The sequence below is a fragment of the Amblyomma mixtum genome, chromosome 2 (genome assembly GCF_055824585.1).
Source record: "Amblyomma mixtum isolate Tamu chromosome 2, ASM5582458v1, whole genome shotgun sequence".
NCBI classification, from domain to species: domain Eukaryota; kingdom Metazoa; phylum Arthropoda; class Arachnida; order Ixodida; family Ixodidae; genus Amblyomma; species Amblyomma mixtum.
Window position 1 is genome coordinate 126,098,369 of NC_143013.1, and position 252,380 is coordinate 126,350,748.

At 48.3% G+C, this 252,380-nt stretch overlaps 7 protein-coding genes and 1 pseudogene across 8 annotated transcripts in view; 3 read left to right on the top strand and 5 right to left on the bottom strand.

Moving 5' to 3' along the window:
• LOC149360787 (glutamate receptor ionotropic, kainate 2-like) overlaps nucleotides 1–15,494 on the bottom strand; it is a 104,550-nt gene extending 89,056 nt beyond the window's left edge. Inside the window, exon 1 of the mRNA XM_089569393.1 lies at nucleotides 14,630–15,494. Coding sequence (XP_089425519.1) covers nucleotides 14,630–14,729 — 100 coding nt within the window. The 5' untranslated portion in view covers nucleotides 14,730–15,494. The remainder of the gene's footprint in view (nucleotides 1–14,629) is intronic.
• A 26,452-nt stretch (nucleotides 15,495–41,946) lies between these two features.
• Nucleotides 41,947–129,969, top strand: LOC149360788 (uncharacterized). The gene is made up of 14 exons (XM_089569395.1): nucleotides 41,947–42,157; nucleotides 70,156–70,223; nucleotides 72,821–72,967; nucleotides 74,454–74,501; nucleotides 77,503–77,649; nucleotides 79,207–79,245; nucleotides 81,937–82,065; nucleotides 82,701–82,739; nucleotides 93,274–93,405; nucleotides 95,150–95,194; nucleotides 96,576–96,689; nucleotides 98,426–98,464; nucleotides 128,612–128,671; nucleotides 129,808–129,969. Exons 1-14 carry the CDS (start codon nucleotides 41,992–41,994, stop codon nucleotides 129,856–129,858), a joined length of 1,224 nt encoding a protein of 407 aa, XP_089425521.1. The 5' UTR covers nucleotides 41,947–41,991; the 3' UTR covers nucleotides 129,859–129,969.
• LOC149360789 (neprilysin-21-like) lies at nucleotides 102,598–124,478 on the bottom strand. The gene is made up of 7 exons (XM_089569394.1): nucleotides 122,811–124,478; nucleotides 119,128–119,466; nucleotides 115,797–116,087; nucleotides 113,723–113,937; nucleotides 111,010–111,202; nucleotides 103,848–104,123; nucleotides 102,598–102,858 (listed from the first exon to the last, which is right to left on the bottom strand). The coding sequence occupies exons 1-7, from the start codon at nucleotides 124,476–124,478 to the stop codon at nucleotides 102,598–102,600; spliced, it is 3,243 nt and encodes a 1,080-aa protein (XP_089425520.1).
• Nucleotides 129,970–136,328: 6,359 nt separating the features above from the next.
• On the bottom strand, nucleotides 136,329–177,213 carry LOC149360790 (uncharacterized). The gene is made up of 14 exons (XM_089569396.1): nucleotides 176,984–177,213; nucleotides 171,956–172,023; nucleotides 170,620–170,757; nucleotides 162,510–162,551; nucleotides 161,677–161,832; nucleotides 160,617–160,655; nucleotides 159,895–160,023; nucleotides 159,426–159,464; nucleotides 157,383–157,511; nucleotides 147,283–147,321; nucleotides 145,044–145,166; nucleotides 139,942–139,980; nucleotides 138,803–138,862; nucleotides 136,329–136,549 (listed from the first exon to the last, which is right to left on the bottom strand). Exons 1-14 carry the CDS (start codon nucleotides 177,156–177,158, stop codon nucleotides 136,331–136,333), a joined length of 1,395 nt encoding a protein of 464 aa, XP_089425522.1. The 5' UTR covers nucleotides 177,159–177,213; the 3' UTR covers nucleotides 136,329–136,330.
• Nucleotides 177,214–197,300: 20,087 nt separating this feature from the next.
• On the bottom strand, nucleotides 197,301–198,174 carry LOC149360791 (uncharacterized; annotated as a pseudogene).
• Nucleotides 198,175–203,392: 5,218 nt separating this feature from the next.
• On the top strand, nucleotides 203,393–231,340 carry LOC149360792 (uncharacterized). The gene is made up of 2 exons (XM_089567930.1): nucleotides 203,393–205,207; nucleotides 231,218–231,340. Exons 1-2 carry the CDS (start codon nucleotides 203,492–203,494, stop codon nucleotides 231,338–231,340), a joined length of 1,839 nt encoding a protein of 612 aa, XP_089424056.1. The 5' UTR covers nucleotides 203,393–203,491.
• Nucleotides 231,341–235,783: 4,443 nt separating this feature from the next.
• On the bottom strand, nucleotides 235,784–236,556 carry LOC149360793 (uncharacterized). The gene has a single exon (XM_089569397.1). The coding sequence runs from the start codon at nucleotides 236,442–236,444 to the stop codon at nucleotides 235,965–235,967; it is 480 nt and encodes a 159-aa protein (XP_089425523.1). The 5' UTR covers nucleotides 236,445–236,556; the 3' UTR covers nucleotides 235,784–235,964.
• Nucleotides 236,557–242,054: 5,498 nt separating this feature from the next.
• LOC149360794 (uncharacterized) overlaps nucleotides 242,055–252,380 on the top strand; it is a 95,458-nt gene continuing 85,132 nt past the window's right edge. For both annotated transcript variants that reach the window (XR_016288350.1, XM_089569398.1), the window contains exon 1: nucleotides 242,055–242,555. Coding sequence is in view for 1 of the 2 variants with exons in the window: in XM_089569398.1 (XP_089425524.1) it covers nucleotides 242,250–242,555 (306 nt within the window). In the remaining variant the exon portion in view is untranslated. The remainder of the gene's footprint in view (nucleotides 242,556–252,380) is intronic.

The window sequence follows — 252,380 nt, forward strand, 5'->3', positions numbered from 1 at the left end:
ATAAAAGTTTATGCACCATAGGCTCTCCACCTCCGCCTCGCAGGATATGTTCCAAGTAGATCCAGGTGGTATTTTCTGCTCAAGCCTTTCAAGTATCTTGCTATTAGCGCATTACGCAGATTTCTAGGGCAGAACCCACTCTCTCTCTCTCGTTTCACACCGGTGCCACCATGTCTGACACATGAGGCATGGTTGCCACATGATGTTAGCCCTGGCGCCATCCATTGCAGCGAACATAGCCGCTCAAATTGTGTTTCTCGCTTCCTTTACATAACATCTTTGCCCACAGCAACGCAACACGAAAAAGGGTGATCTTTATGAGGTCATTTGCTGAAAAGGCAACGACCACCAAACCAGCTGTCCACGAAATTTGTCGGCATTGCACAGTTTTTCTTTACTTCAGCCTCAGTTTTCTTCCTCAGTTTTCGCTGGCTGATGGTTGCGGTGGCTCAGTGATTAAGGCGCTCGTCTACTCAGCCAGAGCACCCGGTTTCGAACCCGACCGCGGCGGCCGTCTTTCGCTGGCGGTGAAACGCAAAAGGGCGCCCGTGTGCTGTGCGATGTCAGTGCACGTTAAAGATCCCCAGGTGGTCGAAACTATTCCGGAGACCTCTACTACGGCATCTCTTCCTTCCTTTCTTCTCTCAGTCCCTCCTTTATTCCGTCCCTAACGGCGCGGTTCGGGTGTCCATCGAGATATGTGAGGCAGTTACTGAATCATCTCCATTCAACAAAACAAATTTTCAGTGAGTGGCTCATCGGAGAACTTTTCTCACTGTATGTCTGCAGTAGGCTTTTCTTGTTGTATGATTACATTTTAAAGCTAGCGTTACTACAGTGTCTACTGCCATCATAAAAAGGCAGAAGGTAGAGGATACTGAATAGCCCACAGGATGTTGTGGCAACACGTGCTAGCGGTCATGGTATTCCTATAGTGTCCAACAAAGCGCACCGCATTGTACAATCATTTTTACAGAACTGAAGTTGCGTACTAATTCGTGATGCACAGGCGCAAAGATGATGTAAAGGAACACGCACACGTGCGCTATCTCACGTAACATCTTCAGGTACGCAGATCGACTCTTTTGTGCAATGGGGACAACAGCGCAGGCCAAATCGCTGATTTGGTGCCAACTGGACCGTGCACATGAGAGTGCCAACTATAGCTGTCTCCAACTATAACAAGTTGATTAGTTTAATAATGTGGTTCATATCAGCAGCCTGATGTATAAGAAAGTTACGGCGCACCTCTTGCACCTCTGAACATTGAACCCACTTCGAGGGTGCTGCCGCCTGGAATCTTACTCACTGCCCCTCAGATGGCACTAGTGCCGATGTGTTTTTCATGGAACATAAGTGAAGAATACTATTGTGCGTTAAAGGCAGGGTTATACGTGCCTCCTCTGTGGGAGAGAAAAAAAAATGAAAATGCAGTAAAATTTGGTTAGATTTGCTTTTCTGAGTGTAGAGAAGTGGATATCCTCCCGGAAGTAAGCTAAGGTTGAACTGGATGTCCTCGTCATAAAACCAGAATAATTTTTTTGTCTTAGTCTCTACAGTTTCATGCACGAGCATAAAATGTTGTTCATGATGGTCACTTCTCAACAAAGTAGTTGACACTAGCGTGTAGCCTTTTACTATTAAATATAAAGCGCCGATATTTATTCTTTTTCATCAGCTTCTGGGTTTGATCCTTGCTGCGGCGGTCGAATTTCTATGGAGGCGAAATTTTAGATGCCCGTGTAGTGTACGATGTCAGTGCACGTTAAAGACCAGGATATTAGCCGTCAATGGCGTCCAAGACATAGAGACATCGCAGGCAGTCACCGCGAGGACCAGGCCACGTGAACTGTTCACTATGGCGGTGATTGTGTTTCGACGCCCATTTCGAGAGCAGACACAGCGGGCAGGCTTCGCACACTGGCACGTGAGATCATGCTTGCCTCGCGGAATTACGGCCAGTTTTCGAACTCCCGTCCGACCGACTTGATTTTCCTGTCACTCCCTTTTTGTCCTACTGCTTTATTCCCTTCATCCCTTTTTGTCATTGCAGGTTGCAAACCGGTTTCTTCTTCCAGTTAACGTCCCTTCCTTTCCCTCTCTTCCTTCCCTCCTTGTATATTCCAGTACGTACATTTTATTTTGAATTTCAAACCAAGGTATAAAAACAGAAGAGACATCGACCCTATAAAGCCCACTACTCAATTAACGACGATGGGTGCTCAAGGAATTAGCAGCAGTACATTTATTCGTTTAGTAGTGCTTGACCGTTTCGGTAGAGATGGGAGGTCAGATGCAGGGACAGGACTAGGAAGTTTCGCGGAGATAAACTGGTCAAGGCCTTATCACCGACAGGAGTATTAGGGGTCATTAAAAGTGGTCTTCATCCCACAGTGAACAAGATACATCTGAGGGTAATCACGGTAATGATTCATGGTAACAGATATTGCGTCACATACCGGCGCTGTGGACTTAAAGGCGTGCCCTAGTAGAGTGCCCTTGATTGATTTGGACATCCTAAAGCTTGATAACGTGCACTAAAATCTCAGTGCACTGTCTGCCTTGAATTTATTTTTCGGCATTTCTTCGGGTGCTCAGCTGCCGAGCGCTGCAATAAGAAGGGTATTTCGTCGAGCCCGCATGCGCTGGGAAGAGATTCTAACATGCACGGCCATTAAAATCCAGTTCAGCTCCATATTGGTACAGGCAAGCAACGGTGACCTCTTGTTACAAATTGCTGACGACTGAAAACAAGAGAATAAGGTTTCATCTGGCAGACGCCGCGAAATTAATAACGGGACGGTCCTACAGCCCGCATGGTCTATTCATTTCCATTTGCATTCCTTCCGCCTGGAGCGCTTCTCTTCCGGACAGAAAGGGGACGGAGGGTGCCCACAGTGCATGGATAACAGGTAACAGGTAAAAGGTGTGGATGGTAGCTCGGCGCGTTCAATTTCAATCGTTGCGAACGCTATGATTGGACCAAGTGTCATCCCTTTACGAAAGAGGAACTTCTCCTTCAAAAGGTGGGCACGAGAAAAATAAGAAAGACCTAAATGCTACGAGATTGATCTGCCTAACAGCCAGCAATGATAATTAAAAGGGTGAGTTTGGTTCATGCCGTCTGCGGCACTTTGTAGACATTGCTTTTGAATTAGCTCTTCGAACCGCGCTCTACTTCTGCTCGTTGTGTTTGCGATTGCCTGAAGCAAGCTCATTACGCAGTAAAGAAACGTCCGAAGTCCGCGAGTGTGTAACAGTTATTCTGAAACGGCGTTTTCATTAACCGATTGTAGTTTTAAGCGTCGTTCTAGGTTTGGTAGATGAGTTTCAAAAGTGGGCTTTGGAAACGAGATGTGGGTACATAGCTACGGTGACGGGACGTTTCATTGCTGTCATTGTATTGAGGTCTACCCACTCTAGCAACGTCTTTTATTAACCTTGTAGTACGCTTAACATGGCCGCCGTGATGGAATTAATATTTTCGCAATGTGCGAGCAAAATCAGGCTGATTTTGCTCGGACATTTAATTGCCACGATGGCAATGTATACAATAAAACAGTTGAACGAAATAGAAAAACGATTCACTTGTGTGGTAAAGAATTTTTAGTGCTCTTAATATTCCTATATTGTTGATGGAAATAATGGGCAAAAATATGCCATTTTTTGCCCAGCACAAAAATTAGCGATAATACTAAAAGTGCTTCTGGCTCGATAAATGACCCGCAGAAACGCGATTTATGAAACCTTTTGCTGTATAACATCATTTCCACGCGAATCGGAGCTCACGAAATATGGCGGAGCTTTTAACCACCCAATTCAGAGAAAAATAAAGCACGAAAACGAAGCGCCCTGCAGGTATTTCGTCCAAACAGTGATGAAAACATTTACATGATTGCTTGCATGCTGCCCTACACTGCAGGACAAACGCAGTATCGCCTAGCAGCATGAATAATCGGGGGAAGTACAGCATGATGGGACTCATGCTGATTATTAAGAGATTGCATTTTACTTCTATGGACATTGCTGGAAGTGAATGCTCCAAGTGCTCTAATAAAGCAACTGCGGAAAAAACGGCACGATGAAGGTTGACAAAACGGAAACAGTGTAGTACTGTTCCACTATATAACGCTGGGCAATACATGCGACCTGTTCAAAAGCTTCACCTTGCGCACAGTTTCTTTCACCATCATCTTATGAGGAAGGGATGAGCGAAGCACTGCTATACTAAATATAAGCGCGGAAGAGTTCTTGAAATGTTTCACAAGAACTTGTGAAAATATGTTTCGTAATAAGAGAGTAATTACTCATTGACATCCACCCAAGCGCGGCCATACGGCTACAAAAGAAAGCTATACAGCTTTCTCACAAACTTCTCAGTTAACGATAAATTCGTCCTGGTCCGTGTTTCGAACCAGGGCCCACCGCTTCACCGGAGGAGTCGCTCTACCAATTGAGCTAACCCGGGCGGCAAGCTTATGGTGGGGCGAGAGCGAATTGATCAATAGCTCGAAGTGGGAACAGTGTTGGTCAAATGTTTTAGAGGAATCCCCCAAGGTGGAGTTAACTGCGAAGTTTGTGAGAAAGCTGTATAGCTTTCCTTAGTAGCCGTATGGCTGCGCTCGTGGCGGTTGTCAATGAGTAATTACTCCCTTATTACAATTCTACTCCACCTTGGGGGATTCCCCTAAATCATTTGACCTAATACAAGTTTATTTTTATATGGCACAATGGATCGACAGAAATAGGCAAAAATCTCCTCTGCAGGTCAAACTATTACAGTGCTTAATAATAGTGTACAGGGTTTCATGATGTAGTGTTTCATAATGGTGCAAACTCTGTTAGTAGAACATAGTTTACACTGGCTGGTTTTAGGTTAAAAAGAAGCTATCAGAGATTTTTAGAGAGATATTCACAGTCGCTTTTCCTTCGGCATGGTGCACTCACTGTGACGAACAACAGAACGGGACGCCACAATAAGCAACGCTTTTCACGCCGAAAGTTCTAATCTAGTGGTCTCAATACGCTGTTCGCGAGGCTTTTCGTCAGGCGCGCTGGCCCTTAATCCAGAAGCACCGTTCCAGTAACGTCTTGCTGTTCTTCGCTATCGGTGCGCATCTGATTGCCGCTGTTCGCTGTTTGACAGCAAGCCGTTTGTAACTGTATTTTACTTTCAGGCCACCGGTTAGACTCGGCGTCTTTTCTCGGCAATAAAGCCAAGCCTTTAGGTTTTAAACATGCCTTCTTTCCCTAGGCAGCGAATACGGTCCCGGTACAGTTATTGTTTTTCCCTTGAAATATAAAATCGTTATTTCAGTCATATTGCCACGTATCATTGTAGCGTCCGTTCGTTCGCGCAAGGCCGCAGAAAGGGTTGTTATCACTTTTGTTCGTGACGCGAGAAGCGACCAGACTAATCTGGATTGATCGCAGCCATGAAAGGCTGCATCTAGGATTTTCCAGATTACTGTAGATGATCTTGTCCTGTTATCTGGAAGTTTCCTTGCCAGCTTTAAATTGAGCGATGCCGCGAGCGACGGACATTCGTAGTTCGACGATTGACGAGCACGCTTGTCGCTTACGCCGCTACCGAGTGATTCAGTTATTTTGCGGGCGCAAGTCAGCCCAAATAAAGAGCTTCGTTTGCAAGTATTTCTGGTGGCTTCCTGACCGCTGGACTGCCGTCACTACAACGTGACATCTGGTGGAGGTGCGGGGTCTCCTTCCAGGTTCCGGACAACCCCTGCAAGTCGTGACGCCAGCCCTTTGAGTTATCCACCGGAGGACCTGACTACAGTCTACCACGCAGCCTCTGGAGCCTCCAGCCATGACTTACGCCGCAGCAGTGCGCCGTCCTGTACCTCGACGACGGTACCCAAGCCCCTATCGCCCTTAGCCAGCTGCGCTGGAGCGCCGCCCTCTAGCCCCAACTCGCCCGTCCTACGAGCGTCGCACCCGGCCGAGGAAATGCGACGAGTGGAGAACACCCGACCAGCGTCACCCACTATGCTTCCACTGCGGAGAAGCCGGTCACATTCTCCGGTACTGCCCATACAGAAGAATGGGCATCCGAGGGTTCTCTTCCGACGCTCCACTACCCCGACCTGGCCAGCGACCATCCGAAATCGAACAGTTTTTGCGTCGGGAAGAATGCCCATCGCCGAACCACCTATCAAGTTCTCCGTCGCCATCGTCACCGCGCTCCTAGCCGAGGCTACGCAGTGCGTGGACGCTCCCCCGGCCCCCGAAGGTTAAACTGAATAAAGCAGCCTCTGGACGTGAGGTTGCTCCTGAGCGCAAGAACTAAGACCGTCCATCGACGAAAACACAAGACTATGCCTCAACTACGATGACGACCCCTACGACGACGACCCCTACGACGACGACCCCTACGACGACGGCCCCTACGACGACAACTACGACGACGGCCCCTACGACGACAACTACGACGACGACGACGACACAGCCAGACTTGAAGCTTTTACCGCTGCGCTTAAACCTTATTACGAACGCTAAAGGACTCGAAGTTCGCATTCTCCGTGTTTATTTTCATTTTAAAGCATCGAGACGATGCTTCTTTGCGAGGGGGGTAATGCCACGTATCATTGTAGCGTCCGTTCGTTCGCGCAAGGCCGCAGAAAGGGTTGTTATCACTTTTGTTCGTGACGCGAGAAGCGACCAGACTAATCTGGATTGATCGCAGCCATGAAAGGCTGCATCTAGGATTTTCCAGATTACTGTAGATGATCTTGTCCTGTTATCTGGAAGTTTCCTTGCCAGCTTTAAATTGAGCGATGCCGCGAGCGACGGACATTCGTAGTTCGACGATTGACGAGCACGCTTGTCGCTTACGCCGCTACCGAGTGATTCAGTTATTTTGCGGGCGCAAGTCAGCCCAAATAAAGAGCTTCGTTTGCAAGTATTTCTGGTGGCTTCCTGACCGCTGGACTGCCGTCACTACAACGTGACAATATTTCGAGCATAAATGTGTGTTTTATAGGTTAGCGGTTTACGGAAGAAGCATTTTCTTCGATTATAACGAGTTCATGCGCGTCCGGTCCGAAGACACCTCCATAGATGGCGCCATCTGCTCAAGCAACTGAGCGAAAAACCGCGCGGCCTGCAGTGTCCGAGGCGCCGTCTTGAGGGCGAACTATTACAGGAGTGCCGGAATTCCAGAAGCTCCGCCCCTGTACATCTCATTTCGTCGCTAATAAAAGATGTTTCTGAGTATAGGCATGCCATCTGCGCAAACACATGGTATTAATTTGCTAACTTTGCTGTATCCTCTGATTTTAGAGAGAGCGCTTTAATTTCGCGACGGCTGAGGCAGCGGATGAATTGAAGCTGGCATCGGCGGCATGAAGGGTACGCTGCGCACTCCTCTTTTTTACTGTATCTTTCCTTATGCTGGCCCCTGGAAGACAACAGTTTGCCAATGCTGTATCCATTTTCTAATCGGTTCCGACCTCTGTCGGCCATTAACTGGTACTGAGCCTCCTTCTGTCTGAAGACGCGGTTTTCTTTTTTCAAAAACAGTCTATCCAGTATTCGCATTGTCCGAAGCTAAATCATCAACTTCTTTGAAAAGTATTTATTGTTTATTTTGCAACGTTTGCAAGGGAAGGGAGGAATGTGGCAGTGAAAGAAGAAAGAGAGAAAGAGGTGCCGTAGTAGAGAGCTCCGGAATAATTTCGACCACCTGGGGATCTTTAACATACACTCCCATCGCACAGGGTTGGTCACCCCGCTCGCATCACTTCAACCTCTTGCTCCAACATCACATACCATTCGGCCTCCCCCGCGGTGATACTACGCTGTTGTGCCGCCTGTGGCTGGGAGTGGCTTTCACAAACGCCTATTCCCATCTGATCACAATGGCTGACTCTCCTGCGTGTGACCAGTGCGGTTGTGACGAAACAATCAGCCACCTCCTCTGTGACTGCCCTCGTTTTGAGCGAGAGCGCGGTGTCCTAAGTGTTTCTCTGCTCCGCTTGGACTCGCGTCCTTTAACAGAGTCTAACGTTCTGGGGCCTTGGGCTCAACCTTCCAGACAACGGAAAGCGGTGAAAGCGCTCCTGACTTTCTTAAGGGACTCGGGGTTGCATTCCCGCCTATAATCTTTAAGTTTTCAGTGCGCGCCCTCTGTCCCTGTGACATGGTGGTCGCTGGACACTTAGAAAACTCATTTCCTTGCCGCTCTTTTTCCTTTTTTCCCCTTTGTTCCCCTCCCCAAGTGTAGGGTAGCCAACTGGGCATCGCCTGGTTAACCTCCCTGCCTTTCCGTCCTTTTCTCTCTCTCTCTCTCTCTCTCTCTCTCCCATCGCACAGCACCTAAAGCATCTTGCGTTCCGCCTCCATCGAAACGCGGAGGCGTTCGAACCCGGGTGCTCCGGCTCCGTAGACGAGTGCCTTAGCCACTGAGCCACCGCGGTGCGTCTTTCTCGGGAGCCACCGCTCATTTCGGCTCCGTTTATCATGAACAATGATTTAGGCACTGCTGCCGCCGAAGCAGTCATCATTCTGTGGTGCGCAGAGTCGGCACATATCGTGGGAAGCGATTGTGCAGCTAAAAGTTCAATGAATTGTATTGGTGTTGAATATATCAGCATGGACAGTGAAGACCATTGAGTGATAGTGGCTTGCTTTCACGGGTTTACATAAATACTAAACAGTTTTTTTGTAGTTACCTACGATTGTAAGGTACATCGTGCATGCGTGAACTCACTGTGCACACACTCGTCGTTCTGTATTCAGTGAACATTATGCTGGAATGATCGTACATGTATCGCGTGAATGATGCACGAACTCATGTACTCAAAATGTCAGCTGTGCCATTTGAGTTAAAATTAACACTTCTGATGCTTCTTGTAAACCAGCGCAATGGCTCGAAGCTATACGAGAAAGGGACAAAACACAGCGCCGAAACACAGCGCTTGTTTGGCTTCGAGCCGCTGCGCTCGTTTTCAAGAACCATGTCCCACTAACACGCCCGCCAGTTCATGCATGTTGCACCTGTAGTGCGTCGATACACATTATTTGTATTATACGGTATGCTGTAACGTAGACATATATTGTATTTTGAGTAAATATCTCTTTTGTACTCAAAGTAATGGAAGGGATATAGCCTATGTGTCAATAAAGCCATAAAAAATATGTTCTCTGTTCTCCATACATTGGTCCAGCGCTGCGGCTATGACTGTTGACCAACCAGGAGTACAAGCGATTTTAACTTGCCACAGCAGCAAAGAAAGGATGTACGGAAACCCAAGTAAAGCGCGGCGCGGTCACTCGCAGCAGGCGGATAACACCACAACACCACTACCGCCCACCTCTACTAGCGGGCCAGATTTTGGAACAGTCCGGGCTGGAAGCAGATGCTATGCAAACACCCCCCGCACACGTGTGTTTCGGTCGTCCGTTGTCATGGAGATAAATCGAACACCATTCACTATGAACGTAACTGAAGGAGGAATTGGCACTGCCGGCTGTAATTCATGGCCGCTGGGAAGTATACGAAGTCCCCCCCCCCCCCCCGTTTACGCAGTGTCTTTTTAAGCCTAGTTCCGCTTCCAAATTTTAACGCAGGAATTCTTTTGCTCAGTCCAAATGCTATCCCTCGCATCGTTGTACGACACACGAGGTCGACGAAAACAGAAGTTTAGCCAAAACAGCGGAATTGGTCCTCTTTCTCTCACCACGACACAGCACATGAACGCATCAGAGCGCCATAAATAACATACGCCTCTAGCGACTGCCCATTCGTTCCAGTGTGATGAAGTACCGCTCAGAACCAAAAAAAAAGGAAATAGATGCGCTTCGAGTGCATTCCAACTGCCGAGGTGGAACGGAAAAGGTTCATTCATTTTTCAGCACGGTCCAGAGGGTGCTTAGCCGCACTTCTAATTTTTCGGTGTTGTTTTCGGCGACACAAAGCAAGCGCAAGGCGAAACCAAGCACTGGGACGAAATGCGAAAGTTTTTGATCCAGAAGAACAGTTGCAGTATATGCGAGCGAAATAGGAAAAGCGCCAGATGAGCTCTTTTTTAATTATTTTTCTTCTGCACTCAATCTGCTGGGGGAGGAAGGGGGGGGGGGGGGGCAGAGCCTTTCACTCAGTTCTACTCTTCACTTTCCGGTGTCTGTTGTGGCTACAGCGACAAAGCTGCGTGAAGAAATTCTCCGAAGATCACGGGTTTCGTATTTCAGTGTTTTTTTGTTTTGGTGTTTTCAGTAGTCCGTACCTTATTGCAGTCGCAAGAAGGGCTCCAAAGGCATGCGTTCGTACTGTTGCCCTAGCTCATTATTTGCTCATGTGGATTGCCAGTGCACTAAGTCCAAATGGCAAACACAATCAGAGGAGCTCCTTTAATTCCTTGTGCAGTTTGTAGTCCTCCTTCGTAGCTGCAAAAGAGAATTTCAGTGCGCAACTGTTTTCTGTTGTATTTTTTGGGGCAGAGAAGCAGCTTCACTGGTTCATTTTTTCCTTTATGGTGTCCAGCATACAGGATAACATTATGACATTTTGTATACCCGTGGATTCTGTATATCCGCTTTTTTTTAAGATCTTCAAAAACATGACATGCAAGTCTTCAATAAAGAGACAGTGAAAACGTGACTGGAGGTAGATACAAAATAAACGGGGTGCGAACCAAACAGGGCTATTGGGCATTGATGACAAATAAGTAAAAATCACTAAACTGCTAAGCCCTCATTCGTCAAACCCGTAAAGAAGTTTGAATTCAATAAATTATATGCACTCGAAGAAAGACTGGCAGGTATTCCTGACATCGCAAGTTGTCGATATTAGGAGATAATCAATTCTAATTTATCCTTAATGCCCACACATATCTCACCTTAACAAAGCTTCTATGGCAGCACAAGGTGCAGCAATTCTATGTCCACTAATTTCACCTCTGCATAGGGGTATCTAGCATGGATAAAAGATAAATGTCGAGCTGCTCGTCTTTGCTTTGGGCCGTTATTCTTGCTTGAGAGAAATTTCTTTTTAAGCGTTTTTACACATTTTATAGCATAGTTTTTTATTTATTTATTTATTTCAAGATACCCCTAAAGGCCCTCTTCACGAGGGTATTACATAGGGGGTGGTAAAAATTTCAACTTGAATACTTAGAAGGAACATTAACCTGAGTAACAGGGCAAAAAAAAAGCAAGAAAAGAGCAATAACTGGTAGTCAGCAAGAATCAAAATGTGGCGGAACAACAAGACGCAAAATAAACAAAATGAAAAAAAAAAACAAGAAAAGGAAACACAAAGATAAAAACAACGGAATAAACAGAACGAAAAGCAAAACTCGAACACATTGCGGTGAGCAGAACAGAACTAGAAGAAAACTACAGATCGCTTTGATTTTTTAAAAGTTCATGAAATGATGTCGCATTCGTTTCAGTTACGATTGTGTAAGGCAGCCGGTTCCAATCAATAATGGTTTTGGGTATGAATGATCTAGCAAAACTTGAAGTGTGACATGTGATGCGTTTGATTTTGAAAGGATGGTCTCGCCGTGGAAACACTGCTGAGGGTAAGTGAAAGAAATCGTCGTGAAGCAACGGATGATAGTAAATTTTGTGAAAAAGAGTTAAGCGAGCCAGTTTACGACGATGGGAAAGGCTGTCAAGTCCAGCACGAGCTTTTAAAGCCGTGACGCTAGTAAAACGTGAGTAATCAGAATAAATGAAACGAGCAGCACGGTTTTGCAGGGATTCTATGTTATCTTTGATGTAGGCTTGATCTGGGTCCCATATGGCGGAAGCGTGCTCAATTTTAGGTCGAATTAATGCAGTATAAGCAAGTTTACGCCCATGCGCAGGAGCATGTCGAAGGTTACGTTTTAAAAGGCCAAGATAACGGTTAGCAGCTGCTAGAATCAAGTTAATATGATAGTTCCAGGTTAAGTCTGATTGAAGGTGAACTCCTAGATACTTGTAAGTAGAAGTTGTCTCAACTGTTATGTCATTAAGAAAGTATGCGGTTGGTATGCGATAAGAATTTCTAGTAAAAGAGACGAGCTTTGTCTTAGAGGCATTTAGGGTCATAAGCCACAACTGACACCAAGTGTTAATTAATAGAATCGAGGTCAGTTTGTGAGGATTGTCATCACAGTCATTTGTAATGGTTCGATACACAACACAGTCGTCAGCAAACAGTCTAATTTGTGAAGAAATGCAATTTGGCAAGTCATTAATAAATATTAGAAAGAGCAGGGGACCAAGCACACTCCCCTGAGACACACCAGATGTGACTTGGGCCATTGTAGAGTTCGAACCATTAACAGAAGTGAACTGAGCACGGGATGAAAGGAAGTCTTTAATCCATGCTAGTACCTGAGGGTGAACATTAAGGTGCGATATGGTTTTATGGTTTTATGGGGTTTAACGTCCCAAAGCAACTAAGGCTATAAGAGACGCCGTAGTGGAGGGCTCCGGAAATTTCGACCACCTGGGGTTCTTTAACGTGCACTGACATCGCACAGTACACGGGCCTCTAGAATTTCTCTTCCAAAGAAATTCTAGCCGCCGCGGCCGGGATCGAACCCGCGTCTTTTTGGGTCAGCAGCCGAGCACCATAACCGCTGAGCCACCGCGGCGGCTTTTAAGGTGCGATAGCTTGAGAAGTAGTCTATGGTGGGGAACCCGGTCAAATGCCTTTGAAAAATCTAAAAACAAAGCATCGACTTGAATTCCGGCATCTAAAGAAGTAAATAAGTCGTTAGTAAATCCGGCGAGCTGATGTCGCAAGAAAATCCCTTGCGAAAACCGTGCTGATATTTAAATATGATGTTATGATCTTCAAGATAATGAATAATCTGAGTGTGTATGACATGTTCAAGGAACTTAGAGAAAGTGCAAGTCAATGATATGGGTCTATAGTTTAGAGGATCAGAGCGGACGCCAGATTTGAAAATTGGAATTTCTTTGGCTATAAGCCAGTCGGGCGGGATGGGGCCAGAGAATAAAGACTGAGAGAAAAGTACAGACAAGACTTGGAAAATACTGTAATAGCATTTGTCATGAAACAAATTTCCGTACGTGCAGTTGTTTTGTGTCGCAACTATTTTCAGATAAGCCAAGGCTGTCTTTCTTAAAAAAGATATCAAACGTCCAACTTTATTGATTTTGGACGTATCTTAAGCGTTGTCGCAAAATAAAAAAAAAATGCTTAATGAAAGAAGACAGCTCGACTAATCTTCTGGTTTGCGTTAGTTTGGTTTGGTTTATTGGGTTTAACGTCCCAAAGCGACGAAGGCTATGAGAGACGCCGTAGTGGAGGGCTCCGGAAATTTCGACCACCTAGGGTTCTTTAACGTGCCCTGACATCGCACAGTACACGGGCCTCTAGAATTTCTCCTCCAAAGAAATTCCAGCCACCGCGGCCGGGATCGAACCCGCGTCTTTCGGGTCAGCAGCCGAGCACCATAACCGCTGAGCCACCGCGGCGGCCACTCATCTTCTAACGGTGATCGTCATTCATGTTTATTTTCAGCAAAGTTTCCAGCAACTGACCGCTCGCTAGGCCTTAAGACTCCAACAGTGTTCGAGCTTTAGCATTGAAGTTTGGATGTGGAAAGATGTTTGCGTAGGTGTGCACTTTGTATACTTTACCCCTCTAGCTATTCTACGAAAACATCTTGTTTTAATTCTTCTCTCGGTATATGCGTTCGTACGTCCACCACAAAGTCCTAAGAAATGCACTATTCCCAGGCACCGCAAGCTCATTTAATGCTCTCCGCGTTTTCTCTCTTTCCTCTAAGGGTGACCCGGTCTACGTAAATATCGACGCACAGTTTCGACGCAGGATCCAAAGCAGTCCGGTCCTCTAAATCTATCTCACGACATTCGTATCGATTAGAGCTCATCGAACGCCTCCTAGATGGATGCGTGGCGCCAGAGTTCGCCAGCTGGACGTTTGTGCAATATTGATGGATTTAGATGAAGCGGTGTTTTTATGCGCATCATGTGCACTGCACTCCAAAATTTTAGCACACACGGCTAAACTCGCAGCCAGCGATACATACAGCCACCCAACCCTTCGGGACTCAGCGAACATGGCATGGTTTAAAAAGTCGGAGATAGGAGTATAGAAGCAAATAAAAGCCAGAGACGATGTTTTGTCAATGACGCCTTTACTTCACCAACGGCACCAGTCAACCGAACCTCTGTGCGCTGGAAGCTATTCACCTTCCCTTGTAGCTGCATGAATACCTACGAGCCCTTTACAGCAACGTGCGTTATTTTTCAATATAGCATGCAGGATATTTACAAGTGTGCAGACAAGAAACTTCGACTGCTACTTGATAGTAGGTATTTAAGACACCAGACAAAAACGAAAGCTGTACATTTCCTTCTGAATAACGGGAAAAAGAAGGGGCAGTATTTATTTATTTATTTATTTAGAATACTCCTATGGGCCCTCGTCCGAGGGTATTACATGAGGGGGGGGGGGGGGATACAAGCATGAAAATACGGCACAGGCTCTTGAAACAAAATACACGTAATAGCGAAGAATTAATAAAGCTAGCAGTATAATCAACCGTAGCCCAAAATTTCCGCATCTGTCAGTTACGTAGGTTTACTGAAATGAAAAATGCCATCCAGCACAACCACTCACCTATCCGAATGACGTCCGGTAGCGCTCCTTGAACTTCACGTTCTCCAGCGCGCAGTGCTGCGGTGAACACGATGAATAATGCAAGACACGGCCGCCCCATTTCACCCGCTGTCGACGAGCTGGCCCGTTGGCAGCGAAGCACAGAAGATGAAAGGTCGCGGAAGTGTTTCTTTTTTTCCCCGGGGTTTCAGAGCTTCCAGAGCAAGGCGGTGCACATCAATCGTCCTGGCCCGTGTTGCGTGGACAATGTCCGCCTCAGATGGACCATAAGCCAACGTCGCAATTCAGGATCGCTGCTAGACGTGACTTGGCCCTCATATTCCAGCCTTCTGTTCTCAGAATAAAAGTGGCATAACCTTTTTTGTCGTACTTCGGCCCATAAAAGCCAACCTTGAGGTCCGCTTTGAGAAGTCTCAAACTTTCGAGCATCAGTTCATCAAGGAGCCACTCCAGCGGCGAAAGCAAAAAAGAAACCAATTCCCAAGAGACCTACTGGAGGTCTCTCCCGGAGCTCTATCCGCTGCTCTAACACAATGGCGAAGGCATGGAACTTCATACTATGAGAGACTTAGCAAGGAAGGTTTCGTGGCATTCATTCAGACTGGAGCAATCTCGTACTGTTTTGAAATTTCGGAGGATGCAGGAAGGGAAAAGAGAGAACCGTGACTAAAACACGCAGGTAGAGCTTGCAGAGCCGATTTTACAACAATCTCTCTTTTCTTATATCATATTAACACTACGCAACATCGTGCAACGTCTTCAGTTAGCTACGACTCCCCTAAAAGTCATTTCAGAAGCTGTATAATTACAAAAATATTATATTCCTGCGAGTTTCTGGAGCACTTTGGTGAATGATAATCAGATAATCAGTGTGGATTATTAGGAGCTATATTCTCAGGGGCTACCGGTCGCAAAACATTTTTTTTCTCTCTTAGTAATTCATCAACAGAACATGCTTGACGAAGTCCAAGCGGGCGAGTTAAATCTGCTTGATCAGTGCCTAAAAAGGTTCCGTGACATTAATTTTTTAGGTTAGAGTTCATGTTCCTGAACACACGAATGCTTCGAACAAACTGTCGACCGAGTTAGTCTTTCCTGAGACTTAGCACTCTGGGCATAGAAGTTCACTGATGCGGAAAAATTTCCTTAATCGACTTGCTTCAACACTGAAAAATTGCTTTGAAACACACGAGCTTCGCTGCCATGGTCGCGCATTCGCACGGCTGCATAGAGTGAAAAAACACTGGTCCTACCGATTAGAAGGAAATACTTATCCGTGGACTTGAACCGTTGGCTTGCTCACGCAAATTATTTTCTCTCGCCCTCTGCCTGCAGAGCAAGCCACCGAACAACGAGGTCGTCATGATGCCTCAACGACGTGCCGTCCAAGCGTTCCCACACACAGAAAAAAGAGAGAAAAAAACACGGCTTTCGAGTGCCACCACACGTTCTGCCCACCTGCGGCACAGTACGAGGATCTAAGCGAAGGGACAGAATTAAGGCGAAATTCCGAGAGAGAGTGCAAGCAGCCCTTATTTAGACAACACTTCCTAAAAATACCGATCACTGTCTGACTTCAAAATGCGAGACCACAAACTAGTTCTTCGCCACATCCCAAAGCGAGATCCTTAACGGCAACTCAGACGCCCGCAAGCGCTGCCCGCCTGCGACTGAGGCTCTGCGTCGGCTTGGAAAGACCAGGCACCGGTGAGCCGAGAGGGAGCGTCCCCTTTCGGGACCAGCGTCGGTGGAAAGGAGGAATGGGGGAAGAGGTGTGAGAAACATCGTGAGCGCGGGCTGGCGGGAGTGGCTTGAGTGGGAACCGTCGGGTCGGTAAAGGCGGGAAGGTCTCCCAAGAGGGAAAGGGGAAGCACACGTGTTGCGATTCCTCCTCGCGGAAGTACGGAAGCGAAAACGGCGTCGAAATTCATGTGGCGCCCTCTATGAGTCTAGTCGCGCAATCGCATCGTATGCTTGCACCCCGCCAAGTTTCAAACCGGATTTTTGGCAAAGGAGTGCACATAATATTCAAGAGCAAAGTTCGATTACATATTCTACGTCCTGTTTATCGTTGGGCCATCACCAAAGAGCAGTGTTGAACTCTTCGTTGGGTGCTATTTTCAGTTCAATAAATTATTTCGTTCTAATCTCCACGGAACACATTTACTACAGATCATCATACTTAATGTGCCGTGCGAAGCTGCCGTAATTACCATGTTTAGTTTAGTTTACGAGGTTTAACATCCCAAAGCGACTCACGCTGTGAGGGACACCGTAGTGGAGAGCTCCGGATAAATTCAATCCCCTGGGGCCCTTAAACGTGCGCTGACTTTGGACAGTACACGGGCCTCTAGCATTTCGCCTCCACCGAAATGCGATCGCCGTGATCCGGATCGAACCCGCGTCCTTCGCGTGAGCAGCCGTGCACTCAAACCACTGAGCCACCGTGGCGACTTGAATCTGTCATGTAACATAAAATTGCGTACAGTCGTGTCGGCGGTCGTGATGACATTTTTGTACAAAATATTAAAGCAATGACGAAAACCGTTTTTCTGGAGCTACCTCTGCTACTTTTTCATCCCGGAAAGGAAACAAAAGTGCCAGGAACTTGCCCGTACGGGAAAAGTTGCCCGTAGGGGTCAGTGTTTGGCTTTACTAGCCGGAATTGAGGTCTCAGATTAAGAACAAAGGGAGCATGTTGCAGGGGTTAGAGATCAAACGAAGATACGTCAGCCGGCTCCACATGTCATTTCTCGATTACACGTCGCATCCCTATAGATTACACGCCGACTACACGAGTAGATTGTGCCACCTGTCACTATGTAATCGAAGTGTTCATTGGATTACAGCAATAGGGTGCGGCAAAGGTATTTCGTAACGGGCTTGCTCCAGCGGAGGGCAAACAAAAAATTGTTTTTACAGAGGCAGATTGCACAGTGGACTTCGTCTGAGGTGTAAATCATCAGAATTACTGCCTGCATAATACATTCACGAAACCAGACTCGGTCTGCCCTCGGTGCAAGTCACAAACCGTGCCAACTATGACCGCTGTAGCACTTGCGGAAAAATTTGGCCATTTCGGAACCTAGGCACACACAAGAGATGCAATCTCGTTCTTTCACGTCGAGTTACTCTGGGCCTCCATTATTCAGCTTCTCTTTCTGACATGCAGGACATCTAGATCCGTTTCGAAGCTAATATCTTCAATTTCATCAAAACCTATTGCTATTGCTAAAGTTTCCTGCAGAATCGCATCGCTCCTTCGTTGCACATCTCTATTCAGTGCTCATTAAATACTCCGCCTTCAGTGCGTGGACCGACTCTGTTTGAACAGAAACTAGCAAGGTGTGCCCTACGAGTACGACAACGACAACACTGAAATCATCGCCAAAAGCAGTAACGAGTGCGCTGCTATTGTTTAGTGAATTTCACCGGTTATCTATGAATACCAGGTACTACATACCTAGTGCTAGCGAGTGACAGCAGCGTGGTTTACGCATTATCAAAACTGACCAGTGTCCTAGCCAAAGTGTAGAACCGAATATTTTTCGGGCTCGGATCGGGTTCGGGTTTAACACCTTTCGGGTTCAGTTGCGGGCTCCGCTCCGCAGTGACATTCCGTTCCGACTCGAACCGGTTGGGACCGAATCGAACTGATTCAAAGAGGGGTTCAAAGGATACAGGACCAAGAAAAAAAATTGTGAACATACATGCGGTTTAATGAATCTTGTTATGCTCTTTGCTGCTTACCGCTGTTTTATGTCGTTGTACATCAACTTGCTTCAGGGTGTTTCTTTTAAAACCACAAGCTGCTCCTTTGTGCCAACTGTGCTTAACAGGCGTCTAAGCGCTCATCTGTCTTTAATGGACATGGTTGTGAGAGAATTATGTGCTGGTACATTTCATTTTCTCAAACTTTGCTTGTCCTTAGAATGCCTGTCCGGCCTCTCCAGAAAGCATATGACAAACCTTCTAATCTGTCGTTACTTCCTCTACCCATATATCTGCAGCCTTACCAAGCCTTTCTCGACACCAGTGTATTAAAGCGAGTTCAGGAAATGAATATCTGCAAAAACATTTTTTATAGTTGCTACGTAGACCTTACGTGTTTGGATGTGCCTTCGCAACAAGGGGACATTTTTGTCACTATCAGTGATTTGCTCCTTTTACGAAGTAATGACAAACTATTGGACAATGAAATGTTGTGTGTTCTGGCCTCCCACTGTAAAAATTTCTGATTGCGATGAAAGACTGCGGAATTCCGTATACCCTTCTTGTTTTAATAGCACTATTTAGCGTGTGGAAAAGTCCCATGATGAATTAACACACACAACCGCCGAGTTCAACGTGGTCACTTTAAAGAAAGCAGTGCATTTCGTCTCGGGAGATATACGCTGCGCAAGTTCATCCTCCTGATTGATTTCCTTTCTTGATGCGTGAAAAAAATTGCTTTTGAAAATTGGTTTTTTGCGGGAAGGAAATGGCGCAGTATCTGTCTCACATTCCCCAGTGAACACATGAACTACGCTGTATGGGAAAGGAGAAAGATGGGAGTGAAAGAAGGGAGAGAAAGAAGTGCCTTAGCGGAGGTCTCCGGAATAATGTCGACCACCTGGGGATCTTTAACGTGCGCTCACATCCCACAGCACACGAGTGCATTTTGCGTTCCGCCTCCGTCGAAATGTGGCCACGACGGTCGGGTTCTTCCGGAATTTTGATGTGCGACCGGAGTAAGCAGTGATGAATGGTACGGCAAAACAGCGCTGACGGACGGGACGGAAGAAGACGAGACAGACACATGCGCTGTCTCTTCTTTTTCCGTCCCGTCCGTCAGTGCTGTTTCGTCGTACCATTAAACATAAACCAACCAGCCCTACTCAGCCCTCTCCTTAACTTAAGCAGTTATAGGACAAGAGACGCCTAGGTCGGTGAATTCGACGCAGTAAATTAAGGGACTAGTAGGGTCAAGGTGGTCGTTGGTATTCCATGCAACAGCCATAAAAATTAATAAGCAACGCAACCGAGGCGGACGGCTGTGAATGCTCCACGTATGCCGTCGCACAAGCGTTCTACCAAACAACGCCAGCAAGCGCGAGCCTCTCAGACACCAAAAATGTGAAGCGCGATAGCGCGAGGTAGATGTAAGCCGCCCGGCAGAGACTTCCAGATCCAGCAGTGCCAGAACAAATGGCATCCATTTTTTTTAAGCAGAACAATTTCAGCAGACCAGCCTAACACAAAATCATTTCATTTATGTTGCATTTGGTAGCAGTATCATCTCTCTGGGCGTAATCATTATTGCATGACAGAGAGAGAAAAAAAATCTTTATTCTAACAGGAATTCAGGGCACGTCCCAGGGTCCCCGCATGACCCCACTGCACTTAAGTGTTTATGTTCCTAAGGTCCATAACCCTTGAAGCCCGGCCGGTGGCGATGGTCTGCGCGGCCGGGTCCTCCGAGTGCATCAGGGTCTCCCAGTCCTCCCAGGTCTTGAGGTTCTCTAGGTCGCGCGGGGGAGGGTCCGCAAGGCAGAGGGAAAGGATGTGGAGGGAAGAGGCGAAGGGTTCTGGGCATAGGGCGCATGCCGGAGTGGGGAAGGAGGGATGATGGTAGGCTAGGGTAAGGGGTGAGGGGAGAGAGTAGGGTTCTGGGCATAGGGCGCATGCCGGAGTGGGGAAGGAGGGATGATGGTAGGCTAGGGTAAGGGGTGAGGGGAGAGAGTATGTCTGTAGTCTGCGCCAGAGGGTTGCTTGTTTGTTATCAAGGGAGGAGTGGGGCGGGGGGTAGAGCTGGCGTGAGACTCTGGAGGCCTGCGTCAGATCGCTGAATGAGTGCATGCGCTCCTTCGTGAATCCCCGATCCGCGGCCACCTGAGTCCGGTTTAAAGAACCTCTGGCTAGAAGGTTGGCGGCCTCGTTTCCGGGATTCTCGGAGTGCGCGGGCACCCATATCAGCTCCACTTGGCGGGGCGGGGGTGCATCGGGCGAGTCCAGTATGCCAAAAGCAGGAACATGGACTCGGCCTCGAGCAAAATTTATAATCGCAGTTTTAGAATCACTTAAAATGTACCGCGCTTCCGTGCGGGGGATAGCAGGTGCAATGGCGACTTCCTCTGCAGCCTCTGGGGAGGTGTCTGGAGGGAGAGGTAGTGTGAGGAGGGTGGATAAAAAGAAGTCCACCACAGCTGCTGTCGCTTCGTCACCTGTGCAGGCAGCGTCCACCCATACGGCGTCCGGCTCGGAGCCGTACGCTCGATGGAGTGCCTTCACACGGGCTCTGCGGCGCTGCTCATGGTGGGACGGGTGCATATTCCTCGGGAGCGGCCTGATGAGGAGCTCCCGGTGAAGGGGTCGTGGGATGGCGAGGAGGGTTGGGTCGTTGGCCGGTATTTTTATTCCGAGGGAGTCGAGGATATACCGACCTGTGGAGGTTTGTGTGAGCCTGATGTATTGGGCCTGTCGGTGGGCCTCCACCAGTTCCCCGACCGTGTTGTGGAGGCCCAAGCCTAGTAATCTGTCTGCGGGTGTGTTGAGGGGAAGATGAAGTGCTGCCCGTAGTGCACAGCACAAGGCTGAGGACAAAGGCATGAATGAGGCGACATAGGTCGCGCTCTTTCATGCCTCTATGGCGTCCCGAAACCCTGCGGATGAGGTGCGATATCGCACCCACAACCTGCTTGAGTTTCTTGAGCGTGCATGACAGCAAGCGCATACATTTGCGCATTGTCCTTTTGAATTATAGCTTCTTTCTTTTTTTTCTTTTAAGTATCTCTACCGCTGCCACAAGCTCGCCTTTCCTTGCTTATTTCGGTCGCGTGCAACAAAGAATATTCCTGTTCTGAAAAGAAAACATCACCAATTTTTATAACCTTTATTTTGTAATAATAGAAGGACTGGTTGTGGCTTAACGAGTCGAAGCGACACGTAGGCTATCATGTACGCTGCAGTGAACTCCTGATTAACGTATACCAGCTGGGGTTTTCTAACTTGCCCTGACATCGCACAGCACACGAGTGTTTCTGCATTTCGCAGCCATCGAAATGTTGCAACCGTAACTGGGATCGAACCCGAGACCTTGGGATCAGCAGCCGAGCGCCACATACACTGATATATAGTTTCTTTCATTTTGCTGTATTAGACAACGAGTGCCTGTGAAAGTAAATGTTTCACAGCATCATTGGGCTGTCGCGCCTTCCTTTACCATATTTATGGCAAATGACACAAAGAAAGAGAAACTATTCCCACTCGGTGCATTATGAGTTACAGCACTGCTAATACTTCGATTAAAACCACATGCGCAGACATGTAAATGAAGGACATTCTAATACTGAAATATTTCCTGTTAATCCGGAGCACAGTGCGCTCGAACTGCCAAAAGCACATTAAAGGCGCGCTAATTAATATCTTTCCAGACAGCACACTTCCCTCAGTTTGGTTCCCTCGTAGACTGGGTACAATTTTCGCACTGCCTAGCGCAGACAGCGTTCGCTGGGTAAGTCTGCGCGATAGCACGTCTCATCATGATGATCATCAACCTGACTACGCCTACTGCAGAGTAGAGGCCTCGCCCATGTCTTTCCAATGGACCGTGTCCTTTGCCAGTTGCGGCAACCGTATCCCCGCAAACTTCTTAATCTCATCGGCCCACCTGACTTTCTGCCGCCCCCTGCTACGCTTGCCTTCTCTTGAAATCCTCTCCGTTACCCTTGAGGACCAGCGGTTATCCTGCCTTTGAATAACATGCCCTTCCCAAGCCCGTTTCTTCCTCTTGATTTCGACTAGGATGTGATTAACCAGCGTTTGTTCCCTCAACCACTCTGCCCACTTCCGGTCTCTTAACGTTACACCTATAACTTTTCATTGCATAGCTTGTTGCGTTGTCCTTAACTTAAGCTGAACCCTTTTCGTTAGCCTCCACGTTTCTGCAGCATAGGTGAGTACCAGTAAGATGCAGCTGTTGTAGACTTTTCGCTTTAGGGACGTTAGTAAACTGCTATTCATGATCTCAGAAAAACTACCATATGTGCTCCAGCCCATTCGTAGTTTTCTAGTTATTTCCCTCTCATGATCCGGATCAGCGTCACTACCTGCCCTAAGTAGACATATTCCCTTGCTACTTCCAACACCAAAGCCGCCGCGGTGGCTCAGTGGCTATGGTGCTCGGCTGCTGTCCCGACAGACGCAGGTTCGATCCCGGCCGCGGCGGTTGAATTTCTTTGGAGGACAAATTCGAGGCCCGTGTACTGTGCGATGTCAGTGCACGTTAAAGAACCCCAGGTGGTCGAAATTTCCGGAGCCCTCCACTACGGCGTCTCTCATAGCCTTAGTCGCTTTGGGACGTTAAACCCCATAAAACCAAAACCAAACTTCCAACACCTTGCTACCAATGGTGAACTGCTGTTCTCTTGCGAGACAGTTGAACATTACTTTGGATTTCTTTATGGTAATTTTAAGACCTACTATCTTTCTGGTCTGCCTGCCTAACTCATCGATCATGCTTTGCAGCTCATCGCCTGAGTGACTTAGCGAGGCAATGCCATCAACGAATCGCGGATCTTATTTTGTATGAAAAAAAAAACAAATAAGTATGCAGGGTCGAAAAAATGTGGGGCTGAACTGTGTCTCGAACCGGTTCGGAACGGTTCCTTTGAATCGTTTCGGTGCGGATCCAGTTTTAAGTTGGCGACAAAATATGGGTTTGGTTCAGTTCTGGCTGCGAGATAAAATACAGCTTCGGTTCCGTTTTCGGGTTCAAATCGGTTCCCGTTCGATACTCTGGTCCTAACGAGCGGAAAAGTTTCCGGTAATATTGTCTGCTATTGAAATGCAATGCGCGGCTGGTTGGTGCTAGCAAAGCGTTTCTCTTAAAGTTCTAGAATATACGTATGTTGTTATGAATTTGTGAAGGCTGGCGTTTCTTTTTTAAGTATAGATTCATATGGTTTCTTCTTTGTTGGTTGCAAAGTCAATTCGATGCCCTTGTTCGTTGGTAACATGAAATATGACTCATGAGATATGAGTTATTCAAGTAGCACGGATATTTTATTGTTGTTTAAAATGGATCTATAGTGGCGATGACTGAGTATCAGTTTTTTGTATTTTTATCTACATTCGTAGAGTATCAGACTGCAGCGTAAAACTATCAAGAAATAGCCATCTTTTTAGCGATTTCTGTGCTTCATATTTGCCTAGTAATTCCTGCTCTATACCAGAGATTCATAAAAATGCTTCTATATTTGACTTCAAAGCCTCCATCATAATCTGAAAGGCCCGCTTCAAGGTCGTAACGTTATCAAGGACAACCGCTTCCTCCCGCATCGAGCAGTTGGTCTGGCGGCTACAGGCCATTTATAATCTAACTATGCGAGGTACCAGGCGCATTAGCGGCCAAAGCGCTTGTTAATCGCCTAGGGAGAACGCCGCCATCTAAAGTAGATCAAGGTGGTGACAGCTGGCCCAGCAAAAACAATTACTAAAATCATCCTTAATTACTCCGTGCATTAGATTTGCTTTAGCAAGCATTGAAGTTTCCAGAGTACCAGCAAACTTTGTGTTTCCTTTAGAAGGATGACGCTCACATTGTTTATAACACACTCCGGAAATAAAAGCTGACCACTAATTGCCACCATAGAAAAAACCGTCTGCAGCAGGCTAGCTCTTTCTTCGTCACTGCAACAAGAAATTGGAGCGTTGAAACAACAACTAGAGATGGATAAATATTTCGTTTTTATTGTTTGTCCATCGGAGGAGGCTATTAAAAAGCACTCTCGGTAAATAAGGAAAGCTCTTGTTGCCTGGGTAGCCTCCGAGCCATAGGCGTCGCTCTAATTGCTAAACGATCGCCCTATGCTGGAGAAGATGGCAAAGGATGTCAAGTTTAGAAAGGAAGCTTACAGAAAGCCCGAAAGGCAGTTTCAAGCGCGCGAACCGTGTTAATAAAGCATTGCATTGTACGCACACTGGTACTGCGAGCATAGTGTCTTGATGGCCTCCTCAATAAAGTCTTCTCTCTTTTTTGAGACCACAATAAGGTTGCACAATGAGCGGTTGGGGGGACAGGCAAAAATGATTATAGAAGAACGGTAGATTGGGCGAGTTGGTGTTCCATAGCGAAAGTACATATAAACAGCGCTAAACGACAGGACTAGAAGAGGAGTAGACAAACACGGCGCTGAACTTACAACTGTATTTAATGGAAGGAAAAATTTTCAATATATACATACAAAAACGCGCACACGTGCGCACAGTCACTACATCAAAGTGGAGATACAATCAACAAGCCACGTTGGTCACACGTGTTGTACCTGCCTTCAAGCTACCCTTTGTGCAGCAATGTCATTTCTTTCTTTGACAAAGCTAAAGAAGTATTGCTAACGCAACCTTTTGATTTTCTAGTGATATGAAATGCTTCGGCGACTTCTCTTGTAATCTTGTCAGTCTACTCCTCTTCTAGTCCTGTCGTTTAGCGCTGTTTAAAAATGATTAATTAGACCAGCAACACGCGGCAACTGCGCTGAGTTTTTAGGTTGCGAAGTGCGAAAAAAAAACAGCGACACCAAAGGCGATGTCAGGATTCTGGAAATCAGATCGAGATTTCATCGTTCTTCTCTGCCCTAATTAAAGGGGACGCTCGATGAAGATCTCTCATTCTAGCAGATATTTTCTGTTTAATCATCATCGCCATAAGCCCAGCTGCTTCCGTAGGAGGAGAATGGCGTCTCTCTCACTGATCTGCTAGCCCGGTCAAGCTATGAAGTCAAGTTTTCTTATCTCTTCATCTAACTGTCTGCCACCGTCATCATCACTAGCCTGACTACGCTCGCTGCAGGGCAAAGGCCTCTCCCGTGTCTATCCAATTAACCCTGTCCTTTGCCAGTTGCGGCGCCGTATTCCCGCAAATTTCTTAATCTCATCCGCCCACCTAACTTTCTGCCGCCCCCTGCCACGTTTGCCTTCTCTTGAAATCCACTCTGTTACCCTTAAGAACCAGCGGTTATCTTGCCTTCGCATTAAATGCCCTTCCCAAGCGCACTTCTTCCTCTTGATTTTGACTAGGATGTCATTAACCCGCGTTTGTTCTCTCACCCACTCCGCCCGCTTCCGATCTCTCAACGTTACACCTGACTTTTTTCTTTCCATAGCTCGCTGCGTTGTCCTTAACTTAAGCTGTGCCCTTTTTCACTACGAAGACGCCCTGTTAACATGTGCAACCAGGGGTTGTGTCTTTTGCACTACTTGCCACACGAAGTCCGTTTTCTAGCATAGTATTTTGAGGATTTGTTCTGTAGTCTGCGCTGCTGTATTTTTGTCTCCTGCGTCGCCCTAATAATTTTTCTTGAAGTAAAATACGTTGATGGGCTAGTTTGTCATTTTCTGTTATGTTGTTGCGTTTAGCGGTGGCATACTAGGGATCAGGACACTTCAAACCAGTTGTGTCTCGTCTTTGTCCGTAGTCTCGCAGCACAGCACGCCATAAAAACGATATTTTCGACACCACAGCTCGCTGCGCTATGCTAAATTCCTTTGCGAGTCTCTAACTTGCCTCCAGGGTTCGCCTTCAGGGGTGCGTACCGGCAAGACAAAAGTTTTCTTCTGAGCGATATCGCTACAATTATTTCTTTGTTACAGTGGTGATAATGCCATAAAACGGCGCACAGGAAAAGAACTGACCGAAGCGCTGACTTACAAAACAACGACTTCGTGCGTACTGCTAGCCAGCGCGGGAGGCAGATACATTGTCTACAGGCCTATGGTAGCAGATACACTGTCTATAGGCCTATGGTAGCAGATACACTGTCTATAGGCCCATGGTAGCAGATACACTGTCTATAGGCCTATGGTAGCATGTGCACTGTCTATAGGCCTATGGTAGCAGATACACTGTCTATAGGCCTATGGTAGCAGATGCACTGTCTATAGGCCTATCGTAGCAGATACACTGTCTATAGGCCTATGGTAGCAGATGCACTGTCTATAGGCCTATGGTAGCAGATACACTGTCTATAGGCCCATGGTAGCAGATACACTGTCTATAGGCCTATGGTAGCAGATACACTGTCTATAGACCAGGATTCAGAGCCGCTTCCTGGCGCGGCCATTTTGCGCCGACTGGCGCGCCGCGGTGCGGCCGTTTCTCTGGGGACTGCGGTGCTGCGGCAGCTCCACGGCCGCGCCTGCATATAGCCGCGCTTCGGGCGCTAAAAAATCATTGTCGAGCATACTTCCGCAGCGTAGCTGTGTTCCAGGAAGTATTTACGTTATCAAAGCGATAATATTGACGCGTTTTAATGACATTTAGTTTGACATTCAGGTTAATTTTGCCGGCGCTTAGAACGCGCTCACGCTTATATCGCTTCCGTCTTGGTGCTCCACCGCAAAGAAAACTTTTTGTTCGATATCAAGCCTTAGGTGTGCGGCTAGCATGCAGTTCCAATTCCCATGCACTCTTATTCCTTCCTGCCGGCCATAAAGCCTCCCCCCCCCTCCACAAACGGCTTTCTTATCGCCTGCGTGGTGCGCCAGTTTTTCAACAAATTACCGCTGTAAGCTCAACTGAGTCGCAGCGCCAACAGAAAACAAATTTTGTTATGGTTTACGCAACCTCGCGCATAAAAACGTACTTTCGCTTAATTTATCAAAGCTTCAAAAGATATGAGCAGCTAATCCAGCTTTCACTAATTCTGAGGTCCGAAATCGCGTTATTTTATTTCAGGAGCTCTGGCCACGTATGAGAGCGTTGCGTAGCCGTTTGGCTAGGTGTGGAAAATGTAGTGAAATCGCGCATATTTTTCTATGATTAAGGAAGATACCGCCCCGCCGCGATGGCTGAGTGGTTACGGCTCTCGGCTGCTGGCCCGAAAGACGCGGGTTCGATCCCGGCCGCGGCGGCCGAATTTCGATGGAGGTGAAATTCTAGAGGCCCGTGTACTGTGCGATGTGACTGCACGTTAAAGAATCCCAGGTGATCGAAATTTCCGGAGCCCTTCACTACGGCGTCCCTCATAGCCTGAGTCGCTTTGGGACCTAAAACCTTAATAGTAAACCAAACCAAACTAAGGTAGATACCAACAGCAGAAAGATACTATAGATAAACCTTTACCCCCCAGATCCCTCTGACATGCGTGCGGGAAAAGCAGCTGAAATTGGTAGCGGTCGTGTGCTTACAAACCTGTGCATGAAATGTGTTTAATATGAACAAGACCAAGCTCAGCGCAAGGACGCCGAACACGTACTGGTGATCGAAAACACGCGCTCCGTCGGGTCAATCTTCAGTCTGCAGCTCGCCTATCCAGTTACTACTCCACTGAGTCAAATCAACAGATCTGCATTCTGATTCATAAAATTATCATAGATGATAGCGCACGTAAAAGGCGACAGCAAACGACATGACAGCGCAGAAATCTGCCTAGAAGTGCCGGTTTCCAGTCCGTACACTACCTGGTCGACTACCCTCGGATGTCACGTTAACGAGTAACTGCGCGCAAGATAACCGCAGTACTGTCTGGAAGAGGGAAAATGTGAGTAGTCACGCACAGCACACACCCTCATACGTTAGCTGATGGAGCACAACAACGGAAGAAGCGAACACGTAAACATGCGTTGTACGCGCGGCGCCGGCGCGACCAGCGGTCCCTCGGGCCGCCCGCGCCGACAGATGGCGACTGGTGTCGAGAGTAGGAGCGCGCCCGCAGCCTGCGTGCGAGGGTAAAAAAAATCTGGTCTATAGGCCTCGGTATCGGGATGGCGGGGGTGGGGGGGCGTGGAGAGGGGGGGGGGGAGCCTCAATGATGAGGCTGAAAATGAAATAGAATTCATACTATGCGCTCACCCTGGCATCATGCACGATGAGACCTTCGGAAAGGTGCGCTGTAGCGACCACAGGGTGATGAAGTCTCAAATTAATTAGCCTAGACTTGAAGAATGATGAAAAAAAATCGGTTAAGCTGAAATCTATTAACGAATTAGCGGTTAGAGGAAAAGTATTCAGGATATCATTGCAGAACACAGATTCCTCTTTAAATGAATACAATGTCCTTACTGTTGAAGCAATCAACGATAAACTCAAAGGCATCATTACAGAATGCACAGTAAAGGTAGGCGGAAGGCTGGTTCGACAGAATACCGGCAAGGTATCTGAGATGAAGGATGATCTGATGAAAGTGTCACCGAGTACAACTCTATACTTTTTTTTTCTTAGTAAAATTCCATAGTTCGGCATTTCTTGGCTTAGTTGCCGCCCGTCCGCAGCGAAAGGTGCATTTATTGCTAAGAGATGTGGATTCAGTTTTGAAAACTTTTTCCCTCCGCTACAATTCAAACTCGGGACTCTCTGATGACGAAATAGGGTAAAAGTGACTTAAAGCGGCGGAAGCGGAAACGAGGACTCGGTTATTGCTAGCAGCGAACGCTGCGCTGCCGCCTAGGAGCAGCCGAAATGAAAATGTACTTATGGCCGGACATCGAAGGCCTCTATCAGCCGTCGTCACTTCGCTTATAGGTTCGTACCAGCGATACGATGGGTCCCTTTCCCTATTACGACAACAAAGTTCTCGAAAAGAACTGCCGCCTGCAGTTCAGCGACCTCAACCCCACATAACGTGCAATGCTTTTCAGGGCTGAGGTGGCTGTTCTCGCAAGAAAGTCCTGGCGCCAAGGAGCCGGCACCGTCGCTGTCACCACCCAGGCACCGTCACTACTGGTGTATAGAGACCGGTACGTGCTGGCACATTTAAATTCTGTAATGATAGTCCTCATAGGGCTGGTTATGCAACCAAGCGTCTTGGTACGTTGACGGAGCGAACACGCCGAGCGGTACGTTCGCTAACGGGGAGGCGCGCGCAGCATTAGCTATACACAGTTCTTTTTCCTGGTCGCACGTGCGTGACGTGGCTCTAAATTCTTCCGAGGAGCACTTAGAAAGGCATATGGAGGTCGTCTGCTGTTCCGCACTTGTAAATCGAAGCGCTTAACGAAACCATGCGGGCATGCAGGACGCATAGCCGCGAAGGATCTCAAAACGTACCGAGATTTATCTGGCTGCCTATTCCGCCACTGATTACAGGTTTCCCTTCACTTACAACATTCAGATTGTCTTTTTTACCCCTTTCTAGTCTCATGAATGTGCACTAGGGGTTTCAAAACAAAACCTATGTACTTCAATATCGATCAAACCGCGTAACCTTCATGCACATTTTTCAGCCTGAGTGATATCTGGTGCCTTGTCTTCTCTTTCGTCATAAGGCTTGTACTTGCTAGATTGGCGTGTGGTGGCGATACTATTCTTTATTTATTTATTTATCTTTTACCCACAGCGCCATTTGGCATTACAGTGGGGGGGTTGATACAGTAACACAGCACATAAATGCAGGTAAATACAAAAAAAAGAGAAACAGCAGCCCAAGCATTCACAAAGGAAATTATTTCTTGCTCTTTGCTACCTTAGAAGTTCTTTGTTTTCAGAAAGAGTGGTGTTTTTGTGTTTAGGAACTGGTATTGTATCGGCACAAGCCAACATAAAATTCTCCTCAGAGTCCCTTTAAGAAGCGCCAGAGCATGAATGCGTCTAACCCCAAAGAGACAAGAAAACTGGCAGAGATATTAAAGTTAACATAAAATTCCAGAAAAGTCTTATGGGGAAATAGTGGAAAGTGTCTATAATGACTGCACAGCTACCATAGTCAATAATAAAGTCAGCAATAAAATTGGAATAAGAAAGGTTAGTTGGTTTATGGGGTTTAACGTCCCAAAGCGACTCAGGCTATGAGAGATGCCGTAGTGAAGGGCTCCGGAAAATTCGACCACCTGGGGTTCTTTAACGTGCACTGACATCACAGCTGGCGAGTCACGGCCTCACCAATGTTATTCACCGCCTTTTATGGCGCTATTCAGATGACTGGATTGGGAACAATTGTGGATAATAGTTAATGGAGATTACCTTGATAATCTGCTATTCGATGATGGCATTGCCTTGCTAGGTTACTCAGGACATAAACTAAAAAACACAATCACTCAGTTAGACAGGCAGAGCAATACTGTGGATCTCTAAATTAATATGCAGAAAACCAAAGTGGTGTTCAGCTGTCTCTGAATTAAACAGCTGTTTGCAATTGGTAGCGAGGCGCTGGAAGTGGCAAGGGAATACGTCTGCTCACGACAAGTAGTGACCGCAGATCCGGATCACGAGAGTGAAATAACTACAAGAATGGGGTGGAGCGCATATGGCAGGTTTTCTGCGATCATGAATGGCAGTTTACCAATATCCCTCGAGAGGAAGGTATATAGCGGCTTTATATAACCTGTACTCACCTATATATGGAGCAGAAATGTGCAGGATAAAGAAAAGGGTTGAACATTAGTTAAAGACCGCGCATCGAGCTAGCGAAAGAACAATTATAGGTGTAACGTTAAGAGGCAGGAAGAGGGCAGAGTTGGTCATAGAACAAACACAGGGTAATGACATCCTAGTCGAATTCAAGAGCAAGAAATGGGCTTGGGAAGTGGATGTAATGAGAAGGCAAGGTAACCGATGGTACTTAAGGGTAACATACTGGATTCCAAGGAAAGCACAGCGTAGCAAAGTTCAGCAGAACGTTAGGTGGGCGGATGAGATTAAGAAGTGCGCGGCAATAGGTTGGCCGCAGCTGGCACAGGACACGGTGAATGGTTGAGATTTCGCAGAGGTATTTCTCCCGCATTCGGCGAAGTTCGGTTGATGGAGGCGATGATGATGATAACATTGGGGCGAAAAGGCTGTTCCTTAGACGTCATCGCATCATCGCCTTCACTGGAGACCGGCTCCCGTGAATATAAGGTGTCCTGCGTCGCCTGATCACGTTACATTTGCATGAACCAGCTGCGTTGTCAATAGTTTTGATATCAACTTTCTTGAAATGCACGCAGTGTGATCAAAACTTTTGCGCTAAATATTAAGGCCATTCGATTCGCAGTATGCGGGAACATGTAAATCAGTGTCCGTCTTAATCTGTGTTAAAAAGCTGTGTTGATTTTTGAACTCAGTATAGTTAAAAAAACTTAAGGGAACTGATCTTGCTACAAATACAGAACTCGCGTGGTCTGTGAGGTGTTTACTAAAGAAACGCATTCTGAACTGTTTTACAAACTGCTGAAAATTGCCCTCTACGCCGAAACGCCAGCGCGTAACTTCTAGTAAAAGGTTTGGGTGCGCAAGCACTCATTAGCATACATTCCCAGTATTTTGTCTTGGTTATAGTTTCGCAACAGAAAAATTTAAATACAGCGCATCCTATCAGTAGATTATAGGAAACGACTGCTGTTCTTTGCTCAGCAGTTCTTGTTAAAACAAGAAGGCTGCCCACCAAATGTAGGCCCGAATTTTCGGTACCGGTTCTGTTCAACAACTCTTTGAAGTTATGTGCTTCTTTTCTTTGAGGATTGTGCATCCGTGTAGTAAATAGCATTGTACAGGCGCGCTTTTTTCTGCGGCTACAGATAAGGACCAGGAATTTGCCCTAAGTGTGCATAAAATTATCAACTGCGATGTCACCTGAAGAGTCTGGCGCACCCAAGAGTTATGGACAAGCTCATTTTTCGACTGCAAATTATTTATGAACGCAGTTGCTTCAAGCATCGCCAGCCTTTACTATAACAAACAATACCGCTGCAGATCTCCACTAGGCAGGCTTAAATTTTTTTCCTATTAATTCTTTTCGTATCGTCAAAAACATTCCCCATTGGTTTTATATGGTAACCTTAACTAAGCTATGCGTGTGTCGGAAAACCCTTAAAAGAAAGCTTTTGCTACGAATCGAAAGAATGGACCATTACCTTCAATATTTCCATAATAGCACCTTACAATATTCTGCCGTTGCCGTACGTTCAAAACTGATGTCTAAGAACACTACACTTATATTTTTGCCTCTTGTGGTGAAACAGCTGGCTTTTTACCGCACCATTTTCGCCTGTGATGGCACGTTTAGTAGGCTGCAACATCTAGGTGCAGCACTTGCGTGCTTGAGCCATACTTCATTGGAATTGAGCGTCGTGCTTTAATTCCTGACCAAGGACTTCTTTCTGATATCAAACGACGCCTGACAAAAAACTGCTTGGGAGATATAGCAGCCTCTAGTGAGACGAGCAGAAACTTGTGGAACAGCGGATATTTTTTGTAATTGTTCATTTATCGCGTTTGGCGCGTGATATTCTTTGTCGGTTATGTGCCAGCAAGCACAATCATAATCACATTGTTATTCTCCATATCCATTTATCTTAGCCACTGGCAGCCACCGCTTGCGAAATCAGGGTTCCTACCTGGCAAGTCGTGTCGCCCAGATGATCTTGCATCAAAGGTGGGGCTTACCAGTGGCACAGAGCCAAAATGTTCGTTCGTGTGAGCGATCATCAAACAGCATATGTCCCAAACTAGATTTCATAACAGCAGAAGTGCAACTACACAATCATCTGCGTTATCTTTCATTTTTAAGATGCATCAATGTTTGTCGGCGTATGTTCGTTGTCAAGTGCCTTTCTTCTCTAGCTTTTTTTCCTTTGCAATGATCAATGATCAAGCATTAGACAGTTTTAGCTGAGCGTTTTTACGACCAGCGGAGAGGAGCGGACGAGTGCAGACGCCACTGCGCATGCGTACGTCGATGGGCCGGCCAGCGTTTTTGCGGAGCGAAGCTTGCGCCCGCTGGGAAGCCCTGTCCAGCGGAGCGATAGGCAGTGCGCGAGCGTGCGTAAGAGCGCGCGGGCGTGTATGGGTATTCAAGATGGCATCCTCTTTTGTACATCTAAAACGCAACACTTGCTAAATAACTGACGAAAAACACAGAATATATCTTTACTAAACAGTTTGAGCGCATTATTAGCAGACTTAATTGATATTCTTTTCAGTCTAACTCGAATTGTGATCGATAGGTGGAGCAGCAGACTCTACTCCGCTCGAGAAGACTGGCGATCCGCTCGGCTAAAACACTTTTCTCGCGCGCCTCTCCGCTTGTGTACCCGCTCGCCCGCTCCGCCCCGCTGGCCGTAAAAACGCTCAGCTAAAACTGTCTATTGTTATCAACGCCAACGCGTATTGCTCTAGTGTATTGTTTCTGCCACAGCGTTGCCCAAGTCAACGCTTGCAGCGCACACCTCTCTGTCACTGCCGTCACATAGCTAAAAGCGCGGATATTAGTTTGATAGTAGTATTAGTTGGTGAAGGCGACGATGTGCAATACACAGCACTAGAGTGTGCTTCAGTTCAACATAAAACGGGATTGGGTGTGGTGATAGACCATTGCTCTCGCACAGTGGTCAGCGAAGCTAATCTGTCCGTCCCACCGGGGGTTCTAATCCCAATCGCGGATGTCTGGTTTATTTTTGTTTCTTAAATTCACTTTGCACAAACCCACAAGAACCGTGCGATCTTGCTCGAGGTTTACCCTTCGGAATAGTGCTCTCGAACTAAAAGTGAAAATAAATAATTAAAATAGCCTAATTCAAGGTTAAAAGGTGGTAGTGGAGCCGCAGTGGTCAGAAAGGTTTTCACCCTATTACAGGTGAATAAGGTGATTCTGCCAACTAGGCATGCATCCACCAGGTCATTCAGCCCCGTCACCTGACAGCTACTATGAAGTCCATGGTAGAGAGAGGCTGGTCAGATGGTTCTTGATAATCGGAAAGTGAACAAGGGAGGGAAAACCTTATAGTGCTTACCAATGTTTCGAGAAGTGAACTTGTCGAAACGACTTGCCTAGACGAAGACAAGTGCACTTGTCAAAAAGTTGGCCAGTACCTTGAAGATTTTGCCTCCCTCGTTCACTTTTAACCACCGCGCCCACCGCGACTATGTTGGACATAAGAACTGCAAGGCCCAACATATTCGAACTTGGGCAGTAGAAGCTGCTTTCTCCTAGCAACCGACATGCGACGAGAAGCAGCTGAGAGCATATACGTCACCTCGTATGACGAGCGAGAAGCTCCTGGAACAGCGAACGTTTGGGTCCCTAATCACCATACTTCAAAGAAAAAAAAAAGGAAAGTGACTGCTGGCATGTCTCGCAAAGTGACCTTTACAGTTGCCCCTTGCAGCTTACTCCTTGAAAGTTGCAGGCTGGCCACACCGGGCCCAAAAATTGTACTGGAGACACGGGGCATGACCACTCTCCACACGCGGCGTCTCACGCCAAATAATAAATAGGTGGCTTCAAGTAAGGCAGTCTCTTCGGCCCCAGTATTAGCTCAGCTTTTTGCATTAGTTGCGATTCTTATGGCCACTGCCATCTGCGCAAATTTTTTGAATGCAGAGCGTACAGTCATTGTTGGTTTGGTCTATTTGGGTTTAACGTCCCAAACCGACTCAGGACATGAGGGACGCCGCAGTGAAGAGCTCCGGAAATATCGACCACCTGGGGTTCTTTAGCGTGCACTGACATCGCACAGTGTACACGGGCCTCTAGAATTTCGCCTCCATACAGTCATTGTGACGTTCTTTCTGGAACGTCTAGTACGAGTGTTCCGAAGTCAAAGCACCCTGGGTATCGAAGAGCAACCACTGAACTGTATAAAAACAAAAATTACGCTGAAATATTATTGTGCTGCCGCTGTCTACTAAAGAGGAAAAAAAAAAACTGCTGAGAAACTTTCACGTTTTGAGAGTTTTTCTGCACTGTAGTTGGATAGAACTTAGGTTTGCAGTGAAGCTCTGAGAATACATAGGACCGCCGCTTATAATTTTTCCGCGACAATATAGCTGCCCGTAGTTAAAACTTTTCTTCTTAGCTAGATAAGCAACCACCACTAGAAAAAAAAATTATGAGGTCTAGAATTTTGATTCCTGGCTTGTTTAATATAGTCGTATATTGAAGAAGGATGGAAAGCTGGGCGAGTTTGTAATAATACATCTTGGGAGGGAACAGTGCGAACAAGACGACAGACGAAGCAAGAGGACACAAAGACGAGCGCTGACTCTAAACTGAATTTTTTATTGAAAAAAGAAAACATATATACATCATGATCACGTGAAGAAACAGAGCAAAGAGCACTGGTCTAGCAGAATCAAGATCAACAATCGCACCATATGCCACGTGGTGAACTCCGAACAAAGGCACCCCTCAGAACCCAAATGAAACAAGTCACGAATTATCTAAAAACGATACTTTGTCAACTAATGCCAAAGAAGGCTGGCTGATACACTGTGATTCCTTCTTCTTTATGAAATAAGCTGCCATAATCTCCTTGGTCAATTTATCCCGGTGTCTAAACAAAATTTTAGTTTCTGTGATCAAAGGGCGGCACTTTTCCTGTTTCTATTTATCGTTGTCTTTCCCATAATCGCGGCCGTGATCTTTAAGATGAGAATATCTGGTGCCTGAAAGTGAGTTAAGATGTTTCCTCAGGCGAACGTTAATACAGCGGCCTGTCTGACCAATATAGACTTTTTTGCACGAGAGCGGAAGTTCATAGACTACAGAGCATGCGCATTCCACCAACGGTGACCTGTGAGTAACACGGCATTTGAACGGACTAACTCCTAATACGTTTTCACTACGGTTCCTAATGGCCCGGCAAAGCCCGCTCAAATTACAAGGCGCCGAAAAAACAACTTCGACTTCAAACCTACCAGCTACAAGTTGGTGCGGCTGATGAGGACGGATTTCGTCAAGTCAAAGAGGGACAAGGTATGTAAGAAAAGGGCGGTCATTCCCTGCATTCACAAAGTAGCCCATAATCTGAAAAATGTAGCTCGTAGGTTTGAAGTCGAAGTTGTTTTTTCGGCGCCTTGTAAGTTGAACGGGCTTTGCCGGGCCGTTAGGAACCGTAGTGAAAACGTATTAGGAGTTAGTCCGTCCAAATGCCGTGTTACTCACAGGTCACCGTTGGTGGAATGCGCATGCTCTGTTGTCTATGAACTTCCACTCTCGTGCAAAAAAGTCTACATTAGTCAGACAGGCCGCTGTATTAACGTTCGCCTGACGAAACATCTTAACTCACTTTCAGACACCAGATATTCTCATCTTAAAGATCACTGCCGCGATTGTGGGAAAGACAACGATAAAAAGAAACAGAAAAAGTGCCGCCCTTTGGTTACAAAAACTAAAATTTTGTTTAGACACCGGGATAAAATGACCAGGGAGATTATGGCAGCTAATTTCATAAGGAAGAAGGAATCACAGTGCATCAGCCAGCTTTCTTTGGCATTAGTTGACAAAGTATCGTTTTTAGATAATTCGTGACTTGTTTCATTTCGGTCCTGAGGGGTGCCTTTGTTCGGAGTTCACCACGTGGCATATGGTGCGATTGTTGATCTTGATTCTGCTAGACCATTGCTCTTTGCTCTGTTTGTTCACGTTATTAGGATGTATATATGTAATCTTTTTTCAATAAAAAATTCAATTTCGAGTCAGCGCTCGTCTTTGTGTCCCCTTAGTCTGTCGTCTTGTTCGCGCTGTTCCCTCCCACGATATAGTCGTATATTAAAAAGCTGACTGAATTTACGGTTGCGATCGGCCAGCAGTGGAATATAGTACGTCGCGGACCGTGGCGAAGAGGTAACTGATTTGTTTTTTTCAGTGTATCCTACAGAAATACATATTCAAACCCTTGGTTGAGGCTAGTAGACGTCAGTGGCACATATTGATGATGTGCATGATGCGCCTCTTCTCTCAACTCTACCCTCTCGTTCAGCCACTCTATTACTGATGGCATGGCTTTCAGATATGCGAGTCGCTAGTGGCATCGGCGGGAATTATCAATGCTGCTAATACGCAGTGAAGTCTTTTAAAGAGTTACAGTCTGCACAAACTGTGCCAGCTTTATGAAACACCACCGAAGAGTCTTCACTTTCCGCGAAGGTGCAAAGTTTGAAACACAGTTTGCTCCCAATGAAGTGGGCTGCTTCAGCTTAGAATATGAAGCGCTTGTGTATTCCTGTATGCAAAATCTGAGGTGCGATTCTTCGTTAAGTGCACTTCGGAGTCCTTAATTACGGTGTAATTAAAGTACTTTTTATACTTTCACTGTTTCATGTCGATTTCATTATCTATTGAACGCTAGCAAAGAGTGACATGAGCAATTGTTTGTTTGGCAGCTTATGATCACCATAGCTGGTGTGAGATTTAGGCGAAAACCCCTAAATACTCGCATACATTTGAAACATTAAATTACCCACTTTTTTCTGCTTTGGCCTAGTGGACTACTGTGCCAGCCTTTCTTGCGGAGGCTGCAGAACAGCATCCGCGGATAGAGAAAATGGATTTCAAGTAACGCCTCACCGTTCATCAGCAGCTCGTCACAGCCACCGTTGCTACGTGCTTGAGGAAAAAGTGAAGTTCTTACGTTGGGGTGTGTAGCGTGTGGCATACGTGTAGGCGTGGTTGCTGAAAATTCCCGTCCTTTTAAATTAGAAAAAGGCATCGCAGGCAGAAAGAACCGGCGAGCTCAGTAACCCAAATCAGATCCAAAAAATGCACTCTGTGAGCACCGACGTTGCTTGCGGATGTGAGGTGCTTATGAGTTTGCCATCGATTTGTTTCGCCTTTTGTGACGTATGCGGTGCACAGAACCCTTCGCTGGACTTGCCGACCCTTTCAATTCTCATTATGACGTGTCGTGCTTTCTCAAACAAACAGCTAACATGCAGAAGATAGTTTTTAAGCGCTTTTAAAGCTCTAATTCTCTCAGCTTGTTTCCCATTTCTTGTTTTACCCTTCTTTCGTGCCCGTCGGTGTCATCCCGTCCGCATTACACATGCCGTCTCACGTTGTCTTCGTCATCGTCGGTGCAGTGCGCTAGCCCATGATCATGTGATCACCCGTGCACGCTGCCCACGTATCACTCCTGTGGCCGGCTACGACTAGTAGTCTTCTATTAATGCGTTGGCACTACAGCTTCCACTAAGTCGCTTAGCCGTTCCCTGGGAAGCTTTGTATGCGCCCACCGGGGGCCACCTGCCACTTTGGTGACCCCCTACGTGGCAGATGGGCCACCTAGGTCATGTGATCTTGTGACGTCATCACAACCAGCCCACCGAATTACGAACAAACTCTCCACCGTAGCAGGTGGCAGTTATATTAATGGAAGAGTTAAGGGTCGTAAAGGCAAGCGTAACCTGGGTCGCACAAGCCCCACCGGTGTAAGCACCTTCCAAGGCAGGGCTGTGGCGCATCGCTTACCCCCTACACCACTGCACCAAGAGTGGTATGAGGACTCCTAGTGATCTATGTATGGAAAGCAGCGACTGGCGAATTCGGCGTATATGGACATTATCGCACCAACACTATCGCATCGTACCCTTAAGGTGGAGCTAAAGTCCGATTTTGCTTACCTTTGTCTGCAGCCTGCTTCACCTTGGAAACCGTGCCTCAAACCACAACCGAAGTGAAAACCAAAGTTCTAGCGCACCAAATTCGCTATTCGCCGAACTCAAATCGACCGGTGTTTTCTTATTATTTAAGGCAGTCTGCTATTCTTCATCAACTTAAGTCTGTTATTTTTTTAAATAAAATATAAGCTTACAGACGAGGCTGTCATGTAAATACACTCGAGATGCACTCCACCCAGCCATTTGTCTCAAAATATACATCGCAGCTGCTATAGTAGAGTACAGCTTTAAAAAATCAGGTTTTTAATAATGTTTTACTATATAAAATAAGTCCTGTATATAAATTCTTGAGATAATTTTTTTTCCTCGGATTAGCTTCTTTGTGCGGACAACTTTTTTTGTCGCGATGTAATTCTGTGCAGCGGTGCAGAATGTGGGCGGAGCTTCACTGCAGACTTCAGTCATATCCGACGACAGCATTTCCACCCTCTTCTGAGCCAAGGAAGGCGACGTGAGAGAGTCATCATTCTGGCATTAGAGGAGTGCTTCCACCCATGGCTCCTCATGAGCTGAGAGAGAGAGAGACAAACTCTTTAATGAAATACAGAGAATTTAGCCGGCGTTTAAAAATCACTGGCATGCTACTCTGCGTAGGGAGGGGAATTTGGGAGATAAAGACAGAAGGAGAGCAGTGTGAAAAAGGTAAAAAAAAAACGAACATAAAATGCGGCCATGAAATGGGTACTAAGGATGCAACGGCGAGTATTGATGTAACCTATGGAATGATGGAGTGCATAGCCCGACAATGGGCTTACGAAGTTCACTGCATGAAGAATGCATGAAGGTAACGTGCAAGTGAATTTAAAGCTTATCGAGATTTCCGATGTCTTTTGGTTGGTTTACGGGGTTTAACGTCCTAAAGCGACTACGGCTATGAGAGACGCCGTAGTGGAGGCCTCCAGAAATTTCGACCACCTGGGGTTCTTTAACGTGCACTGACATCTCACACTGCACGAGCCTCTAGGATTTCTCCTCCAAAGAATGTCTTTTAAATATGTAAATAGAAAGTTCATTGCATGAGCTGTCTCCTCTGTATCTGTATTACATTCTTTCCATTGCTCAAACGGCAAAAACTGCAACGATGTCTCCGTTTACCGCGAAGAAAGTTGCGTATACAACTGTCTCTGCATAAAATCACTGCTTGTTGCTATGCGTCTTTTGTTTCATAGACCTCTTCCAGTGAGCAGTGTTCCGAGCGCAATGCAGCACATGCTAGCACGCGCTATCCGCAGGCACAGCATCCGTCGCATCTAGGTCGATTGCGCTGTAGCCGCCCATGTACTACGCCTATCCGGCACCGACGACAAAGGGTAGCGCCCGTCTGGAGCGCGTTTTACTGTGAAGTCAGCTGAGCAAACAACAGCACGCCAGCGCACCCGGCTTGCAGAACGACTGCAAGGGGGGGAGTCGCTCTGTCGCCACTTCCTTTTTCTGTAGCATTCCACGAAGTGGGCAGGGTAACTCCGCTTCTTTAAATTTTCTTTTGCTTTGCGCCCTGACTCACTTCCACTGCTAAGTTTGCACAGCGGTGCAACCACGGACGAGCGGAGTCAATGGCTCTTTGAATATGCCTCCTTCCCGTCCATTCGCTGTCGGGCCTTGTCCCACATTTATCATCCTTACCTCCGCACTTCCTGGACTTTTCGGTATGGTCTTGTTATTTCAGTGAACCGGACTCTGCGAAGGGTGCCGAATGGCTTGACCGGCAACACCGGCTGGCAACTTTTGCCAGCATTTCTGTGGTTTCAAAGCTGCGTGCCGCGATAGGGGATGCTTCTGAGCGTTAGAAGGTGTAGTTGTCGGCAGGCGAAAAATGAATTACAGCAATTAGGCATATTAGGCTGGTGCTCATCCAGCATGAGCGGCTAATATATAAGGATTCGTTTTTATAATAACCGACCGGTTCCTTTTTCTTTTCTGTGATGCCATAGCTTTGAATTTGGCATTGAAGTTTGTTAGATATAGAAGATTTGACACACTGGACCTAGGGTGAGAGGGAAAAGACGCACTGCCTAACGGTGTCTGCTTTGCTGGTAACGAGCGGTATCCATAGAGGTGTGAAAAATGAAGAACATTACCTAGTCAGAAAACTAGCGCAAAGGAAGAAAGATTGCAAGGAGAGTGAGAAAAAACAGCACTTTTTAAATCACATCCTTCATTATAACAATTTCAACCTCTCAGTGCTTTCGCTAATGACTCATCTATATAGCCTTGCCAGAGGAGGAAGCTTCTCCTGTGTAAAGTTTTTGTACCCTTAACCTTCTACAGCCACTACCAATTTTCGGGTGAATGTAACGCGTCGGTGCTTTAGTGGCTTGAGCATACGCCTCGCAGACAGGAGGTCTAGGGTTCGATCCTAAGTGCCGCTGAATACCCATTGGTGAAAAAATGGGCACCAGGCTTCCCCTGGTCTGGCATGCGTATTCTTAAATGCGAAATGCTTGGGAAGTGGGTCTCTGACCCCTCTTCTAATAGACAAAAAACACCTTGTGCCATAGCGCTCTTTGGTGACAAATGTCTTTGCGCAATAAAAATTTATCATCGCCATCATTTTTAGGGCAAGTAAATAATCTTACAATTGTAATAAATAAGCTTCGTCTAGGGTGTAGGGTCTGTCTGCAGTAGCGCTGTTCTTTCGGAGAACCGCAAGAAGGCTCTAAATTTCAAATCCCTGCTTACACTCCGTACGATTCCAAAAAACTGCTAATCCTGTCTTTTCTTCGCTTTGTCGGCTGGCTAATTACGAACAAGGCAAGCTCCTCCATCCACTCCTTTTGTTTACTGATTCGCCCCCCACCCCCAGAAAAAAAAACGGATATGAAGAAAACAGTGAAAAAAGAATAATACGAGAGCGTTACGAAAGAGAGAGTTGGAGAGAGGAGGAACGAAACGAGGTCGCCGCAACGTCATTGGCCTTCCGGTTCTCATCTTCTTTCCGCGATTGCCCAGAATTTCTCCCCTGCTTCAGCCCAAGCTGCCATTTCGAGTGCGGTGGATTGGCTCCAGTCTCGACATGATGTGCGCATCGTCTGCAACATATGCGCTTCTATTCGCCGCGTTTCTTTCGACGGGCGCCACCGCAGGTTCTTCCAAGGCTGGCAAGGGCGTCGTCGGCGACACTTATCCGTGCAAGTCCGTCTTCGAGCCGGTGGTACCCTTCGGCATGAAGTTCTTCGAACGTAAGCGAAATTCATTTTATTTTGCTGTTACGAGCGGCAAGAAAAAACGATCCATAACCCACCAACAGACCTAAGCCAAAAAGAGTTGCAAAAAAGAAATAGAGAGATGAACTCAGGAGATTTTCACCTCTCTAAAAACATCAGTGTAATCCAACTTTAGATCAATTTTTCCATCAGTGTAGTTGCATGATAATTCTAGCTTTTTGGACTTTCACCAAAAATAAAACTTCTTTTGGATGGAAACTAACGTAAGCGCTACTGCCACTGGCTATTCAGAGTAAGCTGTTGCTTACAATAGATAACGACGATTTGTACACCAACTTTAATGGACGACTACAGGTTTCTTTTTCAAGTATCTATGGTCAGAGTCAGGAAAAATATGATACCTAGAGGTCTTTAGCAGCTTGTTTACAGAGAAGTTTGTCGATCGCAAATGAAAAAATTACGGAAAAATAATGGACATAGAGATGAGAACGTCTTCAGTGCTGTCGTTCCGTGCGCGTAGTGGCAATTGTGACATCACAGAGCAAAGTAACCATTTCAGTTTTTTAACACGAAATATTAATTTTCAATTGCGATACGTCACTAGCTGTCTTTCGTCCCTTTCTATGCTCCGCTGGGCGCGAGCCCCTATTGACAAACAATATTCCATAGGCGCACTTGAGCAGACATCGCTAAAAATATGAGCCCCAGCGCCACCAAAAGGCAAATGTAAATATTGTAAGCACGGCTAAAATTACAAATAAAAGTACTTCTTTCGATTCGCTGTGTGGCACAATGAGCAAGTTTTATTTTTTGAACGTGAGAGGCAGCACTTATATTCTTTTTTGTTCAATTAAAATTTTTGTTGCATTTTTCTTTTTTTTTGAAACCAACAATTAACAACAAGCGAATTGTTTGTCGCATCATTAAGGATGCTTTACCTTTTATGTTGCATTCTGACATGCTTTGGAGACAAAATGGCCGTTTAAATGTCTCGCTAGATGTGTATTATTTCTGCACTTTTATGCGCGCGTTTAGCAGCCGGCAAGCCGTTTACCATTTCACCCGGCCGTGTGATACCTTTTAGCTTGTATTATGACATATTTCGGGACAACATAACGTCCATCTTGTCATTGTATTTCTAGCCGTCGTCCACACTGGTGCGCCTATGGGATATGTAGTCGAGGAGACCACATGACACGTGCGTCAACGAGTGACGTTTCCTTGTTGGCGTAACCGCGGGATTTTCGAATGGTGCACGGTGGCCAAAATTTTCCTCTCTGAAGCGCTCAGCGTGATTTTGTTTTAGAAATTCTAAGAACCCATAGGGCGTTGCTTCCTGTGCGCTGCCTGTTGGGGCTCCTCTGAAGGCCACCTAGTGGTCGCTTTCGAAAGTCCTCTTAAGGCGGCTATCCACTCATTCTTCGCTACGACGATGGCCAATGTCCGAAGATGCAATATTTCATTTCTTTCTGGTTCCCGCCTATTTGTGCTACTGTAGCATCCAGAGCAATGAATGGGGCATCCTTGTGAAAATAGCTGTTCATGGCGGTGGAACTATATGAGGCGTTTTATAGACGAGCGATCAATAGTAGGCGACAACGTCAACCTCAGCACAAATGGAGTTGCTTCAGAGAATGATTGTGCGCTCCAACACTTGAATTCAAGGTTTCTGGTTTGTTCGTTTTCATGTAACCTTATCTCTTCATTGAAAGCCCGTTCAATGCGACCATAGTGGCACGCCTCGAACCGATGACAATCATTCTGGCCTCTATGCAACTCCTTCGCACAGGGACCTCTCTTTATTGTACTGTTTCATAATTAGAATTCAGTGAACATTTGCCTTTTGAATTCTTAGTTGTCCTGCGAAATCGCCTGAAGCTGTCTCTTCGGCATTCGACATGCATTCGTACCGACGCCATATTGTACAGTATGTAGAGTCGCAAAGCCATTCAGAAGGGAATACGCACTACCGGGTGAAGAACAAGACAAGGAGCAGGAGATAACACTGAGAGTAATACAAGACAAGCAGATACCATTGCCCCAAAAGACTTTACACAATCTACCCAGAAGACTAGGAGCCGCAGTCCGCACACTGTGGCATAAAGGCGTGTCAATACAACGATGTATGGACCTGCCAAAAAAACGCAATAATAGAAAGGATTAAAAAAAAACGACCATTGAGCGGTTGGAGGAAATGCTCTCCAGCTCAGACCCGAAAGTCGAGCGGGAGCTGCGCAGAAGGACGAGAGGGGGTGCAAGATCCAATGAGCTCCCGGAATACGGAACTGACAACCAATATTACTTCCTTTTAAACGTTTTCATCACATGAAACGCAATATTTCGACGGTTGGGCCTTCGATATATAAACAAACTTGATAAACAGCAGTGATGGCGGCAGCAGTAGTGGGCAGCGATGGCGTAGAGTTAGATCGTGCACCTCGCGTGCAAGAGTACAGAGGATCGAATCCCGGTGCCGCCCAATTCTCTTCCGGGTGCGAAAAAATAAAACAAAAAACTCCGCGTGTTGATGGAATTGCATAAACAGACCTGGGCTGCGGCCTGACCTCGGTGAAAAGAACCAAAAACGCACTCCCACACCAGAGCAAGATTCGGCCACAACTTTCTGTGAACAAACTAATTAAGCCTCGGCCCATAGTCCCCAGCGGCTGCGGAGCAACTGACCAAGGCGGTGGTCAGACCTGTGACGCAACGAAGGGCCCTAACAATCTCAGGCTCCGGACACGCTGCCATTGGAAACTTAACCTGGCAACGTTTAACGCTAGAACCTTATCCAGTGAGGCTAGCTTAGCAGTGCTGTTCGGGGAATTAGTGGGGGTTAAATGGGAGGCCATAGGGATTAGTGAGGTTAGGACAGATGATGCGTATAGAGTAGTAAACGGCGGGCGCGTACTGGGCAATCCTGCATTAGCGGAGAGACGAGAACTAGGTGTGGGATACCGCATCAATCAGTATATAGCTGGCAATAGAGAGGAGTTCTATAATGTTAACGAGAGGGTGGCAGCTACCGTAATTAAGCATAACAAGAGGTACAAGCTGAAGGCGGTGCATGCCTGCTCGCCTACTTCCAGACATGATGACCAGATCGTTGAAAGCTTACATGAAGACGGGGAATCGGTAATGAAAAAATTGAAAATACAGTACACAGTATTAATGGGCGACTTAATAGCAAAAGTAGGCAAGAAGCAGTCCGGAGAGAAGGCGGTAGCAACTATGGCATAGGATACAGGAATAGCAGGGGAGAATTATTAGTGCAGTCCGCAGAGAGAAATAATTTACGAATCATGAATACCTTAGGAGGGTAGATGTGTAGGCCAGTTGGTGAGACATGAAGGAGCTAGACACCGCAGCGGACACGGGACAGAGAAAGAAGACGACACAGGGCGGTACTTGCAACTAAAACAAAAAAAAAAAAAGTTGCAAGTTGCAAGTACCGCCCTGTGTCGTCTTCTTTCTCTGTCCCGTGTCCGCTGCGGTGTCTAGTCCTTCATGAATACCTTCTTGCAGAAACGAGAGAAGCGGAAGTGGACGTGAAAGAGCCCCAATGGCGAGACTAAAAATTAAATAGACTTGATACTATGCGCTCCCCTTGGTATCGTGCAGGATGTGGAGGTCTTCGGAAACGTTCGTTGTTGCGACCGCAGAATGGTAAGGTTTCTCACTAACTTAGACTTGAAGAAGTAGCGGAAGAAACTAGTGAAGCGGAAGCCCATTAGCGAGTTAGCGGTAGGAGGGAACGTAAAGAAATCAGGATATCGCTGCAGAACAGATATTCGGCTTTAAATGAGGTAGACGATATTGAAGTTCGAACAATGAACAATAATCTCAGCACGGAGGAGGAGGAGGTAGAAGAGGAAAGGCAGGTAGGTTAACCGGAAGAATAATTGGTTTGCTACCCTACACGGAGGAAAGGGGTGAGGGGATACAAAATGAAAGAGAAAAGAGAGTAGCAGAAAGTTGTTCACTATGAAAAGTCAGCGTTCGTTAAAGTCACAGCCTATCATGCAGGCCAGAAAAACGCAAGAAGCGGAGCAGTGCCTTGGAGGCCGTCACCGCCGACGATCGCCGCGGCCAGTGGCCGTCAGTGGGCGGGGACCTGGAACCCTTCAACGCACGACTGAGAGACTGCCTTTCAGCGCTGTAGGCAGAGTAGTCACAAAGAATGTGGGATATAGTGTCTCGTCATACCCGCAGACGGCACGTGCATGGCTATCAGCCATACCGATTAAGAATGAGTAATTCTTGGTGAAAGCTACACCAAGCCAGAGGCAACACACCGAAGTTTCTTCACGTCGTGGTAGGCCTGATGGAAGCCGGAGTTTCAGATCTGGGTCCAAGGATTTTAAACGTGAGTTGTAAAATTGACCGGAATTCCACGCGGCAAGTAGGCGGAAGGATGGTTCGAAGGGGTAGCGGCAACCTATCTCAGGAGACGACCAATCTGATTGAGAAACGCCAAAGAATGAAACCGTCTAAGCCTACAGACATAATAGTATTGGCAGAACTACCAATAAGTGCAAGGTTGCCGACATAATAAAATTTAATATGCAGAGAATCGAGCATGCTGTAAGTGTGCAGTAAACCGGAAGTTAGGCATAGGTAAAAGCCAGATTTATGCATGAAGAGACAAAGAGAGCAATGTCATTAATTATATACATAGTTAAAGATAGCCGAAGAGTTCTACAAAAATCTATAGAGTAGCCAATACAATCAGAGCGTTAATGAGAGAGGCAGTAGCGCACAACAATGCGACATCCCTCCAGTAACGAAACAGGAAGTAAAGACAGCCGCAGGAGCAATGCAAAAGCGGAAAGCCCCTGGTGCGGATCAGATAACAGCAGATCTGTTCAAGGACGGAGGGGGGATTGTGCTAGAAAAACTAGCCACCCTGTATAAGCAATGCCTTATGACCCCGAGCGTACCAGAATCTTGGAAGATCGCAAATATTATCTTAATTCGTTAAAAAGGAGGTGTCAAGGACTTGAAAAATTACAGACCGATCAGCTTACTCTCCGTTGCCTACAAAGTATTTACCAACGTAATCGCTAATAGAGTCAGGACCACCTTACACTTCAATCAACAAAATTATCACGCAGGCTATAGTAAAAGATACTCAACAATAGACCATATTTGCATTATCAATCATGTGATAGAAAAATGCGCACTATAAAACAAATCCAAACATACAGCCTTCATTAATTACGAGAAAGAAATTGACTTTGTAGAAACCTTAGCAGTCATGCAAGCATTCCGTATTCAAGTTGTAGAAGAGTGTTATGTGAAGATACTGGAAGATATCTATAACGACTGCATAGCTATTATAGTCCTTCATAAAGTCAGCAATAAAATTCCAATAAGTAAGGGTCTCAGGCAGGGAGACACGATCTCGGTAGTGCTATTCACCGCTTGTGACAGGAGTTGTTCCGAGGCCAGGATTGGAATCAGTTGGAGATAAGAGTTAAGGAAGAATATTTAAGTAATTTGTGATTCGCAGATATTTCCTTCCTAAGTCATTTAGAAGATGAAATGCAAAACATGATCATGAAGTTAGTCAGGCAGAACGGTGTCTACAAATTAACATGCACAAAACAAAAGTAACCTTCCACTGTCTGGCAAGGGGACCGCGGTTCACAATTTGGTAGCCAGGTGCTGGAAGTGGCAGGGGAATACGTTTAGTTATGGCAGGTAGTGACCGCAGATTCGGATCACTAGAGTGAAATAACTACAAGGTTGGGGTGGAGCGCATATGACAGGTTATCTTATATCATGAATGGCAGTTTACTAATATACCTCAAGAGAAAAGTATCCAAGAGCTGTATCTTACCGGTACTCACCCATGGGGCAGAAACATGGAGAAACGAAAAGAATTCAAACAGCGCAGTGAGTTATGCAAATAAAAATGAGAGGTGTAACGTTAGGAGACCGGAAGCGGGCAGAGGGGGTGAGGGAACAAACGCTAGCTGACGACATCCTAGTCAAAATCAAGACGAAGAAATGTGATTGAGCAGGAATAGTAATGAGAAGCCATGATAAACGATGGTCCTTAATGGTAACAGGCTAGATTCCAAGAGAAGGCAAGCGCAGCAAGGGCGGCAGAAAGTTAGGTGGGTGGATGAGATTATGAAGGGGATACGGTGGCCGCAGTTGGAAAAGGACAGGGTTAACTGCAGAGACATGAGAGAGGCCTTTGTCGGGCAGTGGGCGTAGTCAGGTTTATGATGATGATAATGATGAACAGCAACTGCTTCGGTGACCGGACAAAACTGGGCTGTTAAAAAAACTATTAGCAAACGTCACACAACATTGAAAACAAGTATCTTGTACTTAATGGTGCACATTTAATTTCCTCTATAAATCACCAAAAATTCCTTGAAAAGCGCCACAGAGGTTTTGGATCACTGTACTACAGAAGCGAAGTCATCACAGCTATACGCAGTAGTCAACCTGTTTGCTTGTCGAACCAAGCTAACGTGGCAGCGATCACGCGCGGCAGCTATCGCCTCACGGTCAATGATGACACTAGGAGTGCATAGGATTTTACATCGTAAAAATTAAGAATGGGCAAGAAAAGCGAGGTATTAAAGCAAAATGTGATCAAACTGCTTTTCCGCTGGTGTTGCCGGACGAGGTTGGAAGAAGTAAAATTGTACCCAGTGTATTTTGAGAGAATGTGAGCATCGTATTAAAATAATGTTTTTGCTAGACATGCCCTGAAATTTGAGTCACGTCCACTGACAGTAGATGTTATTTCACCACGTAGATGCCGATGAAAATAAACTTACGGCGAGAGAACAGGGCGGAAATGTACGCCGCCTTTTGCTAACAACCAGCTACGATCCTCTTACTGCAACAGGGCGTCTGAAATTAGTTAAAGATAAAACTAATTACCATGACTCACCAGTTCTCTGATGTCCACCATGACAGGTATATTACGCAGCGAAAGCCATCTTTCTTAAACGATATTTGTAAAAAGTACTGGCAGACTGTCCTTAAATATACGATACTGGGTGTTTTTTACCTTGTTGTGCACTTCGTTTGCTACTTTGTCAGTGTTGCAAATGTCTGAAAAGAGCAAGCTTTTTATTGTGTACTGTGAATAATGAAATGCACGCTTTTAATTTTTTTTCTCGGGGAAAGGAAAGGTGCAGTAAACTATCTAAGATCAGGATGGAAACCTAAACCGCGCTTTGGAAAGGCATTGAAAGAGGAGGGGGGGGGGGGGGGGGGGGTATTAGAAGCAGTGGAAGAGTGGAAGAAATGCCTTAGAGGAGGGCTTCAGGTTAACTTCCACAACCTGGAGGTTTTTCCTGTGCACTTACATCGCACAGCACACGGGCGCCTCCACCGAAATGCGGCCGCCGCAGCCGGTATTGACCCCGCGTTCTCCGACTCAGTAGCCGAGTGCTTTAACCACTGGACCACTGCCGTGGGTTCTCCGGCTCTTATGGCATAATCATCATGCCAGCGGGACGAGGGGGAAGTGTTTGACGGTTGAAGCACCTTTTCTCCTCCCCTGGCTTTCGATGCCTTAGTCACGTGACGCAACGCCCCGCTACTTTCACACGACAGAGGCGCTGCGTGTAAATTCTGCTGTATGCTAATTCGGCATTCATTTCATGGGCTAGGAATTGCGACGTCATACACCCGCGTTCTCTGTCATTCGTGTAAATGGCACCATTAGTCGGGACTCAGTGACCGGTTTTTAATAGTGTGTCACCTGTTATCTATACGCACGACTGCAAGCGCACGCTATCAACGCTGATGAAGTTCCAATACCGCGAGTTAAAGGAAAATATTAAAAAATACCCTTTTTGAGGTAACATGTTGACTTTTTCGGCATAGTGATACCAAACTTGGCAGACATAAGAAATCCGCTAAATCGTTTTAACTAGTAAACTGGTTAGCTGAATTCGAATACTTTAACTGTTAGAGTTAGGCGTCTCACTGTAAACAAACATTTGAAGCTGGCTGTTAGCGATCGCTGTCAGTTTATAGAATTTCGAAAACGCAACTTGCGACTGCTCAGTACACTTTAGCCATTTCTCGCTCAATTAGAAAATGCCGTGCCAGCGGTGAGCGCTCAGCGACCGCTGTAAAATCACGTCCCTCCATAGCGGAGGTGGTACGTGCCATTCTTTCCCACGCCCAGACTACGGCGGTCACGCTTTGTCACTGCACTCGCTGCGCCAGCCGAGACGCATTGAAGTCCACTTATGGTAGTGACAGTGTGCTTGGCCAGTTTACCGGGCCGTGCAACAATTCCTTGTATTTTATTGTTTTTTTAATGGGTTTCTGCAGTGGAGCAGTTACCGGCCGATATCACGCAAGGATAATCCCACCAGTAGCCAGCAATCTATACCTATATCTGCTTCAAACTCGCCAAGCGCTCTTCGGAGCTTTGGGCTCTGTCCGTTATAAGTTAGCTTCTGAAACCTACTTTTTATGCAAAACCACTAGTCCAGGCGTACCAAACGCGAGCAAGAACCTTGTCTTGTTTTTTCAGTAACTCGGGTAAGCTCGGGTTAGTTCAGAGGAGCCTCTCCCAGCTGTAGCCAATGGAAGGAGTGTGTCACGCCAGCTGCAGCCCAGTGGAGAGAGAGTATGAAAGAGCAAAAAACGCAGCTCCGTACACATTCAGATGCGAGAAAATAGATTCGAGTAGGGAGTACATGCTTTCGCACGTCAACACAGTTTAACTACGTTAAAGCAGTACCACTTTTTGTTTCACCTGTTCTGGCCAGAGTTCTTGCAGTCAATTTTTACGAGAGAAAACACACGGGTCACGTCTCCTGGAAGGAGTAAAAAGCAGCCAACGCCCGCAGTAGCAGCTAGAACCTCCGCGGCAGCCGTTCTCTGTTTGGTTCATCCAAGGGTAACTTCGGGAGTTTCTTGATTTTGATTTGATGTTTGCATTATATATCTAAAGGCTTCCCAATGCTGCGTTAAAAGAATCCGTTTCCAAGATATTTCAAAATAATTGCAACAGAACAAAGCCGGACGATCGAAGCTCGTCTGCGTAGTAAAAATTGGCAGTTGTTTAGCTCCGGCTACACCTGGAGGATTGAGAAATCAGCGAGGAGAGAGAGGCGATTGAGAGCTCCCGGCAGCGGCGGCGGCCCCTACAGGCTAGCTATGCGCCGCTACTGCGCATGCGCAACTGGCTAGCGCGGCGGCGGCACCTCCGAGCCACCCGCGCAGCGACGGCGGCGGCGCGCCAACTGTGCATCATGTGACGTCACTGCTCCTCGCGCATGCGCACTATGGAATTTCCTCAGCTCCGCGAAATGGCTCGTCAACTCGTGTCGTGTTGCTTTTGCAACAGTGCGCTGCACTTCGTGTGCTGAAGTGTTGGTGTCACAAACATCATTGTAAAAACTCTCGTACGCATAATCAAGGGCCAAAAAGCCACTGCTAGCGGTCACTCCGTTCACGAAATACCCAAACTGCCAAATACAAGCCTTAATGTTTTTTTTTTTAGGAAGCCTTGCTTTTGTGTGGGGTAGTACTTGTGCCGCCCCGAATGCAGTGTTGCCTGCTAACATCCGCAAAAATGAGGGCAAAAAGCTGCAAAAACTAACTTTTATTTGCAATTGCGTTTAGCTCCGCAAAAGAGCCAGCATTGACGATATGGATCAGTGCCGTCGATAGAATGCACAGTCGAAGGTTCCATTAAAGTGCGGGAATATCGATAAACCCCTGTAGTAGCACTTAAACAGTGATAATGAATTTCAATGGCGCAAAGGCATCTTTGACCAAAGAATTCCCTGACAAAAGTTGTCTTTCTCTACTCATAGTTGGGCTAAACACCCAGTTTTCAAGCATTTCATCCTACAAAAGCCGAGCATCAGGGCAAGCAAAGCTTGTACCAATTCTATAACCGGTGGGCACCTGGCGGCACTGAAGATCAAATCTCACACCTGCCGCATACAAGGCGGATGGTCAAACCACAAAAGCAGCGCTTCGGTATAGGTCCCACTCTGTCAAAGACGAGAAGTTCGTTATACCTCGCGATTTCGGCACATGAACATATTTCTGGCGTCTCCTAGATGCTGCAAAAAATTCAGTATTTTTTTTTCAGTGTTCGCTGTAACTGGTTCCAACAGCTTCCAAGTTATCTAGAAACGTGCACAATTTTTGATCGAAGGGTTATATGTTCATAAGAAAGAAGAAAACACATTTTTTTATTTTGCTTATGACTCAATTTAAAATAACCCGTTATTTTCGTAACTGCGGTACTAGAATACAGAAAAAAAACAAGAAAAAAAAGCTGCAAAAAATGAAGCGCTTAGTTTGTGCAAGTCTGTTTTATTGTTACGTTCGTAGTGCTGTACTGCTGTACCGCGCGTTAATCAAGATGCGAAACAACTGGCCTCTCTAAGAACCGTTATGATATTGTCGTCTATGCAACGGTATTATTAACCTCAACCCAATGAAATCAATGTGGCAATTTACGTACGTGTGACGCAGTTCGTTGTTACTGTGGAAATGCCAGCAACCGTGCCACTCCATTCATCACAGTATGGCTCCGAAGAGAGGCTAGGCGGGTGACGTCAGATTCCGCATGCTGTAAGAGCGGTGCATACGGCGCTTTGCCCTCACCAGCCCGTCCACAGGCCCTACGGTTGTGCTTGAGCGGGCCTCGGCAAGGATTGAAGCTAGAATGTGCAGTTGGGTGCGGTGCGTAGAATCCTTTTCAGTATACCCGGTAACAAAGACACGCCAGTGCAAGAAAACCGCCTGATATTGCGGCAAGTATGCTGCATACTGACACGTGGTCGCGACAGCGCCACGGACAACGGCCGAGCAGACAGAGCGACGGTTAAACGGATTCTTTATTCGGCTCACCTGTGCCCGCAAAGAACTGAAAACCTCGACAGAAGCGATAGCAACAAACATGCTGGGCGATCGTGCACGCATAGAGGGAGTAATTGGTCGAGAGCGGTCTCCTGCATAAGACCCAGCGGCCCAATTGACTGTAGCGCACCAAGCGGGGGCTGGAGGGGTTACCAGGCGGCTACTTCCGGTTTCGATTTTGAGAGCGCAGTTTGAATGCTACATGTGCTTGTCTACGACCAACGTCCTAATGGCGCGGTATGCACTATATATTTTTATATTATTTATATTTTAGGTGTGAAAAGAGTTTTTGGTCTAGTATAGTTAGGTTGCAAGTGTTCTTACAATCCATTAACGCAGCTGCGCTACAGCCTTTGTCCAAGAGTGGTGTTCGAGAAAATAAACGCCAGGTGCCTTGCGAAATGAACTTTTATTGGGCTCCATACAAACGCAAAAACAAACTGATACAGTTGGTGACGCAATTTTCCGCACCCTTAAGCTCTTCCAGGTTTCTTGTGCGTCCACTGTTATGGCATCATGGCACACAGAAGTAGTTGTCGCTCCCATCGGGCAGCGCAAGCTGAAAACTGTCAACTACGAGCATGTGTCATTCTGGTAAACCTTATACCATAACAGCGCGAACAGCCGAAACGCGAGAGACTTGAGAAGCGTCGAATTTAGTAACACAGACAAGATGCTTTCACGAACCTCGCATGCGCAACATTGATGCATTACACGCAGTGCCATACTAGACAGTGAAGACGTCTTCCAATGATTTTCGAGTGTCCAGTTCCCTGCGTTGCCTGCCCCCCGAAAGCCGTAATGCACAGTAGACTACGCGTTTTCTACGACAGAAACTTGGTGCAGGGGTAGCTACAACACGGGCGGCCTAGCCACACATTCAAAAAATCCTTTCTAGGTGGACTGAGAACAAATGCACACGTGCAATGCGTGTTTTCAATAGCACAGAGAGCGGAGTTTTCAACGCACAAGGTCCTTGTTTTTGAGTTCTTAGTAGAACATGCTAACTTTTTCGGGCCGTTTAGAAAACTGCATTCCCATGCGGTCCCTACGGAAACGCTTGCCGTCGACATGTTCGGCCGGTTTTTCAAGTTGTCCTCCTTTTGTCCCGCCATAAACAATCGATTTGAAGGAAATTGTGCATTACTGGCGGCCACAACAAAAATGTGAGACACTTAAGCTCGTCCTTAAGACTTTGTTTGGTTTACGCGGGTTCAATATCCCAAAGCGACTTCGGCTGTGAGGGACGCCGTAGTAAAGGGCTCCGGAAATTTCGACCGCCTGGGGTTCTTCAATGTGCACTCACATCGCACGGCACACGGGCCTCTGGAATTTCGCCTTCATCGAAATTCGACCGCCGCGGCCGGGATCTAACCAGCGTCAGCCGGGCACCATAACCACTGAGCCACCGCGGCGACAAGGGTTGACGCGGTAGCGTAATGGGTTAACTGCCATATATGTAGAAGGTCATTCTCTACCTTATATTCATACATCCGCGGGAGCCCTGATACCCCCCGCGGCGCAGTGGTGCAGCCGTTAAATGATGCGCCGCTACCCTGCGATGGCAGGTGCTCCCAGCGGTCGGCCTGGTTCGACCCAGGTTTTTCTTCCCGAGTGACCAATCATTGCTCTAATTGTCACCTGCTGCGGTGCGCAGTTCGCTCACAATCCGATGGGCAGGTGGTGATCACTCTGCAAGGTCACGCTACCTAGGTGGCCTAACTGTTGGTCCTTGAAATGTAGCTGAGGACATTGTCGGGCTTCTACTCGTGGAAGGTAGGCGGTGACGTCGATGTTATCTTCGTTGGTAACGTTTGGAATCATGGCGTCTAGAGTAGTGGTTGCCTCCCTGCTGTGAACGAGCGTAATGGGCGGTCTCTTGTAGAAACTTAGGTGATGGTGGCATCATAGGTATTGTATTATTTGTATTGTATTTAGCGACCGACCGCATACATGGCGAATGCTCGCCATGCTCGCCATGTATGTAAATGGCGAATGCTCGCCATGTATGTAAATCTCTTACATGCGAAAGAGATTTTTTTTTCTCAAACCCTCCTTAAATGCTTTCGTCTGTGGATGGTATGCGATAGTTCTCCGCTGACTTGTATGGTAGAAACGCAAAATTTCGGCTAAATTTTAAATGCTGACAAAAAAACGTGAGGAAAAAACAGGTTTTGCTTTTCAGGAAATAATGCATACATTTGAAAAATAGTAACAAAAAGCATATAATGGTGCGTACAACTCAATTTTCAACAGCGAATAGTTTCTTGTTCCAGCTTTCCGCTTGTTCCTTCCCAATCTGCACCACCCTTTTTGGCTTAAAATTTTTGAACGCCACTTTTCATGGCTTTCACTCGTTTATTATTGCTGATCTGGCAAGAGTGTTTGTAAACGGCTGCACCCAGTAACCGTATCGCGTGCTATTTTCCTCTTTGTGACAGCTGTCCGATGATAGCAAAGTCTGTTTGGTTTACCGTGGACTGCCATGTCGGAATACCGCATCGGTCCTGGAGACCTTTCCCTGCCCTCACAACTACGGTGATACCTCGTTCTAACATTCCTGCAGACTTTGACGTATTGAAAAGCGGCCGGGACGCAACGACGCGCCGGTTCTGCTGCGCCAAGTATAAGTTTTCGATTGAAAAGTGCTTGTGGTTCCAGGATGCAAAGTTCGGACAAGACGATGCTTCAACGTCTGAATCTGGAATCTGTCGCTCCAAAAGCCGATCCGTTGAAGTTTGAGGTCTAAGAGTCTGTCATCAAAAAATGACACCAATGACGGGTAAGGAAGAGGCTTAGAACTAGCCACTAAGAATGCTTGCATTGAAGAAGATCTCGACTGATGGACACAGAAGTTTCAAAACAAACTTGATGGGTCCCTGGCATGAGCGATATACTTTACTGGGGCAGCTTTGTCACTCACAGAAAACAATTACTGGCGCGAAATTTTCATGGTTCTAAGGCCCGCATTTGTAATTACTTCAAGGAACTGGCTAGGCATGTTTTCCCCCACTCGAACCTACAGCTCGTAAACTGGTGTTTGATGAGTGATGGTGCAAATGACTCCAGCAGTTATCCGTAGTAATCTAGGCTGCCTGCAATCCTTGGGCACGTTTTTGTGTTTTATTCCTCGTCCGTATTAGTCAGTTCAAGTGGACTCTTGCTTGATGTTTTTTCTTCTTGTGAATTTTTGTCTACAGTTAAAAGTGTATCGAATTATTACTTAAAGCATGTTTGCAGCAATAAATCAATGCCTTAACCAAAAATCATCAATTAAAATCTCGAAGCATGCATAGCATCATTTGTACGCTGTGTTTTGGCATAAGTTTTTTTTTCACTGCTTTACATGAGAGATATGGTGACAATCGCTTACCACTCGGCACATCATTTCCGCAGATAAGGCACTTAAGCCGCCACAAGTTTGTAACTGATGCTGCGAGTAGCAATTTTTGCTTTTATTATCACCACGCTTGTTGAGAGAAAAACTGACGCCAACCAATATTTTAATTTTGCCCAACGTTTCGGGACCAACTCGGTCGCTTCTTCAGGGGGGACTAAAGTGTGCCAGCAGCAGCGGACCACGCTTGAGTGCCAGCGCCGTCAGCCCCGCCAATAATGATTAAAAAATAAGCGCTATATCACTGCCAATGACAGAATGGAATCCCAGCTTTTTCTCTTTTGTGTAGAGGTAAAATTTAGTTGCGCATAAATGAGCACTATCTGAACGCATCAGCGGTATCAAAGCGGTAACACTGATCAGAAGGTTTCCTGTAGCTCCCGCCAAACAAATGGCTAGCGGTTTAGCATTGCTAAGCGGGAAATACTGTGCGACAGCCCAGTTTTTTGCAGATGGAAACCGTCATCAAGTACCTGAAAGCGCGATTGAAGTGTCCAATAACCGGGGGAGCTTGTTATGCACGTCTTCAACTTTCCCATCATCAATACCAATTTACCCAATGCACGCCGCCGTCATATGCTTGAGTACTGAGTGTTCTGCAGCAATGTTGTCAGCACTAAAGCGTATTCCTATGTAGTGGTATGCTTCTGCTTCAACGCTGTCCACGCCAACGCATGCAGCACACTTTCTGTCACTCTCGCCACGTATTGCTGCATTGGTGCCCCGACCTAAAAATCCTCTACTGACCCAGCCTTCACCCTGTAATCTCCTCGATGTCTTTGTGGACGGTGTTCCTGTTTCTGCCCTCACTGACACTGGTGCCCAAGTCTCGGTTCTCAGCTCATCATTTTGTCGTCGCCTCAAAAATGTCCAGACCCCTCCCGCTTTGCCCACCGTTCGCGTTGCCGATGACAGCACTGCTGCCGTCGCTGGCCTGTGCACTGCCCGCGTCACTGTTGCCGATCATCATATCCCAGTTTTGTTTACCGTCCTCGAACTGCCCTCACAATGTGATTCTTGGTCTTGACTTTCTAACCGCTCACTTTGCCCTTATAGACTGCTCCAGCGGCCTTCTACGATTGGACCTGCCTCTCAGCTCAGCCGACACACCCTCAAGCTCCACGCCCCGTCTTCACTCCACCTAGTACGCTCGCCTGCCCCCCGACTCTGCCGTTTATCTGCCTATGTCATTGTTTCCTGCGGTTCCTGATGGGGATTATCTTGCGTGCCCACTCACAGATGTCGTTCTGCCTCGCAATGTTGTTCTTCCGCACCTCATCGTGAGCGTCACTAAGAATAGCACCTATATTCCTGTCCTCAACTTCATCTTCTCACCACAAGTTCTTCCTGCAAGCATATCGCTTGCTACTTTGTCTTCTCTCACCGACTGTATCGTCACTGCTCTCTCACCTGGACCGCCTTCTACTGTCTCTCAAGCGCCCGACATGCCGGCCAACGTTCCGCAATCCATTTCTGCGATGATTGCATCTGACCGGAGCCCCGAGCATGCACAGGATCTTCACAACATTTTGGTGTCCTATACCGACATTTTTGACTTCGCTCCTGCTTCTCTGGGTCAAACATCGGTAGTGAGGCACCGCACTGACACCGGTGATACAAGACCTATACACCGGAGGCCTTATCGTGTGTCGCTACCAGAGAGCCAGGTCATCCAGCGGGAGGTCGACAAGATGTTGGCCAACGATATCATCGAGCCTTCCAACACGCCTTGGGCATCTCCTGTCGTGCTCGTGAAAAAGAAAGACCAAAGGTGGCGGTTTTGCGTCGACTGTCATCATCTCAGCAAGGTCGCGAAGAAAGACGTCTATCCCCTTCCGCGCATAGATGATGCTCTGAATTGGTCACATGGCGCCCGCTACTTTTCTTCCCTCCACCTTCGTATCGAGTATAGGCAAATCACTGTTGACGCAGAGACCGCGAGAAAGCAGCTTTCGTCAGCCCTCATGGCCTTTAGCAATTTAAGGTCATGCCTTTCGGCCTTTGTAACGGCCCTGCCACATTTGAACGGATGATGGACTCGTTACTCCGAGGCTTCAAGTGGACGACCCGTCTTTATTACTTAGATGATGTAATTGTTTTGTCGCCCTCGTTTGAAACCCACCTGCTTCGCCTTTCGTCCATCTTGGCACTTTTCCGCCGCACAGGTCTTCAACTCAACTCAAAAAAGTCCACTTTCGACCGCCGCGAACTTAAAGTCCTCAGCCATTTGGTGAATACGAGTGGCATACAACCCGATCCTGATAAAGTTCGTGCCGTCAGTGCTTTTCCCTGTCCCCGCTCGCCCAGTGATGTCCGCAGTTTCATCGGTCTCTGTTCCTACTTTCGCCGGTTCGTCCCGAACTTCGCAGCCGTCGCTCGCCCTCTCACCAATCTGTTGCAGAGAGGCGTTCTTTTTCCTGGGGACCAGAGCAGGCTACTGCATTCTCCAGCCTTATCGCCGTCCTCACCAACCCTCCTGTATTGGCCCATTTCAACCAGTCTTTCCCGACTGAACTTCGCCCCGATGCAAGTGGTCACGGAATTGGCGCCATCCTTGCTCAGCGACAACGCGGCCAGCACTGCGTGATTGCGCACGCAAGCCGGCTTCTTTCTTCCGCAGAGAAGAATTACTCCATTAGAGAACGCGGGTGCCTGGCTCTTGTTTGGGCCATTGGAAAACTCCGCACATGCTTGTTCGGTCGACCATTGACTGTTATAACCGACCACCACGCCCTGTGTTGGCTCTCCTCTCTCTCGAGGACCCTACTGGCCGTCTTGGCCGGTGGGCATTGCGATTGCAAAAATACACCTTTTCCGTGGTTCACAAGTCCGGTCGCATCCATCAAGATGCAGACTGCCTGTCACGCTATCCCGTCGATCCTCCTTCTACAGAGTGTGACTCGGATGCCTGTGTCCTCTCCATCTCCGACCTCTCCCACATTGCCGACGAACAGCGCTTGGATCCCACCCTCACCTCTCTCATCGACCGCGTCAGCACCGACCGGCGCGACACTTCTCTGGCCCGGTTTTTGCTGGACGGGAACACGCTGTACCGCCGCAACATGCGACCTGATGGCGCGGAGCACTTACTCGTTGTTCCCCGCCACCTACGGTCCACTATCCTCGAACAGCTGCATGACGCACCTACGGCTGGTCATCTTGGTGTCTCCCGTACGTACGACCGCGTGCGCCGGCGTTTCTTCTGGCCTTGTCTGTACCGCTCCGTCCAACGCTACGTGGCTGCTTGCGACGTCTGTCAGCGCCGAAAGAAGCCCGCTGTCCTGGCGTCTGGACACCTGCAGCCGATCCCCATCCCGACCGACCCGTTTTCTCGTGTTGGGCTAGATTTACTTGGGCCCTTCCCGGAGTCCTCCTCGGGGAACAAGTGGATTGCCGTCGCCACCGATTATGCCACGCGGTACGTGATCACTCGCGCCATTCCAACCAGCTGCGCCATTGACGTCGCTGACTTCCTTCTGCACGACGTCATATTACACCATGGCGCTCCCCGTCAACTCCTTACCGACCGTGGCCGCTGCTTCCTCTCCCGAGTTGTTGACGAAATCCTTCGTTCGTGCTCCGTTCGTCACAAGTTCACCACGGCTTATCATTCTCAGACGAACGGCCTTACAAGCGTCTCAACCGTACGCTGACAGACATGCTCGCCATGTATGTCTCCGACGAAAAACGGGACTGGGACATCAGCTTGACTTTTCTCACCTTCGCGTACAACTATTCGTGCCATGATACCGCTGATTACTCGCCCTTCTATCTTTTCTTTGGAGGAGACCCCTTACTGCCCTTCGACACTCTGCTGCCCAAAGCCGGCCCTGTCACAGCTGCCCACAGCCGGCCCTGGCAGCCGGCCCTGTCAGCCGGCTCGTCACAAGCTCTCTGCATCTCAAGAGGCTCAAAAACACCGCTACGATGGCCTGCACCGTGATGTGCGCTACCCTGCCGGATCTCTTGTCTTGCTGTGGCTCCCATCCCGTCGTGCGGGGTTATGTGAAAAACTTCTGCAGCGCCACACAGGTCCTTATCGTGTATTACGGGCAGTGACCGACGTAACCTATGAGATCACGCCGCTCCACCCAAAGTCCCCGTCCGCTCCATTGACATCCGAAGTCGTTCATGTGGCTCGCCTAAATCCCTATCACCCACCCTCGACATCGCACACGCCTAACACGCACCGGGACGTTGCCTTCAGCCGAGGGATTTAGTGTTACCGGTGAACTGGTTATTGAATAAGTGAACGAATCGTGAACGAAGAAATGGCAGTGCGCTGGACGACGACGACTTTGACAGTGGGTAGCTAGCTGGGCCCTTGGAGTCTGAGCTGATCAGTGCTGGCCATCTTAGCGCAGCCGCCAATATAGACTTACCGTAACGGTAATACCGTAACATCCCCGTGACAACATCTTCAAGAGCGAATCTTAGCTCGATAGTCGTATTAGTTGACCAAGAAGACGGTGTGTGATGCACAGCAGGAGAGTGTGTTGCAGTTTAACACTAGACGTGTTCGGCTGCGGCGAGAGCCTAGTACCCTCACGCAGTCGCCAGAAAAAAATAAAAAATGGTGGCAGTTTAGCATTGCTAAGCACGAAATATTGCCCGAAACCATATTGTTCAGCGGTGGACACCACCGCCACATACCTGAAAGCGCGATTGAGATGTCCACTCACCCAGAGTCAGTTATGTGCGCCTTCAACTTTTTCAGCGCCAGTGCCAATTCACCCATTGTACGCTGGCAGCTTATGCTCCAGCGCCCCGTTGTAATTAAATTGATTGAGAAGGACCCCATCTGTCCTTTTTATGGTTTTCTTTTCACGCAATTGTTATAGCGGTTTTATGGTTCAGGTCATATGTTTTCTAAGGTTTTGCTAACCGTGCCCGGAGTGTTTCTTTTTTCATTTCCATGCCTCAGTAAAAAAAAAAGACAAAACTAACGTTTTTTTCGATCATTAGGTTTTTTTTTCTAACTCTCTCGTCTCTATTGTATGGCCGTAGATGACAATGTCTTCGGCAAACTCGGCCGTGAATATTGTTCCTCTATCCGTGATCAAAATAGCTCTGCCGCCGTGGACGAAGAAAATATATCCTGGACAAAAAAAAAATGCGAGTTCCGCCGTAGTACCACTTGGCAAGACTTTTGCTTCTGCGTAGCGAGTAAAGTTGTCGGTCGCCAACATGATCCCCTTGCAGCCCGACGGTGACGTCGGAAAGGGCCGAGGCGATCTATTCTGCTCTGTTGAAAGGGCTTGCTCGGTGGTGGTATTAGCTTCAATAGACCAGCTAGACTCATCGGTGTCGCCTTTCTTTGTTGACACTCGAGGCATGTTTTGACATACCGTACGACATCGGCGGACAGTTGTGGCTGGTAGTAGTTGCGGCCAGTAGCACTTACCTAAAATGCAGTGTAGGATGTGCACAAATACGAGGTGCCCAACTTTTAGTTTTCTGTGGGAAGCCTGAGGAATTTATTCTCGTTAGCTGCTCGGAGCGGCAAGGAGGTACGCAGTCTCGAAGGGGGCGAAGCTGTTAACGACGACTCCACTTTGCAGCTAACAAACCTAGCTTGGAGCTGCTATGTGTGAAGAAGCCGCGCCGACAGATACTGGACGAGATAGGTCGGAGTTCGCGCATTGCTGACGTCTCTGGTGCTTATCAGTCCCAAAAAGGCGGCTTCATCGTTCGCTTGCGGCGGCTTGTCGATGAGAGCTCGCGATAGGGGAGTCCGCATAGGTGTGCTTGCGTCCTAATTTGTTGACGGCGGTGATGTCGAACTCCTGAAGGTACAGGCTCCATCCCTTAAGGCGGCCGGAGGTGTCCTTCCAATTGGAAAGCGAGCACAGTGCGAGACAATATCGCCTTGAATGGATGTTCGTAAAACTGCGGCAGAGTTTTGAAGTAGCCCAGATGATGGCGCGGTACTCTTTCCCAGCAGTCCAATAGTTCGCCTCGGCCTTCGACAGTGAATGGCTCGCTTACGAGATTACGTTCTCCAGTCCGTTGCTTTTCGGCACGAGTATGGCGCCTAGGCGCACTTTGTTTGAGTCGGTTTGAATTCCAGTATCGGCGTTTTCACGTTTTCATCAAAGTGCCCGATTACCGTACGGGACTAACCGACGCTGAGGTTTCTTGAAGGCTTCCGCTTTCAGCGCTTCTCATTTCATTGGCATGTCTGTCAGCTGGGTTAGAGTCTCGGCGGTGGCTAAAATTATTGACAAATTATTGGTAATCTGCGCAGGGTCCAAGGAATCTGCGCATAGCTTTCTTGCCGGCTGGCGTCGGATGCAGTGCAACAGTAGCTGCTTTCTGCTGGTCTGGACGTACTCCATCTTTTCTTACTGTGTGGCCCAGAAACTGTAGCTCCTTATAGGCGAACCGGCACTTCTCTGATTTCAAGTTTAGCCCGCACGACTTGGTTGATTTGAGCATTGTTAGAAGCCTTTCCTGGTGGTCATCAAAGTTAGAGCCAAAGACAAGGACATGATATAGGTATACTAGTAAATCTGCCTATTGAGACCTGCCACTACTGTATCCATTGCCTCTTGGAACGTCGCTGGGGCGGAACAGTTTCAAAACAGCATCACCGTGAACTCGAAACGGCCGTCCACTTTGATGAATGCGATCTTCTCTCGGTCTCTTCAGCTTCAATTTCCCATTAGGTGATCTAGACGCCCATCGAAGAAAAGTACTTGACGTTACAGAGCCGGACCGTTGGGTTATCGATGCGGGGGAGGGGGTAGCTATCCTTTTTTGTTATCATCATCATATTCATCATCATCCGTCAGTCTGGTGTAGATGGTGATAAGTCAACGCACAACAGGAGTACGCCGTTTTTCTTTCCCACAAGAACCGCTGCCGACCAGGGGCTCTTGACGCTGGATGACTTCGTCGCGAAGCATTTAGTCTAGTTTCTCCTGGATGGCTTGGCGTTTTCTCAGTGGCATACTTGTAGGGGCTTTGGCGCAGAGGTCGGGCGTGTTCGTCGATTACAGTGCGATGTTTTGTAATCGACGATCGTTGGACCTTGAACGACGATGAGAAACACTGGCTGTAACTTTGAACCGAACTGCCTGTTTGATCTTGTCTGTTCAGGGAAAGGGTAGATTGATGCCAGCTCGAATTCTCATGGTTTGTAAAATTTTCTGCGGATTGGTCAAATGCGGCGAAAGCGCCTCGAACATAGTATAGCCCGTCTAAGAAAGCAATCGTCGTGCCTTCGTGAAGGTTTCGGTATTCTTCGCTGTAGTTTGTCACCACCAGCGGAGCTTGTCCATTTCTGAAACGCGCGATGCCTTTAGCATGCCCAGTTGTCGATGTAAGAAAAACTGTGTGTTTCACTCGATGATGCCATCAGTGTTCTTAGTAATCCTGGAACCCACCGGCACGATGATGCTTGACCGATGCGGAACGCTCACCTCTTTATCCAGCCCACTCAGGACGACGGAATGCACAGGTGGTGCCTTCGAAGACAGGTCTTCTGCCGAAAGCGTGATGTACTTGTATTGAAGGTCGATGATCGCTCGATGCTCAGTAAGAAAGTGAATGCCTAAAATCACATCTCTGGGCATTGCTGCAGGACTATGAATGTCTCAGGGTGGCTATGTCCACCGACTGTTACTCGCGCGGAAAATTTTCTGACGGTGAAACAATAGGTTGCCTCCAGCAGTGCTGATTTGACGGCTGTCCCAAGTAGTCATCCTTTCTTGAGCTGTGCCGGAAACTGCCCACTGATAACAGAGTAGTCCGCTCCTGTTTCCTCTAATGCGGATGCCTTGCCGCCGTTGTCAGCCGCTCCAATGTCGGTGATTCGTGTCCTCGCGTTGCAATGTAGCCTTGTAGTCCGGTCGCGGCTTCTTCGAGCGCTGTGATCGTGGTTGGGGTGCGTCGTTGTGACTTCGCTGGCCGGAAGCGACATTCTGAAGTCAGGGTGCGTCATGGACGAAGTTGCCTTTGTATACGCCGTCGGCGTAAAGGGCGCGGCGTCGTCATGCGGCGTGGACGGTGGAGGATTTTCGGCGGATCGCTCGTGAGCAACCTTACCTCCAAACGCTGCTCCCTTAGTTGCTCCTACAGGGTCTGGGAGACCGCCCTCGGTCGGCTGCTGCTTAGCTGCGACGTGGCGATGAAGACCACGCAGACGTCGGCGACGGGCACCTCGATAGGCGATTCTGCGTGTAGTCGGTGTGACGCAAGTATTCCTCGACCTGGCGTGGTAACTGGCCCAGTTGTTGCCGTGGTGCGTCGTGAGCGAAACACCGGAGGCCCATTCTTGTATGGACAGCGTCGATAGATGTGGCTTGGCTTGGCTCACCGCAGAAGAAGTAGAGTGGGTTGCGCTTACCGCAGGTCCTCCAGAGGTCTGGTTTTCTTGGAGGAGTTTCGTAAAACCTGAGCAGGCGGGCAGCTATACGGGCTAGCAACTGTGGTTGTTGGGGCGGCACACAGGACTCCAGACGCGTGCTGGGGAAAGTGATAGCCTTGGATCCTGTGGCCGTTAGCGGCGCTTGAGGGACGCCAGAGTGTGGAGTACTTCTTCTCGAAGTCCGTCCGTCAGTGATGCCATGTGTGGTGACGATGGGAGAAGTCGCTGAAGCTCCTCCCGAACAATCTCGCGCATGATTTCCCGTAGATTTCTGTTTGTTGATGACACGTTTTCCAGGTGGTTGTCGGAGAAGATGTGTAGCTGTCGGTTGGAATGGCGAGCTCTGGTGTATAGGGCCTTCAGAATGGTGCCCGCTTTCGTAGTGAATTCGACGACGGTCATCAGTGGACTGCCGATCAGACGGGCGAGAAGTGGCTCCTTAAGACATGGCATTAAAAACGCACCATCTTTTCTTCGCTCATGACGGGTTCTGCGAGCCAAAAAGGTGCTTCATTTCTTCGAACTACGCAGTCACCGTTTCCTTTGGCTACAGCAGAACCTCCGCTCTTCCTTTCCGACCGGCGCTGCTCAACGTCCCCAGAAGTTATTTCCTGAAGGAGTACCAGCCCATCAGGGAAACCTAGTGGTTTTCAGTTCCCGTTCTTTCTGGGGCGTCTAATGCAAAGAAAATGCTTCGGGGTTCTGCTTCACTTGCCCGAGCGTTCAGCACAACCACGCGGTCGAACACGCCCAGCCAGTCTTCGACATCTTCGTGTGGTTGGCCTTCCGAAGTCGGCGACCGACGAGGCTCGCGAAGAAGTCGGACGATGACTGTGCACCATGGTCCATCATCAGGGGCACTAAGGTCGACAGACCAGCACCTCCACCAGAAGTCACGGGCTGGTGACAACGCCGTAGACAACGGACGACCAGATAGAAGCGACGGTTGAACGCATTCTTTTAGCTAACCTTCGCCCACATACCACTGAACCGCTAAGCGGCGGCGCTAGCGACATGCTTCCTCGGCGGTCGTCGAAGAACAAAATCACTGCTAATCTCGGCTGTGCTCACTTTAAAGCTGGCAAAGAACCTCCTAGATAAGCAGCCAAAATCAACTACACCAATCTCGAATAATGCAGAAGCTGCTGCAATTGAGCGCGATCAATCTAGAAAAACCTAGTAGCATCTCATTAACCAAGTGATGAAGCCGCGTGCCGGCGTCTTTGAGCATGACGAAGAAAGATAACAAAGTTTTACGCCTGATATGGCGGCAAGTATACTGAAGTGTCGAACCACCATCCTTCCGTTCCGCCACCGAGCGTGTGAATGGCTACTCCTTTTTTTCTTTCTTTCTTTCATGGTATTTATTTCCATGGTTTTCTACAGAAAGAATATATATACATGTGTGTGTATGTGTAAACAAACCCAAATAAAAACTATTTACAGAGCACCTAGTTAGGCGCTACGTGGCACAAACGAGATAGTAAACAGATTAGAAATTAAAGGCCGGCAAGGATATACAGCGCATCAGGAGAGAAAACCAATCCAGTAAAAAGTCCAATTCTTTGTAAATGTCCGTTACCTGCAACAACATTCGGCTAAAATGAATTCTGGGCGAAACAACAGGTTCAACGTTGCTGTCTTGCATGCGCGTTTTCCAAAGGCTATAGGGCTATGAAGCTCTATGATATGATTCTTCTGATTGGGGCTACACTTCTTCCTGCCAACGCATATGTAGTTCTGCGTGTCTAGGACGCTGGAGATTGTTTGCAGAAAGGCGTCGAATCGGACGGATGCCTCCCAAACGCCCTCCAGTGTCTCCAGCACTTAAGATTCACAAACAATTGCGTACTTAATTAACATCTTTACCACACATCAGTGACAGAAGCAGCAACACCGCGCTTAAGGCTTTCGCATTACCGCAATTTAGGCCAACAAAGTGCCCCCTTAATTTTTTATTACCATCATTTTGCCGTTTTCTCTGAGCAGAATAAGTCACCACATATTTTACTTTTTGATGCCTCTCCCGGGTTGAAGGTTCCCCATCCTTTCAGCAAAAAATTAGGGAAGACACCTTATCAAGAATAAAGTGTGAAACAGCGGAAGCCTGGCCCAGGGCTCTGCGGTGCCGGACAAGCCTCGCCGCCCTGAAGCATGAGGCGTATACGCTCGGCCTCCCTTGAGCGCCGCTTCCACTGGTTTACACTCACACTCGGCGGCCCTCGCGCGCCATTGGCCGACACTGGTTTGGCGGGACGACGCAACTTTCCCGCACGATACCGCAAAGCACACCGCCGCCGCCGCCGCCCAAGCAGACGGCCGCCACAAGCGCCCCGCGACAGCGACGTCCGGGCACGCCACCGAGCACACGGCCGCCGCGCGCGCCGATGCGATGAGTCAGCCGGCGCAGCGCCGATCCGCTCCGACACCCGCGCCCGATGACAGTGGCGTCACACGCGCGCCAATCAGGGGGCGCGCACATGCGCTTAGCGACAGTGACATCACGACATGGAGGCGACCAATCAGGAGGCCGGAAAGCTGTGACAGTTTCTGCTAGCGGCAGATGACCTTGACAATGAGCCATCAAAGGCTTCCGCCTTAAAGCACGCGGACCACAGGATATTCAGAGCTTGAAAATTCTTCGTCCTTCATTGACGCTGCGCGAAATTTCACAATCCGCCTTGACAATGGAGTGCATATTGCAACCGCGCAAAACGACGAGGGACGAAGAGAGGAAAGCAGAGGACAAGACGCGGATGTCTTGTCCGCGTCTTGTCCTCTGCTTTCCTCTCCTCGTCCCTCGTCGTTTTGCGCGGTTGCAATATGCACTCCATTGTCAACCACCAACTAGCCCGCCTTCACTTGTTACATCCGCCTTGACAACAGACGTACTATCGGGAGCCAAACCATATAACAAGCGCTTCGGTTGGACTGCACTGCCGCGCCGCTTTTCTGCAGCGCTTGCTGCCCAGACTGGGGAGGTTGGTTGGTTGGTTTACTTGAGGAAAGGAAATGACGCAGTATATGTCTCGCATATCGGCGGACACCTGAACCGCACCGTAAGGGAGGGATAAAGGAGGGAGTGAGAGGGGAAAGGAAGAAAGAGGCCGTAGTGGAAGGCTCCTGTCCACAAGCGGATTTTGTGGGGTAGGAGGCTAATGCTGCTTTCGCAACAAAAAACTTGGCGTAGTCTCCCACGCGGCCGCTGACGACGGGCTTCGTTAGTTAACGAAAGCCGCGTCCCACGGGGTCTCCTGATCTATGGGCTCCACCCGCGAGCCACCGTTTAAGCGAGGGATTCGCACTATCGAGGACAGTCACTCTCGGGAGAGTAGCGAGGGCGAGAAGACTTCCCCTCTCTGCCTGATCAGTGGCGGGGCTGCAACCCCTCACACGGTTTGCTGCGCCACCCTTCGCTCTCATTACAAGCTGGGTGGGCAACCCTTCACACAAATGGCATCGATCAACCTGGGCAGCTACGCTCACGGCGGTGAGGGCAATACCCTGCCGCCTACCATCCAATGACTATACTACCAGTTCTCCATTGTTTGGTGCTCTCATAGGGTGTAATACGCAGATATATTTTTACATCAAATTTTGTATGAGCGAGGTTGTCAGTAGAGGTGCCACGCTTTCTCTAGTGAAACCAGAAAAAAAAAAATCTTTGTGGACGCAGGGATTCGAACCACCATCCTTCCATTCCGCAGCCGAGTGTGCTAATGGCTACGCTACTTCCTTTTTTTCTTTATTGCCTGGATTTTGCAAAGAAAATTCGAAAAAACAAACAATCAACAAAACACAATAAACGCTATGTAGTACATACGACTCGTGGTCAGCCAGCATGAATCTGGCTTCGTCTAATTAAAAATCAGGCAATGTGCAAAGCGGCTCTAGTTTTGAGAGCCACTCCGGAGGGTCCGCAGCGGCCTTCTGAATGGCCAGAAACATGTCCATAGTTTCGCGAAAGTAAATCCTGGCAGGTCTTGCGTCTCGGTCCCAATGGTAGCCTGCCATTCTGGAGCGCCATATACAGTGGAGGCTTGTCAGCATTATTAAGTCGAAAGGCACCCCATCCTCATTTTCAACAGATAAGTACCGAATGCCGTACGGGTCTAGCGGAAATTCTTTCTTTAAGGTTCGCTGCAACACATCCCAAAAATAAGCCCCTTCCCAACAGTGTAAAAAAACATGGTCTATTGTCTCCGGCTTCCTGCAAATCAAACAGTGAGATCCCCAGGGTAAAAAGAATTCCTTTCCCTCTAAAAATTTTTTAACCGGTAAGGTTCCAGTGTGCAGCTTAAAAAAGAAGGTTTTTGTTCCTGGTGGCACCTGCATTTTTTTCACTCTCTTTAAAACATCTTTGCCTGGGCCTCCACTGTACAAGGCCCTGTAAAAGGGCACGGGGAAAACTACATCGCACAAAGCACGGTACAGTTTCTTTCGTTTCACAGTGGACAGAAAGTCATTCGAAAACAGCGCGGAAAGAAACTTTACACTGGCAACGATTTCCCGGTAAAAATCGCTGAGCCTACTGTAAACCTCAGCAGTTCCGACTACGTACTCCGGCAGCAGGCGCCGCAGCCTGACTTGGCATACGGTGCGCAAAAACGGGTCTCTGGTGAATCGTTTCTTGTTTTTTCGGCTACGCTACTTCCTGCCAACACATATGTAGCTCTCCATGCCTAGGACTCTGGAGAGTGTTTGCAGAAATGCGGCGAATCAGACGGATGCCTCCCAAACGCCCTCCAGTGTCTCCAGCATTTAAGAGTCACAAACAATAGTGTACTTAATGGACATCTTAACCACAGATCAGTGACACAAGGAGCAACACCGTGTTTAAGGCTTTCCCCTCACCGCACTTTAGGTCACCAAATGTTTCACCATGATTTTTCACTTTAGCGTGGGGAGTATTCACTAAACCTGAACTCCACAGGTGTCTCGGCATATGTTCTGCTTCAAGTGCTAACCGCATGCCTCCAGTTTCTCACTGTAATCACTCATGTTGCTCATTTGTCATTATGTTTCTTATTACTACTCCTCGTGTATATTTTTTTACGTTTATTTTTTACATTGTATACATTGTATTGCATTGCCTTCGCATTATGTAATGCGAAGGCAAGATAACCGCTGGTCCTAAAGGGTAACGGAGTAGATTCTAAGGGACGGCAAGCGTAGCAGGGGACGGCAGAAAATTAGGTGGGCAGATGAGATTAAGAAGTTTGCGGGAATATGGTGGCCGCATTTGGCAAAGGACAGGTTTAATTGCGGAGACATGGGAGAGGCCTTTGCCCTGCAGTGGGCGTAGTCAGGCTGACGATGATGCGTCATTTTCTTTTTGTTTTCGAACATTTATTCCTCTGTGTTTCTTTCCAGGATGGCCCCAAGAAATTCGCATGAAGCACATGGCATGCCACAATATCTCGGCCCAGGAAGCTTTGGAGGTACTACTGCCTTCACGAATCGAATATTCGCGGCCTTCCAGTGAGCCATTCTGTGTACAATACTGAATCTTCTTGTGCTCAGGATTTATTTCGCTCGCTGGCTATTGATATCGTAATACATGTGAAGGATTTTCCAGTCTGTGGACTCACAGTGTAACAAAGTTGAGTGGAACAATGTTTTTGGCAGAGAGGGTCATTGAAAGCAGAGCTGCTGAGTAGGGGACCTAATATCAGTACAAAACGGATTATGATGGAACGGTTAATATCCTGATGTGTGTACATGCCATGCTAATTAAATCTACTGGAATATCAGTAACTCGCATTGTGCTTGAGACGCAACGTACAAGCTGATCAGCGTTGCATGGCAAACAAACAACCTGTTTACGAACATGAACACACGAGGCGAGGTTGCAGAATGTCATGAAGCTCACATGACCTGTTCAGTGTCCGATACATTCCCAATACGCTCGGCTCCAACAAGAAAATGCATTACTCGGCTTATAATAAGACGGTTTTACTTAGCCAGTAATACACACCACGGTGTAATGAAGATAGATACAAAATGCCAGATTTTTTTTCAAAGCCGTTCCCACAGCGTCTTTTTGGGGTGGAGAACACACGTCCACACCATAGTGTATCCGCAATAAAGGGTCTTTCTACAGACCAGGCCTTGATTTCGAACGAAATAGGTCTTTACGAATGCTACGCACACTCTTCATAAAAGAAAGACGCCGGATAAAGAAAAGCATGCACATAAACAGAATAGGTAAAACAGTGCCCTAGAGGAACTCTGAACAATTGAAATCATTGTCAGGGGTCGTTTCAAACGGAAAACTCACAGGTGCAGCGCATATTAGCTTACGGTTAAGGACGGCAGTCGCACAAGGATGGCGTTAACGAACTCATTTATCGCACACACGCGGAGGGTTTACCTTCGAGGCGCACGCAGTAGGCCACGACAGAAATCGCGGGAACCTCCTTACCGAACACCTCGCTATCCAGCGAGCAGAATAGGGAGCAAGAGGATACTGTGTCGCGAATCCTGCGACTCATGTTGTCACGTAGTAGTGACTGGAGTCCGGCGAACAGGAACACAGCGAGAACGGCTTCTAAACGTAACTCTGTTTGGGCTGACTGGCGCCCGTAAAGAACTGAATGATTCGGCGGCGGCGTAGGAACAAGCGTGCTCGGCGGTCGTCGAACAGAATGCCGGCCGCTGTCTTTAAAGCTGATGGTGAACTTTCGAGATAAAGCATAGAAAGTTACTAGAACATTCTGGAACAATGTAGAATCGGTTCCGCCTAGATGCGATCAATCGAGATAAATCTAGGCGCGTCTTGCATGACAAACAAAGCGATAAAGCGGCGTTCCGGCAGCTTTGAACAGTGAACAAAGAAACATTACAAAAACTCGCGGCAATATTGTCACGTAGTGGTGACTGCAGTGCGGCGAACAGGAACACAGCAAGAATGTCTTCGAAACGTAACTCTTTATTCGGGCTGACTTGCGCCCGCAAAGAACTGAATCACTCGGCGGCGGCCTAGCAACCAGCGTGCTCGGCGGTCGTCGAACAGAATGCCCGCCGCTGTCGGCCGTGCTCTTTTTAAAGCTGATAGCGAGCATTCGAGATAAATCTTAGGAAGTTACTAGAACCTTCTGGCACAAACTAGAACCGGCTCCGTCCGCATGCGATCAATCGAGATAAATCTAGGCACGTCTTGCGTCAGAAACGAAGCGATAAAGCGGCGCGTCGGCAGCCTTGAAGCATGAACAAAGAAATACTACAAACGAACGCTACAAAGATCCGCGGCAATATCACCAGCACTTGTGACGTCGGGTGTCCGCCTCGGGTGTCTATACCACACTCAAGAAGTACGAAATAATTCCTCATGAGCCTGAAAAGCCAGTAAGACGTTCAACAGGTGGTTCCAGGATTCCCTGTGTTGCGGCTCTATTCGAGAGTGTGAGATGTGCAGCACTTATTCTTCGGTATCCCGATAGCAAAGAAATCGCAGCATTTGCGATGTTGCGTTTCATTCCGGAATCTTCATATCCTGTCACTGTAACTACAGTTCTCTTAAAAATCAGGGATCTCAGGCTTGCCTAATAGTTATGGAAAGCACATGTTTAGCTTACCTTTATAACCAGTTGGCTTAGCTTTGGCGAATGCAAATGAATAAATACATACTTATTCTGAATTTATTCCTCCTTGGGGTATTTCCCTAAGGACACTACACCAGCATATGGAATAGCTTCGAATTAAACGCCCAGCGCATTTTACTGAGCCGCGGTGAACTTGCTGAAGGTAAAAATCAAGCAATTTCCCCTTGCACGGCGCTGCCTCGCAGTATATAACAAACGGGCAACGCAGAGATTCTCACATTGGTGCAAAGTCAAGAGTTAACCCACATAACTGTTCTCTACATTACGAGCCCGTTCTTTTCTGCGGTGCCAATGCCCAGAAACATTTATTAATAAAAATATGGATTTGCGCACTCAGGACATATGCTCAAAAATTTCCCTCGTGAATCATGACGCTTTCATCTTAGAAGTAATGATACCATTTGCATAGAACTCCGGTCCATTTCCGCATGCAGCGCGACCGTTCCTACGATGCCCACAAGGCAAAGTGCATGGCGGCTGTGCTGCCCTCTGTGGAGGCGTCTCAACGGGACAGGGAGGCCTGCCGCATCGTTGTCGAGGCCACCAACATGAGCAGCGCATCGTTCTGGACGGTGACGCAGGTGAGGAGGGTTCATTTCAGCTTGTCGAGTTTTAAGGAAATGCAGAAAAAGTCAGCAGAACCACAAGATCATAAATGGAAATATTTTAAGAAAATTTGTCATTTTCTTTTTTTTTCGCCGCATTATATCAAAGAGCAGTCACATTGCCTTTCTCTTGGTTTTCCTTGAAACGCATGCACACACTCCATATTTTGCGATTCTCTCACAAAGTAGGCCTCTGGCTGCAGCTTCCGACAGTGCGCTAGCGAAGGGAAATTGGATTTCTATATCATATGGTCGGCTTGTCTGTATTTTTTACCAGCCACAAGCCGATGTTTCTTTCATGTCTTGCGAAACCCCTTGATTAGGACATTTTTAGCCGGCATGCTCAAAAAGCCCCACGTATTTAGCATCTTTTCTTTGTACACTACAGAACACGACTTAGGCGCTGCTCAGTCCCTTGTTTTACGTGACTTCCTGTTGCACGAGCTGCAGAAAGGAGAGCCAAGGAAAGCCTACGCCGGCGAGTGCATACGAGCTCATTGCGTGAAGTCGAGCAGGGATCAGTGCGCTGCATGGCCATCTAACTCTATTATCGTAAATAATTCAGATTTTTTTTCTTTGTTCCCCATCAGAAGAGACAAGCGCATTAATGGGGCAGGTGCGGCTAATGCACAAAGGCCATCTCTCTTCGCTCGGCACTAAGAAACAACTGCATGATCTTGCTTTATTTTTGGACCGCAGCTATGAATGTGAGTAATAAAGAATGCTCTATTATAACATGGAAGCATGAGTTGCGAACAGATGAGCTTCATATTTTGTAAGGTGTCGAGCACAAAGGGAAACTTTTTAAATTTATTTTTCAGTGTACCCTCAGACTGAACGTGCAATACGTTGAATATGGTAAAAAAAGTACAAAATACAGTACAGATACAAAATATGCTGCAGAAGATGTAAAAACCACTTATAGAAAAAAAGTTAAAAGCTGACTCAAGGAATTCAGGGTACGCGAAGAGTACTTTCTTTTAGAAAAATTCTGGCACAAGTACCAGAAGCCGCATTATTTCTACAGCCAGAATTTCTTCACCAGCCTACGCCGAAAACTCGCTGCGTTATACACAAGAATTTTCGAAGTTAAAATATATAGAAATGTGTTCTCCAAATAATTGTGTAGTACAGCATGCCTCTTTTTGGAAGTCCTTGTGCATTTGACGCAAATTCAGAGATCTAAGTTTTAGACATGCATCCCCCGATGTTTCGACAATTTTCGTCATCCATGCAATTTTAGAATAGGTTTAAGGTGTCTCGGCATCGCCCGCTGCAAACAGCGCATGCGCAGTTAGCGCCTGGTAGTCGCCGGTAGCGGTGTACGCAAACGCTTTTTTTTATTTAAATTCTTTATTACTTGCATTGGGCAACGCCGTGGGCAGCGTTGCTCTGGTATAGGCAAAATCGTACTCTACAGCACACGCCGCGTTGCTCTTAAATTTCGCTATTTTCATTCCAGGTGCGAAGGTGCATAGCTGACAGCGTGATGTTCCCAGAATCTGATGAGGTGAGTTCATAGTTGCTGCCTGAGAACAAAGCCCGCCCTCTACCGTCTATTCTTGAGACAAACGTCTTTTATGCGAACAGTACTGCGCAGTGAACTTGGTACTACAGCGTAACTTTTCTTCTTCAGCCAACTCAATAATTTCTACCATTAGCGCCAATACGATGGGCAGTTAAGAACACGCTCTAATGACCTGCAAAGTGTTTAATATTTGCTTGTACTCTCCTTTTTATGGAAACTGAAAGTTAGTCTTAGGACCACAACCATTTAGTTGAGATGCAGGTACCGTCCACCAGGAACTCGAAATATTGCCGTTGAAATAAGAACACAGATACAAGGCGTTAGAGCACAAACGATGCGACTGCAACGCTTCTAACAGTTTTGAGAATTCTCTCTAGATGATTCTCGTTTCTGTGTCACCCACTACACCTGCCTCCACTGCAGCCGACTTCTTTTGGGCTCTAGCGCAATGTTTCCAAAACGCACCTTTCCATGCTTGAAAATGAGCTTTCACACTGTTCGCAAAGCAGCAGTGTCGCGAAACATTGATAAATGAGCTCTTCCTTTTTTCTTCTTTATTATGATCACTGAGTTTGTCGCTGACTGTATAAAACATTATTTGCAGTGTGTCCCACTTGTAGTTTAACTATACGAATAAAAGAAGCATTACAAGTACTGCCGCGCTTAGTTTGAGCAACACTGTACGAACGCGTGCCCCGAACGCGCTAGCAGGTTTTACGGTGGCGCCGATAGTATCGTGTTTCCGGGTTATCGGGCTAGCGGTGGGCTGTTTCTACACTCCGCAAATCACCCACCTTCCTTGCGCTTACTGTCGCCCACGCTATTGTTGGCGGTTTTTTATTTTTTATTTTTGCCTCCTCTTGGCTTTATTGAAGACGAAACACAAGATGATAGCACATCTAGCGCATTCAGATGTGTGGCGGTCAAGTTCTGCCTACCCCAATAAATAAAATGATGAAGCGAAAAGTGACAGATTTGATATCGCCAATTTCATGAAGCGAGACTGTCCCTGGCACTAAGTTTGGGTGTCCGACTGCTTCTGCAATTACCTTTTTCAAAACTGATATCTACAAGAGTCAAAACGAAGGCCAGGGTGAGAAAAAACAAGCGGTAAGGATGTGCGCTCCAGAAACTGCGTAAGTATCTCCCCATAACTAAGAAACACGTTATTAGTGTGACAAATGATGAATCCTGGCACCTGGAATTTTTTAAAAGGCGTGCTCGAGATCGTGCATTCAATTTATTTTCGAAGGTGTCAATGATGCTGGAGACCCAGAAAAAAAAATATTAATGGCTCTCATTTTTTTTTTTCATGAAAATTGGTTGGTTTATTGGGGTTTAGCGTCCCAAAGCGACTGAGGCTATGAGAGGCGCCGTAGTGAAGGGCTTCGGAAATTTCGACCACCTGGGGTTCTTTAACCTGCACTGACATCGCACAGCACACGGGCCTCTACAATTTCGCCTTCATCGAAATTGAGCCGCCGCGGCTGGGATCGAACCCGCCTCTCTCGGGTCAGCAGCCGAACGCCGTAACCACTGAGCCACCATGGCGGTTTTTTCATGAAAATGGCGGAGGACATGTTGCCAAGCTCGCTCTTTTCAGAAATATTATTTTTGGTTCTCTAGTTCACAGAAAAGAGTGCATATTCTTGGCTAAAATAAAAGTGATAAATTGTTCTGACGGAAAGTGGTTCCTGCTAGGAGTAGCACTCTTCGAGAAAAAGTCCCTATGCAGAGATTGAAAGCATTGGGACACGAACAAAAGGGTGCGCTTTCTAGTGCAGTGCTCTCTTGGCACATATTTATCTGCGCAGAGCAGCGCCAAAATTTTCCTGCGCTAAAATTTCCTTTCTTATGTCACACGTTGCCTTAGTAATAGACTTCGATTCGCTTTCCTGTTTTGTGTATGGTGTTCCCGTGCCGGAATTAGGTCTCGTAATGTTTACTGAATTAACGATTGGCATGCACTCGTTCTGGCAGGGCGTCATTTCCGCTTAATTGATAAAAGGCCTTAGAAGGCACAAGATTGAAGACCCGGAAACGGACGCCATCAAATTCTTTACAAGCCATGAAAGCCTTTAATACGCACCCTGTCAGGTGCGATAGGGGTTGTAGATTCAACATTTCCGTCACACCAGTCCTGCTTGCAGTTCTTCATGAAAGCGGCCCCGTCCTGTGAACTTCTAGAAGTGGTTAGCTTGGTTGATAAATTGACATATCTAAGGAGTTGTTCGCATGTAACCCACTACAGTGCAGCTTTTGTGGAATTTGATGCGCGCCGCTGAAGTTGAAAGGACGTTGTAGTCATCAGGAGTACGCAGCAAACCTCAGTAAGTCAGTGATAAACGCAGATGTGAAAAGGTTTAGAATCACTTACTTTGCAGCGTAGACATACAGTGTAAAATTTTATGGAGTCGTTTCCATTCTTATGTGCGATAAAGACTGCCAGGTCTTAGTTTTTAGCGTTTCCCTAAGATGGCTGTACATAAAATGTTCTCGAGAAAATCATGAAGAGGCACTCTGGCACCACGCCAAAAACTGAAACGGGCGCAGTCTTTATCGCATATTCAAGTGGAAATGGCGCCATACAATTTTACACACGTCTATGCTCCAAAGTACTCGTAAATCTTTTCATATCTCTGTTGATGACTGAAAGGTCACTGCACTCTGGACAGCCCAGTAAGAGCAGGGCTTTGAGACTATTTGATACCCTCTCCACATTGACAGAGTTTCGTAATCCGGCTCCAGGTCTTTTCTCGCATAATGTTTCATGAACGAGTCTCAACATCTGCTCTTAAAATCTCGCTAATGTGCACGACAAACTGAGCTCAAGTTTTCTTATGCGGAAACCTGGGGTTAACGCAAGGCGGATTCTGGCGCGATGTAGATGCGAGAAATCACCTCGAGCCCTGTTTTGTCTAGAGCTTCCCACCATGCCGTAGACTGGGAAATGCAATGCAGAAGTGTGTGTGTTCGCTTGCAGGAGAAGCTCGACCTTGAGGCGAAGCGTGCGCTCTGTCTTCGGGAGGCGCTGCCGGACACACCGGAAGGCGACAGGGAAGCAGCTTTCCGCAGCGCTACCCAGGAAGCCAACGCCCTCACACGACGCCACACGGACCTCAGGCAAAAGGCGAGCGCATAGCAGCTGTAGCACTCTAATCAGAGCGGAGTAAGAGTAAGCTGTCCTGTAGTGTACTTCATTTTATAAAGGGAGGGCTATAGAGGATAGCTTACTCCGTTTTTACTATTCTACGTGTATTCGTGCTTCGAGTGTGCGAGCGTGTCCTGTTGTCAGCCTTGTTTACTTTTAGAGAGAATCTGAAACTTCCCCATCAGTATGATATATTATGTTTTGTGATTGCGTGCTTGTGAAGCAAATAATATGCCCGCGCGATAAAACTTGGATATTCATTGTGTAAAAAATCCGTACAGAAAAGATTTTTCATTGCTCAGAATGCAGCCAAGCTAGAAAGCGGCCATCGACCAAAATATCAGGAATCACTTCGGCCGCTTGCATCGCTTTTAACTGCTCCGGATTTGCAGTACGATACTTTTTAGTGTATAGCTTTAGAACTCTCAGTCTCAGATTACGGCGATGTTTGTTTGTCCAAAGCCTCTCTCCGTGACCTTGAGGCTGCTCGGTAAGAACACCTGGGTCTCACAAGCCCCGCCTATGGAAGCACCTTAAATCGCAGGGCAGTGGCGCACCCCTTAACCACTGCGCCACTGTGTGGTAGTGGTATGAGGACTCCCAGCAATCTATGAATCTAGAGAGTGACCGATTCCGCATATATGGATATCGACTGTTTAACGCCATCGCGCGATACCCTTAGGTGGAGCTGAAGCACGATTTCTCTGATCTTTGCTTGAGGCCGGCTTCATCTTGAAAACTGAGCCTTGAACGCCGAAACCGAAGTGAAAACCAAAGTGTTAGCCCACCTAATTCGCACTCAGTCTAACCACGCTAAATCGTCTGCCACTTTTCGTCTTTGCCCTTAGACGAAGGGTAAAGGAAACGAAGGCTCTTTTGAAGTGTTACCTCAGGCATCGGAAATTGTGAGTGCTTTTAGAAGCGCCGGGAAAGTAGGAGGAGCGCTGAATGTCATAAAATTATGCCGAACTTGAAACCGTGGCCAGCACAGAAGTTCGCAGGAATTCTGATATTGCAGGATGTAGCTCAACGCGGAGATGTGTTATGTTGGGTCTGAAATATTTATCTGTACCAAAGTGACCCACCGCACCAAATTCATTATGCCGCAAGGGACTGAATCAACGTGTCGCAAACAATCCTGGCGAAGACATTATCGCAGTCGCCAAATGCTATGATGATGACGTAATGCGGCATTCACTGATCTCCTACTGGCCGCATTGCGTGAACGAAACACAAATCTTATTACCGACCCATGCTTTGTTTAGTTGAGCTTAGCTTCGGTTCCTTGCTTCCTGTTTGGTGTAGACGAAGGAGCTGTAATTTTTAGCGAAAAGGCCGGGAAGAACACTTTGTCGCCTAATGTGCAGCTATAAAGCACGAAAAAACTCGGCAATGTAATTGCTTCCACGAATTCTGCATATCATTTTCGCCCAATTAAGGACTTTAGTCTCTTTTTACAAATTGCAGTTGCAAAGAGCACCCCCTTGCACCTTTAGCCGAAAAGACCAATTTGATATTTCCCTGTTCTTCTTCCAGCTGGAAACCTGCATGCACGAGTACTTGTTGCACATAGAGGCAAGTACATGTTTTCACCGATTTTTTATTTATTTGATATTGGCGCTGAGAGGTAAGTACTGTTTCACTTTCATTTTATTTCTGTTTTTTTGTAATCGACATCACGTAGAACGAGGTCACTCAAAAAAACGGCGTCTTTCCTTAAAGGTGGCCGCTGGGGCATGACGGTGGTGATTAGCACTTAAACGCGTGCTGTCGTGAATTCGCGACATATCTGATCTTCGCTGCGTCCTCATTTCCGCATGGAGCTTGCGCAAAAGATTAGATGCAAATATTTCTTCAACAGCCACGGCTTTCGTATGAAATATGCGGCACCACTGTTAAGAAGACAAGCGGAAGAAAAATGGGTGTGACGCAACAGCTGTTACCCACTGTTTAACGGTTCCTTCAGAGTCATTCCGTGAGACCGGTCGCCTCAGTCGTTTCCAGATACTTGAAACGCCTTTCCTCGGTGAATAATTTGGGGGTTGCCGGTTTTTCGCAAATCGGGAATGGGCATAGGCGTTATTTACTGCGGCGTCCAGGAATGTATACTGAAACTCATTCCGCTGGACAATTACGCCGATTCTTCTCGCACATCAGTGTACCATACGGACGTGTGAGTCAAGTCGGATAAAAGATGAGTATCTGATCTAGCAATACCGTGAAAGATGTACACGTAAGTCAAGGATTATTAAACATCAATTTTAATTGTGATTCAAACATTTCCAACATTATCGGTTAAAAATTTTCAATAATTGAAAAATTATAAGGTACTGTTATGTAAATATTGAAAGCAATGCTCCATTCTTCTGATGTGTAGTAAAATCTTCCTTTTAAAGTGTCTCTATCGATCGCATCAAACACTTAAGCCTGTCACAGAAAACCAATGGGGTAGGTTTTTGACGATAGCAAGCAGCGGAAGCCTGTGGAGAGGAGATCTGCGGAGATATTCAATGTTGTAGTGAAGTCTTACAATATATGCGAACATTTCGTTCATAACGATTACCCTTTGAAAAATGCGCTTGTCAAAAATTTCTGAGTATGGAACACAAAACTGAACAAAGCAGGCGAAAAGGGAGGCATTCTAATTAACAACGAATGCACTGCAGTAGCCATTCCCAACTCTTCGCTTCCTCCTGAGATGAAGGGGTGTACATAATCGTCCCCACGGGGGACGGCTATGTCACAGCCGAGAAGAACTGCTCTTTTCGAAACGTGATCTGTGCACCGGGACTTCCCTTCCTCCTTTGATCAACTTTGTTCTTCGTTGGTCATCTTCGTCATAGCCTCAACCATTAGTTTCAGCAGGACTCCCAGTGACGATGATGACTGAGGCTCCATGTGCGTACCAGAAGGGCATCAATCGCCGGCTGTGGGTCTTAACGGCATTGATGACAGAAAATAGAGCGCCAAAAGCTAGTATTCGTAGTATTGGGAAAGAACGTATGTAGTAGCCGAGAAAGAGAGGAGACTTTTAGTTGCCTACCGTAGTCCGCATCACCGTCTGAAGGCGGAGAGTCTGAGCCCACATCGGCCAGCACGTGGGCGATATGGGCAACGAGCAGTGCTCGCACTATTTAGCTGAGTGCAACTGTAGAAGCGATGCAGCTTCTAAGATTAGGGTACGAGAAGAGCAGGTGGCCTAAACCGTGCATTTCCATCTAAACTGCGGAGGAAAAGCTACTGTGCTGGAATAGGTAGTTAGATTTCTATTTTTACAAGTCTGATCTGCACCTCTGAAGAGAAGCATAGTTTGTGCGACTTACATCTCAAAGATATTGCTTTTAGTCGGCCTTCCACATATATCGCACAAGTAGCGCAAAGTGACCGAAATGCCTTGTGTATCGAATTCAGTGTGCCGATTCCTCAAATTTCAGCGGTGCTTGCACATGTCCAACTTATCATCTTTTTTTAATCTGGGTAGGTGAGCTCCTGTTATGAAGAACATGTTATTTTCGTTGGTTCCTATCAGAATTTCGCCGTGAAAACATTTATACAGCGGCCCCGCAAGACAAGCTCACTTCGTCACAATCCGCCGTTGGCACCTCCGTTGTTGCCTCAATGTTCGGATCAATAATGCTGCCACTGGCGTTGATGTACATGTGCGGTACGGTCAGGTATGGTAAAAACAGAAGAAAAGGGCTGAAATAAGTTTGTACAGGGGCTGCTTCTTGGGGCGGATTTTACAACGTCAAGCGCTGTTTACATCCTAGCAGCCATGTTCCCACTGCTGTGCAAGACGTCCCGTTAGCGATATCACCCAGTTCTATCGTCGCAGCACCTAAGGTGAATTTTCGTCCTGTCGAGATAACCACGGCGTTAAATGACGTCTCGCCAAAGAAGGCAGATCGTGAGCCATGGCATTTGAGAATAAACTACCGATCGTGCTTCTAATAATCACCGCTCTCGAGTTTTCTTTTTCTTTTTAAGTAATGCTAGTGCAATGCTGAGTTGGTCGTTTCGGCAGTGTACTTCATAATTCCGCTTTCCGTTGTCAACGCATCACAACAGCTTATTTTTCAGCATAAGTGAGGTAGCCTGTGCTGGAAGTAAAGCGAACTGCAATTCAAACAAACTGAAGTGCTTATTTATTACGAAACTATCAAGTAATGAAGTTTAGGCTTACGATATGGGGAGTGAGACACGATACGACACGCGAAGTCTCGCGACGAGAATCTGTGCCGCCTCAGCGTCCTTGAATATGTGCAGGAGCAGCGCGAGTACCGTCAGCTGCTGCCCGAATGCCAGAAGAAGCTCTTCCCTGGTATGGACCTCAAGGAAGTGCAAGAAAATCTCGACGTGTCCCTCGAGAGGGGCGACTTGAGCCCTTACATTCAGGTAGAGTGCCCAGGAGACGTAAGTGGTAGACTGCAACCTTCAGTAAAGAACAACCGCCTGTCGCTCGCATGCGCACAAGCGCACAAAGCAACGCAAGGCAGGAAGAAAGCAATGGTGCTGAAAAGCCATTACCTTGTATGATCATTTCTTTAATCGTGTAGAACACGCGCCGATCAACTTGGAAGCAAAGGGGGAAGCAACGGGTGGGCTTGACAAACTACCTCCCATTTTCTGATGAGGCCGACTTACAAGCACCTGCAGAAGTGACCGTACGCGAACACTGTCACCAAGAATGTAAAGTCTTGAAGGCTACACTGGCCCTTTGTAAAGTTTTGCCTTTACTAGAAAGTGTTACACACGGGTGTTTTATCAAGCTTGGAATCTCTACGGAGCGTTCAATTACGCGAAGAGCCGCCGCGAGATCCGGTGCGCCTCCGTAAATCCAAGTGGGTCCAATTTTATAATGCAAAACGTGCAGGCGGCGTGTCGGCACTTGTCATGCTTGTCATGGTGTTGTAGGTGAGCGTGCGTGTATGCGAAATATTCTGTTCGTCTCTAACGAGCAGTTCGTAAGAATCCCAAATTCCCGTCGGTGCAAAGTGAACGCTGAAGTTGTCTTTTTATTACTTTTTTAGATACACACGTGCGTGTACTTGGAGACAACTAAAGGCCAGGTGAGTCAAACCTCCTCCGCCACATTCTCTCTATTTGTCACATTCTTGTGTGCGTGAAGTCGAGATTGAAAGAGTTATTTTTTATACACGTCTGTATATTGTGCAACCAGGATACCTTTCGGGGAATACAAAACGTCTCACCGTTGCAACTGTTAAGGGACGCCCGATACTTTGTTTTAAAGCGCGTACTGCGCAATGGCGTGTGAAGCAGTATGAAGCAAAGTGTCAGGTAGTCTGAAGTGAAGTGTTCTGATATAATTTTCACCATTTCAAATCAGTAACAACCCGCGCAGCTGCCGCCACTCACCAGTGCGATAATATTATTCTTTTTGGTACACAATGCCGGGGAGACCATCTTTTCGAAACCACTGAGAGGAGCCCGAGTACAACCGACAGCATGCTCTTCAATTTAAGCGACTTTCAAAGGCATGCACAGACAGGAAGGGTTTTCAGTATAATGTATGTAAGGCGATCATATTAGGGAAGCTTCCCTTTGCAGCAGTAAACACTTACTCCACCTTGCGGTGCTGTCTTTAGTTTTCAATGGATCAACGCCATTTAGCTTCGAGCTGTTCATCAACTGGGTCTCACTCCGTCAACTGCGAGCAGTCCTGGTTAGTTTATTTCGTTAAGAGAGAGTACTGTTCTACAGGCAGTGGTCACAAGTTCGAGCCATGGATCAGTATGAAGCTATATTCAACTACGAAATTTTTGAAAAAAACTCTGTAGCTTTCGATCGTAACCAGTTTTACTGTTCTCAGCTAAATGCTACCGAATAATTACTCCCATTGGTAGCGAAGCTAAGTAAATGGTCAACTGTACGGTCATAAGAATTGCTATCTCGCGATGGCACGCGACAAAGGCATTACTTCGCATTACACCTTCGCTTTGTTTACTTCTTGGAATTCGTTGCTTGCATATATTGCTCGACTGAACGTTGCCTCCGCTGGCGAGCTGCACCGTACACCCAGAGCCGGGGTTGAGAGCCTTTACGGGCTTACGGTCGCTCAAGAGTTGAGTTACGCCAATGATTGCGTCGGTAGAGCCACAGGTCTTGGTGTATCCTATAGGACTATCTTCTAAGCAGACACTCACAAGGAGCTATTCACGAAATTTCGCTCTGTGTACTGGAAGCATATCAGCCCCTTTGAAAAGTAGACACTGGCTATAGGTTCTAGCGGAAAGGGATAGCTTCGAACGTTGTAAATTACAAATCCTATTAAAAAACCAACAAGGCCGGATTCACAGCCTGCGCTGCATGTGCCTGGCTTTAAAACGTTTTATTGCGTAAGCAATACTGCGCCAGGTTTCGAGCCGTCGCGTAGCTCCCGGCGGTGGCCATGGTTGACCTTTAGCCGCAGCGAGGTCAAAGAGATGAAGCGCCGTAGACAACGCAACCGTTTCAGCGTTCCGCCGCCGCGGTAGCTCAGTGGCTATGGTGCTCGGCTGCTGTCCCGAAAGGCGCGGGTTCGATCCCGGCCGCGGCGGTTGAATTTCTTTGGAGGAGAAATTCGAGGCCCGTGTACTGTGCGATGTCAGTGCACGTTAAAGAGCCCCAGGTGGTCGAAAGTTCCGGAGCCCTCCACTACGGCGTCTCTCATAGCCTTAGTTGCTTTGGGACGTTAAACCCCATAAAACCAACCAAAACCAAACCGTTTCAGCGTTTCGGCGTCATTACATAAAAAGAGACTGTGTCGAGGCTGGGAACCGAACCAGGGCCTTCGGCATTTGAAACGGAGACGCTACCACCCCGCCACGAAGGCTCGGGGGGTATCAGCAGGAATAACGGCGCATCTAGTGATTGCTTGAGGTTTCATAAATAAAATAAAATAAGAACAGAAATAAAAAAATTGCTGTGGTTTAGCTTTGGTTAAACCTGGTAGGTTGCGTACGCATCCATAGCGTTCCATTCGGGATCATCACCGGTTGTAGAAGATTCGGTTTCGACAGAGGCGCGGTGCGCCCGTCTAGCAGCGTCTTGAGCGCTCCGCTTAGCAAGGCGCTGTTCGCGTTCTTCATCTTTCTCTGAAGCCCATTGTCGTTTCCTGGCTTCGTCAAGCCGACGTAGCCTCCCTTTTTGTTTATCAGGCGGCATAAAGACGGAACCGGCAAGCGAGAATGCATTTTATACCACCCTCCCCCCAGTTCTCCAGCCTCCTCTCACACTCCGCAGTTGGCGAGAGCGACGGCGCGGCGGCAGCTGTAGTTGCACGTGCCTCGCGCCGCCCTTCAAGGTCAAATGTGCCTCGCGGCCGCCCTGACGCGAAGGGCTGAAACCTGTCGCAATAATGCTCACGCAATAAAATTACCTGCAACGCCAATGTAGCCACTTTAACTCACATTTATTTATTTATTTATTTATTTATTTATTTACTCTCAGGGCCGAAGCATTACAGAGAGGAGTGGGTGGTACAAAACAAAAACAGTACAGGTAACGCAGCACTACAATGTAAAATCAATTACAGCGTTTTTAAAGAAGTCGGCGTTTGTAATGGAGGCGATGGAAGCGGGAAGGTGGTTCCATTCCTTAGCAGTCTTGGGGATAAAAGAGGCGAAGTGTAAGTTGGTGCGACTGCTGGGTACGCCAACTTTGAACTGGTGGTCGCTGCGGGATGAAATGTAAGATGGTGGTACAAGCAACGTATCTCTGAGATGATGGTTTGAATGGTAGATTTTGTGAAATAGGCATAGACGGGAAATTTTACGACGAATTGAAAGATCCGGTAAGTTTAAATTTGCTTTCATTTGAGTTACACTTGCAGTTCTATGATAGTTAGAGAAAATGAAACGGGCAGCCCGATTTTGAATGGCTTCGATTTTCAGAATTAGTGTGTTAAGAGGAGGGTCCCATACAGACGACGCATATTCAAGTTTTGGTCTGACTAATGTTTTGTACAGTATAAGTTTCAAGTTAGTGGGCGCCATAGAAAAGTTGCGACGTAAGTAACCGAGAGTACGGTTAGCGTTACTTGTGACATAGTCCACGTGAGCTTGCCAGGAAAGGTTACTGCAAATATGCACACCAAGGTACTTGTATGTGGAAATATGGGTTAAAGGAGTATTACATAGTGAATAATCACAGGAAACTTGAGTAGGTGAGTGACGGGAAATTCTCATAAACTTGCATTTACTTACATTCAGCTTCATTAGCCAAGTGTTACACCAAGAGGAAATCTGATTAAGGTCCGACTGGAGGGTAAGGCGGTCAGCACAGCTTTTAATTTGACGGTAAATAACACAATCATCAGCAAAGAGTTTTATGGAAGAAGAAATGTTAGTAGGTAAGTCATTAATATAAATTAGAAAGAGCAACGGCCCCAGCACTGATCCCTGTGGAACACCAGAGGCTACACCGCAAGGATCAGAGCTATGGCCGTTAGCAGTTACAAATTGTGTGCGGTTAGACAAGAAGCATTCAATCCATTTTAAGACGTTCGGATCAATGTTAAGTCTGCTTAGTTTCAGAAGTAGTAAACTATGGCAAACAGTATCGAAAGCCTTAGCGAAATCAATGAAAATGCAGTCAATAACTAAGTTAGAATCAAGAGCTGAAAACAAGTCATTTGTAAAGGCTAAAAGTTGAGTTTCACATGAATAGTTCTTTCGAAAACCGTGTTGATGAATACTGAAAAAAGAGTTACTCTCAAGAAAAGTTACTATATGGCTATAAATTACATGTTCCAGTAGCTTGCAGGGAATGCTTGTTAGTGAGATCGGTCTGTAATTTGTGGGAGAATGAACGTCACCTGACTTGTGCAAAGCAACCACCTTCCCCACTTTCCAGTCCTCCGGAAGTTCACCACATTGCAAGGACTGCGAAAAAAGTTTTGTTAACAATACTGCAGAATACGCTTCAGTGTTTTTCAGGAATTTCGGACTAATATCATCGATGCCTGGTGAGGAAGAAAGCTTAATTCCAGATATTAATTTGCATATACTGGTCCAATCTAAAATGACAGGATCCATACATGGGTGATCAATCTGAGACACAATAGGAAGGGTAGAGGGAACGTTTTTCAAAAAGGACGCTGAAAACACTTCATTCAAAACAGTACAACATCTTTCCGGAGAAACGACAGATTGATCAGCAGCGAGTAATTCAATCTGCGTAGTGTCATCACCGCGGACAACATTCCAAAATTTGCGCGGATTTGAGGCAAGCATCGATGGCAATGTGCGTTCGAAAAATGTGCGTTTGGCGATTGAAAGTGCGTTTGTGTACGCTGCTGCCACGCGATGATAAGCCTCCCATCTTTCTTCGCACGTGGATAACTTGGCCTTCCGGAAGATACGCTTTTTTTTGTTCAGTAATCGCTTCAGTGATGCTGTAAACCAAGGTGCATTGGAGCTGTTTTTTATTCTACGTAGGGGAATAAATCGGTTAGTAAGCTCCAGTATTTTCGATTTGAAAGCAAGCCAGTTTTCTTCTACTGATCTGTCAGAAAATCTAGAAAAGTAATCACTTGTAAATTCTGCCAGTCCTGCGTTAATAGATGCATAGTCCGCTCTTCCGTAGTCCCTAATAAATTTTGTGCTTACTTGCTTTCGAGGGGAATCATTCCGCATATTAAAATGTATGACGGAGTGATCACTCAAGCCAGGAAGCTGAGAAAGTGACTCAACGAGGTCCGGATGTGTGGCAAGTACTAGATCAAGGATACTAGCGCTAGACTGAGTAATACGTGTTGGACTAGTAACTAGCTGACACAAATTAAAGTCGGAGCATACTTCAAGAAAGGAAATGCATTCAGCGGAGTTGTCATTTGCAAACGGCAAAGGTACGTTCCAAGTGATGTTAGGAAAGTTGAAGTCGCCTAAAACGAAAGTGGGTGATGAGGGAAACCTGGTGTGCAATTTACTTAGAACATCATGCAAGTCAGATGAAAAGCTACTACATGAATTGGGAGGACGATAACACGCGACAAAAATAATATCTTTGTAGTTGAGGCGGATGTTCACACAAACCAATTCAAGCGAACAAATAATAGGAACATTAAAGGAAACCAAGCCGTCCGCGACTGCTATCAAAACGCCACCTCCAGGTCGAGTTCCACGGTCACACCTGTAGAATTTGTATTTACGTGCGCAATTCAAAATTTCTTTATCATTGATTTTAGCAGAGAGCCAAGTTTCTGTCAGGATCACCAGGTCCGCTGTGCATGTGTCGATCAGACTGGAAAGGGCGTCGCGTTTATTGTTAACGCTCCTTATGTTGCAAAAAAGAAAAGAAAAGCTGCGTGCAACGGATCGACTTTCGATATCATCTAGTTATGGTGACAGCGGGGAGGCGCTTGCGCCGGGATTAACAGAGCTAGCCGTGACCGGGGAGAGTGCGCTATCAACAGGTACCTCGCAAACGCTGTCCGTGACGGGGCAGTAGATGTAACTTTTCTTGTCGATGACCACTTTGTTGTATTTCATGGAATAATTCTGCCCAGTACTTTTCGCGAAATCAAACAGCTTTTTGCGACTAGCTCGCGTGGCCTTACAAAAGTCTTCGCTCATGCTGATTCCCGACCCTTTCAGCTGAAATCTTTGGGTGAATATTGCATCTTTCGTTTTAAATGCTGAAAAGCGGACTATAATGGGTCTACTTTTGTCCGAAGCGAACGAGCCTAGGCGATGCGCGCGAGAAATTCCATCTTCTGGTAACTGGAACTTGAGATTATCTGATACAACTTGCCGAATTTTTTCTTCGGATTGCGTCCAAGTTTCATCAGCACAATCAGAAATGCCATAAAAGACTAAATTATCTCTCCGCGAGCGATCCTCGTATTCATTTAGCCGTGATTCTAGATTGACAGTTTCGGTGCGAACTGCTGTAGAGACCATTTGTTGTAGGCGAGGTTCGTCTTGCAAATGTTCAAGGTTGACTACTTTTTCTTCTAGCGTTTTCAATCTTGACGTCAAATGCTCTGGGACTGTAACAAAAACCTTCAGGGTGCTAATTCCGGAACCCTCCCGCCGCGGTTGGCCGCTGCCTTGCGCAGCCCCAGCCTCGGGGACCAACTCTGGGCCGTCCAGCAGGCCCGCGAGGCGACGGCGAGGCAGCGCCTCGACGTCCCCACGTGGGAGACCTAAGGCCCCGTCGGCGAAAGCTCTGCAGGACTATGAATAAAGTTGTTACCAAAAATAGCTTTGGTTAAACCGGGCAAGTTGCGTGAACGGCGTCGAGAGCGTGCGACTGGGCGCGCGGCAACGGCAGCGGCGCAGCGACGGTCCTGCCATCGTAAGCAGCGTCGAGAGCCATTGCCATAGCAACCGTTTCAGCCGCGCTCCACCAGGCGGCAGGACCGTCGCTTACGATGGCAGGACGGTCGCTGCGCCGCCGCTGCTGCCGCGCGCCCAGTCGCACGGAGGGGGGTAAAGCTGAGCTAGCAAAGCGGTCCACGCATGTAAGTCGCCATCTTGGACGCCATGTTACAACACACTACTGTGGCCAGCACAGGTTTTTCTCGCAAAGCCAGGGATGGGTGAAGTTGGAACTTGAGTTCGGGAAACTGCGGCAAAGAAAATAATTATATGTCACTCTTACACGTATTTTCAATGTTTTAAAGACATTTTGTAATTTTTAGCATACTGATTGTGGTCATTTCTTTTAATATCGGACGATTGTGAACATGTTCACGAGTAAGCTGAGCAAACGCTCTCGGAGATTCGGTTTTAAACTTTTGGTTTCGAATCTGATTTCAAGTTGCTTAAACTTAGGGATCAAGGCACTTAATTCAAGGAGCTGCATGCGACAAGGAGTTACTCGCGCTCTCGTGCAGCGCGATGCCACTTCGTGCGTCGATGCATGGCAAAAGCTCCAAAAAGATCGAGCATTTCTCATCATTTGTGAATAAACGTGGGAAGTGATACATATGCACATTTCGCGACAACTGTGTACTGCAAAGCGTTCAACGAAAATCTCCCGCTCTCGGAACTCTCTTTAAAGGCGGATGACACCAAGCGAATGATTTGTTGTGCAACAGCGCAACGGCACAAGAAATCATGTCTGACCAACGTGCCCATCAGTTATTGTTGTACAAGCGAATGAACCTTGCTGCCGTTTACTTTTTCTCAGTATTCCTCTTTCTTAACGCCATTGCCTCAGTCTGCTTGACAGAGTACACATTGGTGCTACTTATAAAGGATGTAGGTGTTCTTGCTTAAACGCGCTTTTATTACGTTTTTCAGCACTAATGCGTGCGGTAATTAAAGGTAACACTATTGAAATGAACGGCCGCGCAACGACAACGGCACAAGAAGAAGGACAACACATGCGTACTCTACCAGCTGTTTATTAGACGGAAAAGAGACACACTTATGACCCTCAGCTTAAGCATGTGACACAGCGCATTATCGCACCGAACAGCGCCAGTGACAGGAAATTGGCATGAAAACAGCAGGAAGCATGCATGTAATCGCAGGACCCTTTTTATTCTGTGCGTATAAAGTACTAGCGCCATTAGCTTCTCATAAATAGGTTTTGAAACCAAACAGAGTGTAAAGAAGAAGACGATCAGCGCCCGCAGTGGGAGCGCAACGCCTAGCACGAGACGAGAGCGCTGACTGTTCGAGCCCGGACGTGCGATTTTGCTGCTTTGCCTTGTCGCCCCAGTCAAGCGCCTTTTGCCAGTAAAGCCCCTTACATGAGGAATAAAAAAAAAATCTCAGCAAAAACATAGTGCCATACGTTAGAAGCAAAAGCACACAACACAAAAGCACCACAACAACCAACCAAGCACCCACAATTTAGTGCACACAATGCTAGACATAAAACGAAAGTTTCTCGAGCGGTACATGCTGTTTCATACGTTTCTGCCTCCACCTTGTTTCAGTCGATCGTAATGAAGCTCTGAGCGTTGCTGCGTACGAAAAAACCCATTATGAGCTCGTCCCGCGCCAGAAAAGACACGCCACATTCTTCCTCGACGAAGGAGAAATAAAAAAAAAATGCGAGAGGCCCACGGTAGTTTAACCTTCGACATTTAATATAACAAAACGCTGAACATTCACAACAAACCAGGCACAGCAGTTGCTCCATTTACCTTTGGCATACGTTTCCTTTGCGAATTGTGTTCGTCCTTTTGCGGCCAAAGCAAATTTCCGACGCTTATTTGCACTCGGCAACAGAGGACATGCAAAATCCCGCGCGCTCTACGGACGAAATACGCTCCAAGCGCGCCACAATCGCGGTACTTGCCTTTAAATAACAATTCAGTAGACACAATCCACCTATACGAAATTACAGTCGGTATGCGACACTGCATACAATTGGAAATTATCCAAACGCGGCGATTTTCCCGTTGTTTACAGCCGTTTAGAGCAGTCGAGAGCTACTCTGCATACCGCCATGCCATCTTCCCACGGACTACTTTGCCAGGTTCCAACTGCGTTCTTTGTCCAGATTTAGAAAGTGTCTAAACAGCTGGCAACACGCACAAACCGTTGTGTGATGGCGGCGTTCATGCGTTGCCCACTGAAACGCATGGGCTCAATGGGCAGCTTTCCCTCTAGAGTTGGTTATATTAACTCTATGGTCGCACGCTCTCGACGCTGGTTACGCAACTTGCCCGGTTTAACTAGAGCGATACCTCAGCTAATTTCTCTTTTGTCCTTTCATGCAACAAAACAAGCTGGCTCAGTGGCTGTAGCGATCGGTTGCTGACACAAAGTACGCTGGATAGAAGTGCCGCCGGCTGCGCGGCTGCATTTAGATCGAGGCGCAACACACAAACGTCCGTGAAGCTGTGCGATGTCAGCGCGCGTTAAAGAACCACAGGAGGTCTAAATTAATCCGGAGCCTTGCACTATGGCGCCAATTACAGCCTTTGTGTACCTTTGGTGCCTTAAACATACCACAAACCTTATCGTGTCATCCTCAACTAAAAGGGGATCTCATCCTTTTTCGAGGCAAAAGTAATCGTGAAGGAAAATTTGCACATCTATGCACGTTCCTAACTCAGCAGTTATTGCAACGAAGACTGTAATATGAGGCTCCTCTGGTTCTCTGGACACGTGAGTGTTCGCATGGCCAGCGCTATGCACGTGACAGTGCACCTTTCTATTACTCTGGTGGTCGAGACTGCCACAAAGTCTAGGGGTTTAAACTTCACAGCAGGTCCTAGGCATTAGAACAGGGCAAGAAGCAACAGCCCGACAACTTCCGCTGAGTTTATCGCGTTAGGTAGCAAAGTGTACACGCATGGAAATCTTTTTTTATAACAAGAGAATGCCTCATAAACAGAATTATGAATATTGCGTTGCCAATCTGCGCCCATGCGACGGCAGCTAATTTGCGGGCTTTGAGCGCTTGATATCACTCAAGCACTGAAGCTTGATGGCACTCAACACTCTGCGAGTGCTTGATGTCTGGGTGTCAGACCTCACTTTAATGTGGCTACGAAGAAGAGAAAACTCGGCGAGTTGGTAGTGCCTGACATGACCTGGCCATAGACAGCACCAGGAGGCAGCAAGAGATATTTGGTGGCAGATTGGGTACACGTAAACATATAAACTAACGGGAATTAAAAATGATCATTTCAGGCTTGACCTGGTAGCATTAAAGTGTTCTAACTGAGCTTATATTCGCAAGAACACTGCAACAAATAGATGAACTTAGCAAGGCGAAGGATTCCTTTATCCGCCAATGTCATGTTTGTTGCGTACTGAGTGAGCGTCATGCGTGTTGCGTCAGCGTTGAGTGTTGCGTCATGCAAGAAATATTTCGTATTTAGTTTCAGCCGAAACAAACGTGATAACCTTCAAATCGCACTAGACTTTACTTCTGTGTTTCCACGGCATTTCAAACGAGGGCAGTTATGGAGCTGCTTCATGGTACCTTTATGTGTGGTTCATAGGATATTAAAGCAGCCGCATTGCTCTGTATGTCGTTATATACCCGCGATACAGTAGTGGTGCGGGAGAGGCTCATTTTATTATTCATTTATTATGCCTCTCGATCTATACTTTGTATGTCGTTATACCTTCGTATACTTGTGTAGAAACGAAATCTTTAGTTGTGCACTAACTGGTCTCATGCGCTGGAGCTCGCAGCAAGTCTTAGGTGTTTTCTTTAGGTTTTAAGTTTTTTGAATTCAGAAGCCCCGCCCTGCTTGTCAAATAAATATTTTTAACAAACTTTCCTCTCTCCTTCGATTGAAGGAGGGAGAAGTAGATGCTTTAAAGGCCACATCAAAAAAGGCGCTAGCTTTTAAATAACTGTGTTCTCGGAGCTGACTGGAATGTGGTCGTCCACGAAGCGTATTACTTGCGACCTAAATTCAAAAGCCTATAAGAGAAAAACAACAAGCATGCGGCTGTAAGAAACAAGAATAAAACCACACTATATGTTTCTTGGTTTCTAACTTGCATCGCTATGTCTAGGTTCAGGTTTGACTTAGAAGCCGCAAATTAAGATTCCGTGCCACCTCCGGATCTCTATGTCATACTGGGTCGCTTTCTGCGATCCAGATAATGAAAAGAAAATATGTGAACGTTTTCTAAAATTGTGTTTTTCACCCTCTTCATTTTTTTTTCTCACCACCAGTGGGAGCTGCAGAACTTCCACGTGGTCCAGGCCTGCGCCCAGGAGGTCTTTGATAACGCTACTAATGAGGCCATGAAGACGCAGTTGTTGGTCGAGTACGAGAAGTACATGGACAACGGAACCATCGAGAAGGTCTGTACTAGTGGCACAATGTGACGAACTTTTTCTCTTTATCTCATTTACGCCGGTATTGATTTTGCAGGCGGCGTGTTGTCACAACAAGCCCAAACGCGCTTTAGAACAGCATGATCGCTGATTAAAGATAAATACAAAACTAGAATGCGGCCTAAGGTGCATTTATCTGAGCAGTTTTTTTAATAGAGAGAGAGAGAGCAAGAAACCTAATTCGGTGCAGTACCATCGAATCTGCCTATAATGAATTAATCGATATAGTGAAAGAAAAGCCATTCCCTTCCGAAGGTGCTATAGTCGCAAGTGTTTCTGATAACTTATTTTTACCTAGTAAGAATTTCCTACAGCGAGGCATAAAAAACCGCCGATGAACCCCACTCGACATTCAGAGCTGAGTTAAGCCTGGTAAGTCAATTTGTGACGGCGCCTAACACTTCCCAAGCAATTCGATGGGACAAATTGCAGTTCCCCCGTTCTACGACCTGTTTGCTGCAGAGGGTGAACTGCGAGTGCGCTGTTTGTCCTGTTCCATGTAGAGTTTAGTTGCCGCTCTCGCACCATGGTCACATGGTCCCATGGTTATATGCCTTTGTCAGTACTAATGGCATGCTTGACGGTATTGGGGTACCGGCGGTTTCATAGGGCTAAGCGGTGGGAAACGAAAGAGTAAAACAATTCTCGTTGAAAAGAAGGTGGTCGTCACCAAAGCCTTCATCTGGCGTACGCATTCTTCACAAGACATTCTTGTCATGCGGAGAAAAGCTCTGTCCAGCGTGTTTTTGAGCTGCGCGGAGAAACCAACGAAAAACTGTACTCGCGTAGAAATCGTTCCCTTGCGCCCAGCGGCCCGCAGCGACTTGGCCCTGAAGTCCATACAAGCTGTGCGGAAAACAAGAGCGAGCGTTGAATGTTGGCATATTCGGCTGGCGTGAGCATACTCGGGATAGGGGATGGGCGTTCTGTGCGTGTTTTGAAGGCCCTGAAAGCACGTCGGTGGCACACAAAGAACAGTTATATCGTTCTCAGTATAGGTAAGCTCGTTGGCAAGCAACGTTTCGAACTAAGGTAGCTTACGCCTATAACGGATCACCGGCTATAACGAAGGACACGTGGCACCCCTTCTGCTTTGTTATGATGTGACTTAACGGGGTATCTCTATTCTTGACTGACAATGATGGTTTGTACACACTTGCCAGTTGTTGTTCGTTTAGTTCCTATTCAATGTGTATCCATTTTTATCTGGTGCTTCTTGATATTTCGGAGGATATTGCCATCGGCATTTCTCGTGCTGATGTAATACATTCGAACCATGTATACTCAGTGTCATTGAAACAATGTTACAAGAATATACATTTTTGACTCTCATGCAATCATCTGTATGTAATTTGTCTGTAATCCAGTGAAGATTCCTAGAATTTGTTCGTCTCATAGCCGACGCTGAACATTTGCGAAGTTCCTTCACCCATTATTAGAAAATAATGTCCGCGACAGCTACACCTGTGAAAAGTTCTCTCTGACGTCGAAAGCCCCAACTTTACAAGTCACGGAAGATTTTGCATTTTTCTGCGCGTTTCGAGCAAAAGAAAAAGAAAATTATGTAACAAGACGCAACGCGCACTGTGATGCGCATTCACTTCCATTTTTTCGACAACGTGGACCGTTGTATCCTCTATTTCAGTGTGCATGTAGAGTACACGATGTCATTCCCTCCGTGAACAATTCTATCTCTCCTGCTCTGCTGCAGATTCTCGCTTGCCACGCCAGGCGTCTCTACCCGGACGTGAAGAAGGTGAGTATAGCAGCAGCTCGCACCTTCACTCTCGAAATACGCGTGGGGGTTAACCATGCGGTAAATCGCACAAATAGATTAGGGACTGGCGCGTTTCTTCAACAGGAAGTTTTAAATGAACGCAATTTTTTCTCATATCGTAAGATTGTACGGTAACAATGAATGCATCCGCAGATCCCTCCTCGGTACGCGTGTAGTAGTTTTCTATTATTTATTGTCAAAAATGCACTTCATTAGTTTCCAATGGCAGTCATAACTACTCAGTGCGAGCGGAGGAAAAACTTTTAAAGCTAGATTTTGCCTCTCATCGGAAGGCTAGACCATTCCCATAGACATGTTCACACCAGTATGTTACAATATGCCACAGTTTCTTCCCAATTAAAAGTGATGTCCAAAAAAACTGCACTTGGGTCTTTGTAAACGGTATAGAGTAGTTAGTATAAACTTGAAGACCATTTAAATCTGTCGATATCTCAAACAGAAAGGAAAGTGGACCGTTGCGTCTCTGTCTTTAATAATTACTGAGGTGCAGCTCATCGCGTGTGTAGACACTCCTGAACGCGAAGTTGGACGTCCAACGTCGTGGACCATCATCATCATGCACCCGACTTCATGCACTGCTGGTCAAAAACCTTTCCCGTTGATCTCCAATAAATCTGTACTGCGACATTTGCGGCTGCCCGATCCTTGCATACTCTAAACCTCATCTTCTTACTTGGCTTTCTCTGACTTCGAGGGTACGCTTACGTCGCTGTTAGACGAGGCCCCAGTATAATCGAAGCGCAGCCCCAAATCTATGATGCATCGATAACTGACACGGTTCGTTTCAGGGGCCGGCAGGTTCGCCAATATGAACGGGAACCACAGGTTCGGAAAAAAAAGGAATTGTTAAGTTATTTCATTACTAAAGTTGACAGCGGCTTTTCTCTATCAGCCAAGCAGAAGACTACTTGGAAAACTTAAAAATCAACTTTTTATACTCAAAATTATTGAGTTATAATGAGTTTAAACTTAAAACTTCGTTTCTTTCATGAACAGTTATAGGAACCTGTATACATAGGGGCTGGTTTAAGCTTAGTCAGAATTTCCAGAATGTCCCAGAAGCTCAGACATTGCAGCTGCCTAATTTAGGTCTCAATCATTGTATTTCTATGGGATTTTTTCCTGAGAAATGTCATTCTTTACAAGTGAAAATGCGGCGGTTTTCACGATGACAAGTCCGCTCTATGCGTTTTCTGAGTCGTGTCAAGGTCACTAAAAAACATCACTTGGATGCGACTGCTTTGTCGTAACATGCCTAGTTAAGCGTACTATGAGGCGGAAAATTTTCTCTTTCCACTGCATCTTTCTCTCTCACCGGATGATGCGTTGGCCTTCACAGAACGAGAGCGGTGAAATGATGGTGTCCTGCCGCTCCCCGGCTCTGGCGGGCCACGGGCCAAAGAAGTACCAGGACACGGAGGCACTGCGCATGCGCAACGTAGTGGTCCGTCAGGTATGCCACCGTGATGTGAAGAGATTTTTGCAATGCAGCCTAACATAGCACATGCCTGCATGCCTGTGTTTTTCACCGAATACTTTACACAATATTTACTAATAGGCTTTTTGAGTTAGAAGGGCCCCTTTTTGAGAGCATTGTCAGTAGCGAACTGCATCGGAATACGGCTAAGACATGCTAACTACAAGTCTGGTTAGCTAACATTGAGTAGTTAACTTTTTAAGTATTACTGTTATGCTCCCTAACTACTGGCAGGCGTGTAGCTTGCCGTAAGTAATATCCGTATCAGTTTTTAGAATTTCCAAAATGCGGTTATTCCCGGCGCAGTGGCCCCAATAATTATGGCTACATTATGCCAAAATACATACGCTTTCGCAAAACATGCAGGTAAAGCCACCCCCCGCCCGTGCAGGTAACTAGTCGAAACAGCCAAAATTTTCGAGCCACAGCGCGGAGCCGAATCGCGGTTTGGAAATTCTAAAAGCTGATATTCCTATTACCAACGGCCGGCTACAAATCTCTATTTGCAATCGGGTACCTATCTGTATTAGTTAAAAAATTAACTGTTAGAATTTAGGTAACCACTTTACTGCATCACATGGCTGATCTGTTTCGTGACGTCCGCCAACACTGGTATTACTATGCCGCAGATAGCACTCTAAACAGAAGGAGTAAAAGGGGGCAAGCAGTTGTAGAGCGCATTCTCTTTTATAAAAGAGACACTTCCTCTTTACTCCTACATAGGCCTGTTTATGTCTAGTGCGCAAATTAGGTTTTGTAAAAAGATCTAAGACCACCTAATTTCCCTATGAGCTGTGCCAGGCAACTGTTGTTGCATTTGCACTACTCCAAAGGCCTGGAGACTGGAAGTGTTTCTTCATTTGAAGCTTAGAGCCTTTGAGAATCACAAAAACAAATCGAATCTCTCATTTCTGACTTAGAATCAATTCAAAACCGCGGTTGTCGCTTCATTCTTTCCAACTATCATCGTACTAGTAGTGTAACTGGCATGAAAGCTCACCTTTCCCTACAGCTTCTTTCCCATCGCAGGTCAATAGCTTCATTATGTACTTTCCACAAAATTTATCATAACCCTCATCTTAAAGAGAAGTTATTAAAAAGACCACCTTATATTTCAGCACGCATTGATCACCGCCACAAAGTTTGGATCCCTCCGTGTGGCACAAGACGTGTTCATGATTCATTCATACCCAGAACTTGTGTCAGCTGGAATCACCTTCCCCACAATATTGGTGTAATTACTGATACTGCTGCATTTCGTAACACTGTTATTAATTTTATATAAGTATGTGTCCATAACTTTGTTAATTTATTAGCTGCTGTTTTCGTTTCTGTTTTGTTTTGTGAAATGCTGCCTTTTGTTAATTCTGTTATCGATTTTATACCAGTGTTTGCTGTAACTATATTCAATTTTTCTAGCTGCTGTTCTGTTTTTGGTACTTGCATGTATTCCCACTCCCCTCTGTAACGCCTAACGGCCCTGAGGGTAAATAAATAAATAAATAAATAAAAAGGGGAGGTATATTAAAATACTACTAAGCCTTCACTTACTTCACGGAGCAAATCGGTGGCCTTTAAACTTTCGAAGGAGTTCATGCCGGCTGATAGAAATCGAACTGCTTTGTCTGCAAAAAATATCATTCGACCGTGTTTTTTCATTGCTGTCGCTTTCGGCGTAGTTCAGATATACAAAAGCCTTTATTTCTTTTTAGGTTGGGGAGTGCATTCGGAGGCGCTCAACGGTGACTGAGGTAAGGTGGCCCAGTTATGCTAAATTCGTTTTTTTAGCATATTGAGCAAAGGAAATGGCGCAGCACCTGTCTCACATATCTCGGTGGACACCTGAACCGCACTGTAAGGGAAAGGAGGAAGGTGGAAGTGAAAGAAGAAAGAGAGAAAGAGGTGGTTTAGTGGAGGCTCCGCAATAATTTCGACCACCTGGGGATCATTAACAAGCACTGACATCGCATAGCACACGGGCGCCTTTTTGCGTTCCGCCTCCATCGAAACGCGGCCGCCGCGGTCGGGTTCGAACCCGAGTACTCTGCTCGGTAGACGAGCGCCTTAACCACCGAGCCACCGCGGCGGATCACTGTTACGGGTGATTCTACTTTAGGCATGAAAACGCCACAGCAGAAAAAAAAAGAGTTTAAAAAGGGAATTAAAAGGAAGAATCGCATATAACTAAGTGCCTGTCTAGGCAAAATCTTGGTCAGAGATACGCAAAATACTGTTTGAGCTGACTAGACCCCAACTGAGCACCGGCTGCGCAAGTCGTGGAAGGAACTTTCTTTGTGATTTACTTCAACAATGTGCCGACAGTTTGTTTCCTCACTGTGCGATTTTCTTTGCATTAGCTGTACAGCGTACGCCAGAAAAGTCAGGTTCTGAGTCTGCATCGTTGTGCCGGCAGCCCTACTTGGCTTTTCTTCACATCCGTGTGTTCAAGGGAATTATGTGAGTTCTCACTCACTCTGCAGTTTCAACGTTCTATTTTAATCTCTACACGCTGACGCTACCTGTCAGAGCTTGAGCTCACGCTAAGGAGATGCTTGTCCCATGGTCAGTCAACATCCGCTTGTGGAGTCAGCCATAGACCACTGATCGCTGTTTTGTTCTGGGTTGGGATACTAGAGTTTTTGTAGGACATCAAACAGCGAAATGTAATCAAGTACGTCGAGATCACGCATACAGTATAAAATTTTTGACTGCTGAAAAAAATTCTGGGAGCTTTGTAACCTTTTTTTTACATTTATGGGACTTTTAAGTCTATGGTAGAGCCGTATGATGGAGCGGCATGCCGAGCCAGTGCGGCCAACTCAGTCTTGGCTCCGAGAGCAGTGCGATATAGTGCGGAGAGTACATGTGGCTAAGAAGGAACGCCCTGACTGGTTGTCCTTTCTTGACGCGCTTGTGTGTTTCCCAAAATTTCGATGTTCATGCTTGAGGTACAGAGTGTAGTTGAGTTGAGATGCTTGAGGTACAAAAGTTAGAGTGGGCGATTAACAGGAATGAAAAATAATAATGGCCCGCCCGCACCGCTAAAAGCACAACGGGCAGTGGGAAGACGGGGGAGGGTCCTGTCAAGTGGTCCAGTTATTTGAGGTTTTTTTTTTGCGTGTGTGTGTGCTGGGTATACACTGCCGCCAAGCAAAATGTATAGCTGTGTTTTGTTTCGATACCCGGCGGGGGGGGCGGTTACGTTCGGTGGTTTCGTAGAAACTACGCCGCTACTTTTGAGAGCGAAAGCACTACATCACGAGGTCTAACCGGCTCACCGAGTTTGTGTGAATCTTGGCCTTGAGGTTCACAGGCCACTTGGATGCGAACCTGCATCCAAGTGGCTTTTAAAACTACTTTACTACTCATTACTTCAATCACATATTCCTTACTGTCTGCTCGTATGGGGAACTACAACCAAAACTAACTTAGACAGCATCCATGTGCTACAGAAAAGGGTTTTAAGGCTCATAGAGCGAACATCCGGTCTCTGTCATTCAGCACCGCTATTCAGGAAACATAAGCTCCTAACCGTTCGAAATATACTGTATCAAAAACTAGCCCTCACAATCTATAGTCAAATGAAGACCAACCCTGTCACCTTCTCAAAGCAATACCTCGAGAAAAATCACTCTGACAACTTACGAAATAACGCATGCAGAAAAACGAAGCTGCGAACAAATTACGGTACCCAAATACTATCTTATTGTATACCAGAGTTCTTAAACAAACATCCTTTTATCAGACAAATCTTAGAAGAGAATACTGCAACCATTGCTTTTAAGAACACTCTCCTTGATTATTTACTGTCACTGCAAACTTAGACTGATAGCGTTGTTTTTTTTTTTTGAATGATGTAAACTCTGTTGTGCATATTTGCTTGTCTTTTAAGTTAGACTTGTGCTTTATGCCGTTTTAGGAAACATGTTAAAGACGTTTTCCTTTTTTGTTCAGAATGCCTTTTCACTTGTATAATGTGCTCTTTAAATAAGATGTTAAAGTTGTCTTCGAAGCTTTCTCTGTGTGCTGTGCCGGTGCTCGTACTGCATTGTCTGAACAAGTGTCAACTTCTGGTAGGGGGGGTATGGGGGGACGGCGCTTTGTCAGGCATCTCACTGCCTTTTCGCCATTCTCCCAGACACTTGTACCTGTCTAAATAAACTTCATGTCTTATCTTATCTTATCTAACCCGCGGCGCCAACAGATCAGCTTCGCTGGCCACTGCACTAGAGTACTATACTATCGCCGCAGCCAATCACGCCTGGTGTTAAGCTGCAACACACATTCGCTTCGCGCATTGCACACCGTCTTCTTCATCAACTAATACTACTGTCAAACTAATAAACACACTTTCGCGCTGTGCATTGCACATCATCGTCCTCAAATAATACTACTATCGCCAGTCATGCCGACGATTCAGAAATGCAAAACCATGAGCCAATCAGGTTAAACGAATGCTTTCGCATGTATACTCGGGTTAACTATGTTAAAAAATTAGCACTTTTTTTACGCTTTACTGCAAAACGACATATTTTTCTCTATTTACTCACCTTTAAGGGCTTGTGATATCCATTACATTAGTTCCTGCTACGCTTGATTTCTGCACGAACATAGCGGCCTTGAAACGAACACTGAAATGAACCCCATTTATGGCTGTATTCCACACGGAAATTATACAACTGACTGCTAAGCCGCGCTCCTGGACTCCGGTTTGTAAAACGTCTAGCAATGAGACGCCTCTCAAATCTGGCGGCTCAAACTAGTCATGGCGCAAACCTATGCATTGAACAAGGGGAAGCTTTGGGCCAGTTGGTCAGACATGTTGGGGAGGAGGGATAACCGCAAACTTGTCCTGTCCTCTTCTCGATCTTCAGTCCTGTCAAGTTTGCGGTTATCCCTCCTCCCCAACTATGCATTGAAGTGCAATATCTCGCACGCCGTCAGTGCTAGATAACATTTTGTTTGATGATGACTACGGTTAGAGCCGGGCAATTTTCTCGCGATAATTTTGTAGTCAGGAGCTGGCATGCTGAGGGCTTTGAGGGTGCGCATGGGTGTTTTGCAATTGAGGGTGCATATCGTAGTGCAGTGTGGTAAGATGCACGTACACAGTAGCAACCTTGAGCCTATGTCCTCACTCCTTCCCTCCAAAGGGCGAGTTGCCACTCTCGCGTACTTTCTGCATGTCCGATGTGAACTAGCCGGAATTTTAAATATTTCTTGCGACCAACATTCCGCACTATGACCGCGAAAATCAGTGAACTGCTGGACGTTGTTAAAATTTCTGGCACTCGCGCAGGTGTGCTTAGTGCTGGGGCAAGCATCGCAGATGCCGAAAAGCCTGCTGAAGCTATTTGCATTTTGATATCGACCTCGGTGTACTTTGCGCACGTGCAAGCACCACTTGTGCACAAGTGCAAAAATGGCTTAATACTTGCAGCAGCGCCTTCACTGGTCGGCATCATGGAGGGAATAAATACAATACTTTTACTTCAATTCGCAGTTTATGTTTAGTGTGTTGGATCTCACAATGGCCTTGCGTGCTTCATTTGAGGCAGTACTGCTTCGAGCATGCATATACAGACTATCTTCTCTAGACAGACGCTATGCAGAGGCTTTTTCTCGACACTTAGCAGCAGGCATCTGCAAGCATATCGTTTCTCAAATTCATACATGTGGTGTAATCTTGTTTCGGTATTGGCACAAGACATTATGACGCCGGGTTTTCAGGACTTCCTTTCTTCGCGTGTAATGTGCACCAAAACAACCCCCACAAAACCTCCAACAGGATAGAGTAAGCGGGATGAAACTCAATGCTGCCGAACCAGATCAGTGGCGGCAGAAAGAACGACAGTGAACATTTAATGCAGGAAGCCGCGGTTGGCTACGACGTCCATATGGTACACTTCTGGTTTGGGTTCATGGGTGAATCGCTGGCGCACTCCCAGAAGGTGGGGAAGCGGAAGGAGTTGCGCAAGGGTCCGTTGGCTCTCTCCGGGGGCGGGCGCCGCAGTGATTCCTCGGCCAGCTCGCGGTGCCTGGACTCGTCCGTCGTCTCGCACAGCCCCTTAGTGTACAGGATGTAGAAGAGCTGCTTGACCGTGATGTTCAGTCCGGTCAGCAGTCCGTAGTCCTCGATATTCACCTGAGCGCGCAGTATGGGCCAGATAACGGTTAGTTTAGTTTGGGCGAATCGCAAGGCTGTCGGACACTGCCAGTGATACCGGATACTCGTGTTAAACCCACGGCATTTTCGGTGGCATCAACTGTTGCAAAGTCCGTGGTCGGTGGACTATGCCACTGCGGCAGCCATGACGTAGTTCTCTGAATTGATTTTGCACTGATTAATGTATATATCACTACCTTCGCGACCAAAAGCGCTATGGCATATGGCTCTGTGATTACGTTGTGACTGCTGCGAACAGGGTCCACATGGACGCATGTTCCGGGGTGCATGGCATGTGAAGTGGCATCACGTCAGTGTTACTTTGCATAGAAAAGGTGAAAAGCTTCCGTTGTTCTGCTGGATGGTTAACTAGAGATGGCCTTGCTTGACGACGTGTTCTTGTTAATCTCCCTTTTGGCCCAAAGAACGTGAAGAAAATCATAAAAACACCAATGATTTAGCGTTGTATTATCGCGTGCTGTCGCCGATAGCAGGTGTATGATGTTTGATTATTTATTCCTTTATTGTGCTACTTGGGAGAGCAAGGAATTTCTTGTACGCAGAAAGTAATGAACAACCGTCGGTAAAATAGAAATGGCGAGTCAGAGACCGCAAGTTTAACCGTCTTGACAATACAAGCAGAAAATGCCAGGTGTTCTAGAAAAAAAAAGCGTTACAGCTGTGTTTTTAAAAATGCTGTCACTAATTAAAAACTTGACATCATATTTCGTATAATCTTATTATTCACGCAAGTTATTAGGAGAACAACGAGGTGTAAAATATTTGCGGCTCATTATAGCACATAACAGTAGTTCAAAGTGGGACCTGGCAGCAAAATAACGTCAATAGCGCTTCCCGTACTTTGTTGGTTTTTTCTTACTTTTTTTTTCCTTTCAAACAAAGACACCAAGCTCTAAAATTTTCCCTGAAAGTGTCGAGAAACTTCCCTTTCTTCATTGCATCCCTACCTGGTTGACGTGCTTCAAGAACAGCTTGAAGGCCGGCAGCAGAGCCAAGCTGTCCAGCACGTCTAACTGCGTCGTCTTCTCGGTGCGCAACCTGACCCCTCCCGGGGGCGGGGAAGCGTCGACATCCGAGCCCACGTAGTGGTGCTCCAGGCACTTCTGCACGTCGTGGTAGCCAAGTTCGGTGTCCACCGACCAGTGGAGCTTGCCGCGCGGGAAGTTGCCCTGGTGGATTCCGGCGAACAGGGCGCTGATCACCTTGGTCGCGACGCGAGGAACCTGCACGAGAAACACTGCGGTGACCACTGAGCAGGGCGTTCGGGGTGTTGCAGATAAGGAGACGCATGGCCTCACTATGCTCTACATAAGCCAACAAAAGGAAGTTTAATATGGAGAGATTGGAGTACGCTCTAATAAAAGGTGGTAGCCCAGAAGCAGTAAAGAGGAGACTAGGCATAGACAAAAACCAGGTATATGCGTTAAGAGACAAAGAGGGCACTGCCATTAGCAATATGGACGAGATAGTTAAGGTAACAGAACACTTTTGCACAAATTTATGCAGTAGCCAATGTAATCACAACATTAATGAGAGAGACAGTAGCGCACAGAAATGGAACATCACCCCAGTGACGAAAGAGGGAGTAAAGAAAGCCTTACGAGCAACGCAGAGGGAGAAAGCAGCTGGTGAGAATGAAGTTAACAGCAGATCTGATGAAGGATGGAGGAGAGATTTTAGCCACCCTGTACACGAAATCCCTTAACCATGAGCACAACACAAGCTTCGAAGAACGCTAACATTACCTTAATTCATAAGAAAGCAGTCCTAAAGGACTTGAAAAATTACGGACTGATCAGCTTACTGTCCGTTGCATACAAGGTATTTGCTAAGGTAATCGCAAATAGAGTATAGGCAACCTTAGACTTCAATCAACCAAATCAGCAGGCAGGCTCTCGTAAAGGGTACTCGACAATAGACCATATTCACGCTATCAATCAGGTGATATAGAAATTCTCAGAGCATGAGCAACCCTTATATATAGCCTTCATTGATTACGAGAAGGCGTTTGACTTGGTGGAAACCTCAGCAGTCGTGCAGGCATTTCGAATCAGGCTGTAGAAGTGTCTTATGCAAAAATACTGGGAGATATTTACAACCACTGTACAGCGCCACAGTCCTCCATAAAGTCATCATTAAAATTCCAATAACGAAGGGTGTCAGGCAGGCGGACACGATCTCGCCAGTGCTATTCACCGCCTGTTTGCAAGAGGTGTTCCGGGGCCTGGAATGCGAATAGTTGCTGATAAGAGTGAATGGGAAATACCTAAGTAATCTGCGATTCGCTGATGACATTGCCCTGCTAAGTCACTGAGGAGATGAACTACAGAACATGATCAGTGAGTTAGACAGGCAGAGCAGTACTGTTGATCTATAAATTAGCATGCAGAAAACCGATGTAACGTTCAACAGTCTCGCAAGAGAACAGCAGTTCACAATTGGTGGCCAGGTGCTTGAAGTGGTAAGGTTGTTCATCTACTTAGGGCAGATCGTGGTCGTTGATCGAGATCGTGAGAAGCAAATACACTAGAAAAATAAGAATGGGATGGAGTGCGTATTGCAGGTTCTCTCCGGTCATGAATGGCAGTGTACCAATATTCCTCAAGAGAAAAGTATACAAGAGCTGTATTTTACAGGTACTCACCAATGGCGCAGAAGCATGAAGGCTAGCGAAAAGGCTTCAGCTTAAGTTAAGGACAACGCGGCGAGCTATGGAAAGAAAAATGATAGATATAACGTTAAGAGACCGAAAGCAGGCAGAGTTGGTGAGGGAAAAAAGCGGGTTAATGATAACCTAGTCGAAATAAAGAGGAAGAAGTGCGCTTGGTCAGGGCATGTGATGCGAAGGCGAGATAATCTCTGGTCCTTAAGGGCAACAGACTAGGTTCCAAGAGAAGGCAAGCGTACCAGAGGGCGGCAGAAAGTTAGGTGCGCGAATGAGATTTATAAATCTGCGGGGATGCAGTGGCCGCAGCTGTGAAAGGAAAGGCTTAATTGGAGAGACATGAGAGAGGCCTTTGCCCTGCAATGGGAGTTGTCAAGCTCATGATGATGATGATGATGACTTCAAAAACAACTTTCGAGATTTCACTGCATGAACACGAGTGCAAATAGGAAGCGGTTCAAGTTTCTCTCACTCTGGGTACCCACTTAGAAATATAGACCAGCGAGCGATCCCTCCTGTTCTCCTGAGCTCCTGCTCTATACCTCTGCTTCACCTTTTTTGACATGTGCGGGTCATGCGTCCATATAACGAACAAATTTAAGAAAACCATTGTTGCTTATCCCTCGGACCTCGAGTGCGGGTCGTCTGCTACTCACCGCGATTGGATCTGATCATCCGCTAACGTCAGTTTTCTTTAACAATGTGCGATATTGTGTTAACTGTCACTAGACACGATACCTAAAGCAGATAATAACTATTTCGGAATAAAGAGGTAAAGGTACGTGACAAGACCTACTTTATTTTTATCTATCTCCGCGAACTCTCACGCAGCGAAATTCGCATGGGGCCAAATCCTTTATGGAAAAAAAATAACCCAGAATGGTGTTTAAAGCCGGCTTGAAATCGGTGAAGAAGAGACACAGATTTTCATGACGTTTCTACCTTGGTATCTTGAATTTTTCACGAAATACGGGATTGGTCTCCATTTGGCTGTCAAGAAGGTACCTTTCTTCTCGTTATATATAAGTGCCACTTCGAGGAGCAATTGATCCTAAGCGACTACACATTTGTCACTGAAGATAACCTTTCTCGCCTTTCAAAATCGTTTTTAAGTAGGAGGCCATGCGACGCAATTGTTATCATTACTGAGACTCGATTGGCTGAGTGCTCTTATTTTCCTGGTGCCGACCAAAGCTCCTGTTGGCCTACAACCGCGGCCACAGCTAGCGTATGTGAACATCGGAAACCTCCTATTCCAGCCTGATGCTTTGGACAGTATCTTACCGGTACTCACCTATGGGGCAGAAACGTCGAGGCTAACAAAGAGGGTTCAGCTTAAAGGGACTATGCAGTAAATTAATTGCGATTACGTTAAGCAGACGAGAGATAGGCATTCCATCACTCGTCACCCCAGAACAAGAATTTTAGAGCTAACATCAATAATAACGAAGTTATAGACGATTAAAAATCACGCTCCACCTCTCCCCCCTCAACTCGTAAGTGCGGAGCAGCAAGAAAAAAAAATAAATAAAACAGCTCTGGGACTGGGCCCCGCCCACGAATACGTCATTCCCTGACGTTTGGTTTGCGACTTCCGGTTGTCGCACCCAGCACCCAAGCAGCAGCGCCGGCAGCGTCTCTCCGGTCTCTCTTCGCCTTCTGGATCGCGTCGCATGTCGGATATCTTTGCTTGTCACTGCGATAAAGGCACTGCGAGTGGTTCCCAAACTCCCGACAGAAAGAGGCGGCCGAGGTAAATAAAAAACATATGCGTTTCCTGGCTCGCGCTTGCCCGAGGGTACCGAGGGTGTAGCGCGGCGGCTCGAGCAGACGATTTTCACGGCCACCGGAAGCGTACCCGTGACGTCGTGGCTGCCGTGGCTCCAGCGAATGACAACGTGTAGTGGCCTGCCAACGTCACGGGACTAGTGACGTCTATTTTCCCTATTTTAGTTTCAAAGTCGGTGTCTACGAAGACACCAATCGGCCCGCGGATTTTAAAAAACGCGCTTTTTAAAAATTCATAATAAATTGCCGGTTCTGTTCCGAAGACTCATACTTGGTGTGAATGCTTCTTAGCATCATTTCTAAGCATTGAAACCATTTACAACTGGGTTTTAATTCTTTGCATAGTCCCTTTAAGTTAAGGACAATGCAGCGAGCTATGGGAAGAAAAATGATAGGTGCAACGTTACGAGATCGGAACCGGGCGGAGTGGGTGAGAGAACAAACGCGGGCTAATGACATCCTAGTTGAAATCAAGAAGAAGTGGGCTTGGGCAGGGCATGCAGTGCGGATGCAAGATAACCGCTGGTCCTTAAGGGTAACGGAGTGGATACCAAGAGAAGGCAAACGTAGCAGGGGGCGGCAGAAAGTTAGGAGGGCGGATGAGATTAAGAAATTTGTGGGAATATGGTGGCCGCAACTGGCGAAACACAGGGTTAATTGGAGAGAAATGGGAGAGGTCTTTGCCCTGCAGTGGGCGTACTCAGGCTGATGATGACGAGGATTAGGATGATGATGCAATATATCGCTAAAGGCACCATCACTCGCTCGTTCAGTGTGAGGAAGCATATGTGTGTCCTGCTGACTTCGCACATACCTCTTTCGCGGACTACTAGCCTTCGCCTTAGTAAGATCGGATAGCAACAGCGCGTAACACCAGCTCGCACACTCCTTTGTCAAGCTACAGTCTGCTGCAAGCCTTCAGCTTCTCTTCCCGTGCGAATGCACGTACACGTTCCTTTATTTAACTATGAGTGCCTTAAAGGGCCTGTGGCCACCCCCTGGTAGCAAACACTCTCTACCTCTCTTTGAGCGAGCCTCCTATCCTTCCATTCACTCCTCGAAATTTTTCTCTCCCGCTCCTCGTCGAGTAGGCTCGGCAAGGCAAAATCACCCCTTCCTTCTCCCATGTAAGCCGGAGGCGTAGTGTCTGTGGAGTGCGTCACGTATCTACGTCATGGCCCCGCCTTCAATAGAATTCTTTTCTTGGTTTTTGCTGCTGGGTCTGTTCGAGGGGGGGGGGGGGGGGGGGCGCTGCGGGTTTTCTAACACCCTCTCTGTTTTGCTCTTGGGGTCTCCTCGCGGTGTTTCGCCGCGTTTTTTTTTATTTGTCCTTCCTCTCCCCAGTTGCTGTTTTTTTTCTGTTTGAAGCTTTTTTTTCACCTTCGCCACTCCATTCCCGGCCTTTCCTGGTTGGGGGTGCAACAAAACTGCTCGACAACTGTTACCGGCCTGTATTCGTCCCTCGCTAGACTTGTTAGCGAGCGCATCCTTTCATACATCTGTTTGTCATTCCCAGTTAGCGAGCCAACTTTTCATTTTTTTTTAGGCCTCCCCACCGCTTCACGAGCGGAGGGGCGGAAGTCGGTTGTGTTCGAAACACACGGCGAATTGCGGACCCGGCAACCGCCTGTTTGCTTTTCTTCATGTGTGTTTGTGTTCTCTGTGTTTGTGTCTTTTCTTTTCTCCGAAGCCCATGTCGTTCATTGGAGTCAAGGCGTACGAAAAGATGCATGAAGGATAAGCGGTGTGTGTGCGGAGCGGTGCAGTGGGCGAGCGAGGGAAAGGCTCTGCTGCACTAGTAATTGAAACCTTGTTTTGGGGGGGGGGGGGGGGGGGCTTGCATAGAAGAAAAAAAACTGAGAAGGGAGCGCGCACGCAGAGCGTCTCGTGACGTGATCACGGCAGGGGGGGGGGGCGGCGAACCAACTCCCTCAGTTTTACTATTTTTTACTTTTTATGGCTAGGGTTCAAGGCTGTCGCCGCATGCTCCCTCCGCAGTTTTTTTTTTTTGTTTCTTCATGCGGGTTCGTAGGCATGAGCCAGAACAGAAGGCGCTGCTGAAAGCGTTGTGCAGACGACGCGACGCCCAACCTTCTCCCGTCAATAGAACGATGCACCAATGTGCCTTTAGCGAAAGTAACACCCCATGACGTCAGCGGGGTTCAGAGTAGTGGGGCGGGGCCGTTTTTGTTGAAGGAAAGACGAGCGGGCTTTGATTTGAATTTTCGTAGCTTTTCGGGGCGCGCATGGCTGTAGTATTTTGCAGAGGTTATCTTCGATGCCTCATCTATGCAGTGGGCTTGTTTTTCAAAAATGTCCGGACCCTGGTGAGTGGCCCTTTAAAACACTCCAGCCCCCATAATTTTCTTTTGCTTCGTTAATCTTTCGCTTCACTTCAAGTATCTTTTGAAATCCCTCATGCCCTGAGCGGCGCTGCGACGTTAAAGGCCCAAGAAGAAACATTTTTTGAAACGTACACTCCTATTCAATGATCTACTATTTCCGGTTGTCGAGATTCTTCTCCAACTTGTGAACGAAGTAAGCATGCATCCTTTAAATCACATGGTATACGATTACATAATTGTGCACACGGAGTGCACGCACATATATGGGTCCCTTTTATCGCAAGAGCATGAGGAGGGCCGTGGGGGGGAACTCTGCCTGGCGTCGGTGCCTGTGTGAGCCCACCACCTTCCAACCGTGGCAGATGAAATTTAGGAGGATTTCCCTTCGTCCACCTGCCAACAATGCCCTCTCCCTAACCTCCCGTACCTCCACCCCTCCCTATTTTTAGGGGACACAAGGGAGACACCGGGCGAAGAACAATTTAACAAAAATGAAAATTACTAGCAGGATAATGACTCGGACCACAAGAGGCCTACGTGCAAGGCAGCCTCCCAAAGAACTGCCTGCGCAAAAATGAGGCTTGCAGAAGCTACACCGTCTCCTCATTGCTCGGCAGGAGCAACCTCTGTCTCACAAGCCCCATCGATGGCTGTGTTTGAAACGGCCACCTGCGGGCGCAGTGGCGAAGCGAAAAACCACTGCACCATTCGGCTGAGAGTGCTATGAGGACTCACCGCGATTAATCGGTGTGACACGTTTTGAGTAGCTACCATAGCTGGAGTTAAAAAACAACTGTATCTGACACAATTGACATAGATTCAGAACTTAAATCAATTAATTGGCGAGTGAGAGAAGAATGCTGTCACATATTAGAGGCATCAATTTAACTGATCGTTCCTGAAATGTTTATCAAAAAAATTGTTGTTCAATTGCTCAAAAAAAATGGGCCACCACTTCAGGTTGATAACGTTCTTTGCGTTTCTGTGGTCCAAAATGATTACTATGAAAGAATGTGTTCGCTCCCCATTTAAATTTGTCGCACAGCCGCTGAAATTTGGGCGCGTTTTTAATGGCAGCATCTGCTCTGCTAACCAGAAGTTAAATATTATGTGCTTTGCACAGCTCTTCTTCTGCTGCAAAACACAACACAAGTTCATTCATGTCTTCAAGACCCTTTGCGTCATGTGCCATCATCGGCAACCAAATAGTCAACAACGAAAGCAAAGCTACACGAACCTCAAATTCCTCACACGAAAACTAGCGTGCTAGTCATCATTCGCATTTCGTCAAATAAGTGAAAGATCGCTCACCTGAAGGAGCATCGACTCTGGGTCACTCATGTAGGCAGGGTCGAACATCGCCATGGGAACGAAGATGCTGTCCGTGTCTCGGTCGAACGCGGGCCAAGTGTCGAAGACTGATCCCTTCCACCTGACCACAGTCGGATCACGGCGTGCCTTGATACGGCCAAGGCGCCGCTCCATGAGCTGTCTGGCAAGTGTTCTGCGGTAGGACAAGAGTGGGGCGATGTGTTCAGTGTGACCTCAAAGCCCCCTAGCTCTCGCAATACAGTGAATGAGAACATTCCCTTTTTCTCCTCTTATAGCGGTGCACAGAGAGAGACCTCTTGTGTTTTCTAAAGAGGCAACGTTGAGCTATTTTTTGCTTCGACTTGCGTGCTGGCTGTAATTGAAGGACTGCAAGAAAGAACAATACAAGGAATATTAAACGCTGCTACAGCTGTTTATCGAAACAAGGACGCCCGCAGAGCGCTTTGCAGAGAGGGGTACGTGTTGCCTACTGTTCCATGTTGTACAGGAGCACCACCGCCGTGTTGATGATAGTGTTGCTTCCTGGGTGTTTACATTTGTCTGAAGCGCTTGACACTCATTGCCATACACCGAAAACGAAGCAACGTATACAGTGTTGCGCACTGAACGCTTGTTATTAATTAAAAAAAGCGTGTTTGTTTAAGTGTCCTATTACGGTAGCTATCTATGCACAAAATTTGGTTTCAGTTTCATTTAACTCGAACCAAAATAACAATTGAGTGCTATCATATTCCCGTTGACATTACTATCATGATAAGGATACTACAGGCCTCACTTTGCTTTTCAATCCAGTGCATGCTTTTTGAGGGACGGATTTATAGGTCTGGTTTGAAGGCTTAGGGGATAGAGTGGTCGAAACGTCGCCAAGTTAGAGGGAAGGGGAGGGGGGGGGGGCGTTTCAAGGAGGGTCTACAAGCACAGTCCCTACAGAGCGTAGCGATAAAGTTTTCTGCTAATGTAGCCGAAAATTCATACCAAATCTTAACTTCTCGCGATAAAATTCGATAATCTCTCCGAATTCTGCAAAAGAAAACGTCAAAACTTTCTCTCAGAATCGTTCACTATGTTCAACAGCCAGCACAGCCAGTTTTTCCTTCACTGCCGTGACATGGCAGGCAAAATTAGTCATAGTGTGTAACGTGTAAAGTAGGCTGCAAATCCTGACGGCGGTTCTTACGGATATGCGGGATCTGTGCGTGTTTATCAAGCTGTGTAGCTTTCTTCTAGTAAATACAAAAAAATGTATATACGTTCCGTAATTCTAAAATGAGGGAAAGGAGCCGCCACTCTTTCCCTCTCCCCTTCCGGACGCCCATGTATCGAATCTTCCGTATTCTGAGCAACAGGCGGGATCCTTCAGAGAGCATTCCTTGTTGACTAGGAGAAAAAGCAGCAAACACCACTGTAAAGGGGGGGGGGGGGCGGCACTGATGGCGTTTATATTCATTGTGCGCTTACTAGTTACACCCAGGTACCACCTCTACTTCGAGCCCGGCCTAATATGAATGGTACCTCGTTCAGTTCAGCTCGAAACGGCTCCAGATTTTTTGTTTTGCTAGTTGAGCCCTTCCTGTGAGCGCGGAAGGTTCTATGTCCAATTTGACACGTGTACCCATATTCCAAAAATTTTCCCACTTCCCTAATGCTGAAGTCAGTACTCAGTGTCTACAAAAAAGCTGTTAGTATTCGGAAGGCGTATAGCATAATATGATGGGATAACGATTATTTTGTTGGCTGAGTAACGATGGGTTGCCCATTCCTTTTTTTTCGCTAGCATTAACGTCAAAATCTCCTTTGTAAATTAAAACCTTGTACCCGCTAGCTGAATCGAAACACAGTGTCGTTGTATTCAAGTCTCGACAAAATATTTTGAATGGCGTAATGCAGGGACTTACAGGTGGCCAAACGCATTTTCAGACACTGCGAAGCAGAGTCCGAATGTATTTACAAATACTGAGGCGTATCATCTAATACGGCGAATATGATTTGTTTCTTAATGCATCTGTATAGTTCCGTAGGTATCTAGGCACGTGACAAGTTGAACGACGCACTGAGTAGGCAGCCTGGCGGCCAGCCTCTGAAGCAGGAACACTCGGAGAAGGCTGCAAAACAGTTTTACACGGGGTGCCCTACACTTGCTTCATGTTGAGAATTTCTGTGAAAAATTGTTGCGCAATAACGATTTACTCAGGGAGCACCACTCTGACAGGCTTCAGTAGCGAATAATCCGGTGCACCTTCTAGAACTCGCCTTGCTTAGTTCTTTGTACAAAGCGGCCAATAAAGGCCGGAGATCGTCCAATCCCTGGTTCGTTGTCCAACCTATTCTGAAAAACGCTGTTTGATGCAACAACCTCATAAAGAATTTCTTACAGATGTGATGCAATTATGATAATTCCTCATATAAATGTTCTGCAGTCTGACAAAATCATATATTTGTCATTAACTTGCCATTCAGTAATATACAATTTGTATGACATTTGTATGATAAAGCGTGCATTGGGGTATTGCATCATGAAGCTTGTTTCAGCAGGGCGGCCACAGACCTCGTAACGTAGTTGTAAATTTAACTCAGTTATTCCGAACAGCCCGCTACAGCTTCCCAAGGCACAGCATTAGCTATGCGGCAAACAACATCCGCGACACTTAAAAACTGATCACGAATGAACAACGCATTCTATATTCTGGTGTACCTGTAGACGCTGATTACGTTGCCGGGCTTAACGTCGGGGACGAACTCTGCCGGCGAGTGCTTGTGGCTGCGCTTTGCGACGAACTTGTGGAACACCTCGATCTTGATGCGCGAGAGGCGGTCACGCAGCATGAGCTTGTCGTCGATGCTCATCCAGGGCGCACTGTTTATGGCCAGCACGAAGCTCGCCTGGATGTCGTTCAGCAGGCTCCACATCTGCGCAACACAACGCGCACAAAGTGCACAATGTGACTTTTCATTCTGTCTCTGTGTTTTTTTCAGCGAGCAAAACGAAACGAATAAAATAAAAATTAAACCTACTAATCCATGAGTAGCAGCCTTCAGCATATATTGCCTTATTTTGTTTGGATGAGGTAGACTTCGGTTATATTGCCACGGACTATAGGAGACGACCAAGTGGGCCGTGTTGCGGCACGGAGCGCTCCCGCTAGGCCCTCTGTCATTGCCATCTGTCATGTAGTCCTGTCTTCATCGGTATGCCGTCGCGTAACAATATTTCACGCGAGTTCAGAGCAGTTCATCTAGATCTTAAACACTTAGGGTTTGTTTAGCTTTCGAGATCATTTAAGCATGCTGCAGCAGATGGCATTATATTGCACCTTGTCGTCATCCCACTAGAAAAATCACGGCTATTTAAATCGAGGCGAGCGGTAAACAAAGCACCATCAGCCTATGAGAGCGCTCTGTACCGGCAACAACAAACTGTCCTCCCCTTTCCCCCCCCCCCCCCCCTTCCTGTCAATTTTTTATACAAGGCTTCTTGTCATGCTACACGCGCTTTTCATACGATGCATTGGGCGCTGATCAGCCGCAGATGATGTCAATAAGCGAACCGCTCTGGGAACTCTCCTCATGATTTTCTAACACTGCAGGTGTAGAATACATTTTGAATCAAACGCACTGTCAGCCATAATATTATGCTTCAAAAGACAGACGTAGGACGTTTTGTGCACCTTTTAAGCGATTTCGCGTCTGCGTGGTGGTGAGGAGAGAAAAAATATTGCTGAATTGCGCGTTAATGCAGGTGGTCGGTTAAGCGCGCAATGCCTTTTAATCCAAGGAGGGAGATTCTGCTAACTCGCATGCATCTCTTGAAATATTGCACCTCACATTCGGTAGCAATGAACGCGATATCGTTTCCTATGCCGCGGCTTACATTGTAATTCAAAGTCAACTCGGGTACACCGGGACAATTCTTTGGTGGGCGAGTCAGTTCACAATTTCATGAAACGAAGTGCGTGAACGGAGTACAGACGGTGTGTAGCTTCGTCTCTTTGTCTCTTTCTCTCGTCTTGTGAACCGTCTGCGCGCTTTGTCCCAACATATCGGGCACACCAACATATTTATAACAAATGCTTAAAAAAAGCATTGCATCAGCTATAAGATGATGACATTTAAAAACGAGAAAGGACGATCGTTTTTGCTATGGTCTTCTCTTTTGCTTCGGTAGCCAAGAAATACGATCGGCCAGGCAACATGAAACGTGGATTCCGTTCTGAACATTAGTCATACGCTTAGTATCCTTCCGGTACATTGCGTAGTTCAAATTTGAAGAATAAGAAATGAGTCTGCTAGATTCTCGCACAAAAAACTCAGCCCCGTTTTCGAAGCAAAGAACTCACGTGCTCTCGTATCTCCTCATAACCGAAGTTAAAAGTTCCCTCTATGCTCACAAAATACGTCAAGGCTCTCTCACCGTTTACTTACTTAACCGATGAAAAAAGAAAGAAATTGGTTTGCCACGCGGTACATTACCTACGATCTAATTGGTCTATCGCTCACCTGCACAAGCAAGCAGCAAAACAAGCGGATTAAGTGCATCAACCTCGGGACACTGGTCACTAACTCTCACACCATGAGAACGTCATTTTATTAACAGAAGTTGGCAGCGACAGGCGAAAAACTCATAGAATTTCATTCTCCTAGTACAGAGAAACCGTTCTGAACAAGTCGCGATTCCTACCAACCACTATTTCCACTGCTTCGGGCGGAGCCCTAAATGACCCTGTGGCTTAACTACTCTCTGTACAGGAGATTAAGCTGGGAAGAGTCACCTTGTCCTTGTTGGGCAGGTTCCGGCGCACGTCGGCGTACGCGTGCAGGAACACGGCGGGCGCCACCCTCTCGAACATGCGGATGCACCGGCGCCATCTGGGCCAGCTTAGGCGGCGCGTCCCGGTGATGTGCCTCATCTGCAGTGAGGCCATCTCGAGCGCCTGGTCGGGCAGCAGCGGCGAGATGTGCAGCAGAGCGCGGAAGCCCAGGTAGTTGAGCACGTCCACGCCCTTGCTCACGTGCAGCACGGTGCGCAAGTCGCGGAAGTACTGCTCCGTCTTCACCAGCACCTGGACGAGAGAGGAAGGAAAAGGCAAACGCTTGAAGTGTGTCCATGAAAACTCCCGGACACCCTTCACGTTCCCCTGAGACAAAGAACTGACCGGGATAGCCTTACCCACCGAACCCCCCCCCCCCCCCCTCATTAATAAGTGCGCCCAGCACTGCCAGGCCATCTCTAAAGCACAGGACTGAAGGTGGCAAAAACTGGAACTACCATTCCCTGCCCCAGGTTGTATACGGTTCAAGCCCACGTGCGAAACATTGCCCCTGGGTGGCAGGTGAACGTGTCCGCCACCGTTCGTGGCATATGATGCCACTGCGAACGCTGTCCTCGTGTTCCAGGAATTCAGGAGAGCTCTTCACCAGCGCCACTAAGCCTTGCGGGCGATGGAGCTTCAATGGGAGAAGTAGCGTTTTCGAAGTGATAGCTTTAAGGGTCGCGTTCTGCAGAAAATTCCACACCGCTCGTAGTTGTTCTGAGTGGAAAATCCTGATTGCCCGAAAAGGTGGCTATGCCACACTCGAAGCGGTGGATTCGAAAAATGCTTAAATTGAAATTTTGTTTTTGGTTTTTGAGGAAAGGAAATGGTCCATTAATTGTCTCACTTCTTGGTGGACACTCAGACCGCGGCGCGAGGGTAGAGAACAAGCTGCGAGTGAAAGAGAGAACGATGTGCGGTAGTGGAGGGTTTCAAGATAATTTCGACCACCTGCGTACCTTTAACGTAAACTGACAGCGCACAGCACACGGGCGCCTTTGCGTTTCGCCCCAATCTTAACGCGGCCGCCGCGGCCAGGTTCGAACCCGGGAACTCCGGCTCGGTAACCGAGCGCTCTAACCACTGAGCCTCCGCGGTGGGGTAGAAAAATGATTAAAATTCCGTATGCATTTTGAATTTTTAATCCCGGAGATACGAGGCCAGGCAGTGGCAACGCAAAGAGACAGCGCAAGGCGCAGCGGCAAGCAAAACTGTCGGGCCACTTCCACCTTACGAAGCGCTGTCCGATGCATCGCATAGGCAGAATGGTCTCGTCTCTCGAATCGGCGCACTTGAGTGCAGCTATGATCTTGACAGGAATGCCGATGCAGCTTTCACATGATGTACCCAGGTAACACTGGCTTTCTTTATCGGTGAACTAATATTTACTCAACACGTCATCTGGTCACATAACAGTGCGTCCATTTACTGCGTCTAAGCATTACTATTGATTGTCAAGGCCACGTAAAGTCGGTCTTCAAAAGCCTTGCCGTCAATGGGATCGGCGTTCCTGGCGGAAGAGAGAGCTCCTAGTGTCCTTGATACGAAGGAAAAGTCACACCGGAGAAGCTGACTGTCCTCCGCATTCTCCAGCCCACCCGCGTAATTATTGACGATTTCCATGAAATCAACGCCAAGCTGCCGCTGCGCCTGTAACTAGACTAAGGAGGATCGGCACGCGCGAAATAGTGTCGTTTCCTCCACTGCTGGGGTGGTTAGGCGGCATTTCTGACTCGTCGCTGTCGGCGTTTTGTTGTAAAAATATACGTTGGGATTGATATTACACGGCTTTTCAAGACCATGAGATAGAAAAGCCGCTAAGCGTATTTGCGTGAGTTTTGTGATGCCAGCAATGCAGTGTCGGCACAGGAACAGGGCGTTTCAGGACTGCATTTGAATTCTACCAGGACCAAGAACATACTTCTTGTCACGCACCCAGCCGCTTTAATTTCTGTTACACCTCCAAGAAAGGAGACTGTTTGGCTTGTGCAAGGTTGCCGCTATACAGAAGGAACCACCAGTTAAAAGCAAAATTTTGAAAGAAGCGCGATTCTACATAGGCTGACTATATGTAGTGTACTACATGTATACCTCGGGAGCTGTCCTCCGTAACGCCGCCATATTCAATCAATTGGAGTGCCGTCTAAGTCGTGAAAACCGCCATTTGACACGTACAGAGATGGTGATCGTATCTCTGCTTGTGTACGCTTCTGCTCTCTTCTCGTTTTCCCGCGCACTGAAATTCATGCTGAGGAGGAGGGGGCGAGAAGGAAAGGGGGAGGGGAGCTTTGAAACACATTCGTTCTGTGTCACTAGCGCCGAAAACCACCTTGGTGCGTTCGCCGAGCGGACACGGCTACCCCCATATTCACTTGATGAGCCAGAGGAGTAGACACGTCCACGCCTTTGAAACGCAGATTTGGGCAAGCGCGCGGCGGCAGAATTTTAACGGGAGCCCCGCACAGTACGCCTTGTTCTATGCATAAACAAAATATAGAGGTCTGTTCTGCCAACGCTCATGTTTGCGTATCGCATTGCGCGATGCCTATAACGGATTTCACATTTGTTTGGAATTATACTGCGTAAGTGAACAATACCACACACCTCACGCGCGTTTGCTCACCGTAGTGGATTCATACGTTGCCCATATATTCTGTGGTTTTCGCTTCGCACAACGGCTTTGCAGAATTACTTGTTTTATTTTATTTCTTTTCAGCAGCATTCTAACAGGCATAAAGAACTCAGTATCCGCTCTATGCGTAGTTATAAAGCTACGTGCGCCGCTACGAGGCAAACAACCGCTTATATTTCATGATAACTGTCCTGTGCGGGTTCTTTATTCCTACGGCTATGATTACCATTGCATAAACGGATCTTTATGCTACCTTGGGCTCCCATTTAATAACAGAAATCTATGCGTAACCAAAGTTCTCTCGTCTTTCGTTCTCGCCTCTACTTTTTCTGCAGCAACCATAAGGGCTGCAAACAGAGTCCTTAATTGTCTCATATCGGAGTACCACGCACACGCTGCGCAACAAAGGCCTTAGGATACATGGCTTGGTTTTAACTAAAAGTATAGGTGGAGCTCTAGGTCTATGCAAGGCAAGGGAAACCTTTTCTCTTACATTAGTCTGTGGACATCAGGGCGGCTCCACTGCACGGCTCCTCTAACAGGCGCCACCATGCGGCTGGCAAGAACACCATTCGGCCGAAAGAGTTTTGATTAAGCTTAGACTTCACATCGTGTCCCAGGCTAATCGGAAGGGCCAGAACTCCGCGGGTACCTCACCTTCATGCGGCTGTGGACGACCGTGATGTTGCTGAAGATGAAGGTGAGCAGCTGGATGAGGTTGGGGTGATGCTTCAGCTGGACCATCTTAAAGCGGCTGGCAGCAAACGCCTCGCTGCCGCGGTCTGTGGACGCCTCGGCCAGCCGAGCCGAGAACTCGCGGACGCGGCGTGCGATGTCCACGTACTTTCCGCTGGTGAACACCTTGAAGCAGCTGGTGACGGCCATGGCGTACCAGTCCGGCAGGGCGCTCTCCTGGCTACCGTACTGGCCAATGAGCAGGTCCGGATCACCCAGAGCGATCACGTAGCGCTCTTCATTCTCAGGGTCAGGCTCCACCTGTTCGTAACGCCCAGACTCCTTAATGTTTCGTATTCAAGTCTTTTAATCCTAGTGAATGCTTTTTATTTATTCAATACTGCCAGCCTTAGTACGCCCAGGCAGGAGGGCCAATGCAATGAAGTACAAGGCAAAGTAACATCTAGCACACAAACTAAAAGTTAAACAAAACAAAGACAACCCATGCATGATTCCAACAAAAAAAAAATAGGCAAATTGAACACAATGTCTCGGCAGAACTGGAAGTATAGCATATAAAAGTCGTTATAAAAAACTGGCAATGTTGTCAGTGCTTAACAGTGCAGTCAGAGGAAGGTGGTTCCACTCGGTTATTGTTCGGGGAAAAGAACATTTAAACAAGTTGGTTCTGGCACGATAAGGGGCTAAGGACTGGGCGTGATGATGTCTCGTTAATCGCGTGGCTAGTAGTTTTATGTAAGGGTCCGGGCTCATTGATAACTTGTTATTTTTCAACAAAAAAAGATATTTTAGTCGTAAAAGCTTTCTTCGAGTTTCGTGTCTGTATGCCATTAACATTCATTAAAGTTGTAGGGGAGTCGGTAGTGCGGAATTTGGAAAAAATAAAACGAACTGCTTTCCGCTGAATAATTTCTAACGCATGGATATTAGTTTTAGTGAAAGGATCCCACACTGTGCAGGCATATTCTAATTTTGGTCTTATTATTGATGTATAATCTAGGAGCTTGGTTGCGCAAGGGGCTCGTTTTAATTTACATCTAAGAAAACACAGTTTACGGAAGGATGATGCACAAATGTTAGAAATGTGAGCATTCCAACTTAAGTTCTTAGTTACTGTTACATCAAGGTACTTATACAGCGTTACTTCTGATAGGCACCGAGATGATAGGCAGTACTGATAAGATAGGCTGTGTATTTTATTAGTTATTCTCATGTAAACTGTTTTTTACAGCATTTAGTTTCATATCGTGGCTGCAACACCAATCGTTAATGCTGTTGAAGTTAGAGTTAAGCACTGCTTGGTCTTCCGGAGTTTTAATTTCTGCGAACAAAACGCAGTCATCTGTGAACAGTCCAATTTGAACTCGTTCTGTAATAACGTTAACAATATCGTTTATATAGATAAGGAATAATAACGGGCCAAGGGCGCTTCCTTGAGAGACTCCGGATGTGACCGGGAGGGAGCGTGGTTCTGGAGGACAATAATCGCATTGCAACATCAAATTCTCGGATAACTATTGGGATGTTTGTCTGAATGGCAACGAAGATAGTCCAAGCGCCGTATTCTATTACAATTTTTTCCCACTTGGATCATTTTCTCTTCCATTATCAGGAGCTGCTACTTGTGACGAAAGCGTGGATACCCAGCAAGCAATGATAATGTTGTTTGCCGTCTCATCATCATCATCAGCCTGACTACGCCCACTGCAGGGCAAAGGCCTCTCTCATGTCTCTCCAATTAACCCTGTCCCTTGCCATTTGCGGCCGCGGTATTCCTGCAAACTTCTCAATCTCATCCGCCCATCTAACATTCTGCCGCTCCCTGCTCTTGGAATCCACTCCGTTACGCTTCACTTCTCAAAATGCGGCCACAGGTTCTTTGGCTAGCCGCGATATCAAACGAACAGTGCGCGATTAGTTACTTGCCGCGCAATTTAAGGAGCTTCTATGGCGGGAGACGAGCCGTGGATGGTTATGCACTTCCTGCAGGGAAGCTTTTCAGCCATGAGGACAGCGTCGCAACCGACAACCTGGCATGTACCATGTTTCAGCGATCTCTCGCTTGCTTTTGCGCGCAATGCACGGGTCACACCTCTGGAATGGCATGATTCGTGTGCAGGTCTGTGACGGTCCAGAAAGCTGTGGAGTTTCGTCGTGGCCTTAGGCCGTTGCCATCACCTTTAACGGGAAAATCAGGAGATTTGCACCGCAGTCTAAGTAGCGCTGGAAATTAAATTCAGGATGCTGTGTTCGATTGTGGTCGTTCTCAAAAGATGGGGCTTGCAAAGAAATATTCTAACTCTGATATGAAAGACAGCAAACAAAAGAATTAAGCAGAGGAAGTCAGTGTATAAAGTCGCTTCAGCCTGCATATCGTGAAAAAGAAAAAACTTGCGTGGTATGACCTACATTTGCCTTATTACGCAGATTTTGAATCGGAACCTTAGTACAAAATGCATCCTTTCGGTGGAAAGCTGAACCACCGCTTCTAGCCTGCACGACTGCCACCACGTACTGCGTCGGACGTTGCACTTAACATTCGAAGTCACTCAAATGCGCAGAAAATTTGAATGTGACAGTATCGATCCAAAGGTCGATAGCACCAAAGTCGCTCTTCCTGAGCCTTACGATTTAGAGATAACGAAAATAATGTGAATTAATCTGCGCTAGACGTTAGAAAATACCGAATGAAAGATTGGCGGCTCAGAAGCAGGGCAGTGGCGAAAGGATGTAAGGTCTGGGTTAAAAGGTGGTCAAACGTAATGTCGACAGAATTCGTAGTTAAATAAAAATAGCGAATTTCAAGATAATACCGATGAGCAGAACAGATTGGTTGCAGAACAGTAAAGAAAAGTAAATACCTAGCATGGTGGAATCTGCCACCACCCTTTCAAACGGATCATTTGTGGTATCCATCCATCCATCTACTACAACAATTTCAAAATGTTTGGTACATCCCATTCATTTTCAAAGGCAGTCGCAAACAGCTGATGTGAGAGCACGACGAATTTCATAGGCGAGATTTGGCAGCGATAAAGAAAGTAAGGTCATAATAATCACTATCTTCGAGCAGACTCTCTCTCGACTTTCTAGCTCGCTCAAGATTACCAAGCTTAAATATCCCAACTGAGTGACTTGGTCTTCGCGACTTGCAGCCAGCAGGTAACGCTAGCTGCTGATCTTGAAGAAAGCTGGGCATGTGACAGGACAGTGTGAAAAGAGTGACACTCTTTCCCAAAATGACAAACAAAATAAAGCTGGTGCTGAGCAGAGTAAGCATTCTATACCCGTTCCATCATTTTGCATGTTTTCATGTGGCCAATCCCGCCGCTGATATTGCAACTGCTAACTACATTGTTGGCTGGCTACAAATCATGCTGTCGCAAGCAGCAGTTGATAAAGCGGCGAATGCATGCACTGAAATATAAATTTTCACCAAATACGCTGCTTGCGTCGTTTCTAAATAACAGATTTCTCTTTTTGGGATAAACACTGTGGATTATCGCATGCCGCACTGAACAGCTCTGACTTCAAGTTTCGTCAATTTGCGTCGCATCACATTAAGACCTCGTTCAATACGCGACAATCCTTGCGCTATCCTTGGAGGAGAAGGAAGAACACAGCAGAAAGAGCTCCAGTCTCACCTTAACCGAGACCAGAACTGCAAGCCCCAAATTTCGAAGCAGCAGACTGGCACTCTTCCAGACGTCTGTGAGCGTCTTGGTGTCCCTTTGAAAGGGCCATCCACGCAGGCCCAGGTCCCCCATAAAGTCTACGAGAGCTGTGCGGTGGTCCTCTGTGAAAGGCTTGTGGACGCAACCGGCGATCAGTGACTGTGCCTTGATGACCTTATTGCTGGGCCTTGTCTGCGACGTCAAGGCATTGTAGATGTCTTCTTCGACTTTCTGTACCAACAGAGAGTCGACTGATGTTGCCACCTCAGGGTGGAGGTTTTTCCAGCGGTTACACACAAAGCTGTAAAAGTCGTCGCATGGCGACACTCCCCAGTCGAGGTAGCTTGTGAGGTACACAGACTCGCGCTCACACACCCTCGTCTCGCAGAAACGTGTGTTATGGCCGCTCAGCGTAACAGGTGCTCGAGTCCGACGCTTCACGGCGGGAACAGTCATTCGGCGAGCAGTCGTTCTCTGTGTGTGTTTCCTCCTGCTAGTCATCACTCTATCATCGTCTCCACCTCCACTGGTCGAGTGTCCTTGGTCTCGCTTGGTGCTGAGAGGTGCAGCGTTGGTCATTTTCATGCCGTGCCTAGTGCTGCTAGGCACCGGCTTTGTGGTACTCGTAGCTTCTGTGCCTCCAGCGTGGTAAATCCGCTTGCCCTCCCACACGGCAATCTTCTTGCGACGGCGCGGCTTCTCGGTCGACGGTTTACTCTGCTCTTCATCACTCAACACAGGCTGCGGTAAACTGTCCTCCAAGCCAGATCCTCTGTTTTCGCCGTTGACAAACACGCTGGGTCGCGCGGCGACGGGAGCGGGTGCTTCGCCAGGCGTACTTTTCCTGCTCCTGGCTTGCACATTGCCGGCTGCGTGGAACACAACCGGATTGTTCGGTTCACCCTCAAATGCACCCAGATCACTTCCTTCGGTAGAAGACCTCTGCGCAAGCTCGCCGCTGGAATAGAAGAAAGCGGCGAGCCCGAACGCGGCAGCCACGGCGAACGTGCCCCCGAGGAACACACAAACTGCGGCGTACGAGTACTTGCGGCCTGCATCTGGCAGTCGCTTTCCCAAGTCTCCGTAGTCGCTGCCCGCGTTGCTGTCGGTCATACTTGGCGCAACGCTGTCCGGCAGACTCTCCGCTACGGTTTCGGCATTGCTGTTCGTCTTGCGCGCCATCTCGCTGTCCTCCCAGTCGCCAGTGGTATTGCGGCTGAGGTCTTCGTCGGCATAGCGGAGCGTGTCCGCATCCGAAGACGTGCGCGCCGAGAATCCGCCGGTACCGGCACTCTGGCCAGCATTCCCACCTATGGGGTCAAACTGCGCTCCCAGCCCGAACGGGTAGCCGCCTGCACCACTGGCGTACGGCCAGAAAGGCGTCCCCTCACGCGCGATGATGTTTCGGATGTAGTCAAGTTTGTGCACGTCCGTCACCACGTTGGAGGAATCGCGAGACACGTCGTCTTCCGTGGTGGTCGAGAGCTTCTTTGTCCGCCGGCGCCTCTGGCGGCGTACGCCGCTCTCTTGCAGACTGGAGGCTGTGCGGCTCGAATGGCTTGGCTGAGAGCTGGAAGTAGCCTCCGGGGACGCGGGGGCGTGCCGGCGGTGCTGGTCATTCCTGGACCACCTGAGCATCGGAGCGACGCTCGACACTCGGCGGGAGTATCCCGCGTAGCGGTTGCAGGCGTGTCCTCGTTGCGGCAAGGGACAGCAGCTAGCGATCACTCACGGTGGCTCCAGCATGATCGGAGAGTGCGGCACTGCGGGCGACAAGCTGAGGAAGCTTTCTCTCAGGCAGAGACCCGCCAGTCTCCTTCTTCTTCCTCCTCTTCATTTCCCCATCGGTGTCATGGCCGATAGATTCCAGGATGGCCAGGCATTATGCCGAGTGAGCTTATGATTATGATGTCTGCACAGTAGATTTTTTACTCCCCCGCTCATGTTGAAAGCATGCTATCTACTCTGCAAAGTTTATTCTTGACAGTGTTGAACAATCATTACTTTCGATTCAATCGCTCTCAGTGTCTACCGGTGGTAGCGGTGATGTTACGATTGAACTTATGTGAACAGTTGCACTCCTTTCCGTCAGAATAAAAAAGTTTCATACCCTTTTACTGCCCCCAGGGTATGCCCGGAATGTGAAACTAATAGAAGTTCAGCTGCGGCATTAGACCGGGGTGGATATGCATGGGCCATAACTCAAACATGTTAACCCGTGGCTTCGTTTTCTTTGGCGAAAAGACGTATGAATTCCGAAATATTTGGTGCCCTCGTTGAAATAAACGACAGTGAAAAATTGCTACTCATTAGATAAGGCATTCAGAGTTAAGCCTCTTAGTGCGCCGTGGAAAGTACAACGCGTCACCAAGGCGCACAACTAGTTTAACAGCATTGGAAACTTGAGTCATGGTAAGGTACAAGCGCCTCTCTCATATCACCAATGCCGGAGACGAGATACCACGTGACCACGACTTTCAACACTAACTGCCTCGCTGCGCAATTTGACAAGTCAGCCATTAAGAAAATGCGGTGGGCTCTTAAGCGTAAGAGATTGTTGTGGCTGTTATCTTAGTATTTTGATCCCGAAGGAACCAACTTCTCCGCTCTTACTCCGTCCAGAATTTTTCTTTTTATCCTGGCAAGTGCAATCGGTTGGTTACTTACGCATGACACGTCTTTTTCCGAACCCTTATAGTTAGCCAGCAAATTAATTTCTATTTATCTTATCGCTTGAATTAAGTAAAACTGGTTGCATTTCTTGCATCTGGCGCCATGCGTCGCAAAATTGGCTGGTGCAAAAATCTGACCAGTTGCACAAGTGCTCTTTGAGACTATCGATAAGGCATCTCCCCTTTCTGGCCTACAAGGCATCACCCCATGATTGAGGTAGCCTATATTAATACGATTCCTTCGCAGCATTCGACAATCTTTTTTTTTTATACCGACACCACAAAGTGCCTTGTGCTGTCGCATTCATTCTTTTAAAGTGGGAACAAGACAAGACCGCAGGAACAGACTTAAGTACACTCTGGCGTTGGTACAGCGTTGTGTACATCTGTCCTTGCTTCTTCGGCTTGTTGTAGATGGTACAAGTATGGACAACCGCTAACCCGGCCAAGCTTCTACACGGTCGTCGTTTTGCGCGCATACCTTTCAATTTTCCCAGTGTGGAAAAGAAGAACGATCTAAATGTCATCGTGTTCAACAATGTTTTCAAAATTGATTCCAAACTGGACCACAGCAGTCCTCTCTTTTTCTTTCTGCTTGCCTTCATCCCTTCGTTAAATTGTTGTTAGCACTGTCTTTCTTTCCAAGTCAGGTAGCGAGACATGCGCTCACTGAGCTGATTCCCTTCATTCTTCATCAAGCGGTAGGGCGGGTGACGCTCTGATTGAATGACTTATGCTGCGGTGGCTCAGTGGTTATGCCGCTCAGCTGCTCTCCCCAAAGACGCGGGTTCGATCCCACCCATGACGGTCGCATTTCGATGGATGCGAAATGCAAAATGTTTGTATGTTTTGTTTGTTTGTTCGTTGGGTGTTAACGTCCCGAAGCGACTCAGCCTATGAGGGACGCCGTAGTGAGTTAAGGGGCCAGTAAATTTCGACCACCCGGGGTTCCTTAATGTGCACTGACATCGCACAGTACACGGACTCTATGTAGAATTTCGCCTCTATCAAAATTCGGCCGCCGCGGCCGGGGTCGAAAAAAATACAAAATGCCCCGAGTACTCCGCGATGTCAGTGCACGTTAACAAACCTCAAGTGGTCGAAATTTCCGGACCCCTTCACTGCCGCAGTCTGAGTCACTTTAGGACGATAAACTCTCATTAACCATAAACCTATTTAATGACTCTGAGTCAATGATCGATCTCTCGACCGCTAGATTGATTTTGCGTACAACGACGCTGTGGGCTGCGAGGCATCCCGCAATTTCGACTAGATAGTAGTCTTCCACATATCTTAGAATCTTTAACAGTACATATTGCTGGGCTAGTTGGCAAATTGTCTAACAAAAATAAAAACAGCGCTAAATTTAGCACAAACCACACAAAAAGATGGACAGGACGGCAGCTCTCCAGTCAGCCTTTCTGAATGGTTTGTGTTGAATTTAGCACTGTGTTTACCTTTGTAAGACAATGCCTCGGAATCTACATACATGAGCTGTTTGCATTTCGTCTACATCAGAGAAGTCGGTTGCCACTGCTCTGAAGTAAAATCGCGGCCTAGGGTTTTCTCGCAAAATGCGGTAGCAATAAGCCATCGCAGTGTTTGGCGTATGCAATCAAATTCAAGCGTCTTCAATACGGGCTGCTTCTTAGGGAGCCCAATGAGTATCATCGACGAAACACGGTGTTTCGTAGACGTACCGTGCGCAAAATGCTGTTACCAAGTGCTGCCTGATGGCGGCTTACAGCATAGAGTTTTCGCGCAGCAGTATTGTAACCTTCGTATGCAAGACATACCAAGGTTTCCGGCCCTTTTTTTTTGTAATAGATAATTTCAGTAGAGGGCGTACCGCGACCACTACCTCTTACCTCCTTCGGCATACAGCTCCACATCACTGCGCTTGGTGGCGCTACGTTCCCGTCAATAACGCGCCATTCTGCCGTGTTGGTTCCAATCAGCGCCTGCGCCGTGGCGGGGCACGAAACGCCGTGAGCGGTAGTGGTGGTTGTAAGCTTTATGCTAAAGCAATCTCATTGTGGCACATACTGCGCGAGTCAAGGCGCATGAAGCAGTAGAAGGAGCCATCTTCTGCCAACATTTATGGTTTCATCAAAGTTTCGCTCGCAGTAAATATTACTCTCAACAAGCTTGGAACATTCCACGCATTTTGATTTAATCTGTACTGCGTTTTTAGTGTATAATAATCTGCCGCGTTGACATGTAAGCCTGCTTGCGCTTCCCAATCTGCAAATAGCGGCCGAAGTTAAACTTACTTGATAACGAAACCTGGTTGTGCCAAGCGTGAGGCGCGTTTTAAAATCAAGGTCAAAATCTTCACGTTGATTAAGCAGTATATTTGCTAGTCAAGCGTTTATTGCCAGTAAACACTGGTTCACCTTATCATATATGGATAAAGGGAAACACTGCTCAGTGGGATGCAACAGATGCCACAGAGTAGTAGGACAGCACTGTGAAGTCGCTTTTCGCGAGTGATAATGCACTAAGAGGAGGGTGCTTCGCATTAGAGATGTATAGGAACTAAAGATCACAGCAAAGTTGGGACCTTCGTTATAATAAGTGCTAAACAAACAGGGTTCTTCGCGGTGCTTTGGGGTTCACTTAAGCCCGGTTTAAAATCTAATATTTGTGGTGGTGTAAGAGTTTTTCAGGTGAAATAGAAAATTTTCGAAACAAATCCACAATAACTCTTTGTTAAAGGTGCCACATCTTTTTCTCATTTCTTGCGTTACGAACACCGCTAGCGTTCCGGCTGGTGCAAAAACAGCACGGTAGAATAGGGAGCTATCGAGGGCTCGTTTAATTACGCGTCATAAAGCTGTGCCCTTTCATCTTGCTTCCCGTCGATAGTGTTTTAAAAACGTTCTTCTCTTGTCGTTTGTATCAATGCTCACCAAAAGTGGTGTTTCAAGGCTCCAAGAAATGATATCCTTATAGCCTATATAGTGGGAATGCAATCGTACAAGCCAGAAAACGTTCTCAAACGGGACCGTATGCCTTATTCTGTTAAATGCCGTACTCCTGCATCCTAAGCCTAGTGTGCAATATTTTGAAGGAAACTCTTAGTCGCTGTTTCTGCAGGTGACTCGCCGATACGAAGAAAAACTCCGGACCATGTACTCCCGATCGAACAGCGCAGCTGTAAGTACGTCTTTATAAGCACTAAGAAAGCAAAGCTTCTGATAAGCACTTGGTAAACAAGGGAGCCTGTTTATTAATTGAACTAGCTCGGATACTCTGCCACAAAGGCGGTGGTTAATGGAACCCGCATCCTTGTCTGCAACATCTTTGTTGTGAACGGACAGTTTACTCCTAAGATATGCACAATTCAGATATGTTGATACTGGAGACATTGTGAACACTCAACTGCCAGCGAGGACGAAAAGTACATCTTCTCCTTCTGCCTTAGGGGCTGTGTTCTCATTTATGATATGTGAGCTCCGATACCGCAGTCGCGGCTCCGGTAACTAGCCGGTAAAAAAAAAGACCTTTGCTCGTGAAATATTTAAAGCAGCTGCTTACGAAGGCAGCCATTTAGACTTGCGCATCTTATACAGTGAGTTGTCTATATGCTATGTCTCCTTGGGCACGAATATACATTGCTTAGAATCAGGCATCAAATAATGAATACAATTCCAGTTTGTGGACCTTAAATTGATATTCTTCAGCGCAATTCAGCAAAACTAGCTTGAGCTTCGGTTCCTTTTGCGGTAGTTTTCCAGTCAGCGCGCCCATGTTTCTGCTTCGAAGGAAGTACAGCATCGGTCAAGATACACATACACAGCTCAAGAGATTTCCACCTGGAACTCACGGAGGCCTTAGGCTTTAGCAGAACGGGGACGAAAGATTCTCTCACTTCGTTGAGATGTGTAAAACTGGTGGTGTGAAAGGAGTTTCAGCGAATAGCCTACAACAAAATATCGTGAGCTGCATAATTTCGACAAAGGCTGTACATTATCCTTTCCGAGAAACTGCAGTAGGCTTGCAGCTAGTCTGTCGCTGTGCTTTCGATACCGTGACTTGCTGTGTCTTCGATATATCTGGCAACACCTTTAGCTAGCGTACCAAGCAATTATAAGTGATACAAACGCAAAGCTCGCCGCTATACAGTGCGTGCACATGACGCACTTTTATTGTTACTTTACATTAAGGTATTCTTCTTCAATTTTTGAAGCCCCTGTTTTTTGTCGTATATGATAAAAAAAACACTGTACTGCGCCTGTCGCTACTGTTTCCTTATTGTTTTCGTTGATTTCACTCCCTGCAATGTTTTCCAGGAATGTGCAAGCAAGCTGTTCCGCCAGTCAGGTATCAAGAGGGCCCGTTAGAAGAGCCCAAGTTCTCAAGGTTCACGGAGAGAGCCACGCAATTTCTCACTTTTTTTAAATATTCATACGCGCACACCTAGCATTTAAGATAAACTGAATGAAACCTGGCATATAAACAAGCCTGCATCTCATCGAGAGAATAAACTAAACTGCATTTCAGGACTAACAGAGCACGTTCCTTGCGTGGTGTTTTGCATGAGTTCTTTTAACATAGGCAAGAACCATGGTTATGATGAAACCCGAGGTCGCACAGTTTGAAACAGGTTTGCCGTATGCATGGTGCCCAGGCCGCATAAAAAAAAAGAATCTCTGCCTCTCCCGTAACCGAGAGTAGAGTAAGCATGAAAGGTTTACGGGCATAACACATTGGTTGTAGATGGTACTAGTCAAAATCATGAAATGGGTCTAGTGTTCAACACACCACACCACACCACACTCTTCTTGTTGCGTCGAAGCGATCGCCTGCAATAGTGCGGGCTTAGGTAGGCAGCCGCGAACCGTGGCGGCCTTGTCGCTTTCGGGAGCGGCCGCATAATCATGGTGTTGTTGGCAGGGGCGAGCAGTTAGTCTTCTGCTGTGGCGTATCACTCGCAAAGCGATCGTTTTCCGCAAGACGCTTCCTACCTCTCCTTTCATAAGGCTCTATTGCTCGCCTTAAGCAGCTGTGACGGTGGCGGCATTGAAATGCAGGACGATGCAGAAACGTGCGCGGACACCACGAAACGCAGGCCTGACAAGAATGTATATGCAGCACGTTCGAATACTCCGCGAGCGTATCTGCCTGCCAAAGGGCGAAGCGTCATGATCTGAAGGCCCAGCGGCCGGTCATTTACATGCGTGAGTGTGGGACCGCAGCGCCATCCTTGGGGACGGCGCGGAAGCAGTTTTTTTGCCCAAAGCCCTTCGCGCCTTGAAGCTCCCCTCTTGCTCTAAGCGGTCCTCTCTCAAAGCCCCTAAGAGATAACGTATGAGTCTCGTTAAATCTCGTACGGTGCCAGGATGTTCTCGTTTCAGGGCCCGGATGAGTGCAATTCAGTGCCCGGATGAGTGTAATTCAGTGCCCGCATGTTAGCTCTCGGTCTCGGCGTGACGTCACCACACTGTCGACAACGGGAGCTAAAAGCATTTCGTGCTCAAAAACGGGGCAGTGGGAATACGAGAACTGGGAAATACAGAAGCAATTGGTGGTTTACGGCTCTTTTAATTCCCTGTTACAAGCGTTTACGCAGAAAACATGACGCAGCGTCGGCACGCCGTCGTATCCGGAAAAGAACATTCATGCTGTCTTATTGCTGATGCTCACTTAATATATGGCTTGCTTGGCTTTCATTTTCCTTCTGACCTGCGTCACTCCACCGTTCTGCTAGAGCGCTAGCTGCTAGTTGGAAATGAAGTCAAACTTGATCGCAGTCACGTGAAACTTCAGGCTTCCACAGAGTGGCGTGAGCACCCGCCGCAACAACTGCCACGTATCTCTTGGCTATACTATATAGCCCATAGAGTTTCTTACTATTACCTAGAGGGAAAGCTGGCAGCCCGTCTATGGGAGTTTGCATGAAGACCCCTCGTGACCACTTCAGCCACCAAGGGCGCGCAAAGCATCATTGGGCGGTGAGCTACTGACTGCAAAACTTCAACTTTTGGCCAAAAAATAATGCAAAAATAAACGCTATTTGATAATCAAGAATGTCCTAACGTTCAATATCCTGTCTGTAAATTGCAACAAACGAGCAGGAATGCATTTAAGTGCAAAGTTCGCCCAAAATATGGGACGGCTAGCTCTCCTATTGGCCAAGTAATGAACACTACAAAAACTAATATTTCGTAATTAATAGGCGCACTTTTAAAAGTAAATATGTTTAAAAAAAAATGTTGTTGCTTAAACAATATAAGAGGTTTTTAATGGCATTTCAGAAAAGTGAAACCTTTTATTGGCGTCGTGTGTCGTCGCGTTTTCACTACTATGTGTTCTGCACACTGCGTTCGCGCGAAAGTCGTCTGCGCACACACGAACAGCGTTTTCGGAATGAAACATCTCAGTAGTGCCACTCCATGTTCCCGAAAAAGTAAGACTGTTCCGCAACAAGTAGCTCACCGCCCCATGATGCTTTGAGCGTCCATGGTGGCTGAAGTGCAGCGCCACCAGCTTTCCCTCTAGGTAATAGTAAGAAACTCTATGATATAGCCCTGTGTGATTCATGGCGCGTGGCTTGTGAGCGTGCAGCCACCCATTCACTCGCTTCCGTGGCACAGAAGATGAGAACCCCAGGCAGCACCCGGAGGAGCTTCGTGAACGTCATCCCGCGAACGCGCCCGCGAGCCTGGTGCCCAACAATTCTCGACAAAATTCTTTTTTTAGCGGGAAACCGTTTATATGAACTAATTCTCTCTTATTGCCGCCAGGTGTCCCCGGGCGGCGCCTAGAGGACGAAGAAGTGAGGGACTCGCGTGCTCTCGCAGCTGGGACGCTGTTTCACTGTTTGCGGCCTGTGCCTCGCCCTTTTGGTTTCGGTCCTGTTCTTGACAATATAATGTAAGATTTCACTTTAACAATCAATATATCCGCAGACCATCCGGCGGCCGTCTTTACTTTTTTTTATATTAACGTTTTTGCTACTGCCAAAAACGTTCCCATTGGTTTTCTATGGCAACCTTACTGTTCGATACGACTGATGGAAACACTTCAAAAGGAAAGATTTTGCCACACATCAGAAGAATGCTACATAAAGTATCAATATTTTCAAACAGTATCTTACAATTTTCCGATTATCAATATTTTTTCTCTGGGAATGCTGGATATGCGACATCGTAATGATCCAGAGTAGACTGGCCTCAAATAGTGAAAGCTTCAGAGCTGGAAAGATCCTGAAGTATGAGCTCGCAGCCCTGGTTAGATGAGACAACGGCGGCGGCATCAGGAAGTGCCCGCCCGCCAAGCCGGAGCCGCGAAACACTAGCACGACGCAAGGAAACACTAGAACGTAATGGGGACACTCGGGCATTTCAGCGTCAAAACAAAACAATCATTTTCGCTTTGCGTATCCTGTGTGTGACAGGCTCTAAAATACCATCAGTACTTTTGTGTTATTTGTGCGCTTAATCGTCCCATTCATCAGAGGCATCTTAGTGAGATAGGTGAAGCGACCACCTGGTGCGTATTTCGACAGTATCTTTGTTCGGCATTTGCTTTTCCTTAAATTTTTTGAAGTTTCGTAAATGTATGCGTGAAACATTTATATCCGCTTTTAAAGGCATACAGTCGGTTCTTCAAACATTCTTCAAGCCACGAACTATGCTAATTTTGCAGCTTGATGCTACCTGATATAGTAGAGACATTTACCGTTTGCGCAGCCCGGTACACTCTGATTGTGCACTTTCGAGACCATCCCGCAACTTGCGCACAGCAGCTTTTAATGGCAGCACAAGCAAAAGTAGGGTAAACCAGCATGTGTCATTCCTTCCCGCATTCTGAAAAACTAAAAGCTAGTAGTTCGCTTCAAGACCCAGCACCTGGAGCTTACACCAAAGAGTTGCATTATTTATTGTTTTATATATTAGAAATGCGTACCTGTTAATAAAACGGTCATGGTGTAATGAAACAATTTATTTCGGTCAATCCAGTAGCGTTGTTGTATATAATCTGACGGGGTGCCTGGGATACCAAGGAGCAGGAACGCGACGCTGCTTGAGCTATTGACATTGAGAAAAATTCTAAAAATAGTCAGGAAATGCATCCATTGTATTATCACGGCCAGCAGTTTGATCGGTGATGCTAATAGGCGGCTCAATCAGGTCCTAGCTTACCTGCAGCTAAGCCTCGCAGTTACCGCAGCGGCAGCCAGTTCTGGCAGGGCATTGTCGAATCATGGCTGCTGGAAGGCCGTCTCTCGAGGTATTCTACCTCTCGCAGTGTCTCGAGATTGTTCCCATCACTTTAACTGCACCAGCTTTAGAAACATGTAACCTGCTCAGGCAAAAAAAAAAAAAATACTTCCGATTTTTTAGGCTGTTCCAAATGCAACTTAGCTGGGGTAGCAGGTTGCAGAATTGTTTTGCTTTTGTTTCTTTGGATTTTTTTATTGATGTTTGATTTTGCGTTAAACTGCCTCAGTTGCACAATGTTTTGCCTGTCGTTATGCCTTCTGTTCAGCGTTTTCGGAGCCTGTCGCGGCCGCCTTTTTGCAGCATGTTCTACGCTACAAAGCTACCTATTTCAACATGGCGGTATCAGCCCATTTCAGTGTGGACGTAACGAGGTTGAATCTACTGGCTGACAAAAATTCAAATCAATTTTATTGCCCATTACTGCGTCCTTTGCGGCCGGAAAGTTATCAGTATACACAGAAAGAACCGTGGAATCAATTTTGACTGAGAACAATATCTCGGTGGAGTTTTCCTCGGTATTCATTTAATGTCTCAGACGCGCAGAAGCTGGACACAAACTTTTCGATAGGCAGCTGGAAGAGGACAACGGCAGAGCGCAGCGTCCAGTGGAAGTCGATGGCAGTGAATAGCTTCGTGCACGTCTAGCTATTTCAGCCTTCGTTCAAATTCTCACTTTTCTCTCGTCTCCGATGATTGATGAGTCGTTTACAGAGAGTAAGCGCCCATTTCTTTCTATACACCCTTTGGTACAGCTCGCAAAATTATCTTCAAAACGTCGGCATACAGTATAACGCACCGCTGTCTTGTGTTGTCTTTCATTCCTCGCATGTTTATTTCGCTGAGTGATAACAAAGTGTAATTCTGTGCAGCATCATGTCACGTAATTAGCGTTGTTGTATTGGAAGGGATATAGCAGATTAACTAGAAAGATGACCTGCTAGTTAATCTTTTCCGTTCCCCACACGGAACAGCAGCAGGGACATACCACTTATTTAAGCTGAGTATCTAGGAACAACGTGCTAAATTCCCAGTGTCATGCTTAAGCTACTTGAATCACGGTGCCTTCGCCGATAAATGATTGGACAACTAAATTGGTAGACATGAGGTGGAAAGTCTTGACACATGACCATTCAGAACAAAAAGAACAACGGCCGGGAGGTAAGCTTAGCTGGTGAACGCTTCGACAAGCGTTCTTGACCAAACCTTGGCTTCCAGTAAGAAACGCACCTCACGACTGTTCTTCATTTTGATTTCTATTAACAGCTGAAAATAACGACTGCCTTGCTAGGAAACAAAGCTAATGTTAGGGGAGGCGCAGAGAACAGGCGTCCTGCTGAACTACGCTGTATTCCATCTGTTTTCGCTGACTACTTGCAGGTAACATGCAATATGCCAATTTTAGCATCCACCACCCTTTTTTTTCTCACCATTATTGCGATGCAGGAATTGTTCGTAGCGCTTAGAGCGGCAATATATCTATTTCTATGCATCGCGAGAGCCTCCCTTGAAAGGCTTAAGTGACTAAGAGATGACAGCCGCTGAAGAGAGTTGTTCGGTGCTTAACACAGATACCTGCAGGAAGCAAGAAGGCAGCAGAGCTTGCAGTAAAGCCGACGAAGGAAGGACAGGTGTTTGGGGCATTTTTTAGTTTGTACGATTGCCTCTGGCAGGTTATATTGCGGTTAAAGTCTTGGAGCTGTTTTTCTGCGAATGGCAGTGGTGGCAAGTTGTGCAGCGACATTCCGTGGTGTTTGCCACGAAATCTGCGAGACAGTCACAAAAATGTCTTCAAGACGCATTTTAGTTTAGTAGAAGGATAAGGGTATCTCGTCCTCTGTGCTGGTTTGACGGAGGGATCTAATATACCTACAAGTTAAACCGAACCGCTTTTCTTCCATCTTCGCTTTCCAGAAGTTTCGTGAACCTGCCCTTGCTTCCAGTTATTCGAATTTCGAATTTTGCCAGCCATGTCACAAGAAACCCAAGACATACTAACACCGTCTAACTGTAGAGGTAATATCCCGAAATTCGAAGATAATTGCATGGCAATTGGCAAAAGACCTAGATGTATCGTAAACCGAAATTTCGAGCACAGAAACACACCGCACGGCCTCCACACAAAATGCAACTGTTCTTCTGCTTGCTTCACTCTCGGCTGTTACCGTTGGCGCCAACTTGAAGCCGTAGCCAAGCAGTATATTTTGTGCCACGTTGAGCATGAAGAGTCTCAGGAAATAATATGGCGAATTCCTCATTCCCTTCCTTCATTCCCATACCTAACTAAAGGCTGAAGGCTAGTGGTGATTTATTGATTTACACCACGTTTATTCCAGATTACAATGCGCCGAAGGCGCTACGATAGAAGGAGAGGGGGTATTGTAAAAGAGAAGGGGTAACGCTGCATCCGTTTTATTAAAGCTTTCTGGAGGCATCTAAGTGGAGGCTGCGTGCCTCTCGTTGTGCGCAGTTGAAAATTAAGCAAGAACGCTTCTGTTTACCGCAAACAGGGACGGGAACAATGCGGCAGCCATATTCATCATTCTTTATTCTCGGTTTCAGTTCACACTGCATTCACTAGTGCGCTTTGTTATTCAGCTTTAACTGTTTCCAGATCTTCCATTGCTGTAGTCGTGGGGCCGAGGGTGGCCCCAACTTCGGCCACGTCCGGCGAGACGGTTGTAAGCGGCGTGAGTGTCACCTCTTCCGTCTCCAAATCGTTGCTGTTGTCGCTCGCGGGACCACTTTCTGTGTTCCTTGATATTGGAGGCGCACCGGTAGGGCTGTTTAAGTGCTGGTTGTAGCAGTTCTGTGCGAGAGAGGAGAGGGTGAGTAGAATTCGATACAACAGAGATATTTGTCAAAAAGGCATGTGTTGCGCAATTCACATAGCGCTGGACACGTTACAATAGCGGGTTTTTCAGGGAACAGCCACCATGTCACCGTTGAAGTCATCACACAAATCGCCACTAAGGTTCCCCGTTCTCAGGTGTGCTGCAGCTACCATTACAATACTCGAATTACTGGCCGTGCCAGCGTTGCACCGAGTCACAGCGCAATCTTCCGCACAACCGCCTCTTCTGATCACTTCATTCCTTGGAGGACCCGATCCCACCACATAGTACACTCTGTACACTCTGCACAATGCTATGGTCGTTCTTTGTGCCCTCAGCAGCTTTGTCTTAGCCCCATCACCTCAGCACCCTGGCCACAACCAGGCTTCTGCCTAAGATAGCGATCCGAATGAACGCAATAAGGTGTTCAGCCACACTAGCCCTAAAGTTTAACACACACGCATGCCTGTTTGTCATTGGCTATGCTGTCGGTTGGTGTCAAGAGCATCCTACAGGTCCCTTCCTCGGCGCCATTTAAGAAAACGCATGTAATCGCGCATGCTGTATTACGATGGTAAGCCAAAAAAAATTTCATCATTTGATTTGTGTAACAATGCGTCCAGCACTGTGTGATCAAATGAATTGCCGTAACGACCAGCCGCTGTTTGTGATTGGTGAACGGAAACTGCGATCCCGCTAGTATTCGGCCATCAGCAAAGCATTGACCGCATTTTTTCTCCTTGTGGCAGTACTAAAACTTACGGCCCCGTCGCCACTGTAATCAAGTCCGTCGGTATCACACTATCAAGACCTCACTGCAAGTGAAAGTGAAGATAAAAAGATGTAATAAAGCTCAATGGCTATCTCCGTGCTTATCCGAGCTAGCCTACGGCCTCTTTCCTGCGTTTAATACTTCGGCGTCAGCAGGGAGCGCATGACAATATAGCAACTCTTTATGTGCCATGCTCATCCGTATTTATTGTCCTCCGTGCTGAGTTTGAGGTCCCGGCGATAACTGGACCATGACATTGATTGAGGCTACTGCGAAACTCGAAATGGATAAAAAAATTTATAATAACAGTGTTATTTTACTCCTGCTTAAACTCTCTTTCATCTGTGTCACAGCTATCTCTGTCAACAAGCCTCGTCTTCTCCATATACCGACTCACTATAAGGTGTTCGCAGCAGCCTTGGTCACCCAAAGCCAGTAATTTTTCTCCACATCATCGCAAAGCTGCAGCCCTTTGCGTAGCTTTGCTGCTGTGGTTCTCGTCTGCCTGTTACGTGTAACTGTGATACTGCAATCTGCTCGCTTGCTCATATACGAAGCCCAAACTTCTTGACGCCACAATCGCCTATTCGGTTAGTTTTACAATCCCGGAACGACACGACCAACAAGTTCTGCTAGCGCATATTGCCGTCATTTATAAAATATTTATCCACGTTCAAATATACTTATCTATAACCCCATCACTAGGCATTTATTTTACGTCCCCTGGAACCTGAACGGTTCCAAGCCCGCAACAAGCCTCTCGAAGGTGAATCAGTTTTGACGAGTGCAAACTGCTGGGCTAGTTGGCTCATATTGCATAGACCTGCATGGTTCATATTGCCCAAACCGCTGCAGACCTGCGCAGAACTGGTGTTTGCAAAACGAAACACCAGACTATGTTCACCACATGCGCAGTGGGCGTGGTGTATTCAATCCCATTGTCATGCGGGAAAATCTACATAAGCCAAACCAGAGCATGCTTGAATGAGCGCCTGAGGCAACATCGCACAACTTTGGGCACTGGCACAGGCAGCAATCTAGCCTTGCATGTCAAGGACTGCAAATGTTCTCCTAGTTTTCGCACTGCCAGCATTATCGGTCGGGGGTAATCTAAACGTGAGCGTGAGCTATTGGAGGCATTCATGATCAGAAAGAATAAGCAGAAATGCGTCAGTGAGCCGTCCGTGATTATCACCGAAAAGGAGTGCAAGTTTTTATCATTATAGTAGCCATTTCAACATGTGGTGCGCGAAGTGTATTGTTTGTAGGGTGTGTGCGCAGACAGGAAATTCTTTTAAAATTAGCAATTCTTCATCGCAATAAATCAGTTGTAAGTCCAGCGTTGTGGTGTGTGCCTTCTTTGTTCTTGTCTTGCGTCTGTTTTCGCTGGTTCCCTTTCTATGCAGTTTTGACGAAACGCCGATAGCTTGCAAAACAATGAAAAGTGCCGGCTTACTGCAATCTTCGCCGTCTCTCTTTCTTCCATCTTGCGGCTATGTCTGTACTCCATGAATGCCTGCGTAATAGAGAGAAGGTAAAGTGACAAGGAAGATAAAGTAAAATGTTTAAGCAAGTACTCGGGATGAAAAAGACAGCAAAAAGCACGGTTCTTTTGAAAAGTCTCTATGCCAGCACACATAGTCTCTATGCCGAGTCTTTGTGTCTCTAAGTCTCTATGTTAGCACCGCCGCAGGAGTAAAGAAGGACGTCATGCTCACCCTCAAGAAGTTTAAAGAGCTGGAGATTGCAGAAAACGCCTTTTTGCAGTTCCTTAACGCAACCGGTGGGCGAGGAACGTCTTTAAGAAGGGACGTGATTTCTGTGCGACATCGTTTAACTTGCATTATTTTTCCCTGTTCCTCAAAGAATCCACCTTGGCACCTGACTCGCGAGCTCTAATATGTCAAAATCAGAGTCTTCTAAGCTCAGAGATTAGTACCGGCACCTACAGTAACGCTTTAAGCCTCAGGTGCTTTATTGTGTAGGACTCAGCCTTAACCTTTTTTTTCTTACACGGTATTAGCACGCTTCTTTGCAATTGCTTATACATAAGATACTGAAACAGACAGGTAGTGCTTCCTGCGTATTGCGCTCGTATCTGTTACCATTTTCACAGTTTGGCTTTTTTAGTTATGCTAGCCGCTATAATCATATCTCCGTGACATCTATAGCGTTCAGTAACACGAGTAATGTGGTCTGTTTTGTTTTGATTTTTTTTTGTCGAAGATTAGGCCGCCGCGACCGAAATGAACTAGAAAATAATTGCAGCTAACCTTCACCTCAGCTTGTCCGATTGCAATGTAGCTGAGCTATGAGCTGACAAAAATATAAAACAAATGCGGTTCTTTTTATGCATTCATTATAAAAGCAGCGAGGAAGCAAGGAAGGAGGAAGAGATGATGAGGCTTGGGCATGTTGGTATGACATACTTAAGGGAAATAAATAGCGCACAAGAGAAGACGCGACAAGCGAGGAGACACAGAGACACAGCGCTTGTCTGTGTCTCCTCGCTTGTCCCGTCTTCTCTTGTGCGCTATTTATTTCCCTTAAGAACTTTAAGAACCCTGACATAGCTGTTCGAAATCGCATACTTACCTCACTGGAGGAGCGCTTATGTGAGACGCACAGCTTCATCTGCAAAAATTCATGGAATCGGTTTGAGGAGCGTGCTCATCTTACAGGAACTGATAAAATTACATTCACAAGAAAACTATAAGTCCAAGAGCTATACGCACTGGGTGTTTCAGTTAAAAGTTTCCAATTTTTTTTCAGAAATGAGCGATGAGCGCGTCATACGATAACGACAATAAATACACATTCGTGGCGCTGTATGTTATAGCCAAAAGCATCCTGACTTTTAAGTCTGGTGGGAAGAACGCGTCTTGTTTTGTTTACAGTGGTGGAGGCATCAGGGAAGTTTTCCGGAGTTTACTTTCTTTCTATTCTTTTAGCATTGTTTTATCGTGAGCTTCCAATGCAAAAGCATAATAACGTCAGCACTACCGGATTATGTTAGTGCCTCACATCCACTGACAAACAAGTAATGTCTCGCTTATTTGCTCCTCAGTGTGAATTGCCATCCATGGTCGCATGATGTAGATCGCTGGCCTGTAGGACTAGAAGTGAGCCGCGAAAATATGGTCAGTTGTTCAAAACTGAGGAGATCGAAAACTCTGGAAGTTCGCATTAGGAAAATTACGAGGAACTTTAGCGGCTAAAGTGGTGAAAGGCGAAAGCCTTAGTACTGCATTCTGCTACGCGATTGTTCACTGCACATTTTGTTGGTGCATTAATTAACTGCCAGTTAATGACGCTTAAGCTTCGCCTTTAGGAGTGGAACGCGACAGCGTGTTGTAGCGCTGCCACAGAGTCTAAGGAACGCCACCACACGTTCGGCGAGATGCGTTGCCCTTTGAACGCAACGCTTTTTGAGTAAAGGAAATGGCGCTGTAATTCTCTGTCATCTCGGTGGACACCTTAACCGCACCGTACAGGAAGGGAGGAAGTGGGACTGAAAGAAGAAAGAGGGGCCGTAATGAAGAAAATGAAAATTGTATTTGAGGAAAGGAAATTACGCAGTAACTGTCTCACATCTCTCAGTAGACACTGGTAGACACTAGTCGAAAATTGTATTTGAGGAAAGGAAGTTGCGCAGTAACTGCCTCACATATTTCGGTGTACACCCGTCAAAATTCGCGCGCGGTGATGTCACGAAAACTTGGACCAATCTGGAACGCGGGCAAATACGCCTTGCTCGTCGGTAAATTGGTTTTTGAGGAAAGGAAATGTATCTGTCTCTCATACCTCAGTGGACACCTAAACCTCGCCGTAACGGGAAGGGAGGAAGATGGGAGTGAACGAAGATACCGTATTCACTAGAAGCACCTTTGTTCATTCCAAACCATCGAGCTGGCATGGTGGAGCGTACAAAAGCACTTCAGTTGTGAGAAATGCCTGATCGTAATGGGTGACTTCAATTGCGTCCTGAGAGGCTGTGACAAAACCAGTGCAACGGCATTTAGGGACAGAAGCACTGAAGTACTCTCAGAAATTATAGACACGTGCAACCTCGATGATGTGGCCGAGTGTTTAGAGGGCGAGCGTTGTGTGAGACTCACCCATTTTCAACGGTCAAGCCATGCACGGCTAGATCGCATTTATGCGTCACCGAACGTTATTTCAAAATGCAGTAGCTACAATGTAGTACCGGTATCATTTTCGGATCATTGTTTAGTGAAGTGTGGGATAGGGACAAAGAAACGAGGAAATCAGTTTTCTTGGGAGATGTGGAAATTAAATAATAAGCTCATTACAGACGACATCTTTAGCAGGAAAGTCAACGAAGAAATCAGTAAATTAAAGCCGAGCGGGGAACTGAAAGTATGGCAGCAGTGGGAACTTTGCAAACAACAAATAAAAATAGCAGCAATCGAAAGGTCAAGCTGCATACGACAAGAGGAGAAGCGTGAGGAGGACAATTTAAGATCTTTACTAGCTAGACTTCTCGAAAGAGAAAGCGAAGAGCCTGGAAAATGGATGGATGACATTAGGCAAATAAAAAATAAGATTCAACTCTTTGAAGAAGAACGCTATCGTGGCGCACTGGTGCGGGCTAGGGCGCAAGATATAGCTGATGGGGAGACACCTTCAAAACGAGCGCTAGGAATGGAAAAAACGCATGCTCAACAAAACCACATTGAACAGATTGAATGGGGCGGGGCGTTATCTGGAGAAAGCGGGCATATCCAGCAGGCATTTCTTGAATATTATCAGGCGCTGTTTGCAAAGCAAGAAGTGGATGTGAGCGCATTCAAGGAAAAGTTTCTTGGCGCTTTGCCGCGATTAGATGGCGAACAGAAAGAAAGGCTGGAACTGTCGATAACTGCGTCGGAGGTCGAGCAAGCGATAGAAAATTTGAACCTGGGAAAATCTCCTGGACCTGATGGGTTAAGCGCCGCTTTTTACAAAGCATATAAACACGAAATAGTGCCAGTACTGACAGCAGTTTTTAACGAAGCCTACAAAGAAAATGAATTGCCCCCGTCTTATGGTAAATCACATACAGTGCTAATCCCTAAATCCGATGACGCAGAAAAGTTAAAGCAGGTCACAGCATATCGTCCTATCGCCCTCACAAACGTGGATTATAAAGTTTTCATGAAGATTTTAGCCCGTAGACTACAGTCAGTAATTCAGGATATAGTCGGTCCCCACCAGACGTGTGGGATCAAGGGACGCTCTATTGTTTCCAATATTCATAAAGCGAGGTGTGTGCTGGAATGTTGTGATTACACAAATAGCTGTGTAGCCATCCTTCAGCTAGATCTTGAGAAGGCATTCGATTGTGTTTCGCACGATATCCTGTTCTGCATACTCGACCATGTGAATTTAGGGTCCATTATTTGCGAGGGAGTGGCCTTGGCGTACCGGAGCTGCACGACAAGATTAATTGTAAATAAGAGTTTAGGGGCCCCCATTAGCCTGCAGCGTTCGGTGCGCCAGGGTTGTCCCCTCAGCCCTCTTCTATTCTGCATTTACATTGAAGCGTTGTGTTTGAATATCATAGAAAGTGGAAAAATTCGAGGATTCCAGCTACAGGCAGCAGAAGTTAAGCTGCTGGCTTATGCGGATGATGTCGCGGTGTTCACAGTGAACCGGGAAGGTATAACCGAGGCCGTGGCATGCGTAAAAGAATTCACCAAGATCACCGGTAGTAAAGTGAATTGGTCAAAGTCCCTGGGGCTTTGGCACGGTGAATGGCCAACGAAACCCGGTAATTTTGCACACGTGTCCTGGGTGACGACCCCAGTAAAGTACTTAGGCGTCCCACTGGACGGTTATCGCGATAGCGATTCGTACTGGAAAGCACAGACGCAAGCCACGCGTGAAAAGGTGGAACGGTGGAAAGGGCGACACCTTTCAATTTTCGCAAGGGCCACAGTGTGCAATCTGTTTTTTATGTCTAGGCTGTGGTATGTGATGCAAGTGTTGCATTGTGCAAGGATGAACGTACAGAGACTGCACCGGATCTTTGCCGTTTTTGTGTGGGCTGCGGACTGGGAACGCTGCAGCCGGACCAATTTGTTTAGGCGGGTGAAGGATGGCGGCCTGAGTCTGGGACACTTATTTCTGCGGCAGATTGTAAGCAGATTTTGTTTTGTGCGCGATGTAAGCGATCCGTTTTTGCGCACTGTGTGCCAATTAAGGCTCGGAAATGCACTGCCGGACTTTGTTGTCACAACCGAAAGTTTCTCGGGACGTATTTTTGGTTACTTTAGAGAGGTTGTCGCGAGTGTTCGATTCCTGTCTGTTCGATTTTCGTATGAATATTTATCTTCTGTTAGCAGGAAAAAGTTGTATAAAGATTTGTGCGATGTAGTTCTTCCACAACCTATGTACAGGGCCTTATACAATGGAGGCCAGGGACGCGACGTACTTAAGCGTGTGAAGGCGATGCAGGTGCCGCCAAGTGCAAAAACTTTTTTCGTTAAATTACATACCGGAACACTACCAGTAAAGGAATTCTTGGAAAGGAAGCAGTTATTTCTACCTTGGGGATCACATTGTTTAATTTGTAAACAACCAGAAACAATAGACCACGTTTTTTTGCACTGTTGGGAGGGGGTATACTTTTGGGACATCTTGCAACGGACTTTAAAAAAGGAATTTCCGCTCGACGCTCATGGTATCCGGTACTTGCCTGTAGAGAGTGAGGATGGGACACCATTCGACCTCATTATGCTAATGGGCCTCCATTGTATTTGGCGCTCCAGAATGGCAGGATATCATTGCGATCCTGATGCACGGCCAGCACGGATCTATTTTCGGGAGTGCATGCATAAGTATATTGAAGTTCAGAAACTTGCTCCTGAAGCTCCCGAGTGGCTCGAAAGAGTCGAGCCTTTGGTGACGCTTAAGGAGTTTTAATATGACGAAGCCACGCACCCCCGGGCGGATAATGTTAATTATTGCTCATTGCGCTCTGTAAGTGTATTTGTGTACTGTGGTTCTTGCCGAAGTCAGGCAATAAATAAAAAAAAAAAAAAAAGCTGGCATGGTGGAGCGGTAGCGTGCTCGACTCGCACTCCTGAGACCGGGGTTCGATTCCCAAGCTTGGCCAATTTCCTACTCGGTTTTATTTATTTACATGGTCTGACTAGAAACGTTAATTAGGCTAATTGGTTAATTAAGCAATTAACTAAACTCAGTCAAAATTACTTGGAGCATCACTATACGATCCCTTTAATTGGTTGCATGGTTAGTAGGCAAATTACAGTCGTGAAAAATATGAGAGGGAACAAACTTCACGCAGAAAATTGCAAATTTCTTCGTTATTTCTCTACTAAATTGCACAATGACATTGGGATATTGTAGGCGCAGACGAAAACTAGTTAAAGAGAGAGAAAAACTGCGCTTGTCACAAATACTAACGCAGTAATCAATAAATGAATGCTCCAACTGTGTTCCCCACTCATATTTTTCACGACTGTACAATTGGCCCTGTTTGAAATTCGCGCACTGTGACGTCACGACCGTTTCGACCAATTGAAAAGTGTGACATTTCTGTCGACAGCTCCTGCTTACAACGATGAGGCATTAAAGGCTTCCGCCTTAAAGTTTCTTCGACACTTCACAAACTGCTGCAACAAAAGTGACCGCGGAAACGAGCATAGACCTGTCACTCTGCGGATGCGCACCTTCTGCAAGGGATCTGGATTGTCGTAGATGGTGGAGGACTCGAACATCTCGGCGCTGTGAGGACGGTGGCGGTGGAGACCGGTCACGCAGCGAACATGCCTTGGGCGCTGGATACCGCCCATCTGGCGCGGTGTCACCGCACATTTCGGTACGCCACAGCAGCAGCACCCGCAGAACATGGGAATGGTTTAACGGGATTAAAACTTCGTCAAATTGGTTTGGATCAGAGTGGTACGCAAAAGAGCGCTGAACACGTGACACGCAAAACGTTGAGCGTCAACTTACCGTTTAATTGAAAAGTTTAGTTTAGGGGGTTTAGTGTTCCAAAGTGACTCACACTATGAGGGACGCCGTAGTGAAGGCCTCGGGAAATTTAAACCACCTGAGGTTCTTTAATGTTCGCTGGCATCGCACAGTATACGGCCTCTAGAATTTAGCGTCCATCGAAGTGCCACCGCCGCGGCCGGGATCGAACCCACGTCTTTTGTGACAGCAGCCGAGAAACATAACCACTGAGCCTCTGCGGCGGCTAATTAATTGAAAAGTATTACACAAAAATCCTAAGGTGTCAGTGTGTCCAATTACAGACAACTGTGACATGCCCGACGAGAAAAACCCGCGTGAGACAGCCGTCACATATGCGCTCTCACAACGTAATTCCAACCAGGTTTCCTCGATTAGTTTCGCTGCAACTAGCGCTGTTTGTGAGTTTTCTTTTTTTTTTTTGTCAACGATCCCATTTAATCGTTCTGCGCATGCGTATCGCTCTGTGTATACAGACCTTCGTGTCCTAAATAAACCCTTGGCTTGTGGTCAGCGCAGTCTGTTTTTATTTTTTTGCGCTACTTTTTATATTGTTCGCGCTGTATGCAATACAAGTCGAGAATCCAACACCTAATATTAAGAGCGCGAGTACATAATCTTATTACAGAGACAGCTGCAACTTCGACCTTCGAGAGGTATGTGCGGACTCCTGTCTGAAGGCTGTGCGCTTGCAAAGATGGAACAGGGGCGAGGTCAAATACGTGTTACCGCGGTTAGAAGGGCAGGGAAAGCTCGCCGCCATCAGTTAGTCACCTCGTGTGCGCGGAGTCCCGAGAGCACGCCGTCGCGCCGATGAGGACCACTGCGCTCGCTACCGGAAAGGTGGCAGCAGGCAGTGCAGCCGTATCGTCATTCTATGTCCTCGACATAGGAGACGATGCGACAGCCGTCCGATCCGCTCGCGCCCGAGAGCGGTAATTGTTAGCGCGTGCGCAAGAATCCTGTACCACGTGCAGCGGACACGCGAAGGAACGCATTTTGGATTAGAAAACATTTATTCCGTCAAAAATGCAGATGCAGATGGTCCGCGCTAGATGGCCACCAAACCATGGCTGGTGGCCACCTGAGCGGCCCACTCGGTGGCCAAGGCGTGAATGCCCGGGTCCTAGCTGACCAGCACGGCCTCCCATCGCTCAACTGAAGGAATTCGTACTAGATCCTCCGGTGGAGGTTCTTCTTTACATGGCTCGAGGTCCTTTCTTACCCCCTATCTATTATCAAAAATGTACCCGGATGACTATATCCCCGAGTGCAGGTTCTGCGAAGGAACGGAAAGTACGAGCGATGAATGGCGGGTATGTACGACGAAATACACCTACTGCAGGACGCCCAGAATAACGCAACTAGGGGAAAGTAATCTATTTTTTTAAACTGTCAAGAAAAGGGATTCGGTTATTAAGCGAAAAACACAGTTGCAAAAGGGTGGCCGACAGAAAACTGGAGAAAAACGAGTAAGGGAGGATGAGGCATCCATCTTTCTAATGTCACAAGGCTTCGCACTACCGTTTGAAGTTGCAGCTTATTATGCTTAGTACCTTTCGAACTGCTCCAAGTATGCGTTGCCGATAAGATAAACAGCTAGCAGAAGATGATTTCAGAGTCTTGCATCCGCTTGACTTTTTTTAAAGCAATGTTTGACTGTTTGGGTCAGCTAGGTATATCACTGACATGTAAATATTTCTTCGTGTAAGAGATATAAGCATCCTACAGTAAAGTGAACCTTAAACCCATTATCGAAGCCAATCTGAGCCAACTATTATTCGCTATAATCGGTGCTAACGAAGATCTAACTATATAACAATACTTTCATTTACATCCTTCATAGAGCCAAATTCCATGACCGTACATGAACGAAATCACAGAACCCATAATGTTTTTCACGCGTGGCAGAAACACACAATGCCGATTACTTACCGCTACCGGCGTGCCACCCTTGGATTCACAACGCAGCATCTGGAACAGACAGCGTGTAATTTGCATTTTGCTTAGTGTTTTAAAACCCATCTCTGCCCATTAAATGTTTACACGTATGCTAAAGAGACCAGCGAGGCAGCACTGCCGTGGGTAACAGCACAGTCGCACATTTCCTGCTAACAATTATACGCCCAAGAATCGTTACTCATCATCATAACCAGCCCATTGCAGGGCAAAGGCCTCTCCCATGTCTCTTCCATCAGCCTTAGCTTTTGCCAGCTGCGGCCACCGTATCCCAGCAAACTTTTCAATCTCTTCCGCCCACCTAATTTTGTGGCGACCCTCCTAGGCTTGTTTTCTCTTCGTGTCCACTCCGTTACCCTTAAGGACCAGTGGTTGTCTTGCCTTCGCATTACATGCCCTGCCCAAGCCCATATTTTCATCAGCATCAGCACCAACCTAACTACATATATTGCAGGACAATGGCTTTTCCCATATCCTTCCAATTAACCCCGTCCTGCGCCAGTTGCCAACTCTCTATCTCCGCGAACTTCTACTGGCACCCCACTAACTATCTGGAGCTTCTTAACTATCACTTTGCACTAACTCAGAGTTCATCATTATAAGGTGTCAGTTGAAGTTTTCCCGTTTGGCATCTTGAAGCATGAAGCGCTTTTAGTTCTCGTTGTGGAGTGCCACGGATGGCTTTGGCACCAGGACAGAGGAAGAACACACAGGCAAGCCTCAACGAACTTTGGCGAAACTCTCAAGAAGGATGGATAGCTGGGCGAGTTTGTAATAATTCATCAGGAGGGGGGGGGGGGGGGGGGGGGACTTGTACAGCGAACAAGACGACGGACGAAGCAAGACTAGACAGACGAGCGCTGACTCGAGACTGAATTTTTTATTGAAAGGAGCAAACATATATACACAATAATCACGTGGAAAAACAGAGCAAAGAGCATTGGTCAAGCGAAATCAAGATCAACCGCAATCGCAACTCATCATAATATTTTTTGAAAAATGTCAAAAATGGAATTGCTGTGTCTGCCCTTCGCTCGAGCTTACAGAATTCGTGTTTTCACTGTATCGAAGAGAGAGTATTGTTACAGGTCCGCAGGCTGAAAACCGCACGGTTCCCTAATTCGGTTATTTCGGCAACGTGTGAAAAGTTGGTGTGGTTGTTGAGGACGGATTTCGTCAAATCAAAGAGGGACAAGGCATGTAAGAAAATGGCGGTCATTCCCTGTATACACAAAGTAGCACATAATCTGAAAAATCCAGCGGGAAGGTTTGCAGCTAATGTTGTTTTTTCAGCACCATATAAGTTGAGCGGGCTTTGCCGTGCCATCAGGAACCGCAGTGAAAAGGTGTTAGGAGTTAGTCCGATGAAATTCCGGGTTACACACAGATCACCGTTGGTAGATTGCGCATGTTTGTAGTCTACGAACTTCCACTCTCATGCAAAAAAGTCTACATTGGTCTAACAGGTCGCTGTATTAACGTTCGCCTGCGGGAACACCTTCACTAACTTTCAGACTCCAGATATTCACATCTTAAAGATCACTGCCGCGATTGTGGGAAAGAAATAGTGCCGCCCCTTGGTCGCAAAAACTAAAATTTTGTTTCGCCACCGGGATGAAATGACCAGGGAAATAACGGAAGCTTATTTCATAAAGAAGAACCAGTCACAATGTGTCAGCCAGCCTTAATTGGCGTTAGTTGAAAAAGAGGCATCATTTTTAGTTAATTCATGACTTTTTTCACATGGGTTTTCGGGGGGCCTTTGATCGGACTTCGCCACGTGGCGGATGAGTTGCGATTGTTGTTGATCTTGATTTTGCTGGACCAATGCTCTTTGCCCTGTTTTCCACGTGATTATTGTGTATATATGTTTGCTCCTTTCAATACAAAATTCAGTTTTGAGTCAGCGCTCGGCTGTGTAGTCTTCTAGCTTCGTCGTTCGTCTTGTTCGCGCTGTACACCCCACGACGAATCTTTCATTTCACCCATGGTGCCTACGTGCTGCCCTGCCACCGGAGCAGCGCATGTTTCAAGAACATTGTGTCGCTAGTCCCGTGCTGGGCGATGCCAGAGCGCGGCCAGACGGAGCCTAAGTTTTGTCCTGCAGCCAGAATATGCTCACGAACAGTACTGGTGCTACTTTGTGAACGAAGCGACAGCGCCGCCGCGTGAGTTGGCGTCATTGCTGACCATTACGCAATGCATGCGCCGACGAGCAGAGGTCCCGTGGCGCCCCTCATCAGCACGGCCAGGAACCACCTCTGACTTCACCTTATCAGCGCTCAGTGGTGATGCTGATCTTTCTTTACCTGTGTGAGCTTTATCTCTTGTGAGCAGCGTGAAATGATGTTCCGTTTGGCGCAGCAAGCTTTCAGACCTGTGAAGAGTCGTCTGCGCGTACGCTTCAGCATAGTTCTGCATTTCAATGCTGTCGCCCTCAGAACAGTTTAAGCAGGGCTGTAGAGTCAGACGCCAGGAGAGCTAGGAAGCCTCTTGTGGATAAGGAGCGCTTTGCGAGTTGTACACCAGAGCAGGAGACCGCTGGACTGCATCCACAAGGCCAGGGTTCTGCTTACGAGGCTAAGACCGCCAGTGCCGCCAGAGGCGGCGAGCTCCAAGCTAAGGCCTCGAGAAGCTTTCAATTGCTTTGGCGCGACCAGCAGGAAAAGCAGCGGCAGACAATATTCCGCTACGCCGATAAAAAAAAAACCGTTTCATGCTTACATCCACTCTTCCACGAAGCCCTGCCAGCTATCCTTTTCATAATAAAAGAAGGAGCGATTCAGCCTGAGGCCGAGACAACAGCGTGGTTTATGAAACTTTTTTCTAGGTGGTACGCCCTTAAAGTCATCGCGTCATCCCACCATGGCGCTAAGCCGCAGAAACACGACTAAATATCATGCCGCCGTGGACACACTGCGTATGGCAACAGACACGATCAGGGAACTCAAATTGGGCACTGGATCTCACTGGAAACCATTGCAAGCAGAGTCCTAATTGCAACAACGGCTGTCTTTCACTTTCAAAAAGTTCTTCTTGGCAGTGAAGGGTAAGAATTCCTTCTGACGAGCAGGCTGATGCAATACTGCCTAGAAAACCTTTTTTCTGTGGTGCGGCTCATGAAGCCAGTGCCCACTGCGTACGACTTGAAGTGCACACTTCGACTGATCAGCGTCAGCCACTTTCTTCATACTCCCAGGCCAATAGGTAGCGAACTTGAGGACTGTGAATACCTTGTCAATCCGCTTGCACACGCCAAGAAGGAAGGTACGAAAAACGAAGTCGATGAAATCAATGATTCGGAAATCCTGTTCATTGAAGAGCTCACGTCAACTGAGTGCTACATCTTTTATTACTTTGGCGGTTTTGTTTTGAAAAAAATTCTAAAGTTCATAACCTGCGCGCAGTGCAAGGGTGCTCACCTTCGCAACCATGACGATGAGTATGCTTCCCTCATTGCACTTAAGGAATACGTCAGGGATCGACAAAACCTCATAGATCCCATCAGGGATGTGATGAAAACATAGTAGCATTTTCCCGCATCAATTCATGGTGTACCGGCACATTTTTCACCATGAAGTCGCCACTTTGTTCTCTGATCGCATACCTTGAAGAGATAGACAAGACCTCTCTGAAGACTTGCACGGCTCACAAAGAGCGAATAAGAAAAATATTGACTGCTGCTTATGCCAGAGTGAGGCTTCGAATTCATCTTCGCCAAATTTCGAGCCCTCATTCATGTGGCCACGGAAGAAAAACTTGTGCAGGAATAAGCTTTGCTTAACCAAGGCGGAACTTGAAGTTCCGCGAAAGTTTTGATTCGCAGCCTGTATTCTGCATCTATGTATGTATGGAATCACAACTGTTTTGCCAATTACAGGCAGTTATTTATCATAGATGTCTACTTTGAAAAAGAGGAATATGATCATGTTCCCGTAAACAGAAATTTTGGTAACTTTATTGTGTGTTTCTATAACCACTTAATAAATGATTTCATGTTTGCTTGGGTAACAGTTTATGTGCTCATCTAGGTGTACCCAGGCGAACAGGCGACTGCTTATATTTTATTACCGTTGTTGATAATTTTCGTTTCTTCAAAACGTGTGAAACCAAGACGCTGTTTCATTGACCGCGTAAGCTCAGTTTTCTTGCCCATCCATTGCACTTACTTGTATAGGGACATTCAGAGCTAACCTTTAAAAAATAACGCCAAACAAGCTTGGACAGAATTCACCCGATGCGTTTCAACAATTCGAATAAACTTGGTAGTTTGAAATTTACTGTGAAAGAAGTGAGCAGAATTAAATGTTTTCAATAGAGGGAGGTGTGTTGTAAAAAAAGTTTTATACTCAACCATTTTCTTCAAGAAAATATAGGCATTCTTAACATTCACCTCAAACATTTAACACAACTTTTCTTTCCTTCATGATAATTCACGACACTATTTTTGTAATGTCCTTATTAGTTTTATATCTTAAGCAATGTGTAGCTGTACCATACTTTTGTGTCCTTATTGCTATTTTCAATGCTCTGCGAATAAGAACCTAACCGTTTTTTCCTTTGTTTTCCTATGTAAAATGATGTGCTAGACATTTTTATGTGCCTTCATTGCTTCACTTCATAATATGCTGTGCTACTCATGCTCCTTCCGTACCCATAATTTCTTCATTGTGTACATTGTCGACTTGGCCTGTCACTGCATTTTGTGTTTGCTCCTAACCAAAATTTAATTTCTTTTGCGCAGATACTTGAGTCTATTGTACATTTGTAACTATTGTCTTCATTATTCCTTGTTACTAGTTTCTGATCGGTGTTCGGTCTGTGTTCACTGCTGTTTTGCCTTTGAGGGGATAAGGCCTTAGTCAAGCTGCGTACGCAGCTTTTTGCCTTATCTCCGCCATTATATGCAATGAAAGACCAATAAACAATATACCTGCATTCCTCGTAACCGTCCACGCCTTGACGGTCGCTGCTTGTCCCGTTTTTAAATGCAGAAGGCTCTCCAACAAAATTCAGTACTGTATTGTCATGTAAAACAGAAGCCCACCGTAAGACTCCTTATTTTTCCTATGTTAAGCGCCCGCGGCAAGCGCGAAGCCAGTAGCCTTCCCCCACGAGAACAAAACCTGCATGCCGTGGGCGCGAGAATGGCGGCCGCCGTAGCAGGCGATGCGCCTCCCCCTGAGCGGGGGCGCGTGCATATAGGCACACTAACTTCAGTAAAAGCCCTCGATAACATGAAAGTAACGTCTTTCTGTGAACGATGCCACAACGCAGCGCACCCTCACCGATCCTCCTCTGTCACCTGTCCCATCGGCGCTTTTCTGAACGGTGATTGGCTTCGCGGGCGGTCTCCGGGAAAAGGAAAAGCGCGCGAGAAGTTCGCTCTTTCTGTGTTTTCATTTTTCGTCGGCGCCATTTTTTAGGCAGCCGCCGCTGCTACGACTGAGCTCCCTAGCATTGCGCGCTTGCACTTCGCGTTATTCGCGCTCTTTTAGTGCAGCACTATGCCGAGTTTCTGCGCATTTCAGTGCACAAGCCGGCGTGAAAAAGGCTTTGTTCTTTTTGCGATTCCGAGCGGCAAGAAAGACAGCATTAGAAGAAAAAAGTGGCTGCACAACATCAGCCGCAAGATCTTTACCCCAACGATGACGACTGCCCACCTCTGCGAGGTACTGTGCATTTCTTCCAAGCGACTGTGTATACTGAAACTGCATGCAAGCGCATCACAAAGCTGAAAATCTCACTTAATTCACTGATCATTTTGCGTCGTTATGCGTGGTTTTTCGAACCTCTGGTAGTGGTGCACATCGCAGTAATGCGGCGAATGTCCCGAGCGAGATTTAACCTAGATTTTTTTTTTATGAGTGCAACTTGTCTAACGATCTACGCTTATTTGTTGTTTTGCTGAACCGTTACACTTCTACTAAGTGAGATGTATCGATGCCACATTCCCGGAGAAGACCTGATATTGCATTCACATAAATCATTCAGTTTTTGATCAGTTCAGTTCTTTCCAGTGTTGCCTGAATGTACTCAAATATTGTAAATATCCAATGCATGCCATTTTTGTATATTCTCTTCTACAGCTTATGATCATTTGCCTCAGTTGAGCATGGTCGCGTGGCCTTTTGTTGAATACATCACATCATCCACTCAAAAACTATAGGCGTACACCTGAGCTGTTTCATTTCCTTAAGTATGTTTTTGTTTTCTGTGTTTTGTTTTGAGGACTGCACCCAACCGGTGACAGATGCCCACAGCTGGCTTATTCGTGGTTTTTATGTATATTTTCGGTGTAAAACTACACGACTCATCTGTAATAAACATTGGATCTGAAAAAATATATGTCTGTGTCATATTGTGACTCTATTTATACTGAAGTCTGATATTAGTCAGGCACTTGCATTAGGATAGCCTTGACTGTGGCTGCCCAAATTGCTAAGACCCTATAACATTCTCTTGGGTTTTGTCACGGTCGTTGCTATCAGTTTTTTTTTCATAACGTAACATCTCTTTAAGCGGATTTAAAAAGAAATATAATGTGGGCGGAAAATGCCCGTGTGCCAAACTTTAGGGGTGGTCTACCTGAATTTGGAAGCCGACACTGAGTTTCCCATAGTCAAATTAGGTTGGACCCCAATGTTGGTCAAATCCGGACGACGACAAATTTATGGGTGCCAGAGAGACAAATTTTGGGGATAGCCCACCTAATTTTGGAGGTCACCATTGAATTGGTCATACTAAAATTAGGCTTGACACCAATTTTGATGAAATTCGGACAAGGTCAAATTTCGGTGGTCGAGAGGGCCAAATTCTGGGGTGCGGACATTTTCATTGGATGACGGCAAATCACTGCGCGGATCATTGACTCGCGGTTTCGGCTCGACATCACCTCATGGACGCCGACAGCGGGAGCTAAAGTCGTTTCATGCTTAACAGAAAAAAGTTCATAGTCGTTTTCAAGCCGCCGCGAAAATTCTCAACTACAAAAACGATTTAGCCGTTGCATGTGCACTGCGCGGTGCCAAACTCATACTCAACCCTAATGAAAAATTTTAGGACGGCCATCAAAGCAAATGCCCCAGCTTGTTCCCAGCAACCATCCCACTTCTGAAACTCCACTCGTGAACAACTTCATAAACTGTACTTCCGCGATAATTAGTTCGAAGTGAATCTACATTGAACTAAACAATGGTGTGATGAAAATATTCAGGAATGTTCAAATATATTTTAAATATTATGCTTCATATACTATGCCGTGTTGAGACAGACGATATTAAACAGTGAAGTAATGTGAGATGTATGCAGAAAGTGGTTTTGTTCGTGCCGCAAGCGCTCGTAATTGGCACTTTCATTGCGCGTACGAGACGCTAATTTATGTGGCTTGTGGTAGTCAAGCGTGTCGGATGTCTTTCTCGTGTTTTTATTCAATAACGGAGCGTGGAAAAAGCGCGAACTTAAGAGCGCGCGCATGTGCCAGCTAACTGCCCGGACGGCGAGCGAGCGATGCCCAAAAAAGCGTGCCGTGTGCAGCGCGCGCAGCCGGCGGGCGAGGGTATTCGCGGAGGTAAACGCCGGAGTGGAGGAGGGTGTCGCTACTTGCAAATTTTCGAGGGGCTTTAAACTTCAGGCATGCACTGGGTCATCTTTCGGGTCCTGTCTGAACTACGCGGTAAACGTTGAGCATTTGCTCAACAGCTGGCAGCACTGTACCATTACGTGGATTGGGCAATGATGCACGCGCTTTCTTCGGCTGGCAGTTCTCGAGCAGAAGGGTAGGTAGGTGCGCGCGTTGGCCGTTGTTCGTGGGCACTATGAAACGTTGTACGGAGTCTGGTGTTTGCAAGTGCATGGCATGACGCATTTTACAAGTTTATTCAGCTGGCGAAGAATTGGCGGTTACGCAGAAAACTACAGCAGTTGCGGCAGTGCAATGACGCCGAAAGAAAGTTAAGCATACGGGGAGAGGTACGACGCTTCTGTGGAAGAGTAAGTTATGGAGACTTCGACGATCACGACTTCTTCAATAAGTTCAAGGACAATCGCTTTGGGCACATACCTGGTCTTACACACCACTGTTATTCCATGTTGAGAGAGAGAAACTTTAATACATAAAAGAGAGGTCTGCCTCGTTATGCTACTCCAGATGAGGGTGAAAAAAAGAAAAAAAGAGAAAAGAAATGTGACATCAAGCATACTCAACACTCACAAGCACACACGATTATCAAAAAAATGTCCACTAAACCCGTGTCCCTAAAAAGCTAACAATGCTTTTGTCCCTCGCGAAGCCGCCGTTGCATCACTCCAGGGTCCAAGGACATGCTCGAGGTGCACGGGGCCGTCCTGACGGAGTCCTAAAGCACTTCACAGTGCCTTGCGATGGAGGTTAAATATCCCATGCTGGTTACTACACATTCCCATCGGTGGTCTTGGGACTCAACTCCTTGAAGGCTACTGTTCGGCATTTTGCGCAGTTAATGTGAACAATCGGAGCGCGACCGAAGACACCCATAGGAAAGAGAACACAGAAAAGCGCTAACTTACGTTACAGTTTATCTGCCGTGCGCTTGGTTTTCATAAAGGAACTGGAAAAGAGGAGGAGTGTTCGTGACATTTCAGGCGTAGTGGAACTTGGCGCAGTTTTCTCTGTTATCACGCTTTCATACGTGCGTCTTCTGGTTTGTTTTACGGAGGTTTAACATCTCAAAGCAATTCAGGCTCTGAGAGACGCCGTAGTGAAGGGTTCGGGAATTTTCCACCACCTGGGGTTCTTTAACGTGCACTGACATCGCACAGTATACACGGGCCTCTACAATTTCGCCTCTATAGAAATTCGACCGCCGCGGCCGGCATCCAACCCGCGTCTTTCGGGTTAGCAGCCGAGCTCCATAACCGCTGAGCCACCGCGGCGGCATACGTACGTCTTCTGTCGCGATATGAATGACGTCCGCGTGACCTCTACAAGTCGAGGAGCTAGTGGTTGGTTTATCACATCAGGAGAACCTTCAAGCTTGAGTTATTCATCGCCCCAGAATTATACGGCAATCACTGAAAGGCGTCCGTAGTGGCCACTTTCATGACACATTTCCCTGGAGCTGTCTCCTTGTCTGTTGCCAAATACTTCACTTGCCATAAAACACTTGATTGGTATAGCTGATCAGGATAGAGCGTCACACCGAGGTGTGGAAGGCCACGCTGCTGATTTTACATAGTGTTAGCGTAGTGTGCGTGATTCCGTTCTGTACTGAAATACATATAGATAAACGCACACCGGAAAACAAAAGATATCGCACAGGCCACATATGTACATATCCACATGTTCTCACCAATGGTTTTCGTTTTATGGGGTTCGACATTCCAAAGCGACTCAGACTATGAGGGACGCCGTAGCGGAAGGCGTCAGATAATTTCAACCACCCGGGGTTTTTAGCGTGCACTGACATCGCACAGTACACGGGCCTCTAGCATTTCGACTCCATTGAAATGCGACCGCCGCCGCTAGGATCGAACCCGCATCTTTCAGGCTAGCAGCCGAGCACCATAACCCCTGAGCCAGCGCGGCGGCTGTTCTTACCAATTCACTTAAAAGGAGGATTCCCTGTACTGTCTTGTTTTTTACCGCTTTTATTTGCATGAAAGAGAGAAGTGTTACTATAGACACCAGGTCCGGTGGCAGAATTAGGCAGGATCGTACATATCCCCCAGGCTGCAGACCTGGGGGATATGTACGATCAGCAAAATGTAAGTGATCTGTACCACCAAGAGGAGCTGGCTTTGTGGAAAGTGCGTCATGAGGAGTGGCGCAGATAATCAAGGAGACATGATGTGGGGTGGGTAGCAGAAGAGCCGTGCGCTCAGCAAATGAATATGGTATGACGAAGGAGCCCTGTTATCGCTTAGCACCAAGGGTACCTCCACAGCCCGACAACTTTGGAAGCCAGGACCATTTTTTCTGATTCAGACCACTTGTGTGACTCTCGCCTATGCGGAGTGGATGCATGGTAAGCTATAGGCAGTTCTCGGTGCTAAACGTGGTTGTCACATGGAGTCTCAGGCTATGGAAAGATGCTTACCTTGTCCATAACCTCGTGCTGCACGTCCAGCCCCAGACGAAAAGACAGCGACGAGCGGGCAGCGCTCGGCAGGTGAGGCAGCACCTCACGAAAGCAGCTGTAGTGGATGTTCAACTCTTCCCTGGCCCACTGCGTAAAACAGACTGGCTGTCGGTGGTTTTCATAGGCACGCTAAAATATTTCTTTAGCATCACAGAGCCCCCTCTATATATCTCCGCAGCAACCACATCGCCCGAAAGTCGTCAGTGGCGTTGTCAGAAGAACAGTGTCAGTACGTAGGTATCGCAACCTTTCAGAAGGATAACTGGAATCATGCCGGGAAGAAGAATGCAATAACAAGCGCATGGGGTACTGCTCCAAATGAGGCTCCCATTTTTAGACCCAGTGCATTTCAGGCAGACCGAAAATTTCTAAATGTTACTCGCGCGAGCATTGTCCCGCGCTTTTACACATTTTTCCCGAACCTTCGGCGTCGCTGCGTGCGTTTTGGCTTACTCTTTTCAGTGAAACAAACATGTGGCGTAATACACTATCTGTGTACAGCCGCGGCCATAAGTAAACGGAGCACGCTATTACGTTCGAAGTGCAATCACGCTTTCTCCATTGGTAATTAAGAGGCGTTGTTTGTCTACAAGAAAGCCGACCAACCTCCGCTACCAGGATGCGTGCACCCCTGCTGGAAATTTCAATTATGTGGCGCGTGAAAAATATTCGAAGACAGTTGCGTGCTCCGTTTACTTTTGTCCGCGCCTGTACATACATTCAAAATATTGTCACGTAGTGGTTACTGCAGTGCGACGAACAGGAAAACAACGAGGATGTCTTCGAAACAGAACTCTTTATTTGGGTTGACTTGCGCCCGCAAAGAACTGAATCACTCGGCGGCGGCGTAGCAACAAGCGTGCTCGGCGGTCGTCGAACACGATGACCGCCTCTGTCGGCCGTGCTCTTTTTAAAGCTGATAGCGAACATTCGAGATAAAGCTTTAGAAGTTACTAGAATATTCTGGCGCAAACTAGAACCGGCTCCGTCCGGATGCGATCAATCGAGATAAATCTAGGTGCGTCTTGCGTCACAAACGAATCGATAAAGCGGCGTGCCGGCAGCCTTGAAGCATGGACAAACAAACACTACAAATGAACGCTACAAAGAATAGCGGAAATATTTTATGTATTGGCTTCAAGGCCATGTCACATCACTGAGCGCTTTGAGAAGTCTCACGTAACACCGTATTAAATGGCATCAAGCGATAAATCAAAAGTTTCTTTTAGAGTTATTTATAATTAGGTGACAATAAATGTGTTGTGAGACTCCTGTAGCTTTTAATTACCGCCTCGAGAACCTGGTGCCGTTTTCATGTAATTCTAAAAATGTACAGTTTTTGTTCCTCGGTGCAATTCTCACGGAGTTGTAGGACTGCCAGACAATGTTATTATTTTACTCTGATACCGCTTCCTCATGCCGCTGCGTGGCATATTCTGCGCAACAAATCGCCTCAGCTACAGCGCTCTCTGCAACGGACCATCTTTATTTTCGCTTTTCTTTGCTTTCTAACGTGTAAGTGCCTTAGCCGCATTATTCATACCCCCACAGGGATTTCAAAATAATGATCAAGAGAAGCGAAAGTCGTTCAGTACCGATGCCAACCAATTCGATATGTTTGCCTTTACCTTTCTGTGTCAATAAGGATACCCGTACATTTACGAAAACTAACGAATGGAAGTGCTGAATGTGCGGAGATATATCCGTTCGCTATGCTTCATGTTGTCTAGTTAACAGTCGCGTATTCTATTTCACATTTTAGCCAGCTGAAAGCGTACAAAGCAATACCATAATAGGCTGCACGGGCGCTTTACATAGAACTTTTTACTAGATTACTTGGTGCATGTTAAAGAGGGAACAAGTAGCAACGCAAGCAAGCACAAGCAAACGCGCTTGAAGTCTCCGAAAAAACATCTCGCACACCAGGAGCCCAAAATACGGCTTCTCTTGTCAAAGCTGCTACTGATGTTAATGCTTGCAGGGAATTAAAAAGCAGCTTACTTTTCCAGCCGGAGTCTCCATGAATGTGCAGAAGCTGAGCTGTAATAACAATAACATGAACAATGAAACGAATTTGCTCAGGGCTCACGTCGACACAGCCGAAAAGGGCACGAAATATCGAATGAAGTCGTTGCGCTTTCAAGAAAGATAAACGCGGTGGGTAAAGAAGCAAAAGCAGAAATGCTGCAAAGTGCTTCGCACCCACTCCGGAAAGGAAACTTTACGTTAACCCGCAGCTCAAAAAGAGAAATAGGGGCACCTAAAGTAAAACACGTTTCGAAAGTTCCCGCGATGTGCTCTGACCATGCATACCTTTAAAGGGTTCGGCGGGTGTCCAAATAACAAAAGAACTGAAAGAGGCCATGAAGAACGCAAGCATAGTACGAATGGGGCAATATATGCGCCCTGATGCAAGGGCCACAGTGACGTCATCACAGTCGCCCAAGCCCAACATAAACGAAACACTCACCGCATCGTCCAGCATGCTACTCCTGTTCCTTAGGTGCTCAAGGAATACAGACTCGAGCCTGTCTTCCGACACGTCCGGTACAAGGCGCCGCATGCAAGAGGACTTCGCTTTGCTCCGTTCCCGCTGCTCCTAAAGAATGGGTGGGCCGCCGCAGAAAACAGAATGGTATGGTGACGTAATTCCTCGCAGCACCTTACCTCAGCTCTTAGCAACTTCTGTCGGGAATTACCCTGTTGCACGCAAAAACGAATCCTCGGTACCACCTGCTTTAGATGTGTTTTGCAAATGTCCCTTTAGAGCTTTCGATAGCTTACAGATATCTTCTAGCATACAAGGGACGTCGCTGAGACGTGCGTGTTGTACATTCCTATTTCACACTGACTCATAAGAAGACAAATGCAAGAGTGAAGTTATGAACTAATTGGTGTTCCACTGTGAAAACACAGAGCAAAGAACAAGGACAACAAAAAAAAAGAGGTAACTTGTGTTGAGTTGCCACAATGTAGCACCAACTAGTCCGCCAGCTCACTATTACAGCGCACATATGTTGTCTCTTCTTTTTAGTATTTGATAATCGCGCTGTTTGGTCGCAAAAGATAAGCAAGGTGCTTAGAAGAAATATTTTATATTTGTACATTTCGCGTCTCATCGTATTGATTATATATTTCTGTTAATAATTTGTATAGTTCGCCAAACATTCAAGCGAACACAGAAATGCTTACTTCTTCGGGCGCTTCATAGTTGCGCATGCAGAACGCAATCTGAAAGATACATAATTTAAAGGTCACATAAACAAAACGAAGGGCACGAGTCGAGCTGCTATCAGTGTGACAAAAGGCAGCAAAGGCATGCATGGCACAAACGCGGCAGAATGAGTGTGCGAGCGAATTTAAAGCGAACACCCGTCACCAAAATAGACACAAAAAGCCTCGCGCATCACGTTGCACAATAACGGCGAGCAAAGGTCAGGAACATAGACAGGATTAATACAAATGAAAGTGGTCATCAAGGTAGGCAATTCCCTTCCTGTGCAGTGAGATCAATGGAGTAGTGACATAATTGTGGCCAATGTTGCGTATGCACAACTCGTCTTGCCCGTGCGCTGGTCCGAGTAGGTTTTCAGTATGCTGCACCGGTCTGAGGAACGACTGCAGTGTTTACAAGACGCACAATGCACCTCCAGATCGCTGCCGTGTCTAGTCTGCACATCGTTTACGTGCTCCAAGAACCGGTCTTCATAGAAAGGTTGGTCTAGCCCACATGCCACCAGAGAAAGTGATTTGGTAACCGACTCCAGTCCTGCATGCGACGAAGGGCTTTTAGGCTTCCTACAGCAGCGGAGCCCACTGACCTCTTCTATGCCACGTTGACCTTGCGGCAGAGCTGTGCAGGTTTGTTCGGGGCTGAGAATACCAGATGAACTCCTTCTTTACCCACAGTCTTCTTTAACCTATGCGATAACTAATGGATCTAGTCGATTACCGCCGTCTTCACCTCTGTACTGTCCCTAGTCTTGGCTCCAGTGTTACCTTGAATTTCTGCTGGCAAGTTTTCCGCGATTTTTCGCAACAGATCTGTCGGGTACCCTGCCGATTTCATCATTTGCATCCTTTGCACGCCCTTAAATAAAACATATTCCGGTAACATTTCAAGATTTAACTTCATTTGCCGCAAACTTTGCATCATGTCAGCACTAATTAGTCCGTCTATTCGAAGTCCACGAGCGCATAACGAAACGGCACGCGGTTCAATATGGGCGACGAATGAGCGGCGGGAACTCGCCTGGTGCTGCGTGTCGAGGGCGGAGTCGGTGAGGGCGCCTACACGCTGCACCAGGTTGGAGTACCTGCGGTCCCTGATGCCTCGCGGGGCATCGCCGAAGTAACGCTGCATGCACTCGATACGCGACGCCCGCAGCTCCAGCACCTGCCGATCGTCCTGCACGAGCACGAGGAGAGGGAGAAAAAGGCTTAGCACCCTTCCTGACCTGCATAACACTATATGAGGGCAGGATGACAACGAACAGGAAGCGGCTGAGTTAATAGCAGTAATAGCTAGTGATGGGGCCAAAAGACGCCTGGAGGGCAGGGTGGCAACGAACAGGAAGTGGTAAAGTTAGTAACAGTAATAACCAGTGATAGGGACGGAAAAGACGCTGTGCACCCTAAACAAGCATACGCCTATATCCTCGTCAGATTCTGCGTATTTGTCTTTTGCGGAACTCTTTAAAAAACGCATCGGCCGTGCAGACTAACTGCTCTTGGAATTAAGAGAATGCTCGCTGTTCTCCCACGTAGTTAGCTTTTCAACAAGTGTGACACGACAGGGGCGTTACACTCCAATTACACTCGGAAAGGGCCGAAGCAACACACGACACCATTACTGCAGCGTATGCTTAGCCGTGTCATGGCCGTAATGCACTGACCTCCCAAGATTTCGTGACTAAAGACTGACGACATTATTAACCTAATCAGAAAATAAATGTTGCACAGCCATTAAAGAACGAAATAAAAAAAGCCCTAGGCTACTCGTCCCAACGACGGAGTATCAATATAATGTTTTATTTCCTGAAATGAAAATTAACCCAAACCCGATAAAGCACGAAGGCCGCTCACCTTTCCAAACATTTCTTGGCCCTTTCTCAGGCAGGCTGTTATCTGAAAAGAAAGGCACAAAAAGGGTAGAGAGAGATGTGGGAGAGTATTCGTGGTCGTCATGCGACCACATTTAAAAAGTACTGGGCATAGAGGCATCAAATATAGCTCAGAGAGTTTGTGTGCCTCTTTCTAAAACTTCTGCATATATTCAGACTAGGACCCTTCGGAGTGTGTAACTCGTGGAACGCAGTTAGTTAAGGTCAAAACAACAAATGGTGCGCTCACCTTACTTGTAGCGCTCCTCACAAAACAACAACAAATTTTTAAAAGAAAGGCTTGAAAACAGATGCAGGGAAGAAGATACCAGATTCGGAGGCGAGAACGCGGTATTAGTTTCCGCTACAGCGTGCCATGTTGAAACTTGGAAAAACCACCTAGGCGCAAATAATTTCACAAGGACAAAAAGAGACCAGGTGACAACGGACAGGCGCCTGTCCGTTGTCTCCTCATCTCTTCTTGTCCTTGTGAAATTATTTGCGCCTAGGCGGTTTTTCCAAGCTGCAAAATGCAATACCAACTAGCCCGTCAACATGCCTTACTGGGCGTGCCATGTAGGAATCAAAGTGCTAGCATTCGAAGTGGGAGCAATTGATTTAAACCGATGGCTTTTAAGCGAAGTGATCAGTGGTGACGGAAGGATTACACGCTTAGCAGGACGAAATTTGACAACAAACTCCATTATACAGGCACGAGTGCCATTATTTACGGCGTTCTTTTAAATAAAAACATTGAAGGCTCTTTATTCTTCTCAGAGAGACTGGAGTTAGGATAATGACCAAAATGAAGCGAAATTAGATTAAATAATACAGAGCGAAAACGTAGTGTATTTACAGAAGGAAGAGGTCTAGGAAATTAAAAAAAGGTATGGTCGATTTGCGTACTAAGGCCAAAGCGAATTAGGTGCGCTTGCAGTTCGGCTTTTACTTCGCTCGTGGTGTTGATATGCAGTGTTCACGGATGGCACTTGTTCAGACAACTATAATGGATCAATGTCCATATATGTGGAATTGGTCGATCTCTGCTTCATATATCCCTGGAAATTTTCCTAACACCCCTGGCGCAGTGGTGCAGCAGTCAAGCGACGCGCCACTGACCTTCTATGGCATGTGCTGCCATTGGAGAGACTTGAGTTGCTTGTGTTTGGTTTAAATCCAGGTTGCTCTTCGCGAGAAGCCTCTCACAATTAATTGTGCTCATGACAGACATGGTGGGCAGGCTGCTCATGCTCACCTGCCAGAAAACCGACTTCTGACAACCTGACTGTGGTGCCACCTTGTAGCGCGCTTTAGCTGCATGCGCGAATAGACCGAAGAGGTTGAGGGCGAGCCTAACAAAACGCTACAGGCGGCTAGCTGGCACGCAGTCAGCGCTACTTTTTGGGGCTCCCTCAAATAAATGTGACCGTACTGCATCTGGTTCCTTTGTGCGCCATAAGACGAACACCTAGCGCCTAAATGCGGGTAATAGCTATCGTATGTGCTAGCGCACTTAAAGGTGCAGTAAAGAGGAATCTGAACTCGTCTCTTTGCCACGGGAACTCAATCTACACGTCCCGATCATTCTTAGAAACCTCGACTTCGTGCCCTGTGTGGCCGATTTTCCTAATTGAATCGAATTAACATCCGGCTACCGCCTTCTTTTTAATTCTCCCCGTACGGTGGGCGGAGTCGATCAACGCGTGGAGTGCCTTTCATCCAGTCCCGTGGCGGCTTGCCGCTCTGCCATCGGCGGAGTAATACGTAGTAATCCGCAGAAGCAAATAGTCCGCGCGTATATTTATTTCTTCGGGCTTATTTTGCGGCTATATTATCTGCGAATGAAACTATTTATTCACGGAAACTTAAAAAAAAACAAAATAACGAGAAAGCAAAGCCTCCACGGAGCTGGCTGAAAGGCACTCCACGCGTTGGTCGACTCCGCCCACCGTACGGGGAGAATTCAAAAAATAAGCCGGACGGTAATATTGCCGACGGAGGCGCTCCTGTTTCTTGAGACAAGTGCACAGGCGACGCCGGCCGTTCGAGTCCTGCAGCGGTCGCCATTCTCCGAGCACCGGCGACCACGCTCCCCTTCTTGGAAGAGCAGCGGGAGGCCCGAGAGGCGCGGAGCCACATCTGGACACCGCTCGCCGGTTACCGGGGCCCCCTCGACATCCGGTCGGAGAGAGGCACACGAGCAGTGCCGTACAAACTCGCTTGCGGAAAAGGACATGCGTGCTGTGCTCCGTCTTTTCTGTGTTCTTATGTAACCTTCGCAGGCTAATAAACCTGCCCATTTATTTGTTTTATCTGGACGTTTGTTGTGTCGACTACATCAACTACATCTTCAGAAGTGGGATTGAGACTGCCTTGCAAAACTGGCGCCTTCAACGAGAGCTTCGACCACGTAAGCCACGATGATGCTCCGATCGAAGCCAACGACGGAAGGTCCTGCGGGCAAGGTGGCACCACGACCGGGCCTTTCAACGGACAGCGACGCACCCAACGATGTGGGGGCAAGGGAGGCGGCACTCAGCGAAAGCGATACTCTACGAAACGACGAGGGGCAGTCTAATTCAGGGCGGGGATCCATGAACGCCGACACGGTAGACGGCCACGGACTGGACAACCCCAACGGAAGAGCGCCCGGGGCCTTCGACTTCCAGGCGCTGATGCAGGCTGCGGTGCAGACGGCGGTACGTGAGGCCTTGCAGGGAGCAGCCCAGCTTCTGCAGGCGGCCCAAACGCCACATCACCCACCGACGGGAACATCAAGCGTCGTGGATGGACGACTGGCCACGGCAAGTGCACAACTGGTGCCAAGTTATGACCCGTCATCTAACGACCAGCCAACAGTCGAAATGTGGCTGAACAAGGTAGACAACCTGGCTGCAGCGTATGGTTGGAGCGACCAGCAAACGACGTACTTCGCACTCACAAAGCTGCAAGGCGTTGCCAAGACGTGGTACGACGGCCTGACGAATGTCCAGCGCACTTGGGCAGAGTGGAAACACGAGTTGAAGAAGGCATTTCCGTCAGCATCCAGTTTCCAGCACACCTTCCGGGACATGGAAGCACGCAAGAAACAGCGCCACGAAAGTATAGAGGCGTACTTCTACGACAAGCTGGCGAAAGCAAGGCGCTGCAATGTAGGCGACCCGGCCTGCATTGAATACCTTATCACTGGACTCGACAATGAAGATCTTGTGCGGTCCCTCAGCGTCAGAGACTACGCCAGCCCCGACGAGTTGCTCAGGTGCATGAAGCGGCTCTACGAGCGTACAGAAGTCATAAAAGAAATTAGAGCCAAGACGCTGTATCAACCACCAGCTATTCGGCACCCTCATCGCGTCCTAGGAGGAAACAATTCGTCACCAGCGGCGCCTCAGCTTCAACACTGCGCTGGCGACAACGGATCGACGAGGGCTCCCCGACGAAAATTCAACGACAAAGGCGAGCCACTTTGTTTTAATTGTTCTTCATATCGACATTTCTCGGCAGCATGTCCAAAACCTCAGCGTAGACCGCGCTGCACGAATTGTGGAAAAGCAGGCCATGAGAGCAAAGACTGTTATTCGAGGAAAGGCTCGACAGCCAGCGACACAGCTAAAACAGCCGTCCTAGCCCAAGAAAGCAGCAGTACAAGTGGCAGCATGGTGCTAAATCAGAAGTACTTCATGGATGCCAGCGTGAATGGGAAGGCGATCAAAGCGTACATCGACAGGGGCAGCCAATGCTTAACGATACGAGAAAGCGAAGCGGAAAAGTTAGACCTCTCTTATGAAGCACTCAGCCGTCCATTCACTATCAGAGGGTTCGGAATGGGAAAAACAACACCCCTGGGAAGCTTCGAAGCGAGGCTGACGGTGGACCAGGCTACGGCCGACGTCAAGGTACACGTTGTCCGCGACGAAGTGCAGGCTGTCCCATTGCTTGTCGGTCAACCCTTTACTGAGCAGCCTCACATTACGGTGGTGCGCCGTAAGAACACCGTGCGCGTTTTCGAGGAGCGTAACGCATCGGAGGACGAAGACGGAACTCTCACCAATCTTGCTATACCGGCCCTACCTCCGCGACGTGTGAACTTGTGGGCGAAGGAGGCCGTTGTCATACCTCCTAATTACGTCGGGTTCATTGCGCTTGGGAGTGACAACGTTACGCACAGCGACATCTTCGTTCGCGGCAGGCTGCACGAGACGAGCGGCGAGTATGTGCCAAGCTGCGTATTAAGAGAAGATGAACAGGGCGAGATATGCCTGCCCGTGGCAAACGTATCCGAATCTCCTCTGATTGTCGCTCAAAACCAGAAGATCGCGAGAGGAACGTTGTGCATGGACGAAGAAAATACCGAACCCTCCCTGATCGCAAACAGCAACGAAAGAAAACCGGTAAAGGCGATCTCGGGTGAAGATTTGACGGTTGGCACAACGGTTTCTGGCACGCAGAAAGAGGCACTCGTCGCAGTGATTAACCAGTACCGCGACTGCTTTGCGACGTGCCTTTCGGAAATCGGGTGCACGGCCGCGGCGCAAATGAAGATTGAGGTGACCACCGACGCTCCTGTAACGTACCGCCCATATACCGCCTAGCCTACTCCGAAAGGCAGGCTGTGAGAACAATGATTGACGAACTCAAGGAGGCTGGAGTAGTAACGGACTCTAACTCTGCTTACGCGAGCCCTATCCTACTTGTTTCAAAGAAGAATGGCGAGAAGCGGCTTTGCGTAGACTTTCGAGCCCTCAACAAAATAACGAAAAAGGACAGGTATCCGCTGCCGTTGATTGATGACCAACTTGACAGGCTACATGATAAACGGCTGTTCACTAGCCTAGACCTTGCGTGCGGCTATTATCAGGTGTCAATTGATAAAGAGAGCCGAGAGAAGACAGCGTTCGTCACTCCGGATGGACACTACGAATTCACCCGAATGCATTCGGACTTGTCAACGCACCGAGTGTGTTCCAGCGCATGGTAAACACCGTCCTCGGCTCCCTTAGGCACACGAAGGTCATGGCCTACATGGATGACCTGCTGATTCCATCGGCTTCGTTTGAGGAAGGATTAGACAGCTTGGGCGAGGTACTTGAGCTCCTTCGTTCGGCTGGTCTCACGCTGCGCTTGAAAAAGTACTCCTTCTTCCAAGAGAAAATTAGCTACTTGGGTTATGAAATTGCCGCATCGACCATCAACCCCGACAGCCTCAAGTTGATAGGAATTGCAAATTTTCCTACACCAGCAAACGTCCACGACCTCCGACGCTTCCTGGGCCTCTGCAGCTATTTCCGACGTTTTGTGGCTGGATTTACCATGATAGCCAAGCCACTTGCGATCCTGCTTTGCAAGGGAGAAGAATTGCGCTGGGACGACGATCAAGAGACTGCATTCAGGCAGCTACATAGACAGCTGATGAGCAAGCCAACGCTGGCACTTTACGAACACGGAGCGAGAACGGAAGTGCACACCGACGCTTGCAAGGTCGCCCTCGGAGGAGTGTTGTTGCAAGAGCAACCAGACGGCCTCGTGCACCCCGTTATGTATGTTAGCCGTAGCACCACGCGAGACGAGGAACGCTACCATTCATACGAACTGGAAGCTTTAGCCGTTGTGTGGACAATTGAGAAGCTTAGACCATACCTGTACGGAACCGAGTTTCTTGTTGTTACGGACTGCAACTCATTGAGAACTGCTTTGTCAAAGCGAGACCTGGTGCCACGTGTCGGCAGGTGGTATCTAAATTTGCAAGAGTATACGTTTGATGTAGAGCATCGTCCAGGAGCTAGAATGAGCCACGTCGACGCCCTCAGCAGGGCTCCTGCGTCGGAAGCCGAAGAAGTTGACGTTGCAAGTGGCATTAATGTCTTTGTAACAGAGCTCTCCAACGAAGACTGGCTAACGCTAGCACAGAAGACGGACTCAACATTACAGTCGATCATCGATTCCCTAAAGGGATCATCAGAGACGAAAGAAGCAGAGCGCATCAGAAAAGAATATGTCCTGGTTGAGGGCAGGCTTTTCAGGAGAACGTGTGGCAACAACGGCGATGAGCGTCTGCTATAGGTAGTGCCACGAGCGGCACGCTGGCAGGTCGTGAGACGATGCCACGACGATGTGGGTCACTTTGCAGTTGACAAAACCATGGCCTTGCTCGAAAGCAAATACTGGTTTCCAAGAATTCGCCGGTACGTGAAGCGACATATCTCGTGCTGCTTAGAGTGTTTGTATAGAAAGGTTCCGTCCGGAAAAAAACCTGGAAAGCTGCACAGCATCGAAAAAGTGGCCGTGCCATTCGACACCATTCATATGGATCACTTGGGCCCATTTATCCGCAGCAAGAGTTGCAATACACACGTGATTGTGGCAGTGGACGGCTCCACTAAGTTTGTGCTCATTCGGGCCGTGCGAAGCACCGCGTCGGGCTACGCCAAAAGCTTTCTCAGGGACATCGTCTCCATATTCGGGGCCCCACGACGGTTGGTTACCGATCAGGGAACTGCCTACACCAGCCGACAATTCGAGCACTACTGTAAGACTCTCAGCATAACCCACGTGAAAAACGCAACTGGCACGCCTCGTGCCAACGGACAAGTCGAGAGGTACAACAGAATGATAACCCCTGCGATTGCCAGCTTATCCGAACGAAGCGACGGGAAGGACTGGGACGAAACGCTCACGCAGGTGCAATGGGGAATCAACAACACGATAAATCGAGCTACAAAGACGACTCCATTCACTCTGCTTTTCAACTTTCGCCCCCGGAACGTGACAGGGGACTCAGTTGACGACGAAATCGCACTGGAGCTGGACGCCAGTATGCTGAAACTAAGAGAGAAGGCCATCGACAACATACGCCGGGACCAAGAAAAGCATAGAAGTAACTACAAAAAAGGAAGAAAGACCGCGCCGAGCTACCAACCAGGCGACATGGTGTTGCTCGAGAGGGAACCAGCTGCAACGGGGGAGTCCGGTAAATTGTGCCAAAAGTATAGAGGCCCATATATCGTCGTGGAAACACTTCCCAACGACAGATACAAAGTGCAAGACTTCGCAGAGGTCCAGCGGACGCAGCGGTTCTACGAAGGCGTCGTGGCGGCGGACAGGATGAAGCGCTTTGAGCTGGGAACTGTGGCAAGCGAGGATCATTCGTCGGACAACGACGAGGGTGAGGAAACTGAGGCTTGAAAAAAGAAAGCAGATGAAGCGAAGATGCACACCAACCGAGGGCGGCTGGAAAGGAAAAGGATGGCCGACTGTTGTCGACGGAGGCGCTCCTGTTTCTTGAGACAAGTGCACAGGCGACGCCGGCCGTTCGAGTCCTGCAGCGGTCGCCATTCTCCGAGCACCGGCGACCACGCTCCCCTTCTTGGAAGAGCAGCGGGAGGCCCGAGAGGCGCGGAGCCACATCTGGACACCGCTCGCCGGTTACCGGGGCCCCCTCGACATCCGGTCGGAGAGAGGCACACGAGCAGTGCCGTACGAACTCGCTTGCGGAAAAGGACATGCGTGCTGTGCTCCGTCTTTTCTGTGTTCTTATGTAACCTTCGCAGGCTAATAAACCTGCCCATTTATTTGTTTTATATGGGCGTTTGTTGTGTCGACTACATCAACTACAGTAATTCGATTTAATTAGGGAAATGGGCCACACAGGGCAATAAGCCGAAGTTTTTAAGAATGCTGGGAACGTGTAGATCGAGTTCCCGCGGCAAAAAGACGAGTTCAGATTCCTCATCAGTGCACATTTAAAATTATTTGCCACGAGACGCGTTAGGATTTCACTCAACAGATCTGCGGCTGAAACGCTTTTCCTATGGATTCCAACGATATCCTAGTTGGCCTGAGAGAATATAGAAAGGCTTAGCACAGTGTATGCCTCCACCGGACACTGCGACATCCGGCTGGCTGTACGCATGCGCAGAAGGTCTCCTGACCTCATGTGTCCTCAACCTGGCCCGTCAGGGCCATCTCTGCATGTGCTTTTGTAAACTTGAGCTGGCGGTACACGGTAAAGTAACGCAATGCACTACGTTTATCGCCTATTAATAGCCTTCCCGGAGGAACAGCGTTACAGGGAACCGCGCTGCAAAGGACCTCACGTTGCGCATTTTCTGCATGTCCTCGTTGTCGTCCATCGTGAATGCTCGGCAGAGGTGTTCTTCTAGCTCCTCCTCGGGCACCGTCGGGAAGTACAATCCGATGCACAGGCGCCGCCTCTCTTCGAACTCGGTGTCCCTCTGCTCGCAAGCAAGAAGAGGAACCGGAAGTGGACGTCATAATGGAAGTTGTGATGTCACTCACGATAGCTGTCGCTATAAGAACACTTCATGCTTCTGAATTATTCCTCAGCCTGGTGCTGACGTGGTCATGCCCAGTAAAATAACACATATGTTCAGTGCATGCACTACATTAGTGCGCCTAGCTTTCACTTAATTCTGTCCTCCTCAGCAGCTTCCATCCCCAAAGCAAATTGTATACTACTCGATGTTCAAGCAGGTTCCGAGCTCTAGGCTGCGATGTTATTTGCGAACTAGCAAGTTCTAATTTCTTGTTGCTATAAAGGATTTCTAAGCCTGCGTTATACTTGAATGAGATCAACAAGCAATTGTCGTCTTCACGGTTTTCTGATTTTTTTGTGTTCTAGTAAAGGAAAATTGTTTCAACAAAAGAGTTTTACAGTCAGATACAACTCAAGGGTGGAGCGACAAATGCCCTTCAGGGGATGCCCTCCAGCCAATGATTTTTACCGATAGTCATGACGGCCAGGTTAATCCCCTTGGACCTGCTGGATTGACACCGCAGGGCGTGGCATATGAAAGAATATTAACCTCGGCTTAATCGGGCTAACTAAGGCGTCATGAAATTCGCTAAAAATTCCGCACAAAACATCGACTTTGCCGCTCACGGGAGATTTTCGCATATGTTTTTCATGCCCTTCCTGGCTGGACCTTTAACGCGCAACACCCTATAAATCTGAAAAAAATTCAAGCATGAAAGAAATTTTTACTTTGTGTCGCACGTCTGCCTTTAGAGCCTCAAAAGAAGAGCGAAAAACGTGGTGCCTAGTAAATTTTTATTACCGGCCACTTCAGAGAGAGAACACTTCATTTTGCCGCAATAACAAAATGCAGAGCATGCAAGGGTGACAAACATTTGCCATGCGAAGAGCGCGCACAGGCTTCTCCTCTGGCACTGGCAACAAACTCATAGGGCGCATGAGTTTTTTTATATTTAAAAACACCACATGGACACCTAAGCCGAGCTGCTGCTGCAAATCGAGCCACAAGACGCTTGCGTGCATAGCTCAAGCTAGCCGCGGAGGTTTTGTGCCTTATTCCGCCAAGTGAGCGACCCAGAACTGGTGTAGTTACGTTAAACTGAGGGTCTTGTTCAGGTTTGTGCGAATCATGCTTATCTCCAGAGAACGTGACTGACCTGAAGTGCATCGCTCTCTGTTATGTTGCGGCACTTCATAATGGCGTCTCTTGAGCTGCTGGTCATCCCTACGCAGATACAGGAAATAAATTTTAGGGCCAGGAATGGCACCACTCACTTTCCCGGGACCTCGATTGGCGCAGAGTGATCTTGAAAGAACTTGAGAATGAGGTCTATTTCCACAAGCCCAGGAACTACATATTCTCAAGCCCTACTGCAACGTTCAAGGCACAGGGACATGTCGTGTCTATTATTTGCTCTGGCAGCTGCTTTGACGCCTGTGGAGATTCACATTTTATTACAAGCATGTGGCGTACTCACACTAAACAACACCCGGAATTTTATAGCGGTAGCTCTGCTCAACGCAAAAGTCGCTCACCATTCTGTGCCTGATTAGACATTAGTTTAACCTTGATGGTTTATGGGTGTTTATTTAACGTTCCGAAGCAACGTTATGAGGGACGGTGCAGTGAAGGTCTCCGGAAATATCGACCACCTGGGGTTCTGTAACTTGCGCTGACATCGCACAGTAGACGGAGTAGACGGGCCTCTAAGATTTCACCTCCATCAAAATTCGGCCGCCGCGGCTGGGATCGAACCCGCGTCCTTCGGGTCAGCAGCCGAGCGCCATTGCAAGTGAGCCGCCATGGCGAGTGGTTTAACCTTGAGAAGCACAGCATAGTAACATATTGATAGATTGACCTTGGCGTACTTGGGACAAAATCAATGTCTAACCGCAAATGACCCTACCCGACACGATGGCGACCTACAGATTTATCCTGGGCCACCCCCGAAATCTGACTTGGCCGGTGGCTCAGGGGTTAAGGCGCTTGTCTACTAAGTCGGAGTACCCGGGTTCGAACCCTTCCGCGGCAGCCTATGTCAGTACACGTTAATGATCCCCATGTGGTCGAAATTATTCCGGAGACCTCCACTATGGCACCTCTTTCTCACTCTCTTCTTTCATTCCTACCTTCCACCCTTCCCTTACGGCGCGGTTCAGGTGTGCGCCGAGAAGGATGGATGGAAAGAACTTTATTACACACAAAAAAATCTTCCAGGGTGGTCCCCTACTGGTCCAGGAGTCCACGGGCTTGTGCTTCACGTAAAGCCCGGTCCACCAGCCATTTCTTGCCGGCGGGCTGAGCGGTCCGTAAAGCAGATATGCGAGACAAGTACTGCACCATTTCCTTTCCTCAAAAAAAAAAATTTACCAATTTACCCCCACTACGGTACCTCTTTCTTCTTTGACTCCCTCCTTTATCTCTTCCTTTACAGCGTGGTTCGCGTGTCAATCGACATATGTCACAATTAATGCGTCATATGTTTTCCTAAAAAAAAACCAATAATCCCTTCTTTTCCAACTTGGACCAAAAGCGATGTCCAGTCATAATTCAGTGTGTCCGACACGATGGCGACCTGAAAATTTAGCTCGGGCCATTACCAAAATGCTATCTCTGGACCTTTGGGTATAACCGCGTTTAAACACTGCCTAACTTTGTTGTCACTCTCTGATACAAAAACTGAGTACTGAGAGCAATATGTCGACAGCATGGTCATTTTCCTGCAAATTGCCAAACGTAAGAGGTGCTTCGACGCCACAGATCAGGCCAAGCAGATGTTGGCTGAAACTTTCTTGAAACACTTACGACTTCAGCTTCGACGAAGCACTTCTCTCTGGTAAAAGTTACCTTTTATGTTTGAAGAATATCTTCTCGACTTCCAGCAGTACGCTCTTAAGGAACGACTCGGAGCGGCGTACGCTCTAAATTCCATCAGCAGCGCTGATGAGACGCCTGTTACTCCGGCCCAACTGTCGCACACAGAATTACATAAGAAGGGTGGCACATAAATAAGGTTTCAAGCAGCGGGCTACAAGAAAATGCGCGCGATGGTATATTGTGCTGCTTCACTGATGGAGGGAATTAGCTGGAGTACGCTGTGTGCAGTTAACCGCAACTTACTTCCAGGTGGAGAAAAGAGAAAAGTATACAACAGCTGCACCTTACCGGTGCTCACCTGTGGTGCTGAAGCGTGGCGGCTAACAAAGAGGGTTTGGCTTAAGTTAAAGACAACATAGCGAGCTATGAAAAGAAAAATGATAGGTCTAACGTTTAGAGACACGGAAGCGGGTAGAGTGGGCGAGGTAACAAACGCGTGTTAATGACATCTTAGTCGAAATCAAGAGGAAGAAAAAGGCTTGGGCAGGGCATGTAATGCGAAGGCAAGATAACCGCTGGTTCTTAAGGTTGGCCGAGTGAATTCCAAGAGAAGGCAAGCGTAGCAGGGGCGGCAGAAAGCTAGGTAGGAGCACGAAACTAAGAAGTTTGCGGGGATACGGAGGCCGCAGCTGGCAAAGGACAGGGTTAATTGGAGAGACATGGGAGAGGCCTTTGCCCTGCAGTGGGCGTAGTCAGGCTGATGATGATGAGGAAGGAGAAATGATTAAAAAAATATCAATCGCGCAATTAAAAGGACCTGGCGGCGAATAGCGAGCTGTAGTAAATAAAAAGTTCACGTTCGTTTTGTTGACATATTTTCCGTGCATACTTGTATGCGAGGAATTTTTTTTATTGTCCGACATTTCCATTCCTGAGCAATGGCCTTCAATCTACGATTCCTTATGCGCGAGTAAAAAGTATGTGTAATAGGATGCGAGCTGTAGCCAGTTCTCTGGGGGATTCAGCTTCAATGGAAGCCCATGTATTCTGTCATGAAAGTGCTAATTTTCGGCTACATATATTTTAAGTATTTAAGGTATTCCTTCGCTGGACACGATGTACGGCGTTTCTGCCATCTCGGTTCTGGTCAAAATCACGCTTACTAATATCGCCGCGAATCTTTGTAGCGTTTGTTTGTTCATGCTTCAAGGCTGCCGGCACGCCGCTTTATCGCTTCGTTTGTGACGCAAGACGTGCCTAGATTTATCTCGATTGATCGCATCCAGGCGGGGCCGATGCTGGATTGTGCCAGAATGTTCTAGTAACTTTCTAAGCTTTATCTCTAATGCTCGCTATCAGCTTTAAAAAGAGCACGGCCGACAGCGGCGGGGATCAGTTCTTTGCGGGCGCAAGTCAGCCCAAATAAAGAGAATAATTTCAGCAGCGCATGCTACACAAGGACACAAGACGAGGAAACACACAAGGAAGTGCCGTCTTCTGGGCAAACCTGTCTCTGTTTTATCGTTTGAACAACTGAATTTGTGAGAAAATGCAGACTACAGAAGTAGAACTGAAAACTGGGCGAGTTCGTGTAGGCTGATATTTCAGCAGCGCGAATAAACAGGACAGAGCGGGAGACGGGAACAACACGATCGCATACCCTGAGGGCTACTCAAGAAGCCTGTCAGATTCGAAAGAACAACCATCTGACGGAAGATTTGGGGGCCAGGGTTGCTCCATGATCACAACACACACTTATCGCAGCGTTTTAGAAAAATATCCGCTTGTAACTGACGTTGCATACTCTTTCATGTTTTCTTAAAAGTGTAGGCAGCCATTAAAGAACGGCCGCTTCATAACTGCACTCCGAGTTGAAAAAATTATTTCCGAAAATTTTGCTTGCATCTGTTTTTATTTGCCGCTCGGTAGCACCAACCAGGGGTAAATCTAGCACGCACATGTTGTGGCACCCATCTGGTTTGAAACGGCGTTCTGTCCGTTGAAGTTTTCTTCCAGGATGCACTGAACTTTTTTTAACGAAGTGACGAACGAATAGATGCACTATTTAACCAGGAAACTGCTCTGACACTTTTGTTTATATACATTCCTATTAACCGTACGCCGAGCCTCTACTCCCACCCAGTCACAGCGGCTCAAAGGTATTTTTCTTGCGTCACAGAAAGGGGTTGATATCCATCTCGACATAAAAAAATGAAGTTGCCAACCAATCTCCTGCAGCAATTCAGATAGCTCATATGTCCCATAACGTTGCGACGATATCGAACAAGCTCGTAGTGGAACCTGCTACCGTTCCAACGCTATTTCAGAGATTTGCACGGGGTTTCAGTATACCCATACGAAGATAATTTCCCAACCATTCTAGTTTCAAGCTGGAGCACAGTGTCAGACACTTCAAGGAACTAATTTTGCAATGTGTTAAGATGTTTCTAATAGCGCGCACAGCAGCTTTGGCATGTTGAAATCAAGAACCAGCCCCGTAAAGAAGGGCTGGCGTGGAGGGCAGCAGGCAGGTAATAGAGAAAGGGATTGGTAGGTGCTTAGTATTGCCGCGAACTATGCCGCATGCGTTTTATCACATCAAATCTGGCCAGCAACAGACACTTTGTCGGCACCACACGCTTGCTCGCCGATGACTCACCGAAGAGCAACAAGGCGGACACAAAATCTGCTCAGCCTACTGCCGCCGGCGCCACACTTTGTCTACCGCCGACGGCACAAGCCAGCTCTGCCACTGTTGAGTTATAGCACAAGTTCGCTCATTAGTTTTCTTAGCGAGGTGCCACTACCACACGTGAAAATATACTCATCTCTGCCAAATTTTTCCCGAATGCGAGGGCGAGAAGTCGGGATATTTTATTTCCTCTAAAAGTGTTATAATAGAATCATTTAATAAATTTTTTAAATTAAGTGTTACCAGAAGTTTCATAGGGAGCACAGATATGTCTATACTCTGTCGCACCCAGTTTTTTTTTCTTGCAGGCAACCTACGACCTCCCCATCTAGCATAATGCCTCAGCAGGACAGCTACCTCATCATCACCAACCTGATTACGCCCACTGCAGGGAAAGACCTCTCCCATGTCTCTCCAATTAACCCTGTCCTTTTCCAGTTGCAGCCACCGTATCCCCGCAAACTTCTTAATCTCATCCGCCCACCTAACTTTCTGCCGCCCCCTGCTACGTCTGCCTTCTCCTGGAATCGACTCCGTTACCCTTAAGAACCAGCGGTTATCTTCCCTTCACATTACATGCCCTGCCCTACCGCAGCAGCAGAGTGTAAATATAACCACTGATGGTCGGCCAGCCGTGGACGCCCAAGGCGCGCTTCACGGACTGACTCCACTCACGGCTCAGTTGCTTGGCGCCGTAACGTCGGTAGGTCCTGAACACGGGTCCACACTCTTCGTCGTAAAGACCAGCAGGCGAGGCGGACGAGGATGCTTCGTGCAAGGCGTGCGCTATCACCAAGAGAAAGGCGGCCGTCTTTCTCCAACCCATTGGTCCCATGGGCTCTCCGCACATCAGCGCACGCTAGCCACAAAACAGGGGTTCATATGTGCTGCCCCCACTTCGAGACCAGTCTGGAAGCAGCAAATTTGTGGACTACAGTGTCCGTTTTCAGCGTCTAGTTCCGCGAAAATGAAACGCAACAGCAACCTGCAAACGCTAGAAACGCGAGTCGGAGCTTACTCGCCCGACGCTGTTTACCGATGAGCTGGTATGCCAAGGTCAGGGTCGGCAGGTGGCACTTTGCAAACCATGGTAAGAAGGTGAGAGGAAGGGAATGTGAATGGTCACGTGTCTCTTATACCGGTGTACAACCTGGTGCTAGAGCAGCAGTAGCGTGCCAACACCGCCCCTTAGAGAGCAGTTACAGCGGCAGTCTCCTTCAACCAAGATTGTGTTTCCTGCATGAAACTGTGCCCTTTCTCTCTTCCTCGCTAGCCGTTGCACGGAGGCTGAATCAACATTCTACACGAGCGCCACTCCCCGTGCCCGCCTGAAAAGAAATGCCTTTACTTTTTGCCGTCGATGTCGCACGCGATGGCGCCTTGGCTGCGTGCTCGATTCCGCCACGAAGGTGAGACACCGGTAGGCGCTTTGGTTCTTCAATGGGTGAAACCCCCGCGCAAAAAGCCAGCTACCGCGACTCTGTGCAGAGCAGCGAAGAATGCTTGAATGGAACGTGGACGAGGGGATTGATGATTGAGAAACACGCAGAAAATAGCTCGTGGTAGAGAGTTGACAGCGAATAATGCAAGTTGTAATGTTTGGTTAAGGTCAGTATTGCCTTTTCAAAACAGTTTACCAAAAGCACAATCCATGTGTAACTGCTAAGCGCGTCGCTCCACTTGAAACGCTTCGGCTCAACGCAGTATTTGATTACACCACTCAAACATTATCGCTGTGAAGCACTTGAGTACGACCACGTGTTCTATAAGATATACACCATTTAAGATGCTTTGCTTTCGCTCATTGTGCAGCATATAGACAGCACTTGTAAAGTGTACTCAACAGCCTTGTGTGGAAGTCGGTTCGCACTCCGCTTCGCTTTTGTAGGGTTCACCAATAGCGGAACTGTGAATGCGTGCTTCTCTGTCTTCATCTCATCATCACGCTGTTATGCATCCCCCCTGATTTATTCCCTCAGCAGTGCACAGAGCTACTAATTGGAGACTATCCTGGCTCCTTTTGCTTCTTCTTTATCTTCTTCTCTCACCCTGCGGAAACAAGAACTTCTTACAAGTACTTGCGCGGCTGGAAACAGCACCCTAGTTGGTGCTCCTGCATACCTTAATTATACTATATCCAAGCGCAGACCACTTGGAGTAGAATGCGCGTTGTAATGCGAAGGCATTTCTAGTCCTACTACGAGAAAAGCCAGCGGCGTGTGTGCGTGTACTCACAGATGGTGCAGATAATACCAGTGACGCTAAGAAAATATTGTAACGTCAGCAAGCGGCGTGACGCACACAGCAAGCCGAGCACCGCCGTTTCGGACAACCTGATAGATGCCTTTCGTCTAAACATACTCTCCACTAGCCAACCTTCATGACCGCGCTAGTTCGTTCCACAACTGTGACGCAACCGTTTGTTCCACAGTGTTCCGGTTAGTACCTTACGATTTCTCGTTGCATAAAGCTTAAATGTGCTAGTCGAGCTGGTGGCTAGCTTGCGTGCGTGTGTGTGTGTGTGTGGTGTGTGTGTGTCTGTGTGTGTGTGTGTGTGTGTGTGTGTGTGTGTGTGTGTGTGTGTGTGTGTGTGTGCGTGCGTGTGCGTGTGCGTGTGTGTGTGCGTGCGTGCGTGCGTGCGTGCGCGGTCTGGTGCACATACAATAAACAAACATATAAAGTCGTAAAAAACATGCTTAATGAATGTACAAACATTACGCGCAAAGAGTTCACCAAAGGAGTGTAATTTGCGTTCCCGCACGTAAGCAGTCTTATGTGTCTGTGCCGAATTTTTTTTCTGACAAGTTAACGGCATCAAGAGAAAGATTGAGCACGAAGACGACTTGAGAGGTCTCTCGGAGACCAGTGTGTACGCTGCTTTCTCTATAGCAGAAAAGGAAAGGGGAAATGAGAAAATTAATACGTGGAAGAGGACGCCGTTTTATAAGAGCTCCGCGCGCTGTATTCAAGACTTAATACACATGTACAGGCGGCCTTCACACGCACGACACGAAGAGCACGAAGTTCTGATTGAGCCTTTAATGGCCCAAGGGCACATATTAAATGTTTTAGGAGAAAATAGTGTCACATCACTTACAGCTACTTTTCCCAAGAGTACACAAGTGGCCTTCGTTAAGGCTGTTAAAAAGAGTTGTTAAAAACGAAAGCTCCACTTCTGCTCCGATTACACGATAAACTCGTAGCACATATCCGAGAACTTCTCAACAGCTCTGTCGTGAAAAAAGAGCACATGCATTTTAATGACTGCTGCTTCCCTGCTCCATCAGCGGAAGCCACCACATGAACGAAGCCGCCCGATTTGTCCAAATTCTTGACTAACCATCCTTCCTATTCCGAGGGCTCACGAATTCGGGTAGGCTTCTTGTTATAGTATTGTAAGTGGGCGAGCTTGAAAGCGCATGCTGAAACGGGTCACCGACGTGCCCTGAGGAGGGCGCGAGAAGGGGCGCCCGTAAAGCGACAGTACACGTTGCTGGCGGGAGTCAAACTGGCTCCTCTCCTTGAAAAGCAAGGGAGCGTTTATTTCCCTTTCCCTTCTTCCCCGTGCAGCTGGGTGCCGCTGAGACGGCACCTGCGGTGTACTTCGCGTACGGTGACTTGGGGAATCGTCACACTCCTCCCTTTGTTATGAAGCTTGCTGCACGGCACTGGTGTCGAGCGGCGCTTGTTTACGCCTCTATAGTCCGTAGTAGATAACAGGCCTCCGGACCCGGGAAGACCGACGAAGCTGGGGGTGCAAAGGAGCCGCACTTGACTGCTGTTGCGGCGCCGAGGCTGTTGTAGACGGCTCGGTGCTTAATGAGCAGCGAGGTGGACACAGCTGTTCCGTGTCCGTTGTCGCTGCCAGTGCAGGAAGAGGCTCCTCGTCGTCGGAGAGAAGGCGGGGGTCCTTCGCGGTCGCACATGGTCCGCATGTCTGTTCCACAGCGTTCCGTCTTCGAGCTGTATTTGAAGCGACGAAGAACTTGTGGGATGGCGAACCGTTCCGGCAATCCAAGCTGGGCCTGGTCGGAAGTTTCGAACAAAGACGGGCTCGCCGGACGAAGGCAAAGAGCTTTTGCGTGCGGTGCTGTCGCAGCGCATCTTTTGCTTCAATTGCTTGAAGTCCACATGCGCCCTTAGGCCGGGGTGCACTCGTTGAGTGGGTGTTTGCAGTTGCCTGCCCATAAGGAGCTCAGCGGGAGGGGACCCAGTAAACGCGTGCGGCGTTGTTCTGTAGGAAAGCAGGATCCTGTCTATGTTTGTTTGGAAATCTCCAGGCGCTGCCTTCTTGAGCTTCCCCTTAATTGTCTGCACGACGCGTTCCGCTGCTCCGTTCGATGCCGGGTGGTATGGCGGGATAAGAATACGCCGTATGCCGTTCTTACTCAAGAAGTCAGCGTACTTCTCGCTGGTGAATGCGGTGCCGTTGTCTGAGACAATGATATCTGGAATGCCATGTGTGGAAAATATGCTTCGCAGGCATCGAATTATGGCGTCCGCTGATGGTGCATGAACGGGAACCACCTCTACCCATTTAGAATACGCATCGACTAGCACGAAAAAGTAGTGCCCTTGAAATGGACCACCAAAGTCGACCGCAGTCTAGACCATGGTTTCTTCGGAAACGGCCACGGATTAGACTGTGTTTTCCTTCCCATTCTCTGGTGTTCTTGACCTTTGAATGTGCCTAGTCCCTCTGAAAATACGTCCTTGTAGCAAGTCAGCAGCTCGTCAATGCTCGTAAGTGAGTCAACGGATCTGACGTCATTGAGGTTGAGCTGCAGCGCACTGATCCAGTTTCGTCCGAGAAGAGTTGGACACTGGTCCGGAGCTACAAACAAAGGCAGTGTTGCCTCTCTTCGCCCGAACTGGACTGGAACGGTAATCTTGCCCTTAACGGGTGTCAGTCTTCCGCAATAACTCTTCAGAATCACGTCTGATGGATCTACTGAGAGCTCGGGAAACCGCTGTTGGAATGTGGTCTCCCCCATTACGGAGACACTGGCCCCCGTGTCCAGCTCCATTCTAAGAGGTCTCCCTGCGACTTGTAAAACTGCGACAAACGGAGGAATTGATTGGTCGCTTTTCATCTGCCACGTCTCGTAGACCTGGGACTGGATTTCAGGAAGATTTCCACTCTCTGCAAGGCTGTGAACTGGCTGCTTTTGTTGCCTCTGCGTATTGTACTTTCTTGACACGTTCTTTTGCTTCGTGTCGGTAGCCCTTGAGCGGCATACTCTGGCCAGATGTCCGATCTTACTGCATGCGTTGCACCGGGATTTTGCGTGCCGGCATACTGCTGCGTAGTGCGGCTCTCCACAGCGATAACAACTTATCGTCTGTTTCATTTGTGCTCGCATCGTACTGTGAACTGGCTGAGCTTCGGCCATACCCTGAGCTTGCATCAACAGGCTTGAGTCTTTTTTCTCCGTCTCGATTGCAACTAGGACCTTGACTGTAGACTCGAACGTCAGGTTTGGCTCTTCAAGCATGCGCCGTTGCATTGGCGCGTCATTAATGCCGCAAACGAGTCTGTCCCGCAGCATGTCAGAAAGGAAGGTGCCGTACTCACAGTTTGCTGAAAGCTTTTTCAGTGATGCGATGTAGTCGCTGACCGATTCATCCGGTTGGCGAGAGCGACTGTTGAATCTGAAGCGGCAGACCACCACGGAAGGCTTAGGAATGTAGTGGCCCGACAGCACGGAGAATATCTCGTCGATGGAGACTTGATCTGGAGTCTTAGGCGTCAGCAGGCTCCGTAGTAAGGAGTAGGTGCTGGACCCGCAGCATGTCAGGAACACAGACCTTTTCTTCTCCTCTGGAACACTGTTGGCGTCGAAGAAGAGCTTGACTCGCTCCAAGTACTCTGTCCAGGCTCCTCCTTCCCCGTGGAATGGCTCCAATGCTCCGTAGGTCGGCATGGTTGCAGATGATGCGATGCCGGAAAACTTTTACCTCGTCGCCAGAAGTGTTATAGTATTGTAAGTGGGCGAGCTTGAAAGCGCATGCCGAAACGGGTCACCGACGTGCCCTGAGGAGGGCGCGGGAAGGGGCGCCCGTAAAGCGACAGTACACGTTGCTGGCGGGAGTCAAACTGGCTCCTCTCCTTGAAAAGCGAGGGAGCGTTTATTTCCTTTTCCCTTCTTCCCCGTGCAGCTGGGTGCCGCTGAGACGGCGCCTGCGGTGTACTTCGCGTACGCTCACTTGGGGAATCGTCACACTTCTCAAGCTTGCGCAGCAGCTCCGTCTCTTTGCATCAAATTAGAGCAACTTTTTCAAACCGCGCCCGTACTCCTTAGGGCCTGGACTTCCGTGTTCAACTTTGTCTACTGTGGCGTAAAACCAATTTGATTTGTCGCTTGCGGCCAGGCGTTGCTTTCATATACCCGCACTCATTCTTCACCGACATGACCGATAATGCTACCGGTGGAATCTGCGGCTGTTATGAGACAGTAATCTGCTTCGTGAATGCACTGTGTTCAGCGCTCAGTGATAAATGCCGTGTTTAGTTCTAGACAACGTACTTACAAGGCTTGAAGGCTTGTCTTTACTGTTCCTATGGGTGACAGATTCCGAACTGTAGTTTGTCACAGGGTTTGACATCGCAGCATGCATTCTTTCTCCTTTATTCTTCTTGTTCTTGTTTTCCTTTTAAATGTCCTGTTCCCTATTTCCCCGCCCAGTGTAGCGAAGTGTAACCCCGTGCAAGAAGCAGCCCGAACTCTAGACGCGCGGGTCTGCGAGAGCGGAACAGTCCCCGCCTCGCCAAATACATCACGAGACGCACGGCGTACTCATTCCCCTACCTCGCCCTAAAGATCACAAGGAGCGGCTCCGCATCAACGCACAAAGGTCGCCTTCCCCCTACTCCACAGCATCTGTACTGCTCGGCTTCTCAACCTCGGTACCCAAAACACGTTTGAGGACCTAACTAAGCCACCCTAACAGCACAGCTGATTCGCCTCTCAGGTACCGTGGCATGCTGCTATCTACTCTCTCAGCTAGGCATCGCCCCGACCACCCATCCTACCGAGGGGGTCTCCCTACCTCCAGACCTATACTCCCATCTCATAATCGTTTCCAACCCTACGAACATGCACCCCGACCGCGAAGGAGAACGCAGGGCAGCCCGCGCCAAAGCCCCGCACAAGCTGTGCGGCGACAATTTCGAGGTAGCCTACGTGGACGTGGCCTTGTATTCGTTGGGCTCCCGCATCGTCCTCGCCGTCGCTAACAATCAGGTCCGATTACTCGCATCAGGCTCCATCACCACAGACTCATCCCAAATTGCAAAAGAGACGGCCATTGCGCTCGCTCTCATCTCCACTTCTGCCACAAATTTCTCTCCAACTCAAAAGCCGCGCTATCCAGTTTCGCCGAGGGCATGGTATTCTGCACCGCAGCCCGGGTGCTACGCTTCTCTCCCCCCGTGTCATGACCCCCGCTCAAGCAGGCCGCCCGGGCAACGAGGTCCACTCCCTCGCCCGAGGTCTCACTTTTCAGGCTGGAGTTGCACCCCCTACGCCATCCCCGAAGCGCCTGCTTACCTTCAGAGATATATTTGCCCACTATCGCGGTACCCGGTGCGTTTACGCACCACTGGCTCCCAGACTAACCCTAACCCAGGCATCCCACTGGCACCGATCCTAGACTCGTTCTGTCCCTACCCTATTCTCTCCTTCAAGCCCACTACCGCGATCAAATCCTCTCCTTCTGTAAGCTCTGAGGGAAACCGGGAGACTTTCTTCACATTCTCCTCACATGCCCTGCCTTCCCGCACCAGTCATCATCCCCACCCACTGCGGAGTCATGCTGGAAGACTACTGGCAAGCTCCGCTGCTATAGACCAGTGCCGGACAATCACCGACGCATTGAAGCGGATAGCCTTCCAAGGGCTACCGTGCCACAGCGGTGGCAGGCAGGGATCGTTTTCTTATATAAGCGGACGGGGAGACGCTCGCAACTATAAAGCACGGTCCGCGGCACCCTTGTCCCTGCAAAGGTGATCACAGAAATCTGGGTTTTTCCCAGTTTGCGCATGGATACTACGTTGGGGTCCTAAGTGTTTTCTTGACACTTTCAGACGTCTCGTCCGGGGAGACGGTGATGACGCCCTTGCAGAATTCTCCGGAGAGCTTAGGGTGGCCCCGGAATAGCAGCTTCCGGCCTCCGACCGGCAGCATGACGTCCCAGAGCAGCTTCTCCGCAGCTTCAACTGATTGCAGTATGCACACGAGAACATTTTGGTCCCACACGGGCCAGACTGCAAGTCCCTCACTTGCGGCGTCCCCGAGGATGCTGCCAACGGCAGCGCCGGCTTGATCAGGACCTAAGGTGGCCTTCAGGTCGATGGTGTCTCGTGGCTTAAGCACCACGATGATTTCTTCTTTACCGATGCGGAGCGTGTGTTGCGGCCGCCACCGGGGCTGTTTTGCTTGTTTTACAGCAGCGTGTGGTGCGTTATCGCCCTGCACATGTGCAGAGCGTCCCGCCACCCGTTGCTGGCCGGCGTCCGTGTTGACGTCGCTGGAGGCCTTAGTCTTCTTGCGTTCGCGCCATACGCGGACCATGTCGTGTAGATATTCCTTCTCGCTGGGAAGAGGCTCCTCATGTTGGACGGTTTCCATGTTAACGATCCCTAGGGAGGAGGGATCGTATCTGGTGAATTGGCCTTGGACCGCCATAGCCGGGGAATCCCCGAAGAAACCCCGAACGCAGCTGGCGCAGCCCTTGCCACCGTCAGGCTTAGCGCCTCAGAGGTGTGGCGAGGTCTTCAAACCACTTAAAATTCAACAAAATTCAGCGCACCTTGGCAAATGTGGTGTCCACGGATGCCGCTTAGGTTGCCGGAGACGATGGTGCCAAGCTTTCTTGGGGAAAGAGTTGAAAACCGCAAATAACAGCGATCATTGGCAGTGCCGAGGTGGCGTGCGACCGCTTCCGCTGCCGACCACCGCGTAATCGTCTCACTGCTCAGTGGGCACTCAACCGCGCAGTGAGGGGACGGAGGAAAGTTGGAGTGAAATAGGCGAGAGGTGCCAATTCAGAAATAGCCAACTCTGAAACTTCTAAAAGCAGGTGGCGACGCTGAGAGAGGGAAGGGGCGCCGAAGCACGAGTTAAGCTGTGTCTCCCTCCCCTTGCGTTCTCGAGGGGGCTCGAACCTTCCCAAACGTCCGTCGTCAAGGTCCTGGCCAGAGGAGGGCCGCGAACTTGCGCTGCGACACGCAGGCGGGATAGAGCGCCTCCTGCGCTAACCTCGCGCTCGGTTACGCCTTCAACGCCGACGCTGCTCAACGCACGAACGGGCGCCTAAGAGCTGCGCTGTGAAAGCAGCGATGGTAATGCCATACATCGAGCGTTGTTTCATGGATCGTCCTAATTACCCGCAACGGTACCTTTCACCAAGCTTTCGGACCAAATAACGCGTTTGTTTGGGTGTGTGCACTAACAATAAAGACTCAGCTAGGCAAAGCATTCAGATTCTTTTGGACGTTAAGGTGGCGGTTCCACTGCCGCCATCTTGCGAGTAGTTCATATTCTGCCACCAGGCTACGACACTGATCCATCACTGAGAAAGTGTCTACCCGTCTTGCCCCCAGCGACCCGAGACTGGTTTTGGTTGAGATGTTGAGATACGTGTCCGGTCCTTTCTTGACCCGTGCACCTGTGCTGCGTGAGGGTTCTTTTGTTGCTGTGCCTGCCTTCAGAGGATTACAAACGAACCATGGCAAGCCCGGCTGCTAGTCCTCGTCGTGCGTGGGGGGAGGTGTTGGCTGGGGTGGTTCCGCATGCTTCTTTCTCTGCCTGTCCCTTGCCAAAGCCAAAGAGAGTGGGGCGAGCCGGGGCAAAGAGGGTACCGTCTTTGTCCAAACAGCGTCAGAGGTGAGGTGATCCTTGTTCGGGATAAGGATGCCAGCACGGGAACAGAGGACCGTTTCCTTCTCTCTCTTGTTTAGCCTTGGCTAAATAGCCGCACAAAGCTGTACCGTCGATGTTACTATCTGGAGGGCCTCCTTTGAGGGAATGTGCCGTTTCGTTCTTGAGTTTTACGCGACTACAGACTTTCCTGTTTTCAATGTCGTGACATATATTAGTGGGAGCAAAGAAAAAGAAAAAAATAATGCTGCCCAGCCCGCATCGCAAAAGGCACAACGTCGACACAGTGGAAACTTGGGAGAGTTAGTGATAACTGTCGACATAATTGCACACAGCAAATTAGTAAGAAAGCGAAAAGAGGAAGCGGACGCCAAAAATAAGGAAGGTGTGAAATAAAGAAAATTAATTATGTTTATGTCCCATGTATATATTTCTAGCGTTTTTTTTTTTCAATGAACCTTATAGTTGAAATCGGTGCCTTTCTTGTGTCCTTCCTTCTGCCCTCGTCTTTTGCGCGTTCAATCACTTCGTCACTGTTGATGCATAGTAATATTAGTAGTAGTCGGAACACTCCTGGTCTAGAGTGTAACCTGCTAACTATAGCGCTGAAAAAAAATATATTTTTTTATCAAATGATATTGCATCTATGATAAGAAAACTATAACAAAGACAGCTATACAATTTAGTCAACGCTCAGCGTATGCCTGTCCAACCTTATAAACTATGGTTGGTAAAGAAAAAGGCAGAGAGAAGTGGGCAATTGTCAATTTCTGTTTACCCTTGAGATGAATCGACATTGCGCAAGAGACGTAAAATTGCTATTGAGAGGGTTAGCACCGCAGGGTGTCGGAATGTGTTTACCTCAGAAGCAAATATTCGTCGTACATGCGGCGGCACCTTGCAACCAATTCCGATCAACTTCGACGGAATTTTGCCAAGGCTCACAAAAATGCAGTATACAGATGCATACCATTCACGAGGCGGACTCGAGACTTTTTTATAGACATTGTACGAAAAAGAACGGGGGGGGGGGGGGCGAGGTGTGCAGGAATGCTGCCAAAAAAAAAGGGGACGGCTACAAAGCGATAGTTCTGTAGGCACTTAGGGCGACCCCCTCCCCTCTCTCGTTTGGACCCTCAACTGCGTGCTCTTATTCATTTTAGAAGTACGTCTTTCTTGTATCCAGTTTGCATCATTAGGTTGCTTATTCCCTCCAGAATTTTCCATCGCGTGTTGAAATGTAAATCTTTCTAACCTTGCGTCGATTTGCCTCGATTTGGTTGGGTCAAAGATTGAAAAAGTGCGCCCGCGTATGTGTGTGTATATGCGTGCGTGTCCACGCTCGCGTACCTGGAAACTGTAGGAACAGCTGCTATTTTCACACCGTCTATTGTCAGGAAACTATAGCCTCGTTTACATGAACCCGACTTCGGCGGGTCGAGCCAGGAGATCGAGTTGAGCAAGGTCAGCCCAACTTGACTGCATGTTTACATGAACTCGATTTTAGCGAGTCGCGACCGGTTCAACAGCAGCGGCACCAAGCGTCGAACGGCGCAGCGGGAAAGGGCAGTGGCAGCCGGGAAGATTGCGGCATGCACGGCTGCCTCGCAGGCGCTACGGCGCAAGCGAATAACAGGTTCGCATTTATCACCCCTCCTTCCACTAACCCTACTCAGACCGGTTTACGTGCTGTCTGCTGTTGGGGTCGAGTGAGTCAACCCACCCCCTGCAGCGGAGTTGACTGGACTCGCTCCCTCGACTCCCGGATCCGACTCGTTTACATGAACCCAGTAACCGGTTTTCAGCTCAAATCCTCCACTCAACCCGTCATGTAAACACCGCTTATAACGTGCTTGTAATCATTTTCCGAGAATTCCTTTTCCTGCGGCGCTAGTCTACCCCGCCTGCAGGAGGGGCGCGCAGCAAGGGGAGGGGGCGGTCCTTTGTGCCAGTTCCCGAAAAGGGGTCTTCTCAGCACTATAGTCGGTTACAACAAAAGAACGAAGCGGCACACGCAACTCAGACGGAGCTCTCCAGCCAATCACGTCGATTTGTGTGGCTGTGCATGCAGCCAAGTCTGTGAAAGAGAACGAAGGAGTCGGCGCTTTGTCCCCGTGTCGCCGACGGTGGATGTCCTTTGTTCGGGATAAGGCTAAAAGAATAATAACGCAAAAAGAAAGGAAGAGATTTTGCTGCCCCGGCATCCGCCATCGTCTCTAGGAGCACCTAAGCAGGAGCAGGGGAAAAGACAGGGAGAAAGGCGAAGGTACTAGTAGGTGTGGTGCCCCCGTTAATTGTCTCAGCTGCACTGGCCACTAAAGGGGGAGGGGGGGGGGGAGGGCTGGGCTGCTCACCTTTCGCATAGATCCGCGCGAGAGCGTCTTTTTCGCAAAAGCGCTGAATGCTACAGGTGGGGTCATATTCGGCAACAGACGGTCGTGGCAGCTTCAGTCTCCACTGCTGTCGCGGCGCGCCTGTGGTGACCGAACAGAAAACTGTTCGGTCGACGCGCTTGGCTGGGCGGTCTCCTTTGATGGGCATGTGCTGCTTCGTTCTTGAGTTGTACCCGACTTATATACCACATGGATTCATTTCAGCGGTGGAACATGGCGCCCTCTGAACCACGGCATTCGTTTGAAAGAAGTGCGAGTCTAGTTCAGGAAAACTGCACCTGCTCCATGGTTAGTGCTGAAATAGTGCAGCTGCAGCCGCCATGGAAGCAGATGATCGTTTGCGGGTTGTGATAAACGGCGGAGACTCAAGTAACTTTCACTCGTCGACAAGCTAGAACGCTGCTCGAGTTCTCCAAAGAAACGGATCGAGGCTGGTTCATGGCAACATGTTATTGTGATGTGCGGTTTGCACATTTCTTCATGAGATACGAGAGGTTGGCTGCCGCTGATGTAGGCTGTAAACAGCTGGCTCCAATTCATTGGCATCGCAAAGGCTAGCGACGACCAGGCCTGCACTCGACCATCCGTTTTGGAAGCAGACAGTGCCAAACTGCGCTCAAAGTGCCGGAACTAGCGGTACACACCCGCCGTACCGCCGCTGCCGCAGAACTTTGCCGAACTGGTGCATTGAGTGCAGGCGAATCGAGCGCTCTCCAACTTCCCCTCCACAGCGCTAGCCGGAACAACAAACAACCGGCAGCACGAAGCGAAAGCCTGTCTCTTCCCTTTCCTGTCGCTTTAGCAATGCCAAAGCTGTCCTCGAAAAATAATACGACGCCCAGAATGCGTTTCGTAGCGTCAGGTGAAAAAAATTGGCAGTGGCTTAGCTCTGCTATGCCTGGATATACGTAGCGTCAAGTGATCCGGTGTTTCGGCCGCACGTTTCGCCTTGGCTGCTCGACGGCAAACTGCCAGGCGACAACCTCGGGATCGGAAGAATTTACATTTTCCAGTCTTCTGCGCCGTTTGGCAGCGGCTCGACTCTCCTTAGCTTACCAGAGTTTACATGTTGAGCGCGACCGTCATTTCTCCGCGCACCCTCCTCGCGCATGCGCAGTAGCGCGCGGCGCAACTGTCGTAAACACGAGGTCACGCGTCGGAGAGGAGCGCATGCCGGCGGCGCCGGCAGCGAGGAGCTCGCACCGGCGGACCTGCGCCTCTCGTGACGTCACGCGGTTCTCGCGCTGCGCATAACAGGCGGCGCACACTCGCGCAAAACTCGGCTCTGACCCGCGTAGTGTGGCTTTACTAGCTTTACGCTACAAAACAATCCAGCAAAGCAATATGGCGGAAATCTGCTTGGAAGTTCGACACACAATACATAGGGCAAAATCGAGGGAAACGTGCGAACATCGTAGAGGTATCGTTCCCTCTCGTGAACACCTCCTGATTGTAAATGTTTAGCAGCGCCACACTCGTTATTTTTTTGAAGTGTGATTATTTAGTACACGTGCATGTGTGTAGATGGCGCTACTTACTAAATTTATCTACATTTATCGCATGTCGCTGCGTTATTGCTATTATTGTTTGTATTCTGTGGACTTTGTTCTTGGCAATTGTTACAAGTTGATTAAAGGAATGAGAGACCGACATTTTAAGAGTATATTTGCCAGAAAAAAAGAAGCCGCGGAACGTTTCAAGAGCTTGTGTCCTTCATGAGGAGAACAAAAAAGGTAGCTAAAATCAACTAGACATTGCGCATTCCCCAAAAGCCGTAGAGTAAAGGCGATGCTTAGCCGCGTAGAGCGAAGTATTACGTTTCTTCACGCAAAATCTCAAAACTGCCACGCGCTGGTTACCTGAACAGTTTTGCATTCCGTTTTTAACTATTTCGAAAAAACGCTAATTTTGATCAGGAATAACTTTTAAACTAAACGAGGCAGACGGACGAAATTTTCAGAATGGAAGGGCGATTAGACGATCTCAAACTGTACAAAAAGGCGCCGCAATATCCCAAAAGTTATTGCAGATTACATTGTTCTGTTTTCTATGCTTTTCAAACATGTGTGGCTAATAAACTAATCTATACACGTACTTCTAAATGCTTAAATATGTTGACTAGCATCCGATCTCAAAGTATCTCGAAAGATATTTCTCTAGGTGCAAGAGGTTTTTCACAATTTTGCATTTCCTGAGACAAGTTGAGCTCAACTGCCAGTTTTCATCTTTGCGTTTTCTTTTACAGTTGAAACAAATTTGCAGCTACCGTTAAACAAAATGCATCTTTTGAAAGAAGAGAAAAGTAGCTTTTCGGAGATATCTGAACCATATTTATGAAGCGAACGAGCGAGGTACAGTCGACGTACAAATATCACCAAAAATGGTTCCCGCTCACCGTCAGAGTGGGACCGCCACCTTAAAGAGTGTGCGCCCCATTTTAGCCCGTTTTGTTCAAAAAGTCTTTCATAACTTTATCCCATAGAAAAAATTTTCCCTTCGTATTAGCTGCACGCCTACGTGTGTAAAGCACGATTATCCCAGAGCCGTATATTCCCTTCGGGAGAGTTTGGCGGAGGGGCGGGGCCAACAGCCATCCAAATTTAGCGGCGGCGCGGTCAGCCATTTTGTGCCGAGGCGCCCGAAGCTCTCCTTGGGGGCGTGCTAGCGCTGCGCCTCTGGCGAACTTTTATCAAAGAAAATAACCGCAAATAACGTGCGTATTTGAATGTTCACAGAAAGGTAGCCTTACAGAAGCCGAGTTTAACATGCTTCAAAAGCAGGATTGCCTGGGCGTGCGCCAATACGCTCTGTGTTGCGGTTCTGGTTCGCGGCAGATCTGCAGTTGTGTGCCAGCTTTGTGGGCTGCGAGAGCTTATTTCATTTTAACCGCATAAACCAAATGAACATTGTTTTTTAGGCGCTTAGGTGTCGTACGTGCGGCATTTCGTTATGTCGGACGCTTATGTCGGACGCGGCGCCGTGCTCGATTCTTGTCGCCTTGCGGGAAACGGTAAAGTGCGAACCCTTTTTTCTGCGAGTTCGAGCAGCCCACTGCGCTGCAGGCTCCCATTGCGATCTCCGTGCTGGTCCGCGATAGGTTACACGGCCGATAAGTGCACGAATAAACAGCAAAGATGCAGCAGGGCGGTCACAAGGGAAGCGCAACTGCTGACAGCACCACCGCCTGCGCAGCGTCGCGAGCAGCCTCGGCACAAAATGGCGTTGGCGGGGCGGAGGTGATGGGTTGCCAGACACGAGTGCAGCAGTTGCCAGACTGGCGGCGAGATCAAAAAACCGCCGAACTCTCCCGAAGGGAATATACGGCTCTGGATTATCCACTTTTATAACTGTGCATGCAGTCAAGTATTGCAGTCAGAAAGATTTTTCTTTGAAGCCCTTCCTTTAATATTATGCCTATGACCACGTTAAGTTATCGTTTCACGGTCTTTGCCAGTGCATCGCTTTCGCTGCCGAGGATGTCTCCACGTTGCGCTCCGTCAATATCGTAGCTAATGCAAGAGCACTTGCAGCTTTTGAACACTATGTCCAAATTAATTAATATTCTACATTTGCACACTTTACATGGACAGGCAGAGCTAAACCAAACCAGTCAAAGCCGCCCAAAAGCAGCGCTGGAGCAGTGGGAGGGGAGATTCGCCAGCGGCGCCCTGGAAAACCAGGAGGCGCTAGTATCCATCGCCAAAGGGTCGCTGGAAGCTGCTGGTGTCCTGGACTCAGGACCCCGCCCACAATCTGCTCAGGTCTCCTTGTTTACGAGAAAAGTACCTCACCTCTGTGCCTCATCCCGCTCGTCGGATATGTTTATCTCTCTGAGAAAATTTCTTTATCTAACCCAATAAATGTTTTCCGACGTCATCATCTATCTTCTCTGTCTGCGCCAAGATATTCTCTAAATGCCAGAAGCATCGATCGGCACAACCATGCGCCGATGGCATTGGAGATTGTGGACGCTGCAACGAATGGCGCGCATTTTCGTTAAGCCGACACTTTGCCCGAAATCCGTACAGAGCCTGCGATACCAGTTTTTGATAGCATTTTCAATTTATTCGCGCGTACGGGCCTTAAAGAGCAGTACTTGACATTTGCGAGCAAACAATGAATGTTGAAAAGCTCGAGTCTATCATCAGCTTTTAACAATCGATAAAAGTAACAATCATCGCGATCAACACGTCTTTATGATGCAGTGGAGGAGTAGTTTTTATACGTACTTGTAGAACGCGGCATCCCTGCTCCTCCCTTGCAGCATATCCTGAACAAAGTTACCTTAACGTAACCTAGCCAGCCTCCGCCACACACGTGGAGCGGGATGAGAAACTGAACTGAAGAAGGCTGATGGAACGCTGACCTGTCGCATTAATAGGCAAATGTCACTTTTCACTACATTCTGCGACCTCTTATCTTGAAAATAAGCACCGCGCATGTCTAAGGAGGGTAAGATATTGCATTTATGAATAATCATTATTATCATCAGCCTGACTACGCCCACTGCAGGGCAAAGGCCTCTCCCATGTCTCTCCAATTAGCCCTGTTCTTTGCAAGTAGCGGCCACCGTATCCCCACAAACTTCTTATCTCATCCGCCCACCTAACTTTCTGCCGCCCACTGCTACGCTTGCCTTCTCTTGGAATCCAATCCGTTGCCCTTAAAGACCAGCGGTTATCTTGCCTTCGCCTTGCGTGCCCTGCACAAGCCCATTTCTTCCTCATGATATCGACTAAGATGTCATTAAGAGGGACAAACACGCGTTTGTTCCCTCACCCACTCCGCCCGCTTCCGATCTCTTAGCGTTACACCTATCATTTTTCTTTCCATAGCGCGCTATGTAATCTTTAACTTCAGCTGAACCCTCTTTAATAGCCTACATGTTTCTGCCCCATAAGTGAGCAGCGGTAAGGTACAGCTGTTGTATACTTTTCTCTTGAGGAATATTGGTAAATTTCTTTCTTTCTTTATTCAATTTACTCCGCTTAGCCCGAAGGCGCTACAGCAGGGGGTTACAATGATGAAAAAAACACATCTTCATAAACACAGCACATTTGCTGACCTGAAAGGCGATTCCATTTACTGACAGAACGCACAAAAAATGAATTTGCATACATATTCGTTCTGGTACGGTTTTGGTACGGTAATTGCCATTCATGATCTGGGAGAACCTGCAAAATCCGCTCCACCACATTCATATTCTCGAAGTTATTTCCCTCTCTGGACTAAGGGCAGCCGACCTTTGTACAAGCAGATGGACAAAGCCATCTGACAGCCACAGAAGAAAGGCAAATCAAGAGCTTAATAAAGTTGTTCACTCACTCACTCCCTCTCATGATCCGGATCAGTGCTCACTACCTGCCCTAAGTATACATATCTCTTAATACTTCCTGCACCTCGCTACCATTTGCGAACTGCTGTTCCCTTGCTAGACTGTGTCACATTACTTTGGCTTTCTGCACGTTAATTTTTAGCCCCATCGTTCTGCTTGGCATGTCTAACTCATTGATCATGCTTTGCAGTTCATGTCCTGAGTGATTTAGCAAGGCAATGTCATCAGCGAATCGCAAATTAATCAGGTAATCTCCATTGAGTATTATCCCCAACTGTCCCCATTTCAGGCCCCGGAATGCCTCCTATAAATAGGCGGTGAATAGCATTGGCGTTATCGTGTTTCCCTGCTTGACATCTTTCCTTATTGGAATTTTATTGCTGACTTTATGGAGGAATATGGTAGGTGTGCAATCGTTATAGTTATCTTCCAATATTTTCACATAACTCTTCTACACCCTTATTCCGCAATGCCTGCATGACAGCTAAGGTTTCCACTGAGTCAAATGCTTTCTCGTAATCAATGAAGGCTGTATATGGGGGTTGGTTATATTCTGCGCATTCTCTATCACCTGAATGATTGCGTGAATATGGTCTATTGCCGAGCATCTTTTACGAAAGCCTGCAGCATGATCATTTGGTTGAATTTAGTCTGAGGTTGTGCTGAGTCTATTAGCGATTACCTTAGTAAATACCTTGTAGGCATCGGACAGTAAACTGAATGATCTGTAATTCTTCAAGTCCTTGACGTCTCCTTTCTTATGAATTAAAATAATGTTAGCGTTCTTCCAAGCTCCTGGTACGCTCCAGATCACAAGACATTCAGTATACATGGTGGATAGTTTTTCTAGCACAATCTCTCCTCCGTCCTTCAACAAGACTGCTGTTACCTGATCCTCTCCGGCTGCTTTCCCCCTTTCCATTGCTCCTAAGGCCTTCTTTACTTCATCCTTCGTTACTGGCAGGATGTCCCATTTCTGTGCTCTACTGCTTCTCCCAGTAACGTTCTGATTACATTCACTACTGTAGAGATTTGTGTAGAACCCTTCGGCTACCTTAACTTTCTTATCCATATCGCTAATGACATTGCCCTCTTTGTCTCTGAACGCATACATCTGGTTTTTACCTATGACTAGTTTTCTCTTCACTGCTTTTAGGCTACCTCCGTTCTTTAGAGAAAGTTCCAATTTTCTCCATGTTAAAGTTCCTTATGTCGGCTACCTTGCGCTTATTAACTTCGATAGCTCTGCTAGTTCTACTCTATCTGTGGAGTTAGACGTCCTCATGCTTTGGCGTTTCTTAAGCAGACCTCTAGTCTCCTGAGATAGCTTGCATGTATCCTGCCGAACCACCCGGCCACCTACATCTGCAGCGCACTCCACAACGATACCATTGAGATTATCGTTCATTCTTTCAACATTACGGTCGTCTTCTTCAGTTAAAGCGGAAAATCTGTTCTGCAGCGACATTATGAATTCCTCTGCCTTCCCTCTGAATGCTAACTCGTTCATAGCCTTTCGCTTCACCAGTTTCCTCTGTTCCCTCTTCAAATCTAAGCTAATACGAGACCTTACAATTCTGTGGTCGCTACAACGCACCTTTCCGAGCGCCTCCACATCCTCTACGAGGCCAGGGTGAGCGCACAGTACAAAGCCTATTTCATTTTTAGTCTCCCTATTGGGGCTCTTCCATGGCCACTTCTTGGTTGCTCGTTTGCGGAAGAAGGTATTCGTGGTCCGTAAATTATTTCTATCTGCGAACTGTACTAATAACTCTCCCCTGCTATTCCTAGAACTTATGCCATAGTCACCTACCGCCTAGTCTCCAGCCTGCTTCTTGCCTACCTTCGCATTGAAGTCGCCCATCAGTACAGTGTACTGTGATTTTACTTTGGTCATTGTTGATTCCACATCTTCATAGAGGATTTCAACGATATGGTTATCATGGCTTGATGTAGGCGCCCAGGCTTGCACCACGTTCAGCTTATACCTCTTATTAAGCCTAATTACGATAGCTGCCACCCTCTGGTTCATACTATCAAACTCCTCTATGTTGCCAGCTATATCCTGATTGATGAGAAATCCCACACCTAATTCTCGTCTGTCTGCTAATCCACGATAGCACCGGACGTGCCCGGCCTTTAACACTGTATATGCCATATCTGTCCTCCTAACCTCACTAAGCCCTATGAGATTCCATTAATTACTCGCTAATTCCTCCAACAGCACTGCTAAGCTAGCCTCACTGGATAAGGTTCTAGCGTGAAATGTTGCGAAGTTCAGTTTCCAATGGCTGCCTGTCCGGAGCATGCGATTCTTAGCACCCTCCGCTGCGTCACAGGACTGACCGCCGCCTTGGTCAGTTGCTCCGCAGCTGCTGGGGACTAAGGGCCGAGAGCTAATTGGTTTGTTCATAGAAGGTTGCGGCCAAGTACTACATAAAAGTGGCCAAATCCTGTTCTGGTGAGGAAGGGCGTTGTCGGTTGTGGCCACCGAGATCAGGCCGTACTCCAGGCTTCGTTATGCAAGTCCATCCACAATGTGGAGTTTGTTCATTTTTTTTAAAACCCGATGGAAAATGGCGTGGCACCAGGTCCTCTAGCACGCGAGGCGGAAGCTCTACCTCTGCGCCATCGCTGTTCTTTTTTTCAGGAAGTTGAGGACTTGTCAAACTGCTTCCGCAGCCTTTTCTTCAAACCTCAACGCCCTCAAATGTTCATTGCAAACAAAAAATAAAGCACTTTACTTACTTACTTACTTACTTACTTACTTACTTACTTACATACTTACTTTACTTAATTTACTTTTTGCTTTACTTACTTACTTAAATTACTTACTTCTCACGTCTTCTAGGCACAACCCTAACCATAACCGTCCCTGCCAGTGCTACTTCGTCTTCGTCAGCTACGCGCAACCTGGCAATACTGGGTACCATTATTCCCCCCTTATGAAAAAGAAGAGCGTTATCGTGACTCCAACAACACCACTGTCGACGTAAGGGTAAAACAGAATATAAATGAAAAACAAGCAAAGTGTCGCAACTGAAGCGAGCGACGACCATGGTTATCCATAGAGCACACAGTCAGGCATACACAGTCCGATCAGGCTTGCTGCAAGTAAGTGGCATCTTACAGGCTTGCACTTGGCAGCATTCCAGAGAGGAGATAAACTACTACCAGCCCTCATCTACTTCATTTCATTAGTGACCCTGTGCATGTATGGCGACATTTCAAGGTTTTGATATTGTCTGCCCTGGCTCAGCACTCGCTTTTTGGCTTGCAGCCTCTGATTTTTTGAACATGTGTCCCAGCTGCTGCTGCTGCAGCCATGCAGGCTTGCTTCTGCTTGTTCAACAGTTATAGGTGTGTGGAGTCAAAAGCAAACTATCTTTTTTATTCAGTTACCCTAAAGGCCCGTGTGGGCATTACATAGGGGGAGGGGGGGGGTACAATAAAAGTTTAGAATACGGAGAAAATACACAAACAGGCGAGTGCGCACAAAATTCGAACATGAAGCAAATACGTCATTGCAGGTAGATATATGCGGCTCATACAACATTCACAGCCCCAGGAAGCACTTCAGACTGTCGACAAATGTGACGAGGTCAGTGATGGACGCCACGTTTTCCGGGAGCTGATTCGAGTTGCGGATGGCAACAAGAAGCGGTGACTGAAAAAACAGATTTGTGCGGGCGAAAATGGGCTGTACTTTGTGTTGGTGATCGAGTCGCGGAAATACTTGGTTAGCTGGTACTACGTGTAGCGCAGAAAAGGGTGAATGACTATGGTAAAGTTTGTGAAAGAAGGACATGAGCTGAAGCAACCTGCGTTTCTCGAGCAGAGATAAGTTAAGAGACCTTTTCATTTCAGATACGCTTGCTGTGCGTGAGTAGTTCTTTACGATGAACCGGGCAGCTTTGTTTTGAAGAGATTCAACTTTATTTATTAGATAGGTCTGATGTGGATTCCATATAAGCGACGCGTATTCGAGTTTTGAGCGGATTAATGCAGTGTATGCCGTAAGTTTTGTAGACGAGTTGGCCAGATGCAAGTGCGCCTAATGAAGCCAAGCGCTTTGGATGCCTTGCTGAGCGTCATATCTATATGAAGGTTCCATGACAGGTTGGATGATAAATGAACGCCTAAATACTTTATGTTGGACACTGATTCCAGCTTGGCATCGTTTATACTATAAGTATAGGACTCCGGCTTGACCGTCGTGAACGTGATGGCTTTCGTTTTTGACACATTAATCTCCATTTATTTGCCCAGAGCCCAGTGAGAGCAGACATGAAAAGAACTAAAATTTATGCTAATATTTTCAGGTGAAGGTGCCTTTACTTTCCAGTTGCGATGGTAATACTGCCCCAGCTGTTGTTTAAAACATAGTTTAATACGACTTTACCCATAGTGGAGCTAACCAAATTAAAAGACCATAGGGTTCCAAAACAACTTAACTTTGTGCACATTTATGTGACTTAAAATGGGGACGACAGGCAGTAGACAAGACACACAGCTCGCATGTAAAAAGACAATGTCAGGCATTCATTTTCGAGGTCTTGTATCATGACCTAGATTAGAGCACCCAGTGATGTCACAGAGGACAGATTCTGTTACTCATGAAATTTCACAATGTCAAGTACTGTTCAGCTATTCTGTTTAACTTTTGAGCTCACAGCAATATCACTGTTCCCACTGAGCAGTAATATTGCAGCCATTGCCACTGTTCAGCAACGCACTGAGTAGCCCAATCCCCACGGCAGAGGTAGCAGCTGCTGCATTGCTGTAAAATGTTATTCGCGAGTATAGCGTGAAATCGCAGGTTACTGGCAAGTGCAACGGTGAAATGGGATGAGCCGTGATGTCACAATGACATCCCGTCGAGTTCATTGGATTTGAGGCATATTTGGCGGCGCCTTCTTGACTTGTATTTTACTATATGTCCACCAATATTTGACTACAAGCATAGAACGACCAGTAGGAAGATTGCTGCATGCAGCTGAGGCGAGCTTTTTGTTGAGGCCGGCTTAGTGAACAGCCGGAAGGCCAAACCTAGCTTGCAGCTGCCTCTCGCTTGTCTAGCGAAAATTAAGAAGATGAGGAAGAAGATGTTTCCCAGGGGCTCGCGGCAGCGCTGGTGTCAGCGGGTAACCGGCCTCTTCAACCACCGCGTTGATTCCGCATGGCGCGGCCATGACCGCGGGCGGACGACGGTACGACGTCAACGCTGCGGTCGAGGCTTGACGTCGAGCCGTCTGCGGCGTCCTGAAGACCAGTGCGCAGGTTCTGGTGCCTCAGCGCGCCGGACAGAACCATGCTGGTGGCGCCGCGTTTGCTTCACTTGCTCACATGCCTCGCTGCAGCGGCGAGCTCGGACAGCGTGTACCCACGCAGCTTCCAGGACGCGTGGGAAGAAAACAGGAAGCACCAGTTGCCACCCGCGTTCGAGGACCGCTTCCGGCACGAAGACGAGGGCCAGAAACACAAAGTAAGCGACGCAAGGAAACAGTGGCCTCGATTTTACGATGTCGGGCGTCCGGAACAGGCTGCGGTCATTGCACCTTCTCAACTGGAGCCATCAAGCGTTTTTCGCAGCATCCTCGACCGCGCAAACGGTTTCCAAGAGCTGCTTCGCGATGACAGCAGCCGTTTTCTGGGTGACAACTTCGCGCTGTCAGGACAAGCCGTCCGCGAGGTCTTCAACAACGGATCGAGCAAACTGCGCACGGCAGACATGAGCCGCATCCGAGTACATCCGGGAGACCTTGTTCCGCGGAAGCGTCGTGTCGGTCTGCGACGCTATACGAGGAAGCTGTTTTTTAAGCCGACGACCACTACGATACGGACAACTACGACGACGACCAGCACGACTACCCCGGCTGCCCCAAAGACGACGTTTTCGCTAGCCTTCTTTCCCAGCCGTCGCCGCAAGCTTTTTGTGAGGCTGCGCAAGATAGACAAGGACCTCCTCTTTAAGAAGCTCGTCACGAAGGGTGTGCTACACCCGGATGTCGCCCGAACTCCGCGGAGAACTAAGCAGTTGCACCATGACAGCGCTAAGAAAGTGGAACCTCCGCGACGAGCGACCAGCCACCGCAGCGTCGTGGAAGAGGCGTACGCACTTCCTCAGCTGCCGCACAGGCCCCGTCGGTCTCACCTGAGCCTCTCGGACGGCTTCCTCAAGAAGCGCTTCGGCACCTTCAAAGACCTCGAAGTGCACCTCGTCAGCGGTGGGTCCGCGACCGACTTTGAAGTGCCCGACGTCGACGTAGTGCTCAAACACGCGGCCGTCTACAGGACACCCATGGACAACACCTCGTTGGAGCTGTACTGCATGGCGGGCTACAAAACAGCTGCCAGCGTCACTTGGCGTGTCAACGGTCGCAGCCCGGAGGACTTTGTTAGCACTGAGACGGCGTTTTCAAAAAGGGACGCCGGTCTCAAGGTCATCATTTCGCGGCTGCGCCTCCAGAGGCTCGAGGTGCTGCCCACGACGACAGGCAACTACAGTTTCGAATGCGTTGCAAACGTCGACGACTCGGACGCCCGGGCAAGTATGGAGATCGCCGGCACCTTCAACAACTCGTGCATCGACAGCAGTGACTGCGACGCCCGCAACGCGCTGTGCACTTTCGGCAAGTGCGAGTGTAAGGACTTCCTGCCAGTTCCTCTGAACTCCCGTCACACAACATGCCGCTCCTTCGGCTACATCGGCTGGCCGTGCCACTACGACGAGCAGTGCTCCTATGCTGTGCAGAACAGCGTGTGCAGCTCCAAGGGCCGTTGCGCCTGCCTCCAAGACTACCGACGCAACAAGGATAACCAGTCGTGCGTCCCTCGCAGCGGGTTGGGCGCCGAATGCTCCGAGCTGCGAGACTGTGAAGCGGCGCGGGCCGTTTGTCGTGGCGGACACTGCCGCTGTCCCGAGGGAAAGAGTCCGCGGGAGGGAAGTTGCTTCGATCTACCGGCTGCGCCGCTCCTGGAGCGCATGAAGGACAAGATGTTCCGGATAGCCAACCTCACTGTACCTTCTCCGAACGAAAATGTTACGCTGCCCACCGCACCTACAGTGCTCACCTTCAGAAAAGCTGCCGTGTCGTTGGCACGTAGCCACAGCGACCCCGCCATGGCGGTGAAGATCCTAACCTTGTTGGTAGCTACATTGGCGAGTAGGATTGCTCTGTGATACAGATTCTGCGTGCTTCTCATTCAGTGACACAGATAGTAGCTCCCCGGGATGCTAGGAATAATCCTGTGATGGCGATCACAGTTCCGGTGATTTGGTTGTGTACCTGTTTGTGTAAGGCAGTACGGTTAAGTCTATTTTGAACTCTTAACTGAAACTTCGTTTGGTTTTAGCCTTTGTTCGACAGCGTGCAAAGGTGGGGCGGAGTGAAACTTTTATTTAGTTCGGCCTTTTGATTGCTTTTCAGTCACTGGAATGAGGACATCTTCGTGCTTACGTCTGCGTAACGTGCTTAACGTTGCCTCGTCCTGGGGAATACTTCAACTTGAGGGCATGCACCATCATTACTCCGCACATATAGCTATTCCATAACACCGCAGCCAAGGGACAGTTTAAAATGCATCCGGTCAGCTATGGCTTCAATCAACAGGAAACTAAGACTCTGAAAACTTGTATGGAGCCTTTGGCAGGTCACGCGTGTCTATGCAAGAGCAGCCCAAATGTACGAGCACGCAGCGTAAACGTTCGGTTACATGTCCACAGGAGGGGAATAAAGTGTCACGGCGTCGCCTTCATTTCTTTGTGATGATTAGTGACGCAGTTAAATCACTGAGAATTTTATCGGAATGCAAGTGTACGTGCATCTCTTCAATTTAAGAGAACCACCGACTGGCTAAAGCAAGTCACCAGATGTACTTTGAAAATAAGACCTCTTCTTACATTGGTAAATCAGGCATGGTATCGCAGCTTATACAAGAATCATAAGTTTAGTTCAGTGGCGATAATTTCGGAAAACAAAATTAAGCAGCAGTCTGCGGGCAATTGTACTACTGCCGTTGTGGCGTATCAACATTTATACACACTCTGCCGTTGCATGCGTCGATATTTCTTCTTTTGAAAATGTTATGTTTGTATTCCCTGCTATCTCTTCGAATTCATTCATGAAGCAAACAAAGGCCAGCTTAAGAAATGACAACTGCATTCTAGGATAGGATGAGAGAACAGTTTCTTGACAAATACGACAACAGGCGGGACACAGTGTGTTAACACGCCATTGTCCGACCGTGTTGTCGAATCTGCCCAGCAAGTCACTTTTCTGTTAGATACCTTCGCGTCAAAGAGTGGAGCATCGAAATAGCGGCCTGTACTCACATATTGGCTCAAAAGTAATGCGGCAGGTTTAAAGACATGCAGCAAGACAATTTCCATTCTTCAACGGCATATCCATCCCTTGCGGCTTGCGCCTCGTTTGTTCTTGGTTCTTAAATTTTGATGCTTGACGGCCGTCATTTGGCTCAGAAATTGTTCTTTCTAGCATGGGTTACATAAATAAGAGCGCGCGTACTAATCGAACAGTTAATCCTAAATCACTTTCAAGTAGTTTCTGAGCCAAACGTTCTTGGATTAGAACTTCCATCACTGTACTTCACGACCAACCAAGAATGAGAGCAAGAACCATTTTATGTAGGAACGCAAATCGGCTGGTGAATTCAGAAACCATGTATCGACCATGTGCCACATGAGTCTAGTTATGCGTTTTTGACGTGCGTGTTAAAAGTCTACTGGTCGGCACTGTTTGGAAGAGCAGTGCAAGGGGAGAAGTGCAACCTTCCACAGCTTAGTTGCACGTACTGCCGATGAATAAATAGGAGGAGAAACATCTTTAATGTGCGAAAGGCTGGGAAGGACGGCTGGAGCAAAGGTGTGTTCACACTTGCCCAAAGATCCGGCGAGCGAAGCGGATTTGGCCGCTTTTGACGTCGAGCGAGGCGGAAAGCGGCGCGGTGAGGCCGATCGGTCCAGACCGATTTCCGCCACGCTGCGACAAACATAGCGGCGCCCTTCGAAGCCAGGCCCCTTGCTTCGGACTTAATTCTCGTCGTTGCTGCCTTTTTCAGAGTGTTCACTGGCCATAAATGGGGCACCGGTATTTCGCATCGTCTCACCTCGCCTCTAAGAAAACGTATAAGTGATAAATTTGCTTTATTTTTTATTAACAGTGATGATTCTGCCGCTCCTAGAGGAGTTGTTGACAGTTGACCGTAAGCGAATCCGCTTCGCTCGCCGGATTTTCGGGCAAGTGTGAATGCGCCTTAACATTTAGACCTGCTACTCCACTCCGTGGGAGAAGGGAATGGCAAAAGACAAATAGGGAGAAGGTCAAGATCACAGCTCATAGAGCGAGCAGTACACGTAGTGCGACCTCACAGTGGCCGCAAAGTCGTAGTAACGAGTAGTAACGAAGAGCAATGCGCTTTGTGCACCACCTTCATCGCTGCTACGACGAACGAAGCAAGGGTCTTGGGCTTCTGCCTAAGGAAGAACGTCTGTCCACCCGGTGTTTCAAGTCTTTTCGGGTTTCTGGGCTGCTCAGAAGGTCATTGGAAGCGGATGGCGAAGATTCTAAGAAGCGAATATTGGAGGCATGTTCGCCTGTTGATGGACTGGCTACAACTTGTGTGCTTCAGTTGGAAGGGTACGGGACCTGCTGGCTTCAGGCTACTGATGGACTACAAGAGGCTGGCTGAGGCAAGCACCGAATTCCTTTGGAACAAAACTAGGCTGAGCCTACCTACAGCGCCCAAAAAGCAGGTTGGTGTGGTTCCTGTTGTTGCTCTTGGAGGGGCTGTGATCACACCCGAAGTAGAAAAGGTTCTGAGTAGGGGTCCGAAGTTTTGCCTTGAAGTGCCGCTCAAGAAGCACGAGCTTCTCGCTTCGGCTCACAAGATAGCAGAGAAGGTGCAGGGTGAAGAGAAAGGACACTGTTTATTGGAAGGCATTGACTCTGTGCGGAATGGTTACGAAGAGAAAAAGGACGGCACTTGCCTGTTGAGGAGAGTAGCCGGTTGCCTTAATGACTCCGGACTTGCTTTAATGCAGGCTGATAAGGAAGGCGGCTTTGTGGTCTTGCCTGAGAAGCTATTTGGTGAGAAGGCCTCATTAGCTTTAAAGAAAAACTTCCGTCCTTCGACTCAAAAGCCAAACGAAGCCAAGGCCAAGGCGGTAGCCCTTCTCAGGAACTTGAAACTTGAACGCCTGAAGAATGAAGTCGACAAGAACAAGGTCCATGTTCTCACGGTATTCTTCAGTGCAAAGAGCCACAAACCGGAGTGTCCTTTTCGAGCCATCGTGACGGAAAGAGGTACTTGGCAAGTAATTGTCAGCAGGTACCTGCAGCGACACCTAAAGAGCCTGACACCTGAAGATCCGTACAAGATCAGTAGCTCTGATAGCCTGGTGAAAATGTTTAGTGAGAACTCGTCAAGTATCAACTCAGGTTTCTCAATAGACATTGAAGAACTGTTCTATTCAGTGCCCCACGACAAGTTGTTCCTGGCGGTCCGCAACTGCATCGAACGTTCGGGAGTGGTGTCCTTCCAGAATACTTGCGGCATTTTAATCGATGGTTTTCTTGAATTGCTGAAACTCTATCTTTCTTCTACCATTGTAACTTTTAAGGACAAGTTTTATGTACAACGGCGAGGTATCTGTATAGGTTCGAGCGTGGCGCCTATTTTAACTGAGATATTTTTAGCTCAAATTGACACTGAACTTTCGTGCGTTCTCAATGATGACCGGATCACGCATGTGGTCAGATACGTTGACGATTTCCTAATCCTTTTGAATATTAACCCTGACGATAGCCTACAAATGTTTGTGAATGAAATTTTAGCGACCTTCAAATCTACAGCCACTAATCTGAATTTTACTTTTGAGCTCCCGGAAAGCTCTTGTTTACAGTTTTTAGACTTAAAATTGTTTTTTCATACAGGGGGCCATCTATGCTGGGCCTATTTACCAAGATCTAAGAAGGCTCTTCTACCTTATGATTCCTGCCACTCAAAGCTCGTAAAAAGGGGAATCGCAACCTCATGTTTAAGATCTTCGCTTGTCAAGTCATGCCCACACATGGTGAAATGTAGTTTTTCCAGTCAAGTAGACCGGCTTTACTCTGCGGGTTTTCCTCCTCCTCTTCTGAAAGCTGTTGCAGAATCTTTGCTGAAAACCCTACGGTTGAAGCAAAACCAACAAGAACTCACTGAAAGCGAGAGGAAGAAGTTTGAAGTCCTTCCTTATGTGCACAAGACTTCGCACGGTTTGAAGAAGGTGGGAGGGAAATTTGGTGTCAACGTGTTCTTTTCCGCCCCATGTAAACTGTCTCGTTTATGCCGCTTAACTAACAATAACCTGCAAAAGAAAGTAGGGTGCGGAGTCAACCACAGACCTAAGTTTGTAGCCTGTAAGATGGGAGTTATCTACGAGATCCCATTCAGCTGTGGTTCCGTATATGTAGGGCAGACGGGGCGCTGCATTAATAAACGCCTTCAGGAGCACAATAACTCTTTGAGCCAGCACGGTGGGCAGCATTTAGCAAGGCACTGCCAGTCTTGTAAGATCAATGACAAGAAGAAACAAGTATTTTGTACGCCGCTTTTCAAGCAAACGAAGATTATAGGCTGCGCGAAGGACAAGAAGGCACGCGAGATCTTTGAAGCCTGGCAAATTGCTAGATACGGTGCGGAAAAATGTGTTAGCGAGGCATCAATTCACCTGTATCAGAAGGAACTTGACTTTTTGGGTTGATAAGATTGTGTACTTTTGCTTTGGGCGTTAAGTTTGGTTGCGCATGCGTTGCTTTTGAAGGAAGGTTGTTTTCGACCAATAAATCAGTTGTTAGTCTACGCTCGTCCTGTCTGCTTCTTTTCTGTGTCCTGTCTCCTGCGTAGTTTTGTGTCTTCAGTCTTCAGAACGAGTGGCCACTACGTAGTAATGAGCATACGTTCAACCGCGGTTAAGACGAGCATTGCTGTCCCGGCAACCGGCGTATCTGTCCGGCAATAGCCAAGCGCAGGACACGAACCAGCTGTTTGACTGTCATTCTGATTTGCTCATTTATTGCTATCTCTTCTGGCCGACCGTCATCAGCACAAGGACAGCGCGACGGTGGAGAAGGCTATACCGCTGGGTCGTCCTTGTTGAGTGAAGTACAAGGCTAAAGGGTAGGTGCACTGGACGGGCCATGCGCTTGGTTTTCTGCAAGTGCAACATTTATACCTGTCGAAGTGTAAACACACCGCCACGCCACATATTCCACCTGTGTGCTTTCCAGAAAGTGTCTGGGTGGAGGCACAAGCGATGTATTGTGCCCAACTCTAGGAACTTCTGCACGTGTCGCTTGAACGTTCACAGTGGCCGACTTGTGCTGCTTACGAGAGTGTCTTCTGCTGCTACGGACCGTCTAGCCACCTCCATGTGCGTGCGTCAATCTCTGACCGTTTTGTTGAGTATTTTCTTCTCATTTTTCAGTTTGGGGCACTCCCTCGAGGTTGTCCCTTGGGTTCCATCAGAATTGTAGCACTTCAGAGCTTCCAATGTGCACAAAGATCCATTTTGTCTGTCAGCGCTAGGCAGATATGTTCGGCTTCTGCACGCACCGCTGTCATGGCCAACCTTCAACGTTAGCGGCACAGCAGAAGTGGCAAATATAGGTGGAAAGGGTGCCTGAGAAGACCTACATTTACATGCAGCAGCAATCTTTCCCCTTCAGACACGACCTTCAAAGGCAATATCAGTTATATATCAATATCAGTTATATGCACCCTGGATGAGAGCAGCTTGGGTAAGTTGTGATGTTTAATCTCCCCGTCGTCGTTGGAAATCCCACTTGCCGCTGTACTGTAAACTCGACACGGCCTTCAGGGGTGTGAAAGGTTGCCAGGATGGACGCATCAACTGAGAGGATATTCCTCCTCTCGTTGACCCGGACCTCCTTGACATGCCCAGGAACGAGCTGTTCAAGGGATGCTGTAAAAATTTGCCTCTTAGGAAATTCAAATATTCTGCGGCCGTTACAGGCACATAGCATATGGTGTAGGTAAGTGCTGTCAGTATTGGTTTTCTACGGCACTCTTAACTGCTAGATGCGAGCGATCGACAAACTTTAAAAGAAATATTTTTCTACGAAAGAGAAGAATGGACCATTACCATCAGTATTTCCATAACAGCCCCTTACAACATTTTGCATTTGGCTCACAATTAAAATTGATGTTCGAGAATCCTGGACTTGGCTAATCCCCAATAGGGTGATGCCCGGACATTATAATTACCTCCGATGCCGTGTTCTGACCGTCGTTACTATGCGTACGAAACAGCGTTATTGTACGTTGCACGCGTATTTTTGTTACGTGAGGTCAGTGTCTGCCCATGACGCAACAGAGACGTCGCACCGGGTCATTTTTTATGGGCCAAAAATTATTTCGAATGTACTGTAATGAAACTAGCGCGGAATAAGCGCAAAGCTCGTGCAGAATGCAAGCAATATGTACTGAAGATATCCCATTAAAACAAAAAAAAAACACTGCTCGAATAGCGGTGATTAGACTCGGGGCTACGGGGCGACAATAAAGCAGCGTTTGAATGCACAGCTGGCATCGTTAACGAAAACACGCGCCTTCAGAGGGCGGCCAAACACATCATAATTATCAAGTCTTGTTGCTGCGTTCTACTTCCTAGATGGAAAGCTGTGTGACTCCAAATCTTCGGTGATCAAGAAAGATGATGCACTGGAAGGGAGAGCGTTATGTTTAATTCTCCTTTAGGCAAAGGTGCCACCAGATATACACTTCAATTCAGGTAGCGCAAAACCATTCTTTTTAATATCCGTAGTGCAACGCTCGTTAGATGAAAGGAAGGAGTCGACTAATTAAGGATTCGAAATAGTGATAGCATTGATATCCCATTTTTCCTGCATCTCTTTTCTTTATTTTTAATGGTGCCAAGTAGGTTTACTCGTCCAAATGGCCGAGGCAAGCGAGAGTGTGCCTTCGTCACGGCGAAGGCACACTCTCGAACCTATCTTCGTTCTCAGTTTAAAGATGACTTAGGCTTTTCCTGGTTATACTGCTGCGGACGCTGGGAGGACGACAGAGTGGTTTTGTAATGAAGACGACGCTGAGGTGCGCGCTTGTGTGCTGTGAGACTACTCCAAGCCGTCGGTCCTTTGCGTAGCAGGTTACCTCTGCTGTTTCTAGCCGCCACGTAACAATATTTATGTTTGTCCGGTAGCAGAAGGCACATTTATTCCTGAAAAAAAAATACGTTTCAAAATTATCCCCGCTACTCGATTAGAAATCAAGACGTGCACGCCAGTGAAAACTATTGATCCCCGTTTTGAAATTCATAGCGGTGTAACCTAGCCGGTAAGCAGACAAACCGGACGTGCAGTCCGGCGTAATGAGCGTAATTTGTCGAATCTGAGCGCGCAATCCCCGCCCATATATGTTTCTTGTAGTTCGGATCCACTTTAAAGAAACTCTCCGGAATGCAGGTGAACGTACTGTTTTTGTGTGCGAACTCCTTGGACGCCGACGGCGAGTTCGTTCTCCTCGAAAAGAGTCCTAACGCCACTACTGTTGTAATAGCTCCGCATGGTTTTGGGGGTGCGACATGTATCGCGCTTCCTTACGTACCACTCATCCATGCAACATCTGTTGGTTTGGTTTGGTTTGGTTTATTGGAGTTTAACGTCCCAGAACAACTCACGCTATGAAAGACGCAGTAGTGAAGGGCTCCGGAAATTTCGACCACCTCGGGTTCTTCAACGTGCACTGACATCGCACAGCACACGGGCCTCTAGAATTTCGCCTTCATCGAAATTCAGCCGCCGCGGCCGGGATCGAACCCGCGTCTTACGGGTCAGCAGCCGAGCGCCGTAACCACTGAGCTACCGCGGCGGGGCCATGCAACATATGTGTACCGACAGTATGTCTCATACGTTGAGTGAGCGCGAGAAATAGCTAAACCGGCTATTAATTTGTAGAAAATTAAGTTTCACCGCGTAGGGAAAAATTACGCAGAGAGCTCAAGAGGTGCAGCTTGCTACCGCGCTCTTGCTTCGCAGTGAATTTTGTTATAAGTATGACGCATACTATAGGCCTGCAACAAAGCGCTATGTCTTATTAGCGAGCGGCCGTTAAAGAGGGAAAGTAGGGAAGAAATTAAGCCCAATAGGTTCGATTTGGAGGGTGAAACAGATTCAGCATCGTTACACTGCATACGGAAGTACCACAAATGAAAGAGAACTCCAGAAGAAGCTGCCATTTTACACATCAATGCACGACGTCCTTGTTGTGTCTTGCGCGTAGACGCGTAGAAGGGGGACACACGAATCACTCGGCCAGTGCGCGATTCCCGCCGCGGTGTTGTGTTCGGGTTGCGCGCGTGAACGAAGGGCCGACGAACCTCTCGACGTTCCCTTCCTCCTTTCCCCCGAGCCCTCTCCTGTCTGCACCGGCCAGCCGTGTCTGGACACAGACGAGATGACTTCGGATCGCGCCGATGAGCGGCCGCCAGCGCGCACCGCTTGAGTCGAGTTCTAACCAATAGTTCTTGTGTTCGCAAACGCCTTGTTTCTTCAAGCCAACCTCGGACATAACAGTCCTCCAATGTCTTTTTTCCGTGTCCGTGGTGATCGATGGAAGTGCACGAAACCTCCTACAAGACCTCGGAGAGATGGGAGACCCGAGATCGTTGGCGTGTAGTGCCAGCACGCCAAAATAACTCTGCACAATAGCTGTATGCAACACCTTTGACATGACAGACGCAGAATCGACGGATCGGAAGTGGTAGCCGAGATTGAGCGGGCACGTGCGCGTGAGGGTAAAACGCCGTCGAGAGCTAAGCCATGTCGTACGTGAAGCAGGCCATTGAGCCGATAGGCTTCGTGATAAGCTGCGCACCGCTGCGTCAGTCGAACGCTGCTCGCAAATGCAAGAGGGAGACTTCCTACCTAGTCGGGCTCAGGCGAACGACTTAGCCACCGCTTTCTTGAGATGCTTTCACGCAACCAAAGTGTCATCATCATCAGGGGCGTAGCCATGGGGCGTGTTTCGGTGTCAGAACACCTCCTGAAATTTTCTGAGCGCTGCATACCCCCCTCCCGCCTTCGACGATTTTACGGTCACGGAGGTGAACGGACGATTTTAAGTAATGTTCAGCTTCGAGGGGAACTCACCGACGTTTCATGCACTCCACCACGTTCAGTTCAAGCACGTGCCTATGACGTAGGACCGTCTCGGCACATGCTATAAAAGCAGAGGCGTTGTGGAATAAAACCTCATTCGTTCCTGCCCTCTTTCCTGCGTCGTATCTTCCCTTGGCCACGATAGAACAATTACCGTGAACGAAGCAACTCACCCTACGTGTTTATTAAAGCAGAAAAATGACTAAGGTATTGTTTCGGCTCAGGCTCACTTTCTATTTATTTTTATTTTTACCGGTGGCGTATGACATCCCCCCCCCCCTCCAAAAAAAATATTTCTGGCTACGCCAATAATCATCATCATCAGCCTGACTATGCCCACTGCATGGCTAAGGCCTCTGCCATGTCCATGTCTCTCTAATTAACGCTATACTTTGCAAGCTGTGGCCACGTATCCCCGCAAACTTCTTATTAATCTCATCCGTCCACCTATATTTCTGCCGCCCCCCACGACGCTTGCCTTCCCTTGAATCCACTCCGTTGCCCTTAAAAAACAATGGTTATCTTGCCTTCGCAAGATAAGCGAAGTGTGCCCAGTGAGAAAATGCGAAAGCAAATTAATTTATTTGGTTAAGTACGATCACCGTACGGCCGTCTGTGGTTTAAACGCGACTTGAGAGCCAATTACAGGCAAGTGATTATGAGTGCTCAAAGGCTGACTTCCCGGATGCTGACCTGTGTACCTTTATGCTGTGTTCTACGTGTATGGGTTCTGTGCGTGGTAGCGGGGTGTTGCATCTGTCGACTGCCAACGGCTACTATCCGCCAAGGCCACCCCACCTGCCGCCGTTAAGCAATGTTAGCCAATGCTTGATTGCTGCGCGACTGCCGTGCCTGCAGCTATGCCAACTGTTGAGCAATGGCGGACAGTACGGTATCCGTGAACCAGTAGTGAACGTTCCAGTAGATGTCCATAGCATGGCAACTTTCATTCCGAAGTAAGCCTGCACAGCAGTCTTGTACACGTTAGAGAAAAGAAGTAGCCGACTACAAGTACAATTACTTCATTCATTTATGTATTTATTTATTTAGTTACAAATACTGCAGGCCCTTCTCGGGCCCATGCAGGAGTGGATACAAGGGAGACAATGCAGGGGAACAAGTTAGGTACATATATAATACAAAAAAGAATTCATCATCATAGCGGCATCGTGGTGGTAATGATGCCAATTCAGGGAAACGCAAATAGCGGGTTCAGTACGGAAAGAAATATAGTTACAAAAAATACGAAATGAATGTCAGCATCATAGCTTTATCACAGTGGCATTACTGATGAATCAATGCTATGGACATGCTGTATGAATGAGTCCACTGAGTTGCAGTTTACAGCTGTCGAGGGTAGTTTGTTCTAGCTAGATATAGCCACTGGAAACAAAGAATATTTATGAGTATTAATATGCCTTATGGGTTGATGAAGTGCTTTCTCGTGGCTTGTTCTCGAAGAGTGACGAAATGGTTCCTGGAGGTATGTTTCTCTTGATATGTTCAAATCACCATGATAAAGTAAGAACAGAAATTTTAGTCTTGATGTTGTTCTACGCTGTGCCAAGCTGTGAAGATCTGCTTTGTGAAGTAGGTTAGAAACGCTGGTATGTCTGGAAAAGCTTGAGTATACAAAGCGCACTGCTAAGTTTTGAATGCGTTCTAGTTTGCCTATCAAATATTGCTGATGTGGACGCAATTGTAATGTGGACGTAAATGTAACTGATCTGAGCGATCAATTACTGCCCGCGGAAAGTAAGGAAACAATTACAGCGAAGTAACCGATTACTAGTGCCTTATTTTTCGTCTACCTTTTATTATCATAGCACACATTTATTATCATAGCACATAGTAACAGACTAGATTGAGCTGGTGCGGATTTACTGACAAACCAGGTGTTTTATGTAAGAAATTCTACAATGTTGAAAGAGAGGTTTTAACGTGATAGCGTTAGTGGCCCCGTGTCGCAGAAAAGCTGGTGTCGTCGTCGGTGGCATTGGCCGTGAGCGAAAAATCGAAGAAGCATTAATAAAATTGGCTGCGGCTTAGCTTGGTTAAGCCCGGTAATTGCGAAAGCAATATCCGTAGCTACACCATGGTTCAGCTGGTAGTGTAGTTGGTGGTGGTGCTTGTCGTTAGACTAGTGGTGATGCATCTGTTATACAATCCAATCCAATCCAATGCAATCCAATCCGATCCGATCTAATCCAATTCAATTCAATCCGATCCGATCCAATCCAATCCAATCCAATGCAATGCTGAAGTGGTCGTGTGTAGATTACCGTTATCCCGGTGTGTGATGAAGAGCGCTGAAAGGCGCGCCGCGCGCGGCGGGCGCAGGAATTAGGCAGCAGCTACCAAGCGTGGCCTCGCCTCGCGACGGCTTAAGTTGGAGCCTTGCTTTTGCAGCTGTGACATCACACCGCTAGGCGAGCCGCGCGCGGCGGGCGCAGTAGTTAGGCAGCAGCCACCACGGGCGGCCTCGCCTCGCGACGGCACAAGTTGGAGCCCTGCTCTTGCAGCTGTGACGTCACATCGCTAGGCGCGCCGCGCGCGGCGGGCGCAGGAGTTAGGCAGCAGCTACCAAGCGCGGCCTCGCCTCGCGACGGCTTAAGTTGGAGCCTTGCTTTTGCAGCTGTGACATCACACCGCTAGGCGCGCCGCGCGCGGCGGGCGCAGTAGTTAGGCAGCAGCCACCACGGGCGGCCTCGCCTCGCGACGGCACAAGTTGGAGCCCTGCTCTTGCAGCTGTGACGTCACATCGCTAGGCGCGCCGCGCGCGGCGGGCGCCGGAGTTAGGCAGCAGCTACCAAGCGCGGCCTCGCCTCGCGACGGCTTAAGTTGGAGCCTTGCTTTTGCAGCTGTGACATCACACCGCTAGGCGCGCCGCGCGCGGCGGGCGCAGTAGTTAGGCAGCAGCCACCACGGGCGGCCTCGCCTCGCGACGGCACAAGTTGGAGCCCTGCTCTTGCAGCTGTGACGTCACATCGCTAGGCGCGCCGCGCGCGGCGGGCGCAGGAGTTAGGCAGCAGCTACCAAGCGCGGCCTCGCCTCGCGACGGCTTAAGTTGGAGCCTTGCTTTTGCAGCTGTGACATCACACCGCTAGGCGCGCCGCGCGCGGCGGGCGCAGGAGTTAGGCAGCAGCTACCAAGCGTGGCCTCGCCTCGCGACGGCTTAAGTTGGAGCCTTGCTTTTGCAGCTGTGACATCACACCGCTAGGCGAGCCGCGCGCGGCGGGCGCAGTAGTTAGGCAGCAGCCACCACGGGCGGCCTCGCCTCGCGACGGCACAAGTTGGAGCCCTGCTCTGGCAGCTGTGACGTCACATCGCTAGGCGCGCCGCGCGCGGCGGGCGCAGGAGTTAGGCAGCAGCTACCAAGCGCGGCCTCGCCTCGCGACGGCTTAAGTTGGAGCCTTGCTTTTGCAGCTGTGACGTCACATCGCTAGGCGCGCCGCGCGCGGCGGGCGCAGGAGTTAGGCAGCAGCTACCAAGCGCGGCCTCGCCTCGCGACGGCACAAGTTGGGCCCCTGGTTTTTGCGGCAGATGGATGACGTCATAGCAGAGGTCAAGCTAAAGGTCAATGGTAGCTACCGCGGCCTCGCCACGCGAGGAGCTGAAAGTGAAAGTAGTATTGCTTTCGCAATAAAATAGAACCGACTAGGAAATTGGTCTAGATGGGGAATCTAACCAGGGCCTCCGGAGTGCGAGACGAGCACGCTAACCACTCAGCCAGGCCAGCTCGATGGTTTGGAATGAAGGCGCGTCTAGTGAATACCCCGTTTTCTTAGAAGGGTGCTTTAGAGACACGTATTGTGGTGTATATTAGTAATTATGAGCATGGAAATTACAGAAGTCGCAGTTAAGCGAGTAGCAAAGTACATTTCCGCTACTTTTCCTCTTCGCTTGTCGCACACGTAGCGCCATCAGGCGGCGCCCACTAATACCACTGCCTCCTCCTCCCAAGACGCAACTGCATCAAACAGCGCGCCACGGCAGCGCCTCCCGGTCGTCTCGTTCGGGCGCAGTGGGGCCGCGCGGGAACGCAGGGATCACGCGGTCAGCGACGAACAACGAAGCGCACATCTAAGGCGCGTTCACCACGAAGCTTGCGACTTGCTGCGTTTTATCAACGGGCAAGGAGTCGCGCCGAACGGGCGATGGCGTTCCGTGGACTCTCCAGCAGTGCTGCAACAAGCTGTCTCGTTCCATTCTTGAAGGCGAGGCTTAAGCGTACTCCAAATTTTTATTGCGCAAGCAATACTACTTGCACTTTCACGCCTTTGCGTGCCGTGGCCGGTGACCACCATCGTGCCGCGGCCGGTGGCCACCATCGTGATGCGGCGGTGACCACCATTGACCTTCATTTGACCTTGATTGGATTACATTGGATTAGATTGGATTAGATTAGATCGATTGGACTGGATTGGACTGGACTGGACTGTATTGGATTGTTTTGGATTGGATTAGATTAAATTTGATCAGATTGCATTACATTGCATTACATTGGATTGCATTGGTTTGGATTGTATTGGATTGCATCGGATTGCATTGTATTGGAGTGGATTGGATCGCATTAGATTGCATTGGATTGTATTGGATTTAATTGGATTAGTTTGGATTACATTACATTGGATTGGATTGCAGTGGATTGGATTGTATTGGATTGGATAGGATTAGATTGAATTGGATTGGATTGATTTGGATTATATTACATTCGATTGAATTTGATTGGGTTGGAGTGGATTGGAGTGGATTGGATTGGATTGCATTGGACTGCATTGCATTGCAGTGGAGTGGAGTGGATTGCATTGGATGGGATTGGTTTGGATTTGATTTGATTGGATTGAATTGGATTGCACTGGATTGTATAACCGATGCACCACCCCAAGTCTAACCACAAGCACCACCACAAGCTACACTACCAGCTGTACCATGGCGTAGGTACGGATATTGCTTTCGCAATTACCGGGCTTAACCAAGCTAAGCCGCAGCGAATTTTTTGAGTTAGAAGTGCGCTTTTTTCGGCATAGCATTGCCAGCGGTGTACCGCATCAGCATAAAGAAAAGACGTGCTAGCTAGCAGGGTGGCTATCTAATTTTCAGTACTGAATTTTTAACTATTGCATTAAATCTTTTATTGCGAAACCACTACAACGCTAGATTTTGAGCCTTCAGCGTGGTCCCGGCGGTAGTCACGTTTGACCTTTAGACGGCCTCCAGTTGGATGACGCGTGGAGGCGCTCGCGTCTGTGGCGTCATACCGAGGTGAAATCCAAGCTACCAAGTCGGTTCGTCGGCGCGGTCCCAGCGGTAGCCACGGAGCCGCAGATCCCAGGCAGTAAGAGAGGGGACTGCATTCATTTCGAGGAAAGGAAAGGCGTCTTACCAACTCTGTGGTTTAGTGGACACCTCAATAACGCTTTAAGCTAATTCCGGCGTTCATTGGTGCGCTCTGACATTGACAACGTTGTAGACTGCGTTGATTTGGAGGAAAGGAAAGGCGCCTTACCAACCCTGTGGTTTAGTGGACACCTCAATAGCACTTTAAGCTAATTCCGGCATTCATTCATGCGCTCTGACATAGAGAGCGTTGTAGACTACGTTGATTTGGAGGAAAGGAAAGGCGCCTTACCAACTCTGCGGTTTAGTGGACACCTCAATAGCACTTTAAGTTAATTCTGGCGTTCCGTGCAGCACTCAGGCTTTCGCCTTTCACTACTTTAGTCGCTAAAGTTGCTCGTAATTTGCTTTCTCAACCTTCCGGGCTTAACCATGCTAAGCCTGTGCCAATTTTTTAACAGAGATGTTGTTTAAGCTGGAGATTGTTCCGTTAGTCGTGCGTAGCGGTGGCTGTGTTCGCAGTGATGAGGTCACCCACGGACGCCTTACGCCCCTGTCGGAGCGAATGACAACTATTGTGTTATTTGTCGTCCGCTCCGAAGGGGGCCGTGAGGCGCCCGTTGATGATAAAGCCCCTCGGGGCTTTAGTGCGAACACAGCTCCAGTTCCGGAATTTCTTGTATGCCAGTTTTAATTTCGAGACAACTGTGTAATGGTTTAAGGTACTGCTGTAGAAACAGTTAATGTAATGGTCGAATCTTCCGATGCGTAGCAAAATCTTTCTTATAAAATTTTGTCCATTGCTCGCATCAAGTAGTTAAGGCTGCCATTGAAAACAAATGAGTGAGTGAGTGAGTGAGTGAGTGAGTGAGTGAGTGAGTGAGTGAGTGAGTGAGTGAGTGAGTGAGTGAGTGAGTGAGTGAGTGAGTGAGTGAGTGAGTGAGTGAGTGAGTGAGTGAGTGAGTGAGTGAGTGAGTGAGTGAGTGAGTGAGTGAGTGAGTGAGTGAAAACTTTATTAGCTCTAGATTCGGATTGTGTTCGGCGGTTTTGAGATGGCTTCGTCCATCCTGCTCAAAGGTCGGTTGCCCTTAGTCCAGGGCTCCGCTGGATGCTGCTGCCAGTTTTGCTCGCCGAATCAGACCTTCTTGGTTGACCCGGCGAACGCTGGAGAGCACTCCCTCCCATTGCTCCGCACTCGGGTTTGTTATCACTGGTACCACGCTTATCCTCTGGCATGCCCACGTTATGTGGTACAGCGTGGGGGGTTCTTGGCACCAAGGGCATTTGTCATTGTATTGTGTTGGATATATTTTGTTGAGTACGTGTAGGTTCGGGTAGGAGCCCGTCTGTAGCTGCCTCCACGCGACAGAGTCCTCTCTGCTAAGGGAGTTGTCCGGTGGTGGATACCGCTTTCTGCAGCCCTTGTAATAATTTAGTATCGCCGAATAATCTTGGGGTACAGGTTCGTTCCCCTCGAGGTCGCCTACGTTGGATGCTCGGTAATAAGTGTACCCTCGAGCTATCCTGTCCGCCTCTTGGTTCCCTGTTACTCCCGTATGTCCCGGCGTCCATACTATCGTATGCCTGATTGGTTCTTCGTTTGTTTGTCGTTGTGTTATGTGGCCCCCAGAGCGGAGTATTCGGAGCGCTCTGTGCCCTATTCTGCTGCGTAGGTAGTTGCGGCATGCTGTTTGTGAGTCTGTAAGGATTTTTAGAGACCGTTTAGACCGATAGCCCTCCGCTGCCGCTAGAGCGACGGCTGCTTCCTCAGCCTCGACTATCGTACAGTCTTGTAGTGATGCGCTGGTGATCTCGCGTAGGGTTGAGTCAATCACCGTTGTTACCGCATTGCTGTTGTGCTGCCCCGCTGTTCTGGTGTATGTGGCTGCGTCCACGTATACCGTCGTTTCTTGGGGTGCTAATGTCTTTTGTAGGTATTCAGCCCTTGCCTCTCTGCGTGCTTTGTGTAGGTTGGGATCCATGTTCCGGGGTATTGGCGTTACTTTTAGTGTGTTGCGATATTCGTCCGGAATTGTTTCTGTCCTCTGTATTTCTTGAATTTGATCGGCGCGGCCCAGTTTCTTTAGGAGCTCCCTGCCAGATGGGGTCTGTTGTAGTCTGCGCAGTTGGGAGACTAGTTGTGCCTCTCTCAATTCATCGAAAGTGTTGTGTAGTCCTAGGGCTAGGAGCTTTTCGGTTGAAGTGCTGTGAGGAAGGTGGAGTGCGGTTTTGTAGGCTTTGCATAGGATCACGTCCGCCTGTTGTACCTCACTCTTGATGGGATTGTAGTAGGGGAGGCTGTATGTCACTCGGCTGACTACCAGGCTTCTGACCAACTTGAGTGTGTCCTCCTCTCGCATGCCATGACGTCTGTGTGAGATGCGCGTGATCATGCGGGCCACTTGTAGAGTGGATGCTTTGAGTAGGGCGAGAGTGTGAGTGCAGCGTTGGTTTGACTGTATCCACATCCCCAAGATTCTGATGAGTGTTTTTTCCGGTATTGACTTCCCCTCGAGGTAGACGTTCAACTTTAAGTCGTCGCTAGTGGGGACTGTGCGATTTTGTTTTCCTCTCCAAACTCTTAGGAGCTCTGATTTCTCGGTGGAGCATGCTAGCCCTCTTGCTCTGACGTAGTTCTCTACGCAGGTGGCTGCCTTTTGTAATTTCTCTTCTTTCTCTCCGAGCGAGCCTGTGTTGACCCAGATGGTGATGTCGTCGGCATACATGGCATGGTGTATGCCGTCGATTGCTTTTAACTGCTTTGCCAAGCCAATCATGGCTATGTTGAAGAACGTAGGGGAGATGACCGATCCTTGAGGTGTTCCTTTATTTGGAGTAAGAAATTTGTCTGATCTGAGCTCCCCCAGGCCAATCGTTGCCGTTCTGTTTGAGAGGAAGGCTTTGACGTAGCCGTAGATTCTCCTTCCGCAGTTCAGGTCGTTCATGCCCGTAAGGATAGCCTCATGACTGACATTGTCAAAAGCCCCCTTGATGTCCAATGCCAGTATTATGTTTTCTCCGCTCTTGGGGACGTTCCGAAGTACTTCTTCTTTGATTTGAAGTAGTACATCTTGGGTCGATAGTTTTGCTCTGAAACCGAACATGCTGTGGGGATACAGTTCGTTGTCCTCCATGTACTGTTGTAATCTCAGCGTCACCACTCGTTCGTACAGTTTTCCTAGGCACGATGTGAGCGAGATCGGTCTGAGGTTCTCAATTTGTAGTTTCTTGCCTGGTTTAGGAATCATGACAACCTCCGCATGCTTCCACTCCTCGGGGACGGTCTCCGCTTCCCAGTGTTTGTTGAGAAAGTCCGTTAATTCTGCGACTAGCTCATCACTGAGGTTGCGGATGAGTGCGTTATTGATCTTATCTGCACCCGCGGCCGTGTTTCTGGTTGTGTTTCGAATCGCTGCGTAGACCTCTTCTCGCGTGATGGGTCTGTCCAAGGTGTCGTTTTCACTTCCTCGATAGCGCTCTGCGTAAGCTGCTGGGTGTGTGTCCCCGAAGCACTTAACGCGTACTTTTTCCAGGAGTGCTGAATCTGGTCCCTTGAACTGGTGGATTAACCGGTAGATGGCTTTGTTGTTTTCTGCCTTGGTTTTTGTTGGATCTATGAGAGCCTTGAGTATATGCCACGTCCTCGATGTGCTCAAAGTTCCGTTGAGGGAGTCACTGAATTGTTGCCACTTTTGCCTTGCCAATTGCGCCGCGTACTCTTCTGCTTTCGCTGTGACTTCTGCGATCTTAAGTTTTAGTTTTCTGTTGTACTTTTGTTTCTTCCACCTCTTGGTGAGCCCGCGTTTAGCTTCCCATAGCTTGAGCAGCCTGGCGTCCACCTCGGGTGTCTGCGTCGTTCGCGCGATTTCTTTAGTGTACTTGCGCTGTTTTTCTTTCAGCATGTTTCCCCACTCTTCTATCGATTGGATCCCTTTCGCGGCGAGATTCCCGTCGCATGCCTCTCGAAAAGCGCTCCAATCCGTAATTTTTGCCGATCCCAGCTGGCGCTTTAGCCTGTCTGAGGTTACTTGTGTTTTAAGTATATAGTGGTCACTGCCCAGATTTTCTAACAGGTTCTCCCACACTGCCTGTTCCGCTCCCTGTATGAATGTGAGGTCGGGGCAGGTGTCGGTACTGACGCTGTTTCCGATTCTGGTTGAAGAACGTTTTCGACGTCAATAACGGTAATAGCAAACTTCGTAGAACCAAGCCCAAACAGCATCGCTGTGTCATCGGTCTTACACGAGAGTGTAATCTGCCCTACAATTTTTTTATTTATTGAGAGGCGTCTGGCTGTGCGTAAGTAATATGAATATCAGTTTTTAGAATTTCTAGAACGCTCTTATCCTCCGCGCTGCGGCCAACAAGTTTCGGCTGTATCTGCGTGTTACGGGCCCTTGAAGGAACACAGAGTTAACAAGGCAGAGGAAAGACTCAAGGAGCGAGCCTAAAAACGTTTCGACAAGAGAACTTGTCTGCGTCTGGGCAAAGCGTTAATAATTGGCTTGTTTAAACCATATTTCACTCCGACGGCGAAGGCCTGTGACGGGGATGAGCGCGTGAATTGGGAAGGGTGCTAGGATGGGGAGCGTGAATATTGTCCAGGCATGATAGCTGTTAAAGAGGATTAACTGATAGTCATGCAAAACTCTGAAAATAAATACGCCAGCTCATCGGGAACTAACGCGGAAGGTGAGTGGGAAGGATGCGAACGTGGGCTAGTTAGCACGTCTTAGCTATATTCTAATGCTATATTGCTATAGCTATAGCTATACTCTATATTCTAAATAACACCTGGGAACTTTTCCTTCTTCAGCTTTCCTTATTCAGCTTATTCGATCCCATGTGTGGACTGCCCATCTGTGCACATTGGCGAGTCGGGTGACTTTGAGCGGAGACTGCGTGATCACAAGAGTGACGTCAAAAACCGGCGCGCAGATCAAAATGCGCTTGCCGAGCACTCAGTATCCGCCAAACACAACATAGACTGAGCAGAGGCACGTGTTATCGAAAAAGAAAAGGACAAGATATTGCGCCTCTATCTGGAATCGCTGATTATTCAAGCGACAGCGCATACGCTTAATCGGAATGACGGAAACTTGCCCCCAACCTACGCCAGGTGCCTGGGTTCGCTCTTGCGCCGTGTAGAAAATGAACAACGCAGCTACGTTCTGCCTCATTGTGAACAAGGCTCCCGTGGGGGGAGCCGAAACGTAGTCTCATCTTTTCTTTTGGTCCGCGCCTTCTAATTTTGTCATGTACCATCCCGACCAGACGGGTTTCCGTCAGACACTAGACTTCAAGCGGTGAACGTACGTATGGTGACAAGATTCTTGGCTGGTGTTGATGATCGTATAAGGGTTTTCGCACTAACAGCGTCTGCCCCTGGTGCGGATGTAATCCCACGTTACAGCTATAATACCTTTGCACAAGCCCATTAGCAGAAGCAGTTGCTCCTCAAAAACCAATTTTCAATTTTCTTCATTACGGGATCTCTTCCTCTCTTTTTCCCTTCCTTATTCCGCTCTCTCCTTCATCCTGCCATCCAAGCTGCGGTACTAGGTGAGGGTGGGCTGAGGCGTCTACCGCATTGTTGTTTATTACTGCACCTTTCTTTAAGCCCCGCCGCGGTGATTCAGTGGTTGCGCGTTCGGCTGCTGAATCGAAAGACACGGGTTGGATCCCGGCAGCGGCGGCCAATTTCGATGAAGGGGAAATTCTAGAGGCCCGTGTGCTGCGCGATATCAGTGCACGTTAAAGACCCCAGGCGGTCGAAATTTTCCGAAGCCCTTCACTACGGAGTCGCTCATAGCCTGAGTCACTTTGGGACGTTAAACCCCAATAAACCAAACCTTTCCTTCAGAAAACCAATTTGTTAGCGGCCGCGTTTTGATAGAGGCGAAACGCAAGAGGCGCCCTGTGTGCTGTGCGATATCAGTGCATGTTAAAGATTCACAGGCCATCCCCAGGCGGTCGAAATTATTCCGGAGACCTCCACTACGGCACCTCTTTCTCTCTTTCTTCTTTCACTCCCTCCTTTATCCCTTCCCTTACGGCGTGATTCAGGTGTCCGCCGAGATATGTGAGACAGATACTGCGCCATTTCCTTTCCTCAAAAACCAATTGGCCAATTTTACGGTCGGGTGTTTCGATGGAGCCGAAACGCTAAGGCGCCCGTCAGCTTTGCGATGTCAGTGCTCATTAAGATTCTCCGGGGGGGGGGGGGGGGGGGGGGGGTGACTGGGAGACCTCACTGCCGTCAGCGCACCTGGCCAGGCAGAAGATCGCCGTCAGCCGGCCTGCACACATTAACATTTAGACCGTGAGTGGGGTCATGCGGGGACGCAGGAGGCCTGCGGGCCTCCAATATTCTTGCTAAAAAACCTTTTACCACCACTACCACCACCCTGGTGCTCGAAGTCATTCCCGAGCCCTCCACTACGGCACCTCTTTCTACCTTTCTTCTTTCACTCCCTCCTTTATCCCTTCTCTTGCGGCGTGGTTCCGGTGTCCACCGAGATATATCAGACAGTAACTTCGCCATTTCTTTTCTCCAAAAACCAATTTTCCAAGCAAGAAAAAGTTGACAAGCAAAAAAAAAAAAGATGCCCAGACTTAGCTTGGTTAAGCCAAGAATGCGTTGCATATTGCGCGGTCTTTTTATGCGAAGCATATTGCTAGAGCTACCTACCACTCACGCCGTCGGCGTGGGACCCCTAGCCGTCACACCACGTGACACCGTGACGTCACACCACGTGACACCGTGACGTCACACCACGTGACACCGTGACGCCACACCACCTGACGCCGTGACGTCACACCACCTGACGCCGTGACGTCACACCACGTGACGCCGTGACGTCACACCACGTGACATCAGATGTGAGAGGCGGCCTCCACCTCGCTCCGTCGCCGTGGGACCCCTAGCCGTCACGCCACGTGACACCGTGACGTCGTCGTGACGATGCCATCGCACAGACGCCGGAATGTCCTCGAGCGGCATTCCCGCGCATTTCGAACGCGCGTTCACACTCGGTGTAGGTGAAACGCTCGCTCCACCGGGCAGGCAGACGCGGCTTCCGTGGCAATCCAGGCGCTCACCCAACGCGCGTCTCGGGGTTAGTCGGCGTTCCGCTGTAGCCATGCCGTTGTCTTCCCCCACGACGAAGGCTTCTAGTGGTTGTATTAAAATGACCAAGTATGCAAACAAGGAAAGCCATGTATTACCAAGCCTAGCCACCAATATGCTTCGCATCTGACTAGGCTTAACCTTAGCTAAGCCTCAGCAAAGAAACGAGACCAAAAAGAATCTGCAGGTGATACAATCACGGACATCGAAGCCTGGACCCGCTCGCTGGTTGCAGACGCCAAAGCGTCAACCAAGACCGTCGAAACTGAGGTTGAAACTGACAAGATGGACAGCCGCCTGGCGCATCTCATCGAGGCGAAGAATTCGATCCTGGCCAGGTGGAAGGGCCAGAGACTCAATCGGAGACTTAGAAAGAAAATAGCTGAGATCAACCGCAACATCGAGGAGCACTGCCGAACGCTCAACCGCCAGCAATGGGACGAGTTATGCAATGCAGTCGATGGACAACTGCACAACGGGAAATCGTGGAACCTGCTCAGGTATCTGTTGGACGAAACGAAGACCAAATCCCACCAGAGTGACTGCCTCGCACGTCTATTACACAGGGAGCTCGAGAAGTACGGTGAAGATGCAGTGACCGACCAGTTACTAGCCAAGTACTTGCCGCACACGTCGACTGCACAACACGGCCCTTATGATGGAGATCCGAATGTAGAATTGGATAAGGACTTTAGTGCAGAAGAGATCAGGACGGCGCTGCACAACCTACACAGCAGATCGGCGCCAGGCCCTGACGGTGTGTCGAATCGCGCCCTGAAGAATCTTGACGACAAATCCGTGGAACAGTTAACGGCATTTATCAATGACTGCTGGCAGCGCGGCACCCTCCCGCAACAATGGAAAACTGCGAAAATGATACTAATCCCGAAACCCGGAAAAGCACCGAGCCTCGAAAACCTTCGCCCCATATCGCTGACGTCCTGCGTCGGCAAGACCATGGAGCACGCATTGCTTAACCGCTGGCAAGCCCACTTAGAGCACAAAGGGGCATACCCACCATCCATCATAGGATTTCGCCCACAATTGTCCACGCAGGACGCAATGATACAACTGAAGCACCACGTTCTTGATGGCAAGACGAGAGGCACCAAAGCAATTCTCGGCCTCGACCTTGAAAGCGCGTTCGATAGAATCGCGCACTCGGCGATCTTACACCAGATATCGCGGCATAACTTTGGTGTACGCACGTACAACTACGTTAAAGATTTCTTGACAGACAGGCGAGCTGTTTTAGTGGCAGGGGACCTCCAGCTAGAAGAGCAAACGCTGGGGAGCACCGGCACCCCGCAGGGCTCCGTCATCTCGCCCACGCTCTTCAACCTGGTCATGATCGGCCTAGCAGAAAAGCTACAAGAACTGAAAGACGTCCGGCACACAATATACGCCGACGATATAACCCTTTGGGTGCACAAAGGCAGCGACGGTCACATCGAAACGGCACTGCAACTAGCAATCGAGACAATAGAGGAATACCTAGAGGGTACGGGTTTACGATGTTCGCCGAAAAAGTCAGAACTCCTACTCTACCGCCCCACGCAGAGGGGCAGACCACCCGGGAGTGGTCGGAATGCGGCAACGACAAAGCGCGAGTACGAAGAGATCAGACTACGTACGAGAAACGGAGCAACCATCCCGATAGTACACACAATTAGGGTCCTCGGCATGATAATCGAGGCCAACGGCGTCAACGGCGAAACGATCACTAAATTAAAGCACAAGACAGCTAACGCCATGCGAATCCTCAAGAGGGTCACTAGCAGAAGAAACGGAATGAGGGAGGAGAGTCTCACACGACTCATACACTCTTTCGTCATTAGCCATATTGCGTACGTTGCGGCATTCCACAACTGGTACAAGGGAGAAGAAGCCAAGATCAATGTCCTCATTCGCAGGGTGTACAAGTTAGCACTGGGTCTACCCGAGTCTACCAGCACGCATCGCTTGCTCCAGCTCGGACTTACAACACGCTTAGCGAAATCGCCGAGGCGCAGCGCACTTCACAACTGGAAAGATTAACGGGAACGACAGCAGGCCGCCAGATCATGGAAAGTCTCGGCATCCGTTACCACGTACAACAAGGCCAGAAAGTCGCCATTCCAAACGCGATCAGACAAACGCTAAGAGTCGACCCGATTCCACGAAACGTCCACCCGGAACACAACCGGGGAAGAAGAGTGGCCAGGGCCAGAGCTCTCCTGCACAGCCATGGAGACGATACGGGGACAAGGTTCGTTGACGCCGCGGAATACGCAGAACGCTCGCGATTCGCGGTTGCAAGAGGGTCACTAGCAGAAGAAACGGAATGAGGGAGGAGAGTCTCACACGACTCATACACTCTTTCGTCATTAGCCATATTGCGTACGTTGCGGCATTCCACAACTGGTACAAGGGAGAAGAAGCCAAGATCAATGTCCTCATTCGCAGGGTGTACAAGTTAGCACTGGGTCTACCCGAGTCTACCAGCACGCATCGCTTGCTCCAGCTCGGACTTACAACACGCTTAGCGAAATCGCCGAGGCGCAGCGCACTTCACAACTGGAAAGATTAACGGGAACGACAGCAGGCCGCCAGATCATGGAAAGTCTCGGCATCCGTTACCACGTACAACAAGGCCAGAAAGTCGCCATTCCAAACGCGATCAGACAAACGCTAAGAGTCGACCCGATTCCACGAAACGTCCACCCGGAACACAACCGGGGAAGAAGAGTGGCCAGGGCCAGAGCTCTCCTGCACAGCCATGGAGACGATACGGGGACAAGGTTCGTTGACGCCGCGGAATACGCAGAACGCTCGCGATTCGCGGTTGCGGTCGTCGATTCGTGCGGCAAAACGCGCATAACGTCAAGTGTAGCGTGCGAACGCGCAGAAGAGGTGGAGGAAGCGGCGGTGGCACTCGCCCTCACGGATCCGACGTGCACCGTGGTTCTCTGCGACTCGCGTCAGACGGTTAGAAACTTCGGCAAAGGATGGATCTCACAGAGAGCGGCCCAAGTCCTGAGGAACCGGCAAGTCCAGCAGGAGGTAGAATTCCAAACCAGAATTCAATGGTTCCCGGCGCACATGGGAGAAGTATCGAGGACGTATCGCAACCGCAACGAGACGGCACACGCCAAGGCGCGCGAGCTCGCGAACCGCGCCGGCGACCGTCGTCCGTGGAATAGCACCAAAGACTGCTTGACCAGCTACAACGAAATTACCAAGGCCCTCTGCCTGGCCCACCGAACCTTCCCTCCGCCCAGCGACAAGCTGGACAGGGCGCACGCGGTGATCCTCAGACAACTGCAGACGCTCACGTACCCCAACCCGGAACTATACCACAGGCTTTACCCCGGTACATACCCGACAAATATATGCAAGGTCTGCAACGCCAATGTAGCCACTTTAACTCACATGCTCTGGGACTGTAATAAAAACTTTCACGGTGCTAATTCCGGAACCCTCCCGCCGCGGTTGGCCGCTGCCTTGCGCAGCCCCAGCCTCGGGGACCAACTCTGGGCCGTCCAGCAGGCCCGCGAGGCGACGGCGAGGCAGCGCCTCGACGTCCCCACGTGGGAGACCTAAGGCCCCGTCGGCGAAAGCTCTGCAGGACTATGAATAAAGTTGTTACCAACCAAAGGTATTGCTTGGCGGCACTCGATTTTCTCAGCAGCTTTTCTTCCGTGACGTATGGATGGATGGATGGATGGATGGATAGGAGCGCCCCCTTTAAAACGGGACGGTGGCAACCGCCACCATGCTCAGCCGTCCTTTTTTCCCCCTTTTTTTCCTTTTTTTTCTTTTCTTTTTTCTTTCTTTTTGTTTTTTTTTTCACGTGGTTTGATGGCTGCCCGGCCGCGCCCAAGGGCTGAACTGAGTGATTGCAATATGCTACGCATAATATATCAAATGCTCCCGCTCATCGCCCTTATGTTGACTCCTTTAGACTGGATAGTATTCCCACGAAATTAAATACAACTGCTTTTGAGGAAAGAAAAGGGCGCAGTAACTGCCTCAATTTCGGTAGACACACTGGAACCACGCCGCTAGAAAAGAAATAAATGCGAAAGTGAAAAAAGGAAGAAAGAGATACCATGGTTGTTGTTAGTGGCTATTTATTGTTAAGAAAAATAAAAATAAGTATGGAAGGAACAGATGTTGCTAGCCGCGGCATCTTCCATCGAAACCTCAAGCACCTGAGCTGCGGCTAGCGGGAATAAAAGGACAAAAAGAGGGCAGGGAGAGGTAAATACATGGGGAAGCGATAGTAAGAAAAGATGGTAGTAGGACGGCAATAAAGACTATGTGCTAATACAGGATATAGAAAGAGGTAACGAAACAAACGACTCTAACTATGCCGACCACCTAGAGATATTTAGCAAGCATGCAAATCTCACACCATGGGGCACCTCTTGCGTTTCGCCTCCGTTGATGCACGACCGCCGCAGCCTTGATTCAACCCGCCTCCTTGGCCCAAACAACACAGCGCGCTAACCACCGAGCCACATCGGCAGGGCCCTTCCCGTCCTTGCCGTACGGCTCGTTAACGCAACCAGTTCTCGCAGCACTAACTGCCGCCGAACCGAATCTCACTTGCGGCGGCCGCATTCCGATACAGGCGAAATGCAAAAACGCCCATGTACTGCGCAATATGGGTGACTATTAAAGAATTCCAGGCCGTCTCAATTAATACGACGCTCCACTACGCCTTCTCTCGTGGCCGCATGTGCTACTTAAAGGCATTAAAGCCCACGAAACCATAATGTAACCATCCAACATAAGTGTTCACACAAAGAAAGGCAGACTAAAGCGTTGCCTCGATAGACGCGCTCCTTGCGTTCACTCAGCTGTTCGGCTCTGCTCGGTGGACGGGCTATTAACGTTTACAACGTAGCGAGGCCATTAGAGCCGGGCAACCTCCGCACAGCTGTTGAATAGCCTTGAGAGCTTTCATGAAAATGGCATCAAAATTCTGCAGTTGCGGGCGTCCAGAGCTCGACTTTGTTTTCTACATCTCAAGATCTCCCGTGCTTATTTGGATCCAGGCACGTCAAATGCTTCCTTGACGTTACACAATACCTATCCATTATAACGGTCAAGCATACAATATTGAAAGAGAAATAACTGTACTGACCATGGGATTTGGGGCACGTAGGTCCCTGGGTCTCCGCACGACCCCACAGTACTATACGTTCATGAATTCATGGAGTGCCATGACTTGGGCGGCCCAGTCAGGGGCGATCTTTTTTTTGCCTTGCCGGATCCGTCAAGCTCAGTAGGATCTCCCATTCCTCCGAAGTGGTCAGGAGCCACGGGCCCCGCTGGGTATCGTCCGTAGGGCATCCCAGGAGAACATGTGTTAGAGTAGCGTAGGTGTGGGTGTATGCTCCCGGGTGGATGCGAGAGAACAGCTAAGGGGAGGGAGGAGTGCGGGTCTGTAGGCAGTGCCATAATATTTGGTGCTAACTGTGAAGGGATTGGTGGGGTGTGGGTATAGCTGGCGTTCGGCGCGATATGCCTGGATCAGCTCACTGAAATAGTAGTGCATACAGGCTGTCGAATTTTCCGGAGCCCTCCACTAAGGCGTCCCTCATAGCCTGTCGCGTTGGGACCTTAAACACCCATAACACCAAACCAAACAAGGAAGTGCATACAAGGGGTTGTCGACCAAGGAGTATGGCCTGAGCCCTATCGCCGTTACACGTAGTGATATGTTTAGGCGTGCTAGTAGCGTGTTTATTTATTTATTTACCCTCAGGGCCGTTAGGCGTTACAAAGGGGAGTGGGAATAACATGCAAGTATAAAGAACAAAACAGCAGCTAGAAAAATTGAATATAGTTACAGCACACACTGGTATAAAATCAATAAACAGAATTAACAAAAGGCAGCATTACACAAAACAAAACACAAAAGAAAAGAGCAGCTAATAAATTAACAAAGTTAGACACATACTTATATAAAATTAATAACAGCGTTACGAAATGCAGCAGTATCAGTAATTACAGCAATATTGTGGGGAAGGTGATTCCAGCTGACACAAGTTCTGGGTATGAATGAATCGTGAAAACATCTTGTACGACAAGGAGGGATCCAAACTTTGTGACGGTGATCAATGCGTGCTGAAATATAGGGTGGTCTTTTTAGTAACTTCTCTTTAAGATAAGGATTATGATAAATTTTGTGAAAAGTACATAATGAAGCTATTGACCTGCGATGGCAAAGAAGCTGTAGGGAAAGGTTAGCTTTCATGGCAGTTACACTACTAGTACGATGATAGTTGGAAAGTATAAAGCGACAACCGCGGTTTTGAATTGATTCTAAGTCAGAAATGACAGATTCGACCCCAGGGTTCCACACCGATGAAGCATATTCCAATTTAGAGCGGACCAATGTTTTGTAAAGTAATAGTTTTAATGAACTCGGTGCACATGAAAAATTTCTGCGAAGGTATCCAAGCATGCGATTGGCGTTATTTGTAATGTAGTCAACATGAGTTTTCCAAGACAGGTTAGAAGAGACGTGAACACCCAGATATTTATAAGACGACACAGTTTCAAGAGTGATTCCATTAATGCAGTAGGTTGAGGGTGTATTAGATAGACGAGAAATGGGCAAATGCTTGCATTTAGTAATGTTTAGCTTCATATACCACAGGTTACACCAATCCAGTACCTTGTTAATATCTTACTGAAGAACAAATACATCATTATCATCATTAATTTCGCGGTAAATAACACAATCATCGGCAAAGAGACAAATGGAAGACGATATATTAGTTGGTAAGTCGTTTATATAAATGAGAAAGAGGAGGGGCCCAAGAACGGACCCCTGAGGCACGCCAGAGCAAACAGGAGAGGAATATGAATTGACGTTATTTGCTGTTACGAACTGACTTCGGTTTGAAAGAAAACAATGCAACCATGCAAGCACTGTGGAATCAATGTTAAGGCTGTTTAGTTTAAGAAAAATAAGCTCATGTGAAACCTTGTCAAATGCTTTAGAAAAATCCATAAATATAGAATCAGCATGGGACCCACGATCCAGAATGCAATGCAAGTCATTTGTGAAACATATGAGTTGCGTTTCGCATGAAAATGATTTACGGAAGCCGTGTTGGGCATTAGTGAAAAAGCAATTGGATTCTAAAAAGTTGGCAAGGTGGGAGTAGATGACATGTTCCATGATTTTACATGGAATGCTGGTGAGCGACACAGGGCGAAAGTTATCAGGGCAATGTTTATCGCCAGACTTATGCAGCGGAATCACCCTCCCAACCTTCCAGTCATTGGGAATACAGCCTGTTTCCAGAGACTGGTCAAACAGTTTGGTGAGGATCATTGAACTGTACATCTTTGTGTTAACCAGAAATTTCGAATTAATGTTATCGACGCCACAGGAGGAAGAAATCTTAAGGTTTTCAATTATCCTCAGGATGCCAGTTGTGTCAAAAAGAATTGGATCCATGGGAAAAGCATCCAAGACCGGACACTCCTGATTGGTAAGGGAAACATTGCCAGAAAAAGCAGCAACAAAAACACTGTTAAGAACACTAGCGCAGTCATTAGGTGAAAATGCAATGCCGTCAGAAGATGTAAGTAGTATTGACGAACTATCTTTCTTGTTCACAGTGTTCCAAAACTGTCTAGGGTTATTAATCAGCAAAGCAGGCAAAGTACTGTTAAAGAAGGTGTCCTTAGCATTTTTCAGAGCTAATTTGTACTCAGTGGCCGCAGAAAGGTAACAGTCCCATCGTTGTTGCGAATTCGACGATTTCGCCAGCGAAACAAACGTTTTTTCTTATTGGATAGCCTTTTTAAAACGTTGTTATACCACGGTGATTGGCTATTACACCGCAAAATTCTTACCGGCACAAACGTATTAGTGAGACGTTCAACAGTGTCCCTAAACATTTCCCAGTTAGTGTGGACAGAACGCTGTGGAAAATCTGGTAAATAATTGTTTAAGAAAAGAGCTAATTCGCGATTAATAGCATCATAGTCCGCCCGCTTGTAACCTCTAATTGACTTGAAGATGTTCCGGCGATTAGGAATATTAATTTTTACATCGAAATGAAGCAAGGTGTGATCACTAAGACCAGGTAAGTACGAGATAGAAGGGATAAGATCCGGCGCGTTGGTTAGCACAAGGTCTAAAACATTGGAAGATGATGGCGTGATTCGAGTTGGCTTAGTAACTAGCTGCGAAAGGTTAAAGGCATCGGGCCCAGGAACAGCGCCGCTGTGCCGATGAAGGAAGGAACGTGGGCCGGAAACGGGGAGTAGAAGGGAAACAAGGGAAAAACTGTACTCACATATTTACAAGATACGTGACAAACATATTTACAACATTATTTACAAGCAAGGTAAAAGCTGAGAAGAGTCTCAGGAAATCGCTGAGGGAATCGCTCAGGGAATCGCTGCTCGAAGAACGTGTCGAGCGCTTTTTATAGCCTCTCCATTTGACTTCTCGCCCTTTTCGTCCAATCACTGGGACTCCGTCTTGGGCACCGCCTTTGGATCCATTTCGTCGAAAACGGGCACTCATTAACGGAGCTCCCCTCTCCAGCGTCTTCCTCGGCTGAGTCACTCCCAAAGGTGTCCTTTCCTCAGATCACCTCCTCACCCACAGATGGACGCGCAGTTGATGACTCTTCAGGAAGTCCGCCAGGGGTCCCAAGTCTTGGTCGAAGGGGCGCCCGAAGGCGAATACGGGCAGAGCGCCGTCCACAAAGGCAGTGGCGTGGAAGATTGACAGCCCTCTCATCACGGTGCGTGGCGGCAGGCGTCGTGGTGTCTCCCTGGTGGTGGTGCATTCTTGGGTGCAAGGTTCATTGCCATGTCTTTGCGTACGGCTTGAGGAAACCCGCTTAAGCCGAGAAAACGGGGTGGCAGTGACGCCGCACTTGAAGAAAGGAGTCGTCTAGACTCAAAGTCTCCGTCTGTCGTGTCGGGCGCCACTGTTCTTTGCAAGCATTGTATGGGAGCGCGTACTCGGGGAACGCACTGCTGTAGCACAACCCGGCACTGCCTTTGTAAATGGCCCAAGTGAAGACGACCATGAAAGGAATGCACAAGGGGGGGGGGGGGGGGGGGGGAAGTAGAATTACAACAGTAGGTATAGGGACTACAGTCATTGAGTGTACCCTGTGATTCGTCTTTCACAGATTGCGATGGCACCAGCCCAGAGTTCTGACGTTTACGTAGCAGTTATATCTTGAGTGCGTTAGCATTAAAACAACCCCAATTTAACATTTCGCTGATGTTTGTCAGTCCCACCTATTGGTCTGGCCCATCGGCCACGGCAGACAGGTGACAACCTGCCCGTCGGATTGCGGCCAACCTGCCAGCAGGCTTCATGAGCAGCTATGGATAACACTTTATGGCAAAACACCCTATGGCCGCGAATGGGTATCAAACCTGCGGCAGCGCGAACAAAACAGTCAGAGGGTACTGCGACTGTCTAAAGTGCGTAGAGGCGAAAGCGTTTTCCGCACCACTTTGCCTATGTGACACTGGTGGCGTCACCACTGGATGACGTCACACATAATTGATGACGAAGTAATGACAAATGACTAATTAATGACTGATTACTGATTAATCACTCAGCACTAATTGGCTGCTAATTAATGGCGCTTAAGCTTCGCCTTTAGGAGTAGACCGCGACAGCGTGTTTTAGCGCTGCGAGGGAGTCCACGGAACATCCGTTCGGCGCGATGCCCTGCCCTTTGAACGCAACGCTTTTTGAGGAAAGGAAATGGCGCTGTAATTCTCAGTCATCTCTGTGGACACCTTAACCGCACCGTACAAGAAGGGAGGAAGTGGCAGTAAAAGAAGAAAGAGAGGCCGTAATGAAGAAACTGAAAATTGTATTTGAGGAAAGGAAATTACGCAGTAACTGTCTCACATATCTCGGTGGACACCCGTCAAAACGCGGACACATCTGTCGACACAGCTGCCGACATGGATGTCGACACGGCTGCCGACACGGATTGCTAACGACAGCATGAGGCGTTAAGGGCTTTCGCCTTAATAAGCTTCGCTGGCCATCGCATTAGACCACTAGGTTATCACCACAGCCGAACATCCCGCATTATTGTTGTTGTTGGCCTCATACAAATGGCGCATACGCACAAGGGGGAGGGCCATGGCCAGGCGGTGACTACCAGTTTTGCGGAAGCGTGTGGCGTTGCTTGCCAATGGGGTCCCGGAATTACCTAGTATTGTGAACGCAAAGGGCCAATAGGGTCCTACCCAAATCACTTTTCTCTAAAATTTTAATAGAAGAAAAATGTTTTTCACCGCCACCAACGCCGGACGCGGTTGTTGCGACGCGGGCCTGTTCTTTCACTCTTTCTTCTCAATCTGCATGTGGCAGCGCTTGTGGCTCAGCTCGAGCCAGTAAGCAGGAAGCAGGCCCGTGCAATTTCCTTTTCATCCCCCTTTCAGTCGCCACAACAACAATCTTTAACGTGCACTGACATCGCACATCGCACGGGTGCCTTTTGCGTTTCGCCTCCATCGAAACGCGCCCGCCGCGGTCGGGTTCGAACCCGGGTACTCCTGCTCGGTAGACGAGCGCCTTAACCACTGAGCCAACGTGGCAGCACACGGGCGCCTTTTGCGTTTCTCCTGCATCAAAAGCGGCCGCCGCGGCCGGGTGCGAACCCGAGTACTGCGGCCCGGTAGACGAGCGCAAAGTGCGATTGAGGAATCCCCTGACCCAGGGAGCCAGTTATGCGCACTTCTTTCCCTCAAAATCAGCGGAGTCTAGAACGTTTTCAACGCCAATGTCAATGAAAGCAATGAGCGCCGACGGCCTACAGTTTCAGGGCCATGTTTCTGCCACAACGTTGTCAATTCCAACGCATGTTGCGCACATCTGTAGCAGAAGAGGTCGCGATTGCTCTCGCGGCCTCACATTCCGATTCAAAATACGTAACCACCGACTCGCGAGGGGCTTGTCGGAACGTCGAACAGAACAAGGCTGCACTCCCTTCCTAGCCTATCGAATCTACCAAAATTGCATACGGGATACGGACCCCGCACCACGTTACCTTATATGGGCCCCTGCTCATAAGGGGTTGGTAGGAAACGAGGCAGCAGACGCAGCCGCCCGCGCGCTCTCTCACCGGGCTGTTTTCTCCACCCCATCCGATCAGGAACCCGATTTTAATCCGGTCTATACATTCAATGATATTACAACATATTATCAAAATCGTCATCGCCTTTACCCTAGCCCATGTAAAGGCCTGAAGAAGGCGGATGAGCGGCTCCTTCTCCGCCTCCTCACCAATACATTGCTCTGCCCGTCAGCGCTAAAACATTTTGACCCCTCCTTTAGCGGCAGCTGCCCACACTGTAGTGCAGTGTCTTCTGACACCTATCACATGGTGTGGGCCTGCCCCTCCAACCCCTCCAATCCCGCTATTCCCCCCATCCCCAGCGCTGTGTGTGTCTTGTCTCCTTCTTGGTCTGTGTGTGCTTGCGCTGTTGAACCATCACTATGAATCGACACCAACTAGCCCAATCTGCAGTTCTTCCCCAACCCAACCCGGGAGGACTGGGAGGCGACCTTGCTCGGCTACCACGACTTACAGGCCCAACAAGCCTTAGTCGGGTGCGCCCGGGCGGCGGCCACCGCCACTGGGGTCCCATACTAGGGACCTAGTATGGGACCCCTTACGAACACCTAGTGTTTGTAAGGATCGGTCCCTTACGGGACCAAACATACCTCCTGTTCATTCTTAATAAATGTTTTCACCACCACCACCACCACCACCACCGCCATTAGCTTAAAGCGCCAAGGAGGTGTCCACTGTTCCAGTGGGCCACTTATCCGCCTTTCCTTTGCTTTCGAAGCTCCCACACTTAATCGGTTTCAGCGGAGCTTTGGAGCCGCTGAAGGTCGCTCAAGGTCAAAGCGACGTGTTCGGCGAAACTCTCGGAGCATGTCGTAGTAAAGCTTTCGCTTTAAGAAACTGAAATAGGAATAGCGAAAAATAAAATACCGAACTGTCAGCAGCCCGCGCTGTGCTTTAGGACGTCATCTTCTTCAACTTTCGTGTGCAGTGGATCCAGTACACATTGCTATCGCATTGCTGGGGGCGGTTATCCCTTCCGTTACAGCGCAGTTTGGGTGTCCACCGACATATGTGAGCGGTAACTGCGTCATTTCCTTTCCTCCAAAAAAAATTTTCAACTTCAGAGCGTGGGTGGATGAGACAAGTTTGCGTGCATACGGGGGGTCGGTAACTGGCAAAGGACAGGGTTGATTGCAGAGCCTTTACTTTGCAATGAGCGTAGTCAGGCTGACGATGAAGTGAAATCCGAAGTGCGAGCGCACCTAGCTCGCATTTGGCATAACCTCGCGAAATTCGAATTTTATTGCGAAAGCAATACTACTCGCACTTTCAAGCCTTCGCGTGACCCGGCCGCAGTTACATTTGACCTTTAGCGCAGTGAATATGAGCGACCAACTCGCTCCTTCAGATAGCCCGGCTGCAGTTACGCCGCGCCGCGCACCTGTGGCGCTACTGCCGCATTGACGTCATACCAGCTGTAGATTGTTTTCTTTCTCTCAGTCGCAAAACAGCAAAAACAAAATATAAAAAAAATTACCGAAGACGTTTTGAGTCGTTGCGCAGCGGCGGCCGGTAGCCACGCGTGACCTGCAGACGCGGCGCACTGCGTTCCTTCAGTTCGTTTTCTTTCCTTGCGCCCTCGACTTCGCACAACAGCGCCCCTTCCTTCTCATCCCATCCCCACCTTACCAGAGAGTACTGGGAGGCTGCCCTACTCGGTTGCTCCGACCTCTGGGCCCAAACAAGCCCCGGTGCCTAGAGCCCGGGCCGCCGTGGAAGCCACGCGGGTCCTGAACTAGCCGTTCCCCCCACCCCCCCCCTCCCTCCCATTGCACGTGTCAACCAGACATATCTATCCCTCCCCCCAACCCCACAAGTGCACTGGGAGGCGGCCCTGCTCGGCTGTCAAGACCAAGAGACCCAAAAGGCCTAGGTTCAACGGAAGCGGGCGGCGTTGCTTGTCAATGGGGCCACGAGGCTCACTTACGCAGGGAACTACGATGAATTTCATCACCCATCTCGCGCATTTGTGCTTACGCTTCGTACCCAAGCGCCCTGGGCCAGCTGCCCGAACAGGCGTTAGGCCTAATGAACAGACACTGACAGCATTGTTGTGGGGGACGGCGCAATTTTTTTTTCTCTTTCTGCAAAGAATTTGCGCGACTTTGGGAAAGGAGCTCGGGAAGGACCAATGCCGGCACAAGACAGCGGTAGACGAGCCCGGGGTAGCAGCGGCAGCCGCCATCTTGTCATCTTGCCTGGTCAGAGTCTCAGCGGCGCGGGTGCGGCTTGAGCCTAGGCCAGTCCTCCCACCTTGAACGTGAAGGTGCGCGTCGGGGCAGGCGCGTCGGGCTCGGCGTTGAACGTGGCCTTGTCGGCCACTTCGGTCTTCTCTTCGAGGCATTCTTCGGTCTGCGAGGCGACCTCGGCGTCGGCGGGTGGCGGTGGTGGTGGCGGCGGCGGCGGCGGCGTTGTCTTGGCGTCGTCGGGCTTGAGCTCGGTGGCAGCCGGAGCTCCCTCGCCCTCGGCGCGGGGCGCCTCCTGGCTGGCAGCAGACTTGGGTGGCTCCGCTCCGGCGGACACCACCTCGTCCCCGCTGGGCGACCGCGTCGCTTCTCCCGACGGCTTGGCGGCCTCTCGGGAAGACGGTCGCAGGTTGTCGGCGACGGCCCCTTCGTCGCCTAGCTCGGGCTGGCTGGTGGCCTTCATGGCCTCGCTGGGGGCGGTGGCGGCGGCGGCAGCGGCCAGGGCGGCAGTGTCCGTGGAGACGTCCATCGCTTCCGGGGGATGCCGACCGTCTGGCTGGGCGCTGCTCCTCTCGCACGGGTCCGAACGTCGCGTGCCGGCCCGGCCGACGTGTCCCGCTGCCCATTGGTCGGCGCTTGGAGCACGTGAGCACGCGTCTCTTCGTCTTTCTCGTCGTCGATGCTCCACCGCCACGTGCGTCTCATGTAGCCGAAACTTGTCCACTTATTAGCTATTCCTTTTTGGTGCGAACCAAGACGGTTATTGAGGAAGTGCGGGGACATCCGGAAAAATTTTAACTGCCTGAAGTTGCTTCAGTAATTCGATATTTTGGCACATAACAGTCCTTCTGTGTAGCCTGGTCGAACTGATGCAGGAAGGGCGAATGCTGTCAAGAATAAACGAGAATGTGCTTTTTGGTTTATGGGGTTTAACGTCCCAAACCAACTCAGGCTATGAGAGACACCGTAGTGAAGGGTTCCGGAAATTTCGACCACCTGGGGTTCTTAACGTGCGTTAACATCGCACAGTACACGGCCCTCTGAAATTTTGCCTCCATCGACTTACCCACGCTTTAAGCAACTGTAGCAAGACAGATCTCCCAAGGCAAAAACTGGAGTGTCAGCTTGAACAAAGTACTCAGTTCGTTCCCTTTAAACATTTGCAAATAGTTGATTGTTTGTCCTTCATGCCAATGAAGTCAGCGGAGAAGAAGGAGAAGTGAACAACAATTTTGTTAGACACGCTTACAGCTTCCAATTAATTTTAAATCGCGGGGATAATTTCTTAGAGCCCAGCACTTTGGCGCCCGTTTCAGCGTTTCAGCGTTTCGCGAAGTCGTCGTCGCCGTTGCCGTCGCCGTTGTCCGTTGTAACCAACCGTCGACACCTTAGTGGCTTGGAAAACAGAACGTAACATGGATAACTTGCTTTTTGAGGAAAATAAGTGGAGCAGTATCTGTCTCAAATATCTGGGTGGACACCTGAACCACAGTGAAGGCGCATAACTACCCTCTGGGAAAAGTGGACACCTCAATCATGCTTTAAGAGCTACGTGGCGGTAGTGACAGATATGCGCTGCATGCGTTGACATTGACAACGTTGTGCCAGAAACGCGGCGCTGAAGCCATAGCCCGTCGGCGTTCGTTATGTTCATTGGCGTTGGGGTTGACAACGTTTTTCACTGCGATCATTTTATTGCGAAAGCAACACTATGCCCAAGAACGACCCTTCGCGTAGCGGCGGCCACTTGGCACGTTTGACCTTTAGAATGACCCCTGACGTCATGCCATGCCTAGTGACGAAACAGCGTGACGTCATACCAGAAGCGAGAGACGGGCTACAACTCGGCTCGTCGGGTAACGGCGGCTGCTTGGCACGGCGCGCCGCGCTCTTCCCACTAGAGGTGCTGCACATGCAGTATAAAACACCTGCTTTCACAACCTACCAGGCTTAACCAAAGCTAAGCCCCCGCCAATTTTTTAGGAAAACAAGCGCGCATAACTGGCTCCCTGCTCAGTGGCCGCCTTAATCGCGCTTATAGGTGTACGTGGGGAGATGAGAGCCATGATGTGCAACGCGGCGCTGAAGCCATAGGCCGTCGGCGTTCGTTCGCTTAACAGCTCATCAGCTGTTACAGCTTTACGATAGATTTAGGCGAATAATTCGAGCAAAACAAGTGTGTACAATTACAGACTTGATATTTTTCAAGCATATTTCTTCAAGAAACACTTCTCTAATAGTTCTCGATAGTTATGAGGGAAGCTTTCTGGTCGGAGAAATAGAAGGATATATGCTCGACTTGCTGCACCAATGCCCGGTTCTCAAAGACGAGGTCTACGCAAGTATTTTGCCAGGTTTTCACAGCCTTCGGAGGCGTTACGAGCGAGAGGAACGGGATGTTCTCCCGCATAAGTGGTAAGGTTGGTTGGTTGCGACTGAGAGAAGAATGAAAAGGAAAGTGCTCGGGCCTACCAACTGGCTCAACCCGAGCCACCACCGCTGCCACGTGCAGATAGAAGAGAGTTGAAAGATAAGAGGAAAGAGAAAAAGAGAGAGTAAAGACGCGCGTCGCAACAACCGCGTCCGCCGGAGCGGACGCTGGCTGAAAAAACAGATACGCGAAAAGAAATTCCTGTCTGTCTTTATATCTACATTAAAGTCCTAACCCGCCATGCCAACCTGGCAGGTTGCAGTTAATGGTTAATCACGAGAGTTCGCTCACCGTTGTCAGCGCTAACGCATGCAGCTCACATCTCTCTCTTATCACCCCACGTACCTATAAGCGCGATTCAGGCGTCCACTGACCCAGGTAGCCAGTTATGCGCACTTCCTTTCCTTAAAATGATTGGAGGGTAAAACTTCAACACTAATGCCAATGAACACAACGAACGCCGAGAGAGAGAGAGAGAGAGCAACAACTTTATTGCCATAGATTGGCGGTACTTAGGGCAGGTGGGCTTGTTGTGGCCCCCAGGTGGGGGCGACTTCCGGGGCACACGAAATGAGTGCCAGTTGGATGCTCTTGTTTGGCCTTCTGAGGAGTTCGTTCTATCCTTCTTCGAAGGGAGCTGGCAGTAAGGTTCGAGAGGGCGGATTTCCCGCGCAGCCCCGAGGATGTCCGCCTGGGTGGCGATTTCTCCCTGGTAAGAATTTTGGCAGACGGGGTCGTATTCCCCGTCTGTGAAGAGTGAAAGTCTAGAATAGCTAAGGATGGAGTGTGTCTCCAACCTGCGGACCAAGGTGGCTTGCGCTCGATTCAAGTCGGCATGGGGAGGCGGGAACTGGCATCTCATCTCTCTGTGGAGGTTGGTGATTTCGGCAAAGGTCTGGGGAGCCTCGGCAATAGCGTCTGGGTCCGTGGGGCCTGGCGCCTGGTTGGTTAGTCCTCGGGCTAGTCGGTCGACCCCTCAGTTTTCAGAGTTTGCCGCGTGGGCGGATACCCAGACCAGGTTGATCTTATGGTCGGGAGTGCAGCCGCGAAGGATGCGTACAGCGGGGTGGCAGATAAAACATGCCGAGAAATTTTGGATCGCTCTTTTGGAGTCGCTTATTATAGGACTGTGCGCGTACGTGGGTCAGCGATGGCCACCACTATCGCGGTTTCTTCTGCCGTCTTCCCATGGCTTCAGCGCCGCGTTTCTGGCACAGTGTTGTCAATGCCAACGAATGCACCGCACATCTGTCACTACCGCCAAGTAGCTTGAAGCACGACTGAGGTGTCCACTGTTCCAAGAGGGCAGTTATGCGCCTTCCCTCTGGTTCAGGTGTCCACCGAGATGTGTGAGACAGATGCTGCTCCACTTCCTGGTCGACGAAACCTCGGGCTTGCGCGTGAGCCGCCTCGTTCCCCGGAGCGCGCCCTCCGACCCGAATTTCACGAGGGACGGGTAATCTCATTTCATGACATCACCCACCACTTTAATCTGGAGAGGTGCGCGTATCCCCCTCCCCACAAATCGTTAACAAAAGCGTAGGAAGTTACCCGGCGCCGTCTGCAAACACTCTCTCTTCTCAATCCGGCACTGCTTGCCCTCATGTAACCTGGCCAGTACGACCCAAACTGCCATAAATGTGGTGAAAGGGCCACATACGACCACATTCTGTGGAATTACGCAAATGATTCGCCTTCGGAAGAGTGGATACAGCTTCCTACTCCCGAGTGATGGGAGGCCATGCTGGACAGCTCGGACCCCAAGATTCAAGTGCGGGCAATCGAACGGGCCAACGAGGTCGCCGCTAGCCTCCGCAACCTGCTCTCGACGCAATAAATGTTTTACGATCCAATCCACTTCCTTGCCTCAAAAATCAACTTACCAATTTTACCCTCTGCTTTCCAAGCTGCTGAGGAGTCCACCGTTGGTTTCAATGGACGACGGCAATGGCGACCGCGACACCTCGAAACGCAGAAACGGGCGCCAAAGTGTTGCGCTCTAAAAGGTTTGGTTTGTTAGGGTTTAACGTCCCGAAGCAACTCAGGCTATGAGGGATGCCGTAGTGAAGGGCACCGGAAATTTCGACCACCTGGGGTTCTTTAACGTGCACTGACATCGCACAGCACATGGGCCTCTAGAATTTCGCCCTCATCGAAATTCGGCCACTGCGGCCGGGATCGAACCCCTGTCTTTCGGGTCAGCAGCCGAGCGCCGTAACCACTGAGCCACCGCGGCGGGCTGTTGCGTTCTGAAAGAGAGAAAGAGGTGCCGTAGTAGATGGCTTCAGTAATTTCGACCATGTGGGGGTCTTTGCTTTAGTTTATAGCGGTTTAAATTCCCAAAGCGACTCAGGCCATAGTATGAGGGTCGCCTTAATGAAGGGCTCCGGAAATTTTGACCACCTGGGATACTTTAACGTAGAGTACATGGGCCTCAAAAATTTCGCCTCCAAACGAAATTCGACCGCCACGCCCGGGATCGAACACGCGACTTTCGAGCCAGCAGCCGAGCGCCATAACCACTGAACTACCGCGGCGGCGGGGATCCTTAACGTGCACAGACATCGCAAGCACTCGGGCGCCTTTTCACGTTTCACCTCCTTCGAAACATTGCCTACGCGGCCGGGTTCGAACCCCCTAACAACTACATGTGAGGCGGGTAAATAACCAATATTCGACAGGTCTTCCGGGTTTGCCCGTTACCCGGAAGATCTGCCGATTATCGGGTCAGGACTCTTTCTTTTCGGATTGTTGGACAAGGCGCGTTTGAGCGCGGAGCGATCGGACGCGTGCCACATCGGCTCCGTCGATTTTCGACTGGAACCGCGGCAATCTGATGGAACACCCATCAAACCTGTGCGTCTGCATCTGTGAAGTCAGCAGGATCCTGGAGACACCGATCTGACCCAGGTACGCCCAATTTTCGACCACTTCGAGCAACCCTCCGCATCACCACGTAGCGGTCGAGCTGAGCCTAACGGCTCTGGCTCCCCCGCCGCTAGCTGCGGAGACGCCCGCCGGACAACCTCTCAACATGGCTCTGCCTGAACAACGCGGATACGACCCCACGACTCTGTCGTGGTCGTCTGTCCCTGCAAGCCAGCCAGAGGATGGCCCATCCACCATTTCGGCGCAGCAAGCTGCCCTTTTTCAAGTAGTTCAGAGCCGGCGCCGCCGCCGGCAGAACGCACGAGAAGCTGCAATGCCCAAGACTCCTCTTGACAACTCAGCAACAGGAGACGCTCGCGCTCCGTCTTCTAAATGTCCACAAAAGACACCAGTCTCCAAGTGGACGCCTAAGCAAACGGTCAGGATGAACCCTGACGATTACGTGATCGTGCTGAGGCCACGCAGTACGGTCGCCCTCAAGACAGCATTTCAGCACGGTGAGCTCGGCGCTGCCATTTCGCAACTCATCGGCAGATAGCATATGAATGCGATTACAATTTCTTTCAATTGGGAGCAAAACATTATCGTCTGTGGCACGCAGAACCCCGAGGTTCTCAAAAGCTTCTGACGGACATCCAAATTACCACCAGCAAAGGATCGCTCCCGCTTCACAGACACCTCAAGCTCACCGGTGATGTGTGTCGTGGTGTGATTACTGTGCATAACCTTGAAACCAGCGAATCCTTGAAACATAGTGTGCAGTGGCGCGGTGGTGAATTAGTCCATGTGCGCAAGCTGAGAACATCGAATGTAGCTGTGCTAACTTTCGAGGGACGCAGCATTCCGCGCTACGTCCACTACAGTGCAGAACTGACTCCCGTCAAGGAGTATAAGAAAACGGTGCCAGCGTGCTACCGTTGCGGCACGCTGGGGCACCGGGTGGACAACTGTCCCACCCCGGTCAAAGAAAGATGCGGCCTTTGTGGCCAGAACGCGCGGGTTGGTACTGAGGGGATGGCCCCCCACGTTTGCAATCCCGTGTGCATAATATGCGGGGGCCCGCAACTCACCAGCTCCCGCGAATGCACAAGCAAATTCATCCGGCTTCCGCAGCCAGGGCCCAGGCCGCCAATCAAGCCACCCAAGGGAGCCAATTCCGGCGCGACACGGGGAAGTCACGCCACCGGCCGGCAACAAAACAACCAGAAGACGCCACGGCCTCCCCCTGGCAAGACAGCAACGGTACCGCCACCACCCGGAGCAGCGGAGTTGCCAGCTCTCAGCGCTTCATCTGGCGGCGCTGCCTGCAACCAACCCAAGGTAGGCAGCTGGGCGAGTGAGTGAGTGAGTGAGTGAGTGAGTGAGTGAGTGAGTGAGTGAGTGAGTGAGTGAGTGAGTGAGTGAGTGAGTGAGTGAGTGAGTGAGTGAGTGAGTGAGTGAGTGAGTGAGTGAGTGAGTGAGTGAGTGAGTGAGTGAGTGAGTGAGTGAGTGAGTGAGTGAGTGAGTGAGTGAGTGAGTGAGTGAGTGAGTGAAGAAACTTTATTTCCGCCAGAAGAAGACCCGTGCCCCTCCGGGTCCGCACGCAGGCGTCCGGGGAGGGGCAGCGTCGCAGCTGGAAGACTAGCAACGGTATAGTCGCGCAGCTTCTGCTGCCAGGCGGGTAGCGTATCGTTGTATGCTAAGGTCGGCACTTCTGAGTATGGTCTCCCATTCCTCTGCATTATTGATTCTGCCATATCCTGGGGCACTGGGGCATCTCCATAGTATGTGTTCGAGTGTAGCGGTATGCCCGCAGAACTCGCACACCTCCGCATCCTCCCTCGTGTCACCTCCTGTCCAGCTCCTCCAGAGCGGGGATGCGAAGTTTCTAGCTTGGAGTCTTCTCCAGTCATAGGCCTCAGCCGAGCTAAGCGATCTATCCGGAGGAGGATAGATCCTTTTGTTCTTTTTCTGAATGTCTGTGATGCTATTAAAGGTATTGGTTTCCTCTTTAGTGCTGAATTCGTATGAGGTGTCCACGGCTCCCCGGGGTAAAGAGGAGCGGGCGAGCCTGTGGGCGGCCTCGTTTCCAACCAGACCCGAGTGGGCTGGGGTCCAGATAATTAGAATATTGTGGGCTGGGATAAAGTCTTTTAGATATTTAGCCGCCATTTCGTGGATGCGTCCCTTGCTGTAATTTCTAATTGCGGCTTTGCAGTCGCTTACTACGTATTTGGTACCTGGCTGAGTTAGAGCGATCGCTATTGCAACCTCCTCCGCCACAAGGAGTTTTAAGTCAAGGTGTCTTACAACGCGTAACGTTCTGCCTGAGTCCCCGACGGCTACGGAGACGGTGTCTCCTAGCGTGCCTACCGCGGCATCAGTGTAGGCCACAGTTCCCTGTGGCATCTTGCCTAGCTTAGCAGTCAACTGTGCGACCCTGCTTTTCCTTCTGCCTTTGTCGTGGATGGGATGCATGTTTCTAGGTATGGGAGCGATAATAAGATGCTCTCGGAGGGTCGCCTCCTCTCCTTCCCCTCCTCCCTCCTCCCCCACCAGCACCGCCGGGACGCAGGAACTCAAGCGCGAGCTCGCCCTGTTGCGAGCTCAAAACGAAAAACTAGCCAGCGAGCTTAACTCGCTCAAAGCCCAATTCCCTACTCCGCCCGCGTCGAGCGGCGAGGAAGAAAACATCACAGACAGGGAGATTCCTACTCCTGTGGAGAGTCGCGCCGCGGCCCTGGAGACCGGGTGACCGCGATTGAAACACAATTGGCCGACCTCCCCAAAATTATCCACGATACCATTGCGCGTCAGGTGGAGAGTGTCATCGCACAGGTGACACAAGCCGTAACTCACATTATCCAAAAATGGATAAAAGACAATCCGCGCGTCCTTAAACGCGTTGGGCCAATCAGGGACGCTAACCGCCCCTCCAAATTCAACAGAGTTATTCCCGATGAATTTGACTTATCAAAAGACTCCTGCACGTCTGCGCCGGGCACTAGCGGACTGGGGAGTCTTAACAACGTAACCCCACCCTCCGCCTCCGACCATGGCCCCCAACCCTATAAGTCGCGAGCAAGAACAACTCAGCCGCTTACACTAACGCAGTGGAACTGCCGTGGTCTCAAGAACCGCACGAAGCGGACTCATCTCCGCCTCTATCTTGAGACCTTTGAGTTCCTCGTTGCCAGGGTTGCCCTTCAGGAACCCGGCGCCGGGGCCAAACTAACAAACTACACTACATTTCAACACAACCCGCAGACATGTATACTTGTTCACAAGCAGTATACTGCGCAGGAGGTCACGTTTCCCACAACACCGCCTTTCCCATACACGATGGTGTCAGTGCTGCCCCTAAAGCGGTCTGACCCACCTGTACACATTCTAAACATTTACTGCCCACCTAAACCTAAGAACGTCACGTTCAATTAAATTTTCACCCAAGCTATGCAGGTGGCTGGAAGGGATCCCCTTCTGATCGTCGGGGATTTCAACGCCCCGAGCAGGCTATGGGGGTACCCCCGGGAGGACAGACGTGGGAGGAAGCTTGCGGAACTTCTTTCCACACTTGGACTCACTTTACACACTGACCCCGCAAACCCAACACGTGTCGGCAATTCGATTCAACGAGATACTTGCCCGGACCTCACATTTACACGCAACATACGCCATGCCGACTGGCTGAATACAGAGGACACTCTGGGTAGTGATCACTATATAATCAACACAACCATTTACATGCGTCCCCTGAAACGCCCACTAACACAAGCTCGTGTCCCGAACTGGACGACTTTCCGCACCTCTCTACCCATTGTAGACCCCCTCCAGTCGGGATACGACGCATGGTCCAAATCGCTCACGTCTACACTCACACAACACGAAAAGCAGATACAGCTCACAGACACACAAACGGACGTGGACAACCACTTGCTCCACCTTTGGGAGGCCCGCCGCAGCCTCACCAAACGATGGAACGAAGGGAAGGGAAAACTTTATTTACACTAATGGTTTTTCCTGCTGTTTGGGGGCATCTTCAGAGACGTCTTGGTTCTACCCCCAGGAGCCTTCTCTGTCGAAGTCGTCCGCCTCTAATCTGTGGTCGGTTGCCCTCAGTCCAGGGCTCCGCTGGCCACTGCCGCCCGTTGAGCTCGCTGTACCAGACCTTGTTGGTCTTCGCAGCGGTCGCTGGACAGCAGAGTCTCCCACTGCTCCACACTCGGGTTTTGTATTTTGGGGACCACGTGTATGTTTTGGCAGGCCCATGTGATGTGGTATAGTGTAGGTTTTTCGTCGCACCAGGGACATTTGTTCGTGTATATCGTAGGGTGCATTTTGTTTAGTATATGTAGGTTTGGGAAAGAGCCTGTTTATAATTGTCTCCAAGTGACAGCTTCCTCTCTGCTGAGAGATTTGTGCGGTGGGGGATATCGCATTCTTCTGCCTCTATAGTTTTGTAGTATGGCCGAGTATTCCCTGGGTGCTGGCGCGACTTCCGCGGTCTCGTCGGAAGCTCGGAAAGTATTGTATCCTCGAGCTATCCTGTGGGCCTCTCGGTTCCCTGCCACCCCCGTGTGCCCCGGTACCCGCACAATTTTGTGTCGGATCTTGTCGCTTTGTTCTTCCCGGTTTTTAATTCTGTCACTCGCTGCGAGGAGTATACGGAGCGCGTGACGACCTATCCTGCCATTCATGTAATTTCGGCAGGCTGTTTGAGAGTCCGTAAGTATTGTTAGTGACCGCACGGTTCTATAGCCCTCCGCCACCGCTAGAGCAACGGCTACTTCCTCGCACTCTGCAGCTGTGCAGCCTCGGAGAGACGCGCTGGTCATTTCGCGTAAAGACGAATCGACCACCGCCGCTACAGCGATTTTGGTATCTCCTCCTCTCCAAGACGCGTCTGTATACACGGTCATGGCTTGAGGAGCGTATGTTTTCTCAATGAATTCGCCCTCGCTTCTCTTCTGCCTCGATGGAGGTTGGGATCCATGTTTTTTGGTATTGGAGCTACCTTGAGGGTCTTGCGAAGCTCGTCGGGGATCGTTGCCGTCCTCGAAATTTCTCGCATCTGCTCGCGGTATCCGAGCCTCTGCAGGAGCGCTCCTCCAGTCGTTGTTTGCAATAGCCTGAGTTTTTGCGACTCAAGCTGCGCCTCTCGTAGCTCCTCAAAGGTGTTATGTAATCCCAGGGCCATGAGGTTTTCTGTAGACGTGTAACGTGGTAGTCGGAGCGCTGTCTTATACGCTTTGCGTAGCAGGGCGTCCGCTTGTTGTATTTCGTTTTTGTTGAGGCACTGGTAGGGTAGGCTGTATGTGATTCGACTAACTACTAGGCTTCTTACTAGTTTTAGTGTGTCCTCTTCACGCATGCCATGTCGCCTGTTGGTGATGCGGGTGATCATGCGTGCGACTTGTAGCGTTGCTGCTTTCAGTAATGTAAAAGTGTGAGTACTGCGCTGGTTGGATTGAACCCACATGCCCAAAATTCTTATTGTTGTCTTTTCGGGTATGGGTGTCCCTTCTAGGTAGACGTTGAGTTTTAGGTCCTCGTTGGTTGGGACGGTCCGGTTTTGCTTGCCTCTCCAGACTCTCAGCAGTTCCGATTTCTCGGTCGAGCATGCGAGTCCTCTTTCTGCGAGGTATTGCTCTACACAAGAGGCCGCTTGCTGTAGCCTTTCTTCCTTCTCTCTCAGACAGCCCGTGTTTGTCCAGAATGTTATATCGTCAGCATACATTGCATGCCTGATGCCTTCGATGTTCTCTAGTTTTCGAGCTAGGCCTATCATAGCTATGTTGAAGAGTAGGGGTGAGATAACTGACCCTTGGGGTGTTCCCTTGTTTGGAGTGCGAATTTTGTCCGATCGAAGGTCTCCTATGCCGATGGTTGCAGTTCTATCGGACAGGAAGGCTTTGACGAAGCCGTGGATTCTGCGTCCGCAATCCAGGTTGTCTAGGCCCGTAAGGATCGCTTCGTGGCTGACGTTATCGAATGCCCCCTTGATGTCCAGGGTCATTATGACATTTTCTCCCGTCCGAGGTACGTTTCGCAGGACTTCTTCTTGTATTTGGAGGAGAACGTCCTGCGTCGAGAGCTTCGCTCTGAAGCCGAACATGGTATGTGGTACACAGTCGTTATCTTCCATGTAATTTTGAAGTCTTAAAGTTACAACACGTTCGTAAAGCTTGCCAAGGCACGACGTGAGTGATATGGGCCTGAAGTTTTCAATTTGTAGCTTTTTACCAGGTTTAGGTATCATTATTACTTCGGCGTGTTTCCAATCTTCGGGAACTGTCTCCGCCTCCCAATGTTTGTTAAGAAAGCTGACGAGCTCTTGTATGAGGTCGTCGCTCAGGTTGCGGATTAGGGCGTTGTCGATTCTGTCCGCTCCGGCTGCCGTGTTTCTGGTGGTGTTTCTTATGGCCGCGTAAACCTCTTCCACAGTTATGGGGCGGTCGAGTTTCTCGTTTTCGGCTCCTCGATACGTTCCTTGGTATCGCTGGGGATTGTGATCGCCAAAACATTTTTCCCGTGCCTTCTCCACTAGGGCGATGTCTGATCCCTCGAAAGAGTGGAGGAATCTGTGGATGGCTTTATTGTTTTCTGATTTTATTTTGGTCGGATCGATTAGTGCTCTTAAGAGATTCCAGGTTCTGGCTGTGCCTAGAGTTCCCCTAAGCGAGTCGCTGAGTTGTTCCCAATTTTGTTTCTCGAGTTGCATCGCGTATTCTTCCGCCTTTGCCGTAATTTCTGCTATCTTTAGTTTTAGTTTCCTGTTGTGTTTTTGCTTCCGCCATCTTTTGGTGAGACTGCGTCTCGCTTCCCATATCCTGAGGAGGTGGGCGTCTACTTCGGGCGTTGCTGTCGTTCTCCTTAGACTTTTTGTGCATCGTTGTCGCGTTTCTCTCAGCATGCCGCTCCATTCCTCCAGTGATTGGATGCCGCCTTCAGATTTGTTGCAAGCCCCGCGAAACGCGTTCCAGTCAGTGATTTTGGCCTGTCCAATCTGGCGTCTTATGGTGTCAGATGCTATTCGTGTCCGGAGAATAAAGTGATCGCTGCCTAGATTTTCCATCATGTTTTCCCACTGTGACTCCCTGCTCTTCCTTACGAAGGTGAGGTCCGGGCATGTATCCGTGCTCACGCTATTCCCGATTCTCGTGGGGGTCGCAGGATCTGTGATTAGACTGCAGCCAAAGTATTCCGCTACTTCCACTAATGTTCTTCCCTTGATGTCTTGTTTCTGGTATCCCCAACTCCTGTCCATGGCGTTGAAATCTCCTACGATGATGAGCGCATTTTCTTTGGCCAGCTTGTGCGCTCCATAAAACAGTTCGAAGAGTTTGGCTTTTCTTTGTCTCGGCGGGCTGTACACATTCAGTAAGAACGTGCTGCGTCCCTTTCGCTTCTTCGAAATGAGTTAAGCGCGTGTTCAATGTCGGTGTCGGCGATGGTATAGTGCCTGATGGCGGTAATGGTTTTGCTGACTAGGACGGCCGCTTTACCTTCGTTTTGACTCTCGTAAACCTCGTACCCTTGTAAGGTCGGCTTGATTCCAGTCTCTTGGAGTGCAATTACATCAGGAGGTGCGAGTTGTGTGTTTATATATTGTTTTAAGAGGGCCTGCTTTTTGCGGTAGCCTCTGCAGTTCCATTGCCAAAACCAAACGATGGACGAAACAGAAACATAACAGACGCCTAAAGAAACGCATCCTCGAACTCACACAACAGGCAGCGGAATATGCTACTCAGCTAGCCGACACTAACTGGGTGTACCGGTGCAACGCGGCTGCGCGCCAGATGTCTGGCCGCAACACGTGGCGCCTATTCCGCGCTCTCATTGATCCAATACAAACACGCACGGAAACCCAACGCCACTTACATAGGGCATTGCACAACTTTACAGGATTGACAACACAGCTAGCGCACACGCTCAGGGATCGATACCTGTGCACCACTAAGGACCCCCGGCCGGCGGCGTACTCTTATAAAGGCGAAGAGAACACGGAGCTGGACACTCCGTTCCAGCTCCACGACCTCCGGGCGGCCTTAAGCAAGATGAAGCGGGGCACTGCACCCGGGCGCGACAAGGTTACGGTCAAGCTCTTGGCCAACCTTCCCGACGCAGCCTACGCCGCGCTCCTCAAATACATCAATAGCATTTGGGACGGAGAGACTCCTCTCCCTCCCGATTGGAAATCGGCTCTCGTGACCTTCATTCCGAAGGCCGGCAAACCTATTGATGTGGAGAACCTTCGCCCCATTTCCCTCACGTCTTGTGTCGGCAAGCTGATGGAGACGATGGTGCGTGACAGACTCTCCGATTATCTCGAAACACAGCACATTTTCGCGGACACTATGTTCGGTTTTCGTCCTCACAAGTCAGTACAGGATATACTTCGGCAGCTCCACCACGACATTTTAGATCCTGTAGAATGTCCCCACAACGACAAGGTGGTCCTGGCCTTGGATCTTAAAGGCGCATTCGACAACGTCAAACATGAAGTAATCCTGGACCACCTCAGTAACACCAACTGTGGCCACAAAACATTCCATTACATAAGACAATTTCTTACAGACCATCAAGCCTATATTGTCATGTGTGTTATTTTCCACTTAACGTCATCTTCAACCAGCGGGGAGCCGATCGCCGGCAAAGAGGAAGAGGCTCGGTGGCAAATCGCTCGTGACTATACCCCTATTTTTGTAGCTGAGTTTCTGGCCATTGAGTTGGCCTTAATAAGGATTCCCTGCAGTATCACTCGGGTTATTATACTCTCAGACAACCTTTCTGTTTTGGCAGCGCTCGAAACCTCGAGTGATACTCCTATGAGCCATTCCCTTCAATTTTTTATTCCTCCACATGTTTCAGAAGTTCGCTTTCACTGGGTCCCTGGGCACTGTGGCATTGTTTCTAATGAGAGGGCTGATTTTTTAGCAAAGTCTGCCCTTGATGGTCCTATTGTCCATTTCGTCCCAAATACTATTTACTTGACTCTAGCACGCTTTCAGCGATTCCAGCGTTTCCACACCTTGAGCCATGAGCCTCTCCTCGCTGCAGCGGATTTTCAACACCTGGCATTTCCTTGGAGTGTGCGGATGTGCAGTTCGAGGCAATGTGAGGTGTCCATGACCCTTTTGCGCTGCAGGATACCGCGGCTAAATCTTTATTTATGCCGATCGGGGCTTTCGATATCCAACCTTTGTGAGTCTTGTGGCGAAATTGAGTCTATAGAACATTTTTTCCTCTCCTGCCGACGGCTCGCTGCTCTCCGTAGAACTTGCTTGGAGATCCCCCTCGCTCGGCTTGGGCTTCCTCTATCTATTCCGATTCTCTTATCCTTCGGGGCAAGCGCCAAGGGATATGCCCTGAAACCAGTGTTCGATTCTATTCACAATTATATAATTTCATCTGGTAGATTCGTCTGCTAGAATGTGTATTCACAACTTTTCTTTCTCCGTATTTTTTGTATTGTACAATTTCTAGCTCTGTGTCCCAAATTTTAGATTTAATTATACTCCATTCCCTGTACATGAGTGTGTTTGTATCCGCTATGCACCCTGGCCAATCCCACGCCGTGGGTATGTGCCATTCAGCCCGAGGACATCATCATCATCATCATCAAATCGCTCGTGAGCCTGGCCGCGACCGCTTGGACTGTCCCTGGCGCCTGCTCTCCTGTGTTCTCTAGCGTCCCAACGACCCGCGTCGTCTGAACGACCCGTGACATTCTGCTGGAGGTGCCGTCTTATACGACGTCATCCCCAACCTCCCGCTTCGCAGAGTCCCATTGCCAGCCCGGGCCACCGCCCCTCCGCTGAGGAGGCCGAGATACGTGCCAGCAGGCGCCAGGGACAGTCCAAGCGGTCGCGGCCGGGCTCACGAGCGATTTCCCACCGAGCCTCTTCCTCTTTGCCGGCGATCGGCTCCCCGCTGGTTGAAGATGACGTTAAGTGGAAAATAACACACATGACAATATACGCATACAAGATGCGGAACACGGGCCATACACCATCGGCTCGAGGGGAACACCTCAAGGCGCGGTCCTGTCTCCCCTGCTCTTCAATTTGGCAATGCTTCGTCTTCCCTCCAAATTGTCTTCACTGCCCGGGATACATCACGCTCTTTATGCGGATCACATTATAATCTGGGCCACGCAAGGTAACCTGGGCCACATGGAGTCCTGCCTGCAAGCAGCGGCGACCATAGTCGACGACTACGCGGCCTACTGCGGACTCCAGTGCGCCCAGCTAAATCAGAATTTGTGCACTTACGTCCCTCCCCTCGGGACACAACACCGCTTCGCATCAGTCTCCCCTCGGGACCGATCCGGAAGGCCAAGGAGATCCGTGTCCTTGGCCTCTTCAGACACCACCAACGCAGAGTCGACACCACCCTAGCCAAACTTCGCACTTAATAAACAGATTCACAACAGCGCTACGGAACAAGGACAGAAGGAACACGAAAAACACGAAAATCCTTCTGTCCTTGTTCCGTAGCGCTGTTGTGAATCTGTTTATTAAGCATGAACCAACTAGCCCACACCAGAATCCTCTTAAAACTTCGCACGGTGGGCGACAAGGTGGGCTGCATGGTCCGCCGGGTCTGCAACAAGCGGGGGCGGATTACGAAGCAAGGATGCACTGCGGCTTGCCCATGCTTTCGTAACGAGTAGAATCCTCTACTCAACTCCCTACTTGCACCTGCGCAAACACGATGATGACCAACTGGAGGTCATCCTGCTGAAAGTCATCAAGCGTGCTCTCGATCTCCCGGTCACCACGTCCAACCAGAGGCTTCTGGCCTTGGGCGTGGTGAACACATTTCGGGAGCTTCGAGAAGCCCACTTAGTCAACCAATACACGCGTCTTGCACAGACCACGTCCGGTCTCCGCCTCTTGGACCGGCTACACATCCAACATGACTACCACATTGAGGAAAGGGAGAGAGTGCCAGAACCCTGGAGACGCGCCCTCCGGGTCCGACCCCTTCCCCGCATCATGTCCAGAGAAGACCATAGCGGTCGTCGCCAGGCGCGCGCGGAAGCGTTGGCGCGATACTATGGTAACCAAGAACACGTGTATTACGTGGACGTTGCCGGCCCACACCACGGGGGGGTGGTACACGGCCGCAGTCGTACACAACACAAACACAGTTAACGGGCTC

Bases quoted from the DNA above. Each gene is read 5' to 3' on its own strand.
- LOC149360790 (XM_089569396.1), bottom strand. From the start codon at position 177,158: ATGTGCGGAGAGCCCATGGGACCAATGGGTTGGAGAAAGACGGCCGCC. The intron at 170,758-171,955 runs GTCAGTCACGTT...GCTTGCGAGCAG, and splicing joins CAGAGAGCGATGCACTTCAG to AGGGACACCGAGTTCGAAGA. The intron at 139,981-145,043 runs GTGCGCATCCGC...GAATTTTTGCAG, and splicing joins ATCCAGATCCCTTGCAGAAG to ATGAAGCTGTGCGTCTCACA.
- LOC149360789 (XM_089569394.1), bottom strand. From the start codon at position 124,478: ATGCTCAGGTGGTCCAGGAATGACCAGCACCGCCGGCACGCCCCCGCG. The intron at 119,467-122,810 runs GTGAGACTGGAG...CGTTACGAACAG, and splicing joins CAGTTCTGGTCTCGGTTAAG to GTGGAGCCTGACCCTGAGAA. The intron at 104,124-111,009 runs GTGAGCGATCTT...TTTCTCGTGCAG, and splicing joins CAGAGTCGATGCTCCTTCAG to GTTCCTCGCGTCGCGACCAA.
- LOC149360788 (XM_089569395.1), top strand. From the start codon at position 41,992: ATGATGTGCGCATCGTCTGCAACATATGCGCTTCTATTCGCCGCGTTT. The intron at 77,650-79,206 runs GCGAGCGCATAG...TTCTTCTTCCAG, and splicing joins ACACGGACCTCAGGCAAAAG to CTGGAAACCTGCATGCACGA. The intron at 128,672-129,807 runs GTAAGTACGTCT...AATGTTTTCCAG, and splicing joins CCCGATCGAACAGCGCAGCT to GAATGTGCAAGCAAGCTGTT.
- LOC149360793 (XM_089569397.1), bottom strand. From the start codon at position 236,444: ATGGACGTCTCCACGGACACTGCCGCCCTGGCCGCTGCCGCCGCCGCC.
- LOC149360792 (XM_089567930.1), top strand. From the start codon at position 203,492: ATGGCGAAGATTCTAAGAAGCGAATATTGGAGGCATGTTCGCCTGTTG. The intron at 205,208-231,217 runs GTGGGAGGGAAA...CCTCACCCACAG, and splicing joins CTTCGCACGGTTTGAAGAAG to ATGGACGCGCAGTTGATGAC.